At 41.1% G+C, this 265,985-nt stretch overlaps 23 protein-coding genes, 1 long non-coding RNA gene, 1 other non-coding gene and 1 pseudogene across 38 annotated transcripts; 11 read left to right on the top strand and 15 right to left on the bottom strand.

The window, feature by feature from the left end:
- The first annotated feature begins 49,145 nt into the window (after positions 1 to 49,145).
- knockout (Stork-head domain-containing protein knockout) lies at positions 49,146 to 112,221 on the top strand. 3 transcript variants are annotated; one of them, XM_089591419.1, is made up of 8 exons: positions 49,146 to 49,851; positions 77,864 to 78,201; positions 90,038 to 90,233; positions 108,698 to 109,174; positions 109,263 to 109,469; positions 109,833 to 109,996; positions 110,091 to 110,618; positions 110,865 to 112,221. In XM_089591419.1, the coding sequence occupies exons 2-8, from the start codon at positions 77,968 to 77,970 to the stop codon at positions 112,089 to 112,091; spliced, it is 3,033 nt and encodes a 1,010-aa protein (XP_089447545.1). In that variant the 5' UTR covers positions 49,146 to 49,851; positions 77,864 to 77,967; the 3' UTR covers positions 112,092 to 112,221. The 3 variants fall into 3 exon arrangements, with proteins under 3 accessions (XP_089447545.1, XP_023245365.2, XP_089447544.1); XM_023389597.2 differs by having other exon boundaries at positions 109,812 to 109,996; XM_089591418.1 differs by lacking the exon at positions 49,146 to 49,851 and adding an exon at positions 53,918 to 54,115 and having other exon boundaries at positions 109,812 to 109,996.
- A 1,378-nt stretch (positions 112,222 to 113,599) lies between these two features.
- Apt1 (Acyl-protein thioesterase 1) lies at positions 113,600 to 116,426 on the bottom strand. Its single transcript, XM_014362963.3, has 7 exons — positions 116,117 to 116,426; positions 114,940 to 114,971; positions 114,788 to 114,853; positions 114,659 to 114,706; positions 114,325 to 114,571; positions 114,083 to 114,247; positions 113,600 to 114,010 (listed from the first exon to the last, which is right to left on the bottom strand). Exons 1-7 carry the CDS (start codon positions 116,162 to 116,164, stop codon positions 113,963 to 113,965), a joined length of 654 nt encoding a protein of 217 aa, XP_014218449.1. The 5' UTR covers positions 116,165 to 116,426; the 3' UTR covers positions 113,600 to 113,962.
- Positions 116,427 to 117,539: 1,113 nt separating this feature from the next.
- On the bottom strand, positions 117,540 to 119,966 carry PICK1 (protein interacting with PRKCA 1). Its single transcript, XM_014362991.2, has 4 exons — positions 119,735 to 119,966; positions 118,977 to 119,295; positions 118,706 to 118,901; positions 117,540 to 118,630 (listed from the first exon to the last, which is right to left on the bottom strand). The coding sequence occupies exons 1-4, from the start codon at positions 119,791 to 119,793 to the stop codon at positions 117,606 to 117,608; spliced, it is 1,599 nt and encodes a 532-aa protein (XP_014218477.2). The 5' UTR covers positions 119,794 to 119,966; the 3' UTR covers positions 117,540 to 117,605.
- Positions 119,967 to 120,853: 887 nt separating this feature from the next.
- Der-1 (derlin 1) lies at positions 120,854 to 122,375 on the top strand. Its single transcript, XM_014362982.2, has 2 exons — positions 120,854 to 121,663; positions 121,745 to 122,375. The coding sequence occupies exons 1-2, from the start codon at positions 121,237 to 121,239 to the stop codon at positions 122,041 to 122,043; spliced, it is 726 nt and encodes a 241-aa protein (XP_014218468.1). The 5' UTR covers positions 120,854 to 121,236; the 3' UTR covers positions 122,044 to 122,375.
- Positions 122,376 to 124,862: 2,487 nt separating this feature from the next.
- Usp10 (ubiquitin specific protease 10) lies at positions 124,863 to 130,003 on the top strand. Of its 3 annotated transcripts, none has more exons than XM_014362910.2 (11): positions 124,863 to 125,014; positions 125,522 to 125,881; positions 126,471 to 126,666; positions 126,774 to 127,275; positions 127,351 to 128,306; positions 128,380 to 128,578; positions 128,661 to 128,910; positions 128,992 to 129,066; positions 129,150 to 129,314; positions 129,385 to 129,613; positions 129,686 to 130,003. In XM_014362910.2, exons 2-11 carry the CDS (start codon positions 125,864 to 125,866, stop codon positions 129,964 to 129,966), a joined length of 2,871 nt encoding a protein of 956 aa, XP_014218396.2. In that variant the 5' UTR covers positions 124,863 to 125,014; positions 125,522 to 125,863; the 3' UTR covers positions 129,967 to 130,003. The 3 variants fall into 3 exon arrangements, with proteins under 3 accessions (XP_014218396.2, XP_089447171.1, XP_014218397.2); XM_089591045.1 differs by having other exon boundaries at positions 124,867 to 124,886; XM_014362911.2 differs by lacking the exon at positions 124,863 to 125,014 and adding an exon at positions 125,166 to 125,278.
- A 390-nt stretch (positions 130,004 to 130,393) lies between these two features.
- LOC106646787 (uncharacterized protein C16orf52 homolog A) lies at positions 130,394 to 131,754 on the bottom strand. Of its 2 annotated transcripts, none has more exons than XM_023389598.2 (3): positions 131,455 to 131,754; positions 131,173 to 131,400; positions 130,394 to 131,095 (listed from the first exon to the last, which is right to left on the bottom strand). In XM_023389598.2, the coding sequence occupies exons 1-3, from the start codon at positions 131,555 to 131,557 to the stop codon at positions 130,908 to 130,910; spliced, it is 519 nt and encodes a 172-aa protein (XP_023245366.1). In that variant the 5' UTR covers positions 131,558 to 131,754; the 3' UTR covers positions 130,394 to 130,907. The 2 variants fall into 2 exon arrangements, with proteins under 2 accessions (XP_023245366.1, XP_014218400.1); XM_014362914.3 differs by having other exon boundaries at positions 130,395 to 131,095; positions 131,173 to 131,385.
- Positions 131,755 to 132,222: 468 nt separating this feature from the next.
- On the top strand, positions 132,223 to 133,429 carry Fdx2 (Adrenodoxin-like protein 2, mitochondrial Ferredoxin 2). Its single transcript, XM_014363007.2, has 4 exons — positions 132,223 to 132,695; positions 132,819 to 132,931; positions 133,005 to 133,137; positions 133,216 to 133,429. Exons 1-4 carry the CDS (start codon positions 132,550 to 132,552, stop codon positions 133,301 to 133,303), a joined length of 480 nt encoding a protein of 159 aa, XP_014218493.2. The 5' UTR covers positions 132,223 to 132,549; the 3' UTR covers positions 133,304 to 133,429.
- Positions 133,430 to 133,708: 279 nt separating this feature from the next.
- Positions 133,709 to 151,996, bottom strand: LOC106646739 (uncharacterized). Its single transcript, XM_014362859.2, has 4 exons — positions 150,889 to 151,996; positions 137,019 to 137,104; positions 136,145 to 136,269; positions 133,709 to 135,182 (listed from the first exon to the last, which is right to left on the bottom strand). Exons 1-4 carry the CDS (start codon positions 151,974 to 151,976, stop codon positions 134,625 to 134,627), a joined length of 1,857 nt encoding a protein of 618 aa, XP_014218345.2. The 5' UTR covers positions 151,977 to 151,996; the 3' UTR covers positions 133,709 to 134,624.
- On the bottom strand, positions 136,572 to 136,736 carry LOC111642902 (U2 spliceosomal RNA; annotated as a pseudogene).
- Positions 141,235 to 141,427, bottom strand: LOC111642903 (U2 spliceosomal RNA). The gene has a single exon (XR_002759606.2). It is a non-coding gene; the product is annotated as a U2 spliceosomal RNA (small nuclear RNA).
- A 14,819-nt stretch (positions 151,997 to 166,815) lies between the features above and the next one.
- Positions 166,816 to 170,059, bottom strand: Ubqn (ubiquilin). Of its 3 annotated transcripts, none has more exons than XM_014362959.2 (8): positions 169,756 to 170,059; positions 169,520 to 169,691; positions 168,858 to 169,062; positions 168,470 to 168,758; positions 167,661 to 168,383; positions 167,447 to 167,588; positions 167,231 to 167,363; positions 166,816 to 167,158 (listed from the first exon to the last, which is right to left on the bottom strand). In XM_014362959.2, exons 2-8 carry the CDS (start codon positions 169,622 to 169,624, stop codon positions 167,076 to 167,078), a joined length of 1,680 nt encoding a protein of 559 aa, XP_014218445.2. In that variant the 5' UTR covers positions 169,625 to 169,691; positions 169,756 to 170,059; the 3' UTR covers positions 166,816 to 167,075. The 3 variants fall into 3 exon arrangements, with proteins under 3 accessions (XP_014218445.2, XP_023245314.2, XP_014218444.2); XM_023389546.2 differs by having other exon boundaries at positions 169,520 to 169,688; XM_014362958.2 differs by having other exon boundaries at positions 169,520 to 170,059.
- Positions 170,060 to 170,392: 333 nt separating this feature from the next.
- Smg5 (Smg5 nonsense mediated mRNA decay factor) lies at positions 170,393 to 174,539 on the bottom strand. The gene is made up of 8 exons (XM_014362983.2): positions 174,290 to 174,539; positions 173,816 to 174,038; positions 173,575 to 173,736; positions 173,230 to 173,498; positions 172,972 to 173,152; positions 171,220 to 172,894; positions 170,834 to 171,154; positions 170,393 to 170,739 (listed from the first exon to the last, which is right to left on the bottom strand). Exons 1-8 carry the CDS (start codon positions 174,361 to 174,363, stop codon positions 170,672 to 170,674), a joined length of 2,973 nt encoding a protein of 990 aa, XP_014218469.2. The 5' UTR covers positions 174,364 to 174,539; the 3' UTR covers positions 170,393 to 170,671.
- A 1,063-nt stretch (positions 174,540 to 175,602) lies between these two features.
- LOC106646858 (uncharacterized) lies at positions 175,603 to 177,089 on the top strand. The gene is made up of 2 exons (XM_014363012.2): positions 175,603 to 175,900; positions 176,166 to 177,089. Exons 1-2 carry the CDS (start codon positions 175,757 to 175,759, stop codon positions 176,346 to 176,348), a joined length of 327 nt encoding a protein of 108 aa, XP_014218498.1. The 5' UTR covers positions 175,603 to 175,756; the 3' UTR covers positions 176,349 to 177,089.
- Positions 177,090 to 177,145: 56 nt separating this feature from the next.
- On the bottom strand, positions 177,146 to 187,053 carry htk (AT-rich interaction domain hat-trick). Of its 3 annotated transcripts, XM_014363124.2 has the most exons (9): positions 186,551 to 187,053; positions 185,486 to 185,919; positions 185,152 to 185,403; positions 184,864 to 185,068; positions 184,225 to 184,755; positions 182,588 to 184,120; positions 178,692 to 182,277; positions 178,478 to 178,618; positions 177,146 to 178,391 (listed from the first exon to the last, which is right to left on the bottom strand). In XM_014363124.2, the coding sequence occupies exons 1-9, from the start codon at positions 186,560 to 186,562 to the stop codon at positions 178,354 to 178,356; spliced, it is 6,732 nt and encodes a 2,243-aa protein (XP_014218610.2). In that variant the 5' UTR covers positions 186,563 to 187,053; the 3' UTR covers positions 177,146 to 178,353. The 3 variants fall into 3 exon arrangements, with proteins under 3 accessions (XP_014218610.2, XP_014218608.2, XP_089447817.1); XM_014363122.2 differs by having other exon boundaries at positions 185,486 to 187,053; XM_089591691.1 differs by having other exon boundaries at positions 185,501 to 187,053.
- Positions 187,054 to 189,176: 2,123 nt separating this feature from the next.
- Positions 189,177 to 194,243, top strand: LOC106646814 (L-asparaginase). Of its 2 annotated transcripts, none has more exons than XM_089591485.1 (10): positions 189,177 to 189,254; positions 189,716 to 189,809; positions 189,949 to 190,203; positions 190,279 to 190,390; positions 190,453 to 190,567; positions 190,637 to 190,973; positions 191,053 to 191,364; positions 191,436 to 191,740; positions 191,823 to 191,996; positions 192,090 to 194,243. In XM_089591485.1, the coding sequence occupies exons 3-10, from the start codon at positions 189,960 to 189,962 to the stop codon at positions 192,411 to 192,413; spliced, it is 1,923 nt and encodes a 640-aa protein (XP_089447611.1). In that variant the 5' UTR covers positions 189,177 to 189,254; positions 189,716 to 189,809; positions 189,949 to 189,959; the 3' UTR covers positions 192,414 to 194,243. The 2 variants fall into 2 exon arrangements, with proteins under 2 accessions (XP_089447611.1, XP_014218441.2); XM_014362955.2 differs by having other exon boundaries at positions 189,697 to 189,809.
- Positions 193,529 to 194,807, bottom strand: LOC106646815 (uncharacterized). Its single transcript, XM_014362956.2, has 4 exons — positions 194,646 to 194,807; positions 194,337 to 194,577; positions 193,884 to 194,061; positions 193,529 to 193,776 (listed from the first exon to the last, which is right to left on the bottom strand). The coding sequence occupies exons 1-4, from the start codon at positions 194,805 to 194,807 to the stop codon at positions 193,617 to 193,619; spliced, it is 741 nt and encodes a 246-aa protein (XP_014218442.2). The 3' UTR covers positions 193,529 to 193,616.
- Positions 194,808 to 198,481: 3,674 nt separating this feature from the next.
- LOC106646738 (uncharacterized) lies at positions 198,482 to 199,847 on the top strand. Its single transcript, XM_014362858.3, has 4 exons — positions 198,482 to 198,686; positions 198,756 to 198,924; positions 198,995 to 199,136; positions 199,210 to 199,847. The coding sequence occupies exons 1-4, from the start codon at positions 198,610 to 198,612 to the stop codon at positions 199,608 to 199,610; spliced, it is 789 nt and encodes a 262-aa protein (XP_014218344.3). The 5' UTR covers positions 198,482 to 198,609; the 3' UTR covers positions 199,611 to 199,847.
- Positions 199,848 to 201,137: 1,290 nt separating this feature from the next.
- On the bottom strand, positions 201,138 to 206,698 carry LOC106646796 (transmembrane protein 8B). 2 transcript variants are annotated; one of them, XM_014362927.2, is made up of 6 exons: positions 206,535 to 206,698; positions 204,669 to 205,044; positions 203,108 to 203,385; positions 201,814 to 203,024; positions 201,475 to 201,739; positions 201,138 to 201,416 (listed from the first exon to the last, which is right to left on the bottom strand). In XM_014362927.2, the coding sequence occupies exons 2-6, from the start codon at positions 204,869 to 204,871 to the stop codon at positions 201,223 to 201,225; spliced, it is 2,151 nt and encodes a 716-aa protein (XP_014218413.2). In that variant the 5' UTR covers positions 204,872 to 205,044; positions 206,535 to 206,698; the 3' UTR covers positions 201,138 to 201,222. The 2 variants fall into 2 exon arrangements, with proteins under 2 accessions (XP_014218413.2, XP_014218412.2); XM_014362926.2 differs by having other exon boundaries at positions 204,669 to 204,993.
- A 2,420-nt stretch (positions 206,699 to 209,118) lies between these two features.
- On the bottom strand, positions 209,119 to 213,022 carry twisted (Protein O-mannosyl-transferase 2). The gene is made up of 15 exons (XM_014362952.2): positions 212,795 to 213,022; positions 212,414 to 212,554; positions 212,262 to 212,345; positions 212,100 to 212,184; positions 211,925 to 212,029; positions 211,756 to 211,864; positions 211,423 to 211,691; positions 211,238 to 211,344; positions 210,974 to 211,166; positions 210,689 to 210,892; positions 210,466 to 210,617; positions 210,306 to 210,394; positions 210,088 to 210,236; positions 209,602 to 210,011; positions 209,119 to 209,524 (listed from the first exon to the last, which is right to left on the bottom strand). Exons 2-15 carry the CDS (start codon positions 212,524 to 212,526, stop codon positions 209,419 to 209,421), a joined length of 2,175 nt encoding a protein of 724 aa, XP_014218438.2. The 5' UTR covers positions 212,527 to 212,554; positions 212,795 to 213,022; the 3' UTR covers positions 209,119 to 209,418.
- On the top strand, positions 209,365 to 211,173 carry LOC106646813 (uncharacterized). Its single transcript, XR_016292931.1, has 3 exons — positions 209,365 to 209,526; positions 209,615 to 210,472; positions 210,545 to 211,173. It is a non-coding gene; the product is annotated as an uncharacterized LOC106646813 (long non-coding RNA).
- A 1,190-nt stretch (positions 213,023 to 214,212) lies between the features above and the next one.
- On the top strand, positions 214,213 to 220,632 carry spn-E (tudor domain containing 9 protein spindle E). Its single transcript, XM_014363045.2, has 11 exons — positions 214,213 to 214,599; positions 214,671 to 214,761; positions 215,348 to 215,549; positions 215,631 to 215,937; positions 216,007 to 216,464; positions 216,560 to 216,929; positions 217,002 to 217,171; positions 217,234 to 218,304; positions 218,436 to 219,737; positions 219,832 to 220,166; positions 220,243 to 220,632. Exons 3-11 carry the CDS (start codon positions 215,358 to 215,360, stop codon positions 220,376 to 220,378), a joined length of 4,341 nt encoding a protein of 1,446 aa, XP_014218531.2. The 5' UTR covers positions 214,213 to 214,599; positions 214,671 to 214,761; positions 215,348 to 215,357; the 3' UTR covers positions 220,379 to 220,632.
- On the bottom strand, positions 220,466 to 223,595 carry LOC106646879 (uncharacterized). 2 transcript variants are annotated; one of them, XM_089591530.1, is made up of 10 exons: positions 223,474 to 223,595; positions 222,747 to 223,009; positions 222,419 to 222,669; positions 222,141 to 222,354; positions 221,929 to 222,070; positions 221,726 to 221,843; positions 221,558 to 221,611; positions 221,202 to 221,341; positions 221,035 to 221,109; positions 220,466 to 220,945 (listed from the first exon to the last, which is right to left on the bottom strand). In XM_089591530.1, the coding sequence occupies exons 3-10, from the start codon at positions 222,513 to 222,515 to the stop codon at positions 220,763 to 220,765; spliced, it is 1,023 nt and encodes a 340-aa protein (XP_089447656.1). In that variant the 5' UTR covers positions 222,516 to 222,669; positions 222,747 to 223,009; positions 223,474 to 223,595; the 3' UTR covers positions 220,466 to 220,762. The 2 variants fall into 2 exon arrangements, with proteins under 2 accessions (XP_089447656.1, XP_014218539.1); XM_014363053.2 differs by having other exon boundaries at positions 220,476 to 220,945; positions 221,035 to 221,123; positions 221,192 to 221,341; positions 223,474 to 223,586.
- LOC106646882 (flavin reductase (NADPH)) lies at positions 223,421 to 225,096 on the top strand. Its single transcript, XM_014363055.2, has 5 exons — positions 223,421 to 223,815; positions 224,158 to 224,322; positions 224,394 to 224,483; positions 224,567 to 224,698; positions 224,768 to 225,096. The coding sequence occupies exons 1-5, from the start codon at positions 223,734 to 223,736 to the stop codon at positions 224,914 to 224,916; spliced, it is 618 nt and encodes a 205-aa protein (XP_014218541.2). The 5' UTR covers positions 223,421 to 223,733; the 3' UTR covers positions 224,917 to 225,096.
- On the bottom strand, positions 224,595 to 227,570 carry Naa80 (N-alpha-acetyltransferase 80). 2 transcript variants are annotated; one of them, XM_089591531.1, is made up of 4 exons: positions 227,236 to 227,570; positions 225,989 to 226,102; positions 225,634 to 225,764; positions 224,595 to 225,540 (listed from the first exon to the last, which is right to left on the bottom strand). In XM_089591531.1, the coding sequence occupies exons 2-4, from the start codon at positions 226,093 to 226,095 to the stop codon at positions 225,182 to 225,184; spliced, it is 597 nt and encodes a 198-aa protein (XP_089447657.1). In that variant the 5' UTR covers positions 226,096 to 226,102; positions 227,236 to 227,570; the 3' UTR covers positions 224,595 to 225,181. The 2 variants fall into 2 exon arrangements, with proteins under 2 accessions (XP_089447657.1, XP_014218343.2); XM_014362857.2 differs by lacking the exon at positions 227,236 to 227,570 and adding an exon at positions 226,670 to 226,690.
- On the top strand, positions 227,278 to 228,957 carry MED6 (mediator complex subunit 6). The gene is made up of 5 exons (XM_014363054.2): positions 227,278 to 227,802; positions 227,956 to 228,115; positions 228,190 to 228,370; positions 228,435 to 228,681; positions 228,758 to 228,957. The coding sequence occupies exons 1-5, from the start codon at positions 227,772 to 227,774 to the stop codon at positions 228,835 to 228,837; spliced, it is 699 nt and encodes a 232-aa protein (XP_014218540.1). The 5' UTR covers positions 227,278 to 227,771; the 3' UTR covers positions 228,838 to 228,957.
- Positions 228,958 to 231,894: 2,937 nt separating this feature from the next.
- side-III (sidestep III) lies at positions 231,895 to 265,631 on the bottom strand. The gene is made up of 14 exons (XM_014363051.2): positions 265,420 to 265,631; positions 256,682 to 256,814; positions 249,682 to 249,890; positions 248,231 to 248,341; positions 246,859 to 247,062; positions 245,234 to 245,379; positions 241,622 to 241,775; positions 240,198 to 240,328; positions 237,089 to 237,248; positions 233,860 to 234,259; positions 233,536 to 233,753; positions 232,899 to 233,189; positions 232,393 to 232,505; positions 231,895 to 232,303 (listed from the first exon to the last, which is right to left on the bottom strand). Exons 1-14 carry the CDS (start codon positions 265,568 to 265,570, stop codon positions 232,190 to 232,192), a joined length of 2,535 nt encoding a protein of 844 aa, XP_014218537.2. The 5' UTR covers positions 265,571 to 265,631; the 3' UTR covers positions 231,895 to 232,189.
- Positions 265,632 to 265,985: the final 354 nt, after the last annotated feature.

Here is a 265,985-nt window from a genome sequence, read left to right as displayed (position 1 = left end):
TTGGATGACATGATTACAGATAATGTTGTCCTATCCAATGCAACTACAATAGAGAATATTGATGATGATGATGATTTGCTAAACAATAATTTTACAAAACTCAAGGATACGATACATCATTTCAATAAGCATAAATTGTATGAAATTTTAATCGTGTCGTACCTGTAAATAATTCTAATGTTTGAAAAGTCAGACGTATATTTGATTATAAATAATTTTATAGTAATTGTGAAAATCGAGATTAAAATTAATGCAATGGAATGTCTTCTTTCATAAATTTTTATCTCCGTGTTTACACTGATCAAATAGCGGCTACCGCAGCAAAACTTCTGGAAAGAGTGAACTATGTAATAAATAAAAAAATAAAAACTGTTTTGATGCAAATTAACTTTTCAAGAATAAACTTTATATAAGACGAAAAAGAAATCTGGCAATTTAAAAGAAAAATAAATCATTGTTCTTGCAAATATCTTAGTTTAAACGCGAAAAATATATAATATATTAAATGAAGACGATATTTAAAGTGATATAAGAGTTAAGACGTAACAAATAAACAATTTTTTTAATGAGTTTGTGAAAACGGTTTAAATGCCATTCAGAAAGAAAGAAAAAAAAAAAAAGATTTACGAAAACTAGAAAGGAACGATAAAGCAATTTTATAGAAGACTTACTTTGTCAATAATGAAAATAATTTTGAAAATTTTTCGATAAGTAAACAATAATTTTATCACAGCGATGCGTTAAAAAAATCGGATGGTAAAAATCTGATGTACTAAAAATATGATTATTGTACGTAAAAGACAAAAAAAAATTGCGTGGCTCGATTAAATAATCATCAAGACGTTAAAAATCTTAAGATTAGGCGACAGAGTGTTATAATAAGCGTGAATAATAAACTTAAGCGATAATACTAAGAATTAGAACAAATGTACACATGAGTCAGATTTAATGTCCTTTGTGAATATACTTGAGAGAGATAAGTATGACAAAAATACAAGAAACTTTTATGAATACTTTTCACGCGTTATGTTATTTAAGATTTCACCCCCACCTATCCCAGTCATCCTATTTCAAAGTATTTAAAAACATTACTCATTCAAGAGTGTTATTAGGTGTGGTTGTACTTATAGATCCATATTGCAATCATGAGAAGTTTTAAATCTATAAAAATTATTTTCAACTATTTATGATTTTTCTAAAAATTATGTTAATGTTCCGAAAATTAAAGGAAACGTTGAAATATATTCAACATAATGCTTTTACTGTTAGATTTTTTGCAGTTTTTACTTTAGGATCTATATGGTTAAAAAATGTAAATCTTATCTAAATTTAATTTTCTTGCATTACACACTAACGATAAGATTTAATCAACCACGTAGTATAAAACTTTTTAAAAATAGTTTCAAAACGTAGTTTGTTATCTAGTACCTAAAAAACTTATGACAAAGTTATGAGTGCAAATGTTATAGTCACATATTTTACTTTCTTGAAATTCATAACAGTTTGTGCTTTGCACGAAAAAATTTCAATTTATCGCACGAATCAAATTATTTGTTATAACTATGTTAAACACAAATCAAATTAAATATTACAGTTTAGTTTTGCTTGACATTCAGAAAGAGATATACACCAAACAGAAATGTAGGAATACTTGTACGCAAGGGGTAGGCGACATATTTTATGTAGTTTAAGAAACAGGCAGTGAACGATTGAACTTCTCGAGGGCGTACGTTCACTGCCACTGCTGATTTGAGCGAGGAAAAGAGAGGGATGATACAAGAAGGACGCCCGCTCACACGTGTGACGACACGGGTCCAGTCATACTGGATGTGGACGCATGGTTAGATATCCTTGCATACCTCACGTACTTATATGATGTTATACATGCCAGACTTCACCTCATGCGTATACTCATTGGTATTAGTAATATGAATTTTTCTATACATATATATATTCAATAGTGTGAAAATTTACAATGTAATAGAGGGTGCATATTATTGTTTCCGTGTTGTTTTTACATACAAGCATTTGTGTCGATCAGCGCGCAATGCTTGTAGAAAAAAGAGATGGATCAACAAAAATAACGAGTACTCGCTTAACACTTTTATCACAAGACTCTCTCGCAATTCATCAGCTTATCAACGTTAAGAGTTGGAAAAAAAAAAATTATAATTATATTGTTCTCGAGAAGGTTAACATACGTGCTTAAAAAATTGGACACGTATAGCCTGCAAAAAGGTCTACTCATGCCGTTAGTGCGATTTTCTCACAATTAGTTCAACGGAGTGCTCGTGTACATTGGAAGTACAATATACGCACAGCCACGTGCTCGTGGTCTCTGTTGGAACGGAAAAAAAAAAAAAACAAGCGCCGGAAACCACATTATTGAGCCCGCGCATACATATATACACATGTAGACACGTTCCGCTGGTTGTATATCAAAGTTGAGGGGAGAAGCCCCTGGGCTTGCGCGCCTTTAATTCCTCCGCTGTCTACCAACTCGATCCGCAATCAAAGCCCACTTTTATACACCCATAAGCATGCGAGCGCGCCCGACTGTAAGGTATATATATATATACATGTGATTCCGTGCAATTTTTTCTTTTCCGTGACCGGTGCTGTTACTGTTATATGTATGCACACACCACACAGTACATATGTATGCACATGTGGGTATATAGGTACGTATGCGTGTTTGCCGCAGGTATGTATCCATCTATATTTATATTACGCATAATTTAACGTCTTTAAGAGCACGGGGCCCGTAATTTGGCGGCGAGGGGGGGCAATGCCTCGAGGTCCGGACCCGTTAACCCGGCACGCCGTGAATAAGCCGGCGCGTGCTGTATATATACGCCGCTCGTGCAAATGCAGAAAGAAGCTGCGCCCGATACGCTTAATCGAGCCTCGAGAAGTCCAAAAAAAAAGAGGGAGAAAATTTACACGAGCGCTCATCCAGAGTACATATATATACATATATATCCTATTGCCAGACCCACGTATGTGCAGAAGAGCATCCTCTCATATATTTTTTCCTTCTTCTTTCTCTCTTAAGTGGTATGTATATATACCAACTCGGCGATATGGTGGTGCCTTTTAGGCCTGCACTTCACTTTGGCCCATTACGAGTACACTCGTACAACAGTATACTATGAGGCTCTTTTACCGCCAAGCTTGAATCAGATGGCGCCAGGGTACGTCGCGGCTGTCATGGCCGTCTCACTCACACAACATTACTTTTCAGTATTGTATGTACATGGGAAATTAAAGTGTAGTGGTAAAGCGCAATATTTGAAATTTTGAAATGAATAAGGAAGACAAGAAAGAATATTATGGGAGCTTAAAAGTTTCAGAATTGAAGAAGCTTTTAAAAGGGAAAGGAGCAAGAGTCAGTGGAAGAAAAGCAGAACTCGTGGACAGGAAAGTTTGTACATTTTAGTTTATATTTACAAGGCTATTTATGTATTTGTTTACTAATGATTGGTCTCCCAATTGCTTCGAGCCACTTTTTTTTATCATACTATCAGAAGGAAATTTAAATTTCACTTTCTTATCGCAGGATATTACACTGCACTTCATTTTTCCTACTATCTTTAAACGTAAATGCAAACAAAAATTGTCTGCAAACAACAGCAATCATTTACAAAGGTTATGTCTTCTGCTTTGCTCATCACACAGATAGGCTCACGGACACAATACACAACTGTAAATTTGACGGTGTGTAAGTGCAACGGCCATGACAGCCGCGACGTGCCCTGGCGCCATCTGATTCAAGCTTGACGGTAAAAGAGCCTCATACGTGTGCATTGTGTATATCTCTCGGCAATTGCACTAACTCCTGCCCTCTTGTGTTTGTATTGAGTAATTTTACCGTTTCTTTTTACTCCTGATTTCGTCGACTATGTTTTTTTATTTATTTTTTATTTTTTTCTACCAAAATCTGGAAAAATTCACTTCATCACCGTGCCGGGCACACTCGCGTATCGTACAAAAAACAACGTATCCCACGATTATCATTAACGGTACCTAGGGCTCCGGGGTGGGAGAAGCGTGTGCTCCGGATTTTCGCGATTCTCCGGTTTTGCGAGAAATTTTTCGGTTACCGTCACGAGAAAAGGAGAAGGGAGATGATTAACAGTTGCCACACGTATACATATATACACATCTCCGGCTAAAGTCAAGTACTTGTACTCATCTGGCCCGTATTCATCCGCTCGTACAACCCAAATTATCACCGCAATTTCGTGTACATACACATACACACAGTGCACATATATAACATGGTAGCAGCTACCGGTGCCGTTGGTTACACTGCCCCCCAAACGTTCATTTTGTTGAAAGTACAATACACACCTGTCCGATCGCGAGACAAGATCATCCAGTTGTACATGTACTTATACACGCACGCATGCTTGAGACTTTCTCGCGGTAATAAACCTCTCGCTTACGCACAAACGACACTGTTACACGCCGTTCAAGTGGAGCACTGGCTGTTGAAAAGACTCTGTACAACGACAATTTCGGTCGTGCCTCCTTTTTTTTTTTTTTTTTTTTTTTTTGCATCATATACACGCGTAAAAAATAAACCCCCACGTGTCCGACACCCCCCCTGTTATTTGTTAACTCGACGAGGCATTAGAAATCGATATATCTTGCGCGCAAGATGGGCCAATCGCAAGAACCGCGGGTATAATTAATATTCGGTCGCGAAGCCATTAGGATAACTGATTTGATCGGCCGTGTACGTGTATATAATACTCTTTGGATGAAATTAATGAAGACGCGGATGGAAGGAAAACGAGAGAAAAGAAAAACCCCGAGCAGTAATAACACGTCAAGGGGCCCCTTTTAGATTCGACGATTCAATTAACCCTCGGCTTCGGGGGCAATAAATCCAAGCCAACAGCGGCTCCTTGGCGTCGCAATTTTGTAATATTCAGGCGCCTCGAATGATCCTCGGGCCGCGGATAAATCGTGCTGCACCGGAGAGAACGTGTTGTTGGTCTGTTAGGCATCATTCGAAGATACATTCTCTCGCGCGTCTCTCACCTTCTACGTACTCGATCTTACGGTTCGTCCACTCTGCCGATTTTTTCACAAGAATAACACCTTTTTCCCTCTCGTCACGAGTTTCACGGATCACCGCGAACGCGCCAACGCTGCGGGCGGAATTTCTTACCTGTACGAGTCAATGAGATTTTCGCCCATATCTTGCGTTGCTCGAGGCTCCCTCCGTCCGTACTACTTTGCGAAATCGAGCGTCGACACCTCATTCGTCCGATTTGCTTAGCAATGTATGAAATTTCCCGGTGCCATAAACAAAACGACACGGTCGGCGCGACAATAACGTCTATGAAACACGTAACCCAACGAGTCCACGACGCTTACGTTCAAAAAGTTACGTGCCACACAGAAATCCGCACTCGTGGAGCGTATGAATACAGGCGCAGGTGACATTTTCCCCTGGACTCGATAGCGCGTGCGTTATCGACTCCGGCAGCAGCAGGTTGTCGTCGTACATGTATAATTGAAAAAGAAAAATAAAGTCCAAATCGGTATCGCTCCCCAATTAGTTTATGCAATTGAGATATATTGTTTATGAATATGCATGGGTGCACCGGATGGGGTAAAAAATAATGGCCAAATTTTCGTACGAGTGCAAACTGCACATACCCTCGTAACGAATCGAATTAGCATTCGAGCGGTCGGCGCCGTCTCGCGCTACAACGGACAGCGGCGTGCGTATAAAAATATATGTACGCGACGAGGTAAGAGCTTTTGCGAGCAAAGTGCGTACACGTTTGCTGTAACGAGGGGGAGACGAAAAAGTATATGTAAACCAAAGGGAAGAAATGAAGGAAAAAAGAAGCTACCCGCGTAAAAATTTTTACGTCTGGCCAAACTTTCGCCAAAGTTCATGTGATCAACGTTTGGCCAAACATTGCATTATATGACTTACGAAAAATATTGAATAAAATATTCCAACGAAAATCCAAGTTTGGGATTTTCTCATTGCCCAAGCTTGGCCAAAGTTTGGCCAAACGTAAAAATTTTTACGCGGATATGCAGGTGTGTCGCGCGAACACGCAGCACATCCTACGTACCCATACGTATAGTATATAATACGAGTGCAGGTTGGTCACTGTATAATATGCACGCAATGGTAGTATAACAACGGAACAGGATATATATGTACAGTAGGGTGTACATTTTTGCCATTTGGCATCGCACTACGTTTCCTCGTGAGAGCCCCGGGGACAAAGAGAGTGAAATTTGCGGCCGGTCCCCGAGTTTTGGAGTCGAAGTTAAAGCGAGGCGTTGAGAAATTTTGAGAAGAAAATCGCGCGAGAAACGAGTTTGGTGCCTACGTGCATGGCAGCAGTGCCCCCGAGAACCAGTTTAAGGAGGCGAACGAGCTCCGAGGAGGAGATTGCAGGGCGCGCGAGAATCAACAGAAGAAGAAGGAGGAGGGAAAAAAGGCAAAGAAACGGAAATCTGGGTGGAATTTATTTCAAGGCCGTTTACGGATGCAACTCTTCGTACGTGTGTATTATATACACCGGCGTCGGATATGGCCTTTTTCGATCGCCAACGGCGATTGCGATCTCGCGTCGTTTGGCCGCGCCGCAGTGCCCAACTGTGTCGGCGAATTGCGAAATCCAAAGCTCCACAGGTTTTACGGCTTAGTTGTCTCATTCGCGCGGACGCGATCGATCCAAAACACATATTGTTTCGACAACTCAGCCATGCAGTATATACGTGTACCCTTTTCATCTGCCAATACCAGGGGAGCAACCCCTCAATTGGGCACGCGTCGCCTCCTTGGTCTTACATTTTTTCGACCAATGCTGTCCCGTTTAATTTCACACGGGACACGATACAATAATGCGCGAGTGGAGAGAAAGGACATGAATGGAGAATCCGCCGGCACGCGGGCGATGAGGGTCAACGACCGAAGCGTGACCAGGAGTTGGACTCGACTGGCCATCCGTACAAATATACACACCTATATATATACAGCTGGCGCTGCGGAAGAAGGACAGCTTGTATATGCCTCAAATGGCGCCTGTGTAGTGTATAATATAATAATTGTCGGCGCGAGAGGTATCGGCTTTCCACGCGTGTATATACATATGTAGGTTTTTAATGACTGTGCGTGCACGACATCGTTTGCCGAGTCGCCCTAATCTCGTCGTTTTCATCAATTAGCTTAGCGCTCCTCTCCGGCTCGTTCGCCAAACAAATTAATCTCGCGCGTACGGTAGTGTGTATGATTGATTCGCGCACGGGGTTTTTCGTTCAATTGATTCGCAGATATATGAATTACCGGGCTCCGGACTGATGGGTGATTTATGGCGAGTTGTATGCGGATGCTGGTTTGTTAATCCTATATTATACATGGAGTTTATATACATAGGATTTGGAAACTCTCGCATCTTCCAACTTTCGTGTCGACGACTTTTACTTATTTTCGAGATTTGACGCGATTCCCCGTGTCTATTTTTTTTCGTTTTCGTCCATAAAAATCCCCGCAAATGGACCGGTCGCATCCAACTGGTTGGCGTCAGCGGCCGCAGAGGAAAATAAAAATTTTTAGCAAGTCCGCGGTAAGTGTATCGTCGACTCGAAATCTATTAGAAAGCCGCCGAGGACACTTTTCTCTTATCGCGAGTCGTAAATTATTTAAATACCTTTCGTTAGGGTAAACAAGGCGAATTAAACTTGTGCGGCTTTTTACTCGCGAGAAAATTTTTCACCTCTCCCAGTTGGCAATATATACCTCGCAAACGTCCAACTACAAGCCATGGCACATCTCTCGCGTGTATTATATACATTCATGTATAAGTAGTCGAAAATCCGCGCAGAACTGGTTGTCGCCTCGGACAACATTTGCACGGAGTAAACGCGGGGGGAGAAAAAGAAAAGAAGAAGAAAACTCGTGAGCTTTCGTAGAAATGCACTTGGTTTGATTTTCTTGTATATAAATATATACGGACCATCGCTTTAATAACATTTTTCCCATGGATAATCCAAAGGAGTGGGCGTCTCCGAGCTAACAACAACAAAAACAACTCACCGTATTCGCAAAAGGTAAAAGTGGAGTAGCTGGTCTTTGGTATAATATCGATGCCAAGGAGGGCATGTACCAGGGAAAAGCCACTTTCCAGCGAGAATACATACACGTGCAGCGGATGATGCGCGAAAAAGACTGCACACACATGTATATGTATACATGGTATAGTGGCCGATGGGTGCGTGCAAAGATTCATCAGGATCCAGGACGATTTCTATATCGAAAGCCCGCGGCGGCAGCGGTGGCTCAAAAGCACCGTCGGATTATCATCGCCGGGGCAGACAGGGCGATACTTTTTTCTCACGCTCGTTATTTATACCTCGCTGTACACTATACGTTGTTATTATACACACGTCCCGCGCCGAGCTCGTTATAAGTATATATACGAGAGCTCGTCCTCCTCCGGGCCGACTCTCTCTCACTCCCCCTCCGCATTATAGTGCACACACGTGTCTCTGTACAATACATTTATGTCCTGGGACACCCGTGTGTTTATCCGCGTGTGCGCTGAGCTTTTGCACCCGCGCGCTGTCGGCTCCCCCCTCAATGAACGTTTCGCTCGGAGGCATCAGCACGTGTTCTTGGGACTTTTTTTTTTTTTTTTTTTTTTTTTCGTCTTTGGCAAAAAAAACCTTTTTTTCTTTCCAAAGATTTGTCAGCCAGTTAGTGCTGCCGATGTCGGGCTCACAATTTGCGCAAGAGGATCGTATCTCCTCGTGCATCGGCTCTTTGGCGTATTCACCGGAGCCGCCTCGTTTATATTGGTGCTGCTAATCGTGCCTTTTTCCCTCTGGAAAATTTTTGCTCCAACTTGATGAGGCTCGTCGAACTTTCGGGGGAACCCGCGAGATTTTGAAAGTGAAAATACCACGCGATGGGACGTAGAATCAACTTTGTGTTACGTGGCTCTACCTATATCATGTTTAGTACTTTGAGGAGGCAGGACTTTTCGTCGAGACACGTGGCGTCTTATCGCTGTCCGTCGTTGAGTAGACTTTGCGGAGGAAATCCAGATGTCACGGAGGCACGTGGAGAACTTAACATGGAGCTGCGTCGAGTGTCGTAATTATTTCAAATTAATAAGCAGCGCCTACGTACATGTAAAGGGTTGACGTTGGCGCCAAGAGATAAACACGTGCGCGAGCGTCAAGGCGCAAGTCAGCGGAAATAGTCGATGCTTATCAATCGCACCGATCCAACCGAGCGCCAAATTGACGGCGGACCATTTCTTCGCGTTTTCCCGCTGATTTTTTAATTCACTCGCACCTACTACGCCCATTTCGCGTGTAGCAATCTTTTTTTTTTTTTTTTTTTTTTTCTTCTTCTCCACAGCAAGAGTCCAATCAGCTACGGGTGAGATTCGTGCATACCTGTATACGTACATTATGTACACACTTGTAGGTTGTACAATCGCATAATGTATATACATGCGGTGCCTAGAAAGTCCTCGGTGGTAAATTGCAAGTGCATGCATGCAGCGTTTCCGTGCGAATCCTCCGCCGGCTGTACCTGCAGGTAGCCCGCTGTGTAATACTTTTCCTCCATACTCGCAGCGTATAACCATGTTGTACGGCAGTAGCACGTACAGTGGGAGTCCAACTGCACCTTTAAGACGTATACATGCATCCAGGTACGTTCAACTATTTCATTATTCGAGTATCATACGTGTGAGTAAGTGTATACGCTGTACGCTATATATTATGTACTATATACCTTTGTTTGGATTAAGCTGTATTGCGCGTATACATTCATTTTACTAATGAGCGTTTATTTCGCAAAAATAATGACTCGACAAATTGGCGCGCTTAGTCCAAAGCAATTTTCGCCTCCATCTACCGCGGCACTTTTCGTCCTTTCGGTCTTTACGGGCTGCATATGATATATTGCTCCAGAGTTGCAATGTATACGAGTCATTTGGGTACTACTATACGTTGCTTTTTTTTTTTTTTTAATCTGAAAAGGTTTACGGAATATAAGTGCTTTTTTTCTGCGTTAATTCGGGAGATCTAAGTACGTTTGTTGCCTTTTCAGAAAAAATATATATTAGTATACAATAACGTTGAGAGTGCTGAAAAACGGGAATCAACAAGCTTGCGCCATATGATACGCAGAAGGAGACCTCGAAGGAGACGATGGTACAAGAGAATCGAGCTGCTTTTGTAGGCCAGGGCTGTGTGTTGGAATATGCAAGAGCGTTCCACATTGGCTGTAATGTGGAATAACAAAATTTGTACATCCTCGCCTAGTTGATTGCACTGAAAATTTTAAGTCATATTTTTCGAAATGAATGGTTTTATTTAATCAAAAAAAAAAATGAAAAGTAAACGAAACATTTGAATTTTCAAATCATTAAAATCAGTCAAAGGAGTCCTGATCATTACGAGGTGCATCGTTGGGTGACGAGGGAGGAAACAAACCAGATAAGCCCCAATAAAGTTGACAACTTGAGATTTTTCCAAACGATGTATTTAAATGTCCGACTCTAAATTGGGATACACATACATAGTAAATTTCTAGCACGTTTTCAAAAAAATTGCAGTTTCTACCAATATTCCACTTTTCAGTGCGTATACGAAACACTCGAGAAAAATATAAGTATCTTGTTTTTTTTTTTTGTTTTTTTTTTTTTTTTTGCGGAACTACATGGTTACATATCCAAGCGAGCTGCTCTGCTTATACAGCCGGTACACATCCCAGCAGCAACGACCCATCTCGCGCGAGTGTGCTTATTACGATGTCCCGTTAGACTGCCGCCTCCGAGAGCATCTCTTTACGATCCGCCGATAAATAATAATCCTTGTTAGAGTAAAATTCAACGGGTACACCGCGTCAACGTGAAATAAGTATACAGGCACACTCGTATATACTTACACCCTCCTCCTTCTTCTTCTCCTCGTAAAATTTGAGGGCTCGCCTATACTTACCATAATACCATATATATGTATATGTATATACACGCACATCCCGGACAGACATGCACTCGAAATGTGCGGTGCCGCCGTTAAATCTCGCAGCTGATTAACTAAGTGAATACTACAGGTACACACACACACACACATCTTGTATTATGTATACACACCGTCAGCGTCGGCAAAGTGACCAAGTCCGTACCTATATGCACGAATGGATAGATTGGCGCACGCATGCATGCACTCTGCTATTTCGTACTCAACGCGGCTCCGCCTCTCCTTTCTTCTGGCAGATGCCGACTTGCATCATCGGCTCTCCTTCTCTCTTCCTCGCAAGTGCCGTGCAAATAACCAGGCGAGTACAAAGGGTCTATATATATATACCTATACGAACTCACGATTCTTCCCTCCTGTATATATATATGTGATATCGGTAGCGTCGCCACGCGTTTCTCGATCACTGTAATAACACAAAGGCACGCTGCTATTATATAGGTATACCACCCATCTCCTGCATGGCTATTCAAATACAGCTACTCCACGGGTATCGGACAATATAGTGCCTGGCATTGTACATTATACAGGTACGAGATTCCGTTTGGTTTTATCCTCCACTTCCTCGATATTATAATTCTATCGTCACTTTGAATATACAACAAGATAACACAGAGTACGCACCGAATGGTACAAGTATGCAGTACGTACACGCAACGATTCGACATTATGATAATCCGTTTCCCTATATAAAGGTCTATGGAGTGAAATTTTCATGTGTTTGGGCGAATGCAAATAAAACGCACCCGATCTATCGGGGAATAACTCGCTCGGCCGAACAACACATTATATATATACACATATAATTGCAATGCGTGTCGAAATACAAGAGGTACTATCGGAAGGAAGTCCCTTTCCCGCGTGGGCTGAAAATATATAATGCAACGGCGCGTGTCCCTCGGCATATATATATATATATATAAGTGTAAATCGGATGGAATGCCGCGAGCCGCGTGTGCGTTTGCTCTGGTGCTAATTGCCAGCCGGAGGGACCCGCGAACGAATCGAGAGAGACCATAAAAGTCGTCGCTTATCTGCAAGCGCTGCCTCGACAAGTCTGGCGTGTGGCTGCCGTTACTACTTGCACGGCTTATCGACCGGTTCTACTGCTCCGCAGCTGTACACACTCGGCTGACTGCAGCTGCCTTTTTTTTTTTCCTCGGATTTCGCAATTTTGAAATTTCCTATTCCCAATCGTGTCGGTGTGTGTTTATATGGCTGTCCACTGCAACCTGCTCCCCCCCCCTCCCCCTCTCTCGGTAAATATAACTCAGAAATGACAACTGGCTATCTAATTTAAAGACCGGCATTAAAATCAATCACAAGCGCGCGCTGTGTCTATCTGTGCTATACGTGGGTACTTGTAATATCCTTCCACCTTCTTATCCGGCTCTATATGCGGCTGGGACGAAAATACAATTTTTGTGGCTCAAGAATTCTGTTATGTATACGGCGCGGTTGTCGCGGGGACAAAAGTCCGAGTCGTTTGGGGAGCTGTAGGTGTCTTACGACGGGGTTTTTTTAAAGCCCGGTTGTTCCGCAAAAGTGCCTTTTCCATCGTTCCGGAATGGTGTGTGCATTCGCGGTGCGGCAGCAAATAAATGCTGATCCTAAAGGAACTGCGTTTTTATTATGCATCGAGTCAAATATCAAGTAGTAAGCAATTAAGTTTCAAGATTTAATCTAGTTATTTTACATTAAATCGAACTCGATTTTCGTTCACCTTAGGATATCGAATAGGAAAAAAAAAAAAAAAATGTTTTCAGTTCTTTTACTTACCTGTACTAAAGTCTGGAGAAAGAAAAATATTTTTATTAAAAAGTGAGTTCTAGAAACAAGGGTAGTATACTAAATAATAATCGTACGATTTTCTCTGAAATAAATAAACTGATCAACGAGTGAAGAAAAAATTGTTGAAAGTTGATTTTGAGCCCACAACTGAGAGAATACCGCAAAGTATCAAATGCGAAAATTGTAGACATTGCACACCGCCTTTAATGTTGTTGTATTGCTCATTTGTTTCTATAGTATATAATATTACCGTAACGCTCGAAGCAAGGAAAATCTTATGTAATTGTCCAAAACATCGTTTAACAACATCCAACCTGACAAAGTATCGTTCATCAAACATTTTACTTTTTCGCCCACACGTAATAAACCTAAGCATGTTGCTACAGTAAAAAAAAGTCTTTCGCACCAGTAATAAATTTATCGGTGGGCGGTTGTATTATGTGCGTTATTTGCGTATTGCACTTGTTCTTAGCCGTTACTGCCGAGACTTTCGGTTCAACCTTTCTAATGCAAATGCGTTGACCTGCGGGTAAGGAAGCAAATCCTCGACACGAGAGGCATTGCACTCCCGAGCGCGGAGAGGGAGAAATGCCAGGTGTCAATTACACGCTGTTACTTTCATTAACAGCTCTTTGAACTCACGGGGAGGCCATACATTTCACCTTCGTATACGTATACACGCGTGTGCAGGTACCTATACCAACATTTTTATTTCTCACTGTGCACGAACACTCGCGCGCCGCATGGTATAACCAGCCATTATATAAACAGTAGAACTGCTGCGCTCCGCTCGCTCGACTCGTATATTATTAGTTATCGCCAGCTTATTACACGCTCACGCGAACATCGGTCTTGATTTTGACGGGAGGTGCATCTCCATTCTTGGATGTCTTACCGATAAAAAAAGGAACTGCACTTGCTCGCACACACACACATCGGTCTCTATATGAGTAATTCGTGTTTCGAGTGCGTTGATGATTGTGGACAACTCAGGAAAATGATTCTTCTCTCCAAACTGCCCTTCTATTCAAGATTGGGTAACAGCTGTAAAGATAAAAATACATCAAGTATAAACTTTTGTCCTGCTCCCAGTAGATGAAATAAAAACCTAGGCAGCTTTCGATGTTATCTCGAAACACAGCCATTTTCCAATTAGAAGTGTTGCTATAGCTGCCAGAAAATCTAAACAAGCCCATTTTTGCCTTAAGTTCTGAACCATAGCTGCTTTGTATTAAAAACCATGAGGTTTCGTCAGTGTGTGTCGGTTCAAAACACGAGACACGACAAACTTCCAATATGACCCCACATCGAGAAAACAGATAAAGAAGAGGAGATCGGCAATTAGCTTGGGCACTTTCTCCAAAGAAAAGTAGGTGGTGGTGTACCCTACTCGCGCGTGCGTTAATAAACACGCGAGGGGTAAAAAATATCAAGACGTACGCCATTTACCTTTGGCGTACAGCTAATAATATAAGAGCGTCGGGGAGTAATTTCGTATATATATACATGGGGAGAGTCGGGGATAAATATATCGGCCAACACACGTACAATCGAAAGATCGTGGGATCGGCAAACGATTTATATACGCGAGCAAGATTCGACCTTGCGGCGTTCGGCGTGTACACGTCGAGGAAGTGCGCCTTTTCTTGAGCTGTGCTGCCACTATACGTTATACCCGTTGAATGGAGGCACCCGAGCTGCCACCAGATAGACCATACGGATAATCTAAGTGATTGCTTGCATAATAATATTCCGAGCATAGCCACACGGCGCATATATATACCTACAGCAAAAAAAAAAAAAAAAAAAAGATAGATAGAGAGAGAGCAATCAGCTGTGAATAAATCAAGCCGGGTACATAGGAAAGAAAGAAAAAAAACGACAATTTAATTTGACATTTACGAGTTCGTTATATAAATGTACGATAATTCAACGTCGTCTTTTTCCGTTCGATCGCGGGCGATTGTTGTTACGAGGCGCAGAAGCGGCCGGGAAAATGTTATTATATCAAAGCAACGCGGTGATTCGAGAAATTTTATCTTCACGTACAGAGTCCCCATACATTCCGGCAATGGTGTCTCCTCGATTATCCGACCAATTTCACATATTATTATTCTTCTCTCTCGTGACACTATTGAGCGCGTCGCAAAATACGTTTCTTCAATGATTTTCCAACGAGGAAGAAAACAGCTCCGCTATACGGAGATGATTATGCTAATGGACCCACGGCATGTATATATGTGTCATGATCGGCAGAGGAAAAGGGAAGATATTATAAATTAGAGTTCCCGTTTCGGATGACGGGGAATAGGGTCAGGCGGTCCCCCCTCGCCATCTCCTCCTCTTCCCTTCTCGAGCCAGTAAATAAGCGAGTGTGTGTACTGTATAAAACGCGATACGGCGAGGTCCGTCTTACGGGGCATCGGGCCATTACGAGAAAATGGCATTGTTCGCCCGCGCGTGTGTTTGGAAAAACCAGGACGCGCTTTTCAACGACAAATACCCGTGCATCACTGCAGGAGGCGCGGAAAAACTTGTTATTAAACTCAGGTTGCATTACGACTCTGGAGGCCGTTTTTTCTATTTCCTTCCCACTGTACGTATATATGTATACTCTTGTTTACGTTGGCTGAATTCACACGCGCAAAAAAGAAAAGAAAAAAAACACTCCGAGCAGTCGTTCGTCCGTCTTGTGTACATGCACGGCCTAGCGTCCGATCTGCGGTGGTTTTTGGCGAGCAAATTAGCATTTAGCGCGCACGTAATGCCAAACAGCCCGAGACGCGGCATATTTCCGTCACTGGTGAGATTAACAACAACTTTTGCGGTTTGTTTGTAACTATAACATTACGTTGTATACCGGATAATTAATCTAAGGATAAACGGTCGAGTAGCAATGACGTCTTTTGACGAGGCAAATTGCATGAAAATTAAAACGGCGCTTCATGCAATGGCAATTCGTACGAGAACAATGAATATCGTTGGTTGTAGGTTTGTGTGTATACGCGTGCGGGTAAGTACGGGGCCCCCCGGTGAAAGATGTTTCGGAGCCGTTACCTGGAATAAAACTGAAAAATCGGGAAACACGTACCGATTAATCTCCAAATTCAATTGTAAGAGGGAAATTGAAAATTAGCAGTACACGTCGAGAGTTTTTCTACGAATCGACTCGCGCCACTTTGAGCCCATACCATGTATCTGCACGTACATAAACAAAGGCCCGAATAATTGGCCGTACACCTATTATATATATATATATATAATTCTCGAAGCTGGATTGGGTCTGTGTGTGTGTGTGTGTGCTCGGTCAGCTTATCGGCCACTGGTATCTTGGGACGCTGAAAATCGCTTTCGGACGGACAAAGTAGGTAAGGCTTTCACGCTTTGCGAGCGGCGTGAAAATACACACACGCTCACACACGTGCACTGCCACTCTCGTAAATTGATGCAGGTAATGGTCTTGTATATACATCGCGGATAGGCAAATATACGTGAAACCAAAATCTTTCGCCTCTCCCATGTCTCCTCTGTACACTATATATACGTGCAGTAAAGTTCGAACGAACGAGTCTCAAGTTTGTATCTTTACTTATAACTCCGTACGAGAGACATGCACGTAAAAACTCAAAAGAGCTTACCAGGCTTTATTGGATTAATACACATGTGTACCAAAGAGGGGAGCATTACTCTCGCCAAAATCTCAACAGATGAAGGATTAATAAATATTTGAGCTTTTGTTATACACGTAAATTTAGCGCATAACACACACGTCCTTAACATCGTTATTATTCAAAAATTTTTATTTATACTAGTGAAAAAACCAGAGTAGCCTTACTCCAAACGATAAAAATGGTAATAATACGCTGTAAATCAAAGTGTGCTTAGAAACGTTTCACAGCCCACACAGCTTTCCTGCAATAATTTTTTTTAATAAAGATTAGTTTATAGTAAATCTTTAAAAGTTCGTTTTAGTATAACTTAAATATGTTACTAGAAAATTGTTTGTTCTTTCCAGTCACATAATGGAAAAATGTAACACTACATTTGTGTTGTACAAAACAGCCGCAAAAAGAAAAAAAGTAAAAGTCAATTTGTGCTCTATTCTGTTATCATTGAAAAGTCAAAGGAAGATTTTGGATAAACGTCACGACTACTTTTGCGAAGAGAAAACATAAACCTCTTGGAGTAAACGTGAGGAAACATACGCGATGATTCTCGGATCTTTGAATCATCCAGCTAATAGCAATGCATACGAGTCGTAAAAAAAAACTCTCAACCAGTTTTATCAAGCAGACAAGCCCAACGCGACAACTGCACGCGGCAAACTAATAATCCACCGCTTCGAAAAACACGTCCGCGCGTATATATATAAATATATATGTAGTAAAATCAACGTGATCAATTCAATCGCAATGGAGCAAGCGGAGCGCGCTTCCGAAAAAAAAGCTCGACAATTTCGATCGATCTTGTTACACGCGTGCGTCGAGTCAACAACTGCAGCTGCAGGGTGTGATACAATTTTTTTTCTTTTTTTTTTTTTTTTCTTTACCTTATGGCTCACCGCAAAACTAGGGAGGGACTCGAAAATCGCTCAACAGCTTTCGTGCGATCAATCTTTTTCACAGTGTGTATAATACTCGTATACTTAAGTATAACGTAACGCGCGCGGTATTTTACGAGCTCCCATAAATTCTCGCGCTCACATAGTGCCAAAGCTCGAGAGCTGATTATTTACTTTTTTTAATTTTTTTTTTTTTTTTTTTTTTTCACCCTATGCCTCGAGTTTGCGGCTCGGAGGTGTACACGCTTTGCACGTAAGCAGCTTACGCGGGCCGCGGCTAATCAAGCGTAAAAAGTCGAGTAGTTATAATATCCCCGTTTATGTCGTGTTTGCACGCGTGTACATGGATGCATGCACGTCGAGTTTAGTCGCCCGAGAGTAAGTACTTACACGCACAACCAACGATGATAATATTTCTTCCGATCCGAGTGTGCCTATACGTACGGTACGCCCACTATACGTGTCACGTTGACGTGCACGCGCAGCATGAGTTTAAGAGAGAGAGAGAGGAGGAAAAAGGAGATCGAGGTGCCGTCGGGACGGAGAGAAAATCGAGGAGCAGAGAGAGCGCGCGTCTTCCCATAGGTACTTATTTGTCACTTGGATCTCCTCGGCGAGGAAGGATTTCTAGCGACTCGCGGGAGAAAATCGCCTCTCATCGGTCGACACGTCTCACCGTCTCCCATACTATATACACTCTGTTTTCTAACGATCGATCTACAGTCGCGCTAAACCAAATGCCGGAAGATCACAGCCGAGCTTACGATTATATGCGAAGCTCTTTCCTCTCGACACCTAATTCCCTTACTTACTCCGACGCACGTCACCCACACCGAAGCACCAGTTCCTCCTCGATAATTTTTACCGATCCAAACTGATTATTCATTATAATACCGTAGGTATGTGACACGCGAAAATTTCGAGCACAAGACCGCTCGATGATGTATATACTATATCACTTTGGCTCGCAGGACAACATTCAAATTCCTCTGTGATTAAAGGGGGGATACCTCCAGGAGTACGTGTGTTTGTTTTAAAGCTGCGGGTGGGTGCACCAACATGCGCCCATGTGACTCGTAAAAGAGAGAAGAGCTACGGTAAGCGAGTTTCATTTGGCCTCTCTGCGGTTTTGCGCGCGGCGCCACGGGTCCTGATGAACTGCTGCTCGCTTTCCCTGCGGTTGCGTCAGTATACCCCACATCCTCCTCCTTCCCTTGCATGATGTTTTGCCGTCTTTGGCCACCCTCGCTCGACTCTCGGTGGCCTCATGTACTCTTCCCCCCCTCCCCCTTTCTTTTTTTTCAGTCCCATTTCGTCCTCTTTGATGCTGCTTCATATTTTAACTTTCTTGAGCACGTACTTTGGCCTTGAGCGAGTACATATATATAGGCTACCGACCGTGAGCTTGGGAATACAAATACACATGCGGGAGCGCGCGCTTTTGACAGTTTTTCAACGCTCGCTGCTTTTGGCTTCATCGTGCATGGACATTACGTCGTATACGTGGTCTCTTTGCTCCTACATACTTTGTGTCCTTGTTGCCCGCCGCGGAGATTGCAATGCGCGCCGGCGCTCGAGAAATTTGCCGAGCCGATTAGATGACGTATCGCGGAGATGTACATATATATATATGCGAAGCGGGCTGCTGTATTGTTGTAACGTGACGAAAGTGCCGAGATGGATTTATCGCGATCGAGAGGAGAGAACAAACGGAGGGGGTGGGGTGAGGGAGAGCAAAAGTGGATCGTCGGGAGAGGCAAAGGCAAGCGACTGTGATCTCAACGCGCGAGAGAGCGTCGGTTTGAAAAGGCGCGATGGACAGGAGACGGGTTATTGCCGACATCGAGAAAACACACACACACGTAACGAGGAATTAGGCTAAATCCGTAAATGTAGCTAATGGGCTTTTGCGTTGGCCGAACCCTCCGGCACCTCTCCGCACGGCTGCCGCATCGGGGACAAGGCTCCGAGAGCACATCACACACACACACATATATATATATACACACTAGAGCTGCCGATGCATTCACAAACGACAAAAGGGTGTGTATATATTTTTACGCTCAAGGAAAGCTTCTCTCGCTGCTTTTCCTTCGTCCGCTTGTTTGTTTTCATTCTTTTTTCTCTTCAACGACGATCACATACGAATTTAGCGTCAATCTTCGTTTACCTTTGGCGCATTCGATTTGATTTATCGTGGACGTACCGAGCATACCTCGGGTGAAACTCGATCCCTATCTCGCCGTGTTCGAGCGTCGGAATACCCGTGGGGGATCACCATACCCATATTATTGCCGTGTACATCTAAACGGACATCATTCACGCAAATATGATTCCGAAAAGTTATACACGTACAGGGGGAAAATCGTGGCCGTCGAGTTGTGTCCGCGGATTGAACATTCCAACGCGGCGAAAGTCGACAATGAAAGACAAATACGCACGCGCGGGATCGAAGATGACGGCTACATCAAAAGTATAAGGAAGGAGAAGCGAGCGGTGGCTTGTCTGTTATTGTGCTGGAAAAGCCTGATGCTGTTGCCTCGAAAATCGATGGCAGGCGTCTGGAAATGTTTGAACACCCTCTCTTTAACGTGGCATCGGAGAAAGGAAGCTATAAGTAAGTGAGCACAATGCCAAAGGTGTGTGTGGTATAAAACATCTTTCATGGGGAAGTTCAACGTGTGAATATACATATAGGTGCAGGCACACGGAGGAGGTTTTCCTCGCAGACTTTCTCGCACTTGCGTGAAACAATTTTCGATGTACGCGACGGCCACCTGTGTCTGGTGTGTATTGTACAATTGTACGTCTCTGCTCGAAGACGAGAGCAAGAGATTTCGAGGTCGCGTCGATGATGCATTGCCCATATATGCAAGAGTTTATCGACATGGCTGTTATTGCACGCAAAGCATTGTAAAAAGATAATGGAACAAAATTAAATATTCAAGCGTTGAACAGCTTGATTATGTAAGTTGAAATACACCTCGGCTGTTGATACAAGATACGGACCACGAACCGTCGTCTGTGATAAGCTATTTCATAGAGATGAACATACGTGTACTGTATGGCAGGCGAAGCTTTAAGAGTAACATTCACTTTGGATGTAGGATCGCAGCAATTGAGGTGTTTTCAAAATGAAGATTTATTTCCTCGGTATTTTTATCGCAGTGCTTTTATTTACTCTGGACAATGTCGCAGCTCAGTCGAATAAGGTATGTTTATAATTAATGTAATAAAGATAATTTGTGCGCGACTGCCGAGTCGAAAATTTTACTGACACGTACAATATGTGATCGCTGTGCATTTAACATAGATAAGGACAATATAATAATTAAATTGGAAAAAATGTTTATGCCGGACAATATTTCATTTTTTGAAATTTGTAGAAAAAACAGGTGAGGCGATTCGTGATGTTTCTCTGGCCCACCCACGTTTTTACCAAGTTCATGAATAACAAAAAAAAAGCGAAATTCATTTGATTTTATCTTTTCACGAGTATCGGAAACAAAACCAATATTATTCCATCAATTAACCCCGTATTAACTAATCATAAATGTAAATGAGATTTAAAAGTCAAAGTACACAAACAAAACTCTCTTTCAGTTGATTGTTCACGGAAACCCGAGGAAGTATACGACGCCTGGAGACTCAAAGTCCTACAAAAAATCTATTGCACCGAACCCTCAATGCCCCTATGGATACGGAGGATCTAGAAATCGTGGACGGTATGAAAAAAGGAGAAGATATATGTAGAACAAATATAGGGCACAGTCGAAATGACAAAAATTAAATACATGGGAGAAACAGAGAAGATAATTATTGACCCCAAAAGCGGCTGTTTTGTCGATGAATCAAAAATTGCGTATAATTTTAATTTCAATAAATACAATATATATTATACGAAATCAAAGAATCACTGAGACATTGGTATGATTGTAAAAAGTTCCAGATAATTCGAAGCATTTGAAATTGTTAATTGTGAATTTTTCACATTCATTTGTGATGAAAAGAATTTACCCCACCTTAAAGGTGTGTTCGCTTGATTAATACTGTTATCTACATACGCAGCTACAATTTTGTATTTTCCATTTTTGATCACAGATGTGGCCTATAGTATACTATAGTAGGTATAATCGATTATAATCCATACGTAAATTTAAGATTAAAATTCGACTGGCTTCATTATCAAATGATGTGCCAAGTGAGGGGAATACTGCTACACTGACGTATGTATGTTCAACTCATTGGTACTTTTATAATCGTCAAAAAATAATAAAATATTTTTAAAATCATGTAGCTTATAATGTAGATTTTTCGGCCAAGATGTGAAAAAATAAGTTCCTCGAATGTACTGAGCATCAATTGTACCACTATAAATAACATCTGTATAGACTTTCATATTTTATTACTAATTAGGAAAGGTTCTACAAATAATTAAGTGAATCACACTGCCATACTTGACTTTTTTTTGTTAACTTTAGTTCGATATTATTTCCTTAATAGCTGTATCTTAGAAACACTGCGAGTAAAAAACCGTCATACTATTTAATGAGTTGTTAATAGATTGACGGAGAAATTGTTCAAGTTTTGGCAAACACCAACATTACATATAGCAATGCTTATTAATCGCTTCATAAAGTCGCGAGATTACTGCTTATTTGACCACGACACTTGGTAATATACGGCGGAGCCATCACAATAAGCAAAATACTTTTTGCCGCGAAATCGAAAGCACAACCGACAATCTTCTGGCGGAACATGCAGGTAAAAAATAAAGTATCGAGAGCACGACTTACAGGAGGAATGAAAAAAAAAAGAAAAAGAAAGAAAAATAGAGTGCCGATATACTGTAGTCACGGAAAGTCATCCAAAGCGGGCTTTTAAGTATACGAGTCGCGGTGGAGGAGACTCGAGAGAGGGAGAAAAAGAGGGGGTGGAAGGATAAAAAGCGGGAGGTCGGAGCTCTGGGAGAAAATATGGAAATGGTGCGGGCATGCGCTTGACACGTCGAAAGTTGGGAGAGGAGTCGCACGACGTAGTATACATGTATCGGTACCGCGGGCGATTTACGGCTCCGACGACGGGCTGGTAATCGCAATAAGGAATAGGTATATATTATATGGGATATATACGTAAAAGCCGGAGCAAAGGATCGGGCGAGGCGATCGACGTCGATTAAAATTACCATTGGCAATGCCATCGTCGTCGGCGATGCTGTGTTGTCGGGACTGACCGCGAGCGTCGCAATATTGTTTCCGATCGCTCGCCCTCTGCACGTGTGTGTATATCGGAGCTGCTGTAACAGTGCCCCGTAGGTATTGTATACCGCGAGCCATTTATACGTACACGTGCAGAGAGCAAACAGTGTGTAAGTGCAGGCGAGGGTGGAGAAGAAAATAAATTTCACGTGGCGGCGAAAGTCACGGAATTATCGAGAGATCGCTCTTTGTACTCTTTGGCGGCGACGGGGACTCTCCCCCGGGGTCTCTTTTATTCTGTTTTTTTTTTTTTTTTTTTTTTTTTCTTACCTTTAGCGCATACTAGATATAGCTTCTCCCGCGACAATTTCGGCAAGCTTTTGTACCAAACGAGCGTCGTGTGTGTCTCTTTTTTTTTTTAAATAAAGGTATGCGCTTTCACTTTTTCTCGCTCGCCTCTTGTACCGGGTTGTATACGTATAATACAGATATCCGCTCCACATGTAACACGGTTGTCGCCGCTCTCTCGATAAGAATAATAACGCGTGTTACGAAAACTCGCGTGCGAGCTGTGATATTTTGCCCGGTCCGTGGTATAAAATACATGTATATTTATATATACACATGCCCATACTTGAATTACACGAACACGCGTTTATACCAATCAATTTATCGTTTCACGTCGAAAACGGGCTCGTGTTTTACAACGACTCAATTTCCGAGACGATAATGTTGTGTTTATCCTCCTCTCTCGGCGATTCCATTAGCGAGCGTCAAGGACGCGCTCCGAGGTACACTCCCCTGACGAAACGCGCGCGACTTATAAGCGTACACTTATTCAAATAATGATATACATAAAAGCCAGCTGTCCGCTAAGGTAAGAGGTACACGTGTATATATATATGTACGATATGCGAATGGCATTGTTGTTTTACGAGCTGTGGGGTCGTAAAGTGCTCCCGAAACTTTTTGCCCGTGTGTATCCAAACGAATGTTTTGGAGAGCACTTTAAGGGGACCACGACGGACAAGCTATACGCCGTTTCACGTAAGTTTGTACGCTTTGAAAACAAAGTCATTAGGATTTTGAAGGAGTGAAATAAAAAGTCACACATATACAGCAGCGCTTTTTCCATATTAAAATGACTGTCCGACGACACCATCGTCGTGTAACCACGTACTTGGTTTCGTGGTACTGTCAACCTCCTAAAAGTAACGTGAGCCAATTAAATAAAAAAAAAAAAAAAGTTGTGAATACATGTATGTATGAAAAGACAATACTTTCCAAAATAATGGACCGAGGGGGGGGAGAGGTAGGGTCATTTTTTTTGTTGCTCGCGGTCAAGTAAGCGCACAGAGCGAAAATCTCGAGCAGACCATTAGGCTCTTCCAATTCAGAGGCCCACGCAGACCGCAGAGGAGCTGAGGCCCATAAAAGCTCTGGGGCTGAACAGAACACACACAGAGAGAGAGAGAGAGACCCGCAATCGGGTGAAAAACAATTACGCCGCGAGTCGGTTTTTCGTGGAAAATGGTCAGCCAAAGTAGTAGTACAAGACCAGTGAGGTAAGGCCGACCTTGCATGCGATTCGTGTATACAACGCGGGTCAAGCTGCTGGACACTGCTCACCTCGAGGACTCTCTCTCTCTCTCTCTGTGACGAGGCGTTACGTAAACAAGTATATACGTGTAGATAAGCCGTGCCGCCGCAGCAGCCGTACGGTGCAGGGGCCGAGTGAGAAAGGGAGTTTGCGGTGCCGTTTGCAATTTCATCTTTTACGCTCGTCAAATTATCTGTGTCACGAGTACCCATTTACCCGTGTCCGGCAACTCTCGTGTTACCTGATAATATACATATAGGTACACATATAAACACGACGACTATGACTATATGCACGAGCCACGCAAAGTCGCCTCCGATTCATCATCTCGTATAGCTTAAGCAGCCTGCCATTGTAGCTGGACCAGTGAACAACATTAGCATATAATCAGCGTGGATGCCCGGTACTCCGTAAATATATGTATAATATATGCACGCAAGATCGAGGAGAACGCGCGTAAATAAATAATACCCGTACCGGCGCAGCTTTTCTGGCCTATGGCGCGCCAATATCGGGAGATTGTAAGTATATATGGTATGTAATACATGTAGTCGTGAAAGCTGCTGCCGGGAGCTAGAAACGCATATACATACGGACATTGGGATAAAAACGCAGCTCTCGGGGCTATTGTGCGGTGCGTGTGTTGTATATATTGCCCGAGAACATGGGGTGCAACTGGTGCACGTGTGCATAATATATATGTATAGCTCATTAACTTTGACCATAGCTGCTATACTATAAAGGTACGAGGAGACGTGTAGGTACTGCGTATGGCAGCTGTGTATACATTATTTTCCATCTTTTTTGCCTATTTAACATATACGCCAATGTCCTTAACGCGTCCAAGTATATGAGATGTCATTTGGGACGAAGGAGGCTGTATACGTGTAAGCTTGTGCCCTTTTCATCGAGTGTATACCCGTGCACATAATATTATACACGTGAAAGTGCACGCACGAGCCGAGTATAGGTTCGATCTGTCTATGCTCCGCAACTGCGTGTACTTATATTATTATTTAGAGACGCGCGTAGGTGGGACATAAATAGGTGAAGGCAGCAGCACAATGGACACCCGAGCGAGAGAGTATCTACGGAGGACCAAGCGGCAAGTGGCCATTTGGCCTACGCACTGCGTTCCCGTTGTATATACATACATACATATAGGTATCCTGTAGACGCGGGTTATACATTGCGAAAATACACGCCGCTCCGCGGATAAGATTTACGACTCCTATAGGCGCTCGGTGGTATGCGAGGCTCGGTCGACCGGACTCTCTATCTCGGGACTTTTTATTTCGTTGTTCGTAGGAAGCGGCTAAATACACACTCTCGCTTATCGGTTAAACAGTGCTACACACAATACACGACGTGTCCTTTTGTGCGCACAACTATAGAGACCCCGGCCCATAAGCAACGGGATCGAATCGGTAAGTATATATACACTTATAGGGGGTGAGGGGGGGGGGAGGAAGAAGGCCGATAAGCCGGCACCACGAGTGAAACCGATTCATTTCCTCCTTGTACTTTTCCCCGGCGACAACGGGAGTAATGACGAGCGTCGCAAAGTAGAGCAGAGAAGAGACAGTAAAACCGCGGAGTAGAAACCGAGATCGTCCACGCTCGTGGAAGCGAGAGAGTTTGGCGACGGGAAAGGAGCTCCTGATGCTCGAGAGAGAAATTAATTCGGAGTAAATTAGCGCGGGCAAGGGAAGAAGAAAAATTCACTCCATAGGTACAGGTATCTATATGTATATGATCAAACTCCCAAGCAGCGTCACACGTGCGCAAAGTCCCCCCCTCCCCACTCCTGGATGACAAAGAGAGGCTGTTGCAGCTCTGCACTCGAGCGTATAGAAGGAGAGTACATAAAGTTTCGCAGTCGCGATTGGAGCTTCGCTTTCCCTCGCCTTTCCTCGGGCATGCCTGTGCCTATATATATAATATACACACAGCTGGCCGGCGCATCCGTCCGCTTATCACTGTAATGAGTCTCGCGCGGGGACGTGTCCTCCTCCCCCTTATTTTCCAGCGCTCCCGTGATAAAAGTAGCTCTTTTACCCGCACGTGGTGTATAAATCTCGCGTCGCGAGAGCCGATCGTCGCGCTCTTTCTCTGTATGGACTGTGGACCTCGAGCGGATAAAACCACTCTACTTGCCTCGCGTGTATACATCATCGGCACCGAAGCGTGTCCGTACATACTTTGTATAATGTCTGCGCCTACGTGCAAATACAGATGCGCACCGAGGGAGGGTATGTATGAAAGCTTAATTGTCCTTTATGTAAATCCCTCTCGTCGCCGTGTCAGAAGCAAAATTGCGCTCCACGCGTCCTGCGGTGACACGACCAGTTTTTAATTCATGCATCGGGACAACCCCTCAAGTCATACATACATTTTTAGTTATTCGTCTTGTTGCATCGAATGAAAATTCTCACTCTCGGGGTGCGCCTGATAGGCTACTTTGGAAAATGTCCCCTCGAATCTCCTTACGGGTACCAGCGTGTCCCAGATACACCCCGGAGAGCTTTAAATTATGTTCATTGCAAGTGTTAGGAGTTGGGGAAAAAAACAATATGTAACGACTGTAAGGTGAAATATATCTAATGTGTTTCATTGGACCGTACTATACATTGAGAGTGCGAAAACGGGTAAAAATTTAATCCACGAATCGTCGATCGTGCAAACACCCGTCGTCACTTTAAGGGTGACAATCGGCTCTCAAAGAGTGCCGATAGATAGGTAGGTATGTATTATTATGTAGACACACTTATACACGTACAAGATATAAATTAGCACGGTTGGACAGAGACTACCGTACAGCATATACGGGTATATAGCAAAGAAGAGACAGGAGTCGACGACAACGACGACAAGAAACAAAAGAGAAGGGGACCCGAGCTAGAGCATGGGAACAACCCGGTTAAAGGGACGACGTGATTTGGCTTAGGATATGAAGCTGATCACGACCTCGTAAATGAGGATGGGAAAGAGGAAGTCGCGCTTGACCCCCCCCCCACCCTATACCCCCTCCTCCATATTTTGCCATTCTCTACACACGTGTTTAATAGACCGAGCCAAAAATAATCCCCTTTTGTCCCCTTGGCTCGTGGTTTTGATTCGTTGTTTTCCTCTTATACGCTTGTCTTGTTTGTATACCGGATTGGTTACGCGCAGCCGCAAATATAGAGTACAAAACTCCTGCGGCAGCTGCAATTGTCTCGTCGCTCGCTCGATGGACCATTAATTATGTACGCGCGCTCGTATGCAAGCTGACAGCAGTAGTTTTCGAAACAACGAACAAACAGCGATAAAAATCACAAGGACGAGAAATAGAGAAAGAAAACAAAAAAAAAAGGAGCATCGGAGGCGCGTCCCTCCTTATCTCGAGAGAGAGAGAGAGAGAGAGAGACGCTGAAAACAGTAATTGTGCACGTCAGCTGATGCGACATGGAATAATAGAGAGCTGCGGGCACGTGTGTATCTATATGTATATTATATACTTGTACAGCGCTCCCATAGATCTATCGGCGATGATAATATCTCGTGGTTCGATCGCAGGAATCGCGAGAGGGACAGTTACGTGCATCGCCAGAACCTTGTACACGTGTAAGTGCATGGGCGCTTGCTTGCCTATGTACATGTACTCGTTTGCTCACACGGAAAAAATGTCGGGACGTCCATGTTTTACTACTGGCAGCTTCTATTTTGATACCGAGTTGGATGGCTATTATATGGTGTTGGATTTGATGCTCCGTGCTTACACTGTCGGCGTTGTTGCCATGAAAATTGTGAATGACGAATTGTGATCTCTAAAGCAGTTACTTGTAACAAAACAGTGAAGTGTCAAAATTGCATGAGCCAAAGCGTATCTGTACTTGAGGAGCTGATCTTCCGGCTTTTTGAACTGTAATGTAACAATTCGCAAAGACAGGGGCGATAGGAGGGAAGGAGGAACAAGTAAGTACGCGAATCTCGAAAATTAATGACGATTCTTTCCTGCTCGTTGCGCGGTTACTTTCTCCTCAAAGTGATATTACGTTACGTCCCTTTGTTGAAAAATGTGTTTTGTCCGCGGTGCGCGAATGCCATTTATGTACATGTATATAGGTGTGCAATTGTTGTACGTGAAAGGTTTTTTTTTCTTTTTTTTCTTAAATCGAGTAAAAGTTTTATGGGGTCGTCGGAGAACGTAATTTTTTTGCGAAATGGCAATAAATTGGCTTACTTTTTGGTGATTCTCGTTTGTTATATTTTTTTTTTTTTTTTTTCCAAACTTGGCTTTTTTATCGGTTGTTTCGAGGGAGTCGTAATTACGTAAATAATGCCCACAATGAGGTTTTAATTTTGAAATTTTTTACGAACTTTGCGCGAAACCGTTTTATCGCAACAATTGGGTGAGTACTCGCAGCTCGGATGTTCGGAATACAGTTATTACGTGAAAAAAACAATACGCTACACTCTACATATTTCCACAGACGCACAAAAAAAAATTACCAAGTCCAAGACTACGCTTCGATATGCAAAATTAAAAAAAAAAAAAAAAAGTTATGTATTTTGATCCAAATTAATTTATAACTAATAGAACGTTGTTTTGAAATAAAAAAAAAGAAAGTAAAATTCAACGTGAAATAGTGCAAAATAAAAGGGAACAATTTTAAATGAAAATTCTTACTTGTGACATTCTTACTACCTTGTAGCTTTTCACTTTTTTGACAAGCCATGTATTGTATGCTTACGTGTGTCTCTGCATAAATGCAACTTGGACCATCCTCCTATTAGATACAATATTTGTTAATCACCGAAAATAGACGATTTACGAGTGATTACACTTATAGTTCTGAAAAATGCCCACAAAAGGCACTCCCGTGAAAAAGTATGTAAAAACAATTTGCAAAGCACTAACGACCACCATTTCGTCCTGCATCCATTTTAACATGTGAATCCAAATTGAAAGTGTACAAATATATACATCCAATACGACACACGGTAGCTGCAACGTTGAAAGCCCGTGCGATCTAAACGGTACATGGCTCACCATCCGGGCAATTTTCACCTGCCAAGAAGAAGACTCGTCGGTACAACGCCGACTCGGAGCGCTAATTAGATCTTAAGGGGGAAAAAATGCGTAAAATGGACCGCTGCATCGGGACGAGAGAAAGATCAGCGCTGTTTTTCCGAGAAAAGAGATTTTCCGAGCTGTATACGACGATGGGACGCTTGTAGAGCTTATGCCGCGACGGAGGGAAAAACCGGGGCCGCAGCTCTTTCTGATTTTACGCGTGTACCTATAGAGCCCTGACTGGATCTGAAGGACGCGCGTGCAAAAACATCCTGCGGAGAGTGAAAAATGGATCGAGCATCACCTTACAATTATGTGCTTTGGAAAAAAAAGTACATCGATACAGGTAAAATGATGACAACTCAATGATCGCGTAAGCAGCGTCTGAGAAAAGTACAGCACCGACGACAGGCGGAAAAAATGTCATCAATGGCACACATCGGTACACCACTCAGGCCGACCCACGCCTTTGTATTACATATAGTTTACGACTTCGTAGCCCAAGTATTTTTAGATTTTTCTACAGGCCCCATTACGGAGTATCGCCAGCCCACGACATTTGCGCCGTACACACTCTCTCTTCCCTTTTTCTTTTTCCCGTCCCAGCCTGCCACTACACGATACATACATACGTACGTGCGTCACCGCCACTTGATTAGACGAAAAGAGAATAGACGGCAAAAACTCGGCTCATTGTGGAATCGAGCACAACTCGGGCATGAATAAAATACTCGACGAGTTTCACCCCCCCCCTCCCCCCAATAAAACGACTCGGCCGCGTTTTATCAACGAGAGATCCTCTTCTACATTCGTCATCGTTAAGCTCGACCGCACATATTTTCTAGCTGATGACAAATCATACGCGCGCCAGTACTGTACGACTCACTATTATTTTTTGTTTTTGTTTTTTTTACATTTAATTGCACTCGATTGGGTTGCGTCTTTCAAATCCTTGACTCGGAATGGAGATTTATCGTAGGGAGCTATGCGAGGATGAGGATAACTCCAAATATAATATATACCGAACCACCTCCGCGATCCCAAAGAGGACTATTCACACCCGGAGAAGAAGAAGCAACGGATCCATCAGAGTAACGGATAAGGCTTCGGCACCAAATACGACGTGTATACCCCATACGAGAGTCAAGTTCAGAGAGAGAGAGAGGGGCCCGTCGTCCGTCTTCGCTCTTGCATCGGTTGTACGTGTACAGGTATATACCCCCTTGCACGTCACGCCTATAGCGTTTCTCTCTCTCTTTGGGCCGCACGAAAGCAATGAGAGTAAAACGGAGTAGTTTGCTGCTCTCTATCCGAGATCTCGGGGCGAGCGGCCTGAGAAGATTAAATAGATACGCTTGAATTTCGCTTATAAACACACACACACGCGCGCGCCGATCTCAGCTTTGCGTTTTTGTTTATTCGGGCTGCCGATCCTTTTTCTCGTAGCCCGTGTATATATAGGCGCGCAGCACCTCACGGGTTTCCCCGTACAGAGATGGACTACCTATATGTATATACTCGCCGTCTCTCTTCCCGTGTGTGCAACTTTACAAAGTCGATATAGGTGCTCTTTTTTTTGGGTGCGCTGGGGTGGGACGAAATCTGGGGCTCGCATGAATTTTAGGGGGCGAAAATTGATCACCGTGGCCAGCGCACTGCGCCAGCGTTAACAATGCACGAGCGGCGTGACAAATGTCAAAAGCACCGAGTGAAAATCGGTGCCAAGTGGTTCTGCTTTAACGTGTTCATTTAGTGATGGTGAAGAGCTAAAATGGGGTAAGGGCTGGAAGAATTTAGGTTGGATGCAAAAAAAAAAAAAAAAAAAAAAAACAGAGAGACCTGGTTTCGCATCGGAATACAAAAATCACGTCGGACCCAAAAAGAATTCAAGCTCGCTCGACTTTGGTTACCTTATAAGTATAGGTGGGCAGTGTCAGAGTGGCGAAAATTAGGGATTTAAAAAAAAAAAAATAATAATAATTTGTACTTGCTTTCTTTGTATATTTCACGCTTCGTAGGTATAACTTTTTTTCTTTCTTCTTCAAACTTGCATAATCGCTCGCACAAATACAGCGGCCAATGCTCGTCATTGCAAATATCGCGAATTTCTCCGCTCCCGAGCCACGTAACTCCGTTTTTTGCAGTCACTAATTGCTTCTTCACGTTTTTCAATTTTTATTAATTGCGTGGTTTTTATTTCAGTTCTCCTATTTTGTTAATCGTGTATTTTTTCCAAACCAAAATGACGCTATATATTACGTTGGTGTTTCCTTAATTATTTCATTTTTTTTTTTTTTTAATGAAACTACAAAGTATACCTGCACAAATTCCAAGAAACAGTTTTTTCAAGACAAACAGGAGGGACGAAAGGTGTATTTGCACATTTCGTCATTATAGATAAATCATAGTGAATGAGAACAAACAAACGTGCCTATACGTTGTTGCATTACAATAATAAAGTGCAAACAATAACGCGTATTCATAGCTCATACCAATGATAACCTAATAATACAAACGCACACTCGTGAACCGGTAATCTCAGCAACAGTTAGTCCCGAGTAAGACAAAATCTCAAGAAAAAAAAAAAAAAAACACACACACACACTATCCCGATTTAAAAAAATAACAAAAGATACACGTTGGTTTCGGCATCGCAGAGCACAAAAAATTACAATAAAATCACCCATTCTCTCGAGCCGGCAACTTTCCCACCCGCAAATCCGTCTACACTTAAATATGCACGCCTTGAGTGCCATAATTGCCCGGCACTGAGTATAACCCGTATACACACACACACATCACGCGTATTATAGTGCAACAGCAGCGGCAGGTGAAACGGGATCATACATACATACACACGTGGTATCGATTCGAGAAACGATACGCTGACCCGATCGATTGTTTCCAGCGTTGTAATAATATGCGATCACACAAGGCGTGCAACGTATATATATGCAGAGGAGGTGCGCCACTTATCTCCACGTATAAGATTCGACTCCCATGCAGAGGGACTCACGTGTGCATATATATGTGCAGGCTCATGTAACGTAATATGGACCGGTACGAGGACTCCTCTGACACGTGTATACGAGTAAAATTATTACACCCCCTTCCAGTCCCTGGCCCCTTCTTGGATTCCATTAGCATCAATGGTCTTGTAGAGGGAGGGCGAGAAAAATTTCTCCCGCGACGCGATTAAATCGAGGCAGGTATCGTTTAATCGGCAAACAATCATCGGTATGAATAATCGTCGTACACGTATTATACACAAGTACACCACCACCACGACCAGGTATAAAGCGTGCACGCGAGTTTTGTTATTACTGAGCGTTAATTGGCCCGAGAGTGGGTGCCTGAGCTAATAGACCCGGCACGATTGGAGGCTCGTCCCATCGACCCACATTCACGGGTATAACATGTATAGTGTACACTAGGTATATATCTGAATTATTCTATATGTATAAGCGCGCGGCACGCGAATTCATGTACTGTCGGTATATACAATGTGCGGAAAAAGCTCTCATCCCCGGGGATTTCGACGAGAGGGACCAGAGAGAGAGTGCGATTCATCACAGCGCTGATTGTGCCGTGCGCGAGTTGTATTTGGATTATGATATATTATTACCAAACTCGCAACAAGTGGCTCGTTAATGTCTCAGCCTTTGCGATGTCGGCGTGTTTATTTCGTATGTACATGGTCATGATTATGAACTTTACAGGTACGGTTCTCTTTTCCAACGATTCGCATTTGTGTTGTATTATACATTGATAGTGATGAGAAAAAAAATCCTTACCTCGCAAAGAACATCGGCTTCTCGACCGCGCCAGCTTTTTTTCCATCTTTCACAAGAGCTTTCCGGGCTTTCCTGCAAGAAAACAACAATTTCTCATTAGCGAAAAAAGAATAACGTAATAATAGTTACGAGAACTGTTAAAAACTAAGCTGGGGCTCGCACTCTGTAGAATATCTGTAAATAACCTGTCACATACATTACAGAGGATCATTGTCTAAATGGCCTATACGTATATATATTATATAAATCAGCGAGTCTACCACGAGTATACGCACATTAAGTGGAAATGATTTTGTTGGTTGATTGTAAAAAAAAAAAAAAAAAACTTGCACGTGACTTGAGCTGCGGCTACTCTCGGATCAATCAAAGTCCGGCCCAAGTTGCAATCCTACACACATATATAGATGTACTTATAAAGTAACACAAGTGTGCGCGGGTACTATATACATATATATGTATGTATATATGTATACATCTGTATGAGAGAGAAGAGTTGGCTCGTTCGTTTGCTCGTTAGTCGTAATGTTTGTTTGGCCAGAGAGAAAGAAAGAGGGAGATCGTGAGCGGGTTAGCGAAGGGTCTTGATATTATTTACGAGCGCATCATTTGTCACTCGCTCCTTGGCTTCCTTCCCAGGGGTGTTACTACATCATCTATCTCTCGCGTGGAAAACTTCACCCAACACCACGTGTACACATATACTTATCACGTGTACGTATATATACTTGTTTCCAATCATCGTAATATACCTACGTACGAAAAATTACACGATTCGCCCGAGATACACTGCAGAAACAAGGAGGATACACCAATAAGCAAGAAAAAGAGCAGCAATTCCGCAAAAACACATCCTTTCCACTTATAAATGTTTATAAATAGGTATCCTCTCGCGCTATACAGCTTATCTCGTTTCCAGCGCATGAATGGATACAGGTGTATATTTATGTACCCACCACTCGCGCCGAGCTTATTCGTTTATACTCGCGGATCAGTGCCGGATCGTATAGGCGTATTAAACGCGCGATTTGGAATATACATATATATACATTTCGCGATCCGAAGTATTTACAGCGGCAATCTGTTGGCCCGACAGTGTTAATTGGCAGGGGAGGGGTGGGCTTAATGGGACGTGCTTTGGAATCAATCGAGGGGCTCCCGCGGTGATTAAAGTTTCACCGCGAGGAGTAAGTATGCATGCATCGATTGGAGAAACCGAGAGAGAAAAAAAAAAAAAAAAGTTACCGGGCGCGGTCTTGATTGGGAAACACCATACGAGAAGGTTAACTTGATCCCCGTGTCGCTGTGGTTATACATATACGCGCAGACGAGAAGCAACAGGAAGTGTGTATTCAATCAGGTACTTATATGCAAAGAGGACACCTTATCACTGATGAGCAGAATTTTGCGCAAGATAACTAGTCGTCCCACGAAATGACCAATACTTCATCACAGATAACGAAATCGTCGTCATCTCACAACCTAATGTGGACCGATGGCTGAGTGGTAATTCGAGCCTACACGAACGGATCGTAAATAATGTGTACATGGTATTGTGAAAAAAAAAAAAGGAGTGGAACTGTACGCACGCCCCTACATTTATAATATACACGAGCGCATGAGCAAAAATGGCCCCGCGATCGCAGATAATAACAATATAAAGCGAGAGGGAGGGAAGAAGCTGCGGTGCACGCCTCGTGTATTTACGACACAAGATCGGTGGGAGGAGCTGCCGGTTCGTATTTTCCGGCGCCTTCGTTCAAAACAAAGTCGCCCACCGGACACGCGCCTCTTCTTATTCTCGCATTTCGACTTTCCAATTACGCACCAGCGCGTTACTCATGTCACTCTCTGTATACGGCCGTACTCGCGCGTCACACACGGACTCACTTACCCGAGAGAGAAGAGAGAAAAGAAGGAGCGCAACGAATGGACGCGCGCAAATTAACATCCATACCGAAATACTCGGGAGGAGCCGATGCTTCGCTCGTTGCGTCCCCTCGAAAAAAAAAAAAGGCTCTTTGCGTTAAAGTACATCATGTATGTGCGTCCACACACTGCAAGGTCGTCGCAAGCCTTTGAATATGCATTTTCAATTATAACGTACAGTAATTCACGACTAGCGTCCCTCGGCCTGTCCCCCTTGCACGCCGTCGTCTTTGGGCTCGAGGGGCTTTTTCAGCCTGCCCGTGCGCTTCGCTTGTCGATGCACCGACTCGTTCGGATAATTATTACACCTATACACCAAAGTGCTGTATTGAAAGGAAAAAAAAAAAAAAAGAAATAGCGCTCACGTTGATTATTCCGAGAGTCGTAAATAGCTGGCGATAAACAATATGCTGTTGGAGAGCATCCCTCGACGAACGCGTAACAAGGAATGATTTGTTCATCTACAAGAAAAAATAGAAGAAACGGAAAAAAGCGCTACCTTACTACCTAGAAGAAGAAAAAAAGATCATCCTCTTCTTACTGCAACGCCATCAGGACCAAGCGTGTATAATATATATATATATGATGTACCACAATGGGGAGCGGTGCATCATATGCGGCGGTGTATACGTAATACAAGAAACGTGGTGTAGGAGACGAGACAGCTCGTGACAAGCGTGATCCGGAAGCTCCCGCGCGAAATTAATCCCTCCTCGAGAGAGAGAGAGCATTAACGCGCGCTGAAGAGAAGAAGGGTGCATTTATTGAGCTCGGATCAGCTGTACGGTAGATAAGACCTCCGTCCCTCTTTTCTACCCCCCTCCCTCCGGGATGATGGTTATCTCTCGGGGTCACACGGTATCCAGCCGAGAGAGGTCGTCCCGTATAATGTACGTGTATAGGTTGTGGGCGCGCGAGAGAAATTCACGGGGGTCTTTTCAGCGCCGACTTTGACAAATTGTGCGACGCCGGGCCGGGATATAAGAGTTTAAAGAGAGCCAAGCGAGGATCGACGAGCAGGAGAAACTCGATACATAGGCGCCTGTCTCTCTCGGAACTGTTGTTGTTGTTGTTGATGCTACCGAGCGCTACTTCACACGGCTCTCAAAGTCACTCCTCCGCGAGAGATGCTGCAGTCTCAATCGAGGGCGGCTCGGTTATACATAGGCATCGGCTTCGTGTCTTCAATAGGTATACCTATATATACATTATCATTATTATCATCATCATATGCCTATACCGTATGCGCGCGCGAGTTTGTTTACCCATATGCTCTTTCTCATCCCCGCGCTATCTTATAGTCCACATCCATCTATCCTCCTATAACATCGGCAGCGGCGTTCTCTCCTTTCTCCGTCCCTATATTGCATAGGATACACTGCATATTTGTCTATACTCTCGTATATGATATATTTTAAGGATCTACGGGTAGTTTACCTCGGGAGCGGGTAGGAGTTTCAAGGAAGACAGCAAGAGAAAAAAAGGGTCTATGTGCAATTACGTTCACGCAACGATTCTCATGTATAAGTATATATATACTTCTCTCCTGATGGCCGATGCGCTCTTCCGTGGCGTCTCGCGATAACGAGTGTCTCATACTATACATATATATACAACAATACCGTGAGACGAGACGCTGTCGCAGCGCGCCGGATAAATATTTGCGCAAAGTCCGTCGCGTACGTGTATTTTGTAACGTGCGTGCACTGCACGTAAAATATATGTACATCTATATGGGTACATCAAATAAACTTGGGGACACTCGAAGAATCAGCGAACGAAGGTGTATATGTGTAAAAGTGTATGGTTTATACATCCAGATGTCGAGACGGGTAAACGACCGTACATCAGGCTGTTCACCAAAAGAATTAATACGCGCGGCTCGTCTCGACCTTGTGGTGTCCCTGCCAGCGTGAGCTCAGAGTCCAAAAATAAACGCGACGACCGTTTGATTGCCACGGGGGAAGGAAAAAAAAAAAAAAAAAAAAAAAAAAAGATGCAGTTCTCGTGCATCCAAGAATGTACAACGAGTGTGTATACTAAATATAGGTGATGCGTATAATATGGGACTGTGTCTTTAATTGTGGGAATTCGGAGGCACCGGAAGCCCCTCGCTCGTCCTACCGTGAATCACACTATACCTGCAACCTGCTTATACAGTCCCACGTATACTCGCCCGGGGCGCCCGGGGTTTTATTGTATACTCTATACTAGTGTAGCGGCCTTTGGTCGGACAGGTGCTTCTCTACCTGATGCTATTCCGTTGCACCGAGTACATTCGCGTATACGTGGGAGTCGACCGCCGTGCAGAGGATAATGGTTAATTGGATTTTGTACGCCGCTCTTTTTTGGGGTTGTACGAAGAAAAAAAGAAAAAAAAAAAAAAAAAATTACAACTATAGGGTGGAACACGCGTGTTATATAAGCTCCGTACGGCTTTCCCGGATTTCATGCTAATCGCGTTTCGTTGCGTTCCAACTGTACCCAGTCCATAGCATTGCTCCACAATGCAGGTGCACGTATGCGTGAGTAAATACATATTATATATACACTGACGATATCATTGGCAATATCTCGGATGGATTTTGAAAAACGGTACACTCTTGTATCGAGCTGAAGTTTTTGCTTGTAGTTGTCGTTGCTGCCGTTTGCTTGCTGCATTTACCCCCGATACTTGTACAGTTTTTCCCTGTTTTTTTCCGTATATGTATCGTATCGGTGTACGAGAATAATATATAATATACTCACCGTACTTGTTTATACAAAGTGAGTGCGCCTACACAAACGCTGCTATACCCTCTCGCCCTGTTATACGTATATATGCAATGTCGTTCACGGTGGCATATAAGTAGCCGCGCTCTGCTGGCGAGAGTAATTAGATGCAGACGCGATTGTACGAGCAGAGAGGAGTTAGTCTTCATACGTGTACAGCAGTAGGTTGCGCGGGATAATTTGCCAATGAAGTGTTTGCACTTTCTCTCTTTCATACGTTACATACCTTTACATATTATGTCCCCACCACCATGACCCACCAAATGCAAAGTTGCTGTAAACCCAAGTATAATAATATCTGGTGGTTATAGGTATATCCTTGTATCCATACACGCCACCACTATACGTATAACCTATTATAAATATATGTACGTGTCTTTGATGCTGCAACCTCGCGAACTTGGTGATTTCACGCGCTTGTATATATATGTATGTTTACTTGTATAGGCATGTATGCAAGTACGTAAGCACGGTATATACAAAAAATACATTATACCGTACGGGAAAACAAACACAAGCTGTAACTATGTACTTACCCCGTGCATGAGTGTGTATATATATATATATATAATGTATATGAAAGCTAACGCGCGAGCTTATAATTACATTAGCGCAGCTAGCAACCTCCGGAACATAAGAGTATGGACGGAAGAACACGCGCTGCATTAGCGAGTCGCGCGGCGCGGCTTTGAAAAACGCCGGGCTCATAGGTGACGATCGGAGCGATTAGCTTATATACCGACTGTACAGATGTATGTATGTGTATATATATATTGTAAGCGAGACCGCGCTCTCCGTAGTTAGCAATTGCCATTTGTCGGGGGAATTAATTAAGTATACTGGGTCCCGCTAAGGAGTTCTTTGTGCCGCTGCGGTGCGGCTTGTAGGAGCGAGTAGATAAATCGATTACAAAGCGGGCGCGTGTACGGAGATTTTTTTACGTACGTTTAGATTTTCCCAAAGTAGGAGCGGTTTTCCCACCGTCTGTGGCGTTATTTATTTTTTTTTTTTTTACCCTCAGAAGCGGAAGGTATGAAATCGTCTCGATGCTCTTGCCGGGGAGGAAAAAAAGAACCCATACGGTAATGGCTCGTGGAGAGCGACAAGCAAAAACGTCCCAGGGCTAACTCGTGTGCGGCTGTCAGGGGGGATCCGACGTCGACAAGACAGAGAAGCGCCTGGATGCGACCGGCTATAAATTCCCGACGATTTCACTTCTTTGTGAAAACAAGAGCTGAATTTCATAAATTTGCGCGACGCTCGCTGCACGAGTGTATTATGCCACTGTCTGTCCGACTGTCGACTGGTGGTGGTAGGTACGATTTTAGCTCGAACTCGAGATCCAACCGAGGACCGTGCACTTACCTCGCGAAAAAAAAAAAAAACTCGAGAATTTCCATACGGATGTGTATACGTACCTACGACAAAATTATAGCTTTTAGCGTTGGACGTTGACTGAAGTTCTCACTTCCGGTGATAATGTACGCATCATCGTTATACACGATTTCTGAACAAGTTGAGGCTCCGTAGTTTTACCAACTTATGCTTACATACTTTGCGAATAAAATAATAGGTGTACCTACGAGCATTTCCCAAAAGTACCGGGGATTACAAGGGGCTCCGAAGCGTTTGCAGCTCGTGACGTCCTCATTGTCAATGCCTTACACAAGCGTGACGTTGAATTTTGAGATTGACGAGCAACATCCAGTCGGACATTCTGATCCGAGTTTATTTTTCGCGTCAAAGTACAACATTGCGTAAGGAGGGCGCGAAAAAGAAAAAGTCATCCACAATGAACGCGGTGGCAAATTGTTGATCAAACTAATTAACCATCAGTATGCGCAGGTGTCAAAGAGTCACCGGGAGGAAGCGATATCAAATCACGATTATATGGAGGGCAAAAAAAAAAAAAAAACTCTCGCTCGGTTGGCGCAAATATTTATCCAACGTCGCAACGGGCGCACGAAAAGAGTGGCTCTTTCTCTCGCGACATCCGATCCCCCTGAATTTTAAGTGCACGCGCGCCAGTCGAGCGCTGTTTCCGCGTATACTGTCAATATTAGCACAGGCGGCCGAGAAGATGACGAAGCCGGTCTCGGGGCTTTTTCAATCATCGATTGACTCTCCCGTACCAGGGTGCACGCGCTTAACTCAAGCTCCTGTGTATGTGTATACATATATACCTACTTGGTACACGTCACACACATAGACAAGGAATCCGGATGACACGAGACAATGGCTCGAATGAGAATAACACAGGCGCAAACTCAATCTGGTACCTACATGTATTTTCTTCTATTGTGTATACCTCTATACATAGCATTGGGGGGCTTTCTTTCCTCGTGCCGTTTGACTCCGTATGATATTGCTGTACCGAAGCGCGAGATATGTGCTTAATTAAATACAGTTCAGTCGTGAAGAATGGGACGTATAATATATACCTGATGTGCGCGACAGACGTCGTTCGGGGTCACGCCCGCGAGAGAGCCGAGTCCGATGCAGGACACTACGTCAGCCGTAACTGATTGCATTGAAAAAAAAAAAGGGGGGGGGAGGAGGAGGAGGGTGAAACGCGATAAATTATAATCACGAGAAATGGGTGTACCTTTCGGACGAGTGTAGGTATACGTGCCACATATATCGTGGGAGTTTTGGCGAGCCGAATGGGTTGTCTGTGTACATAATATACGGTATGGGGCAGCCTCGATAATAGTTGACACGGTACGGATCCTGTGTATAGCTTTCCCCTCGTTTATTATTGAGAAAACACACGTATACACCACGTGTCGAGGAAGCGAGGTGATAGCGAGTCCTCTTCGCACCCACCGCCAAAGGGTATATATATTCGCGATCGTGCAAAGCCCGAGAAAGGAGGGCTCGTTCGATCGGCAGCGGCACCTTCTAATGTTCACGCTGGAGTATGTAATAAGTATATCGCACAGGACGACCATATAATTAAACACACAGAGGAAACGACGACAACGATGACCTGTACAACTATATATCCATATACACGTATAAACTCTATTTGAGCTTTTGCTGTACATACCTATAGCACACGTAATTATTATTGTTGCGTGGCTCTACGTGTGGTTCTTCTTCTTAATCTTCATAGGCCATCGTACTTTCGCGGCTGTAAGTAGAGAAATATATATACCAACTTTTATTTCTTCGTCCTCGACACCGGCTCTTACCCTTTCCTTTCCTTTTTTTTCATTTTCGTGCTTCCTACCTCTCTTTTTTCCATGCACACCTATAGGATATTCTTTATTATATATAGTTACTTACTCACGCTTGGCTCGACAGTCCTCGCATAAATACGTACCATACATGGCTGTTTTGCCAAAGCGTCGATGGTCTCTCTTCGTGCTCGATATTGTTACACGCCTTGCTCTACACCTCTCGCGGATAACGATATGGTCCTCCCCCAAATAGTTGCTTTACAATGTCATCTAATTCCTGATTTCCACGTTTGAAGGCCATTATGCCCTTGAAAAGTTGCACGACTTGTTGTGGGATTCGTTTGGAATCCTCATATGGGTAGTAAGGAAACAATTTTATCTTCTCCCATGCAGGTACAAAATACAGGCATCACCTCGTCGGGCGAAATGATATTTCTTTGGCGTGTCCAAGTACAGCGTGCGGGAGAGAGAGAGAGAGATGCATATCGCGCGCATCGCATCAAAGGAAGCAGACGGGAAAGGTCGTTGGTACCACCTGCTACCGTCACTGATGACGATCGTGATAATAACCACGATTATCATCATCATTGTAGCAGTGGTTGTGTGTGGTATACCTACAGTAATCGTTATCCTTTACGCTAGGGCTACCGACCAGTATATCCGTATATACTGTGTACATGTAGATATGAGAAAATCCACAAAATACATTTTGTTTTTGTCCCCCCTTTTAATACAAACAATTTTTTTGGGAGCACACCTTCGAGATTGGGCTCATTTTACTCGTAATGTCAAGTAATATGAGGAACAAATCTATGGAGATATAATTTTGACATGTAAATCGCGGAAAAAGGGTGTCACCCTTACTAAACCTTGGGTTCAAAATTTTTTCCTCATCAGCACATGGCACTACGAGTAAAATGAGCCCGATCTCGGAGGTGTGCCTCAAAAAAAACTTTTTTACTAAAATGGGGGACAAAAATGTGATATTTTTTATGGATTACGTCATATATATGTACATGCTTCCGTCACGCTTCTCTGTCGTTTTCGTTACGGTTCGGATGACGGCAAGGCCGTTGCTCAAAAATAGTAAAGGCGAGAAAGGCACGTCGATTTTTCAACATATATATTTGTATTTCAAGTGCCAAATACTTTTTTTCCCTTTCGTTTGGTCAACCTGGAAAACCACCCATGGCCTGTACAGTAAGCTTATCTCAAAGCGCTTTTACCACGCGACAGTCACTGTATACCCGTACGAATAACACAATATAAAAAAAAAAACACCCACTGATCGATCATTCATAGCCTACATGAACCACATCTTCGCTACGCCGATTTCCTATACAATCTACTCGTATAAGAGCAAAAAAAAACAACACGTACATCCTTATCTAGCTCACATTTGAAACGGAGTACATCAAAACGATGAGATCGCAAAAAGAGCATTTATACACGCGTAGCATCTACCTATACACGTAGGTATGTATTGTACGAATTAAAAAATACCATCAGCTCCAAAAGCGAGATAACACCCGTTGAAACGGTATCCTTGTGTACTAAATAAGTGTATGTACTCGCTCCGCCGTAAGGACCAGATGGCAATTGTTTTTTCAAACGATCGCTTGTACACACTTTCCCCTTTGAAGCGAAAAGAGAAATGTACAGCGACTATATACAGTGGTACACGCGGTTACGCGCGGTGCCGGAATTTCAGGATGATTCGCCCTAGATACAGGTATAGGCTTTATGCCTATTAGTAGGGGGCGGATGAACGAATAGATTCACATGGTGTATATACCTACATACATCATATACAAAGTAATGGTATCGATGTAGGTGACCTCGTCTTTTAATTAGCATAGTCACCACTACCACCAGGTAGTACAGAGAGACTTTCAGACTCCCATAGACCCCGTGACTTTTACTATCTCGCGTAGTCGCGAGCAGTAGGGATATAGCTTCATTAGTGCGGGATAATCCACGTCGAGAAAGTGTATATTGTAAGCGCGACGCGATACTTTTTTGGGCGTGTAGGTGGTGTGTGTATACTGTGCACTCGCACCTACATTGGACAATTTTTGTATTGGAGCGATCGAGGCTTCAAAAAGGCAAAGAAAAGAAAAATCGAGAGAGGCCTTAAATTGTAATTTTGAAAAGAAAAAAAAAAAAAAAAATTTATTGCGATTTTTCAATCTCACCGATGATAAAATCTTCTAATGGAGTGGCGCGTGTTTAAAATATCCGCCGATCATCGCTGAGCCCCATATATACATACGCCTACTTTCGTTTCGACTCGATTGTGACTCAGCACCATCGTCGGTGTCCCGTACAAGAACTAACGAAACAAGATTAATTTGTTGTCGGTCCCGCTGGTGCTATTAAAATTTCTAAACACAAAATCGGGCGCGAGATAAACGAGAGACTTTTTTCCTCCTCTTCCCCCCCCCCCGCGTCGTGTCCACAAGTCAAAAGAGCGCCGCGCCAATTACGAACCAATGGCACGATGCCGTAATTGACGCGTCTCTTTTATAAATCAAATCTCTCTACCTACCGGGGTTTCGTATAATTTTTTCATTATCGACCCGGTCGCGATTCATCAACGAAATTTCCCTCCACAACATCGCCCCTCCGATCCGTCACGCGTGTGCGCACATGAAACACCATTAGTCCAAAGAGTGAAAACGCGTAATTACACAATTTCTCGATCCGAAGACCCGCGGAAACCTCGTACAAACAACGGCACTTTCTTCCTCGTAAGTTCCCTTTTTTTTTTCCCCTTCGTTCAATCAAAACTCCCCACGGGAATCGGCGACGAATCAACGTACGTGTGCGGGTATAATTAGCATGCTGCTGCAGCTGATGGGGAAATTATCGCGGACCAAAGCTAGGGAATACAAGGTGCACACTGCAGGTAAATAAAAGCTCTCTCTCGCGGGTGAGTTTACTCGTATACCCGCATTTGTATATAGGCTGCGCTTTTCAAGCCGAGGCGAGGTTTACGTGTGTGTGGATGCGACGGCTAATGAAGGCACGGGTGAGACTGCTGCTAAGTACCGCGGAGCAATAAAGTTTCTAATTTTAAATTGAAACGCCTGTGCATATACACACCTACGCGCCTCTTTGCACACCTACATCGCGTTGGATTTAACGTGAAAAAACGATATCCTCCCTCCCTGCTATAGTACATGAGATATGCCGTGGCTCTGTACTTTTGTACTGCCTGTACTGTGTATATACATTACACACGTATGTATATCTACACTTGCGTAAGCACCCTTCTTCTGTAACTTGTATAATATACGCATACGCTCCTTTTTTTTTTTTTTTTTTTTTTTCTATATACACCCAAGCGCCCCAATACATATGTAATACACACACGTGTGATCGTATCGTTAGCAATTGGGCTTGTATATGATGCGCTCATCTCGTTGCAGCTGCGTTGCGCAAGACGATAACCAGTCACGCGCTCACAGTTCACAGCTTTGTACCATCACGGACGTGGATAAAATATTATTTCTCTCTCTCTCTCTTACGCGGCTCCCGGCCAAATACCCGAGGTTGGTATACCTGTCATGTGTGTCGAGCAATAAAAAAGAATCACGGAATTCAATCCATAATCGAAAAGCTCTTCGGCCAGTGTAATTATGTTGTATTGTCACGTTGCAACAGAGTAGGGACATATATATATGTCGCATTGGTCAGAGCGCGATTTGATTAACCGCGTAGTTTTTAGTACCCCCTTCCCCTCGAAGCCAAAGAAAAGGGAAAAGGAAAAAAAAAAGGATGCATATAACACGGGGCGCCGTCGTTTCGCGATTTATCGTCATAAATTACGATTTTTCCACAACCGCATTGAATGGATACAGAGTAGCGGCTCCCCACCTCGGTTTCCCATTCAACAGTTGGTATATTCAAATGTTTTGAAAGAACACAAGCTACGGTAGCTGATTTTCTTCGTGTGCACCGAGCGTTTAGAAAATATTCAATTGTACATGCACTTGTACCCGCGGCATGTGCGTCGGACTGGCAGTTGAAAATCCAGTCCCATACTACCAAGTCCCTCTAATACTCGTACAGTGTTGTACACGTGTTTGTATACGAAGGTACAGATGGATACCCATGTCTGGACAGAATTGTTTTTTTTTTGTCGAGAAAACGCGTGTGCAAACACCCTACCTGCAATATCAACTATAACCCACCTCTATTTGTGCACATATACGAAAACATAAGTAGGTAGGTAGGTAGCTGGTAATCGCCCACGTTATCGTCTCAGCTGCATACCTATATCCTTTTTTCTCCCCCATTACGGCGCAACTATATATGCGTCCGAGCTATAAATCATGCAACAGCCAACGACACCCCGCATACCAGAGCGTTTCATTATTATTTTTGTGCCAGATCAACGTACTGTATAGGTAGTCTTTTGGAGATGCCATGCAAATAATGGGAATACCTATACCTGTCTGCCATTGCTGCGCTATACGCGGAGTTCATTTCAGGGAAATTTCGCGCGAAAGTGCAATAATACCGAGAGGTAGCGATACAACATTAGTTCTGTAAATTTATATAATTATACGTACGTAAAAAACAGGTGTAGGTGCGGATATAATATATAGTATACGCACATTATACGGGTGTTTTATAATTACCATTTTCCGAGGCGCCGACCTTCATCGCCGCGCGTAGGAGAGGATGCGCCCGTAAAACTTTTCATTTCGCTCGCTATGCGGCTATTACCGCTTTCTTTCTCATTGCCACATAATAATAATAATAATAACAATAATGTATATTATACACATACGTGTGCCCATTAACGGGGGAGCAATCGGTGTGGCTGGAGGAAAAAGGTATACATCTATGTATGTATGTATGTATTAGGCGAGCAACGGCCTTGTTAGGCTCGCACGCACGCACAGCCTTTGAGAAACGCGGAAGCCACACGATCCTCGGGGCGCGATAACGCGATTCATTCATTCATTCCCCGTTTTTCGGGGTATATATATATATATATATATATATATATATATATATATATATATAGTATAAATCTTCCGCGGTGAGAAGAAAAGTGAAAAGCTATATGTATATACCAAAGCCCTCGCGCGCAAGTATACCTATATACATGTGGATGCTTCTCCTTGTTTTTTTACTGCCGCGCTTTTTTTGCCCGTACATAATATATATATATGCTCGTTTCGTCGCGCACGCGATGAGCGCTAATTACACACTGCAGCCGCGCTTGGCCGACGCGGGAGAGGCGTCATCATATATATATATTGCGACTCTGCCTTTGTCCCGTGCGAATCTCTGTCCCTCGGTGTAATAACTATGCAGCGAGAGAGGAGATCGGCTGGGCAAAATATGAATCCGAGTGGAAGGTTTTTTTCACCTCACCCATCCGCGGACGGAGGTAAAATATAAACACCGAGACTATTTCATACTCGATCATTTACAAGTGTAAACGTAGACTCGCTCTTGCAGTGGGTGTATATATTGTACTGTGCGAAGAAACAAAAAAATCGAATCGGGGATTGAGACAGCATAGAGGACAGGGGCAGAGTGCAATTAACGCGGCGACGACGCGCGAGTTACCGAGAAGTTGGGTAAGTATATATTATGCTTGTACACACGCGCCTTGAAAACGAATGGGCGAGCAATTAAGCGCGAAAAAAAAAAGGCGAACGGGAGCAGCTCGTATATATATACACGCGCGTACACGAAAATAGACTTGGAATTTTAAGAATGGCCCTTGAAGAGGGGGATAAAACAGCTGCGCTCGCGAGTTTATGTGTATACAACACAAGTTATAGGTATACAGTTGGGAGGAGAGAGGAAACAAATTGAGCGAGTTCCTGCACTTTACGGGCATTGATGTGCGTAGGTAATATACACACGTGTGTACTACACTGTGAGCCCATGCAGCGATAACACACTACGAGCGGGTTCGCAGCCGATGTGACTTTTATTGGGCTGCTGTTCGACTATGGGCTCATGGGGCGCGTCTGCCTCTCTGGTTGCGTTTTAATGCCCCAACGTAAACTCGGAAATGTACATCCAACGCGATACCATCCGCGGATGTTTTTACACGAGGGCGAGCGTATACGTTTGTTTTTCTTGCGTCAGTCCGATCTTCGAAGTTTGAGGTGGAAGTAAAGCTATACACGTATACGTGTTTACGTGATGATGAACTTTGTTCGAAGTGGTGCAACAAGTGAACTATGTATAATTTTTTGCACTTGGCGAGAGAGAAACGTACGTATAAGATATGGAACGAACTTGATCACTGCTCGCGCGGCCGCTCGCGGGAAAGCGCGTAACACTGGGGTACTTTGGCAACTTCGCGAGGCCCACTTTTTGCGGTGAGGAGCGCGGCAGCCTATATATACTGTTACAAAAAACAACTTTGGCGAAAGTTAATCAGCCCGCGAGAGAAAAAAAAAATAAAAAAAAAAGACTCGGGGGGGTTAACGGACGCGTTGTGCAAGCAAAACGAAAAAAAAAGGCCGAGGTATAAGTTGTACCGTGCATTACCCTCTTCTTTGGTTTCATGGGGGCGAGCAAAGCTTATGGTCCCTCCTCGTGTGCATCCTTATACCTCATCCCCTTCGAAGCGCCAACACCGAAATTCCCCCAAATCGGTATAAGTACAACACGAGCTGCAAACTCGCTTGACCCCGTGTGCACATGTACGTCTGGGGGAACATCCCCTTTTCGTCGGCTGTACTCTTACTAGTTTTCCCCCTCGCGTGTACAGTCGTCGACTGGGCTCCCTCGGCCTTCCGTGAAAACGACAGTCTCTCGGCAAGTGCAGCTCTCTCGCTGTACACAACACACGCTTTCACGGATATATAATACATATACTCTCGCGTCCGCTCTGTATACGTATATATATATACATTATCGTAATCGATAAACTGCAGTGTAAATTCACCGTGTGTGCCATTGGCCGATATAATGATATATATCTATACACTTATACTTCATTATGCACGTGCACGCGCGGCGCTAAAATTTTAGTGTTACAGGCGCTAATGAACGCATTAATATCAGATCATACATGCCCCCTCCCACCCCGTACTCGTGGTATTAATTTACAACTGGATTTGCTTTTCCAATTAAGTTCCCAATGCTCCGTTGTGTATACATATAGGCCGCACACGTTTAAGCTCGTTACAATATAATTACGTCAAACCCGCGTAATTGCACGGCGATCCCCGTCATATATATGTATAAAGTCTTTGCTGCCGTTCTACAAGGGGCCATTACGTTGGTACAATATGTTCAAGGATTCGAGAGCGCAGTGTCCTTAAATCAAACGACTTGCACTTTGATCGCGCTATACGTACGTTTAATGCGGAAACTAATAAATCCCTGACTTTTGATTCCTGGTAACATTATATATATATATACATATTTCTTTTTGCTGATCTCCTCTCGACGACGACGACGACGACGAGACGCAGGGGTATATATATTATACATGGGTGTAAAAACAAGGACGACTGGGACGACGATTCGAGAGAAACAAAGGGGGGGAAATAAGTAGGATGGCACATCGCACAAGAGGGGCTATATAGAGACAGAGAACTGCACATAGCAGTGGCGGTCTTTTTATGGGCAATATAAGCCAAGGGGGTCCTTCACCAACTCCAAATCTTCCTCTAAATGTACCGCGCGGCAGCATCACGTGCACACCATCGGAATCGCCCGTACACGTACTTGATACAATATATCGGTGGAGGAGCAGCTATATACATGGGCGTGCATGGTGTGCGTGGGTGGCGCGCTTATAAATATATATATATATATGTATGTATAAAATACAGCTCCCTTTCGTTGCCCCTGCGCGTCCTTATACGGCTGTGTGTTGGTAGCGTATACATCATATACATGTATACACCAGACGCCGGGGTTCCTCGGGGAGGGGGACGGGGAAGGCAGAGCGGCGGCGCGCCGGAGAGAAAAGGAGCGCGCTAACTCTCGCGTGTATAGTTTCTCGGCACCGAGAGCCATAGGCAGGACCGGAGCCCACGAACGCCGGCTTCTTCCTCGGTAGTACGGGGCCGACGAGCGGACCGGCTGCACCTGCTTCTTCGCTCTCTGTGCGCTATACCTTACCATCTCCGTATGATAAATAAAAATTACCATTTGTACTCTGCCGCTGATGTAAAAAGTTGTTGTTCCCTTTTATTTTCTGTTGTTTTTTTTTTTGAGAGGGAAATAAAAAAAAAAGAAAAAAGTCAACGAGTGACCGAGTCGGGAGTGCGGTGATCGACAAAATCGCTCGGCATGGGATTTGGTGCGTGCCGTCCGTGACTTTGGCAACACACAGTGGCGCGCTCCTGCAACATATTTTATACGTATATACACCCGTGAAACCCAGAGTGTCGGTGGTTCTCGTTTTTCGGAGTCTCCACTGGGATATCGGCGATCCTTGTTCTCCTTCGCGCGCTTTGTTCGTTCCCCCTTCTCTCGCATCTCTTGGCCCCGGTTTTTTTCCCCCTTTTGCGTTGCATTTTATTCTCCTCCCTCCGTCACAATATACAAAAATTGGTTCCATCGATTTAGCGCGGCATAAAAATATACCTTATATATATATATGCCGCGGTGCAACGACTTTTGCCGCAGTGCTTGAGCGCTCTATGAAAGTTTGGGCGTCGAGTCGAAAGAGTGCCGTGATGTAACAGCGAGGACGTGCAATTAATGAAATGGTATAAAGATCAAGTGACTCTGGGATCGGAAGAAGCGCATATATACGCGGTGTGCGCGGCGTCAAGGATCCGCGACCAACTGCTGCAGAGACAGACAGTCGGAGGCGAGATAGACTGCACACGAGAGACGACACATCCTCTCGCGCGCACACACAGATGGTAGAGCGAGAGATAGCGGAGCGGTGGTAGCTGGGAAAGGAACGCAACGGCTCGTTCGGCTCTGGTAAGTCTGCCTCGTCTTCTTCTTCTTCTTCTTCTTTTTCTCCCCGTCTCCTCCTCCTCCTCCTCCTTCTTCTTCTTCCCTTAGATTTTTGCTCGCGATTAAACGAGAACGAAAAGCCAGAGGAGGAGGAAAGTCCGCGGCGACGACGGGGCAGCGGCAGCCGAGAGCTCTCCGCAAGTGTATTATATATGCTTACCGATATATACAGTGCCAACAGAAACTGCCGGCTGCACTGCATACACATATATATGTATATATAAAACAAGTTTTGCGTATATATATTATATATACGCTGCAAAGTGCAGTTCGCGAGTTTTATATGCGCGCATATATATGCACCACTACACGTGTGTGTGTATTATATACGCGGGCGGTAGGTATTATAGTCCCTGCCGACGCGTCGCGAGTCGCGAGATATTCAAACAAGGCGGTCTCTCCCTCCGCATAGATGTACACGCGAGTATCTCCTCCTTCGCAGATTTATTGCCGCTCTTTGCTCATAGACGTTTCATTTGCATGTATCTTTTTTTATTTTTTTATTTTTTGTTTTTTTTCCTTGCGTTGGGAAACAATCTATTATTAGACGCGCTGATGCAGCAGTCTCCGTGCCCCCCCCCCCTCCTCTCTGTTCAATTAATAGGACGCGTTTTCGCCGTGACTTGTGTTACACTGAATTTTATTGACAGGGAGGTACAAGTGAGACTCGAGTATCCATGGGACGTGAAAAAAGTTTGTACACAGATCACGTTGATACAAGCGCGCTGTATTAGCGATCCAAGCGTTCGGCAGAGTCACGAGGAGTTTCCGCGTCCGCGGGTCCTTGAACGGTTACAGCGTACAGCTATCAAAAACAACGTGTATAACAATACACTGCACGTATGGACGTACATATACATGCGAGTTCAGTAGCCGTGGCGAAGGCCACGCGAATAAAAGTCTCGAGTGGTGGAATACTCCACGGGCGTGTAACGTATATTATAATGTTGTAGGTATGACCGTGCTACCATAAGCGCAATACAGGCACACAAGCAGGAATTTATTTTATTTTTTACAGTAACAGAACTATACCGGCGTACGCAAAAAAAAACAAAGCGCGGGGTGGTTTTCTTCGTACGCACTCGAGCGAGCGATTGCATAGTGTAGTAAGTGTAATATACGATCGCTTTGTGTGTGCCGGTGTTGCGTCACGGCGCTTGCTCGGTAAGGAAGTATTATTACGCGACCGGGCCACTGCAACACAATAATACACGGAGGAAGGTCGATCGCGTAATTGACTATCCGCTCGTATATACTCCGAACCAACGTGATATCGTGTAGCGCTGCTTTTAGCGATTCGCGTCGGATATGCAAGTGGACCCCCAGTAACTCGCTGCCGGTTGGCGCATTATATCAGACACGGGCATCACTGTCAAATTCACGTGGTCGTGAGCCACACTATGTATAAATGCGGTGCATCTTTGTTGTCGGCCTAAAGGCGGCGATCGGCCAGCTAACCGATCGGCGCCTCGGAGGCTCCACCGGTGGCCTACTTTCGCGTCGCGTCCACGATTCGCGCTCTCTGCTGCTGATGGCCGGGTCGGTGTGAACACAACCAGCGCACGCGATACACGCGAATCCATAAATCCACGATCCCCCCCCTCCCCCCGCGCGAACCAATTAATATTGTAAGCGTACGCAGCTTGTGTAATCGATTAGCGCCTCTCGGACGATGTTGTTACCGCCGCCCTGCAACGACGCTAAAGGCCATTGCATGAAACTGGAACCACGCGTCCGCGATTTCTCGTGAAAGTTCGAACAACATATATATATATATACAAGGTACATGCGATTCGGCACAAACGCCCAAAATGTATATTACGTATTGCATAATACTGTATATACGATAATTATAATATCCACCCACGCGAGCGATGTCCGTGATATATGGCATGGTCCAACCGAAACGTGTACATGTATATACATGTACGTGCAATTTAACATCATATATATATGTACATATAAATCCCGCGTCCATGTTCAAGGCTCTAATTGAATTACGCGATTACGCGTGTACGTGTCGTTGAGCCGTATACACACGGCAGTGTGCAACCGAACAGCGACGTTGCGTGTCCAGCAAACGGGATTTCTTGGCACTCACTTAATAATGTGTATCTATATATACATAGGTAGTAGTGCAACAACGGCAACACGCGTAAGCGTCTCGGGCGGTGATGTGCAGTGCCGTAAATTGTGCGTATATACGAGCGGCCACGACGATGCGGTTGCGTCGACAAATGCGCATCAGCGGCTTGAAAATTTTTTTTCAACGCCTCGTCGGAGGAGGTGAGGTCGTGATTAGCGGTTAGCCCGTCGTCGTTCTCCTCTATCGGGAAAAGCAGCGGCTGTTGTGGTGGCGAGAGAGAAAGAAAAAAAAAAAACGGCTAATGGAGAGCTAATGGTGCAGCTCTTTCGTGCACATGTGTGTCACACTGCGCGCGCGGTACACGAAAAATAAGAGGAAAAAAAAAAAAGAAAAACGGGACGCGACAAACAACGTATACGCCGGGAGAGCGCGCTTTTTTCCTTTCGATTAAATACGCGATGTGTACGGAGATGGGTGTGAAGCTCATTCGAAAATTTCCCGGTACATACTTTCTTCTTCTCCTCCTCTCCCCCGTAAATGGACAACGAAAGCGGTGTCTTAATGACCATCGTTTTTTTTTCCCCTCTTGGTCGATGGTTAAAACGCGCGTGGGAGTAGCGCGGTAAAAAAAAAAAAAAAACAAAAAAAAAATGGTCCCTGTACCAGAGCTTGGATGGACACGACACGGAGCAATAAACAACATGAAATTTATGCGGGTAATAATATACGCTGCTTTCCTTGATCTCCACGAGGCCCGGATCAATCGATCGGTCGATTGTTCACGTATATTTAGCACTTGGAGATGATATATTTCCATCTGTGTCAGCTGCCATATAGTTTATCGCTTACAAAGTGGGTTTCAAAACTCGAGTTGATGCCTTTCAAGTGCACTCGGGCTCACCTGTACGCGCATACACATCGGTTTTCTATTTAATGCCCCGAGATCGATATATATATATATATATGTGTGTACGGAGCTCGCGCCCGCTCGTGTGGCCATTAATCATTCTAATGGCACTATTAGATAGAACGATTTAATGAAAACGCTGCTCGACATTTTAATAAATATGAGGAGATCTCGTACACTTGCATGTATATAGGAAGAGGTGTCAGTGGGGGAAAATCATCCCCAAACTCACCCGTAAGTACTCGTATACGTTTACGATTGAAAGAAAAAACAACCCAATGAATATATACGCACACACATGAGCGACAATGAAGCATCAAAGTAAATTAAACATGTAATGTGCATGTATCCAATCATCATCGTCGCATCTTTCCTTTCGGTGCAGTACATATTATATATTATACTGTAGACGTAAGATGCATGTATATACACCCAATGGGTCTGGTATACGTCTATATAGAAGTCGAAGGAGGCTAATGGTCGGTCGATCAACTACTTTTGCGACTCGCCGGCGTAATTTCTCTCCTTCTCCTACGCTCGGGACCAACGTATACACCGAGGTATACACATACAATATAGTCCCACTGCGGCTCTTTATCCGTGTATCCATACGCCGGTGCCTTCCACTCGTCGGAGGAAAGGAAATTGAGGAGGAGGCGCGTTTAGCTATATAGAGAGAACGCGTGTATATATGAAAGTATTTACGTATATTCAGTGGCGCAAGAGCGCCACGAGGCCAGTTTAAGCAGATGATACGCGCTTGCCGCGTCGGTATACGTATAGTATATTATACGAGCTCCAGTTGTTGGGACGTATACGTACACGAGCAAGTTAAGTGTTTTTTTTTTTTTCTCTTTTTTTTTAACAGCTATGAACCAGGGATATAGGTACGTTTCGATCGTGCGCGTGTAACTTTACGCGAGGCCGGACTTTGATTTCAAACGTTATTACATTACTGTGCGCGAGAGTGACACCGTTATTTTGTGTGTGTGCCGTAAACGAGAAACGGTGCGCGTGAGAGAGTGTTTTTTTTTTTTTTTATACCTCGGGAAAGTTTTTTACCTCCAGTGAATTCGAGGTCACGTGGAAATGTAAATACTAATCAAACGAATCGTTGAATAACCGTGGCGATTAACCGCGGGAAATCGTTAACGACTACCGCCGGGGCCGGTGTATCGCCAACTTCGCGGGGAAAAAGCGGACTACAGGAATATCGGCGGGTCTACATTTTTCAGGTAAACGATCAAACGATAATGGACACTTTTTTTTTTTTTTATCTTTTACCTAAACCAAAACTGACTTAGGTCGAGAGTGTTAAGGTTTCTCGATTGGCAAAGTGAAGTCATAAAGGTTGATGCATTTTTAAATTGTTTAATCACGAATTATACTACAGAACAATACAAAATTTAACGAGCCTATGTGTCTCTTTGTCAGTTATTATACTTGTGTGGAAAAACAACTAACATGTTTCTCAATGGACCCCAGACCAACTTGACGGAAATTAAAATTATTTTTTTTTGTACATTCTTCTCTATTGAGAAACTTACTTTTCGGAAACACGCGGCTTTAAAATATTTATCCCCCCAATGCATATCAGCGTTGAAATAAGTGGTTTCAGGAACGATTGTCACTGTGGTGTATTGCAACAGTATATACCCTATAATTGACATGTCAAGAATAGTTACCTTTGCGCGATAAGAAGCTTAAAAGTTCCAAGTAAATGTTTCAGCAATTTATCTTAATGGACAAAAGAAAAGACTCGGCACTTATCACTGCCAGATAGAGCAAACGAATACACTGTGCAGTTACATTGACGCACTTGTGGGGAGCGAAAGAAAAGAGTGCGCCTACATGATTGCACGTATGCGGTTATTGTTGACTTAAGCTTTACATAATTTGCTTTCATTATATGAGTAAAAAATTTAACTTACCATTGAGGGCATGATGTTGTCACTTTGAGCTCGCACAGGCACGTAGAAAAATAGTTGCGACATTGCTTGTTCATGTAATTATGTCCTGAAAGAAAAATCGATCATTATAATTTCATCCATTTGTAGGTGCATTCACACCATAACAATCATCACTCTTGTATTACAATATGTTGGCATTTTGAGAAAGTTTTGTTGTTTTTTTACTTATTTTTAAATTATTTTTTTTATGAATTGTAATTACCTCGTACATAAAACATCCATGCAATACAAAGAATTTTTTTTTCTCTAAATTTTCAAATAACTTGAAATTTATTTCCCTTTTTTTTACTCCTAATCAATTTTGCAATACTTGCTTTTACCTAATTTTTAAACGAATTCGAATCATAAATCATAGTCACAGTAAAGGAAATAGCAGCTTAATAGATCCTTACTTAGAGGAAAAAAAATGCAATTTTCTGTAAGGGCTTCAATAGCTACCCTTTCAAAGGTACAAATTAATAGAAATGATAACTTGTCTAATATCAAGAAATGTGGATGTGTTCATAGTTATTACTCCGAAAAAAAGGACGTGATCATTAACAGTTATTGTAATTATTATTTGTTAAAAAGTATCAGAGGTTGAAAAAAACAAGATAAGGTGGAAAAAACAAAATACCTACTGGTTAACTTTTAGTGACTTGATTTTACTTGATTTAACGAATATTTAATTTGTTTTTCGTCAATTCAACGCGTACTAATATTTTTTATTTCTTCATGTAATATTCAAACATCTAAGAAATGTTAGACAAACACAACTGTACCCTCTGCCACGCATCTTACCGAATCAAGCCAACCGGTCAGTGATGAAATAAAACTTTTTTCAATGTAAAATATTTATATAAAAAAAAAAAGAAAAGTTTTTACTCCTATACAGTACAAAATGGCTTTACTAAAAATTAGAGCACCGATGATAATCACGTGTTTCAAAATAATCTGCAATAACAACATCATTTACTTAGCTGCAATCGAAATACTGATTTATTAATCAATACTGTAACGAAATATACCCATATAACTATAAATACTACCAATACCTTTAAACTCTTTCAAAGTACACTGTATATACGTATTACTCCTCGACAACTCGTGGCCTCAGCGCAAACCAAGCACAGCAACCCACGCGCAATCGATCAGCCAAAGATGGTCAGCAGCCTCAGATATGATACCTGCTACGAAGCTACACATCGACGAGCTTATTGCTGATTATTCCTGTGCAACATATATATACCTGTCGCAAGCCCCAGACAGCGACTCTCAAACGGCCGATGAAGATGCCCCGTATATAATATTAAGTGCTTGCCTATCGGTATATACGTGTATGATATTATAATGAGCGTGCGCATCGTCTTCCGTTTCGAAGAGAAAAAAGAGCTCTCGCGAAAGCTGTATGTATATATAAGAGCCGGAGGGAGCAGAAAGGAAAGTGCCGCGCGCGGATCAAAAGAAGAGAGAGAAGCACACGCCACGTATACAACAAAAAGCGAGCACATGCTTATACGCATACAATACATAGAAGCGGCTCGGAGGCTGCGGGATATGCGCCGTATAAATAATATTTCTCGTAAATCAGTTGGATTCGGCATCGAGCGAGACTTACATGTGCGCATGTATATACGTGCATCAGCCGCTCGGAGGTGGTATATATATATGTATAAACACCAAAGGGGGCCAGGAATACATTTACCCGTTTACGTATCATACGCGCATTTTCATCCGCGGATAAGTAAGTACGTGGTGTATACAACATCTGCGCGCGGATATGTAGGCCGCGAGTCGGCGACGTTCACCGTCCGCATTCTCCTGCACCTCCTCCTTCTGTATACACACACGCACACGCGCGCGTCCTCCCTGTCTCATCTCGCCGCCCCGCCGTCGTGGATGTATATTTTATTATACAGGTACGCGAACAGTAGATGTACCCATAACGTGTACAATGTATACCAAAGCCGGCCTTCTTGTTTCCACGGCTGATGCTTGGATTAGTTTGTCGCTAGAGCAATAGAGTCTCTTTCTCCCCGGCATACCTATATACGTATACATCCTCGCGAATGATATCGATGGGTAATACATTGGTGTACGCTTATACGTCAAAAGCTCAATGGGCGCAAAGCTCGTGGTATTCATCAACAATATCAGGGGTATAATACAAGTATAACCACAACAATGTCCCAATTATGCATAGTGAGAAAAGTCAACGCGACATCCGAGTGGAAGGACGTGTAGTCCCCAAACATGTATCGTATCAACAAAAAAAAAAAAAAAATACCTTTTCAAAACAATACATGTACAATCTCAGAATAGATTAGAAGAACGTATGATGTTTTGAAGTATACTTTTTCTACTCAGCTTCTGATACTAAGTAACTAACACATAATAGACCGTTCGATTGGTCGCTTCTTTTCGATATGCTAACCCACATCGCCTTTGGGGCCGATGCTTCACCCTTTATATACCAAATGGCATGTTAATTCGCGCGCGCGTGCGGTACTTACCGCGAGCCAACAGTCCTCCTCCTCCTCTCGACCTCTTGGAGTAAGTACATATATATATATATGTAATATTAATATCCTCTCGCGAAACCTTGGCCATCGCGGCGCTTGTGCCTCGCAGCTGACGTTGTTCGTGTATGTATATATACCCACGTGTGGCGGCAAAATAACAGCTAGTTGCAACTTTCGTTTGGCTAATTATCCGTCCGATAATTTTGCGTCGCTCGTACATATGTATGTACATGCATACCCACGCCATCGGATCGCTCACGTGTAACGTGCCGTATAGGTATATATTGTATACCTGTAAACGCCGCATGACATGACGATCTCGGATCATTGCGAGTAAGTATTACGAGGTCGAGATTGCCGAATGGCGTGTTTAAAAGGCGACGAAGGAGTAAGCGTAAATATATGTATATATATAACATATACCTTAAGAGCCGCCGCATCTGCATACATACACACGACGCGCGGTTATACTCTTCTGGTTTGCTTATTCTCTCTGAAAATGACAAACTGCTATATATACTTGACTTTCCGCGTAAAAATTTTTACGTTTGGCGAAAGTTTGGCCAAACGTAAAAATTTTTACGCGTGTTATATATATGTATGCACGTGTATCTGTGTGAGCGCGTTCAAGGCGCGAGAGGTACAAGTGTCAAAAAACACACACGTCCAGCTAAACTAGTACAACATATTTTTATACAGCAACAATTATAACTCCATGAGGTGTACATGTGGGTATAAAAAAAAAAAATGTATATATATGCCTGCACGCGCTGCCTCGGCCGCCTAATACTATAACTTATAAGTCTAGCACGCGCAAGGACAATCGCCGAGGCTGTATCCTACTTGCCTGCTGCGACGACGTCGGACGTGTGTATAATCAGTATGTAATCTAATATAATAGAGCATAGACGCGGACAGCAGGTTTGGCCTTCTTCTTCTTCTTTTTTTTTTTATTTTTTTTTATTTTGTTTGCTCGATTCTTCCCAACGCCTATATATGCATTATATACCCGTAACAATCTCGCTTGGCGAAAGAAAAGAGCCCCGAGTGGGTGAAAGCGTCACCGCGTTTTCTCATACACGTATATGCAAAAAACAGGCAGATATACCTTGTATACACCTGACGCGGGCTTACACGCGTATAATATTATATCGTATGCAGGTTCACCCGCATACACGTTAAATATAGAGCACACAATTATGTTCGACTCGTTCATATATCACACTTATACCTACGTAGATGTGTATTCATTATACATAACGGTGGCAGACTTTTTTTTCCTTCAAAGCTCGACTGCTGTATATGTATATATATATATATGTGGCTCGAGAGAGCATTGTTATCGTGGAGCCTATACACGTGTATAATAATATGATGGTGCTGCGGAAAGTAAAAGTGCATGGAGCAGTCGAGGGTAAAAGTGCGTGTGGTGCATATATATATATACGTTTAATGTGCCTATTGGGAGAGGAAATAAAAAAAAAAAAAAAAAAAAAAAAAAAAAAAAAAAAAAAAACAGTGTTGCGGTTTTTCCGCTTGGTTTGCCGAGTAGCTTTATCCTGCTGTTGTTGCGGGCGGCAACGGTGGTATAGGTATTACATATAGATCGGTTCTCAATCCTCGTCATTATCGCGCTAATACATTGTTCATTTGCGGAAATCAAAGCTCCACCGAGCCGGATCGACATTGATATGATGATAAAGTCACGTGTATGGGTATTACACGTTGTATATGAGCTCTCAAGGTGATTCATTTTTTTTTCTTTTTTCATCAAATGGGGGAGATATATGGTTTTTTTTTTTTTTTATTTAAAAAAATTTGGGCGAATTTTTGTTTTATCTTTTCAGTCAAGGCTTACGTAAAGAGTACAGGTTGTACTTCACAACAAAATACAAGAGGTACAGCGAACGAAGGCCGGCCATACAGATTATAATTATTGTAGAAGTGCAACTATGTATACGTTAGTGCATTATACGTTTACGTATAACAGTGATATTAATAACAAAAAAAATTACACTTCGGTCGCAGCTTCTTCTCCATCACACGAGAGTATGGCTGCACACAAAAAAATAGAGTTCAGTTACCATCAAGTACCCTCTTTGCTCCGTATACTCCACCTACTCTACATACTCGAGGAGGAGAAGAACACGTGTCTTATCAGGAGCCCCGGGGGAACGTGTATGTGCCGCGCGTCGGTGATCCTCAGCCCCGAATTATCCGATAGCCCCGCGGCACGAAGGGATTTTCTAGCTCAACCTATCGCTCGGCCCTCTTCCGGCAAGTCAGCGATAAAAACGAAAAAAAAAAAAACAACAAAAAATACACAGCCGATAGTCGCCGTGCACGTATGATTGCGTATATATACATGTGTATACAGATATAGCCTCGGTGTGGCGGTAAAAGCGATTTCGAAGGAGGAAAAAAAGAAAATAGTCGATAACCAGTATCTCCTTTACTCGTACAACTGTACATGAGTATAAATACGTGTGCACGATGCTGGGTGACGAACCAGAACGAGAACTTCAACTTTGGATCTTTGGAGTGCGCGCGTGCAGGCATGTACTTATACTGGTACATAAGGATATTTTGATGCTCACGAATAAGATGAATAAGAATATTATACTTGACGAAAGGATACGGCCAAAAAGGATTGACTTATAATGTACGGCTCTGTGATGTATATACATATATTATTATTATTATACATGTAAAAGTGTGCCAAAAGAGTCGGAGAGTTTTGTCAGTAGCGTTTTGTCGGTATGTAAAGGCGCTAATGGTATAGCCACTTTGGGACCCTCATTTACATTGAAAAGCCACCTCATGCAGAGAGAGAGAGAGAGGGGCACCTGTCAGCTGTCCTACACACGTATACCTGCGTGTCTGCCTATATGCACAGCTAACACATTACATACACCTAATACCGACTGCTCTTTCCCGATTTTAGATCCTGATGCTGGTACAACTTGTGAGTCTATATACATCGTGCACTTTACTGCAGTGATTACAATAGTGTACGATTCCCCTCTCTCTTGAGCGCTAGCTTGTAAAATTAGATTTTTATGTATACCGCGTAAATGGAAGACTCAACTGTCAGAGCGCTTATAAGTGCTGTTCGTTGTTCTTCATCCGAGCCACGAAATTTGGGGAGTATGCGCGTATATTATATGTATGGTAGCAATCAGTTATACATCGCGGGGATAATAGACAAAAGGCAATCAAAGCCAAAGATAAATTGTAATGTACACCTACGCCAAAGTGTGTTTATACGTACAGGTATACGTTAAGGTACACAAAATACGCTGGCGAGCGAGAGGGAGAGAGGGGGTTTATTCACGCTTCTCTCGTTTACGGTGCTCTCGCGACACGGGATATCCTTGAAACCCTCTAACGGTCTCTCTTTTTTTTTTTTTTTTTTTTTTTTTTTTTTCGCTCGGTATAGGTAAAGGTACTCCATAGGTACGTGTATACATCAGCGCCAAGAGAGCAAAGTCAGGAGGCCTCCACCTCCGTCGTCTCCTGTTCTTCTGTCCGGCTGATATGGGGTGTACGCGTGTGTCGGATATCTACTCTACTCCACTCGGTTACGGGAACTCGGGCTGGCGCTTTCCCACACGTATATACCATCATCCAAGAGGCGCCTCGTCCTCATGCGTGTGCGCGACGCCTCGGGTTCTCCCAGCATGCCCATCGGGGTCACTTTGGCCGATCACAACGAGCCCCTCGTTCTTGCGCATCGATGACTTTTTTTTTTGGACTTTACAGCTATAGCGTTTAACTATATCCACCCCACGAGTATACAGCTTTTCGGTACATTGTATCCATATCTTCGCGGTGAGCCGGTGTGCCGAGAGAGCGAGCGTGCAAAAATTGACAATGGCTCTTTATAACCCCCCGACGACGGCTCCTCAGTGTCCTCTCTCACCTCCACGCGCGAAGACGCTCACGGTTGGCTTTATATTTATTGCACCCCCTTTGGTACTTACGATGCCTGGGAATTTTCGACAAGTCACGGGGACTCCGGTGCTTTCAAAGAAATTAGCGCGCCTCATTATTTATGCACCAGCTCTCTTCTTCGTATCGTATCGCGAACTCCAGTCCCACGGCAAGTGTGTATATTATGGTTTATCTATTATTATACGTGTATATATGTATGTACATGTGCCCCACAACAACGTGCAACAACTCGGGTAATAAATTATGACCGATCGTTTAGCCGAGCGCGGGCGAGATCGGTGATGGTGTCCCGTTGGTGATGTATGTAACATTGTAATTATATGTATATTATACCCAAGCGGGGCTGCACCGACAGCCGCACCTCTCGTTAAGCCTTGCGCAATGTGTCATGTGTGCGGTATATTATATACATGAACACACGTGGGATTTGCGCAATTGGTATGTATATTTAGTTATCATGCAAAATGAGGGACGCGCGCTCGATTGATTTCTCCCGGCTTGTAGTGATTTTTTACGTACGCGGCTTCGGGCTGTCACTATATGACGGATTGGCTAAATACACCACGTGTATTGTATATAGTATATCATATACACACACGTGTGGAGAAAGGCTATCGTTATATTTTTGCCCTTTCGCCGCGAGTGTGCCCATGCCTATATGCATACCTGGCTATGATCATGAAAGTCACGCACGTCCATCAAAAACGGATTTATTGCTCTCTTGCGAGATGAATGAACGCACAATCGGGTGTGAGCGAAATGGGAAAAAAAGAGAAAAATCTTTTGTAAGCTGATTTGTTTTTGTTTTTTTTTTCATTTCGTAGAAAAATTTCGACATCCGCGTTACGGAACAATAGTGGGGCGATGGAAATAGATGTTTTTTTTTTCTTTTCTTTCCAATCATCCGTATACTCTATTTCCCTCTTCCCGATACGTTTCGCAATTCGGTCAATTTGTTTGGGACCGGTTCAATTAAATTTGTTGCCATATATACGTATCAATTCGTACGCGCCTGTTTTTTTTTATTAATTTCGATTCGTACAAAAATCCAGCGATCGATCAACGCCGGGCGAGATAAAGCGCGTTTCATATATATTCAACCAATCATCGACACCTTTCGTGATATTAATTTAGTACGTGCGAACAGCCACGTATACATGTGAATTGAAAAAGAGAAGAAAAAAAAAGCCCATCCGAGATGAACCGATTGACTCTCTCCACGCGCGTCGCGAGTTTATAATACTTATCCGTCCATCATCTCCCACGCGCTCAATGACAAGTTTTTTACACGGAGACGATGACTCGGCCTCCATCTGTAGGTATACCCATACACGCCCCGGCATTTACATGGCCGGCAGCTGTGACTCGTGAGAGAAGAAGAAAGGCCAATTGAAAGCTGATGGCCCACCGAGTAACAGGCACGTTGTATATATACATATATACGCGCAGCTGTGATACGTTGAAAGTCGAAATACTCGATCGCATCGTTGTTTATGTAAAAAAAAAAAAGTCGAGGACATCGCGACGAGACTGTTTATGTGTATGTATATCCACGCTGACCCTCGTGGAGATGAACAATAAGAACGAAGAGGGCCGTGTATATGCAGGTCGCCTTTGCATAGCGGTAAAAGTCTCTTCCTATTTTTTTTTTTTTTTTTTTTTTTTCAACGCTGCGGCCGTCGTATAACCAGTTGTATACCTACGACGTGCACGTGGGTTACATGGTCTATACACACTCCTTTTCTCGTACCTCCCGTGTCGAATGTAATACTTATACCCTATGATTCCAAAGTTGAATAACAAGAGTATTATGTTTCGCGGGCGCGCGCTTCGTTCGCAGCCGGCGGAGCTTGGCTCGGGGGGGGGAATTTAGGTCTCGCCCGTCGGCCGTGTCTGCGTGTGCGAACTTAACAGGTATGCCGCGGTTTCAGCGATTGCCGTAAGTACCGGCTCCGGGTGTAATTGAATGGTCGGGGGGTGCCGATTTTCCGTACCTATCGTTCGCCGGGCCGATCTTTGCGTGTACATTATATTATGTGGGGTGATTGCGAACTAACACGAGTGCGATGATCGACCGCTGCCCATTGGGGTCACGGCGTGCCCGGAGTTTTTAACGCCAGACATGCCCCAGAAGGTGTTCAACCCCCGAAAGTTTGCTCCATTTTTCTCATATCGATCATCTTGGACGCCCCCGGGTATATTGTACAGTTACTATATTTGTTTCGTACAGAGCTCGCAAATACTTTTTTGGCGAGAGTGTAAGACAAATCTTGCGCAATGCAGTACACTAAGCGCAACTCGCCTTCTTCTTTTTCTCTCTTTCTTTCTTCCACCACTGCTGCATGTATATACGTATACCTGCAGTATCGCGCTTTTTTTTTCTCTCTCTCTCTCCTTCGTCTTTCTTCTCACTATACACACTTATAATGTATATACTCGCCGTGCCATATGAGCACTGCACTCGAGTGCCATTATGTAAATAAATTCGACTCGCGAGTCTCTCAACGTTACGGTAGTACAGGTGTATATATGTATATATACGTACAGTCGCTTGAATTAGTTATGCGCGCATGTCGAGGATAACACAGCAGCAGCAGCGACTTTCTCAAAACACTTATTGCAAACTCCCCGGCGTTGAGCGGAAAAAGGGCCGGTAACCATACAACTTTACGATGGTGGTAGTTATATAGAGGTCGGAGAGTCTGGTAACAGTGAAATGTATACCTACTCTTGAGGTGGCGAAAAAAAAAAAAAAAAAAAAAAAAAGAGTGGTGAAATGCTCTATACGGGTATACTGTTATGTACAGGTGTATATATGTATATTATGTGCACGTGCATTTATACGTAAGAGCCAATGTGTATACATACAATCGAGTACGGGACCGTGCAACAACCAAAGACTAATTAGCAAATCATATAAATCTACCTATTCATTCGCGTGCATGTGTACGTGCGAACGAACCCAGGACTCGGAACCTCAATTTGCCATACACTGTTCCTTGTAGGTATATAAATTACTCGGGCGAAAATATAGTAAAAATCGCCCGAACGCAAAGTTGGCACACCACTAGGTAGGTAGGTATATAATATGTATATATAAAACGCGAAACTCGAGTGGATGGGAGAGATCGACGCTCGTATCGGAGATGAGATGGGAGTACGGAGTACGTGGATTTAGAATCGAGTATGTATTATGGTCTTGAAAAACCAACACCAACAGCATATTATGCACGAGAGCACCCGCTGGGAGTAGATTTCTCGGCGTCAGACAGCTTGGCTGCACTTGAATGCCCCATGATATGTGTTTTCTTCCTCGGCGTGTGAATAATTACGAGGATGACGAGCAGCTTGGACCTACTATATAAGGGTATATACACGCAACAGCGCGCGGAGTACGAAATTATCCGGTGTATACACTTAAACGTGTAGGTTAAAATACGCAAAAGAAGCTTTTTACGGTCTCTCTTTTTTCCTCAGTATTCGGTCCTTCGCATATGCCAGATCGACCCTTATGATTGCACGATGTGTCCAATTTGCCTGCATTGCCCCTCGTCGCGTCTCCCGACACAATGTGCATGTATAATCATAACGTCACGCAACACACATCGGTAATGAGCATAATAACCATACGTCCGATGATTACTGATGGCGGAACAGAGCAGCACCGCGTGTAGAAAAGTGAGAGAGAACAGCCGTGGCGTTACATGTACGCGAGTACATTATAATATATATATAAGGAGAGGGACCGACAACACATAATATCATATTGTATACTATCAGATGGGGCCCAATGGGTGATGATGCCCGTTTCAGCTATTGATACGCTGAGTGTATCAGTGGCATCGAGGACGGCGAAGGGGGTCTCCCGAGAGAAATTTCATTAAAATAATGGCCAAAGGATCGAAAAGGAGAAGCAGCGACATCTCTATCACCCCCCCCTCCTCCTCCTCCACGGTCGTGCATTGTTTGTAGCGTCAATATAATGTTGTATGGGGCAATGTGTGTGTGTGTCTAACGAGCGTGGGATCAAACCGACCGGAATCATCGACAGCACGACGTATATGTACCCGATGCTCTTGCTTTCTCCTCCGTGCTACCGTATAGCCCTCTTTTTTCGTGTACGATGGACGTCCTGCGCTGTAGGACCCGTGTCACACCCTTGTACACCTTGTAATCCCCTTCTGATGTATATATATACGTAAGTACCTCGTGTACCTCTCGCTAATTTCCCGACTAGGTGTGCGCCTCCCCGCATAACTCGTTAGGTATAACGCTGTATACGCGTCGTCTCCATCCTGTATAGATGGAACTTGCGTGCACCTGTGTGAGCAAAAAATTATACCTGCAGGGTAGTGCCGAGGGGCCAAAAAATTTTTTGCTCCTCCACGGCGAAAGCGAAATAAGAGACAGAGAGAGAGAGAGATATATACACGCGTGAGTCTGCGGTCCCCTCGAATCCTCCTTGGAAGCCCGACAAGAAAAACGTGTAGTTGGTTGTACATGTATATAATATGTGGGAAGCGAAAAGGAACGCTATACTTGTATGTAATATATATATATATATATATATATATATAGCGGGAGCGCGCCAAAGGAGGGAGAGGGGAAAGGGTTCCTGGGAGCCCCCTAAAACCACTCGCTTAGAAACTGGTCTGACTGCTTGTACCCTATACATGTATATGTGCTTCTCCCTGCGTTGGCTAAAATCAACTTGGCAGGCTGTTCTCGCCGCCGACACAAGCTTCTTAAATTGCAAGGGTTCTCAAGCCTCTTTTCTCTTCTCCTTCGATCTTCCTGCGTGCCAAACGAAGCGTAAGCCTATACACATCTACCTGACTCTAGCTTCATACGCGATATGCCTCCTTTTTCTTTCATTTTTTTTTTTTTGCCCCGATTTTGGGTTTTACTTTGCGAATCCGTTCGCTATACGCGCGTTTTTTTCTGCAGCCGGCGCGAGCGAGTGAAATCTGAAATTCGCAAAAACTTCTGCGTCGGATATTAATACATCCCCAATGTGAAATCCAAGATATAATTGCTGTATCGGCTTCGTTGCTGCATAGTACACGGATATCAAAGAACTCGCAGTACAGAAACTGCCGATCAAATGGCAAAAATTCATTAACAATCAATAATCAATGTGTACCGTTTTATTGTGTAAATATACACACGCGCGGATGTTATTGTATATGAATATGGCGAAGCTGTAAATTTAACGGGAAAAATGCGATATGCCGCATAAATAACAATTACAGCTCGGCCGGGATTTTCTTTTCTTTTCAATCGAGAAGAAAGCGCGGTACTTTTACGCGTTTGATGGGCTATATCGGGAAGCTGTAAAATTTAAACAATCGTACGATACGTTCTTACGGTGCGTACATTACACGTATACGTTTGTTGTTTTGACGGAGAGTCAAACGCAAGGAGAGAACAGAGAAATCGGATGAATCGGGATGACGAAAGCGACGGAGGTAAAGAAAAACGTAAAGGTAATATCGAACGGATGGGTTAGATGTAATAAAAATCGCGTTAGCTCTCGCAAAACCGAGGAGGAGGAGGGCGGATTGATTCGGACGCGTTTCATCGCACGGCGGAGAGAAAGAAAGAGAAAGGCCACTCTCTGCGTCGTTCCGATCGCGATGCCGGGGGAGATGAAGGAGGAGGAGCAGGTCATCGGGAGAGTGACTCTCGATTCTTGGGTGCCGTGTGTACGCGGTATAAATCGGCGCGGTCCAGTGACAGCTAGCAGCAACAATCGCATCCGATCCCGTTTCTTTCCCGAGAGCGAGCCTCGAACGAAACACTGTCACTCGACGCCTGCGGGATGTTACTTTCCTTCTTTTCAGCGGCGAATCGTTATGGGTTTCATCGTTATTGTGAGAGATTATGAATTTTTTAAGTAAAAAAAACAACAACCAAGTTTAACGTTGTAAAACATTAGTTAAGGCATATCTGCACTTCTTTAAGAGTAACAAATCGTTCGATCTTGGTCTAATAATATAAAATACCATACTGATAAAATCATAATATGATATCACTAGGGCTGATTTTCACAATTTGAGCTGCGAATTATAAATAATAATTTTTACGATAACATTTCTTATTTTTCCATGCCCCTTGGGTTTTGTGATGCATAGTTTATATATTTTATTGCATTTTCATAGATTTAATGCCTCGGTGGAGACGACGGTACCAGCTCGATTGTTGATAAAACAGAAAAAAAGGGTATAATTATTGTAAAACCAACTGTCCCGTAATTAAACGTTAGATTTTGAGAAAATTACAGTCTCGACAGATATTAATGTACCTCTGTACATAAAAAACCATGGCCTCAAGTCTCGAGGCAGCTCCTCCTTCCAACGAAAAACTACACTTTTTCTCCATCGGACAAATTTCGCGACCACCGTATAATATTATATTCACCATTTGCCGCGTAAATCAACAAATGCATTTTAACCACGCCATTAACTTTAAACAGTAGAAAGTCCCGGCACGCGCTTACAAAAGCGACAGAAAAGCGAAGCGATAACAATTGCCGGCGCACTCTGTATATATATATTTACAAGGTACAACGTCGGGGCCGATCGAGTAATATAGCGAGCTGATACACTCCCGGGCGCAACGCCGAGGGTATACACGAATTCCGTCGATGTCGCGGATTCCACGGCACGTGGATACCTACACCGAGAGCTTCTCCTCTCCCGCGTACATTCAACACGGTGCAGTGTAGGAAAGTTACGCCAAAAACGGCGCGCATAAGGTATATATAACACATACCTCCTGAACTTTCGCCTCTCTTGCAAATATATACTCAACTCTGGATTGCAATTTATTTCGACGCTCATTTGTTTTCACCGCGTTTTTTCTCGCACACCGCAAGCTGGGAGGGCTCGTCGATCGGCGAAAGGCAGCGCAAATTTTTGGGCAAAAACCACACTCTGTGCGATACAACAGCTAACAAACGACCAAGGAAGAGTATAACATAGACCTGCATCGGGAAAGTTTTAAAAGGAGGGAAAGAAACGGAGACACGCGTGTCGCGTATACGTGATGAGTGCCGTTGCCTGTCCGTCATCGGTTTTCGTGCAAAAAAATGCGGAGCGAAAGAAAGAGGCCATCGGCTCTGAAAAGAAGCGAAGCTCTCGAAAAGACAAATCGAGAGCGAGGCGTGTCCTTCTTTGGCGCGCCGAAATTTACCTGTATCATACCTACCCACTTACCTCTCGTTTTTTTTTCGGTATCGGTTACACATGCTTTTGGACGCACTTGTAACCCGTTGGCATATATACGTGTAGGCACCCGGTACGAGGACGACTGCTGCAGCCTCGGTCCCCCCCCCCCCAGTTACTTTTACTCTTTAATCGGGGCCACTTTGCTGCTTATACCGCTGTCGTTCCCAATTTTTCGGCAACAAGCGTCACCGGCACTGCACACGTACTTTCTCGGCGGGTGGCTCATTGTGTGACGTTTCAACTGTCAAAAGGTATAACGGGACGGCGGGGGATGCGCGGGGCTCGTCGTGGCGAGGGAATACAAATACACAATGAATAGACGTGCCTACGGTGATGGTCCAAGTGATTAGCTAACCCGAGTCGATGAACGTCTCCCAGCTTGGGGTCCATTAGTAATACCTGGCCGTCGTCAACTTGGCGCGTGTGTGTTTATAGGTGCATAGCATAAAATATACAACGCGAGTGCGATTGTTTGGTCGTTAAGCCCGAGAGAGCATGAGAAAACGATCTCTTTCTCTCTCTCTCTTTGCTGTTGCTCGTACGATTTCCCTCCTCCCTCCTCCTGGCTGTCTACGAGTGTACAGAGGTATACGCGCGTATATAAAGACACCGAAGCTTTTTTGCCGGGATGCATCGGACGGACGAGGGAGAATCTTTCCGGGAAGTGGAGAGCGGTTAAATGGGCTTGCACCACCTGCACCCGGAGCTATAGTTTTTCCGTGATTTTTGCAAGAGAGAGAGAGAGGCGTCGTAAGGTGTACCGTTACCGCCCGCTCGTGTATATATATATACCAATTGTGCGCGCGGGTGGTTCACGGCACTCCGAATGGAAGCCGCTGTCGTAAAAGTTTCCCGCTGCGTGAGTTGAGCACGTGACTCAATATTCATACATATAATATATACGTGTCCGCCGGACGGCTAATAGCGCACGCGGTGATGCTTATGTGTCAATTTTCGCGCAGTGGCATTATTACGTTGGCAAAAGTTTGGTTTGTTCTTTCTTATATACTTATGTCTTGTTTTGCGATTTTACCAACAAATCGATTGCTTGTTCATCCAACAATGGGAGAAAAAGATGTCTACCGTGTATAATCGACGCAAAGAGCGTATCTTTTCAAGGGTGTTGGGTGTGTACTCGCGTACGTAAATATGGAGAAAACCAAGGGCAGAGATGTAGAGAGAGAGAGAGCAAAACAGTTTTTGCTACACACATGATATGGGAAGGCGGAGAGAGGAGAGGCCGCATCAGAGCCCGAGAGTAGCCCAAGGGCCTACACGAGTTACTCGCAACGTTTCATTGCACGTATAACCTATATGTATATATACACGAGGCGGAAACTTTATCGCGCTCGTTCGTTTCGCTCTGGCGCGCAGGTGACAGAGCAGAGAGAGAGAGAGGAGCTCTCCACCTCCGCCCACAACTCGCGTGTACTTACCTACAACCAAGGAGGAAACGAGTAAGAAGAAGAAGACAGTCCAGCCCCTGGCGATCGATAGCTCTTCCATCTCTCCCGCCGCACTTAATATCATCCCGCGTGATCGACCACACCCGCGATGCACGTGCATGTACCTACTTACCCGCACATGCCCTTCGAGAGCGAGAGAGCGCCCCGGGCGCGCGTGCCCCTCTTTTACCCTGCACACGCAACACCTCCTCCCTCATCCTCTTTTCTGTACATATTGCAAGAGTCTCTCGTGATTTTTCCGTACAACATCGCAAACAACCAACAAACCCCCTCCGCCGAGTTGTTTGATATTTTGTGTTTTACCCTCATCCCCTACCCCCTTTAAACGGGGGAATATTATACCGTCGAGCCGACGTCCCGGGCACTTGCAATTACGCGAGAGAGTGAGCCCTTTTATAACGGACACGTGTCTCACAGAGAAAAATAAAGATGCAGGTGATGGCCTGCAGCGAAGAAAAACACACGTGTGTGTGCATAATTAGCCGGGTCGGGGGGGGGGTCAAGCTGTCCGCGGAGCTTCGCTTTTCAATCTCGATCGTATAATGTATATACAGTCCCGAGCGTGAGCACTGCCATTATCCATATACGTCCGAGCTCGATGGGGCGCCTCGCCTGTCCTTGGAAAACTCATGCGCGCGGTTATTGTTACACGGGCACCTGTGTGGTTGTGTATATAATAATAACGTACTACGTTCTCACGCCATCGCCTGCATCGTTATTATCGTTCTTACTTTTAGATGAACCAGATACACGGTGGTGTTTACCACGGGCCTTTTTTTGTTGTTTTTTCTAGGTTTTGCGCTTGTTTTCGGCGATTTTCGAAAATTCCTCGCCAGGGTCGGGGTTTTTTTTTTTTTTTTTTTTTTCCGAGAAGAGAGAAAACAAAGGAGCGTAATTACCCGACGACTCCAAGATCGGAGCGGAGAGAGAAAAGCCAAGAATTGAGATGTTGGATTGGAAAAGTTTGCGCGGTAGTGTATAGGTGCACGGAAAGCCTCGCCATTTTCGCGATACCATCTAAATTGATAAAGAGAGCGCCGTATAGGTGTACGAGTTTTACAAGTGTATACATACGGCTTCCTCAAAGGGACTCGAGAGTATAATATACAGTTTCACAAGCATCGACAGATGCATAGCACGGAACAAACGAATAATCATAACAGAAGATGGATGCTGCGCGAGGAAAAAGAAAAGACAAAACTTTAAAGTGAAATCCGCGACACCGTACATAGTGGTATATCGGTACATATAAATACATATATTGTACGTACATGGGCAACAATGACCGAAGAAGCGACTCTCGGTAGAGGAAAATTGACTTTCCAATCCAAGGCTCTCTCGCTCTCTCGTTTGCCACCATCGATCTCGAGTGGTTTTTTTTTTTTTTTTTTTTTTCAATCCCCAACTCTCCATCGAAATACAAACGGTATGTACACACGCGACACCCAATTAGCCACTAATTTTCCCCGAGTCTCGTTATAAGATGAGGTGGGCGAGCCCGGGGGGGGGGAATCGTGGGGGATTTTTCTCGGCGGTATATACCCGCGACAGATCTCTCTTTCTGGCGCGCCTCGCGTGTGACCTTGTCGAGAGGGGGGGAAAAAAGTGATCATCACCTCACGCCGCAGAGGCTGCAGAGTCGAGAAACTCCGGCTCGGGAGAGATGAAATCGAGCACACCTCGCTCGATTACCAAAGGTCTGCTCTTTTTTTCGTCTTTCCTGCATCTCGTTCATGCAGCCGGATGCGCTGGTCGTGCAAAATATACGCGAGGGAGGGGAAGGTAAGAAAATTTCATCTCCATGCCGGCTGGGTTCTCGAGGTATGCGTATTTTCTTTCAAGTACTGCAACGTAGATGTATGTAAAAAAAATAAGAAAATTCAGTCGACGAGGCCTTTTTTTATCGAACGGTGTACAGGTATTCTCCTACGATTGGTGAAAAAAACTTGGAATCTTTTATCGAGTACAACTACTAATCTTGCGTAATGACGCGTGCGAGAAACAAACGTGGCTTATCACGGCAAACGCGCGCGAAAGCTTGCATCTCTCTCCCCCCGATACAAAGGTATATAAGCAGGTTGTTGTATATATACCATATGTGGTGCAATCCTATCTCTGCTTTCATCTGTTTGCAGTTTAGATTGCAAAGGAAATTTTTAGATCGGCCCCATTAGCGTTTGGTTGTACATAGGATGGAAAGGGGTAAAAAAGGCGCTGTTGCACGAGAAGTGTAAAAAAAAAAAAACACTTGATACAGAAACCAAGTGACGTAACGATCGATCGCCGGTCACAATTATTTTTTTTTCCATCCGTCAATTTTTGGCACACATCCGTTAAACACCTACAGGATGCAGCAGCGAAAAATAAGAAATCGAGATAGAAACACCCACTGCAGCGTGTATACACCGCGTCACGTTCGCGGGGCTTGCTCCACTCGGGGCAGCTCTCTTGCAAAAAAAAAAAAATAATATACATGTACATTTGTTGCTCCGCCAGCCGAAGAAATATAATCGCGACGTACTCGCGATGTGCCGGGCGGCTCGTTCTCTGCCGAGCAAAAACACGTATACTTGGTGCCAGAAAAAAAAAGTCCGCCCGTGTCGATTTCCCGACCTGCGCCCAAAACGCCGCCGCGGCCAGTCATGATATATACACTACACACGTAGAGGAAGAGATTCATGGCGGCCTCCTCCGTCTAGTTTCACACGCTTTTCTTCGATTCGCGTATCCATCTCTCCCTTTTCTTTGGCTATGCAGCCGATACTCGCTCACCCCAATGTATAGTTGACCGCGCTCTATTGCACCGGGCGCCGCGGATCCCTATTTTTTTCCCCTCCCATTGCATTTTACACTGCAACTCGCCGACACGCGGATTTGCTCTCTTGTAGGATACATATATATATATATGCCTGTACAATGTCACGTGTACCTATATACAAGTATTACATGTCCATGGGAGCATGCCCACTCGGGGGGGAGAGAAAATCCCATTAAACCTCTCGCAATATTTTTCGCGCTCTCTCCAGTCGAGCTCTATCCTACTTACTTTATGTACGTATATGTGGATACACAACACAACACCTATAGCCTCGGACACCAAACATATTGCAAGATCGACGGCAGAGTATGCTATATTTATGGTATGGATTATATGTATACAGACACGCTCGCACCTATGTAGGTGATATCGAATTATAACCGAGAGAGAATATATATATATACGGCGACGACGAGCGCGACGACGCGAACTGAGCGCGAGGAAAAGGTATAATTGCAAGCACATCTTACGTTGCCAGGGGGACACTTTCCCATGCAACCAACTCCACTCGGCGCACCAGAGTCCATAAGTTATCTATTTACACTTTGGCTCGAGTGTCCAAGGAAGGAGGTGTACACGTACGCTGGGTACAGAAAAAAAAAAAATATATATATATATATATAGAGTCTAAAGCCAACAATTAACGTATACGTAACCAAGTTCGCAAGTTTGGAAGAATCGAGCATCATCGAGGGCAGTGGTACATATATGATAATACACAAGAGCAATGCTAGGCCCCTCGCGGGTGGAAGGTGTATTGTATACACGCAAGGGTGGGGGGGGAGGAAGTGATAAAGAAGAAGGATACGCGAGAGAGACTAGCTCGCATGTATACGTATATGTGCCCGCGAGCTAGCTGCGGCGTATGGGTTGTGTTCCAGAGGCGACGCGGACCACCCAGGGATCGGGGCTTTGCATCAGGGAGCGCCTGCGTAACAGAAGAGAGAGAGAGAGAGGGACCACTGGCCGGCTGGGTGTGTATCGCGAGGGGAGATCGCGCTCCTCGATGCATTATACGAGTGTGCGCATCTTATATATATATATATGACTCGGACGAGCAGCGTCTGTGTACAGCGCGAAAACTCGCGGTCTCATCTCAATGCCTCCGGGACGATGAGGTGATGGATGACGGGAGAGTTGCACACAGGAAAAGGATGGGTGCACGGCATATATCGGCCCGTTTCCGTGTTCTCCCCCCCCCGTACTTTTATAATACTATCCATCTCTACTTCTCATCCTTTTCCTCCACATTCCGAGGAAAGCTCGGCTCTATACATACGGGGATGCGATTGTTGCCTCCTCGCACCTATTCGTATACAATATATATATATATATATATATATATATATATATATATATATATATATATATATATATATATATATATATATATATATTCCCCTCGACTGTTGCTCCGTTTTCTCGGCTCTCTGCTTGCGTTTCCCTATTACATGTATATACCCCTGCACCGCCTATGTGCAGACTTCCCTCATCAATCACTTTGATGACTTACTGAGGGGCCGCGTGTGTATAGGAGTTTCTGCATATCTGGTTGGGGGATCGCGAAAACTCTTTTCCCTTTGTCCATCGCTTGACGTTATTGTATACATGCATATAAGTATACGGACGTGTATATTTGCCAATTTAAGAGACAAAGGGAGTAACGTGAGAGCGCGGGTACTCTATGGGCCTACGCCTATATTTATATACACCAATATCATCTCTCATCTCGTTAGCGGTTTACGTAACTCGATTCTCGAGCTTTAATATTGGTGTATTTACGTACGCACATCCATCATTCGGATATTGGTAATTTTTATGCGCGTTATTGCAGCTCGTTGTTGAAAGTATAATAAATCCATGGATATTGCACGGTTTAAATGTGACTACGTTCTTATAATAATATATATGCAGTGTGTAATTATTGCGTTGGAAACTTTAAGCGCAAGCCGTTGACTCGAGGAATGGAGCACAGGTGTCGTAGGACTTGACGGCTCGCGCGATATTTAGAATTTTCTTTTTAGGGCTGCTAGAATGGTTGGAGACTCACCTGTACCACGGAGGGATAAAAAAAAAAATAGTGGGCGCGAAACGCGTCGCCGGGTGTCTTACGAGCTGTACACAAAAAAACTCAACGTTAAAGCACCTATATATATATACATACGCCTCTCGCGGTGGAAGATGTATATATTCGCGCATACTGTATCTGTTTTTCTCCTCCCCTTGTGGAGTAGCAGTATTCCCCCCACAGAAGTCTCCGAGTAAATCCAACGCGACTCGTATACGAGCAGTCGGTCGATAAATCGGTTACCCATTCGAGGCTTCGGTAACATTGTACGTTAGGGCTTTCCCAAAAGTTTTCCTCGAATGGACCGGTGATGAGGGTCCAGTTGGAATTACGGGGCGATTCATGGTACACCCAAAGGTCAGAAATTGGATGAAAAAAAAGGAAAAGACGAAATATCTGTACACGTGGGATGTCAGTTCGAATAACCCTTTACTCGGCGTTGCGGTGTCTTATGCTTATAGGTGCATAAAAAATAAGCAAATAATTGGACAAACATAGGATATATATCAGTCTCGTCACTTTTTTCTTAAAGCAGGTATACAATAAATATACGTACACAATGTACCAATACATTTGCGTGTAAAATAAAAAGAGGGGGGGGGGAGGGGAAACAGAAGAAGTTTCGGAAGCCTTTCGCTTTTCCCAATGCAGCGATGGTCATTTTTTTATTCCCACCTCGTGCATTGTACACAGGGATACACATGCCCTGCGCCGAATGTTATATACGTACCAAAATACTCGTACGTCTATATAGAAGAGGGGGGGGGGTTAAGGAGATCACAGGCTGCATATGCATATACGGAGCAGCAGCAGCAGCGCGTGATTTCACTTTCTATCGTGAGAAAGGTGAGAAATTTCGCTATCTGGTATCCGGTTGAGCGAATCGATCCGCCGTCCAACACGTGCATAACATAGGTAGGTATACATGTATATATATATCCCACGTGCAAGGCGAAGGAGCGTGGAAGAAGGTGCACACGACGGGAGAGGAAAAAAGACTACCACGAGGAGGAGGAGGAGGACGACAGTACAGTCGAGCCGAGCAAGCGAAGGAGAAACTAGATTCTATACGACCATACGACGTAATACTACACACACGGGCACACGTATATATATATATGATCAGCTGCGGCAGTGGTGTGCGCATATGGGGACACACGGGAGGGAGATAGTCTCTCGGGCGTTTCCGAGAAATCTGGACGGCCTTACATCCTCGGCTCCTCTCCGTGAACGCCCCCGACGACGAAGAAGAAGCCAGAGAGCGCCAAATCGGGAAGAGACGAGAAAAAGGCCGCTCTCACGATACAAATGGAAGGCCGATTCCACGGGGCGAGGAGGGACAGCTCCACCCCATCAACCCCCCCTGTGTATATATATACAGATATCAAAGTGCTTTTACACATATACGGGCACTCGGTTGGTTGGAAAACAATTCATGTGTATATATAAAGGGTGTATACGCATAAAGTATAGTAAGCACATAAAATAGTCGGGAACTGCAAATCCAATCACGAGGGAGACGAATATATTATATATACTTCGACCCGGATGACGTAGCGTTTGAATGGAAACGCGTCGGGGGTATACACACAATGTACCGCTGGCTCGAGAAACGGAAAAGCCGCGGCAAATTAGTTGGCGTGCCAAATCGTTGCTGGGAAACATACATAAGAAGAAGCAAAGAAGAAAGAACCAACGACGCGAAACTCTAGATGGGGGGGAGGGTGAAAAAAGTTCGGCGGGTATAAGACGGCTAATAACAATGCCGGTCGGTGATGATCCCCTTTGGACGGGGGCCAGGGGGGGGGGAGACTTCTCGGAGTTGAAGTTCGAAATGAGAAGACGAAGGGATATATTATATACTATGTACGGGCTACGGGGAGGAAAGAAGATTCTTCTTGTTTTTCCCCCGACGGTTCCATAGTTGCCGTAGGTTTCCAAGGGTATTCAGTATATAGTGTGGATCTGGCGCCTGACAGACTGCGCTGCTCACGAGGGGAGTAAATCAATTAGCCGGCGTATAGCTGTAGGCACGAGAGGAGGTGATGATGGAATATAAAACTCCGTGACCCTTGCCTATATACTTGTTTCGGGAGGTGGGTTGGTAGAGGGAGGGGAGGAAAAATATGTTACCCGCGAAATGAGAGGGAAGTGTGTATACTTAATGAGGGTGACCGAGACGAGACGATTTATATAGGTACAACATACATACCACCACCACCGCACTTTGCTTTGTGCATCATACCCCCTGTATACCGTGCAGCCGCGGTGTATAAAGAATATAGCTCCATTATCGCGGTCGTTCGTTTTTATTGCCTGGTATAAATATATGAGGATGTATATAATATAGTTACGCGGCGGCGCCGTTAAATCAACCTCCTTTGAACTGTGAGTTATACTTGTGTAAGTAGTAAAACTATTGGCGATGAAAGGCGAATTAGAACTTTTTTTTTTTTTTTTTTATTTCTTCCTATCTTTATTTATCCTCTACTTCCGTTAGAGACGGTATACCTACTTGTTGGTGTATAAATTATCCGCTAACGAAAGTGTAACGACTGTTTATAGGTCCCGGAAAGTTTTTTTTTTTTTTTTTTTTTTTTTTTTTTTTTTTTTTCCAACACCAGAACGTTGAACTGGCTTTCAAAATCATTGTAAGTACGATGCAAGCGATGATTTTCATGCGATGCGTTTCAAGTACAAACTTTTGCCACGTTTTTACTTTTTATATTGGGATATTTATTTTCTTTAAATGATAATAATTGATGAAAAAGTTTTTGCAAACTTTGATCCCTTTATATTGATCAATATTTCCCTTACCATACGAGAACTATTGTAATTATACACACAATGACATCTCGGCGATGTCGATTCGACGTGCCGGCCTGCACCAATATACCCCTTACACCTATAGATATATATATGTATAGAGAATGAAAATGAAACTAACGAAAGCGAACGTGTGTTTGTATCGTTGCAGAGATCGCGATGGCACCTCCCGATCGACTGAGGTAGTACACAATAGAACAGAAGAGGAAGAGGAGGAGGAGGAGGAGGAGTAGTGCGCGCCGTCGTCGAAGGAGAATGTCCTCGATAATAATGGACGACGCGGGATCAGCCGGAGGCGGGCCCTCTCGGTGTCTCCTGCTGCTGCAGAGGTCCTTGGCGATACAGCTTACGAGAGGACCGCCCCAGATTCTCAACGGCGGCAACAACAGCAGCGGCAACGCCGGCAATAACTCGACCCAACACGATCCTTGCAAGGACCATCCCGCCGACGAGATGTGGATGTACGACAAGGGCTACAATCTTTTTCAAGTGAGTATTATCATATGATGTATGTTGTATTTTTTTGTACATCATATTACCGCCGATTTTCCCATTGAGCCTTTCGTTGGAAAAAAAAAGGATATACCTATACTTCACGCGAGATCCTACATAATTATATTATGTACTACAATTTCTCCGAATGCACTGTATTGCTCTTGGTTATTTTTTTTCCTTTGCTATACATACGTTCGAGTAAACCAACCAGTAATCGTATCGCGTGTGGCAGTGGTCAGCAGACGTAATAAAATAGCCATCGAAAACACACGCGCAACTGCTCCTGAGGGAGATGGATCCAAGAGGCCCCGGACGGCACATATATATATACACGAAGATGCAGCTACGGAGACCCGTTAAACCAGCTCCTTAGCTTTGATTAGCCACACCGTTACACCAGAGACCCGCGCCCGACGGGCTGCTGTATATACCCACATCGGCGCCCACACGCACCAACACACTCGAGCTCAATAAATTACGCGTGCGCCTGGTTAATATATATGTATGTACATACGTATCCTGCAAGCATACATATATACATTTACATCGAGTGCGGAAACTCGTTTGCCTATACCTACGGTGTAAGTACTGCTTGCCGATTATTCCTCTCACGCGCGCGCTGCGTCGCTTCCACTCGATCGGTAAAACCAGAAGTCCTTTCTACGTGTGTGTTATATGACATTGCGAGCTGCGGAGCTTGACCTTTACTTTTTTTTATACAAGCCCAAGTTTGCACCCTCCGCGCGTCCTTTGAGCCCAAAAGCGTTTTGGTGTATACGCCACGCCGATAGGTCCAAAAGTATTGACAAACAGAGTGCCCGTATAAGGTTGGGCGACAAGTTTAATGGCCTGCTTTTCCGGTGCCCAGTGTAGACTCGAGCCACCCCCCCCCCCACGTGATTGTCACTCTACGTGCGGGTTGTACCGCGCCTAAGTGTACCTGCGCGGAAGAAAACAGAGAAAGATCAAACGAGCCAAGACTGACGGCTGTACTCTTGTTAATGTCACGTAGCGTGTCAAATAAAGGGAGCAAACGAAACCAAGATATATATATTATCTCGGGTGTATAAATACATCGCGCGCGTGTGCGACATTTTTCGCGCTTATTTTCAGCTTGTACGTGCTTTATTTTTCGAGAGCCTTTGAAAGAAAAAAAAAAAAAAAAAAAAAAAAGGAGTAAATTCCATACGGGAAGCTATTTCGGGGGATGAGTGACGATGTATATAATGTACAATGATACACGTGTACCAAGTCTTTATTACGATTTTTCTTTTCTCTTTTTTTACGAGCTTTCAAGTGCACGGCTGCTCATACGAATATATGTATAAGCCAGAGGATGGAATATAAAACTGGAACGTGCGCCTCTCGGCTCGAGGGTGTACTCGAGTGGTTCAAGGAGCGACGCCGGCCACCAAAGCTTGGTCAGCCAATAAACGAGATCAGCTCGTATCGAGTGTACCTATATATATGATTCAATGGGCAGTTTTTCACCGACACCTTACGCGCTTTGCGCTCAATTTTCCGAAATTGCATTCGTACGATTTTACGCTCTCGTTCGATATTTTTTTCGCATAGCTCCGATACTCTGTAATATGTAGCAATTCACGTCGTCAATATCTCGACTCAGCAGCCCATTTCGTTCTAGTTCTCAAGTGTCCCAACCGGCCTAGATACAACGTCCTCCAACGTAAGTTACCAGAAGCAACATTGATACAGAAAAAAAAAAAAAAAAAAAAATTCCAAACTTATCGAGTGCTTTTCGAGTGCACCTCTTCTTCTCGCGGCTATGCCGTTTCGCGCTGAATCGTTGAATATTCAACAAAGGGCTCTTTCAAGCGGACCGACCTGTACCTCCCTTTTTTGGGTGCACGCTCGCCGTCTCATATAACCGAGGAGGTATATCCCCCAGTCACTGTACTGCCAAAAATTCCACGAGAGGGGTCCGACCTTTCACGTCGGCCTCGACTCATTTATACATCCAACAGCGTAAAGTTGGATATTACGTCATGTATTTCATACATATATATATGGTGCGTTGGGATTTTTTTTCAATACGCATAAGTGCTTTTTTTTTTCATAACTAAAGCTATAGTCGGTACATTACAATATGTATACCATCTATTGAAATGAAAACTGTATCGGCCGATTCTCTACCCGATCCTCGTAACAAGACAATTAGCCAAACAGTTAGTTAATTAACGTGTATATTATATACACCATATGATACCTCTGCAGCATGTACATACATATACCGGCCGGGCATTGTGCACATAGCGTACGATTGTAACGGTAGTGAAAAAGGCGGTACTCCACGAGATATTTGTAAATTAATATCGCGTGTGTTTTACTTTCGATGCAATTTGTTACGTGTACTGTTAACGATTGGATTATCTGTCTTTGCGATCTCACGTTTATGGCGCGTTATCGGTGCAGATATCGATTACACATATATTATATACATGTGTATACTATTCAACAAGAAGTTTTCATACAAAACAAACCGATGTATTGTGATGTAGGTACGACGCTCCGTTGATTCACGGGAAACGACGGCTTTTAATAAAACGTATTACGTGGATGGATCACGTAATTGTTAAGAGTGACGGCTATTGCTGTCAATTATTGAATATTAAAGAATATAAATTTTAATATTTAGAAAAAATAGCTGTTGAAATCTTAAAAATGAAGAAACGATGGAAAAAAAAGGAAAAAAGTATAATATAATACGCGCGGAGTGCTCGAAAAGAGAGTTGGCAATAAGCAGTAGAGAACGGCTACTATGAATCAGTTCTCTCGTCTTCGCTCTTCCCCCGCATCATCGGCTATAACAATCAGATACGTATATATAGACACGGAGGCATTCTTCCCCCCCCGGTCTAATCGATAGAGCGTTAACGAGAAAGGCCTTATCTCGCGTAGTCCTCGCGCGGGGCTCAGCCCAACTCGCACGGCATTAAATCTCGGCTTGTCTCTGGATTCCTCCTGCTCCAGTGAACACTTGGAAAATTCCGTATCTTTTTTTTTCCTCCCTTACGTTTACCCGCTTTTTTATGATCAACAGCCCATCAGACCCCGTAAAATCGGACGATACAAGTCACCATCGACCGATGGACAAATTAAGTATGAATCGATTGCGTTATCCGGCAATCTGGTGTAATGGACTGCATTCGGTAGCTTATTAATTGACCCCAGTCCGTACACCCTTACTCCTCAAGGCATATAGCAGTGAGGCAGGCAAGCAAGTATACATGAGTACCCCGCAGACGAGCAAACAACAGACGCGGGCCGGGGACAAAAAAGAAGCAATAAAGGCGCGAACGAGGCATCATTAAGCCAACGATAAGGAAATGAGCTTTGCCGTGAGTAGGTGTATATATATGCTAAACCACCGACGGTGAGATTGAGGTTGGGTATATACCTGTTACTTGTACACAGCAGGTGCAGGTAAAGTAAGTATACGCGAGATAAGCGCATGCAATGGGCATCCGTGAGAAAACATCGCCATGTCACTCGTATCCCCACCCCCCACCCTCCCCTTGTATATAAGTATACATGGTAAGGTACTTACTTGTGCGCGTGTCTTTGTGCCGCGCCAAAAGTTACATACACTATGGGGTGGAGGAAAGACGCACACAGACGCTGTATGAGGAGATGGTACAGGAATGGGGCACGGCTAGGTATAATATACGACGTGGACTCGAGACAGGAGGCTAATCTTTGGGCGAAGGGAACAAACGCACGTAGAGGTTCACGTTGTATGCATATATATATACGTACACGCTGTATACTCGCTCGACTGCTTCTCGAGCATCAGCTCATTATGCGAAAAAAGGGTCCGGAGGCGCGCCATCGCTTAATTAGCAAGGACGGTATGTAGCTATCTGGAGTGTGTGTACATGGCAGAGAGAGAGAGAGAGGGGGGAGGGAGGAATCGGGCGCTGACACTATCATTTTTCACCTTAACGCGGCCGATGCTGCGCGCACGGGAATCCATATCGCGAGCAAATATCATTAGTGCAGGAGCGAGAGATGAGCTGCCGCGAGGAAACTGCGTATCTCTTTGGCGACGAGCAACGGGTTTGATTGGAAATTCTTTTTTCCTTTCCATTGGACGATCCGACGTTTATGAGCTTGCGGGGGTACACGTCGTCAGGCTAGTTCGCATTTAATGGAGTACGCGATAAACACGCGTGGGCTGGTGTGTAATTATAATGGGTTATATTTTTTGCCCTCGATGCTTATATTCGAATAATCATCAAGCAAACATATTTATGCTTTTCAGCGATAAATGTATAGTTGACAGCTCCTACAAAAATCGAGACTTGGTGGCTTTCAAAGTATTTTTGTCATCATCCACATTGATTGTTACGAGCTTGGGAAGACAAAAGGGACAGCCTATCGAACCATAGTGCTCGTAACAATCGAATAAAGTCCCATTCTCATTGCAAGGACGCAAGACTAGAATTCGCGCAGAGCAAACAAAAGCAAAAGGAAAAAAAAAAACAAGTATCGGTCTGTCGACGTAAGGTCGATTGTCTCGTTGGCGTGTACGTAGCGATCGATTTGAAGGGGGGGCCTCTCGACGTGAAAGGTAAGTACTTACGTATATATGTACACGGGAAAAGGCCTCGACGGTCGCCAGTGGCCGAAAGGTGACCGTCGTCCTTGACAAGCAAAGAAAGCGAGACCCACGCGAAGATGCTTAAAATCGAGAGTTCACGACGAGGGAGCGAAATTTTTTTTTTTCTTCTTCTTCTTCATTTCCGATTTCTTTGCGCACAAAGGGACACTCGTGGGGATTTATCGCTTCAGAGAAAGCTTCGTCGTTACGCAATCGACACATTATTGTACAGTGACATAAAAGTCGGGAGCTTAGTGCACAAGCACATCTATCATCATAGCAGAGACACGAGAAATGGAAACTAATGGGAGTACGTAGCGTGTATATATACAGAATTAGCTCGGGTAGCAAACAATATCGAAAACCGTACAGGAGAAGAAATCTATGCCTATACGTGCATATATGTACGCCTGACGAATAAATCAAAAAACAGAAATCGGCATTGTACAGAGTTGTTTTCTCTCGCGGCACAGCACCAGCGGGTAAAAATATATATAGAGAGAGACAGGCTCGAGCCATCGGCAGATTATAGTAGCCTGTCCGTATTATGCACATGCCTCGCGAACAGAGACATTATTCTGGTAAGTACCTATCGTATATGTATACTTAGTATATACATCGGTTAACAGTGGCGCGGGCACGCGACTTTCCTTTCGGGCTGTTGTACGTACACGCGTCTCTCTCTCCCGAGATGCAGATTTCCGCTGCCACCCACAAGCTCACTCGAAGCGATCGGCCTCCCAGTTTCTTGCACTTTCACTCGGGCGCATGTAGGTACGCAACATAGTATCTCTCTCTCTCTCGGCTGGTCCACACACGTTTGCGTACATACGCTTCTCGCCGATAATACCTATACGTGTACGAATAAACGTTCCGGCTGCTCGGTCGCGACAGTTTCACGTGGGCAAGGGAGAGAGAGAGAGAGTCACGCCTTCCGCACCGTTTGATAAGAAAGTGCCTACCATATCATACATGTGTGTACCTATATACCAGTCGTTTCGATCGCTATAGCTCGACTTGCCGATACACATCTCTCCCGATAGCGATCGAGTCTCTGGAAACTGTACACGTATATATTTACAGACGCAGTCGATGAATTTGCTTTTCGCACGATCCTCGACATCCATATATATTATATACATAAACCTACGCGTCTGTCGTACTTACACTGTAAATGTAACAGGACAACACTATTAGTGTCTTATACGTGGTGTGTGCGACGTACGCAATAGTCAAGCTGATGTTTCGGCATTCCCGAGTATACATGATGAGGTATAGAGCGTGTATACATGCTGTACAAGGAGAGGGACCTTGCACCGCGCACTTCTAATCTTCTCTCGCCCGATGCATCTATCGCGCGCGAGAAAGAGACATCGGACATCGCCAAAGGACCATGACCATCCGCGGGACCATTTGCAAGATAGTTGTACATGTATGTATAGACAACACACTTGCATTTATAGTATAGCGACTAAAGCAGTCGTGGCTCGTTGAAACAAGAGAGCGACGATTTTTCGGCCGCGGGGACGCCTATCAATTACCGGAACGAGGCCCGCGGCTCGGGCGCGCAATTAACGTCACGCGCTGACATGACGTCTGTTGTGTACCGTGTACAGGTCCGAGGAAGAAGCAGTGCCGCTCGAATTAGCATATAAATTATGTTATCGTGATTTATGAGAGGAGACGGGGTAGGCTTGGGCCGCCGGATCGGAAAAGCGGTGGCACTCGTATTATTATTATTATTATGTTATACGGAGACGACGGGGATAAGTCCCCTCAATGGAGACGCGTTGCTCTGCTCTCGTATGGACCGAGCCATTCATCCTGGCCTGTCCTTGCGCTTCTCGAGACGCAAAACAATTTTCTGAGGCGTACACCCCTTTTGTCTCTTGTTGCATTCTCTCGCCGAGATGTATGTGTACACCCAAGTGCCATGCGTTATTAAGCTTTTGCCGTAGGAGCCATCGGCGTGTTGGACGATCGATGGCCACTTTGGTCCCTTCCACTTGTCGGCTGTCGCGGCCTTTCGTGTAGAAAACAAGAAAAAAAAAGGCCGACCGGATGCGTAGGTATTAGGGGTAAATGACCCAATTACCGCGCAGGCACCAATTACTGCGCACTCGACGGTAACTGAAAATAAGAAAAACAGACTGAAAAATTTGGGTGCTTGAATATTGTAACACGTACGGACATTAATAACGTTCAATCCAGAATCATACTTTACATTATGACATTTATAATTGTTTAACTGAGTGACTCTAAACGAATCTAAAAACTTTGTAGTCGTGCGTAGTGATTGGTGCGCAGCAATTGGGTCTATAGGGCTTCAGCATGAAAACCTATAGAAAAAGTTACTTAACAGAAAAATGTTTGTCGTTTTAATCGCACAAGATGCTGCAGATAAAGATGAAGTAAAACTGGTTCAATTTACATCGAAAAACATTGAGAAATGAGAAATTAAGTACAATCAAAAATTTCAGTGCGCAGTAATTGGGTCATTTACCCCTATGTATGTACATCGGGGCTGCTGAGCTCCGACTTTTTACGACGCTAACGCAAATCTCTTTCCGCGCGAAAGATATACACTGGTTCATAAATTACGGATTCAATCTCGGCTTGGAGTCATACGTGCGGTGGGCCTCCGAGCTCGCTGTGGAAGTATAATTTCTCTCGGACGCGTTGGGAGCTTTTCGCGTAGCTGGATATGTATGTATTAGAAGGTTGGCGCGATGGCTGTTTGGAAGTGCGCGGATTAGAGATTTGTGTCAAATGTGAGGTAAATGAATATCTTGTGTGTAGGTATATAAAATTCGCTGTCTGGAGAGATAAAGGGGTTTCACATTGCTGGTGATTGTTTTCATGTCGGTTAAATTTACTGCTATACATTTTAAACCATTGAATCGTGTGGTGTATAGTAAAATGTAACTATTGAACTATACGTAAGTACCACTCTTTCTGGGGTTATAGAATATTGGGTGAAAAAAAGTATATATTTGTACGTTGTATCTGTGGTGGGACTTTTTCCTCCAACAAAATAACAAAACGACACTTTTGTGCAGTAGTTGTGTCTAAATACCGTGTAATTAAAGCAACAGCTAAGTACAAATATCGCTATTTTTTATCGATACTAAATTTTTTTTTTTTTATTATAAGTTTTACTGCAATGCTTATATGAATTGAAAAAAAAATAAATACATTTCTGTTCAACGTATTCTTAATACTGTTTTCAAAAACTTGAGGTAAATAAACAGAATTTCTATAAATTTGAGAGAGTTTCAATAAAATTTGGCATCGCGCCAACGTAAGTAAACATTCGAGAAAAACTGCCAAACAAATGTATTTTTCAACCCACCAGTTCGGAATCAAGCATACGAACCACCACGTATACATTCTCCACTCGCCTCGCGTATAGACAGTAGCACAGAAGAAAAAAATAGGAATAAGCGTGGGACGTCGACGCTCGTTGCATAACTCCCCCGTGCCATCCACGGGGCGATCTATACGCGCACGCACCCGAGCAAGTTCATTGCCACCAACCACGGCTCCCATATGTATCTACGACTGTGTCACTCGAGCTGCCTTTGCCTGATGAAAATCGTTGCTCTTACGGAGACGCGAATCGGCGTCGGAGTACACGTACCCCCTTTTTTTCTCACCAACGGTATAAATGTATCCAACGGTGGCCTGCGGTATCCCGGAAAGATTTTTTTCTCAAAGTGCAGTTCGCGAAACTCGATACACGCGCCGAGAGTGTGAAACCGATTCTTCCGGTTGCCCGCGAGATTACGTTTTCACAGCGGAGTGCCCTCCGTCAACTAATATTGTACCTACGGCACCCCGACTCGGTCCTGTTATTTTGTCATTCGATACAACCATCGCACCTCATCGGAGATCGAGTGCAGGTTGGTGCGGTGCCGATCTCCGAAGCTGTCCACGCGTAGATGAATTTTGTTTGCCATGGAGTTTAACATTATGCTCGGTAGGAAAAAAAGAGAAGAAAAAAAAACAACAAAACATATATCATCGCACCCAACGAAAGTACAAATAATAACAACAACAATAGGTGTGCCTATATACATGCACTGTGTATCAAAGAGAGCGTGAAACGAGAGAGAGAGAGCAATTTCAATGGAACGCGCAATTGTTTTCGCGCATTAATGTATTATATCCACTTACACCTGATTTGTACGGAGCAAAGAGTCATTATACGTATATATATATATATATACAATATATTTGTAATGTGTGCGCGCTTAAACAATGGTTTCACTTTTCTTTTTTTTTTTTTTTCTCATTTGTCTTACGGTGAGTTACGACCGCGGCAGTGTATCGCACCTTGTTGTCTATAATGGATTAATCATTTATTACCATTATTCTTCTCATTACCACGTGCTATTTGTCAAGTGTTCGAGACCCGATGAAAACACGATACTCATTGGTATAGTACATACACGAGTTATCAAATTAGTTCCACCGCTGTAAAAGTGATGTCTTTTTCCATTGCGAAACGTAAATTTCTCGCTAATTTTTCATCAAAGTGTAAATTACAGCTAGTATATAATTATATAATATGGTTTCGGAGAAATTCGCTAGACGCGGCTACCAATCATTGTTTTAAATGAAAAAACCTCGCAAAACCAGCTGGTTGTGAAAAAAAAAGTGGTCGAAAATTCGTGAAAACCAAAGTGGGTAAACGGCCACGAGGCGGCAGAGGTGCCAGCGGGTCTAGGTTGCGTCTGCCGACACGTGGCGACATTGATCGGCTCGGCATTTCGCTTCCTCGGCACGTCGTCCTTCTCCTATTCAACTATACACGTTGTACCACCATACGCTCAGCTCGAAGTCGATAATTCGCGAAAGAGTACATACACCAGAGAAGAGAGAGAGAAAGCTCGACCTTCTCGACCGACTGCGTGTATACACACGTACACCACCTACAACTCTATTGAATCGAGCTTTGGCGGCTGCGCTCTCGAGAGAGGGAGGCTGCACGCAAGCATCGCCATCAGACACAATGCGAGCGGGGGCGTTTCGTTGGCTGCAGACGTGAGAAATGTCCCGTCAGGAGCAGAGTAAAGCTCCTAATGCTTATATTTACAATGCCGGTATGCTCGTATAATATATATATATATACGTACACTTATCGCAAAACTTGGGGCAAAGATAAGCGCATTTAAAAGAGAAAGAGACGCGTCTCGGAGGAGGAATGGAATCGGTATCAATTATTTGTGCGTGCACTCGTACTTGTTTATGTACATGTGGGTAGGTATGTAAGGTCGATGGTAAAAACCCATATGTATACATACAGCAGATGTGCCATTTCTCAAGAGGACGGACGCTGTCTCGGCAAACTTGCTGTCATAATGTATACCAGGGAGCGAGTATAACGTGCGTACCCCATGTATAACTATAGCGTATACACAGAATAGGAGAAACATATAATGATATCTATTAAGACGTCGGCGTTGCTTTTTTTTTTTCATGTATACTTACACGCATACGACCGTGTGCTATTATGCTCGTAACTTGGGCGCGTCGTAGAAATTAATATGTTCCCCTGCAAGGCGATTTAATCGTCTTTTCATTCACGTGTACTTGTATACTATACTATATATACCCTCTGATGTATCTGCGGATGTAATGTTGTATTATGTGTTTACATCATGTATGTTATGAGGTTTATTGGGAATTGATGATTACTTTGGATGTACTTTTAATGAAATTAAATTGAATTCAAAGTCAAGAGAAAACAAAAAAGAGATGGGGAGATGCAAAAAAAAAAAAAAGAGCGCGTCTGATGGAAAACGGATGTTGTTTGGGGCAAAAAGGGAGAAACGAGAGTCTTGTAAAACTGCACATCCGGGAAAAGACGCAATCAGAGACGTCAAAGCCCATGTATAATACCAAGGACTCATTATCCCGTGAGCGCCAAAAAGCAAAGGGAGAGGAGGAAAGTGGTGCAGTGCAAACGTGTGTGTATATATGGCAATTGAAAACAGACGGACGAAGCTTTCTCTCTTTTTTTCGAGTCGGCTGCAAACAGCTGCAAGTTTTTCGTCGATACGAGCGTAGCTTGCCAATTAAGCGCCAGGGCTTTCGTATCGCGGGTAAATCGAACAAATTAGCTAGTGGTGTCGTGGTCAGCTTTAAACAGAGATTTTTGTACGACCGGCACGTTGACCTGCATTGCGTACGCACATACGGACTGTTTTTTTTTTTTTTTTTATTCATATCGAAGAATATATATGTAGGCGCACTTACAGTTACCAATAGCCTTTATGGCCGTACCTACCGCCGCTTAAGTGCCCATCCATACGGTGAATTTATAGATTTTCGCGAAATCATCATCGTGAACCCTATTTGTGATATTTTATTATGAATTCAACGAGATCGATGGTAATATAATTCACGTATTGCCGGCAATACAACGAGGATAAAAATATTGTTCCATGTGGTGAATGGAAAAGAAAAGGAATAAAAAAAAAAAAAAAAAAAAAATAAGAGGAGCAGCTGTGTGTGTGTGTGTATGTATATACGCGCGAGAGCCAAGTGAAGAGGAAGTGCTCATTTGCGCCAAAGACCAAGCGCGTATCTCTGATTTCTCTTCTCTTGTTTCTCCCGTCTCTTTGGCTCCCCTCGCATCTGGCGATTTGGATTTAGCTTTCACTCGATCGCGGAGGAGAAAGAATCGTGGTACATCTGGATTAGCGGGAGAGAAAAAAAAAAAAGCATTTTCGATTTCAAAATTTTTCTACCCGAGTGGGGGCATGATGGTACACACACACGTAATCATTTGTGATCCAAATCAAGTTTTGATCTCTATCGTGCCGCGCGTGTCTGCGTACATATACGAAACGCAACTTTTCAAGGTTATACACAGCGCGAACACCGAGTTTGAGACAAAGATTACTGTAGAGTTAATCTTAATACAATATTATTACGAAAAGTACAAACAAAAAAACCTGGACTACGTTTATTTTAGGTTTCAAATTTACACTATTTTGCTCACACGAAAATCACTGAACAGTAAAAAAAATGTGTTAAAAATCATATTAATTGAATAATCGGCAAGATGTATATGACAAATTAATATTCTATCTACTTGTATGATGTTATTTTGAAATCAGCCCCTACATAAAGTATAAGTAACATTTACAAAACAAAAAAAAAAAGTTCAAATAATATGTAACGCATGATTGTAATTTTCAGGGCTTCCTGGAAGCAAATTCGCGATGCTGGTGGAACGTCGCCTTGGTCGACGCTACTCGACAGCTAAGGTACAAGGGCCACGTGGCCCCAGGAGTGCTGATGGTCGGCGGACCGCCCTGTGCCCTTGAAGTATTAAGAGCAGCTTGGGCGAGAAACGTCCTACGACCTCCCGCGGATCACATCATCAGTTGTCTCGGTAAGTACGCATTTTTTTTTTTTTTGTTTTTTTGCGCGTCCCTATACCCCGCAAGGGAAAACAAGCCGTTTATATTACAACTCGGCCACGACTGAACCAAACATACCCCAGCCAAAAAAAAAGAAAGAGGGAAAAAAGGGCATCGGACCGCACCAAAAGAACCGCCTATCTCGATTGTACCCACCACACACGCGTGCAGGAAGCGGACGCAGTACCGATATATACGCCCATACGGAGCTTTTACCGCATAAAGTATACAAGTTACGTATACAGTGGCCTCGCGTGCGCCGCGATTTACGCCACACACGCTTATACGGTACTCATATACATATTATATACCTTTTTAATGGGGGAGCGCATCCCCCACACATCTTGGGCTGCAACACCATATCACCTCCTTCTGTTTCCCTCTATGCTAACATAATACGTATACTGCCCACTGCGGTGGAATGCGCAATGGGTATTGGCCGGTGCAGGCTCTTATTACCCTAACTGGTTCCTGGAACATCTCGTACTACCATGTGCGCCCTACAACCGGTACGCGCTCGCTTTTTCCCCATATACATACAAGTATTCCTGCACGGGGATGGTTTGTATGTACTTATACAGAGTATTACAGAATGATGGTGGGCCTTACGTAAGCGGGTTTTTACCGCATCGCGCGCATACATGTATACATCTGTTTTCGAAACAACAACCGCGTGCGAATGTATATATGTATGGATGAAAAAAAAAAGGCTGCTCTCTGTTGTTCATAGAAAGAGACCCCCCGCGTATATATGTATATACAGAAGAGAAACCGGCTATTTGAGCTTGCGCAGTACACCCATAGGCGGTGGTCAGCGTGTAATGAGCTGGACGGTATTAGAGGGTATGTATATATATTATATACATCATAGAGGCAAAAGCGTTATGACTTTGACCTGCTTTTCTTCCTCTTTCTCTGTGTGTTTCTCATTTAGCCGTGCGCATTATTCGATGATTCACCGTATATTATATCCCATACGTACGGGAGGTGCTCTCGCTGGGAGGCTGTTTCGCTCTCCGTCGGATAATTGACTTTTTCTCCATACATACCGCGTGTGTGTAAGTATATAATACGTGGTCCTCGAGGGTGGAGGGGGCAACGATCATCGTTTGATTTTCGAAAGTTGAGCTGGAGGGCGAAAAACAAAAAAAAAAATCATCCATTTGAGTGTATAGCTTTGAGACACGAGGCATGTATACGTGTCGAGGGGCTTTTGCAAACCGAAATGGGTTCTGTCACATCGGGATAATAGAGGAACGATCCAAAGTCGAGCTGTTGTAAAGTATACTTTGGGGTCCACCTTTGCAAAACCAAACTATTTTGTTTGGAAACAACGAAACCCCCATCTCTTACGTCAATGCCATGTAAGACCCACGTGCAGTGTTATACAATCGCGGTGAACTGTACGTATGATATACATGTGCCTCGTCACCTCTTTATTAATCGTCCCACAAGAGTGTACACATCATATTTAAACGCGAGCACGAAAAAAACCTCTTCCGCTTGACCACAACGAAAAAAAACATCAGCTCAAGTGTTATTATTCTTTTCACCTTCTCCCTCTTAAGTAAAAAAAAAAAACGGGTTTACAAACGCAGGCTCCAATAATCTCCTTGTCGTCGTATCTATATAAATACCCCAATGGGCTTTCATTTATGTCTCTCTCCCGGTGACTTGTTAAAAACTATACCGCAGTCATATTCAATGGCTACCTTTGTGGATTGTTATTAGCCTTTGTATGACTAAATGTTTCCTTTATACGTTTGATATGGTAACTCACTCGGGGAAGTACAAAAATAATGACGATTGCCCACAGTTACCCTTTTGTATACTTGCACACACATATAGGTGGATACAATGTAACGGGGAGCAGTATAGGTAATATGGTGCCCCACAGGACGAGTCTTTCGAAATCTCGGTTCACGCGGATCCAATTATATGTATGTGTGTGCGCGCATCTTACGTGAGCAGACTAGCAGAGAAGGCAAGGTCGGATACACATCGCTTCCTTCCCATTGTCGGGCATGTGCAGCATTAGGTAACCCAGATACAATTATTTTTAGCGCGCGCTCCCCCGTTGTTCTTCCTCTTTGCGTCACTTAATAAAATGTATGTGTTACCTTCTTTTTTTTTTTTTTTCTCTTGTATCGCCAGCGAAAAGATGCAGAGTTGCATAAGAACCCTATACAAATATATGCCCACCGTTTTGTGAGTAAATAAACCTTTTTTTTTTCCTTTTTTTTTTTTTTTTTTTTAACGCGTGCAGCTAATGTCTACGAGCCTTTGTAATAAATTATTATATTTCGCATAAATCACTGAAAGAGCCTATTCAGCTATTGTTCGTAGCTCGAGCGTATGGAGTGCAAATGGATAAATTAATGGAACCAGTTACGTGTACACAATATACAAACGGTGCAAAAATTACCGTCGAGAATACCTATATGAATGCATTTGCACACGCAACATGCGGTGTTTTTTTTTTTTTTTTTTTTTCTCGTATTAACCTTTGTAAAACGAGCACATGAAAAAAAAACAAACAAAAAAAAAGCTTAGTATCTACATCTGCGGATGAAATTAATGGTTCCGCGAATCGATAAATATTAGTGAATTTTCGTGCTCGCGCACAATACATATCTATGGTGCCAAAGTTGGGCAAACACGATACACTCCCGTGTACGTATTTAAGCGTGCAAACTGGTCAAATCAAAAGGGCAAAGAGAAAAAAAGTGAACTTTTCATCTCGTCGACAGTCAAAAAAGATTTTAGGAAATATTGTGGTGTGGGTGTGTTATCGATAAAAGCAAACTACACGCGAGTAATCATACACACCCGGGCGAATTTACGAGGGATAATTAGTTATCGAGAGAGAGAAATCAGTGATTGCCGGGCGTGTAAGTGGTCGACGCAATAAACTCGTGCTCCCCGTGGCTCAACCACCCCGCGTGTATACCCATAATGTAACACAATAGATACGTTCATTCGCAATCACCAAAGTCAGTAAATATTATCAATCTGATGTGTACGTGGTATACTTGTAAGTGTATTCGCGAGAGCTCCAGTTTGTCATTCGCGGGTCTATCGTACGGGCAACGCCTTAGCTCGGATAATCATTGACAGGCCACGGGAGGCCGGCCGTCAGCGAAATATAATTCTTGCACGGGTTTTGGTTTGGCGAATGTTATATTGTACATAATATTATATACCCATTGCGGATAAGAAAACCAAACGGCGCCGTAAATCAAGCGACTGTCCAGAGTACCCGGGGGCAAAGGGGGTCGAGATTAATTAAGCCAGCCCAGGATATTCCGTAACAATGATGAATCACATGCTCGATAAAACCAGAGATCATCTGTCCTCTTTGTCATCTCATTGGACGAGATGATGTATACGGTGTAAAAAGTACATCGCGATATTTCGCGTGTATATCCGGCTGTGCAGATGTACGCCACGGAAGCAGTCGAGCCAACGCGCCACATGCATTATAGAGATATTCCTCCAAAGTGTCATTCCGTCGGTGTGTGTGTGTGTGTGTGTGTGCCATACGTCATTTACCACGCGACAAGCAGAAATAGTTGGAAGATGAATAGAGAGCTTAAATTGCAAAAACAAAAAAAAACAACGCAATTTCGCTAGTAAAAGGAAGTAAATGGAGCCTAGTCGTGTAGGTATGTGCAAGTTATAAATGGGGACCCAGCTGGTACGACTGCAGAAAAGAGGAAAAGAGGTATAGGATCTTTCGGTAATTGGCCGAAATAGCGCGCGGACGATGTTTCACGAGCAATTACGCCCGGGTGATGGTGTGCAAAAAGAGGGGAGGAGGGCACTACTCTCACTCTTGTACCGTATATACATACATGCGGCCATATATACAGCGTATTATAAAATACACACATGTATGTATTAAACTGCTGCGACGTTGGCGGTGCGATGAAAGATCCTAAAGTACTTTCGATGATGGCCCGGGGCCAAAGTTCCCCACCTCCTCCCCTGCCACGTTGTATCATTTATACCGTACATGGCACACACGTGTGCATGGCAAAGGTCAGCCTCTCACGCTTTGCTGTGTCTATATATGTATATACAAAGGCTCGTACGTTTTTTTTCCTTCTCCTCCTCCTTGCAATGCTTCTGCGTTTTCATCATTTGCTCTCCATACATACTCTCTGATAATCCATTTGTCTGCTCGCATTTTGCAACGATATTCCTCCCCCCCCCCCCAGTGACGCAACTTTATTGTGTATAGGTACACGTTATCTCGACTATTCCGATCAGTATATGTATATATATATGTGTGTGTAACCCATTATAAAGAATACGTTGTTGTTGCCTTTAATTTTAAAAGCCTGTATATAGCCAGAGGGTCGTCGCCGGCTCCCTCGGCCTTTTGTTTTTTCCACCGCACACAATAATATACTCATCTCATAAACTATGTAGCTCCCGGCTCTCTGTAGTGCACGTCTGATCCATATATATATATGTATACATACACGTGCAGCCATTATCATCATTTTTACCATACGATGTAAAGTCGAGCGATGTAATCGCGCAATAAATAGGTATGCCTGAGCAGCAACAATTGCCATTTGTAAAAAAGCTTGGAGGAAATCGACTGCGAACAACATCAAAGAGGTATACAGTATGTAGTACCGACTTAAAAATAAAAAAAAAAAAAAAGAGGAATCAATAAGAAAGTAGGATGTATATACCTACGTACACACACGTGCGAAATAACGAAGAGCCGCGATGACACGTGAGTGAAAAGTGCCTCGCGCCACCGGCTGGTCGGAAAAACAATCACCGCGACACGTCTGCTCCCATCATCCCCATCAGTTGTCCCTCGTCACACCGTACACGAAGACACGACACCTAAGCGTATAATAGTACAAGAGGAAAAAAAAAAAAAAAAAAAAAAGGCCAAAATTGTCCCGGATCGTAGGTATATATATACCTAGGGTAGTCATGCAAATTGCAGAGGGCCACGAGAGCTCTCACGCTCTCCTTGATGCTTTCGCGGTCGCCTCCATCCCCCCCTGACCCATCTATCTCTCCACCCCGAGTCCCACATCATCTACAGTAGGATGTACATGCACACAGGTATATATGACTCGACAAATGGCCGGCGACGCCACGGTACATATACACCGCGAGTTTACTCGGTCTCCAGCCTCGGGCTTTATTTTCTCGCGTTCTCGCAATATGTGTTGTATTTATATATATACGCGCTGCATTCCACGAGTGATCTCTTGCGCGGACATTGCCTTGAAAAAGCTATATATATATATATATATTTATTTCACTCCTTCCTCGATACGGTTTCGGATGATTCATCCTCGTTCGGCGGGGCGAGCAACGCCGAGATTTCAGATATGCAATTACGGAGGACTGCGGAGGGTATGTATATAACTGCACTCCCGGGAAAATTATCATCGGGGCTACCGGTGCGATTGAAGGCTCGAACTGCGCACTATACTTACATACGTATACGTCTGCGAACAGCTGGTGGGCCGCGGGTTTGGAGGTGAATCGAGTATATATTATATATAGGTGCAGCTCTTGGGTAGGATATGAATTTAAATCGGCAGTGACGCGCGTTTCCGCGCTTTACGCGGGGAAATTGCGTAGCGGACCGCGTAACGGTATATTATATAGGTATACACCTGTATCCTACGTATGAGATTTTTCTCGGGGTGATGCATCGGATAAAAACAAGGCTTTTTTGGAAAAAAAAAAAAAATGAATCTTGGCTTGAGAAATTTGCAAGTTTTTTGGCTTCCCTCGCCGGACTAGAGTGCTCCATAGATCGCTCGTGGTTGTCTTTGGCTCGACTCCAAAGGTACCGGGACGCCTCTTTGTACGTTTTTTTTCGTCATAAATTGCAAAAAAATAAAATAAAATAAATGAATAAAAAAGTACGCTATTTGTTGAATCTAAGCTCCGTAGGAGGTGTTTATGCGTTCCCATAATAGGTATAGGTATCGTACTGCATCACCCACCCCCTGTATAATTTTCATTAGTTGATATACACCTGAACTCGAAATTGCTCCTAATTCAATGATTTATGAAGAGCCGGTGTTAAATCGACCACCGATACGATCTCTCGAGCGATAACGAATGTGTAATTTCTTCGTCGTTATAGCTGGTGAAAACAAAAAACAAAAACAAAAAACCAACTGCACACCATAGTCCAAGGCACATATTACACAGAGAGAGGTGCAAGCACAAGGATAATTGCGCCTCGTATAAATTAATTTGAGATCTCTTCCCTTTCCCATTATCCATACCTATATATATGTAATGTGTATACCCCCATGAAATATAGGCACGCCCACCTGTATATCGTCCAATCGACTAGTGCAGCGTGTGTTACGGACCATATTGTATATTATACACAGGGTTACACAGACGTTTGTCTGCTGCAGGTGCACGAGATCTAAAATCAACTTTCGTTTGATTACGCGCACCTACACCTGCGTATTACGTACCTACACACTGAGATATATGAAAGCTCGAGTTTGCAGCGCGGGTGTGCGTCTACATATATATCGGCGATAAGTCTTACTCTCGTGTCTCTGTCAAGAGCCGTGGCGGTGCTTCAATTTCCACTCGGTTAATAAATTCATACCGAGTCATCCTCCGGGTGGGTGTATATACATATACCAATTCTAATATGCAATTATTTATCGCTCGCTCGCAAAGTGATTGAAGCACCGCGCAACAGCAACCCTTCAAATTCGTGGCGTGTATGTATATGTTATATATTATATGGAGCGCGCGGTGGCTAGGTCGTGGATTCGCACGCGGGAGACCGTGGTTCGATTCCCGGCCATGGTGCGACTTTTTCGGGCAAGTACCTCTGTGATTTTTCACATGTGCTTTTTCACCACGCAATGCTCCTCGAGGAGGGTTTAGGCGACCTTCTCGCAGCAAAATTGCCTAATTTCCCCCTACCCCCCTCCCAGCAATAGGAGGCCTCCCATCCCTCTTCCCTTCCTTCTCCAAAGTGCTAAGTGTCCTTATAGTAGTGCCCTTATCGAAGGAGCCGGACGTAGAGCACTATAATATATATATATAAAAAAAAATGTATATATTATATATAATAAAATACAATATACGAAAGGGGGTGACGGAAAAAAATGAGCGCGCTCTCCGAGTCTCGGGTCATACTACAGGTGTATATACATTATAAAAATATACATATATATAGGTACACCAACTGTTGTTGCAGCGGCAATTGCGATGTCGCCGCGGCTTTCCAAGCTGCGCTTTCACTTCATTCCATTACGAACACGCCGTCTATCCCTCCCCTTTTTTCTATTCCATGCACGAGTATGATACACATATAACAACAACAACAATGCATTCTCTCGCATGCCGCGCGCGGCTCAAATTGCCCCGATATCGTCCCGAATGATCTCTCCCGCTGTGTATATACGGGGATATACGCCGCCAATACGGGTTTAATTTTTATTTCTAAGCCCCTGCTGTCTTCGAGATCGATGAATTAGTTTTATGGGAATCGCAACAAAACTTATTATTATTTTTTTTTTTGGGGAGGGGGAAGTCGTATACATGTATAGGTATATATATGAAACTGAATTTGGCGCGGGCTGCTGCTGACAAACGAGAGAGTTGAAATATCAAGGTGAGAGGGCTTGGAAATATGTATATATGTATGTACAACCAAGTCGATCACGAGGGAAAAAAAGATTAATGACGGATAGCAAAATAGGAGGAGGAGGAGGGGGGGTCGCGGTCGTGATGCATGCCCTGTGCATTGAAAGGTGCTTTTTTTTTTTTTTTTTTTTTTTTTCGAATCGGTCCAACTTGGTTCCCGTCAGTTTTATTCTCACGGGAAGTAGTCCCGAGGTGTACGTGTGTCTGATGTACAGTTTCATTGTGTGTATGACCACATAATGCTTCTCACATAATATATAAGAGCACAAACCAATTAGCAAAGAATCCTTGTTGCAAGCTCCATTGGGCTTTTCTCATTTATCGGTGTTTATATTTATTTTTGTGCGTATAATTACGCAAAATCTCAAGTGGCTCATGGGCACACCCCATTCGCGAGGTAGAAACAATTTACGCCAAATGGCGTCATTTTATACCCATGTTCTTTTTGTTGTTCACCTACGTGAGCGCGAGTGTAGTTTTGCGCAAAGGCCGAGCGCGAAACTAATTTGGTTTTGCGTTTCTTCGACCGTATAGGAGTTGAGCTGCTGTACGTGACTGTGTGTTTTCCGCGTTGTGTGTATGCACATAGAGCGCGAAAGAGCTTTCAACCGTCGCGCGGTCCGACGAAAGTTTGCCTTTTCCATCTCTCTCAACGTGACTCTTTAAACTGAAAAAAAAAGTGATCGACAAGCCAGGCACGGGAAGGAAAAAGCAGCCACATGGTTCAACAACTCGGCACGTGTGTGTTAAAAAACTCGGTACACACATATATACCCACACGCGAAACGAATGTAAATATATATACCTATACACACGGCGTAACTCTGGGCAAACCAAATAACGTCGCTCCTCGAGCAAGTATAGGTAACTTTATTATTACGGGCCGCGGTGACTTTACGGTTCGCGGATAGGTATACTATACGTGTGGAGGGTCTCTAAAGTGCGTTCCGCTGTCGCGCCCGTGCAAACACTCGTCGCCAACTACTACACCAAACTGAAATATTTCAACTCGCGCACATCACTTCAAGTCAAGGCCGAAGCCTTTTTTGCTAGAGTGTATAAGCGAAAAAAAAAAAAAAAAAAAAGAAACGCTATATGTACGTAACCTCCGATTTCGCGAAGGGAAGGACGAGTTGCCCGGGCGCGCGATAAGAATCTTCATCCTCTCCGGGAGGAGGGGGGGAAAGCGTCGGGAAACTCCGTTCCACCGGGCTTTTGTCTATACACACACAACTTTCACGGGAGCGAGCTTTCGTCACGCGCTTCGCCTCGTAATTGTCGTCCCGAAGGCGCGGACGTAATTGCTCCCATCTCCCTTCCCTCGAGCTCTCTCGCGACGTAAGATATCCCCTTATAACACACACAGCGAGGGAACAATCGGCAGCACTTCTGCGCGATTGCATCTCCGATAAATATATATATACGTATAGGTATCCCTTGCGCGCGTGTTGCTGCTGTTGCTCACATTTCTCTCCCACGACGCGCCAACGGAGTACAAGGCTTTTATCGGCGCTCGCGATCGGTTATTCGCGTACAGGGCAATAATACGTCCACATGTAGGCTAATGCCAAGAAAGCATGACGGACAGAGAGATAAAGATTTGCGATAAAAGGGGCACCTCGTCACCCGCAAACACTCAATCTCGCAAGCTCGCTCCGTTACGATATTATGTGGGAGTGTGGAAAAGTGCACTCGTGTATATTATTACGTGGTACGGTACGGACAAACAAATAAATAAACAAATAAACAAATGGACTGTTTTCTTTCGCCACAAAGCGCTGAGCTGTCCATCATGCGCGGCATTAGGGTAAAGTGAGCTCGTTCTCTTTACTTGGTACAACGGCTTTCGATTTGCCAACATCGGCAACTCATTTGCTCCCAGTCATCGTTTTTTTTCCCCTTTTACTTGTAATAACAACATCGTCATCGGACAGTGCACTGCACGCGTTCAAATTGAATCCACATATTTAGGTACAGCTACGTGAATATATATTTTTTGTACCGTACACTATAGTGAACGATAAATATACTTAATCGTATGGATTTACGCATACGGGCTAAGAACAAAGAAATCAAACGGGAACATCGAGATCCGATCGGCCATCGATCTTCCCGTGCGTGTTGCAAGTTATGTACCATTATAACTGTATACAGCTGCTCTCTGTCCTACAAAAATATGGTCCGTTGAGTAACTGCGGGTTACAACGTAAACGGCAGATCATCTCCAAAAGATGGCCAGGATGACGAGCCTGCCGTGGCAAAGCGCGAAATGGGCACTACCGCACGGCCGTTCGCTTTTACGCAAAGTTGCAGGCATCGTAGCGAAAAAAAAAAAAAAAAAAAACAGTCGAACGATCGCTCTCCTTTCCTCCCACCTTGCCGTGTACGTATAGGGGATACATATATAACAGCGAGATGCGGGCGATAGTAGTTCCCTCGATTCGCTCGCGTGGCTCTGATTCGCGCCATCGGAGCGCGCGATCGGCAGCAAGAAGAAGGGAAGGAGAGATCCTAGCTGATATACGTGTCGCGCTGGACACCACGTACAGGTACACGCCTCCTCTTCCCTCCCTACATCATATCTGCTCTTTGCTGCGTCGAGTATGTACACACTTGGGGACAAGTTTCACGGGGTCTCTCCCATGCATTTCGCCACATCAGCCATCGTCGTTTCACATAAAAAAAAAAAAAAAATACAAAGAACAAGGGCTATATATTCGTTGCAACAGTACAGTGCACGTTAACGCGGACGAGCTTGGTCGGCTGCGCCGTTTCGTCAACCATATACTAATATGATACGCCGAGGAGGCGGCTCTCCCGCGGGTCATTAAGAGATCGTGCGCCAAAGAGGGGCACCGCGAGATGTCTATCGGTGTATATACATTGCACGACGATACTGCCCAATGAAGTTAAGTGCGTGCGGTGTACACTTTGTGCTGCACTAGAGACCCGGTTTATATATATATACAGTGGCAATTAACGCTTTCGGAGAGCGCGTGCCAGCCCCACAGTCGAAAGCTCGACCTGATGGTTGTTGATTGGATGACATGAAAATATAGTGTAACAACTAATACGATACAATATATATAAGGTTATACATCAGGTACGCCGTTGACTCGTAAGGTTCGCAATAGGTGTATAAATATTTTGGAAAGATAAAAAAAAAAAAAAAAAAAAAAAAGTAATGGACACGCGAGAATGAATGAAGTCATATTGTTCCCGCAACGAGCGTCGGCCGTTTCGCGAGTCAAGTCCGAGTGATTTTACGATGCACCCGATGGAAGATAGACGAGAGAGCCCATGCATCGGCAGCGGAACACGGGATAAAACAGTAGTGGTACAGTAGTAGCGTACCTTCATTTAGCCAGGCGTGATTTGCCGCGCCGATCGCTCCGCGGAACGTATATTGTTCCCGTTTCCCTTTCCTCCGTGTAGACCCTTACATACGGCCTCCTTAATTCTTATACCCTCCCATGCACGAGCTATAGTATATAGGGAACGAATGAATGAAAAAGTCCATGTACAGCTCGTGAATATGGGTTTTATCGTATATCCATACGTTTCGAGAAGTCGATTGAATCCCATATATACGTAGGTAATATATACCTGCAAGTTAGACTCGTGGAAGCGAAGAACAGAGGTATAGTAGCCCGCGCCTCGTCTGATCGTTGGTAAAAAGAGACAATAATTTTTTTTTTTTTTTTTACATGTGTTTATTTGCACGTGGTTGTTTGAGCGTGCGGATAAATAAAAATAGTCATCCAGAAAGCAGAAGAAGAAGTGGGAAGTCCTCGTAGGTGGTAGCGGTTGGAGATAACAACGCACCAGACGACGGACGGCCTACGCCCTATACATACATGGCACCGTGAAATATTGTCCCCGGCTTTTGCTCGGCTTATAAATACATACTTATTGTTATTATTATTATTTTTTTATGCAGCGCAAAGTTTATAGTCGGGCACGGTTCCTTTCGCTCCTTATTGCTCGGAATTTTTTTTTGGTTTTTTTCTTTATCTCCCTTTTTTCTTTCAATTTTATTGCTAGATCGTGACAAACGTATTTTCGTGCAGCGCAGACATGCCGAGTCTTTGTATACAGGGGGAGGGGTGGAAAAAAAATCTTTAAATTACCATCATTATGTATACACCCACTACTGTGATATAATGCCCTCGGAACTCTTTGCTTCTTCTTGATGTAGGCACTTACCTACGTACCTAATAAAACGAGCGCTGATCTAAACGTGCCCGCCATAAAGTAACGTATCTATGTAGTGAATATCAATTGCTCAAGAAGAAAAAAAAAAAAGGACAAGTCGTGCATAAATAATAACAACAACCTTTTCATCGATTCGGCGAGTACGAGAGTTTTTCACGAAATGTATTTCTCAGCCTTAATGATGTAACATCACAACAATTCAATGAAAAGTACCTATTTCTCGACAATTTGTAACGCGACACACGCGTGCAAAACACAGATAATACCACAAATAACATACATGTACATAAATATGTATTCCAGCAGAGTCGTGTATTAACAATAAATCGTGCGCTACAACGTGTACGCGATTAAAATACCTGTACACACATAATATACACACACGGCAGAAAAAACGGGGCGATTTGGGCCGATTCCAGCAGTTCTCTTCTTTATTCGAGGTTCGCAGTTAATACATGCTCGTACGTTACATGCAATATATTATATCGCGCAAGAAGAGTGTACGCGCGCGCGGAGTAGAGAATATAATATATAATGCAGTACGCGGGGGCGATATAATGTATTTGCAAGTCGTACGAGTCACATATACCTATGAATGTACTCGTATATACATGCTGTTTCTACGTGGCATTGTGGAGCGAAAGAATGACAGAGAGGAGCTATATATGTATATACCCGACTATGTAATTCGGCTCGATTACACCCTACTGCCGTTGTTCAATGTGTATACGCGCACACCGAGAGACGAGATAAAAGTACATTATATATATATATATATACCCTTACATACGTATTGCATATACACTTACACACAGTGGCAAAAGCGACAAGAGTAGGTACATGTATATATAGGGTTCAGGGAAGGTATAAGAAATCCGTCGCGGCGGCGGTGATTTCCCGAGGAATGTCATTGTTCGCGGCGTGGCCGCGGCGGCTACTGCATCTTTCGCCACTCTTACAATATACTTATGAGACAAACGGCAAAAATAATGTAGGAGCACGAGAGCACAGGGAAATCTACGCTAGCTCGTAACGCCGTTTCCAACGGAAGTCTCGTTAACCGTGTGGAGGTACATTTATACATATACCTATATATATACTGCACAAACAAACTGTACTTATTGCAGGTAAAAAAGATGTACATGTGTGTAATTGACTCCTCCCTTGCGCAATGCGCGTCACCGGCGCCAGTCGTCCGTATAACTTTCATTTATGTATTAGGTACCTATATACATAAATATACCGCTCCTCTCGGTGCATGGAAATGCACATGCAGATACGGTCAGGAGTGTGTTTTGCGGGAAGAGGAATACGATTTTACTAGCTCCCGAGTAACTCTTCCTTTCGGTTAACACCCATAGATTTTGGAAGTTACGAGAATAACACATCGATCCTTTCAAAGAAGGAAGGAAGGAAGGAAGGGAGTTTTCAGTTGACAAATTCATACATATCTACAGTTACAATCCATATCGGCCGCCAAATGTTTTATCCTCTACTTTGGCGTCCATCACCCAAAGGCTTTCCCAACGTAGCACCTTCTCGACTCTAATGGCTATATGGCCAAGCTGCGGGAAGTTTTAATTGATCGTCAAGTTGGATTTGTTTATATTAATCGCGTGTCAGTTGTGAGCATCGGCATAATGATACAGCCGCCACACCTTGTACCCAAGACAACTCCACAACTTGCAACAACTCTAGCGACTACGACATCGATTATCCCTTTCGCTTGATGTGTTTTGTTATACCTACACCCAGATAGTCCATCACATAATACCTGGCCAACACCACGCTTCATCTCAAGTCTCGATACTGTAAAACTACCTGCTATTGCCGATGCGTGAAGAAAAAACAGTGTGGGCGAATCGTACATGTGCAGGTGTGTGGTGCACAAAGCACAATATACAGCTGATGAATATATAAAAGAAAAAAAAAAATTAACGGTACGTGCTACCTGCTCCGCGCATAATAACAGCGTCGTCAAAATCGTATCTCGAGCAGGTGGTGCGCCCCGGATCGACCTGTAATGTAATAAGATGTTATGCACACCTCTCCGTCCCATCGAGCTTGATCTTAACGACGAGACGCAAAACTAGTGCCTTGTGTACTTGTGTATTTATCTCCCTTCCCGTCTAGCATGCCCACTTGCATATATATTATATAACTCTACATCTTTACGGGCCGTGTTGCTGCGTCACTTTTTTCTTCTCTCTCTCTCTCTATCTCTTCGCGTATACTATCATCCGGGAAAATGTGCCGTTTACCTGGGCGTGTGTGTGTGTGTGTGTGTATTATTATCCTGGTGCAAGCGCGCGACGAGAGCGTGACGAGCTGCTGCGGTCGATAAATTCAAACGACCCCTCGATACTTGCTTGTATGTTTATTTGTGAGTTGGCACGCGCTACTCGCTCCGATCCTGCACAGTGAAATCTTAATTGAATTTCAGCTGTCGATTTAGCGCACGAGCCATTACGTGTGTGCATAACGTGTAGTAAAATCGCGGGTTTGCCCGTCAAAACGGATTATTCACGCGCGCACGTGTATAGGTACACCTACCTGTTAATTATGTCGCGTGTGTGCTCGAGCTATACATATGTGTGTACATATTATATTATACTCGTGGAGGCACTGTGATATTGAAAATGAGAAGTATGGAGAAAAAAAAGGAAAAACCGCTTAATCATAAACCACGCTGCTCTCGAGCTTGAAGTGAACTTTTCCTTTTTTTTCCCCTCCCCCATTTACCCAAGTAGGTAGGTGCGCTGTTAATGATAACGGGCAACTGCTTATTAACGGAGTTGCGATTATAATTTCGTGTAATTATCTCTTATCTAATTAACGTGTGTGCGCGCGAGGAGGAATGGAGATTTATTGGAAAATTTAGCTAATCGCGGCGTGTATGGGTATATAGAGAGAGAGGTGTGTACATATACCACCTGTATACGTGATGGCTGTGCGAATAAGATGGAGGGGAGAAAAAAAAAAAATATTAATTGGCCCGTGAAAGCGTAAGTTGAGGGGAAGGAGAGTAAAAGTAAATAGAGAGCCGATGTGGTTGTTTTTTTTTCTCGCGTCCACGCGACAGGAGAGTGCTATTGTATATATATAGGTCCGGTTAGAGAATGAAAATTATCAAGAAGTTGTTTTTTTATTTTTTTATTGTTTGCTTATATATATATATATATATGCTGTCCGAAAAAGGAAAAGGTTCGGACAATACTCGGGTACTGTTTGGTAATAAGTCCAGATTCCCGAGTTTTTTTGCGAATCGACGCCAAAAACGCAAAAATGTACATCGAGGCGCGTGTACACCGTCACGCGGAATAATTATTCAACGTTACGTGAAACTCTGCCGCGTTGCATCTATAATGATAAAATACGCGTACGGAAGCAGCGCCCCGAGAGATCAATCGGACGCGATGACTGTTTATTCACGCAATAATCGGTAAGGAAAGTGTGGATGCTTCGTATATAGAGTGCACACGGAATCTGCATGCCGAATGTACCTATATATTGTGTGCAGGTAGCTGCTGCAAAGATTCCGAAAGACGAAGAATACCCGGAGCAAAGTGTATAAATCACCGCGGAGGTAAAGAAAAAAATTGGAGAGGAGGAAATGGAAAAGAATAGTACATAATGGCCGAAGGGGTGCACCTACGCAGGGCTTGGAAGTACCCTGGTATGCGCATCTCTTCTGTATATATATATATGTGTGTGTGTGTGTGTACAAAACTTCCTATCCGATCTCGCCGAGGCATCTTCCGTACGAATATATATATAAATATATATTCGTACCTCTGTATGCATTGGTGCTCGAATGTACATACACGTGGCGCGGCGAGTTCGAAAAATGGGGAAGCCGGAAATTCGTGCTTACTGCAGAGGAAAAGTGTACGTATATAGGCACAGATGACGATTATTCGCACTGGCCTCTGCAAAGGTATAAGTATACACACACGGCAAGCCGAACGCAAGTCCTTTGTATTCAAGGCACTCTGGTGCCGCGCATGATATACGACAGAAACGAGCAAAGCTATATACTTTTATGTGTGTACAAGTTATATTATACCCTACAACCCCTATACACACCTACAACGAGAATATAAAGGTATATTCTACCCATCTATAGGAAATAGGTGCGAGGCGTTGTGCACGTCTATCGGGTAGCTCTTTTCTAACGCACCGGCACGCCGACCTTTCAGTTTATACGAGCCCTTCGCTTGCAGAGATAAAACACCCCCCTACGTATTATATAATACCTCAGCTACTTCCACACGTATACTATACACACAATAATATAACGTATTCGCATACCTCCTCTCTATGCTGCAATCCGGGAAATCGGGCTGGTGATGCTGTCGCTTCGGGTTTATCTTCCTTCGTCTCACCGTACCGAGTCTGAAACAAAATTTTGAAAATTGCTCAGGGGGTGCTTTTTCACTGTTACATTTTGTATAGCTCACGTTTATCGCTGGAAATTTTCAGGCGCTCGGAACTCGAGAAGAAAAAGAAAAAAAAAAAAAAAAAAAGGGGGGGGGAGGGAGTGATGAATCATTGGCATTTATCTCCGAGTATTGACGCGTGGAGGCACGATATAGGGAATATGTAGAGCAAATTGGGGAGTTTGCCATTGGGATGAATTTTTCCCTCGGCTCTTACAAAAGTACACAGGGAGATTTTCGTTGAGAGCGGGGCACGCATATATGTATACACACACAGGGGGGCGGGGGTGGCAAAAAAGCCGGATCATCCGATATGTTCTCGGGTGGAGGGTGGAAGAATTTTCGGGGATCCAGCATGTACAGGGGGGGTAGAGGTTTGTACCGTACGGGTAGTAAAGGCTCGAGACTGTTCTAGTATAATCGTGAGGCGAACGAGTGGAGTTGAAAAATGCAATCGGTGACACGGGGCCATCTGCTCCTCTCGACTTTTCCCCTCCTCTCTCTCGCTTGAGGGGTATCACTGGGTGACTGTAATATCTATACTATATGACACAGAGCACACGACCGCAATCCCCCCCCTGTAGGTTCTAGCTGCATGGCTGCATCAGCCGAAAACGGGGGGGAAGTGTAATTTATTCGAGCTCATGCCTTCGGTGGTGCTGGTGTTGTTGTGGATGCACACAGTTAAAAGAAAACGCTTTTAGGTATTATGACGCCTTTTGCGTTTTCTCTCGATAGATACAGGCTGCTCTTTTCTTTTCTTTTTTCCGTTGCTCCTTGTTGGGCTGCTTCATTTACACTTGGGATTATTTACGTTACATCACTACTGACCATCACCACCACCAGTGTTGTAGTATTATTATTATTGGAGCGATGATTTTCATCCTCTTATATATATTTACGGAGATTAGAGACATTGGAGCGCGTTTCTTTATACTTGTGGGTCTTGTCTAATAATTTTATGATTTTGTTTGGATAAAATGTTGAAAGATTCAATTTATTTATTCACTGATCGGAAAGGTTTGGTGCATTTAAAATATAAAATACGTGTAATTGAAGGATCGAAATAAAAAAAAAATTAAATTGACTGTGTAACCAACTTAATTGTTATATATTTTTAATTTCAGTAAATCTTATACGATTACCACATTGTTGGCAAATTAAAAATGAAACGTCTGTACTGAATGGCACTGTTTGAAACTTGCCAAATCCACGAAAACAACTAAACGTTCAAGTTAGTTAAATACACTCATCGTCACCAATCATAACTCACCTCTCGCACCTATACCCATAAGTATATAACGACAGCTCGATCCATACCACTACCCTTTAAGAAGGTAGATTAAAAAAAAAAAAAAAAAAGAAAAAAGAAAAAAGAAAAAAATAACAGCACGAGCCACGCGTTGGGTATCCTCTGATTACGCATTCACCGGGCGCACCGACCACTCGCTACATGGAAGAAATAATAAGCGCCGTCGGTGCTCGTCAGCCGCATACAACCCGACAGTAGCGTTCCCTTTCACGTATACATACGTTCATACATGTATATAATTTATAATATTTATCTCGACAGCCCTGCGCGCTCGGTATAAATATCGGGGGTATAATACCGAACTCGCGTCGAAAAACGTGATGCCGCATGCATGACTGGGATTATTGAAAATAAAATTCTCCTCCCACCTCCCACTCTCCATCACGCCATCAATCAGAAAACATAAGACTGGCTGCTGATTCTTTTTTCTGCACAAGTAATATATAGGTACAACCGCGCATTATGATTCATTAATTCCCAGATTGACGTTGGCTAATAACCCATACGCAAGCGGTGTATATACGGGGGGAGGAAAACAAGTCTAAAAATTGATAACACGCGGACGCGCGGATAAACCTCTCCTCGAGATGATCATTAAGTACAGGTATTATGATGAAGAACCGCGCATATAAGTAAGGGGAGCACAAGCGATTATAATAAATAAAATGCATACCTATGAGGAGGTATATTACCTAATGATAATAATGATGGAACGAATAAGAAGAAAGAAAGCCTTGCGTGTAAAAAAGACCAAGAGGGTTTAAGATTGTTATTGTTTTTTTTTTTTTGTTCGCAGGGGACATCGAGGACTGCCTGGTGACGCCGGTCTCCCAGGGCCAGTTCACACCCCTGCCGGAGGCCCTCTGCTGGGCGATCCTCGAGCTGACGTCGCAGCGCCAAGCCGCGACCCTGGACACGGTCCGCTCGGCCCTGAGGAACGCCTTCCCGGCCATGCAGAGGCCGAGCCGCGATCTCGTCTACGACGCGCTGGCCAAGCTCATGCAGGACCGCAAGATCTACCACACGGCCCAGGGCTACTTTGTCGTCACACCGGAGACGCGCCGATTGCGCCGGGAATCGGGATCCACGGCCGGTGGTGGCGGACAGCACAGGAGCTCGCGCGAAATGACGTCCGGGCGCTCGCAGCCGGCGGGCATGCTCATGAGCAACGACGAGGCAATGGCCCTCGTGCACGGGGAGATGATCACCCTGAGGGACGGCGACGTCACCCACCAGGCCGTACAGACCAACCTGGCCGATGTCATATGCGGAGGTTGGCTTCATACTCTGCACTTACTTTTTAACCCCACGGTTTTTATTTTTTTTCTCCCTCCCTCTTATAATGATAAAACGGCACGTAGGCAATCCAAACGACAAAGTCCTGTTTGCTCGATGCCAGTCGGTGCCGGGCAGACTGGAGAGGAGGCATTCCTTGCGCCTCTGGGGTTCGGCGAGGCGTCTACACCGAAGCGGTAGCTCGAGGTCGCTCCCGAGGAGGCCCGAAAGGAGCGACACCTCCTCGAGCGCCGAGTACGCCAGCACGGACAGCGCACCCCACAGTCCAACCAGTGAGTCCTTTACGCACGTATAGTTTATATACATATAAAAAAAAAAAAGGGAAAAGGGCTTGCTTTTGCGTATTTTCTTTTGCTTCATTGCTTTCCGTACTCGCACACGCTACATTTATGTACAATAAATTATCATGCACATTTCAATGGTTGCACCAAATTACTTTTTTCTTTGTTTTCATCGATATACAATTGCACCAGCGGTACATCATGTATGATGTAATTGTAAATAAACGAAATTGCAATCCCTTGTCCCTTTGCTCGTGGTATTTGCAACAAATACCGGCTCGGGAGGGGCGGGGCTACGAAAAAAGAGAGCATTCCCAAACGTTGAAAGAGAAGGCCTGTCGGGCATTTTTTCAGAAAAAATAGGCTTACTGTCCCGACTGTTCCGACGCAGCACCCGGAGAAAGGGGGCGCCCCTCATGGGCACGTTCAGCGCTCAGTACCCGCCGACCGAGTGGTTCAATCCGCGCGTCGTTCACCTGCACAGCGTGGCCACGCAAACCAGAGCCGCCAGTCCATCGGTAAAATTCATTCATCCATACTTCGCATGGTTTTTCATCCGTGCCAAAAGGGATATAAATGAGTAAAAAAAAAAAAAAAAAACAATTTATCTAGATGATGGAGGGGTTGGAGCATTCGCAGGCAAGTTTCCAGGTGTGGGATGATTCGAGCTCGTTGCGCTCGGCGACGTTGCCCCGGAGGCACCACCACCACCGGCAGCCGAGCGCCGATTCGTCGAGTCTCCTGGCCAACTCGACGCCCCGTAGCTCGAGGCGCCACCGCTCGCCCTGCTCGACCCTGCCCCGCTCCAAGTGCTCGAGCCTGAGCAGGTGCACCTCGAGGGCCTCGGTCGTGCCATCCTCGACGACCAATGGCCCGTCACCGCAACAACAACAACAACCACAATCCAACGGCAAGAGCAACAACTCGACCAACTCCTCGCCCAGCCGAAGCGGGGGTAGCTCTGGTTCCGTGCGGGCTGCCCCCGCCAGCAACAACTCCTGCAGCCCCGCCAAGGCCTCCGGCCACTTTAGCCGACTCCAAGGCTCGAGGCACTCGTCCCGCCGGCCGAGCCACGAGCTTACACCCTCCAATGGGCCAAACTGCCCCACCAAGTCAACCAACGGCTCGCCCCAGCACAAGGTACGGATCAACACCCTCGGACTTGGTGCAAGTTTTCATTATTTGAAACTTTTTTTTTTTTTTTTTTTTTTTTGCTGGAAACAATTTTGTTTACAAGTTTACTGTTTAAGTAATTAAAAATGTTTTTCATTACTAACGATATACATAACGTTTAAAGTGAAAAAAAAAAAAAAAATAAATAAATAAAAAAAGTAAATTTGAAGGCAATGAAATGGAATCCCTCATGGCAACTAAATAAAATTGTAGGTCCTGCAAAAGTCCTCGTCGAATCACTCGAGCCACTCGAGCGGTAGCAAGTCGACCTCGAGCGGGCGCTTGTCCGCGTCGCCGCTCAAGACGGCGAGCTTGTCGGCCAACTCGTCGCCCCTCAAAGTCATCCAGCAGCCCCAGCAGTCCCAGCAACAGACGACGCTGACGCCACTGCAGGAGGGCACCCAGAACTCGATAACCCTCCAGGTCTCGACGAACCTCAGCCCTTCGCAGGAACTCCAAGGGGCGATACCGAGCGTCCAGAGCAGCGTCACCCTCGCGTCCAACGCCACGAGCACCACCACTATATCCGGCTCCCCCGGCACCAAGATCTACGTCCACCAGAACAGCTCGCCCATGCGCTCCGTCATCACCTTCGAGAACAACAAGTCCTCCACCACCACCACCACAACCACGACAACGACCAACAACAACAACAACAACAACAAGAGCACCAACAACACCGAGGAACAACACTTGCTCACCGAGAAGGCCAACAGCAACAAGCAGCCGGTTTGTACGCCCGCGAGGCCGGAGAGGCCCTCCTCCCTGTACGCCAACAACAGGGACAACAACGCCTCGGACAAGGAGAACAAGCCAAAACTCCAGAGGCAGGACGCGGAGGAGAGCAGCACCAAGAACCAGATGCTGAACAAGCTGAGCAACAACTACCGGCTGAACAACAGCCAGGCCCACCTGATCGATGGTGGTGGCAACGGTGGCTCCGACAAGCCCACGGGCGAGCAATTGAACATGAACAACTCGCGCAAGCTCAGCCTGTCGCTGTCCAAGGATGCACTGAGCTACCGGAACCTCCTGCGGCCGAGCGGCTCCAAGAACAACGTGGCCACCGCGGCCAACACCGCGGCCTCCTCGACCTCGTCCTCGAACCCGCCCTCGCCGACCAAGTCCTACGGGGGTGGTGGCAGTTGCTTCGGGGGCAGCTACAACAACGTGTACATCGAGAAGCAGCTGGTCCAGCAGCAGGGCAGCGAGCCGAGCCTGTTCAGCAAGACCCCGAGCAGGCCCGAGCTCTACTCGTATCCTAGTCTCAGCGACATGCAGGTCCAGTTTACGAGCCTCGCCGCCCAGAAAATACTCAAGGGCTGTCCTCTCAACAGCGTCGACACCCTCGTCGAGGTCAACATGGCCGCGGCCGACAAGCCTTGCAACAATCGCGACCTCGCCCCTCCCACGGTTCACACCGACTTTGGCCTCGTTTGATCAATCATCACCGTCAACCATCTTTCCTCCATACCCACACTTATTGTTGTTTACAACGCGACATTGCCATTTACTGCCTTTTACTCGTCAGTCTTGGCGAGACTCTTGGAAGCTTCTTGTTTTTTTTTTTTTTTTTTTTCACAATATTGTACATGTAAGATGTTATATGAATTACGTGTGGCCCCGCGTTTCGGCATAATCATCATAATATTGTTTGTACACATTTCGCGTCGCTTGAATCAACGAAAGCGATTAGCCAAAGTCATTAAGTAATTTCTTCGTGTGGAGAAAAATGAAAGGAAACAAAAAAATAAATAAATCAATAATGAATCCAGTATCTACCACATGATATTATACGTATATTGTAACGAGAAAGAAAAATCTCACTTTCACACTGTGTAACCAATGTAGCATAAGTGCGATCGGCTAATCCAACTCGTGCCCCCCGCCCCCTATTCCCTTCTCCGCCCCGCGTATTTTTTGTACCACTAGTGCAATTTTCACATATTACTTATTTATCAAGTGCCAAAACAAACGTAGAATTTAAACGATCGATGGCCTTGAGCGCATTTTTTGAGCGCGACGACTTTCAAGACACAACGTCGAGGAGAAATGCCAATTTACACAAAATCACCGTCGATAATAATAATTAAATGTTAAAAAAAGAAAAGCCTAGGTTTAGGGATACAGAAACAACAAATAAAAAAAAAATAAAAAAAAAAGAATGAAGCGCATTAGGTACCTTTTAAAAGGGAGGACTGGACACTCGATTCATTTTTACAAGGAGTAGATAAACTTTTTACTAGATTATACACTAATATGTAAACCTCGCCGTTAATTTTATATGTAAAAAAAAAAAAAAAAAAAAAAAAGGATAAACGACACAAACTGTTTTTGAGAGATGACAAATTTTAGAGATTTATATTGTTGGTAATGAATTTTTATAGAAAGTAATTAGTAAAGTATACGTTTTGTAGTAAATTTTTTAAGCCTGAAGCGTACTTTTGAAAAGAAAATATGATATATTGTAAAAAAAAATGAACAAAATATAAAGACGTACACAAGACTCGCGAAAACGTACGATCCTAGTCCTACCTTTAAGAGCACAAGATCGTGAGCTTCGTACATATAAAGTATGCATCAGCATCAGAAACGAATTCACTAATAGCGTTTTGCGTTTGTTACACCGTGTGACACGTGGACCGTACATATATGCAACACTAAAAGTATGCATCAACAGAAACGAATTAACCAATAGCGTTTTGCCTCTCTGCATGACGTGCTGTGACACGCGAGCGGACGCAAGCTGTAGACGCACAGCATTTTTTTCATTAAACGACTAACTTGTAGAGTGTAAAATTGTATCGTTATTGTCTTACGGAATGTAATTAAAAGCGCAACAATAAAAGACAAACATTATAAACACTTAAAACATTAATTTCAACTAGTGTTTTTGTTTCATTTCTTACCTCAAGTTTTATATGTTTTTAAAAAACTTAGACACGAGGTGAGATTTAGAGTAACTTATTATTCATCAAATGCAAAAATATTTTGCCATTACAAAATATTAGAGTACATCTAAAAATAAATTAATTTCTATCTAATTCTATCGATAGCAATTACACATGTTGCAACTAACATGTAAGTTTAAAGAAAATTTACTCTTTGGAGCAGAGTAATGAAAAAACACTTCAATAGAAAGTTTTACACTGCTCATTTCTACTATGTATCTTCTTAAATCGATGAAACATTCATCTAACTTTCATAGGGCTTTTTGTTGAATTAAATTACAATTTGGGAATAATTTCAATCAATATTTCGATCAATAGTAGGGAGACGATCAAAGTATCATTTAAATTGAATTTCACGTTTTATGGTGTCAATATTTTTTCAATAAACTTTTTTACATCTTTCAATTCCTAAAAAATAATTTTCAATTATTATTATGCTTAAAATATAAGATAAAATTTTTTTAATTGAAATGTATTCACCTCATCGCAGGATGCATGCATAACTTCCCTGTACGTTTTGAATTCAGTGTTAGTCATAAATTGTTTTAATGCAGTCGCTGTTGCTTGACCCCATTTATATGGAACTATTGGATCGCAATCGCCATGGCATTGTAAAACAGGTGTGTCTTTATTGCCTTTGGCTATCTGGAACGTGAAAATTTCTGTATAGGAGGAAAATCCAAAGTAATAGTCGTAACTTTTATGAATAATGATTTTATTACGGCTGGAAATTTTTGGTGCAAAGGGAGCCAAGTTGAAAGAGCTATGACCCCTGCTAATGGTTGAGGGAAAGTCAGAGCACTGTACAAAGCTAATGCTCCACCTTGACTGAATCCACCAAGCATGATTCGTTTTGTAGGTATTCCTGACTCTACTTCTTTAAGTATCATGGAATGTACATCTTCAGCAGCCTTTTGTATACCTTCTTCATCTTCTGGTCCAGTAGCATCCAAGGTTCGTAGATCGAACCTATCCGTGTTTACAAATTGTGTTTTAGTGAATTGTTTAGGAATACATCATAAATATTGAACGAAAGAATGAAAAACATAATCTCACCATGATGGCATTTTGAAACCGCCATTTAAGGTAACGGGTCTGGTGTCACTAAAATTATACATTTTATCATTAGCATTATGAAAGGTCCAACACCATAGGTAGGATTATTTCCAATAATTTTATACATACGCAGTCGGACATATTACTTTAACATGTGACGATCTCAAGGAACCCAGTGTGCTTGCCCAACCATGGCTAAGGGAAGAAATCAATACACGTTAAACAACAAATTTGGTGGGTCATTCAGTGTAGTATGTACAATACGCTTCAGTAAAACTTACCCTGTGTCACCAAGTCCATGAAAAAAAATTAGCTACAACACAAATTTATTATAATTATTATGAATAACAACCACGTGCAGACATACTTTTATTTAAAGGCTTAATAATTATTTATATACTTATTGTAACTTAAATTCCAAATTGAAAAATAATCAGGGTATGTAGCAATATCGTTTGGCAACTTGGTTTCATTCCGAAAATCAAAGCATTTCAACATAAAATTCACAAAAAACCCAATGAGCATTTGAGTATGCAAAAAAAAAAAAAAAAAAAAAAGAATATTACAAATGAAATTCGCATGAGGTAAGGTGATACCAAAAACGCAAAAAAATAATCGCAATACATTGTTATCGTACAGAGAAGCAGAATACGGTTGATTTGTAGGGAAAGTGCACCTCTATAAGTACAGTATAGCAAAGCAGCTGGAGTGGAATCGATTGGGGGTATGTAGTCGCGTGGGCTTGATTTACATAAGAAAAATAATAGACTTAGAGTTTAATTTATCGGTCAATAGACGGTACACTTATGTGTACCATACTTAAAGTTAGGCGATTAAAAGAAAAATTTACAAACAAAAATCATCATATTGAGTAAAAAATACTATCATAGAACTAGATTTCCCAGATAATTTGTAAAAATTGATGTTGCCTGCTGACGTAAATACACCAGAGTAATACAACAAAAATTGACGTCAATTTACAATATCGTTGTAATTTGTCTCAGTCAAAAATCTAATCAATACTTTATTAATGTTCAAGTATTAATGTTTTACAAAGTTGATGTTGTCAATAAAACTTAAGAGCTTCTGGTGCAAAAATCTTACCTAGAGGTTATACGCACTTATACGTTCAACACGAGCATATCTCGTCAACACCATCAAGATAGTTTATGAGCTTTATTATTATCTAAAGAAAAAAAAAAAAAAAAAAAAAATTGCGGAACAGACATACTAACATGTCAATGATAGTAAACATTGTAAGTAGGTAAATGGTACTAAGTACGGGTTGAATTTTTTCCAAATCTACGATAGTATTTTCTCTTACTCCAACACCGGAAGCTCGCGCTTGGCTCTTCAATGAGGCAGGTGCGATGCATGGCAATTATGCATAATGAGATGAATGAAAAAATATACTTATTCAATGATTAGGCAAAACTGCAATTCAATAAAACGACTCACCGTTGCCGAGTGCCTTGAAGTGGCGGCAATCACCACGGGGCTTGACATCTTCTTCTTCTTTCCGCACACTGATCACAAATTACGCAAATAGCGTATAAAACAAGACAACAATCGATTATCACGCTAATCAAACTACTTGAAAACTACGTACGACGAGAATAAATAACCATGTAGGTACTACAACGGAAAACGATACGCGAACAAGAGACTTTTATTTCCCCTCGGAGGAAAGTAGACTGATGGCTCTTGCTTGCGCGTGATGTAGGTTATGGGGCGGGTGTGCAGGGGTGGTGGCGGCGGTAGCGGCGCGTGCAGTAGGTATATTTTTCTTGGAAAAGAAGAGGACGCGAACCAGGCATGCAAGAGGAATCGGGGATGATCCGATGATGCAGGATATGTTATAACACTTATGCGCCGACGCACGTTTCTATTTCTTCTTTGACAATAATAATTGTACACTCGATTCTCGTGTCTTCCTTTTCACACGCCTCTGTGTATAAAAGCTTCGACCTCATATATTATATATTATACGTTCAACAACGTAGGCATATATTTTTGTATTAATTATACTTGGTGACAGTTGAATTTAGCGGTATAGTTATATTTTGAGAAAAAAAAAAAACAATCGAATCATTCACGCGTTCGTTTGACCTTCAAACAACCCATATTTTCCTTTTAACTTTTCCGCCGAAGCTTGATAGTTTTTCTCTACCCTTCTCCCCCCTTATTATTTTTCTCTTCCGCGCGCGCTCTCATGACGCATGCATCTGAGTGATATTTTAATTGACCGACGACCGACGCATGCATCTTATACGTGGAAACATTATGTGTAAATGGTATGAAAAAAAAAAAACAAAAAAAAACCACAAACCTTGCCAATTTCCCATGAACGCACGTGCGGCTCACTTTTTACGGTTGGTGGTTACGTTGAGAGACTTGACTAGTGGGAAAAAATAAATTGACCCTCCATTTAAACTTGGACGGGTCGCTGGATCTCTTTTACGGCGCGTGGGAGGCTGTTATTTTGGATTCCCATTGAAGCCTGCACGCACTACGAAATTTCGTCACAGTAGACCGACAACCCTTTCAACGATCACATCGCTGTACAGCTGAGTGGATATGTACAGGGATATGTCAGTCTGATTCGCGAAAACTTGTTTTTTGTTTCGAAAAAACTTGACCATCGATATTCAAGGGGATGTTTCCCTGCATATTTTTACGCGCTCATCTCACTCGAGCTTGCAAACGCTACTGAAAGCTTCGCCTCGTCTGCTATTCGGGAGAGCTGCTCTGATCACGTGGTAGTTTTGAGGGTGCATATGGATTATTGAAAAGATTCAACTTTAGTCTTAAACATTTATAAATATATTTATTTACACTTTTTTTTCTTTTTCATTTCAAATTAAGTACAACGTATTGAAACTTTTGATAAAATGGTATCAAAGACACAAATTTAATTAGGTACGTATAAAGCAAAATGTAAATTATTTTAGTTTGATTCTATGTTAATCAGTGGTTCGTCGAAATTGGCCAGAAATAGCAAAGATTCGGAAGCACTTGTTGATTCTGTGGGAGATTTTACAGATGTATCAGTTGATTTTTTGTTGAATTCTAAAGGTGTGAGAAACGATTTATCATCCTCTTTTTCTTTGATGAGTAGCAACGGTTCTTCCTTACTTTTTTTTTCAACTGTTTCTTTTGTTTCAAACATAAAGAATGGCTCGGATTCATCATCCAACTTCAACAATTCCTCAAATTTCTGATTCATATTGGTAAAACCACTTAAATCCATCAAATCACTCAAGTCTGTTGGCTTAGATTTAGTTTCATTTGGTCCTTGCCTTGCACTGCCACTCGTACTTGGCTTTGCTTCTTCACTCGCGTCAAAATCTAATAATTTACTTGGATCAAACCCACATGCTCCTTCCTCCTCATATTTTTCATGGTCAGGAGCCTTTTGTGTAAAAGTACTTTGAGGTAAGTCAATTTCAACGGGAAAAATAATATTTTCCGACAGTACTTTTAAAATGCTTTCAAAATACTCAGAGAGTCCAGTAGAGAATTTTTGCAATTGATCGGCAATATGCTCAAAGTGCTTATTTTCTAAAAGTTCAAGTTTGACAAGAACGTCTGATCTTAGTTTAGCAAATTTTACTCTTGCATTTTGTCTGCATCGTAATACCAATCGATATTCGTAATTTCCTGATTCAACTCTGTACAGTGGTTCTTGACTAGATATAGAGATTTGCTCTTCGTCGTCCATTTCTTTGACTTTCAAACAATACGACAGATATTCAAATTTGACATCAGCGTATTTATTAATTGTCATTTTTGTGTCAGGAATGGCTTTCTGAAGGAAAGTTCCAAGGTCATTCAAAATTGGCTTGACTTTTTTCAACATGGTGATGCCAATTTTTTCCATTTGTCTGTGCATCTCACCAAATTTTGTGAAAGCTTCGCTGGCCCTTGATTGAGGTTCCTTCACCCCCATTGAGGCAAAAGCATCTCCAAATACTGTAAAGATAGTTATTCAATCAACGAAACAACTTAATGACGAAAGTTGCAAGTGAAATTAACACTAAAAATTACCTCTAAATACTTGAAACAGATCAAAAAATGCATGTAGCACGGATTTCATATGTGTAGTGAGACCTTTGTAAAAATTTTCAGTCTTCTCCAGTGCTTGCAATCTTTGAACTAGTGTGTCATTGCAGAGAATTGCTCTAGACAATCCTAAGGCATCAGCAGCACTACTACCCATACTTTCGACTAATCTGTGCTTTACCTAAATTGAAAAGAAAAAATTTTATCTCTATTATATTCTTTGCATAGCTTTTTAAATTCAAAAAAATGTTGGTACCTTTTTCAAAAGTATATCCAAAGTCTTTCCCTGGCTCACATCAGCATGGAGTTTATTATAATTTATGCTCACTTTAGCTTCACAAGCTTGAATCATTTTTGCCACTTCAACTTTTGTCTTTCCTTTTAAACTTTCTCCATTAACTGAAACAAGTTCATCACCAGCCTCTAATGTTCCATCTAGTGCAGCTGGAGTGTTGTCAAACACTTGAACAATGTAGAGACAAAGGCAGAATGGTGCTCCACCACCAATACTTATTCCAATGAGATTACTGCTGTCTTTTTCTATGACTACGTTACCAGAAGTAATAGTCATGCCCCTGTGTTTAAAACATTTTTTAATTAATTTCAATTTCAAACTATTAACAAAACGTGTTTTTTATAAGCTTTGTTACTGGTGTATTAATAAGCCACTTAATTCAACTGCAAATAGGACTTATTATTATTATAGGTGGATGCTCTCAGCAGTTGCTACAGTGAAAATTCTTGTTAATTTCACACTAATCGTTACTATGGATTATAACGTTGTATGGATTATTGTTGATAAGATTTATCAAATCATTGTATTTGGTTTAAGTGAAGTATAGATATGTTAAACGAAAAAAATACATACATGTTACCATTTCCCTTCCCTCATCAAACTATATATTTCATAGATAAGAAGAAAAAAAAAAAAAAAAAAAGAAGAGCAAAATATAAGTAAAACCACTAAAATTCACAATAAGAACATGCATCAGCTCATGCAAAATAAAAACTTACATTTGATCCATGTGTTGTGAAATAGTGGCAAACTGATCTTGTGCGACCAGTTCGACCATTGGACTAACATATCCAGAGCAGCCAATAATAGAAAATAATTTAAAAAGGCCAAAAAAAAGTGACTCTTTTTAAGTCTGGATAAACTTAAAAGTAACAATGCGTACATGCAATCTTCTGTCATTTTGGTGTGATGTAACCCAATACTAGCCAAAGGCACGGTGGGCATAGAATCAAAAACATCAATTAAATTTGATTCCTCTGTGGAGTCTGATAGCCATGCTGGAGTTATGAGAGATGAGGTTTCACCCATCAAACTGCTCCACCATGCCAAGTGGCATTGTTTTGTGCGTAGAGTGTAAAAAAAAAAGCACATTTAGATTCAATACGAATAAATAAAACGAAAAACAATATAATAAAACAGTGTCTTTAAATGCTAAAATACTAAATAATGAACAAACATTTTGTCCTCTTCAACAGGGAAGTCTTCTTCTTCAAAACCAAGATCCATTTTTTTAATTGTAATGTAACCTAAATAACATTAATACATTAGAATCTGTCAGTTCATGAAAAAATGTTTCTTTCATTTGTACTTACGAACTGTAAAATTATTACAAAACGAATGAACTATTAAATTAGGTGACAGCAATTACTTCATTATGCACTTAAGGTTGACAGTAAATCCTGTCTCGTAAGCAGCTTAACAAATTGTTCAAAACGATTAAAACACAACAAAAACAAGTAAATCGTATAAATAAGTATCACAATAATAAGCTTAGCCTAACATGACAGCCGCTCCTGCTTTTCTGCTAGTGCTTGCAGGGGGGTTGATGTCCTCAACGGTGATTGGTGCATAGTATCAAACGTCATCTCGGAGCTCAGAGTCAAAGCTCTCCAAAAAGTTGAAAAGCTTCGAACTCTGAAATAAAAAACAAAAAAAAAAGGAATAAGTTGTTTTAGAATTTATGTTACTATGCTTTTTTTTAAATTATTTGCCCTTTACTTATTTACCTCTACAGATAGTTTGATTATTAATTTTTACAGTACAAATGACATAAAGTCAGGTTTCTATGAAACAATTGCATAAATATATGGCTTGATGTAATACAAAATAAGGCCACGTCAATCGCCGAGAGAAGAATAGTCTGGAAGAAGATAGGAGATAGGATTTCGGCCGCTAATGAAAACTCAACACGATCAGTTTGTGTTCTTCCGTTGACAAATAAGTTTTACAAGAGTGTAGTTTCGAGAGCTTTGTGAAAGTATACGTACACGTTTATTAATGTGCATATACTTATAACGTTGTGTCTAAATACGTGACAAGCATAAACATTAAGCAGCAGCAGTAGCATTACAGTAGTAGGTTAACTTTGACTATCAGTGATGGTTTCAGGTACATAAGGACTATAAAAATTGAAGAAAGTTTACCGGGTGATTTATGTGTTGCGCAAAATCTTGTTAAACACCAGCTGTGCGAGAAAAAACGTCACAATTTTTTTGCAAAAATGTCCGACGTGGGGACTTGGTTCAAAAGTTTGCCAGTATTCACGAGATACTGGCTGGCCCTGACTATCGCTTTTTCCATCATCGGCAGGTTCAAAATTATTAGTATAAGCAATCTCGTACTGCTGTATGACCCTTTTATTCGCAACTTCGAGTTATGGAGAGGTCTTACCAGCCTGTTTTTCTACCCAGCGAGTTTTCATTTACTCATGAACCTGTATTTTTTGTACAATTACTCGCTAAGACTGGAGAGGATAGATTTTGATGGCAGGCCTGCAGATTACTTCTTCTTACTTATATTCAACTGGATTTGCTGTCTTGTAGCGGGATTATTACTAAACTTTACTTTATTGATGAATTCCATGATCGTTAGTGTTATTTACGTTTGGTGTCAGTTAAACAAGGATGCTATTGTACAATTCTGGTTTGGTAAGCATCAAATCTTTACACCTAAATAGTTTCTTGCATCATAATACATAACTCTTTTTTATTTTCTATTTATTTTTTCAGGGTTACAATTTAAAGCCATGTACTTGCCATGGGTTCTCTTTGGAATCAATTTCATTATTAACCATGATGGATTAGAAGAGCTCATTGGGATTCTTTGTGGACATTTGTACTTTTTCTTGAAATTTAAATACCCTCAAGAGTTCGGAGGACCAAGTTTGCTCAGCACTCCATCTATTTTAGAATATTATTTTCCTCAAAGAAGTAATATCCGTGGTTTTGGAGCTGCACCAACAGCACAACCTTCTACCAATTCACCATTTGGCCATAGTTGGGGACGTGGTCAAGTGTTGGGGCAATAATTTAGTATTCAAGTGTGTTTAGTGAATTTATTTTGCCAGTGGTTGAGTGGGATGTGAAGCGTTTTTTCTTTTTTTTTTCAAAAATTATGTATTCTATTGCCGATTCTGATACAACTGTTATTAAACAAACGAATTATTTGTTGTAAGTCATTAATATTACAAAGACGATAATTTAAGATGGATGTCGGAATATTCATAAAAGTTGTACAAGTATACTTGATTTTATCATTTTTTTGAAAGTGATAATATAAACATTACAACATAATTTTGTTTTGTAAAAATGTACAGTGAAAATTTTTGTATTCCATTAAAAATAAAGCAGACTTAATATATTAATCCTCAAATTAATTTTAAATTTCATAGTCCAGAAAACAAGTTGAGCCATTCAAAAATTACGCTTTCTTTTATACAACTACAAGTCTTCAACAAAAAAATGGTTCATATACATGTGTAGTTTAATATATCGCACGTACCGGTAGCGAAATTTAAATTTCTAAGCATCTAGAAAATTCTTCATCGTGATGTTAGTATTATAAATTATCAAATCACTTCTACTAAATCAAAGGGTTGAAACAAAAAAAGGATATAAGAAATTATCAATCCGGTTGTTCTTAAAAATGATTATTAATACACTGGGTTCATGTATTTTATGAATATATAAATTTTAACTATTGACACTTTGTGAGCGTTTAAATTTTCATTTACAGTTTACCGTATGAGATTAATACAATAATTTTAATACTAATAAAAAAATTAGCTATCATGTTCTATAGTGAGATGTTTTCTTAAAAAAATAAGATGATTAACCAAGTAGATAATAGTTCATCAACTTGCGCGATCGAGTCTGATGGTCTGATCTATCTGTATACTGATCGCATGTCATCACGTTATTGACGTTAAAGACTTGGTCAGTCATGCCTGGTCAAATTTATTCGAGCTGCAGTTAAAAGTAAATTTTATTTTCATTCATTGCAATCGACAAACAACATTATTAAAAAGTTCAACATAGTATTTTGCATAATGAAATGATTTAATTTTCTTTAAAGTGGATCTACAATTTTTTCGTATGGAACCACCACGTGCGTTTGAAGACTGCATGCAGGTTTGTCAATTGAACCCATACAAAAGATTAGTGGAAAAATTATTTATTAATTTTTTTGTATGAAAAAAAAATTTATTTCTTCCAATTCACTGTTTATACGCAAAAATTTTATATCTATTCGGTATTATTCTTTTACACGCGATAATTGTGCGGTCATATTATGACCACCACCATGTATAGGAGAGCAAGATGTTGGGGGTGATTGAAAAAATTGTTTCTATAAATTTCGACGATATATTTATTTATGTATGTACTTCAATATACAAATATTGCATTAAAAACTGTATTTTGATAACTTATTCTTTCCAAAACGATTTATAATAAATTGTGAAGCTTTTACCATCATCATAAATAATGAAAACCTTTAGATACTGGAAATGCAACAAAACGAATATGTCATGAACAACGTTAAGTATCAGCTCCTTGACACCGCTAAAAAAGAATTTTCAGAATACAGTAAGTTACAAACGCGGTAATGACAGTTTGCCTCCTCTTTTGGAGCAATAAAATATTTTCGAAAACAACTGTTTGAACAATATTTTTGACAATAAATAAAATTGAAGATAGTGTCTATTCGGACACGTTCCGTGTATATTCCGTGCGTTCCGTGTATACTCCGTAAAATAGTCCGTATACACTCCGTGTAGACAATCTCTGGACAACATCTAGATGGCGTGCCTTTCCGTTATCTTCCGTAATCTTTCCGTAAAAATCGTTGTCTACAATACCTCACGTAGTTTCTAGTGGAAACAAAACTCCGTATACTTCCGTGAGGAAAAAAAAAGTTGTCCCTATCAATCCGTGAAGGCAATACCAAGTCCGTAATGGTCCGTGAGAGAAAAAACAAAGTTCGTAACGGTCCGTGAGGACAAAGCCAAGTTCGTAATGGTCCGTGAGAGAAAAAACAAAGTTCGTAACGGTCCGTGAGGACAAAGCCAAGTTCGTAATGGTCCGTGAGAGAAAAAACAAAGTTCGTAGTGGTCCGTGAGGACAAAGCCAAGTCCGTAATGGTCCGTGAGTATAAAATTAAGTTACAGACTTGGCTTTGTCCTCACGGACCACTACGAACTTTGTTTTTTCTCTCACGGACCATTACGAACTTGGCTTTGTCCTCACGGACCGTTACGAACTTTGTTTTTTCTCCCACGGACCATTACGAACTTGGCTTTGTCCTCACGGACCGTTACGTACTTAATTTTATACTCACGGACCATTACGGACTTGGCTTTGTTCTCACGGACCGTTACGAACTTTGTCTTTTCTCTTACGGATCGTTACGGACTTGGTATTGCCTTCACGGATTGATAGGGACAACTTTTTTTTTCCTCACGGAAGTATACGGAGTTTTGTTTCCACTAGAAACTACGTGAGGTATTGTAGACAACGATTTTTACGGAAAGATTACGGAAGATAACGGAAAGGCACGCCATCTAGATGTTGTCTACACGGAGTGTACACGAACTATTTCACGGAATATACACGGAACGTGTCCGAATAGACACTGTCAAAATTGAACTCTGGATTCATAAAATTATAACGATCGAATACGTATTGTACTTAAATATACAATTGAAAGTTTTCTCGGTGTGGTGATCAATCCCTCCCTTTTGAGGAAATAACTATCCCCTCCAACTCTGCAGAGTGCACAGTAACGTGCATGTCTGTACTTTCTTGTAGACTGTAACCTCTCATGCACATTGTACATGCTTAGTAAGCCAACGCGACGTAGATGGTGAGGACGGTAAGAATTAGAAGCAGCATTAAAGAACAGAACTGCATGCGTGTGAAGTGCGAGCTGTGTGAGGTGCCCTGTTGTGACCGCGTTGATTTTGAGAGAGCCGGATCGGAATCGAAGCCGAAAATAATTAGGTAATTGTATCCTAGATAATTGCAATAGTTGGTTTCGTGTAAGCCCCGTACATACGTAATACGTTGTACATACGCGAATGTGCGAACCTAGAATTATATATCTATATAACGTAAGTAGCTAGCAGGTTATATCACTCATATAAGTATTCACTCTTTTCGTCGTTATCTTGGAATATTATACGATTCGTCGTCGGCGAAACTGTTATTTGGTTTACTTTAAACTTATTAGCGATCAGTTTGTTGCTTGCAATTTGGTTTCAAGAGGTTTGGGAATTGAAAGTTGAATCGTAAAATTTTTATACACCAATACTTACACAAAGTTTTTCGTTTTACAAGTTTAGTTCGACCGACACCTACTTACTTAATCCGGCAGCGAGTGGTGTTTTACAATACATACACTTATCTACTTAAATCATAAACTTGAATATAATTATACTGTTGCAACGATTCCTAGGTCTCGCGTAACATTGAAGATTGTCTGAAAGTTCGTTATCTCTCTTTTCGCAGTTGACTGGAAAAAAAAATTGTCAAGTAAGTGAAGAAGAAACAAAAATAATATAAAAAGTGGCGGAGAAGGTGGAGGAAGCGGTGGAAGAGGAGAAGAAAGAGAAAGAAGACGAAGCCGCTCCGTACTGCAGTGTGCGGTTGAGTCGAGTACTCAATACACGTCTTACCTATAATCATCTCCTGGAGTACCCGTACCCCGTACCTGCAGGAGTGCATCAATTTTTGCGCGCGAGAGTCGAATATCGGCTCCGAAGACGCAAACGAGGCTGGCTGCTGCTGCTACCCACGAAGACGCCTCGTCCTGTGCCGTTTTGATGTTTTCTCACGTTCTTTTTCGCCAGCATGGAAGATTCATACGAGGTTCGTAATTTTTGTTTTTTATGCATAATCGTCGCCAGGCTGGATATTTATTTTACGCGCATACGTGGGATTGTATTATATGTATAAGATACGCATTTACGGAGACCCGCAATGTCGGTGCTGCCGCTGATGCTTCTCTCTGCCCTATCTCTTTTTATCATGTGATCGTATTTGAGGTTATTTTATGCAATGTTGTGTCTTTCCAAAACAATTTATTCAGTGGTCAAAAGTGCCGGTCATCGGTCGAAAATGGCAATGACCGTTTTTCCTCGATGAGTACTCGCGTTTAAAGAACCATGCGTCGATACTAATTGTAAGATCTGAACGCATCTCCCAGAAGCTCAATTATTGAGGTTACACACGGGTGGAAGGGGGAGGGTATTTCTCTTGCTAGCTGCTCCATTTGGCAAAAGCTACAGGGCTGAAGAGGAAAAAAGCACGTGTCGATACGAGTCATTAAAATTCCAACGTTCAATCAAAATTAAAAAATATTGGCATTATCGTTATTGCATTTGCAGCTATTAATTGGCATGTTTTTTTCAAGTGATTGGTGAATTATCATTAATAATTAGATTTTTTTTTTTTCCAGAACGACTTTGAATTTTTAGATTTATCAAATTTAGATGAACACGGCAAAGATGAACTGACAGCTATTTTAAAACCCAACTTCAGTACTGATACGGTACAGTTGCCATGGGATAAACAGGATTGCAGAAATTATCATGTGCTCTCTGCTGAACAACAAGTTCAGCATCTAGAGGAGCCAAAAGTCTGGCCTCAATATGGTAGGATTTGATGAGCTTGATGTTTACTACAGCCGGGCTAAGTGATAATGTCAATTATTGATTGAGTAATGGTTTTTTTTTTTTTTTTTTTTTTTTTTTTCTTCTAGAAATAGAGGGAAACGTATTGAAATATGATCAACCAACAACAGCATCTTCCGTCCTTCTCACAGTACCATCAAATATTCCCTACAGTCAACAGATGATAGCACCCATGTACACCACCGATTGGTCAAATGTATTCATGAACAATGATCCCCAACATGTCCACCCTTATATGCAAGGAATGGCTTACCCCCAAAATTTGTATACACCAAATAATGATCCATCACCTCAAGACATATCCTCAATGAGAGAAGGAGGAAGACGCGGTCGCGGGCGAAGCAATAAAAATTACGGCAGAAGTATGAATCATGGTCACGAAATCCAGACTGGCTACATGGGAGATCCCAACCAGTATCAGATGAATATGCCGTATCAATCATCATACGTATGCATTTCGGAGCATGCTGTCACACCCCAGCAACATCATGCTACTGGACAGCCAATATTTTTCCCTCCTCCTGCAATATATCATTCACCTCCAATGGCACAACAAACTCATCGTGTTGAGTAAGTTGAAACATTTACAACAATCATGTACTACATTTAGTAGCACATCTTAGTAATTTACTATCTTTACTTTAGTTACATATCATATCATCAATCTCCAACAAATACAAAACACAGTCGCCACTCTCAAAGTATGTCACCACAAACAAATGGAGAATCTTCAACAAAAAGCACAAATCACAAATCGTATGAAAAACAATTACAAAATGTAAATATTTCAAAGCCTTCCATTCATCAATCACACGATGACAATAGCAACTCATCCCAAACCAACATAGTCACAACAGTAACTGTTAATAACAGTAACATAGAGTCGTCCGTCAGTGATGCTGATGAAAATTCAACTGCCAATAATACTACAGCTAATACAAAATTTGGTGTTAAAATTGAACACAACATTGTTTCAACTATCAATGAAAACTACAAAGGTGTTGAAATAAACGACATACCCTGCGTCAATATTAAAAGTAGTATAGAAGTTAAGCAAAATGGAAATGACATTAAGGAACATGATGAAACAATTTCTCCAGCTAAAGCTCCAGAATCCGCTGCAAGTATAGCTCCTATGGCTTCCAAACCCGTCGAAAAAGTTAATATTGAAGAAATTCATAGTAATAAAGTTGAAAAAGTTGAAGAAGTTAAGGAAGTAAAGGAAATTAAAGTGATAACAGAAAATAAAGTAGATATTAACGAACCAGTAGCGCCTGTTAGCACTTCAACTTCTGCTTCCAAGAATAAGTCTTGGGCTAGTCTTTTGAAGAAAGATTCGGAACCTCATAGTGCCAGTGCCAATAAGCCAACAGCTCTTATCCCACCTAACAACATAACTGTCGTAGCTAGTGATCATATTGAACCACCTTCACAGGAAAATTACCATCAAAAGACTCAATTACCATCAAAAAGTTTAAATAACAAATCCCTTCTAGAAGAATCACAACAAAAAAATAACGTACCAGTAGATCAATTCAAAACGTTCAACAACAATGCATCTCAAATACATTGTGATGACCCAATCACGTATAGGATGGGTGGTAAGTATTTCGTCAACTTTTTGATGTATACGTACTGAAATTCAAGTATTGACAAAAAAAAATTTTTTTTTAGAATTTTTACTGGGTCATCAAATGGAAAAACAGACTGTTAGCTTATTACCTCGAGGATTGACAAATCGCAGTAATTACTGCTACATTAACAGCATATTACAAGCTCTACTTGCTTGTCCACCGTTTTACAACTTGTTTATGGCTATGCCGTACTCGAAAAATCCTTCAAGACACTCACCTAGTCCTCTAATCGACAACATGTAAGAATCAAAGAAATATTTAACCAGGAAAGGTAAATGTATTTTTCACTAATTGAAAATTATGTTGTTTTAACAATTACAGGATTCAATTTGTACGTGAATTTTCTCCACTCCCGGAAGGTGCTCGTTTAGCGAGGAAAGATAGAGCACAAAAGCGTAATGAAGATGCTATTGTGGATATTCAAAGTGGTGTTCCATTTGAGCCTTCGTATATGTATACCATTTTAAAAAATACATCGTCTCCTGGTGTATTTTCTGTAGAAGGTCGGCAAGAAGATGCCGAAGAATTTTTATCGTGCCTGCTAAATGGAATTAGCGACGAGATGTTAGAGGTAACGCATTTTATTTTTGATAAAAAACAAATTACCTCACTTTTATGAAAATTTAACAAAATTTAATTTACAATTTTTCAGTTAATGAAATTGGCTAATAACAACGAACAAAAATCCGTAGATTGCATAGATGTTCAAGATGAAGAGGAGTGGAAAGTATGAACTCGTCAATTTATGTCGTGTTATATATAATATTAAAAGTTTGGGTAATAATTTTATTCCTTTTTTTTTTTTTTTAGGTAATGGGCCCCAAGAATAAGGGATCAATTACGCGAAGCACAGATTTTGGACGTACACCATTATCAGACATATTTAGAGGACAATTAAGGTCAAGAGTTCAACGAGCGTCGGAACAAGCCACAGACTACGTTCAGCCATTTTTTACCTTGCAACTTGAAGTCGAGGTTAATAAAACTTTTTTAATTTTAATATGTTCATATGTCATGAATCTAACAAGATTTTTTGTGTATGTAGAAAGCTGAGTCTGTCAAAAGCGCACTAGAAATACTTGTTGGAAAAGACCCACTTGAAGGAATGACTTGCAGTAAAACAAAACAAACAATTGAAGCGTGGAAACAGGTCACACTGGAAGAACTGCCAGTAATACTTATTTTGCACTTAAAGTGGTTTGATTATAAACCTGATGGTTGTTCTAAAATCCTAAAAAGCGTAGAATTCCCCATAGATCTTAAAATTGACAATAGTAAGTAATTAAACTCGTGCATGCTCACTTGCTAATATAATTAGTATGATTAACGTAATATTTTTATTTTAGAATTGATGTCATTGAACGCCAGACCAAAGTCGAGTCAAAAACAAAGACAGTATAAGCTGTTTGCTGTTACCTACCATGATGGAAAGGAAGCAACTAAAGGCCATTATGTAACTGATGCCTTTCACGTTGGGTACGGCGGCTGGGTCCGCTATGATGACAGTTCGCTTAAAGGTGTCTCTGAGGCAAATGTACTGAAACCTTTACCACCCAGAGTACCATATTTACTATATTATAGAAGATGTGATACTATTGGGCTCTCAAATAATGTTAAAGCGCGGTAAATTACTTGCAGCAAAAAAAATAAAATAAAAAGACCTATACATAGTTTAACACCTCGTTTTAGATAACAAAAACTTGCATTTTTATATTTTCTAAATTTAATGTACGATTTGTATTACCGGATAAAGCGTTAACAGATCGAAATTATATTATTGTAGAAAGATGAAAACGTTATAAATGTACTATATTCTTATTGTTTTATATGTATACATGTACACAACTCATCATGTACATGTTTACGTGAATGGAATGCGATCATATTTGGTATGTGAAATAAAGATAGTAGGAGTTGTGAACAACTTATCTCTAGAGGAGAAACAACTGCTTAGTTGTAACTGTAAATGTAAAAATTGTTAATGTAAAAATAAAATTATATTGCTTTCTATACACATGCTTCACCTTTTTTGAGTAACATTAAGATCATTGATTCTTACATTCTTTTATTATTGGTTAAGTTTACACAATTTTATCATACTATTTAATATTCAGGTTGAATGACATCCTTAATTTCAGTACAAATTTGTTTTTATCTTACTCTTATATTTATCACAATTTTAGTTGAATACTGAACTAATTAAAACCTAATATTTAAAAATTATCCTGATATTTTATCAGTGAAACACTTGTCACAAAAACTTATTTCTAGAATAATAAAGTATTTACATAATGTACGCATTAATTAAAAAATTTAATACAATCCTAAATACCTACACTTTCTCCATCCAATGGATTTACACAAAACTTTTTCTATTCTTATTATTTACAGTAGGATTTTTTTTTTTTTAACAAAAAAATTGTATTTAACTTCAAATAGTTGATTCATGTAAAACACACAGAATTGATTGAAAAAAATAATGAATTATGGTACGCCTCTTTTATAAATGTATGGTATGCACAGTATGATGAAAAATAAAGTGAAGAAAAAAAAATTCGTCAAGAGATGCTAAAAATGTGGCAGGCAGACCTTTCCAGCAAATAGTTCAGAAATCACTGTGATCCAAAGTGATAAAACAAACAAGATGTATGACATACCGACTTGATGAGAATTTGGCAACTGGTATGGTTGGCCACCGATCTCATCAATATGGAATCCCATCGGAAATATAACTGCAGCCAAACAAAAAACTACCACTGTAAGAATGTAAAAAAAAAATTATCGTACCTGCAAATGTCAATTTGATATTTTGCATATACAAGAGTACTCTTACTTGCACTGAATCCCACCCAACGAGCATAAGGTATAAGATTTCTATCCCAGTGTGAACTGATCAGTAATATAATGGTAGTTGTGATTAAAATGCATCCAATTAAAATGCAAACCAAGGCTGTCCACCATTCTGGTTTTAAATCTGGCTTGTAGCAAACTTGAGGCCTATTGTATAAAGTCATGCACGACCACATCAAACCTAATCTTGTATCTCCTGTCATAATTATTACTTACAATCAAGTATTAAATAAAATAAGTGCACAAAATTGCATAAAAATCTAACCTCCAACATCAGTTATAATCCAATCTGGCATTGCGAGACTAACAACTGCAAACATATCTGCAGCGAGAAACAAAGTGCCAGAAATAATGGTCAACTTGTCCATTGTTATTGATGATTGTTTACTTGACAATTTAAAATTTGTGTGTCAGTTGCTGAATGTAGTGCTCCTCATTGTCATTTATTTGTAGTACATAATTCAAAGTACTTATGGAAAACAATAATTACTTAACTAACTTTACACAGTGATTTTGTTACATCAACCAAAACTTGTTCATAATCACTTTACTAGGACTGTTTATACGTTATATGGGCATATTTTTGACAAATGCCTTTGATACCTAGCAGACGTAACAACTAGGCGCGCGAAAACTTGACGTAAATAATTAATAAAATTAAAATGATACGTTTTAGATTAAAAAGGACACAATTGTTTGATTATAAAGTTGATTAAAGTTTAAATAGGTAAACAATACTTTCATTACTAATACTTTGTACTCAATACTTTGTATTCATTGTGTTTTTACCTCAGTTAGTCTAGGGACATTTTTATCCTGACAAAACGCATATATATATATTATCAGAAAAAAATGTAAAATATCAGTAGCCGTACAAGTTTTCTGTTACGAAACGTGATATTTTTCAATACTCAACTATCAATAATTATTTTAGATCAAAAGAAAATAGGTGCCGTTATTTATTTTGTAGGTAAATTATTTTTTTTTATGAGTACGAGCTTCTAGTAACATCAGAGTTGGACATTCGACGAGGAAGACTAGGGATATTTTCTCAGTCGAAAGGTGGTGCGATAAATAGCAGGTTACGTTGCTTTCTAGCAGGTTGTTAGTCGTAAACTGTTTGTATAAACGATTTCACGTCAAGTGAATGATTAGTTTGTTAATCAACTAATATTATTTTTTAAGTAAAAGAAAACTATTTGATTATCAAATTAAATATCCACGCCAGGCATATCAGAATAACTATGAATAAGTGTACCTAATAGTCTACAAGGAGTGATTCTTGACTGCCTTAGGCCTTTAACAAACAAAAAATTTCTCTTACGTTGTCACCAATAAGTCGTGGTTTTTTTTTATTGAAATGGCTCTTGTACGTCAAATACAAGGAATTTCAAAATTTATCTTTTCCTCCCGGATATCGAAACTTGGGTCAAAGAGCGAGCGACTCCAATATGTTCCATTTGCAAGGCATACCTCGACTACCCAGCCACTTTCAGAAAAAAAAGAGTATGTGTCTTCAACAAGTGTTTTGCAATGTAGTATTTCAATATTTGTCTTTGATATTCCTATGTTTTAATACTTGTTTTTTTTGTTTTGTTTTTTTTTGTTTTTTTTTTTTTTTTGTTTAAGAGTTAATGTTACGTTTGTGAGATCAAGTGGAAAAAGAATAGAGGCCAAAGGGAAGGTGGGAGATAGCTTGTTGGATGTTATTGTGAATAATGAAATTGATCTAGATGGATTTGGTAAGAAGATTATTCAATTTTCAACAATCTTCAGACAGTTAATAGAATCTCATGATCTACTACGAATTTCTAGGAGCATGTGAAGGTACATTGACTTGTAGTACGTGTCACTTGATCTTTTCCAAAAAAGACTATGACAGACTGCCTGATAAGCCATCAGATGAAGAAATGGATATGTTGGATCTTGCATATGAATTGACTGATACGTGAGTTACATATATTTCTTGGTAGTGTCTTGTAGATTTGTAAAAAAAAAAATTTCAATTTCTTTACAACTCTTGCAGATCGAGATTAGGATGTCAAATCATACTGTCGGAGGAATTAAATGGCCTTGAAGTTAAAGTACCATCCACTATCCATGATGCCAGATAACAACGTGCAGTGTTAGGTAGAAATTAATTAAAATTGACCTAGAGCAGGTATCATGTACAGAATTCTATAGAAAAAATTTTTTATACAAATATATATATATATATATTTACAAAAAAATGCTTGTACATCAACAAACAAATTGAAAATTTCATGTTGATTTGAACTCATATTTTATGACATAGATATTAAGTGAAATATTTTTATTGATGACGAATGATTGTTATTAAAAACCTTTTTACAACATTTTGTTTTATTTCTTGAATGACTTGTACATTTTTAAAATTAAATAATTTATGTGTGATTGGTACATAAAGCTAAAACACTTTAATGTACCTAACGATTATCAATAATTTATTTTTCCATTAAATTGTACATAAAATATGAAAGTTATTTTCAACTGCACTACCTACATAATGTGACAATGACGTACTCGAATTTCATTTCATTACCCTGCCTTATGATCACGAGGCAACTGTTACTATAAAAAAATAGTTTCATACAATCATGTGCAATATATATTTCGTACATGTGCATTTTATTTACACATTGAAAATCAATCTTGACTTAAACTTAATAATAAACGTTTTCGTAAACTGTTTGTGAATATTCATAACATTATATTATAATATTAACTACGAATTTTATACAATTGATAAAAATAGCTGAATTGTACTTTGTAAGTTTAAACATTTGAAATTTGCCCAACTTGAGCAACTCTGATTAACCATTTACGTTACAACAAATCATGGAATAACAAATGTATCATGTATTTTTACATAAAACTGCAAACTTCAGTCTTTCCATGAGTTTTACACCCAGTAGCAGTGATGTTTTTTTTTTTTTTTTTCTTTATAGTAGCAAAATGAGTAAATCTTACAAAAAAATTGTAAAAAAAAGGGCATACGCGTAACAACCGAAAACAAGTTTTCTCGTGAATTACTCCATTTGAACAACAAAAAGTAATCATCGTACACATACATCGTATTATATGAATCCAAAATACGTAGAACAAAATAATTCAAGGGCACACGTTTACAGTTCCATAGACCGCTATAGATTACTTCCTCCTAATGAGAAAACCATTCGCAAAGTTATAATACAATTGAGAAGAAAAAAAAAACCACATAACACGCATAAACACACTATCAAGAGTCCCCTCATCAGAGACAGGCAAGTGGTGCCTGTCAGCTCTAGAGCTCAAAAAAAAAGTGTACCCCAAAAGTCATAAAGCTAGCTCGGTGTAGCGTATACACGCATCACATATGTCACGCACTCGACACCTTGCATAATTGTTTGTAGCCCATGAGCACTCCAGGTATACTCAGACAAGCGTGGATAGCTCGTGACTATTGGCCGAGCTGAGGTCGACAGTGGCAACCGGCAGTCCGGGGCTGACGCTGCCCGCGGCCTCGCGTTGCTGTTGCTGTTGGGAAGCACGGCCAGGAGGTACTCCGGTAGGCGAGTGGTCGCCCGGAGTACGGGGCGGACTAGCCGGACCCATCATGAGGTGGCTGCGCTGCGAGGCGTTCAAAACGCCGGCGTGCAAGCCTCCGCCGGTAAGCGCCGGGGACATGGACACGTGCCTGTGCCCGTGTAGACCGAGCGAGTGCTGTTGCTGCTGGTGGACCGGCTGCTGTTGATGGACCATCGACGCGTTTAAGCCGAGTCGGGAGTGATTGCCCATTACCAGCTGGTCACTAGCTGCCAGACGACTCGCGGCTCCGCACGAGCTCGTAACTTGTGGACGTTGCTGGTTCTGCTGCTGCTGCTGTTGCTGCTGCTGTTGTTGTTGCTGCTGCTGCTGTTGCTGCTGACGTTGCAGCTGGGCCGCAGCCTCGTACTGTTCCCGACGAAGCGCCTTCATTGCATTCGTCTTCTCCTGAGCACAAAACATTACCCCACTGTTAATTGAAATTCAAACACCATTATAGGTACTACTTTGGTAGTAACAGACGGTCAGGGTCGTAATTCTCAATTAATTTTTATTTTCCTCCCAATGATCGTTAAATTAATTCGATGTGGTTTTTAACGAAATTCTATTAATAGCGCGTGATAAAGTCGAGAGTTGGGTGGATGGTGGATATAATTATCCTTGATATAAGGTTTGAGAAGAGGCACGAGTATAATATGTAGATGTATAAGTATGCCCGAGTAAAGTGAATGTCGAGAGGAAAAACGAAGAAAAATGTACCTATACACGGAACTCTAAAAGGTAAGTTAACAGATTTAAAAGAGAATTCCCGGAATGTCGTGCCCTTTTCGATTGTACCTTTTTTCCGTTTAAATTTTGTATTTTTCAGAGGGGACGAGGGGTTTCTCGTCACACGTTCAAAACGAGTACGACTGGGCCTCTGTATATATGTGTAACCGATTTTTAAAAAAATGAAAAAAAAAAAAAAAAAAACCAGTTTGCCGGTTGCTCGCTCGAGGTATTTGACTCTCAATGTAAACATAGTGGCCATACGCATTATGTACACACATGTGAAAATCTTTAAGAAATCACGAGTTGTATTACAGAAAGAACAATCATTTTGTGACTTTGCATATTTCAGTGGTCATTGTCTCCAGGTCAAGTACAACTTTATCGTTATCCTTGAAAAATTTACGCCAACAATAGACTACTGGAAGAAAAAAAATCCGAAATTCATCTTTTTTGACAATTGACTTTTTTCAGAATCTAGAAGGTGTGCCCTGCAAATACCTTTATGACCTGCTTTTCTTTTCCTTGTACGCGCGTACTTGTATCTTATATCGATCATGTCTACTGGAGTGGTAAATAATAGCTATCCTTAAATTTGATAATTTGTAAGTTGTACCAAAAGTGGACGTGTATCGACTTACTTTTTGCCACACGAAGACCGTGTGCACCAGAACGCAGCCACAATACAAAATTCCAAAACCGATGATCACCGACGTCACGATGGCCGATGTCGATTGGAATTGAATAAACGCGTAGAGTATCATACCTGAAACAAATATTATTGTTAATTTCATTTTCTCTGATATAATATACAATAGACTTGACAATTTAGTATCAAAATAATAAGCAAGGCGCGCGCGAACAAACAAAAAACAAATCATAATTCTCCGAATGTGATGATCGATCGAAAGCCGAGATTAAATTTTCATAAGAAAATTTCGAATAATATCACACTGCAACATGCAACTGATGTACTTTGTATGTCATGATCTCTCATCAGATTGTTTCTCATGAGATTCAACGAATACTGTTAATACAATGGAAGGGTATTCTTTTCTTTTTAATTAGATTATGTGGGCCTATCCTTCCTTCACTGCAATGGAAGGCAGGCCCATGGCGAGATCGGAGCAAGCCCCAGACATCTCACCCTGTATCAAACATGTTACAAAAGTCAGCTCGGCCCTCAGTGAGGGACTTAGCACTGAGCCGATATCACCAAGAAGTACAAGTGGTGTGAATTTTTCAGCTCTTATAATGTACAGTTGCCAATCCTCTAGAGGGAAGCGTGTTTTCGGAGTAGGCGACGCGTACCGGTCGATTCTAGTACTACGCGCTAGCGCGGGGCGACTTTTCCGACTTCTCCGAATCACCGTCATCATCGGCGCAATTAAGACCTCTTTTTTTTTTTTTTAAACATATGTATATGTATACACCGTGCATCGAACCGGATCCGGAAGGTAAAAAGTCAGAGAGAAAGAATGACACAACGAGAATGGCAGTCGAAAATTCTCTTACCAGCTAAGAAGACCGGAATGCTTATAAAAAAACCACCGATCGCGCACACTCGGCTGATCGACGATTTCTGCAGGTACTTGTTTGTCCTGAAACCAAAAACCATACGACGCATTAAATTTCAACTGTACATGTAGGTATGAACATTATTTTTATACATAGAATCGATAAAAGTCATAGGAAAATACAGGTATATATATATATAAATATGCGGAGAAAGGATCAAGTGACAATATTGTACTTATGATGTATGAGAGAAATTTGGTACACGTCAATTAAGAGGAGCGCACTCAAGTACAGAGTGCAACGCTACGTACGCGCAAGAATGAGAAATAAGGAGGAGGAGGACGATGAAAGGAGAAGAAGGAGAGCGGGTGGTCATAAAAGGTCTTTGACCCGCAGCAATGACACCGTGGGACTTTCTAGCTGAGTTTTTCACTCTCTCTCGCCCTCTGTGGCGCTCCAATGTTGTACCTGTAAATGTTTATTTATAAATTCATCAAGTACTTTTTGACTCTTGTTATACTCCGGAAGACGAGAGCGAGAGTAAGTTACGTGTAGCGACGACCTCCGCGAAAAAGGCCCGTGTCCACGCGCAACATCGTATTGCAGCCCGCATCGTACACAAGCTGCCCAAATAACCAAAATTTTCCTCGTAATATATTATCTTTGAAAAAATAACAGATGTAGTCGATGAGGGTTTTGCACTGCGCGCCGACCTCGTTTTCTTTTGGATATAAATTGTAAGCACCGCGCGATAGTGTGACGGAGAGAGAGTAAAACAATTCTAAACGGATGAGCCAACATTTCGCAATGTGCATAAGATATAGGTATTGGGGGGAGTGAAATTCGTGACGAGAAATTCGAGGGAGCAAATTGAGCATCGACGGATGAGTACGTATTTCGCGGATGACTTTCAATTCAGCTGTGCATGTATAAGTATAGAGATCGCTGCGAGCGATCACGAGAAAACGTGATACAAATTGGAAAAAACAAAAAATATAGAGTCCCTCTGTGGTATATGCAATGTATGTATATATATATATATTACTCGTCGCAGCAGCAGCACGACGATGGCTTTATTGATGCTGAGAAGTGAGTATATATATATTGGTATCGCGACACGGAATGTGAAGAATAATGCGCCGCGACCTCCTTACGGAAAATGAAAAGCTATCGCCTATACGGCACTCGGTAAAATCCACTGATTTTTGCGTTTAATATTTACCGATTGAAAGTAGATGAAATCACGTGAATGCCAATCAGCTAGTAACACCATAATATGTATAGTCATTAATAAAAAAAACAACAAAAAAAACAAGAGCTTATATGTATGAATCAGCAAAACTGATTATTAACTGATGTGTGTCGACGATGAATCAATATGCTGTTTAAACGTCTCTAATCATCATTGTTATTGTTCAATTTTTTCACCAGCGTTCAACTGTTGATTGTACTGTATCGATGTATTGTAGGTACAACTTTTTGTTTAAAACAACTGCTTTATAAATGTACAGAGCATAAATATATTACCCCATTTATATATATGTATGTAATTATACAAATACAAGGTACACCCATTGTATATATCTTTGTTGGGTTATTGTGGACGCTTTTGAGGTGAGAGAGGAAGCGGAAGGAGCGAATTAATAAGAAAAAGGGGCGGGGGGAATAAGTACGTATGAAAAAAAAAAAAAAAAAAAAAAAGGGAAACGAGCCCAAGGGATTGAGAAAGCACGCGTCTCTGCATTTAAGTACGCGAGTAGGTATCGGAGCACGCGCGCGTTACATATATACGTGTATCATTACGTGATCGCGGAGGAGAATAGAGCAGCGCAAGAGGAAAAGGAAGATTATACTGCAGGAGGAGAACTGAAGTATCGAGTGCCACGCAGGTATAATATATGCATTTGTATGAGCCGGGTTAAGAGAGATTTTGTGTGTTCTGTTTATATATGACATGTATACGCGGGAGTCGCTGTCGTATGGCGTTTGTATGCCTATATACCGCACCTTGTCCCTTGTCCCCCAATACAGTGTGGTACACCCAAAACTACCGTCACGTGGCTCTAATTTGCATATTTGCCATTCATTCGAGAATATGGACGCAACGGGAGAAAGCCGCGCGCCAGAGAGGAATCTCTTCTATCATACAGCGTGATGGTACTCACGTGCCGATATTGCTCCTTACTTACTCGCGGCTAATTCGATCAGCCCTGGGGCTACGCGAAAAAATGTGTAATACGTTAACAGCAACAGTCAATGGCATGAAAAGTTGAAAAAAAAAAATAAACACATTTGTTTTTTTTTTCCTATTTTTTTTTTTTTTAAAGGCAATTTTCAAATTAAATGCCATGTAGTCATGGGCTAAAAAAACTTGTGCGATACGTATTAACGTAAGGGATGTTGCGTTTAATTTTATTGCATCTTAACTTGAAGCAAATGAAGTTTTTGGTGTATAAATATTTTTTCGGAGTCAAAAAAAAATCAAGTCGCATCAATTTTGATTGTGTTTGTATTGATAAACTAATTCCACCTTCATTTTTTTTTAAGATTGGAAATATATCGTAACATATATATATATGAGCAAACTGTCAACCGGTGTCGCAACCATCAGTTTATAATACACGTGCACACACGCAAAACTGCCACCAGAGTTTCATTCGCGAGTAAACGAAAGAAATTACGATACGCCAGCCATGAAAATAAATCCAGCCTGCCGCTTGTGATAGGTATATGACATATATGTACTTGGTATAGACACTCGGTCTATCTCATCAACGATTGTACGGGGCGGATTTGATAAATGGGAGGAGAGCCGTGTAGATTACGTGCGTGTGTGGGATTTCTCTTTATTTAGGCGTGCACGCCTCCCTATTTTTTTTTGCAGCGGTCTTATTTTGCATGGGTATGAAAAAGATCGTTCGCCATGCGATTCGAGACTTTTGAGTGAAAAAAAAAGAAAAGTTTTTTTCTGTATACATATAAAGAGAGAGGTGGAGAAAAAAAAAACGCCTGGGAGTAAGAGATTACGCGCTCGACTCGCGATATGCGCGCTTTGCATTTTTTTTAATGACAAATATTGTCAACGACATGCGTGCGCGTCTAGATAGCGCGTATATATGCATGTACTTGGTCGATTTCAATGGACTCGATTGAGGCTGGAACTTGGCGGGTGTCTGCGAAAATAAAACAACACGTTAATGCAGTTACCCTGTATAAAAAAAAAAAAAAAAAAAAAAAAAAAAAAAAAAAAAACGCAAACAAGTGCAAGATGCTTTGAATAGTTAGTTTGGTCTTTCGCTGAAGTTTTTTGAAGCATTTTGTTATTTGATTAAAAAATGATTGTGGCAACAGTAACAACAATAACAAGAGCTCATGAAAAAAAACTATTAATGTGCAAAAACATTCTACAAAGTCCAATATGCAATCGTAAGCAACGAGACCTGCAATTTGCATGGCGTTTGCAGAGTAAAGAAAATTGGAAAATTGCAGTATCGAATCCACGAGATGACTTTTGCAATTTAGCATCGATACGGCGGAACCTACGTGCAAAAGGCCACAAACAAAACAATTTATGCAGCTGGTTGATTTCACTGGGAAACGTACGGGTAGAAAGGCGAATATTGAGCTTCGCGAGCTGTACGAAGCGAGAGAGCTCGGGGAAAAGTATATAGCGTGGAATGACGATCTTGCACGCCATTCGAACGAGGGTGAAAAGAAAAGTCTATTTTTGTTTAATCGCTATATAGCATTTGGTGTACTTTGCATACACGTACAACTGATTGCAAATTAGTGTGAAAAATAATTGTTTTGAAAACATAAATTGATGATATCAGTTTTTTTAGTAAACAAATTTGTAATCTTTGATGATTTAAGTTGCTTGGTATTAAAAATTAGTGCAATAAGTGCTGAGTATGTATTTTCTTCCACCTAAAAAAAATATTCAAGCAAAAATCATGTTGTAGAGTAAGTAAAACTCCACCCGATGTTTAATTTTTTGCTTACTAAAATGCAATTGAAGTAGAGCAATATTATTTCGTAAGTAAAGAGGTGCACAGTAAGTACATTCACTCATGATATACAGAGTTGAGGACCAATTGTTCTTTTAAAGTTACTGTTTCACTCTTACCCTCGGAATTTACAATTATCTACAGTTTCGTACACAAGGTTCAACGAACTCTATGAATACGAGGATTAGATATTATTTTTCAATTCGATTGTGTGGGCCGATCCTTCCGTCACTGCAATGGAAGGCAGACCCGCGGCAAGATCGGAGCAAGCCCCAGACATCTCGCCCTGTTTCAAAAATCAGTTCGATATTCTGGTCCCTCAATGAGGGACATATCAGATATCAAGCTGATAAGAACAGATACTACACTTTTGATCTTAGCCAGAGGCCGAGAAGCGATACTAGAAGTGAGAATTTTTGAGCTCTTATAATGTAAAGTTGCCAATCCTCTAGAGGGAAGCGTGTTTTCGGAGTAGGCGACGCGTAGCGGTCGATTCTAGTACTACAGTGCTACCTCTTCGTTGACGCGCCATCGTTTGAATTCGCGGATGAGTACTTACAATTTAGTTTATTTTTTATTTTTTTATAAGTATTAATGTTTGATAAAAAAAATTATTTGTAAAAGTTTCAATATCATTGTTACAAAATTAAAATCGTTGGGATTATTTAAGATGAGAAATCCCATTTTCCAATGTATCATCAATACATTTCGTGTGTGCACATCGATGTAACATTTTAAATCTGGACGTGAAGAAATTGCATCTGTTTTTTTTTTCAGGTGAAAATAAAAAATAGAGAAGAATAAAAACGAAACGATAATTCGTAACACTTGTTGCCGTACTGTGCCTTTCATATTGCACCATATTGATGAACTTTGTCAATATTACACAAATGGCACGAGAGGCACCATGGTCACAATCGCGCTGGAGGGCTGGGGCTGCTTTTTCAACACCCTTCATCGTTTTTAACAATAAACAATTGATAAAAAAAAATTATTTTATTTCAATTGATTTTCGTTGAAAAATGTACACTCGTAATAAATTTCAATTTTTCAGAAACGCGTAACGATCATTTTATTTATTTATTTTTTTCTCAAACCTTTAATTTTCCTGTGACAATAAGTCCCTTCTTTTACTAACGCACGCAGTTCAGCACACCCACACAAACTATTAAGTTTACAAATGCGCGTACACGAAAAATACACAAATAGTATACATTTGTACCCATTGGATGTGATTAATGGTCCATAGGAGGTATACCAGCAATGTCATTTCATATGTACAATAATGTATGTATAAATAATCCTACGCGTATAATCACTCGAGTCATTTAACGTATGAACGACATAAACGTCAATGTTAATCCCAATTGGCCTTCTGTTACGTCAGTAAAGGGCATTTGCAGAGTCTTTCTTTCCCTATATGTATATAATACATCTGAGTCGCTGTGCCCGCCGCAAGATCCTGTCCCGCGATTAATTAATTAGACAGGAAACCCGTCGAGGCTTCCTTCGAGCTGCGATTAATGCCTTAGGTGTACATTTTATACTACCGCCAATCTACCACTGTTACGCGCTTACATTGTATATAACCACGAGGTAAGTCTGGTGCTGTAATGTGTTTATATATGTATAAAACGGAAGCAGCGTGTTCAGGTTGCATCGTGCCTGTGGTCACTTTATAGGAGAGAAAACCGGAGGCTGATGTATATATATTAGGGATCGAAACATGTATAGGAATGATAATACAGTCTACCTAATAAAAATAAATGATGTGAATAATGAATCCATACATATATATTACTAAGTGTAGCAAATGATACGTTAACGTGTAACGCATACGAGAGGAAATCAACAGTGTGCTCTAATCTTACATAATAATTGTGTGGGTGCAAGGGCTTACAGCTGGACGTTTTGCAAAAAAAACAATAAGTGATGAGTCATTCTTTCATGATTTTTCAGAAATTTCAACGTGTAAAATAAACACGTACGTGAATATATAGGTATACATGGTATAGGTACGGTAGCACCGCGTGCACGCGTGCAGCACGAGACGACGGGAGGAGAACCGCGGAGTTGCATGAAATAAAAAGAGCCGGAGCCCGCACACAGCTGCACTTAAGGTATATGCGTATACGTATATATATATAGATAACGTAAGTGATGATGTATAGGTATGCATGCGGAGACGGAGGCTCTGTACTTTATTCCTGCAGTAGATGCACCTACGTACATACACTTATGACGCAGTCGGCCGTTGACCGAGAGAGAGAGAGCAGTGTGGCCGGGCGCTGCACACGCACAAGCGTCATCATCGAGACGCGCACCTTCTCTCCTTATGCCGCCGTTACGTGCACTTATTATAAGTCCCGTGGCCGTTGTTTGTTGTCAGGAGGCACGCGCGAGCAGCTGCCCACACACCTATATGCATCCCCCTTTTTTACGATGCTCCTTTTGTACAAACATATGATTAATAAAAGACTCACCGAAATATTATATACTATATTATACACGCAAGCCGTGCTAACTGCTTTTTTTTTTTTTTTCTTCTTTTTTTCATTCTTACAACACTTGATGCACGCGTCTTTGGATTTCGACTCGCGCATGTATATATAAAATTTACAAGTACACCGCGAGCTTATTTTATTAGACGCGGGCTCAAAGAGATTTTTTTTTTTTTTTCATGCCCAATTCGGAATGGGTGTTTTTTTTTAATTTCTGACTCGTGAGTGCGGAAACAAAAATGCAGCTTATATAGTGGGGTTTTCACGGTCATTCGTTGAAGAAATTTTTTGTCAACGGGCCACGCGTAAGTGTAATATGCTATATATATCCTTTGCTTCTTTGGAAATCCATACTTCCAATGCCGTTCGAAATCGTGACACGTTTGTTTGACAATTTCGTACGAATGTAAACTACGCGTCACTCTTCCGAGCGATTAATCACGGTTTGTATTTCTTTTTCCTGGTCCACCGTGTTTTTCAACATTTCAAACGAATACATGTCGAGAATAACAACTTCAAACGAGAAGTACCGACTCGACGCCGAATCCGATGAAACGACGAAATTAGTTTTTTTTTCTTTTTCTTCACAACGACCGATAATTTAATTGGTTTTCGTATGTGTACATATACGCGATGAGCTGAGTCACCGTAACATCGTTGGACCGACCGGTAAAAAATAAAATTAATTAATTCCCAAAAATGCCCCGTTAAATCACGCATATGTTGTGATTTCTTCCTTTTTATTCTCTCATTATCGGAGGGTACAGATAATTTAAATAAACCGTCCAAACGAGTACGCAGCGATTACTTGATCGTCCAATCTACTCGCCTATACGGAGACCAACATTCATGCGCTCGGGTGTAAGTATATATTTAATTTTGCTCTTGAACGAGAGTTGACCACACCCACACGCTGATATTTAGAAAGAGAGAGGGGGGAGTCTATTCAATGCCAAGTTGGATAACATTTACGTAATATCACGAGCAAGCAGTATGTGAGCAACATGCATTACGTACCCTACCACTTTATTAAACGCGACCAAGCTGAACCGAGGACTAATCAATTCCTCGAATAAGATATACTGTGCATATAAGTGTACCTACAAGTCACGAGCACACACATTTCACGCCCGACTGCAGCCTGGCCGCGGTTGATGCGTAAACGGTGCGTCGTCGCTACAATGGCACTTAATGGTAAATATGACGTACAGCGAGCAATTTTCTCTCGTATCGCATCACCTTATAATATATGTATGTACGTAAGGATTAACAAGAACGACAAGGCGAGCGTCCTCTTATGTGTATGTGAGAAAAAAAAAAAAAAAGAAAAAAAAAAAGAATCTATAGATAGCCAGCATAGAAAAGAAAAAAAGAAGAAGAAGACTTTCACTGGACTTCCGCTTTGAAGAATCAAGAAGCATCAGCCCCGCGCCGTCACGAGCACGTTCTCCTTTTATATTCCACTTCGATGCTTGTCGGAGAGACCTTCAACAGCCCCCGCGCGTCGTGCCTCCCTTTCTCTTTTCAACTTCCGCTTCCGCGCGATAGCTGATGCTGATGATGGTGGCGATGTGTAAGCTATGTGCAGTCCAAACTTGGCCGGGGCCTTTTTTTTCCCCCCTTCCTCCGTCACACAAGAGCGCTTATATATATATATACACAGCGATGCCACGCGGCTTAGCCAAACACGGCCGCCGGTATAGGGTAAAGCACTTGGGCGTGAATTAAAGTGCCCGAGGCGCGAGCCGAGGAATTTTCAATCTTGAAAAATACAAAAAAGAAGAAAGTAAAACTCTGGTGTGTATATAAGTATGCGCGGGCCATGTGCGGGGCTCTCGCGTCTATTTTCAGCGCCCGCGGCGCGCCACACCGCTGGAACAATAAATATACGCGTATATATACGTATAGAGGTACATGTATATATAATAATATGTGACACGAGTAGTCCCGGTGCATTATATATTGTGCATGTGTATACAAAGTGCAGAAAGTGTTACGTTTTACTATGTATACATATAGATGTACGTGTAAATGAAATCGGAGGATCAGAGTGGGTGGGCTGCAATCCGAGCGGAGGACCGAAAATAGCCGTGAAAAGTGTATAAATGTAAACCATTGGATCCAAACTCCATATAGAGATAAGTTGTGGGTACACAATGGTATATTTCATTCATTTTATGGTTTCTCTCTCTACACATACGTATATGTACATATATAACTGCAAGAATAGAAGAAACCGGCCGGCGTGTACAAATACATATAGTATATTATATACGTGTGTCGTTTAAAGGGCTTAAATACCGTGTGTTTTTGTCCTCCCCCCTCTCTTTTTCTTTACAACGAGCTTTTCTTTTCGAAAAGCGTTCAAGAATGAAAATAGTCGTCGATAAATTAAACCGATCCGACCGAGTGTATATATAGGTACCCATATACTACAATTTTATTTTTTATTTTTTTGTGTGAGTTCCACGAAAAAAGAGCGATTACCCAATCGACGCCGTGGCACTGCAACACCGAGGTAATAAAAAAAAAGGATTAAAAAAAAAATAAATAAAACACCCGGATCACGCAGTAAATAACATACGGTTCAAAGCTGGGCGGAGGAAGAGCAGCGAGCGCGGCCGAAAAGGTTCCCGCGCCCTCCCTACACCGTACCATATATTTGGCCATATTACGGCATATGCACCCGTGTATATATACAACATATATATCGTCTTGCAGGGTGTGCAGCTTGCGGAACAGAAAGAGAGAGAGAGAGAGAGAGCGGATGCGCGGGAGCCGGACACAGGTGTTTTATAATCGGCTGAGCAGCTATATATATACTTGTATATACAAGAGGGATGTTTCCTGCTGCATACCTCTTGTAATGTATATATATATATATATATATGTATATATAAGCTAGCAGCCAAAGAAAGTCCGCTGACTCGAAACGAATATAAGCAGGAAGAGCGCGGAGAAGGAGCGCACAAGTTAAGCGTGCGTACGTATATATATATATATATTGTATGAAAGAGAGAAAAAAAAAAAAGAGGGAGAGACGAAGAAACGACGGAGGAAGGACGAACCGTTATATGTTTTAGCAAAGAGGCGTGAGAGAGGGGGGGGGGCGCGCGCTTCTGCACCTGTTCTTCCTGATGATGCCTGTTGCGCGGCGTGCGAAGGACTCTTTCTTGGAGCTATATACTCTTATCTGTACCTTATATACATCCCATCCCTTGGACGAGGAAAAACCTCTGCTTTTGCAGGCGCACGCTCTTTCTCCCCGCCGTTCTATATATATATATAGTTATATATATACACCCGGTGATGCCTTTTTCCCAGTACACGTTAATTTGTTTTATTCCCCGCTGTGACCTCTTCTTTCTTTCTTTCTTTCTTTTCCGGGTATTGTGAATACAGTATCAGGTGTGTGTGTGTGCATACAATATAATGTATATGTAGGTCTTTACGGGGATATTTCGAGCTTCGGCCCAAGAATCGGAAAGTCAAGTCATCCGCCAATACATATATTATTATTATATAGGAGACGGTGAATACTAATAAAGCATTAAAAAAAAAAAGATTTTTCATTACGATTACGATACATTTAGAGCATCGCAATGTCATTTGTATATACTCGTATGATTATATATATCATACAGTTAATACAAGTAGGTGTGGTGGAGTCGGCCTTTTCGTAATAGTAGATGGATCATATAACGCGAGAGATAATATATGTAACGGGTCTTGTGTGGAGGTGATGAAAAAATTTACGACCTCTCGAGACACACCTGCATGGTAGAACGAGGCTATATAATATCTTCTATTGTGGATGTAATATAAAGAATCGAGGAGCAAGGTAAGGTGTGCTTTAATCACTTTCAGCTGAGCTGTTTGTTCGTTGTTCACTGTACAACTTGTTTATCAGTATATTCAAGTATATACGCTCGTTTGTTTCCCTCAAGGGTCCCGACCGAGAATAACAATCACAGCATCGTAACACAAAAAAACGTAAGAAAAAATAAGCTTGGGTAAAAAAACGTGTAAAATTCCTGCAGGGGGAAGCAGTAATTCTTTTTCAAAAAGCTTCGTTTTAATTGTTTTTCGGAAAGATTTTTTCGTAGAATCGCTCGTGTGTGTGTATATATGTACCTGCAGCTGCGGTACGAGCACTCTGGACCGAACGATCTGGACATACGCGTAGGTATACGATAAAACAACGCACCGAGCATGACGAGAGAGAGAGAGAGAGAGTATGTGTGGGATGCAGGCATCGCTCGACATATATAGAGCAGATGGAGGTAAGCAGTAGAAGAATAATATAGGTATCAAGTCGAGTTCTTGAGGCATCGGAAGCAACATCGGCTAATACGTCCATGCAGTGCAACCATGCCAACGACCGTCATTACGACGCAAACTGGCCTTTATACACGCGAATCCTTTATATATACACCTAGTGCGTATATTTTATACCTTTTCACCTCAGCCGCAACTATCGTATACAGTATAGATACGTAATATACGCTTGATCGCAAATTCCATTGTTCCTCATTTTTTATGAGAAATAAGTCGAAGATGTCTATCACGCAGTGTCTATGTACACTATAGGTAAAACAAATTTTTTTTTTTTTTTTTTTAAGGTCCAACGTTGTATATTATATGCATAAACAACAGCACCAGTCAGCTTGCCCAAAATGTTTTTCCAGAAAACTAAAGAAAAAAAAAAAAAATTGAATTTACTTTTACCGCACGCAGTCAAGATGTTGCTTCTCTTTTCTCTCTCGATCCCATGCATACGCACACATCCTCTCATCCAGCATCTCTTCTGTCTCTCTCTCTCTCGGCGCATTCTTTACCTCTGCGTGTATTTTAATAACATACACCTATACGTGTAAGCTAATGTGTACATACGTTGCACGCATGTGTAAACTGCTCTCTTCTCCTCATCTGCAACTTTGCTTTCTTTGGTCCTTCGACAACTCGTCTGATATACCTCATTCCGATGATGTGTTTGCCCCGACTGTCTTTTGTCTCTCTTTTTCGATATACGTATGCGCATATGATTTTTTGTTATACGTATAGGTGTCCTCCACGTGTTCGCCCACTTTCGGTCATGTTTACCATTGCATTCCTTCACTTTGGCCCTAATGGTCCTTTTGTAACGCGTCGTAATGTGTCTTTTGACTCTTCTCACGTATACCTTATACGTATACTTAAGGCGTACACTTCAAGCGTGTGTCTCCCCTTGAAAACATCTCTTTCATCCTTGGCGTTCTTGACATGTCCAACGTATTTTTTTTTTTTTTTTTTTTTTTTTTTCAACCTCCCGCTAAGCGCGCGGATCAGTTTGTTCGTTTCGCTATCATAAAAGGATCATTTGCTCGCGGACCGATTGTACCGAGAGTACCTTCCGAGATACGAGAGAGGAAGAAAAAAAAAAAAAAACAACGTCCTTACAAGAGCGGCCTACCAGTTTTCCTCCTCGTTCGCAATTAACCGCGGCTTTCCTTGGCATTTTTCGTTAATCAGGCCTGCGCGCCGCCGCGAAAAGAAAGAGAAAACCTTTGCGCGACAAACATATTCTCAGTCCTTTGAAATTACTCCTCCTTCATCCGTCTCTCGATGCAACTATATGGAATTGCATCGCACGGCGCGTGAGAATTTTCGAGAGCCCGACGAAGGACGTGTAAGTAAAAAAGAACTCGGGTCCAACTGAGTGAAGCGTCGTTGGTATCGTCCTCGGGGATTATACACAATGTAAGATTAATGAATCTGGCTCTGTTGGTTGAATCTACGATTTTTTTCTTTTTCCCGAAAATAAGAAGCATCGAGCATTCAGGTACGAAGACGTTATTTGTCGACGCATATACATCTCTTGTGTGTGTGTATAAATGATATTGATGAATCTGGGGTTGCCTTATTATTCCTGAAACCTTTGACCGGATGTTCAAGAAATATACAGTGTCCTAAAATGTGGGCCCTGCATGTACCATGGCCCTGTAAGTAAAAGAAATGTCTCGTATGTATACGTTGCCTCGGATTTATCTCGAGGCTCACAGATTGTGAACCTCATATGGCTAATAGTCGAGCATATATACTTGAACTCTGACACTTGAACTAGTTCATTGGCACTTTGTTTAACTTGATTATAACAGTTGTCTCTTCCATACAGGCCAGTGGTTATACAACACCATTATTGACGACCAAGTGAACATTTGTACATTTTTCGATACTTGAGAGAAAAAAAAAAGCCATCGCGAGTCAAGATATGAAAAAAAAAATGTTGATTTCGCAAACTAATAATAGAACCAATTATTAATCCTTCAAAGCACTCGGAGCGGTTTTACCATAATACATTTTTTCCCTTCGTGCGATTCATATTTTCACCCGTTAACGCGTACATATATATGGTACCAGCTCGAAATGAGCCAGAATAACTCAATTTATTATTTTAACTCGGCCTCGATGTCAAACCAATTTGTTGGAATTAAAAGTGAGAGAACGCGCGGTGTGCGCCCACGCTCGTGTAAATATACGTTATGACATTAAAGTATACCTACACCCACTGCAGTGAAATGCAAACACACGGGGGTGCTATCGCGTGCTGCCCGCAACGCGTTTCAAGAGCTCGAAAATAAACAGGCGCTGGATTCCGCGAGACAGCTGTCGGTGAAAAAGATTTTCGAGTCTAAGGTTTTTTTTTTTTTTTTTTTCTTTTTAAGGAAGAGCCCCGAAATTCCTTGGCTGCGAGCATATATATATATAAACGTGTGCACGCAGCGCCAGTCAGTATATTTTCAGCTTGTGAGTACACAAACGGGCCCGTCGGTCCATTCGAGCGATCGACGGTTAGTGTATATGTATATACACAAGCAAAGGGAGAAGAAGATCGAGGCGTCGAGGAGGAAGTCAAGGCAAAGACGCCGGTGCCAAAGGAGGGGGGCCATAAACGCGTGGTTTACCGTCTCGCTTTTCACGCGCTCCCGTATCCATATATATATATGTATGTATAAACTTACGTTTACCTGCAGGCTTTGCTCTCTCGCAACAAACGCATAAAAAAAACAGATCGCGCCCTCCCACGCTTTGTCTCAAGAAATTTCACGTACCATATTGTATATAGGTACTCGGTATAAATATGCACACATTATAATACTACTATTAGATGGAAAAACGACGAGTTTTTTTCCTTCCCCTCTCTTTTTAAGCTCTCGCTCTCCTCCTCGTCGGAGCGAGCGTGCAACACCTCCTGAGTGAAAATTTTGGAGTATTGTTTTTCGGGGTAACGAAAGAAGAAGAAGAAGAAGAAGAAGAGGGAAAAAAACCAAGGATGGATGACGATGATTAAGAAAAAAAGGAAAAGAAAAAGATTCTTACCGCTGTCCGTGGTACAGGGACTTGACGAGCTTGACGGCGAAGAGGAACTGTATGGCGCAAATGAGGAGGCAGCACAGGTTGAGGCAGAGGGCGAGCGAGTACAGGACCACCGTGACGTCGTAGACGATGGCGAACTCGTCGTGGCTGATGAGGGTGTGCGGCTGGTACGACACGGAGGCCATGCGTATGAGAAAGGTGAGGGAGAGAAGGGCGAGCAGCAACGAGACCAAACACAAGAGGCCCAGACTGGTGAGTACCTCCTTGATCCCGGCCTCGAGGCCCTTTTGGGCGCGCTGCGACAGGGACGAGGACGACCAGGACACGTTGAGGGGCGCCACGCTGCTCGTCGTCGTCGTCGTTGTCACTGTCGGCACGGCCGTGCACGTGCTGTTGGTGTTATTGGGACAGGGCGTCGCCGGCGACGGGGTCGGCTGGCCCGGCATCCTCCTCGAAATGTCCAAGCCCCCATTCACCTTGGACAGATCCCCGTGGTGCTGGTGGTGCTGGTGGTGGTGGTGCTGCTGCTGCTGCTGCTGTTGTAGATGTTGTTGTTGTTGTTGTTGTTGTTGTTGTTGGTGGTGGTGGTGGAGTTGCGAGTGGGCGAGGAGTTGTAGGTGATGGGGTGGGCGGGCGCGCTCGGCGTAGTTGGCCAGGTGTGCCCCGACGACGGGGCTGGCGCTGTTGACCGAGTGCTTGGAGGTCGAGAGGGTGGAGAGGTTGAGGGCGTGTTGGGAGTGGTGGCTGGCGTTGAGCCGGGCCGCGAGGTTGTTGACGCTGAGCTGCGAGTGGTTGAGGGGATGGTGGCGCGAGTGCACGCCCGGCTGAAACTGCTGATGGGGCCCGGCTCGTTGGTGGTTGAGGTGGTGTTGGTGGGCGACGTTATCGTAGACGTCGGTGCTGCTCTGGGCTCGGATGGAGGCGCGGGCCGAGGGATGGCCAACCTGGAAGCCCTGTTGGGCTGCAGCTGGTGTCGAGGAGGAGGACGTCCCCGGATTGTGGTGGTAGTCATGGTGCTGCTGGTGGTGCGGTGGCCGGGAGGCAGCACTCGACGACGACGACGGCTGCCCCGTCAGGATGTGCTTGAGCATCACTCGAGCTCGCGATGGTGTTGGGCGCAAGCGATGGGGCGACGGACGGCAGGAGCTCGGGGCCCGGGGCTCAGGGTGTTGCTGCACACCAGGGCCGGCATCGCCGAGTTAATCTCTCCGGGCCGGGCTCTATATCTATAATGTACGTTGGGCACGCGGGGGGGGGGGGGGGTTGTGCGTTCACCTTCTTCCGCTCGGCTCGTGCGGAGCGCGGCGACTACAACTGCCGAGCCGCACTCCCATTCCTCGTGACTGCTGCTTATATATGCTATTTTCGGAGCCAACGAGCGCCGATATTATTCAACGCTGGACCACCTATATACGTATGTCGGTGGGTCTAATGCGCGTATATACTTTGAGCTCCCGGTGATCCTTGGCCTTAAGGCGGCTGCAGTCGCGGTCTCGGCTGCTGGCCTTGGGTCCTTCTCCTTGCAGCCCTAACACCCGGCATCGCTGACGAAAACTCCCTCGGCTCTCTGAAAACCAACAAACAGGATCATAGGGTTACAACTTTTTCCTTTTCCTTTTTATTTTATTTTTTATTTTTTATTAGTAAATATATATATACACAAGTTAGTTGAAGATAGTTGTTTCGGAAAGCGCGCTCGAGTGGGTATAACCCACGTGTATTACATACAGGGTTCTTTTAAAATATATGAGGTTTGTTCAAACCCCTATTTGATTTGGTATCGGTTCCGTTATATAACCGTATATATATATAGGTTCTGCCATATGTATTTACGTTTTGTGGGAAAAAGTATTACACATATATATTATATAGGGCAGAAGCAGGACCGAACCAAAGGAGGGTTTGAACAAACCTATAAAAATGTAGGTACAGTTGCAAGCTCGCGCGCAAGTTTTGCTCTCGGAAAGTAAATACACACTTGTATGCTTAGGGTAACGCAAAACGCGCAAGAAACGTATATGTACGTATATATTATACACCTACGGGGTATACTTATATATATATATATACGAGCCTGCATAATATTATCTTGGCGATGAACGTGGGTGTAGAGTGTAAACATATTACCGAGAAACGAAGCGTGGAAGAGAGAAAAAAAAAAAAAAAGGGGGTCAGCGGCGTGTGGCCGACGAGGAGTGAGCGTCACGTTTTCTAAAAGCCGAGTGAGTATATATATATAACCTATATATATTATACGCGGTGTAATTACCATACACCTACAGGAGGTGCGTGAAAAAGAAAACAAGACAAGCCACTGCCACGGAGCTATGTCTTATCCTGCAGTTGTACATACGGGTAATAAGGAGGTGCATAGAGAGGGCCCCCCGTTACATATGGCTTATCTGCACGAGCGCAGGAAAGGGATACTTGCAGTGCAAAACTTGTGGGAGGAGACCATGAGACTTTGATGCAGGAAACTTATAATATATATACCTTTCTCGTGGAGGAAGCACCAAAGGATGCTTGCAGATATAATATTAGGTAAACTAAGTATATGCATTTATAAGGGATACATGCTTATACGCGACGAAGGGCAGTGAAATATTAGTATCGATGTAAATCAATTGAGTAAAATCACGTTTATATACCGTGTATTTTCGTTACATTTTCGACATCTTCGGTGAACTATACTCGTTCCCTTTCTCACATTGGGTCATATCGGATTATGAATAGGCAAGTTAAATTAACAGACAAAGACAAAGTATAATCTATATATGTATGAACAATGATCACAATGGCAATCTCTTTTTCGACGATTTTATCGCTAAATGGATACCACACATGGACGTACACGCGCGTACGGAACATGAAACCCAAGTATAACGTAAGGGTAAGTAGGCCGACTTGATTCATACCTATGCTATGGGTATTCTATATACATCTTTTTTTTTTTTTTTTTTTTTCTTCCTTCATTAGTGGCTGCCTACGATTCTCTTTTATCTCGCGCTGCCTACTCGAGTAACACTTCCACTTACAGCTTTTTTAGACAGAGAGTTATCTGTTACTCCACATACGTCAGTCTACGTAGAGCACAAGTAAGTAATTATTCTTTTTCCCTTTATTTCGGCTGAAGGTAAAATAAAAAATCAAGAGTTGCTTCTTTTTTTTTTTCATAAAATTCGTCGTCTCGAGCGGTGGGATGTGTCATGGGTTGTAACGAAAGATGTAAAAAAACAGCGAGTAAAAAGAGGAAACATCACGAGCAGCCGCGCGACGAATGTTTAAGTGAAAAGTGACGATTCTCCTTTGCGTCTGATGCGAAGCTTGCATTTTCGCCTGAAAGTAGATACTTACAGTATGGATACAAAAAGGCGCGCGAGCGCGAGAACAGAACAAACGTCGGTGATGGTCAAAAAGCTGGCCGCTTCTTTCGTTCCCAAGAGTAAGTGTATATATATATATATATATATATATATATATATATATATATATATATATATATCGTGCATTTGCTCGAGCGTGTGAGTGGGTGAAACTATACAAGTACACGGTGCCTGAGTACACGAGAAAGATTAAAAAGAAGACTGATGTGCATGGTAAGAGCTTTTTTCACGAAGCGCCCCCCAGTGCATATGGTTACGCACAGAGAGATGTATATACATACAAATTGTATTTATGGTTACTCTCGTACATTTCTATAACATTATATATATATAACGATGAAGATTTCGAGAAAAAGATTTTAGACATGTTTGGATACAAAAGCTCTCATTCCTGCGTGCATGAAATACTTGGGTATACGTATATGAAAGAAGAGAGGCGGCATCTTACATTTTTCGATAAAATTAATGGGTCTTTCCTTCAGACTTTATATACAATCCTATAACTGATGACAAAGTAATAATGAATTTGCTTTGTATAAAGTGATCAAAGGCTCTTGTGTGAAACAAGTTTTACTTTGATCATCATTGCTATAGTATATAGAGATGAAAAATGTTACGAGAGATTTTTATTCTTTACCGCGACAATTTGAAAATGAAAGGGGAGAAATTATTCGTTTTTAGGGATTATTACCTGTACAAAAAAAAATTTTACTCTCTGGGTATTGAATTTTAAAAGCCGCAAGTGTGTGAATGACGTGGAGATGTGCGATTCCCTACCGCTGGAATCTAACTGCCGACGATGCTGATTATTTTGGCAAGGTGTGCAGGGGAGATCGGGTATACATGTATAGTGTAATATAAACCGATTTTATACAATACATTGTACAATATAATATACGCGCAAGAGAAGTGTATACCGAAACCAACGTATAATATAATATTATGTTTATACTACACGAAACTAATGATGCTATTATAATTATGCAACGTCATCATAATAATAATACGATCTCTGCAAGACTAGCTAATTTACGATCGTTATTTTTATCTCAATTGTTCATTTTACGACACAAGAAGATAATTATGTAATAGGTACATAGAATATGTACTCACTGTGTGTTTTATCTTAAATATACTTACTAAGCTAAACGTTCATTCGCACATGAATAATGCACGAATCGAGTTTTTTAATTGAGCGGTACAAGATTATGTAAAAAGAATTCGCAATAATAATAACAATAATCGAGATATAATTAAATGTGGAGGTATACACGGCCATAAAGAGCTTCCCATATGCAACGTGCACATGAACACAGTTTACTTTTACTTAATATGTTTGTAAGTATTATATGAATGCGCGTACAAAGATACAAATTGCGAATAAACGAGCCTCGGAGCTTATTTTTCTTCTTCTTTTAATGCTACAGCTAATGTATTTATGATGTGTGTAAAGAGAAGCCCCACACGGAACAAAAAGAGCCAACCCAAGAAGAAGAAGAAAAGGATGTATTTGCGTGTACGCAGTTAAAAAAAAAAGAAAAAAAAAAAAAAGGCTTGTGCCGATTTTCAGGATCGCATACTTCATTTGGCCACAAAAGTCGTAGGTATACGATGCGCGCAGAGAGGCTTCTTCCCCGCGAGAGAAGTCCTATATATACACGCATATAACCGCAGTTTATCCAATTATAGAGTGGGCGAAAAGTTTTCTATACTATACATATATACGTGCGATGCATTCGTATTGTTGTATATATGTAGCCTCCCACAGGAGTAAAATAGACGCGACTCGGCTACAGTATAATGCACAGTGTGCTGATTTAGTACGTACTCACTTCCGCTCTCGACTGTTCTCCTCTTTCTCGGCACTTTTGTCTACGCGTACAATTTGTCGTTTCTCTATACGTATACATACACACAGTTGTTTTTTTTTTTTTTTTTTTTTTTTTTTTTACTACCCTTCCTTTCTAGGGGGGTTCGCGTAAACTATTTATTGTGGAAAAAAAAAAGAGTCGCGTCTTCAGGGGTCAACAGACTCCCTCGAGCTCGTACACTCGAAGGTATTTAGGTATGCTCCGTTTTTACGTTTGCTCGTACGGTTTGTACTTATCGATTACGCTATACTATATGTATATATCATACACCTATACGTATAACTCATATAATATGTCCATATAGTGTAGGCCATCAGCATAGAGCCCTCGCGTTCTACTTAATGTCGTTAATGCACGTCGCGCGAGAGTATACTTATATGTAGCGGGTTCTCAAGTATACATGTATCAACACCCATTCGTGATCGTTATCTTTTATCGATTTTACATACGTGGATTCGATCGAGCGCCACCTGCTTAAATATATAATACAGGCACACTTTAAAGTAATCCCAATCGTATGGTGCCGCGGTCTTGGAGATAACAATTACGAGAGTTTATCAACTCATGCTACGCGCTAATGGTGTATATATGTATGTTTTTCATGTTCGAGAGCGCGGCCGCACGTATACAGTTTGGAGCGCAAAAAGAAAATTTAAATAAGTATGGATATTTAGTGGCAAAATAATCATCATTCAAACGAGCTCGCACCTTTTATATACACAAGGTGTGTATAGGTAATCGGAAGTGTGCCGTACGATATACACACGTTGCATATTACTTACGCATCGGTTATCACAATGGGAATACCAAATTGAGATCTACGCCGATGCGTATATAATTATATGCTCGTTTATACGTACATATCCATACATATTGTAGCGTCGGATGGTGCTTCGGCTAATTTGTTCGGCAGAAAGTGTCGAGAAAAAAAAAAAAAAAAAAAGAAAGAATGAGTATACAATATAAATGTAGTGGCGAAGAATTATACCCTAAAGTCCGTTGTTGTTGTTGTTGTTGTTATTTGAAAAAATAAAGTATATAGATACATAATATACGTATTATTTACAACTACTTAAAAACTGATTGTGCCTTGATTATTATGATGGCTTCGACATTATGTACTTATATCTACAGAGAACAGTACACCACCACCTCTACAACAGAGGCTCTTTTCTTCTCTCTTTAAAATTGCCCGCTTCAACAGCGGCAACGACGACACGAACGACTACTCATTCTGCTCATTCATATCGTCGAGACATTTTTTATTTTGGCACGTGGTCGAGTTGAGCCTGTTACACGTACACACACACACACACACACCGTATTTTTGTTTTTTGTTTTTTTTTTTTTTTTTTTTTTACCCCAACTTCTTTGACGTGCACTCTGATGTACAAAGTAGGTGTACATGAAATGCAGAAGATGATGGGTAAAACGTGGCATGGACGCGATGGTTCGGCGATGTGTGGAATGAGGAAAGAAGAAAGTTAGAGAAAAAAAAAAGAAAAAAAAAATGGGAAAGAGCAGAGGAGGCAGAAAGGAAGAAGGAGAACGGTGAACGAGAAGAAAACAGCGGGCAGGTGCTCTATACGCACCGACACTACCACGTGTGGATGTGTGTATACCAACGTTTATTTTATTTTATTTTATTTTATTTTTTCATTAGTATGCAAAAACACCTCGTACGAGCGCCGGAATTCAGACAGTAATAATGAGCCTTCCGTTTGCCGCTGTTGATGTCTTAGGGCAACCCTCTACCCGACTTTTTCCCAAAGATTAAACACTCGCGATTGTCCCCTATGGTCTGACACGTATCGCGCTGAATCTACTTTATGCATATATGTACGCGCGGATCAGTCGCTGCTGACGTGTACTACTCAAACCTTACAAATTGCAGGCACTTATACTTATCGCGCGCCCGAGTGCTTGGATAATTTTATACGTATACAAATAAAAAGTGCAAACCTGCGGTTTGGTAGGAGGGAGAGAGGGGGGGGGAGATAATTTGAAAAGTAGATAACTGTAGGGGTTATAGCGTAACTTGTTTTCCAGATTCGAATACGCATTGGGTTTTATGGGTGTGACGTACACGGTCACTGATTTGGTGACACCTCGAATTCGTAGATCCGAGGGATACCATCAATCGAAACAAGGAACTTTCAACCTGTCGGCCTATACCAGAGAGTTAAAATTCCAAAACACTATAGGATCATCATTTTATCGAAAAAAACACAAAGCTTTAAATTTTTTTTTTTGTGACACCTATACACCCCCCACCCTCTTCTTGACGCATATCTTTTTTCGTTCAAGTAACGAGAGGGTCAGTGATGGTACAAGTGTGATACATTAAACTGAAGACAATGACTCGCCACAATTGATACACATACCTATGGGTTTTTTCAAGTCAAGGGGGTGTGTGCCAGGCTATATACACAGCGGAAACCTTTTTTTCCAATTTAAATTCTTTCTCTATCATGTTTTTTTTTTTTTTTTTTTTTTTGGACGTTTGAAAATATGTAAAAAAAACATGAACTGACCATCATTTGGATACAAAATTAATTGCCAATCGAAAATTTGTCAACAATGAAACCCCCAACTAGCCCTGGATACGAAAGAAACACAAAAAATGTCGAAAAAACGTAATGATGAAGATGGTAGTTGTAGATATATACTTAAATGAAGAAAAATGAAGATTGTTGTTGTTGTAGTATAAAAAGAATCCAACACCTAGGTAGGTATATATATATGTAGCTCACGCACGCGTGGAAAAACTGTGCACCGGAAACGCCTTGAGCTGCAGCAACAGCAGCAGAGATAGGAAGATCAGATGGATAGATAGATGGATGGATAGATACTATATATATATACACACGCGGGTATATATGGGCGCTGAAAGCGTCAGCAGCGGCACTATAATATAACCTTATATATATAGTCTTCTTTTATAAATATATGTATATACATATACATTTACAGTAAGGAACGCGCGGCCGGCGCGATGTTGCCGCGTTCTGTATACGCCTCCTCCTTCTTCCTCCTCATCCTCTTTCTTGTTCTTCTTTTCTTCCTCGATCTCTCAGCCGCATCACCTATATATATAGAGGTAGAGCGTTCGCGCAAGGTCAACGATTTCTGATTTTCCCGCGCGCGTACTCATATATATACATATATACATATAAGTACATATACGCGAACGAAAGGGGAAAAGACACCATCACAGAGTACCTATATGTATTTTATGCACATGTACTCTCGTATTACCTCCATACGTACAGAGATACATATAGAGAGTCGATTGCTTGCGAGGGGTATACATATATACATATAAAAGTACAACTATATACATGGGGCGACTAAACCTGTAGCCGTTTTTTCACCTCCTCCTTCTCCTCGTCTCGTCTTCTCTGCTTCCTTTCCCTTACCTTCCGCACATCCTTCATTCGTTCCCTTTCGTTATTCTTCCTCTCTCCCACATGCACCTACATTCATCGTCCCTATATACCTATACCCATCACTCTCGACTCGACTCTCCGTAAACATTTATCGAATTCTAACATAAGTACCTCATGTATACCTGCACGTTAATCGTTTGGGAATTCCTCGAACAAACGTATTTTATAACAAAAAAAAGGTTGTTTTGTGGTGTACCCGCTATTTCATCGATTTCGCGAAAAAAAAAAAAGAAAAATGTATGCACTTGCACAAAAGTCTCCTGTCAAATTAGTCGTCATAGATCGCTCTATAGCTACATGTTTTTTTTTTTTTTTTTTTTTTTTTCTAACCGATCCAAAGTTTTTTTTTAACCTATACAATCAATTGTAGGTATAAGTACAACTAAAGAATCAACAAAACTCGGGAAATACATTACACACAATGGAGGGCGATGATATGATGTTATCTACTTATCAGAAAACAAACGAAAAGAAGTTGATTTCGAAAAGATGTGAAAAAGGTACATATGAACACTAAAGGAGAAGTTATGGACCGGTAATACGAATATAACTCTCCTTTTACGGCGTTGAATAGAATTCACCCCATTCACCCCATTTATACCCGCAGTGTAGCAAGAGAGAGAGAGAGAGAGGTGTCGGTTATATTGCCATCAAGCATCAGACGTCAGGCAAGATCGTTGGTTGTCCTTACCTCGGACAACAGTTAAAGTACCTATACAAATGGCTGTTATATCGTTATGTATAACTTGCAAGCCAATAAATAAGGTGAGATGGCAGAAACCGTATACTTACCTAAATATTTGTTGATTTGTTGTAACAGCTGCCAACGTGCCAACTGACATGTAAGTATAGCATCAACACCATCAACGTTATCTAACTTGTGTGTACCAGCACGCACACACGCATTCATCACATGAAAATCAGAGAATGATATCGGATGGTGTGAGGCTTGTGTGTAATGTATTTATCGGTATTTTAAGTTTTACTGAATGAAACTATTGAAATAATGTAGGGTATAATATATTTTGTGGCATGAAAAATTTACGAGCTCTTTAATTATACCGAAATTCTATTGGTAAGGTGACTTACGTGTATCAAAGATAATAATATATATAACTCCTTGTGATTGGGATAACTGCGGTATGTATATCTACATAACAAGCGTATATGTATATTTTTTGACCGTCCAAAAATATTTTTTCTCTTTACTTTTATTTCATCCACACAGTAAATGCTAAGTATTGTAGCTATACGAATAATGATCAAACGTGCAATATAATATACGGAGACGTTTCGTCAATCAATGCTAATTAAAATTCGTGTGTAAGGAACATTGTTATATTTATCAAAACTTATATAATTTTTTTCGTAACTCCCATCACCTGCAGGACTATCCTCTGTATTCATCCTAATATATCTATATATTGTGAACGTGTGTGTGTGGGTGTGCTCTAGATTACAACCCGAGCACCTACTTGGCAGATTATCGATTAGAATATATTTTGTATGTAGCGCCCTTACGTTTCGATTATTCACCATAGCAACGACAATAACGATGTAGGCATGTGCTAGTTTCACGAGAATTGGGCACTCGAATGTGTAGGTACATATTTTTCGAAATATTGTATAATCCAACATTGAGACACGAGTAGTGGAATATAAAAAAAAAAAAAAAAAAAAAAAAAAGTCACATTATCTATACGTACACGTAACAACAAGTCTCAGATTTATCGATATCCTCACATGGAATAAAAATAAAAAGATTTCCAAGGGGTTTTTTAATTAAATCGATGCATACATTTTTTTCTTCAAATTCAAATTCCTATCAGATACCTGTAGCTGCAGCGTATGTAATATATATATATATATATATATATATATATATATATATATATATACACGCAATAGAGAGAGCGTAAGATGAAAAAATCGTTCGGAAAAATATTAGGAATGGAGATCGTGGCTTGGATAAGTACAACACGAACAAGAAGGGAAAGTTACATAACAGAACTCCTACCTTACATGTATGTACTTAGTCTCGTGTATGTATTTGAATTCGGGGGGGACGCGTACCAAATACACTCAGTCAGCCAGTTCTATACTTGGTTCTCTTTCTCTCTTTTTTCTTTTTTTTTTTCCATCACTTGCTGGACAGCCCTCTCTTTTCTCTTTCTTCGGAGGAACAAAATGAAAAAGTGTCGCGCAAGGCTCCGGTGTAAGGTGTACGGTCAAAGGGATGCATATACACATGTATATATGTATCTTTCTCTTTGCTCTTCCGTCGAACTCAAACGGACACGCTGCATTCCTTCTTCACGGCATTCAAAGTGCAATGCACACACCTCTCGAAAAGCAGGCTCTAAATGACGATTTAAGAAATACTTTGTAACTGACGGAAATATACGTTCCCACTGGGTTGTGTTTTTTTTTTTTTTTTTTTTTTTTTTTCTTTTTGAAGCCGAGCATCAACGGAAGTCGTTACGTGTACACGCGAAACGAGAAATCGCTAATTTCGGCTGACGTGAAAAAATATAAATAGTACAACCGAGTAGATAATATTTTCTTCTTCCGCATAGCTGGACGTCCTATTTTTCTAAGAAACACCTTATGTTTGTATCCTGCCCGTTTGCATTTAAACACAATAATATATATATGTATTCGGCTGATGGTTCAATTCTCAAAAACTGCATGTACTGTACCTGTTTACTTTAAGTACAAGATGCAAACGATCTTTTGTGAATTAAAAAAACTAAAGTAGGCATGAATCGATCTTCAAGTTAGTATTCTTATATATATGTTACACTGCGATCGGCAGATGGAGACGAAGGGAGTTTAATTATACTGTAAGGGAGGGGGGTAGATATAGTTGCAGATGAAAGAACTCGGTGGAAAAATCGGCGAGTTGGATATCGGATTAATTTCGAGGAAGAAATCAAGTTCTGCGCGTTCACCGTGTGGTAAGGAGATACCTATACATAACACGTGAGTAAGGGTCTCGGGGATGAGAAAAGGGTAGACCGATACTCGAGAGAAAGAGATGCCGGAGACGCATAAGTAGGTGTATATCAGAGTATATATAAGAAAGCATGGGACACACCCTGCATTTCTGCAAAAGGAGACACGTGCTATATATTTACAACCGAACACGTCGATTATTCCTATGTTATGTGGTTGCAGTTGTGTACAGCACGCGCGACTGGAGAACTTTTGCCCTCTCTCTATTACTAGTTTCATACCTATACGTACAATCGTTGCAGGAAAACTGGCTCGCTTTATTCGAGACGTGCCGTTTTACCTTACATGTTATATGTACAAGCCGATCTGATTCGCGTATTGTATGGTCAAAAGGGCCAAAAACCGATGAAAAATGTCGGAAATTCCATTTGTACTTCTGACGCGATTGTTTTTCATGCAGGAGCAAAAAATCGTCATTATCACCGGGTTCAGGCATCCGAGGAGGAATCGCTCGCGAGCGGCAACCTTTTATTTCCTCTCTCTTTGCGGCTGGTTCTGTGTGATGTTATGTTGCTCCTCTCTCTCTCGAGAGAGAGAGAGTTGGAGGCGCGCGCGCGTAAAATTAAGGCGAACACGCACACCTATACCCTATAATACCTACTATACGCTTTGGCTAGGAACTCGACCTTGGGGAGAAGAAGCCAACGGCCACGGTGAGGTTGTTTTGTAATGTACTTTTACTATAAGTATACGCGGGGCTCACATTATTTTGTACATGTGTTCATCCTGCCTTTGCTCTCTCTGTGCCGTGTAAATAAAAATTCAATTTCTTATGCCAAAATGCCATCATTGTTCGTTATCGTTTTTACGTATACAAATTTGAATGCCCTTTTTTTTCTCTTCAATAAACTACCTATATGGTATATGGTGTTACATTAATTCTATAGGACCAAAACTGTGCGTGACATATCGAGTTTAGTGTTACTTAAATTTTCATTTTACGAATCTAAGCTCAATAAGTCAAAAAAACACTTCGAAGAATCACACGGAATCTACATTTGACGACGTGGCATGTGTGGGAAGATTCGTCGTGAATTCAAATTCTCGAATGACTCAATTTCAGTATGAATCATTTGACAAGACGATAATAACAGTATAATTTTGAAATGGTTACGCGAAAGTTGTTAAATTTGCGTGAGCTAAAACCGATTCGAAAATTTCAAAGCAAAGCATCAAATAAGTAGGTATATTCCCTTTATTTGGCAAGGGATAGATATCACTAGTCAGAAGCGCCGCCGTAGCTTGTAAATTTAAGCGGCGTCGTGGGATTTGGGGAGAAGGAAAAGAAAAGTATCCACATAATGACTTTTGTAACGGATCTTCAAAAGAGAGAATGCGCTTGCACTTTTTCCGTCTATAGCCCATACTTATAAATATATACCTGATGTACCTAGACGCGCCAATTCCTCGCGATAAAGAGAGAAAGAGGGTGAGTGGGGGACCCTTTTTACGCAGCATCTCTCGCATGGCATTCCTCGACACATTCCGTTACTTAAACTTACTTGTAGGTCTGACTCTCCGCTCTCTCGAATCACGAGATCGAGCGCATAAATAAATAAATAAATATATGTATTAGATGACGATGATGGGAGTAAGAACTACATATTTATGCTGAGATTTTCCAAGATGTATACACATGAAAGAATTTTCAAAAAAGTCTGATGCAGCGTCAGAACGATTATAATACAGTGCGCGAATGGATGAAGAAGAGGAAGAGGAAAAGGGAGAGAAAAAACAAGAGAACGAGAGATGCAGGTATATGTGTATGTATAAGGTAGGAGCCGTTAAGATATATATATATATTTATACCTGCTCGCTCCAGAGTCGCGAGCGACCGGCGACCGGCCACATTCCGGAGCAAAAATAAGTACACCATACACACTAAACTGTTGCTGCTCTTAATTGAAAAAAAAAATTTTTCCTTGCACTCTCGCACTGTACATTTATTATTATATTATGTTAATAAATGATCATCACCACTTGGTCACTTTTTTCGCACAACGCTCATATGTAAGTATGTAGGTATACAAGAAGTATATAAGTACGTACGATGACTACTTTTGTTGGTAACAGCATGAAAAAAAAAAAAAAAAAAAAAAAAAACGGCACACTACAAATACACCTACGAAACGGCTTTAGCTAGGCTCGATAAAAAACTTAAATTTACACGAATAAGGGGCACAGCTCGCGACTCACGAACGTTGATCGAACTGATGAGCTCCTCTCCAAGCTACGCGCGCGACTCCGAACTCCGAACTCCGAACGTGTTTCTACTCCTACTGTGCTAGTGTGGTGGGCTGTTCTCTCTCTCCACCAGTCCACCCCTCTCCTGAGATCACTGCACAGTAGTGCACTGAGTGCACTCTCTCTATTCGCAGCTCTCTCTTTCTACTTGCGCGCCATTTCATTTGTGCTATAGATTACTTATTATTATTTTTTACATTAGACCTGCATGTATTTTCAAATTTAACAATTGTCAAGTATCAAACAAAGTGATTGATAAACAATTACACTAATCTCAGTATGAGGAAATTTGGTTAACTCTCTGGGGTAAATAAGATAGGGGAAGCATTAGAATAATAATTTTACTTTATTTCGTTACACAATATTAATAGTAATATTGAGAATCGTGAGACGAAAAATTAAAACTATTTCAATCATTACACCATTATTTTAATAAAGATAATTTACAACTTTTTAATTTTTTATTATGTATGTATTTTTTTTTATTATTATTATTATTTTGTATTCCACATTATCATCCTCTAAAATTCACAGTTAAATTTTTTTGTCATGTCACACTTTAAAATGTGCAACACTAATTTTTTTTGTTCATTATTATTCTCTGTTACACATTACATGCACGGGAAAGTGTATCCGAACCCCACAAACATATGTATACATTCAACCGTAATACTACAAATCTAAAAATTTTTTCTCGGTAACTTTGAAACCTTCATGTTGTTTTTCTTTTTTTTCTTTTAAATAAAAAATTTCCACTTTTTCATAATTAACAACGGCATTTTATTTTTTTCCTAAAGCTTGTTTGTGAAAACAAACCTATTTCTTTTTATTTTCTTTTTTTCTTTTTTTTTTGGAGTGAAGCATATACGAATGTTATTATTTTCGCCAATTCATTGATCGATTATTTGCAGTACAGGCATTTTAGTCGTAGATACCTTATAATTACAATTACAAAACTGGTAAACAAAATATTACATTCGCTACGATTAGCTCGAACTGTAAAATCTCTTTTATTGCATGTTTAGGATGCTTTTATTTCTTACTTTTTTATTATTCTTATACAACCATTCTTGTACATCTTTCTAAATATCTCAATCATGTGTTACGAATTCACGTCATTTTTTTCTTTTTTTCTTTTTTTTTTTTTTTTCATAACATCAAATTAAAAATCAAAAATTCTACCTGTTTCTTTTTTAAATTCATCACTTAAAGATTACAGAGATTTAATTTATTATTTTAACATTTCGTAATCCGAGAAGAATATTCATTTAAGTTTAATTTCGAATGATCAAAGTTTTGTGCCTAATGCTTAAAGTATCCGCGAGTGAAATTGTTTTAAAAAATTATCATTGTATTTTTTCAATCTTGTACAATTTTATAATAATTGTGGTAAGGAAATAAACACATCGAATAATATAACAGCAAGGCTAATTAAATACAGCACATCAAATGATAGATAGAAAAGCTTGAACAACTTGCATCGGAATAAGTAGAAAAAAATGCATATTAAATGAACAGAGGTAGCGCATACTCTGTCAATGACAGTCGGAATAAATTTTTTTTCTTCAAATTTTGACAGTTAAAAGCTACTTCAAGTGTCTGTCATCTTGCTTGATGCAGTGGGAAAATAAAGGAAAATCATTGTGTATAAATGGAATACCAAGATGTTAGTTGGTACTTAGCTTATCGAAACCTTTTTACGAGGTTTTAAATAATCAACTGATTTTTACGATTTCAATTAAATCGACTTTAATTAGATATTAAAATGCTATCGTTTACTTGTATCTACTTTAATTTATATTTAATTTTTAATTGTACAATAAATTTTACAATTAGATTTTCATCAAATGAAAACAAAGTTAGCTATTGTATGCTCTTAGTTTCTTGCGTATTTATGAACGAATACTTATTAAGCCTCGTCCATAGTCGACGATGGTGTTGATAAAATAAAAATCTGAAATACGAAAATTTTTCCATAACACATCGTCATATTAGTTTACTCGTTTCATTGCAAGGCATAACATTCAACTGTTAAAAGCATATGTATACAAAATTTAGTTTTAATTTGCAAAGATCTAATTGTCAAAAGAATGAAAAATTTTACTTCTAAGGAATTAAATTTCTCCTGTTAATTTAAGTCGATTCAATAAAACAATTGTTTTAGTTGATAATTGAAGTCGATCTATTTATAAAATTAAAGTATGAATGTTTAATTTTTGATTGGGAAGTTAGAAATTAAACAACGCTGCCTGTCCATTAGCCAGTAATCTTTCAACAGCTGCGTTGATATCTCCAAAGGTGGCAATCAATGCTGAAAATAAATAAAATATCGTAAGATGGTAAGAACGATAAATCATCTCTAATCAATAGTATTATTGTTTACCTTGTAAATTTGCATCCCTATTAACAAACCCCATTGCTGTTAACTGTTCCAATTGCGCTCTGTATCGTTCTTCAGGTGGAGGAAGTTGACCATCAACTCCTTCTACTCCTTGATTTAAAGCCATAGCCGAAAGCTAAAGTACAAACGTTCACTTGTAATATTTTATCTTAAATTGAAATTATTGTAGGTACATTTGTGATCAACTAATCAATTTACCATTCGCGTCATAAACTGAGAGAACACATCATTTTGATTTGACGATTCAGTAGGCGTTTGCTGCCCAGCTGGTGAACTGGAATTTGTGGTGGTAGTTGCGTTTGGTGTACTTACAGGACTAGGAGGAACAGTCAAACCTAGGCTATAAATAGATAAGTAGATAAAATTAATTAAAATTACTCAGTGGTCGTCATGATTAGTAGGGTTCACTTACTTTCCAACAAGTTCCGGTGCAACGTTCCGGAGTTGCTCCATACCTTGCTGAATTTGCATTAAGGCTGACATGGCGTCGGGGTTGGTGATAATATTTTGCATTTGAGGATTTTGCATCTGTTCAATAAGTCTAGGCATCATGGCTGTCATTTGCTGTTGCATCTGTGGATTGTTCCTTAAAAATGGATTTGCGGATATTATTCTGTTGGCCATTGCTGGATCTGAGGCCATGGTTTCCAGAACGGTACGTGTGTATGGAGCGTTTAGCATGTTACGCATGAGTGTTGGATTTTCCATCATCTGGGAAACAAGACTCTGCATTCCTGGTGTATCCATGAGTCCTCTACCAATGCCTGCGCCAGTAGTGCCCGTTCCAGTTGTACCTGTGTTTGTACCTCCGTCTGCATCTGTGCCTGTACCGGTCGTTCCCGTGGATGATGGATCAGTTTGCCCTGAATTCCAGGGATTCGGTAGAGGATCTCTGTTTTCTTGACCTTGCTGTGGATTCGGGGCTTCTGCAGCATTGTCATTATTTTCTACTAAGGCAGCAAAAGGGTTTCTATCATTAGCCGCTGCAGCTAACATTGGCTCTTGAATGTCTCTGTACATGCGCCTGAGTGCACTGTAACCTCCTGGAATGCTCTCCAGATTAGATAGTGCCCGATCATGTGAACGCATTAACTCTTGCAACATTGATGGATTCCGAGCTAATTCCATAGTTTGCCTGTAAACGTCAAGCAATAAATCAACATTTGAATTTCTCATGAGCTCAAATCAAACAATAACGATTTCGTTTGAAATCAGATTTACCTAAGAAGATCTGGATTATTTAACATGTGACTAATTTCTGGATTGCGTTGCATCAACTCTTGCATTTGAGGGTTTGCCAGGAATAAACTTCGCATACTTTCAGTATCACTCATTAAACTCTGCACCAAAGGATTGTCGAAAACTTGTCTCAGAGCGTCGCGATTTGTAAATAATTCCCTTTGCATCCTCTGCTGAATTTCCGCGAAATTTCCAGAGCCCAATCCAAGATTTTCCAAGCCTGGCAATCCACCCAAGCTACCAAGTCCAAACGGCGATGCATGTATATCAGCTGCTCAAACGGTTGATACATCAATGTCATTACAAAAGTCAATCAAATTGAGTTGAACAAACAAGAGATAAGTAAGTGGTGATTCAAAAGCTTGCATACCTGCTGGAGTGGATCTCTGAGGCGTGCTGTCTTGATTATTTGGAGTTGCTGCATTCCTCGGCGTCTTAATCACCAAATGCACTGTCAGACCGTCTTTGAGATTGTGATTTGTCAGGTTCTCATGATCCTTCATAATTTTTCCAGCAAATATCAAACACACCTGTTCCGGCTGTGTATCAAACTTCTTGGCAACCACTTCTTTGAACTGAAAGTGATGGAGATGATAAGTAAGTGGGCAACGAAGCAGAATTAAGCTATTAATTGACCAATACAAGTATTTAAAATTTTTAAAAAAGCCACAAGAAAGGTAAGCTTATTATCTGCATACACATGTAAATACATTGTAAGTTAATAATGAACAATAAGCATACAAGCATGTATGAACGGGTGACACAAATGCGCGCAATGTTGGCTAAGCAGCAGTGGAGAGCATCGGGGACGAGAACGATAGAGCGTGGTGACGGGGATACCAAGTGTAAAAAAAAAACGAAACAACATACGCAATGAAAAAAAATGATGCTAATGTATGCAGCACATCAGGAAAAAGCCCGGAATGAGGCTGATATGTGTGGCTCGAGGGGGAGCATGTTTCTAATTAAGTACGTCAGGTAGTAAACACGCGCGCTAGGGTATGTATAAACGTGATCGAGAGCCAGACTTACGTCCTTAATGGAGGCATCCTCCTCGATCTCAACAGTCTGCTTATCCTTGGGCGTTTTTATGGTGATGGTGATTTTCTTGCGGCTCTCCTCTTGGGCCTCTGCCATCTTGATCGCGGTGGTAGCGGTGGCGGCGACGAGGCAACGGCTACTGGGCTGCTGCTGCAACTAACTTCTATACGTTCGATGATGACTCGCTTAATTCTCTTCCTTATTTTCGCGACACGGTACTTTATTACCTATTCCTATTCGCGGAAATAACGCAGAGGCGCCCCTGACTGCGGCTCTCGATCGCCGCAGTTGTTGCAGCTTGCAACGACGACCACGTCGTCGTCGAGGTTATACAGACAGACAGACGGGCCACCTAATGTAGACCGTACACACCACTGTCTCAATGTCTCGATTCTTCCAAGCCCGGACCGGACTAACTCTATATACAAACGTATACGATTATACACTATACATTCATACCTCTACGTTGCACGGTTACAAGGAAGTTAAAATGAACACAGAGATACAGATGGGCGCACACGCCCGCCACTCGTGTGCGCTGCAGCAGCGTCTATCCCCTCCTCTTCACTCTCTAAATGACACATAACACTTACGTGTTTCACACCGACTGGCAGTATTCAATTTTTTCATTCTTTTCCACCCCGATAATGTTAATAATTTACCTGTTTTCCAATAAGTTTTATTTTTGGTACTTTTAGTTAGTAGGTAAAGAAGCCTATAAAATATTAACAACTTTTCTACCACCAGTTGATAAGTGACTCGTCCAAGTCCATTAGTTTAATGATTTCGTCATACCTTTTCGTTGATTTATTGATCAACATTATTTTCTTATGGATATAAATGCGTAGATACAACGTCAGACCATTTGATAAAAACCCAAAAACTTTATTAATCAATTAAACAAAATTAATTTTTTTTTAAACCACTAATTAGATGCAAATAGTTTTGGCTGTTAAACGCAAAAATGCATGCGTACTTTGGAGCGAATTATTTATCTTCCAGGGTTTCCAACCCCTTGGTCACCAGATTAAGCCTATCTTGACTTTGTGGTGTAGCTTCTAATCGAGTTTTTTTTTTTTTTTTTTTTAATTTGTTAACTCGACGGAACTTCGGATATCAGTACTTTTGTATGTTCTTTTTCCTTCAACCATGGCTTTTGATAGATAGTTTCCATTTGGCATGAAAAGCACCAATGTGTTCGAAATTCACACCTGTAAATTAATATTAATGTATGGTATGTTTGTACGGAATACGACGTGTATTAAAAATATCTTATCCTTCATTTGATAATCTTTTTTTCCATACCAGCACTTTTAGCTAGAGCATCTGGACTGAAAGTAAACGTCTTTTTGTCGTCAATTCCTGTTAGTAATGTAACAACTGGAATTTCAGTGCCGCCACTTTGGCTCTGTTGAGTGAGGTAATGACAACACTCAACTATGTGAAAGTAAAGCCAAGCTTCTTTGTCTTTAGGCTTAGGGCCTTTGATGAATGGTAATGGCAATTTTTCGTGAGGTCTTTGCGCTCTTAAAAATCGTGATCCACGTTGCAATTGAGTTTCTAGCCACCTGGTTGCTTCTCTGGCATGACTGCTCATTCTTTTCATTTCATCCAGTGCAGAAATCACTAAAAAAAATCTTTCTATTTTTTTTCGAGGCTAATAAAATAAAATATTCAAGTAAATTGCTTACCAATTGATGGAACGACAACAATAAACTTTTTAGCGTAAACCAAATGCTTTATAACGGGCATAAATCTTGAAAAAGCTTCATGATCAGGAACCAAGTATGGCGACATCAATCTGTGATACAAGCGATTTTCTAAAGCGTGAACTTCTGCTTTAAGCCATAATTTACCCATGTGCCTCATCATTTTTCCCTTGGAATGATCCAATTCTAATTCCAAATTCTTGGCATCACTTTGATTTTCCTTAGCTTTTGGAGTGTCCAGTTTAGATTCAATAAATAAACCCTTATTACTGTCAAAAATAATTCCTGATTCTTGAATCGAGCTTAAATAATGACCAAACTTGACTATTTTTAGAGCTCTTAACAATGTTTCTTCGGTATTTGTAATTTTTTTCCTTCTCACTACATCCCAGTCGATACCTTTGTGAGCGTCTTCAAAAAATTTAAGACCTCTCAAATCAATGTCTTCCGGTAAAGGAGTTATATCAGCTACTTCCTTAACTTTCTCCATACACGAGAATATCTCCAAGTCTTGGTCCCATTTGTTCAAAAGCTCCTGACTATCGAGGTTTATTAAATTAAACAGCGTAATTAATCGTTCCAATAAGGACTTCGAGCCTCTAGCACAAGTTTTTATAATATTTTGATTCCCTTGCAACCAGTCACAACAAACTTTGATGGATACTAACATTTTTTCTTCAGCTAAAACTTGTAAAACTTTAATGAGATCCAACTTTTGTTTTTCTTTTTGCGCAACACATGCAAGTGTTTTGTTTGCCACAGTGTTATTTTCGTCATAGGAATTATTAAAGTTCGTTACATTGTTAGAATTTTCCAAATTTGATCCGTTAATTCCACATTTGTTTTCAACATCTTTATCATTTTCGTTTTCATTTTCTTGAACAAACTTTTCCTCTATGACAGCTTTTTCATTGATATTATCCTCGTCTTTGATGTCTTTCTTATTTAAAGACGCCTCATCTTCTGAAACATCTTCAGACATCACCTCGTCTTCGGATAAAGCATTATCGTCACTAATAGCATCTTCTTCATTTTCCGTGATGTCGGAATTCAAATCTTCACTAGATGATCCAGCCGCCATTCCTTCGCCATCACTAGCATCAGAATCCGAACTGTTCCTGCGAATTCGCGGTCTTCGCAGTTTTGTCAGAAGATTCTTTGATTTCTTCTTTTTGTAGTTGCCATTTACTTCGAATTTTCCATTATTTTCTTTAGGAGTCTTAGGATCACAATCAAGTGAGTTTTTGAATTCTATACTCTTTTCGTTATCAGTTTTTTCGGTATTTTCAATAGTATTTTCATTTTCAATGATTTCTTTGGCATTATCTGTTCCATTGCATTCAACTTCTGCAATGGACATGTCTAAAAGAGATTCTTGTAATCTTATTGTAACAAACTGCAATAATTGGGAAAATACTGCTAAAAGCAAAGCAATAACTCCATGAACTTCAGTCGGAGTCTTTTGTTGTAATTTAAATATTTTCATTAAACAAATGACAATCACTTTGAACATCATATCGTCATTTAAATAGTTAGTTTCTTCAACTTTATAATGTGATAAGTATTTCTCAATACTGTCCTCATTTTCTGCAGCTTCATGATTAGTATTTTTGCATTTCTCGACATTCAAACAGTTTTCTATATCGCGTAAGAGTATCTAAAGGAGTAAACAAAATTAAGAAAATATTAAACTTGTATGTTTATTGAATTGAATTTCAAAATAAAATAACTTGCCTGTGATTCCTCATTTATCTTATCAATATTTATTGAACTATTATCCCACAACTGCAGCAATAACAGTAACCTTGCTACACAAGAGTGTGTTGAACATTTTTCTTTGCCATTTAAAGAATGAACTAGAATTGTCCTTTTTAAATTACCTTCTGCTAACTCAAATGGTTCAGCACATAAAAGACTACAAGTACGTTTAAAATTAAGTTTGACTTTTATTTTTTCACAACATTTATATAATTTACAGCAAAAATTAATTACCTTCTCATGTAATAGTATACAGCATCAAGGCCGTAATTTTTATTACTAGCAACAGTACCCAACTGATTGTGTGGCATTCCATATTTCGTGTCGAGAACAATTGCCATTTTATAATATCTCGTTGCTATCTGAGGGTCCCAACTAGGATCAAGATCCAATCTGTAACGTGCCAAGTCTCCAAGACAAATCAAACTCCTGTGAATGAAATGAGAGACGCATTTTTTTGCATCAGTAGAGTGTACCTTTTTGGAACTCAGACTTTTTTCCATCTACAACAATCACTTTTGATAAATTTACTTCAACTTTATAAATTAAGTATAAGTGTAATATAAGACAGCGATTTACTTGAATTAACCCTTTTTTACTAGGGTATGCGAAATCTATGATGCTTGTCAATTCCAATTCAAATTCTAACTGCAAGCGCAAAATCAAATGATGGTAAAATCCCACTCCAACCGAAAGATGTGCTGATAAAAAGGCTTTCTCCGTTTCATTCCATACATTTTCCTGTTATTATTAAAAAATAAATGAATTTCTATCCATTTTAAATCAAATGTTATATTCAACAAAAAACGGATCAACAAACTTTGCGCAATTTTTTCGCGATCGACACAATGTCATAAAAACCTCTTCTCCAAAGAAGCTCTTCTGTTTTTTGGACATGGTTGACAGGATCATCGATTATTAATCTTTCGCAATAATCTCTCAATTTGGATCTCAAAGCTTCCCCGGATGGTGTAAAAACATCAATAACAGTCAATGCTCTACTTTTCTGTTCTTCCAACTTTTTGGCAATCTCAGTTATATTTCTGTAACAAAAATGACAATGAAATCTTACTTACACGCAGAAAAACAATTTTATTTTGCAACAATGAAACAGAAAATTCATAAGATATCTGTTAAGGTTAAGTCTGTTGATCTCTCAGTGACATCAAGGTAAAACGTACAAAAGTTTTAGGGTTTAAATTTATAGTCACAAAGGGCCTTTTAAAAATATCATAACAATGAGGAAAAAAAAAAATAAAGTAGGAAAATAAGTACTTAGGAATGCGAAACAAACCTGTACAAGCGTCTGGTAGTCTCGAGGCCATCGCCTGACCTGATGTCCGCACCGATATTATAAATCTTTTTCATCTTGCTTCAATCATTTTATAGTTATTTTGCAACTTCCAACTATCATCTATCCTTTATCATATTTTTTTTCGCTCGCCGAACCACACCACACCAGATGCGATTGTTTTTCGACTCCACTTTTTCTGCTACTTTTTCAGAGTACGGCATCGACGAAAACACCGAGACGAGACGTCCAACCGAGCCCCACGTAAAAGCCTGCACAATAAAAGCCACAACGAGCAAATATATATACGTGTATATGTGTCCTGTTTAGAGAGATTCCAAATTTTTGGATTGTTCCGTTGTTCCGGAACTTCCCAACAGCTGATACCTTCATATTAGTTGGCAATTTGGCCACTTGTTGAATTATCTACAGCCTTTCGGCGCTAGTTATTATATCATCAATGACACTAAAATGACATCTACTCTGCTTGTGTATGTGTTTGACAACGGAACACAGCTATTCGGAACATCACTTCTCTCAATTCATTTTTGCAAATGGCAATTTCAACGATTTAAAAATACCTACTTATTTCGATGAGCTTTTTTTTCCCAATCCAGATCAAAGAATCATCAATGAATTGAATTTTTATTTTTGGATAATGAGCACTTTAAGTAGGCCCGATATATCACAAATATTGTAATAATAATAATTATCGAGTTTCAAAGAATTTTATCGAAAAGGGAGTGTACTGTGAAGTGTGAATAATGGATGCACGTAAATTTGCCAAGTACAAAATTACCAAATGCTTACGAGCTTAAAATACGTGTAAGTAGTAATGTAAAAGGAATTTAGATCAAAGAGTGAAAAAATAGTTTAGATCGAGAGTACCGCAGTTTAAAAAAAATATATATGTGGATATGAGTATATAATGGAATTCCTCATACGCATCTCTCGATTCTTTAAACCATTTTCCGCACAAATTGACACAAGAAATTTTAATTTATTTTAATTAAATAGTGTTGCACACGTTCCGTAATTTGGATGCCAGAATTAAATGCGTCGCACACACGAATCAGCTGATGATTTTTCCCTTCAACAGAAGTTCGCATTTAATCAGTTAGGGGGCACACTTGTACACACACACACGGAGACTGCGACGGCTGCGTTCCGCAAATACTGTCAGTTAGAATAAGCCTAATGTCATTCATAAGTGCGACAGAGATAGCATGACATGGTGTCTCTCTTGCACTCACACAATGTTTGCGGGCTTACCTCAACTGACAGCGTTTGCGGAACACAAGTCAAAGAGTGAAGTTTTAGCCACCCCAATAAACAAACCCGTCGTTCTGTTTTCTAATACTTACTTATATGTGAAAGATAGGCATATTGACAGGTGCATATATGTAAAGTACATTTTGCAGAAGCGCGCTTCGAATAGTTGTCGCTCAAAGTTCCATAACAACAAGAAAAATGGGTAGCATTGACAAAGCTGTTATCACGGGCTTCATATGCAGGCTTTGCTCCAAAATGAATCGATTCGTGATCCATATCTACGGCGAGGAGGGCGAAAGGATGAAACTTGCTGAGAAAATCAACACTTATCTTCCTATAACTGTAAGAACTAACTGCTACTGTTTCCGCTCCCTTTTTTCCCTTTTGCTACCTTTTCTCTTCTTTCAACTATTGCCTATTTTTTTTTTGTTACCTTAAAATTTTCTCCATTATCTATTCCATGGATTTAATTTACATAAATTATTTGTTTATCAATGTACTTCAAAGTATGATGTAGTTTTAATATCAAAACAAACTCCTGGAGTACTTTACCCAGGATCCTTGAGCTACAACTAAATTTTATTCGTTTTAACAATGGACGTTGTAGGTGAATGCCAATGATCAGTTGCCAAAAACTGCATGTCTTCACTGCATTGAGAAATTAGAAGCACATCACGAATTGATGGAGCAGTTTATGTGTGCCAGGCGAAAACTCAACAACGAAAACAAATCAACCTCCAACACATCTATGTCCATTAGTTCAACGAGTGGATCAGTCAGTCCCCCCTGACTGTCTTCATGTTGATAGAGTCAGTTGCTAGGACTTTGAAGGAGTGAAGTGTGTTTGATAGTTATTAATCATTAGGTTAAGTCATATTTCATCAACATTAATATATTAAAAATGCCGATAAGATTTACGTGAAACCAATCTATTGGTACAACATGTTGTTATAATATTATATTGCAAAAAATTGTTTATTGCTTCATTTCGCATTTTTTAATTATGGAATTACGCTGTTTATTCAGAGATAAAAATTTTTTGATTAACAGATTTATCAAACCCAACTATACAACACATTTTATCGCAAATTGATTTTTTTTGAAAATTTTATTTACTGCAGCATATGGGGTATTACATTTTTTTTTTTTTAAGTTTAACTTCAAACTTGATTTAGTTTAAAATGAAGTGTTTTGACAAATTAATCATCAGTATATATTCATTTAGATGGTCTTTATTTGCTATAAGTATTTTGTAAAAAAAGAATGATTCTCATTGTACAAGGATAAAAGCAAGTCAAGTTATTAAAACATTGCGTAATAATTACGTGGCGATGTAGTTTTGAGATAAGGAATATTTCTTTATCATGTACCTATATGTGAACAACAACAATCTATTAATATAAATACTAATAATAATGAGTCTTTGTATGTTTAAAAGATTTATATGAATTATGAACAAATATTTAAAAAATGATATAATTTATTATATAAAACTTTGGCGATCTTTTTGCCAGAAAATTGTATAAATAAACATGAGTTATTAATAGTTTTATTTAACTTATTTTATTAACACATCCATCATTGCACGAGTATATAGGTTGAAGAAGAACGTATCGAGGTTTAATTGTATAAGATTTTATTTACTAACACATATTTTATAGCCCTATTTTATTTTCTCATTTTATATTTATTCATGTACATTTTGCAGGTAAAATAAATGTTGCACTAATTATAAATTGAGGATTATGAATTATCCTAAACAAATTTGATGACATAAATACTGTACATTGTTTTTTAAACAAAAATCAAATGAGTTAAGGTGACTGCACTATTAGTTGTATTGATGTCTATTGTCTGTATTTACAAAATTATATTCTTATTTTTAATTCTTATGGTATTTTATAGCATCAAAACGGATTTTATTTTGAAATACAGAAAAAATTAATTTGTGTGTAAATACTGATCGGAGCATAAAATTTACATTTTACTTTGTTTAAACAATGTTTCGGATATCAAGAAAAGCTACGAGTATAAATGTGAGAATCATACAATTTGCACATATATACACGAATATAGTAGGTCTAAGTAATCCTGGAGGTAGTGAACTCATAAAGACACTGCATCAAAGTTTGTTAAATAGTCACTGGCCCCTTCAAAAAATATAGTTTATAAAATTTAATTTATTTTTACAGTGTTTGAGAATCACATAAATATTTGTTATTTGTATATACATACACGTATACACTTAATATTTAGTTATTGACAAATATACTATTTAAAATAAAAAGCCCGTTAAAAACTACGAAGAATTAAAACTATACTGCTAGAATTCATCGATTTAGAAATGTAAGAAAAGATAATAAACATTTACCTGTCAGAGACACGTATTTTGTCGCATTTATATAGCCACGATAGTTTGTACAATTAATTTACAGTTTGAGATTTATACTTTGAATTTTTCATTGCTTAACGAAATCATTTGGTTTGATAAAAAAAATGTGCTTGCCGAAGTATAAAAATTAATTTTTTAATCAAATTTTTAAATAAGCAAACGTAAAATAAAACAGCATTCAAATGTTTGACAAAAATCGCTTGATGATCGTCATACGTTTTTTTCACGTTTATTAACGTCTTAATAGTTTTATAAAAAAGAATAGCTGTAAGAGTAACGAATAAAAGTGATAACGTGATTCTTATTATATACATGATTACCCACGTTATCGTCGTTAAATCTGCAGGAATTGTCATAATGTCTCACGCATGCACAGGCTGTAGCTTTATAATTTTCGTTCTCATCAAACAGCTGACATTGCTCTTTCGAGCGCTCTTTGTTCTAAAACAACCAAGGGACGTCATTGTTATTTATCGTCATTTGATTTTTATGAAAAAAAAACCATCATTTTTTTTCCCTACGTTTACCTTCTCTTCGTTTTCGTTTGATTTTCTTCATGCATTTTTCGTATTTAGCCAAGTTAGCTTGCTCCTCTGCGTAAATTTTCCTTGCCTCACTAATTTTTTTATTCAAAATTTCTATCCTCTCATCAGAACTCCAACCTGGATCTGTAAACACGATCGTTTATATTTTATTCATCGATAATTTACAAGTTGCGCTCAACAAATGAAAATAACTCACCTAATTCCGGAAGCAGTTGGTATTTGGACTTTGGTGTGTAACTCCAATTCCAGCTTTGACAGCCGATATTCGGTATCGCATGTATAACAGCAGATGCAGCAACGGGTGGATTCATCGTAGAAGAAATCGCACCTCCGTTGGTCATTGCTCCTCCTGCCATATTACTAGAGTGCAGCGTCATTGTTGTATTACTATTCACATACATAGAGCTCAGACTTTCGTTTTGATCGTCGTCGCTGTCGCTACCGTGTCTAGCGTTGCGCAAGCTGCTCTGTCTAGGTGACTTTTTACCCGATGCCATTGAATTTCCTGGTCCTGTATAAGACAGCATGCCACTGCTCATGTCCTGATCTTTTCTCTTCTTTCGTTTTTTGGGCGAAGTCGCACCATCGTTGTCATTAACTATCCGCTTGGGAGGTGTTTTCGTAACACGTTCGGAGGACGAGGTCGAGGCAATCGCGTTACTACGCATTTCAGGATTGACAATTGCCGAGGATCGGCTACTACCTCCACCACTTGGTTTACTATTGATTCCATCGTTCTCGGCCTCGGAGCTGTCTCGATGCATCTTGCTGGAGTTGTCTTCGGAGGACGAAAGCATCGATCCCCCAGTTCTCTCGTTGCGCGGTGAATTCGACATATTGGAAACGCTAGAATCCGGAGTCGTTGGCGGAGTATTTTCCATTGCAGGGTTAGTTTCGTTGCTCTCTCTACGCTGTTGTAATGCCATTGGAACTTGATTACTTGGCTGATGTTGCTGTTGTTGTTGTTGTTGTTGTTGCTGCTGCTGCTGCTGCTGCTGCAAATTGTGGTGTGGATGATGCGACTGGTGCATCTGTGGTGGCATCGACTGTTGCGGTGGTTGCAATTGCGGCTGAATTAGCGTCTGACGTATAGACTGAAGGTTCAAATGTTGAATGGACATGGGAACTGGAACAATGTGCCTCGAATTCTGCGGTACTGGCATACCCCCACTCATTGTTGTCACTAGGGTGCAGTTCGATAGTTGAGTAGGGGGTGGAACCGTACTCAATGGTAACTGAGCAGCAACGAAAGCAACGGCAACTTTGCTTCCAATATCACTCTTGGCCAGGTTCTGCATAGTTGTCGACCGTTGCTCCTGCTCAACTGCCTCGCCACCCGGTGTAGGCGATCCAGGAATTTCCTCTTCGCACAGCAAAGAGTTGAGATTTTCACCGTCTTCCTCGGTTTTTGTACTCTTACCTTGTATAACGGAATTGCCAATAATACCAATGACTTGTTGCTGAGGTGCTTCGATATTACAAATTACATTTTTTATTTCTTGTTGCAACGACATATTGTTAAATTGATTTCTGGGAGCTGATATCACAGTCGCCTTTGTTCTCATGGTATCAGGACTAGACTCATTACCTTTATCGTCCGTAAAGTCTTCATTGTCGATAATCGTCAGACGTCTCTCAGAATCACTACTGTCAGTTGAGTCCATGGAATCACGGTCGATGGTGGATTTTATTTTGTTCGCAATTGCCTCTTTGCGCGCAGAAGAGTAATCCTTTGTAGATTCGATGGTTGACGAACTGCTAGAGACCCCTTCGTTGCTCGCTATGCTTGAGGCAACCATAGCTGCAGCTTTCTTCCAGACCTCTTCTGGCTTACGAAGAGGTTCTTTCCTCTGATTCCCATATGTTTTCGTGATTATAGGTATTACTGACGTTAGGCTAGTTTTGGGTTCGAAATCTTTTTTAATCTTGAGCAAATCGTCGTCCTTTGTCTTTATAACTTCCAACAGAGGATCTTTTCGCACCTCGATCTCAGTAAGAGGGTCTTTGTTGACAACTACCTGTTCCATGTTAGTCTGCTGCTTCTTTTTCTCTGGTGGTTCGTATTTAACTTTACTCTCTTCCTTCTCCTTCTGGGCCTTTTTCGCGGATAACGTATCAGTCTTTTTCATAACGTCTTTGAACGACTTCCTAGGTAAAATTTCTGCATCGTCGTCCCTTTTCGCGTCCTTCATCTTACTTCGGAATACCGCAGCTGCAGACAATTTTTCTTCGATACTCGCTGTCGCTGGCAATCGGGCGCTAAGAGGTGCTGGCACTGTTAACAATTGTGGAACGATTGGTGTAAAATCCAAAGACTTTATTTCTGTTTTGGTTTCCGTTTTAATCGGCGTGTTTACGTCGCCGACTCGCTTTTTTTCTACCACTGAAGGGCCTTGTTTGCTGTCAGTTCCTGAGGGTGTCGTTACAGGTGCCGTTGGCTCCACAAGTTTAGATTTGCCATCGTCTTTGGAAACGTTAGATTGGACACTACTAGAAAGTACAAACGCCTTAGGTGGCTCCGTCACTTGTGCGTCTGCTTTAGGAACAGCGTGCTTATCTTGTGCACTTTCTATTTCTGTGGCCAAAGATCCCGCCTTACCCTTGGGACCGGAGTAATGGGAAAAGTACTTAACGTGGTCACGTACTGGCTCCTCCGATTCGTCACTTTCGTTGCCAACGCTGTCAGCATCTCCTAACTTTTTATTAGTAACTTTTCGGACGACTCTTTTTTTAGCATCAGGCGTTTCCGCAAAATTCGCGTCGATTTTGGTCGCTACAGTCCCTACGATCTTTTGCCTTTTTTTCACACCCTTTACCGAATCATCCTCAACGGGTCTCTTGGGATTCACACTCTCATCCGTATTATCAGTCTCGACTGAAGCTTTGTTCGCAAGTACGTCCTTGCGAGGCGCTTTTGTGCCGCTCAAGTTCGGGAAGAACTTTGCGAGTTCTTTGTTAGAGTCATCTTCTTCGTCGTTATCACCTGCGTCATCGGGTATTTTTCCAAAGACCTTACGGGCTTTCTTTTTGGCTTCAGCACTGTCCATAGGGGAAATTTCGCGCTTGATCTCATTAGCTTTGGTTACAGCAGCAGCAGCAGCGGCGCTACCAAAAGTCTTTGGCTGTCGTTTTTTCGGATTTTTGACACTGTCATCCCCTGTTGCAACTCTTTCGATTATGCTATCGGCCGCAGAAGTACTTTCATCAGTCGAGTTTTCGTCAGGACGCGTGGCATTTGCAGTAAAGTTTCCTTTTCGCCTGTAGCCCATCATATTGCTGTAAGTTGCGGAACAGTAAAATTTGGTTGGCTCTCTGAGACTTATGAGTGGGGCTTCTTCGTTTTCAGTCTCAGTAGTTTCTTCCGTTTCGTCGTTCTTTTTGAAAATCTTTCGCACTTTCTTTTTAATATCTGCCGTCTGATCAGCAGGATTATTTTCGATCGGCGACTTTTGCTCAACTTTAGCTGGGCTTGTGTTTGTGGGGTTGAAGGGTGGCTTTGTTCGTTTCTTTGGACTCTTGAGATCTTCTTCAAACGGTCGCTGTTTGCTCTTTGGCTTATCCTTTTCCTTATCTTTTTCTTTATCAGTGGAATTACCGCTGCCTCCCGAATCCCTTTTATTTCGAACTTCAAACTCAAAAGGCTCAGGTTCTTTGAATTCGTAGATGTCTTCCGTGCTATCGGGTTGACTTGGATCTACTTTTGCTATTTCACGTTTTACAGGAGTGCCGATCTGCTGCTCTACTTTTGGAATTTCACGCTTTTTTTCTGATTCAAGATCAATCTAAATCACAAAACACGAATATCTCGAATTAGTATTTCACTAGCTATTGTCTTTAAAATAATACGTAAACATTTATCAAACACGTCCGCTGTCATAACGAATTCGACGTTTTTAAAAACCACGTAGTATCACAGTACTAATATTAAATCGAACAAATTATAAATACGTCACGCTAACTAAAAAGGTTATAAAGAAAATTTAAAACACACTAAAATTCGTTCTCTAGCGGATATGTTGGAAAATGTTATCTTATCTAAAACGTTTAAACCGTCATTAGGAGCGAACGATAAACTAATGAATTTCCATTTACCTTTTTATCCAAAATACTTTCTTGCTCGCTTTTTTCTTGCTTTGTGATGACAGAACTTTCTTGATCTTCGACAACACGTTCAACAGCCGCTATTTCCAATTTAACCGCTTTGTCGAAACCTTTAAGTTCAGATCTAATTTGGTTTAGATCGAAATCTCTACCCTTGGGTTGTTCATCGTCACTCTCTGGCTCCGACTTGATTTCTAGCATTTTTCCAATAGACTTTCTTATTCTCCGTCCACGTCTTGGCTCTTCTATTTCTTTTTCCTCTGTATCGCTCACATCTTCGATTTTCATGCGGCTTTCTGCTCGTCTCCTTGCTTCCCTACGATTTCTCTTCTCCTGGACCCCCCTCACTCGAGACCGCGATGTTATTTGAGTTGAAATACTAGCATCAGACTCAAGCGAGTCTGTCTCATCGCTCTCCGTCTCTTCGGCGGCGATAGTGTCTGTGTGACCCGACGATCGCCTCGGGCGTCGACTCAAATCACTCGAAGACGCGGAATCAGCATTACGTGTCGCACGAGTCGACCGATTGCTTGCTGTCGACGCTGGACTTTTTGTTCGCAAAACGTTTGAAATCAATGGCGACGGCGTCATAGATCGCGTTGTCGGCGTAACTTCTCTCTCATCTTTGCGGGCATCTCTGTTGCATATGCTGGAACCACTTCCAGTTGATGAAGTGTCACCTTGAGCACGACGACGGTTCTGAGATGCGGGTGAAGAACCGGTACCAGCGTTTGGCGCAGTTTTCGATTTTGGTGTGGATGTAGAACTTACACTCGGCGTTTGCGGACGGGGTGTCGTTTTGGAGCGCTTTGATCGACCCTGCGACTGGCTATAATTATGTGCTATCCTTGAACATTTTATCCATTCATCGTACCTATTATTCCAGCCAGTATAATGTACCAATAACAGAGGTTCAGGACCATCCTTTGATATGTCGATGATTTTAGCTTCGTATGTGACTTTCTTTTCGTGCGTTGGTCCATAATACACATTGAGCTTGTCACCTATGTCAACGGGTCCCTTGTAAAGTGGTATAAAGCTCATTGTTTGTTCTTCAGAACTTTTTCCTTTTTCCCCCTCAGCGTCTTTCTTCTTGCGGCCACGTTTTTTTAGCTCATCGTCCGTCATCCTCCTAGGCTTTATTGAAAGCTTTTTATCCGATTCTCTAGATGGTGCTCTTGTTTCTCTAGTTTCGGAACTCGATTTGCTTCCCTTACTCACATCATCTTTCGACCTCGATCTCGTCTTTGTGCTATCATCCTCTTTGCCTTTCTCGTCTTTTTTCTCTAGTTTTTTTGTATCAGTTTTCTTCTTTTCGGCGTTCGGTTTCTTTTTCAGAGTTTCATCTTTGTTTTTAACAGCTACCTTGGATTTACCGCTTACGTTACTCGACGGCGTCAACCTTGAAATACTTCTAAGCGATCTTTCACTACCAGAAGATTCATCATCCACATCGAGATTTGTATCGCTTTCTTGTCCACTAATATCTTCGTCTGCGGGTTCTTCTTTTTTCTTAACTTTTACCTGAAAAAAAAAAAAAAAAAAAAAATTGGTTGATAAGAGTCATGCTGTACATTGTTTTTAGTAATTATAAAAATTAATAGACTAGTTTAAAAAATTAAGCATACTTGTACTTCCTCCTCTTTCGGTATTATTTCCTTTTTAATTTTTTCTTTTTTTATTTCGTCTTCTGGAATCAGTGCTGGCTTTTTCTCTTCTTCTTCTTCTTTTTCTATCTTAATAGTCGGTTGTTCTTGATTCGGAGTTGTCGTTCGATCTCGATCTCTAATCAAACTACGTCCTGGTCGCTGCTTAGCCGTGCGACTTCTTGGATGGTTGACCATGGTACAACCCAATTTTCTATAGAAATCTTCAAACGAGTGCAGGTACCTTTTGTACGAATGTTTGACAGCATTACGCGTCGACTGATTATTTTGCACTTGAAAGCCAAGCCGCTTCGTGATTGATTTCCATTGATTTTGATTTGTCACACGATTATAACCACCAAGCTTGTAAACAGCACGAAATAATTTGTAGAGATCGATATCTTCATTGCCAATCATTGGACACTGGTTGATAGGTGTTCCCCTATCATCCATGAATTTGTATAATGTAGCAACAACATGATCTTTTTCCTCCCGCGGCTCATCGTCTGAGCTCTGAAAATTATTTACATAATTATTACAAGTTATCTTGTATGCGTCAAAATAATATCAATTTTATTGCTGTTCTTGGATGAAACAAATTTTTTAAAGAAATAAACTCACAGGCGATTCATCTCCTTCTTCAGAGTCTGTGTTATCGCTTGTTACTGCATATCCAAATAAGACATCCCTATCCCAATGATTTGGCAATTCATCTTTGTCTAAATATTGTATTGCTTTTTCTACTGCAGTTTTGAGAATAGAATGTTCCACTTTAGCTACCATATCCTTAGTAAATTGTGTTGTTTCTTTTTTAGGGACTGTGTAACTAACAACAAAACAGTCTGTTGATAAACGAGTAATAAGCAATTAATCGGTTAAGCTATAGATAAAAAATTCAATACTACTCACAATCTAGAATCTCTGAATGATCTGACGAGAAATTCTTCATGCACGTTAATTTTGTTTGTATCCTGAGCATTGGGTGAAACAATGAGTCCAGGGAACCAGTTGTCCTTTTTCTTTTTATCATTACTCAGTTCGACACAAACGACTTTTCCAATTTCTGGCTCTCTCTCGGGTCCTTCTTTACCTCCTGAACCAGAACCAGAGTCATTACTACCTCTAGCACCATCGTCGTCATCCTCATCACTACTTCCATCTCTGAAAAATGAAATTATAACCGGTTAAATTCTCTAGTGTCAATTTGTTTTGTAAAGAAAAGCCTTTGAAGTGGCTTTCTTACTGATTTTGCCTGCACCTCCTGCCACGCCTGCCAGTAACAGGATAACCAAAGTGTTCCGGATGAGTGAGAGGGAGTTGGTCCAAAGTCTCGCTTTCAGCAAAGTGTCGGCCACTCTTCAAACACAAAGCAGACCTCCTCAGAGTGGTAATGTCACCATCATCAAACACAACCGTGTACTGACTACAGTCTTGAATTTTGTTGATCGTCGCCTCAACAAAGTCTTTTCTGTCATTGTACTTGGCTTCAATAAGGGCTCCAATTCTAATTTGGCCCTTGATTTGATCATCCGTTATAGTGGCTGTGCCCAAGCCTTGCTTGTAAGTCACTCTGCACTTGATACATCGTTGGACTTTTTTAATTTTGGCCTCGCAAAAGGCACCTTTGTACTTGGCACTGACTTCCGTGCCCACTGATAGGTAGGGTGGATCATCCCCCTGTAAAACATTACAAGACATGACTCCTCAATAATAGTGTACGCACTGGTCTCTCTGGCTGGGGAGCTATTTTTACAAAATATACACGGTCAGGGAAACAGCAGGAGCGTCTGTCCAGAGTACACACACCACCGTGAATTGCTAATATGTAAGTAGGCACTCGATCCACACTGACAGTACAAGAGTAAAACACTTGGCCATAATGATCAGGTAAGATGTATGAAAGCAGTCTCTCTGTGTTTTTCTATACAAAAAGGAGCATGCTATGCGGCATGGATGTGTTGGGGATGGCAAGGTTTTCACTCAAAAGTGCTCGGTACAAGTATCTGGGCAATTTGGAATTTCCACCTTGAATTTCAACGAGCACCAGAACAAAAATAAAAACACACACACAACACAAAAAAATATATATTATACAGTGTACATATAATATAGAGGCACAGAGAGAATGAGAGAGAGAGGTTCTTGTTTGTTTGTTTGTGCATAAATACAATATCTATCTCTCTGTCTGTCGTTCTCACATCTGCTGTTGTTCCCGCGAAGGAAAAGGAGTTGCGTAGAAGAGGACGACGACGCCGACGGGCCACAGCCTGTCGCTGTAGGCTAAGCTGGTGCTTTCTGGTTTGCTTACCGTGACCGACATCTTCCTTCGCTTCCTAGTGCTCGGTAATTCTCCACATAGCTTGCTTCAGCAGCTGTTTGTCTTCTCCAATTCTGAACTGTGGACACTGCATACCAGCAGATGGCCCAATATCGATGCTTTTTTGCTGCTGCTTCTGTGGCTTTTTGAGGATACTAAGTATGCAACAATTCGCAACAGATTTTTTTCCCGTAAATATCACTTTGAATCACCACGTTGGTCGGTCCCTCGCTGCGACGCGAAACGATGAAGACACAAACTGAATTTTTTTTTTACATATACTGATGATAGTGATGATGCAGAGCGTCTGATGTGCCTGTCCGCCTTTTTCGGAGTTTGGAGCAAGACGCTGAGGCGGTTGATAACTTGATACGAAATATTTAGGTACGTTCTAGCGTAAAATGGTAAAATTGTTCTTTTTTGCGCGTGATGCCCTCTCTTTCTCTCTTTTGTATATTGTTGTGCCGCACACTTGTGCGTCTCCTCCATCACACTTTCACACACATAGTCATACAGGTCATACTAGTCCATCTCCTATTTTTTTTTTTTTTTTTTTTTATTGCGACGATACGAAAATGATATAAAAACGGATGTTGGAGAGAGACAAACTGACGCGACGTTGCCACGTTGCCTGCAGTTTCTGCACTCGAGACCTCGAGCGTCCCCCGTCCCTCTGTACCTTACGAGTAACGAGTAACAAGTTAACGACTAACGTTAACAACTTTTCAAATTCTCGCAGGATCTATTTCTACTTAAGAACAATTACCTAAAAATCAAGTTAGAAATCAAATTGAAAATCAGACTTTGGATTTCACGATTTCTTCGTTTTTAAGCATATTTTTTAAGATATTTATTTTGATTCATACTTGATTCGTAGTTGAATATCATTCGATTTTCCAAAATGTCGTCAAGGGTCTATAAATGTGTATTCATCAAATCTCAAATAAGTTTTAGTATATTCGATCGTATTTCGTGAAATCAAATAGCAATTACACTTTTTAGCGGGAGAAGTAAAACTCAGCCGATGATTCGGCAACGTCTCATTTTCAACATTTGTGGGGACCCTCTCACACACATGTACACTTCGGCTCTCCGTCCTTCTCCAACCATCCGCTAGGTGTCTAACCATTCAACAGGACCTTCTCGCAAGTGCCCGGATTTCATGTTGGTCAATATATAACCGCGTTTAAGGTGTAACTAGAGGGCATCCCCACCAATATAGCTAGTAATTTATTGCAAAATTTTACATCTTTAATTACATCCTCTTTTGTGTCAGTATAAAAGCGAATGCAAATCTTCAGGTACACTTCCTTTCTCATTATAAGAATTAATTAACAATTTTGAATAATGAAAATAACAATAAAGAAATCAATTTTTTTACCATTTAACAACGTTTTATACATAAAAATTTTAAGCAATGAAATAAATGTATGTTTCGTGTTACAGTCCAAATATAGACACACAAATGAGAATGTGTACAAAAGTTAAAACTGCAGCATGATTCAGCCGGTTGGAAGTTGGAATGAGAATGATTGGCTCTCTCTTTCAACTCGAACAAAAAAATTATTTTTTTGCAATGATGAGGTAAACTAAAGACGTGTTTATACAATTATTAATGTTGATTTTAATTAATCAATCACTAAGTTGAAATTGCCGAATCGCTTGATTCAATAACGCATAAGTATATGATAATATAATATATTCCTGTTTGATTGATATAACGCACGATTTTTGTTCGTTAGCTCCGAATTCCGAAACCAAACATACACTTAAGTATTTCTCCTATTGAAATTTACATCTAAATCATTTCACGAAAACCGCAATATTCCATGAAGTCTATACGTTTAATAAACGTCAGATTAAATTATTTATGCGAATAAGCATTTAAACGTTTCATTTTCTAGTCAAGCACCTTTGTGCAGTTAAGAACATTGGAATAAAAACGTTTGAAATAGCACGGGACGTTTTTATATTATATGCGAAGCCGATCGAGATCTTTGTCACTTTTGAATTGTCCGAGAGACAATTAAATGATTCAATGCGGCTAGTCGCATCCGGACTTACGAAGCGTAAAACAAGCGGTCATTATCGTAAAATGCACCAAAGTAATCTTGATGGTTTTTTGAACTGTATGCGCTTCGTGAGCTGATGAGTCAAATTAAGCTAATTTACTTGCGAAATTCCCATTTGGAACTTCAAAATTGCCACAGACCTGTCGTTCCCGCAAATACTTTTAAAATCCCATTTAAATTAACGGGTTTTTGAAAAATGCAAGACAATAGAGCTGGGTCCAATAAAGTTTCCAATTTTGTTTCACCCTTTTTCATAACATGGAAAAAATAATAAAAAAAAAAAATATACTAAACACTGAATTATGAAAATCTCATTTTACTTATGCCCCATATATCTCGCATTTTTTGTGAAATAACCCATCTATATCTATGTTTATATGGTCCTGAGAGCTAGAGCGCTCCGAAACTCCGGACTCCGAAAACTCCGAACAGTTTGGCGTAGCGATACTAACGGTGAACTCATTTACCTATTTACCTAAACTTGTAAATCAAAGAGTGCAATAAAATATATATACATATATAACCTCTTTACCAAGTACCTTATCTCTTTTATTTTTATCGATCTTATGTGAGAAAGATAAAAATTTGCGCACGTGCACTTCATTTTTAAATAACTGCATGAGGTAAGTATAGTAGATGTATAAGTATATTTCCGCATTGAGCACTTTTTCTCTTTTTTTTGATTGAGTCGAGATCGAGAGTCGTGTGTAACTACTGCGGCGTACTTACATGTGTTGAAATTTAATTCATGTTGATTAATAAGACTTGCGACTTGCAATGTCAAATAAGGATGATAAAAAAAAAAAAAAAAAAAGTTAGGAATGCCTTGTAAAATGAGTTTTCAAGTCACAATTGTAGAAACAAAAAAAATGTAGTTTTGCTAGGAGTGAATGTGTGTATATAAGGGAACAATTTTGCACATCGATGCAGTGTGTTTATTGCAAAACTGTCGATTAATGAAGAAAGGTCAGTCGGTCAAGTCTGCAAAACAAGAGTGTCATCTGTCATTAGCGAAACAGTTCAATCTTATATTTTATGTAAGTATTTAACATCTTCACTTATTAGATGGTGTACAACTGTGCAGGACAGCAAAACCATTGTGCGGTATTGACATTCATCAACAGACGAATGACTGGATTCTAGTGCATTTGTGTCAAGTTTAGCTCTCTCAAAGTCAAGTAAGATAAGATGTTTCTGTACATATTGAGCTTTTTTTTGTTTGTCTGTCATGGTGATGACTTTACACTCACATTACTAATTTAAAAATACAGTGATGATTTAAAATAATTTCTCTCCTTTAAACTATTCAATTTGCAGAGATTTACACAATGAGCGACTCAGGTGTAATTGACAAGATTGGTGCAAGTTTGTCTCCTTCCAGTAATGGAAAATCGTTTCATGAATTCGATCACATAAACTTAACAAATCACGTGCTAGATAAATCAGAGAATAAGATTAGTATGAGGAAAAATTTATCTTCAGGAGCATTTTCTCAAGAAACTAAGCCTGAAGGCAAAGTACTTGTCTTGTACACTGGAGGAACTATTGGGATGGTCAGAAATAAAGATGGAGGTATTGTAAAATACAATTAAAAACTGTCTATCTTCATCACAAAGTCTGTAACATATATATGTATGTGTTTTAAAGCCCTGGTACCCATAGCCAATGCTTTTGTTAAAACTCTCAGGAAATACCCTAATTTACACGACAAACAGTATGCTGAAGCAAGATTTGGACCAATGGGGCCTCTTGTGTTACCGTATGTATTTAAAAAAAAAAATTGATTGACCAAATTAAACATTTGTTAAATGTCGTTTTCAGAATGACTGACACTGACTCAAGAAGAATAATTTACGATGTTCAAGAATATTCACCTCTATGTGATTCTAGTAACATGAGAATGGATGATTGGATAAAAATAGCATGTGATGTGAAGGTAAAAATAATTTCTTATTAGTACTAACAATCAACTTTTTTTTCAATCAATGTTCCGTTATTTCTTTAGGAATCTTACGAACACTTTGATGGTTTTGTTATTTTACATGGCACTGACACATTAAGCTACACAGCTTCAGCACTGTCCTTTATGCTCGAGGCACTGGGAAAAATCGTTGTGTTGACTGGTTCACAAGTGCCAATTTTTGATACTAGAAGCGACGGTCTTGATAATTTTGTAACGTCCCTCGTCATCGCAGCCAATTATAATATTCCTGAAGTCTGTATTTTTTTTGGATGCCGTCTGATGAGAGGAAATCGCACAACAAAGTCGTCCGTCACCGCATTTGATGCTTTTCATTCACCCAATGCTGCACCTCTTGCAACTGCTGGTGTAAAGATAGATGGTAATGTTTTTTTTTCATTAATAGCACATAATAGTATTAAAATTTTTTTTTTTCTAATTTCTTCGATAAATCTTTTCAGTGGATTATCGCTCGATTTTCCGAACGTGCATCTTAGAAAAATTTCACGTGCATACAACGTTAAATAAAAATGTTGGTTTATTGCGCCTATTTCCCAGTATTACCGCCGAACTGATAAGAGCTTTTTGTTCGAATCTGGAGGGTGTAGTTTTGCAAACTTACGGTGCAGGTAACGTACCGTCGAATCGACAGGATATAATAGAAGAGTTTAAATCAGCAGCAGACCGAGGAGTGATTATTGTAAACATCACTCAGTGCGTGGAAGGTAGCGTATTATCAATGTACGAGGCAGGCACAATATTAGAATATGCTGGTAAGTATTGAGACGTAAATTGCTGAGATAAAAATTTTCAGTATACATATCTCATGTTTTCCATTCTATAGGAGTGATATCGGGTTTCGACATGACTCCAGAGGCAGCTCTTACAAAGCTCTCTTACATACTGTCCAAGTCAGAATGGGACACGAAGACAAAGCGCTCAATGATGGAAACGAGTCTACGAGGCGAATTGACTGCTGGCAGATCGATTGCTCTTCAAGATTGGGATTTAGTCGATGCTGTTGGACGATCGTTGCGAATAAGCTCACCGGCCGAGTTCAAAGAGCTGGGCTCCATTCTTTTTCCCGCTATGATGAACGCTGCAGTTATGGCCAAAGATATCTCAAAACTCACGTCACTAAAAGGATATGTGAGTTTTTTTCTTTTTTATATACACTTAAATATGTCGGATATGCAAACAAAGTCTCTAAAATTCAGTTTTTTGTTTCTAGGGAGCAGATATATCGCAAACAAATGCCGATAACAGAACAGCCTTGCACGTTGCTTGCTGCGAAGGCGATATCTCAGTTGTTCGTTATCTCTTGAAGATGGGAGCTAATGTTCACATTAAAGATCGATTTAATCGCACACCGTTGACGGACGCCATAGAACACGATTATCACGAGGTATTATTATTATTAAGCTATGATTGCAACGAGTTTCAAGTCACGCTTACAAAGAGTACAATTTTTGGAAAAAAAATTGTTTTGTTTTCGTAGATGATAAAGTTATTACGCCAGTGTGGTGCTCATTTGCACGAACGTGGATCAAAAATTGGTGAGCGTTTGTGTGCAGCAGCAGCCGTAGGTAACGAGAAGCGCCTGGTCTCGTATCACATAGCTGGCGCCGATCTCTCTCAGCCAGATGTATCGGGCAGAACGGCTTTGTACGTGGCTGCGCTACACGGGTATACTACCGTCGTGCAGCTTCTCTTAGAACATGGTGCTGATCCACAAGCAAGTGACATGCTCAAACAAACAGCCCTGGACGTTGCTCAAAAACCAGAAGTCAAAAAACTCATCGCTGACTACATGAAGGTTTGAAAGTTAGTACCTATCTGGCTAGATATTTCTTGGATTATTCACGATATGGTATAAAAACTACTTACTTTGAACGAAGATTTGACTGCATTTTGAAAAGAGAGAGTAGTTTTTACCAACTTTCTTATTTGTTATACAAATACATAAGATGTTTAGATGAATCATAAAAATAATCTTATTTATTAGAAACCGTTGAAGTTAATGTATACGTAAAATATAATAATTCAATCTTCTGATGAAAGGCTGAAATGTTTTAATTTGGTCTTGGATCTGGTAGTTATATAGGTAGTCAGTTTAAAAATTTTATTTAAAAAAATTACTTTTTACACTTGTCTGTTAGTGTTTAAAGTAAAATAATAATTTACATGTATATTTGTAAAAAGTGAATGTAAAGACTTGATAAATAGGTGAAAAGAAAACATTATTTAATAATAACGAGTGCTTAGAACAAGTAATAACCATATTATACAGAGCATAACTGTCAAAAAATGTCAAACAATGTGACCTAAGCAAAAAAATACATTTTTACTAATTACCAAAAAACTGTAATTGTCGTATTATGGAACATTGTTAAAATAACACAAGAGATGAATACTAAACGTAATAACGTAATGAACATAATGTAACAGTATAATAAAAACTCAGATCACTAATTCTATGATTAGAATTATGAGTGAACTCTAAATTATATTTTTTGCTTCCACAAAAGTATCGATAACAGCAGTCCTGACAAAAAACATAATTTAAAAAACGTAGTACTTATTCTTGTATCCCTTAGTTATATGTTATTACATATACAATATCACGTCTTCCTATGTCGATTTGTACTTGAAAAAAGGACCAAAGCAGTTGCGCATTTAAAAATCGAGAGTAAGACTACCAAAGACTAACCCTTGTACCCGTGCGTGCGTTACTTTTTTTAAATTCCACAATAATGCAATCACCATACGAAAATTAGCAAATTAAGGAATTAGTTTTTTTCCGTAGTAATTACCATGTAAAAATAAAAGAAATGAATTACTCGAAGTTGAAATACATGAAAAATCAGCTGCACGACTAGCTGTCAGTTATTCAGGCCAAATGACAAGTGTTTATATATTATTTTGTTTGCCGGTAGTTAATATTTTCAATTAAAATACTTATAAGTAACAACATACTGCAACAAACGTATACTTGTCTCGTAAAAATATTATAATTTTTTTTTTGTTACAAGCCGACAAGTTTCAACAAATTATTGACGATTTGTCGATTCAAAGCGCAATTTTTGTAAGCAACGTTGCACTCTTCTGTTTCCGAGACTTTGCGACCCATCGAAATCGCTTCCTCTATGGAGGTTCCATTGGTAACTTGCTCGAACCAACTGTGACTGAAGTCAAGTTAAAAGAAATGAACAAATAGTACAAATACCCGTACAATAATCGCCAAGTGCCAATATATTATCAAAGAAAGCAAAGAGAAAAATCTATAGTTTACCTGGACAAACCATCGATAATCTTATCGGCGCTCGACTGATTGTCCGAATGCCTCGCAACAGCCACCGCCGAGCACACGATAAGCTGTACGCACGGGGTCACGGGTCCCTCGCGGGACAACATTTCGTTCATCAACGACTCGTCAATGCTCCAAAAATCCAAACCTGCTCTGTCTCTTCCTGCGTTATATTAATTATATTTGCATCATGTAGACAACAAAGTCAAAGATGATACTTTGATTTTATAGTATCTAGTCTAGAGAGATTACATTTACTCGCGAAACACAATAATGTGATTCTAAACTTATTACAATGTAAACACCGAAGCGCGTTATGAATAGTAAATGTCTGATGGTTAAAAATACATGTATACACGTGCAATATGTGACAAATAAAAAATGTATATATGTATATTGATATGTGTGAAAAACAAAACTGTGATTTATTTTCCTTACTTTTGTGCTCCTTGCCGTAAGGGCGATGATGCTGGTAGTAGGAAAGGCTCTCGGTTGGGTCATCCACGTCCGGGCCATTTTTTGCAAACAAGGGCACAACAACCGCGGTAACGACCAAGAGGGTGCCGAAAATCGCCAGTCCCTTGGGGTTGATGTTTATGGGTGACACTGGAGCCCCGGGCTGTCTCGATTTTTGATTCAGCGGCAGGGACAGGAACGGGACCACCAGGTCCAAATTCACCTAAGTGCCCCACAATGGCACACATATGATTGAATGCTCTTTTTCTGTTTGAAACGGAAAAAACTTACCTCGACGCTTCCATCGTGTGGTTTTATGGACAGAAAGCGAGATTGCCGCTTGAATCCTGATCTCGAAACATTACTGGCTATCTGCTCGTTCGCATCGCCAAAGTATAAATGCCCCGTGGTGCAGAACAACGCTGACAGCAGTAAAAAGCTCTTGCGTGCCATTTCGGGCCGTTTTTACAAATGCACTCGCTAAAATTGAATGGGATATTTTTATATTTTACTTTTTACTTTCCTTGTTTTATTGTCCATTGGATATTTAATTAAACGTGAACCACGAATGAGCTGTGTATACTTGGATCTGCGCACTTAAGTCACCGAGAAAGATTGCAAAAGTCCCAAAAAAAGACTTTCAAGTCGATTGAGATAACGCAAAGACTTCTGAAAGTCTCCGGAAGGCCATCCACGAGAGACTGCAAAGATTTCGGACTTTAAGGCGCGCAACCCTTCACGATTCACAGACCGATCTGTTGTTAAAAAAAAATTCCTAACCGATGCCAATGAGCAATGAGTCTTGAAATTAAGTTACGATGGGTGCCCCCCAACTATGCTTCTCTCGCAACTTTAACTTTTCCGCGTAATAAGTATGATAAAAAAAAAAAGCAAGTGTAAAGAAATTAAAGTCTCCTGATAACTTTTATGTGAAAACAATGATAACTGAACACACGCGGGCTCCAACTGCAATGTATTATAAAAAAAAAAAACCACATCCCCGCGCAACGCAAGATCGACGTTGAAGTGAAAAAAATATATAATTACCTCTGTATGCACTGTACCACAAATGTAAAAAAAAAAAAAAAAAACACCACGGGATATATGGTGATGATAAAAATGACAGATTTTGAAAAGCCCGAATGAACAATATTCGCGCGAAGCCCGAGCTGAAACTCAACGCGGGAGTAATCCGCGCTCTGGATATGTACGCGCTCGTGTGGCCCCCAACCCTCTCCGTACAACACACCACCCGCGATGGAGGGGAAGCTTCCTCGTCCCGAAAAAAAAAAAAAAAAAAAAAACATAACGACCGCGCGATCGTTATGATAAATGCGCCAATGTGTGAACAGCGCGTAATTAGTTTTCACCTTCGGACGCCCCGACGCTCGTTGTACCGATTTGTGTGTGCGTGTGTTGGGCATTTTCGTTGTACTTTTCTAGTGCAACGCGCCAGAACCACTTGTACGGGCGAAGGGGATGCTCTACTCGTGTAAACGCACACACACGGGTATGTAACGTGTGTGTGCTCGGTTGATGACGATTTCTTTGCGTTGAGCGTGAACAACAAAAAAAAAAAAAAAGAAGAAAAAAGATAAATTGGAAAAGAAATTAGCCAAGGAAATTCCGTGCTTATTCGGTATAGGCCTAATTAAGATTTGGCGCGATATGTCATTGCTGCGGTTTTCATACAGGAAGGAAGCGTTTTTTTTTTTTTCAGACTGCATGCGTGTGGTTAGTGGTGATTAATTAACGGGTAATCACGATGAGTAAAAGTGTCGCCGTATATATGATGTACAGGCTAGAAGGGGTGTGTATTTACGCGCACAGTCGGGAACAATTAATATATCCACGGGGGTTATTACACGATTCCTTCTCCAATAAATAATTGTAATTCCTACTTTGGTGTGGCGTTTAAATGGTCCATCGTAATTTTCTTTCGATCGATCCAATAGTTTTTTTATTTATTTTTGTGCTGACATTTAGGTAAATTTACTCGTTTCGTTCCAATTGTAACGTAATAACCGAGTTTATTATACAACAGCACCTACTTTGTATTGATTTTTTCAAGAGAATTTTAGCACGTTCAAGTAAATGAATAAAAAATAAAACGAAGCTTGGCAGTTTATGGAAACGTTGGTTCGTCGAGTAAAAGTTCAGAGGGACTGCTTATCGGATATCGATGGAAAGACTTTGCATAAAAACGTAAAATGTATTTATCATACCAGATCATTAAAATTATTATAAAAGAAATACATGAGTATAGGTTTGATTTTTTTTTCTCTGCTGGGACTCCATCATCTACATCGACTGGTGAATCGGTATTTTATATTTTAGGACGGAGATTTTTTCCTTCATCACAAGTGTTCCATCAAAAGTATACTCCGAATAGCTCGTTTACAGATAAAAATACGGATGTGAACGGCGCAAAAATGTTAGTTGATTGGAATGAAGAGCAAACTAATTTGAATACGACGGCATCGAGGGAAATCTTCCACAACGAGATTTGTTTGTCGGAATTTAATTGTCACTCGGGATCGTCATGACAAATGCACTAGTCTACTATGCAGGGATACGATTTGCGATTCCTCAAATCACCCCATTTTCAATTCTCGATATGAGAATCGAATTATACTTGGGCAATCAAAGAAATGTACCTCGATTGTAACTAGTTTTTCAATTTACGGCAAAAAATTAAATTTTTTTATTTTATTTTCGAGCTTGTCCGTTTTAATTCTAGTGCATTTTTTTCTTTTAAAAAAATTGATTGGCAGGTGATGGTCGCCACTCGGTACATCTTCGTAATAGGTTCACCTTTTTTTCATAGACGATTTATGGGTGACTACGCTCTTTGCTCCGCTGAAAAATGTATGTGAGTATATATACATGGCATATTATTTTGAGGAGTCGTTGGCTACTCGAAAAATCGGTCAACTCAAAGAACCACGGGAATTGGTTGCCATAAATTCGAAAATACGAGACGATCATAACAATCGTCCACCAAAATCGATATTTACTTCGCGAATCGGTCACATAAGCGTTGTTTGCACCATTTGATGCGTGTTTGGCCGAAACGCGCGCGCATACTTGTTCATAATTTCACTCTTTTCCAAACACATAAGGTACGAAAGGTAGTTGACTCGTAATTTCGAAGAAATGGAAATGGTCACGCTAGGACCGGCAAGAAAACGAGAACGAAAGTCTTTGTTGTTGTTGTTATTATTTTCCTCAGTCGCGCAGAGTCAACAAACCGCGAGAAAACACCGACCGCGTGCAAGCGATGCGCCGTATGAAAATTGGAGAGAAATCGGCGCTCCGATGTCGTCGCCCGCGAAACTTTCAAATGACTTCTTGAAAAATTACCCGTACCCCCAGCGACTTACCACTTTTTTTTTTTCCTCCGAATTTCATACACACCTGCCATTTAAATTATAATTTTTTTTCTTCTTAACTCCCCCCCCCCCCATTGTTCTGCGATGACTGTACAAGCTTTTTATCCGAAATGCACGAGATTGAATCGACACATATGCCCATAAAATCAAACCGTGTCGAAAACACGTACAAATTTGCAATAAATAACCCATCGTCATGAATTTCGACGCGCACGTACGGTGGGGCGCAAAGACAATTCAAAATGTAGGTATGTAGCAACCGCCAAAAGGACGAAAAACGAGGCTGCGCGGCAATTACCCGCGCCAGGAGCCTCGCAAAAAAAGAAAAAAAAAAAAAGTAATTCTTCGTCCCATTACGTATATTGCGCAACTCTGGTCGTCGTCAGCGTAGAAAAGTACCGGAAGTCCGGCCGTGCGAGATGCCCAAGGAGAGAGCCCTAACAAGCTATATACACAAGAGCAGTGGCGCAAAAGCTGAGTTATTATTTCGGGAAGAGGGAACAAGGTCTCGGGGCTAAAATCTCGAGCACATGGAAAAGAAATCCTAGTGCGCGTATGTGTGTGCGTGTGTACCCGTAGTACAAAAAGCGTCACGCGTCGCCTGATGCACGACCAACGAAAGCGAAACCGTTCTGGGGGCAATTATTTTTCCGTCCCCTCCCCCGTGGTTGTATAATACAAGCAAGCGCAAGCAAAAGGAGGAGCGACAAGCGCGGCTTGTATATATAACGAGCTTGCAACGAGGATTCAAGCGTCTTTTGCTCTTGACACTCGTCGGCACCAAGTGTATTATTGCGAACCCAAAGGGGGTGCGACATAGAAACGCGTTGCTCGATTTCGTTCAAGTAGGATACACGGCAAACATGAAATCGGCAAGTTTACTGATCATCGCGCTCCTCGTGGCGGTGGCCTCCTGCGTTCCCAAGTTCGAGGACGGAGGGTAAGTTGTTTTTCCACAACAATATATATAATAACAACATTGGCCCGATGTAATTGTTTGCTCGGTTAGTTTCAAGCCGAGTTCGGTCGATTACACGGAGAAATCGGCCAAGGCTCAGGACCAAGTGGCCATGCCGAGCCAAGCCAAGCGCAAGGAGGGCGACTCGTCGCGAAACAACGAACTGAACGACCGGTCCCAGGAGCCCCGTTTCGGCTTCACCAACGTCGGCGACAATTCCGTGAGTATACGTGTACATTTGCCTATATGTGTTTGAGCGCACATTGTATATCCCAAGTACTGGATGACAGGGTTACGGAGTGTCGAGCTACGCGCCGGCCAAGATCGACCTGGGAGGACTACTGTTGGGCGCCGTGATCGGTATAGGGACGATCCTCGTCATTCCCAAGCTTCTCTACGTCCTGTCCGGATCGTACGGCGCTTACGCCCGAAGTAAGTTCAAAAGCGATGTACAAAAGATAACGATGATTGTAAAAAAAAAAAAAAAAAAAAACAAATATTATAGGTGAAGACAGCGGTATAGCCCAGATAATGACTCGGTTGGACGATGCTTTGGCGCGCAACGGCATAGACACGACGACTTGCATGCAGCGGGCGGCCTGCTCGTACTCGAAACAAGCCATGGAAGCTGTGCGGGGTGCAGGCAGCGATAGCAGCAACAACAGTGGGGACGGGATATCGACGGTGGATCGGTTGATGGACGCGTTCTCGTCTAACGAGGTGTTGCGGACGGCCTTGCGGGGCACGGCGATTCAAGAAGCGATCGAGGCCGGTCGGAGCGGGCAAAACTGCGCGAGGGTTTACCAGCAGTGTGGCATGTCCGCCGAGAACATGCTGACGATACTGGCCAAACTGGCGGCCACTCAGGCGATCGGCAACGCAGTCAAGGCCACGGCCACGGCGTGATTTTTCTCTCCCCCCAAATGATGATCGCGAGCTATTTCTTTGTTGTCGAAATTTCTTTTTTTTTAGGAGTATATATCGTTGAATCGCGGATATATGTACTTAACGTTTTTTTACCGTCAAAAGAACATGTTTTCGTCGAATCGTTGAAATTGTATTTGAACCGCGCTTGTGCTGCCATGCCGGAAAAACAAGTAATAATAATATAGAAACCACTAATGCAAATCAATGAATATTTATGTGTGTACGTAGAATAATGATAATATAATAATAATAATACATTTGTGTGAAAAATCGTGTCATTTTTATTTTAAATATATACATACATGGTATGCTTCGTTCTTATGATATACTTTCAAAAAATATCTCTCATTATTTTTATCTTCTTTGCAGGATAACGAGTGGAAATAAAAATTTCCTCAAAATATCCGACAGCATCTGGTGCTCATCTATTAAAAATATACATTCCGTTTGAGATTTTTCTCTGTTAAATGCACTTGATCGACTTTCTCGCTAGGCATTATTGTCAACTATAAAAAATATACTTTATATGCAACCGTAAAATCTTAAAACGAACAATTAGTGAACACCACAGTATCGCTGATTTAACGACGTATTTCGTATACGCACAATAAACAACGCTATAATTATATAAAATATGCACAACAAGTGCGGAATAAAAGAGCTATGTGAAAAAAACATTTTTAATAATCACATTCCTAAAACTGTAATAATATTTGTATTTAAAATACTGAAATGTCATCGTTGACTCGCATCGAGAATGTTGCAAAGTATTCTACTCAAAATATACTATCCATTTTCATTATTCTATTTCATACCTCGATCGTCGTATGTATACTATAGTAATCGATAAGTTTTATAATATCTTTAGTTCACATATCAGTAAAACAGTTTCAACTTTAAAACGACTAAGTAATAAAATAGTTTATACATTCTCATATTTAAAATCGCTACGTCCGAGCCATAGTTTTAGGACCAGATTCACGTTTGAAATCAAAGCCTTTCATTTTTACCGTGCGAAATAACTTGCTACTGTCAATTGATATAAAGCTCTCTAAGCTTGTCATGACTTCAATTTCGACGGAATTATTTGGTTTTCGCAATTATCTCTAAGACTATTCCTCGCAGGTCTACGCCATCGGAGACAGTCACGATGCTACTCGGTCTCCAAAGATCAGCATATAGTTTTTCATTTGGTTTGTCATGTACTATATTACAATATTCTATTTTAGGCGCTTTTCGAAACGATTTAATTAGTTTTATCTTGTTATTTATACCGTTTAAGAAAATACATATTACAATTTGAAATTCGAGTGAGCTAAAATTCAGCACTCGAAGAGTACGAGAATATGCACGAGCCTAACTATATTTCATTGGAGTTACCAGCTAGTTCTGTGATTCCACGACGTGATCAATATTCTATACTAGAAAAAAAATCTCATTGCAAATGTCGCTGAATAGCACGCGCGCGTTAACAAATGAAAATAAAACATATGAAATTCATAGGAACTTGGGTCTAAATCACAAACCCGACAGAGTCGCGTCGCAAAACTCCAAAATTTTCTACCAGGTTTCTCTGACAAGGCGATTTTCATCAGAGCATGTGCTCGCGACTCGGCAGCAGTAAAGCGGCGCCAACGGCGACGCATACATGCCACACGCTGTGCACGATGTAATAATTGCTGCGCGTCTGCAAAAACGCGAAACACACGAGTCCAATGAGCACAATCACCAAGCCGGCCGGCAGATAAAACAGCCGGTAAGCGCGCGCCGGGTACGCCAGTGTACCTGCAAGACGAATCAATACATTTTTCTTATTTAACTTTACTTCATGTTCAACGCTTACCTTTCTGTCGGCACTTGAGGGCCCATGAGACCACAACGAGGCCAAAGCCAAAGAAGGCCGGCAGCAGAAACACCCAAAGAGCCATGCGGTCCATCTCGGCGCCCATGGCGAGCACTATGACGCCCAACATCTGGCAGAACGACGTGACCCTACGGCCCATCGAAGCCATCGCCACCAAAGTCAACCAGATGGCCAGCAACGCGCTATAAAAGTCACCGAACTGCAGCACGTTCAGGCTCAGTCCGAACAGACAGAAACTGTGCTCCTACGACACCAAGAAAATATGTATATGGGCATATAAAAATTGGCTAGAAAAAAAAAGAAAAAAAAAAGATTTACCTCGTCCGCAGCGTCGCAGGCGTGGTAGAAGGTCGAGAAGAACATGACGGTCCCGTAGACGAGGGCCTCGGTGTAGTAGTGACGCTTGATCGCGGCGACAACGGCCCCGACGAAGGCCACGTTGCTGCAAGTGAGCAAGACGATACTGGTCACGGCCCGCCAGTCGCTCATCACGTAGGCATCATCGGCGCAGTCGAAGCCACGGTAACCCCCGGTGCAGTGGCACGCGGCGACCACCGAGCCCCGATTCAGCCGTTTCACGCACACCCCGTGATCGCCGCAGTGGCCGTCGACGCAGAACGACGACTGGATGATCGTCTCAATCCGAGCGTCGACCCCGTGGACGCAGTCGCACGCCGGCTCGCCGCAACCGGTCCCGTTGAGGGCGCAGTCCTCGAAGCACTCGCAGCCACTGGCGTTAGCGACGCCGAAGGCGCGGATCGTCAGGTACCAGGTGCCCGGCTCGGGGTACGGCACGTACACGACGTCCGGGCTGCTGTGGTTGCGGGAGTACACGTCCGCCGTCCTCGACCCTTTTTGCCCATGGCAGGAGCCCATAGGGCCCACCGTCGAGTAGTAGCCCAGGGAAAGACAGCCCACCAGTCTGATGGACGACTGGTCCTCCTCCTCCTCGGCGAGTCTCATGCTGATCGATAGAGTGCCGCCTGTGTCGTAAACCGGACCGACCCGGAACCTCAGCAAGGCTAGACTGCCGGCTGTGAGGTTAAAGGGCTCGTTGTTATCTGCCCTCGGCGACAGGTGGTCGTAGTCGAACATGAAGAAGTCGGGCAGGGTCTTCCTCGTGAGCTTGACCTCTTGGAGGAGTCCCGGGTCCGCCGGTTGGTGGACGAGCTCGAGAGTGACGTCGCTGGCGTTGCCGGATTCGAGGCGTAGAGTCACGTAGTGCAAGGAGCCGTCGTTGAAGCCACGGAAGTTGTAGGTGGCGCTGGTGGCGTTGAGCTTGTCGGCAAAGACGAGATCGGCGGCGGTTACGTGTACGGAGATGGAGCAGTTCTCGGCGCAGGTGGAGTTCAAGGTGAGGCTCGAGGCGTTGGTGTTGCGGGGCACGCGGAACTCGGTTACCGAGGAGTCGACTTGCCGGGTCAGTTGGACCGAGTGAGCCGACGCGTTGGGGCCCAGGGAGAACGTGAAGTCGGGGTGCTCGATCGACATCTCTGCCTCCAGCACTGTCTTGCAGCTGGCAGCTAGACCTGTGTGCGCGCGAGGGTAAATAAGTCATAGTTTGCGCTCGAGTTTGCGTTTGGGATGATAATTGTTGATTTGAATCCAGTACCGGCTTGTTTGATCTGCTCGTCGTTGGGATCGACCCAGGATCGGTAGGCAATCACGTACCAATCGCCGGGTGGCGGTGCGGGGATGTTGGAGAGGTGTTCGAAGTCGTTGCTCTGAGACTCGATGGTGTAAATTCGCCGCCGATTTGGCAATACTTTCGTCTCGATTTTCGAGCCATCGGGACTGACGAGCGGCAAACTGCCGGACTTGAAGTTTATCGTCACGTTGCGAGGGTAGCACTTGCCCACCCCGCCAACCTTTTCCTCTGTGCTGATGAACCTTTTTTTTTTTTTTTTTTTTTAAATTCACATTTTTAGTACATTCGTCTAAAGGCATTTTTTTTTTGTTCACGCACATCAAAAAGAGGGAGTTTTTCCGTTTTTACTTTATGTATATATTCATATTAGGGGTCTATAGAACTCGTGTATTACTTATTAATTTAAAAAATTTTTTAAGCTCCATTATGACCCAGATAATTTTGGCACTATATAGTTGCATTTTAATATATACCTACACAGGTGTACATGATGTAAACTTGATGGCGATGCTAAATTATTACTCAAAGCTTTAGAACGGCGATTTTACAAGTTTTTTTTTTTTTTTTCATTATCGCAACTTACATTTAATGTTTATAAAATATCGAATTCAAATTACCACGGAATTTACTCGAATGCAACTGTGTTTAAAATAATTTATTTTAAACATATTTGTATTTGATCAAAGTATCTGAAATATTAAAATTAAAATCACATACAAATATAATGTATCAACGTGTTTGAACTTGAAAACTTGATGGTGCGACGTATATATGAAATACCTTAAATTAATATAGCGTATTTTCAACCATTGTGGAAATACTCTTGTAAAAAATGTTTAACACCCGAAATATTGTAATTCAAAGACAATACACTTATAAAATTAATTTATTTCAATTAATATTTAAGATAAAGTAACGAACATAGAAATTGAGAGATTATCTTATCCTGCGGTTAAAGGAACGTAGTTGCAGCAATGAAAATACAAATGAATTTTTGGTCATATTGAATAACTACACTGATGAAAATTGTCGTTGTAGCACCAAAGTAACTTTTACATACGACACACGGTATAATATAATCCTCGATTTGATGCAAAACCTACGTAATGGACAAAGGGCCAAACAGACAATAGAGAACCGCTAGACGAGATATACGGACGGGAAGGTGGTGGGTGGGTAATTAATTAAACTCGATGAAGCAGCGCACGGAAGGGATATTCAATCGAGGCTCGTATAACAATAAACGATGCAACAACACGTACTTGCGAGATATATGTATATAGTATATATAATGAACGAGACGGGAGAGCCGCTCAATGCGCAGCAGAGATACAGCCGATCTCCCGTATACGCGTTATTACGCCAAGAGTAGCCCATCCGGTCGAACAATTGCCCGATTAACTCCCCGCTTCGTGTCAGCGGAATTGTTATCGCGATGGCTGTTTTTTTTTTTTTTTTCACCACCGCCAAAACGATGTGCCTATTCCTGTGTGGAAAGATGAAGGAAAACATTTTTAAAACTCACTTGAATCCGACCGATACGGCGCCCTCGGGTACGACAAAGTGCACGACGGTCACGTACTCGTAGCCGAGAAAGTCGTACAATTCGTTGTCCGGCTGGCGAGCTATGATTTCCGTGGTACTGGCGTGTGTCGAGATGCGGTGCAGACTAGCCCAAGCCAGGACAATTAGGCCCATCATCATGTAGCGGTGCTGGAGTGGTCCCATGATTACTCCGAGGATTGAGTTGGAGATCGGGAGTAAAGCGACTACATGCACGTGCTCACGGCACCTCCTTCGATGCCCTACACGTATACGATAATATTGCCGCCTTCCGCTCGACAATGGCTCTTTTGCACCGTAGAGGGGGAAAATACACAGTTTTATCTTTAATGCTTTCGCTGTAAATTATATTGCTTCAACGAGTTTTCACTATATAGATAAACGATTTTTTGATTCACGCCCATCAAGTAAATTAGAAAATATATCTTATTCATGCGTAATTCGAGTACAGCTATACTTTTGAATGGATATAGAAAATATGAATGTTCAAGTGATTTGATTGCTTGTATATATGTGCTTAGAAGTGAAAAAATAAGTAATTTTGACGTTATGTGTGGTACAATATTTCACGCGACAAGAGTCCGAACTGCAAAACCTCGAGTCGAGGAGATACAATAATCGTGCACCCCAGTCGGGGGTGTATGACAACATACATCCATACGACATGGAACTCTATAGTGCCCGTTTGAAAAAAAAGCTTTCAATCAATTGTACGTATATATTCCAAGCAACGGTGAAAGAAAAGAAAAAAGGCATTATAGCTTGAACGGTGATGAGTTTTGTCATAATGTAGGTACACTAGTTACGCACGGGTTGGCCTTGACCACGTATACAGCATACATTGTGTGATGGCGTCCTATAGGTATATACGGAAGCTTTGCGGACACGTTCAAATTGTTTGCCGGCTATTCGCAAAGACGGTCTAATCGATGCCCCTCGCGTTTTCTTTTGCTCGCCCCTACTCGTACCGGTAGGCCATGAATTATTTTACGGAACAACGCGAATGAGTACTTAACTCTATACTTCCTTCGCTCTTTTGTGCTGCTTCGAGCCAAATATCGAGGTATTGTTATCTATATTGTGGCGCGCTCAAATTATTTTACAAAGTCGAGCACTTGCGGGGATCAATTCCTGAGTTCTGTGCAACTATTCCCCGTATGGTCAAAACTCCCAAAAAACGTCGGACACTCGCTAAATGCATTTTTTTTTTTTTTTTTTTTTTTTTTACCAACCCTGTAATACTATGTGCAGTTGGCCAGTGGTTGTGGTGTTGAAACTTTGTTAAAAATTCATGCGATCGATCGATGAAAAAAAAAAAAAAAAAGAAATTGACCTTACGGATGTGTTCTACATGCAATGATCTGGTAAAAAGCACACGTGTTTTTTCCAACACTACGTCCACTCTAAAGTTTCTAAAAACAGTTGGTTCATTATTTAAAATCATTTCTACGCATTTACATATTATATACATACACATATATAGGTGCGTATGTATGTACTTGCATGCACATTATACACGTGACAAAAGTCCGTACAATGTATGATAGAGTCACAGTTCTCTCGTGTGTATATCTTGCTCCTGCAGTAAACCATGACTTAAATTAAATCCATTAAAAATCAATGCATATACTCACACGAAAACTGACCTCCCGCGCCAAAATTCAAGCTCTTATGGTTAATATTGTTCATGCTCATACGCGGCGGAAAAATATAAAAATCAATTCCGATCCACGAGTGACAAAACTTTTTCGTGTACACATGTGTGCATGGAAACAGAGCTTTCTTCAAGCTCGTAAGCTCGTATGATTTAAAAATAAACCATCATCACCTGTCACTCGTTGCCAACATCAACGGCGTTTATTGTTTACTCCAGCCCGTCCCAGCAGAACACCCCGCACAATTGACTCCCGACGAGCACAACCACACAAACTACGATCAACACCACGACGCATGAGAAACACAATTCCAAGCACAGCCTACCGAGCTGTCGCATCCGCGGGATGGAAAAAAAAAAAAAAAAAAAAACAAGTTCACGTGGGGAGAGCCCCAGGACTTCAGCTGTGCGCACATATATGTATATCTCTATGCTGTTGTTGTCACACTCCCCGTGACCCCGTGTTCTCTCATCTGTTTGAAAGGAAAAAAAAAAAAAAGAAGAAAAGCTCCGCGTCAGTTCCGCTTGCGCGTAGTATCAGTACTGGTGCGGCAGGGAAAAAGCTCGTGTTGTCTATATACACCCATCAGAGGCGTTATCTCTCTAGTTGGGTATACGTATATAATATATGTATGTATATATCGATCGTCGTCATGTGCGGTGTATTGTAGAGTATGTACTCGCGACGTTTTATGCACATGAGGTAATCCACAAAAAACTATCCCGCTTGTGTCTCCGAATATTCGATGAATTTTTATTTTTTAGGCTCACCCTCGAGATGGGGCTCATTTTGCTTTCAATGTCACGTATCATGAGTACCAAAGGAATAAGCATGAATGTATGGGTTTCCGTCGAGGTGATACCTTTTTTTTTTTTTTTATTTTTTAAATGCAATTATTATTACATCTGATTGTATCATGTACACGTATATAATTTTTGCAGGTGAATCGCGGAAAAATGGCATCACCCTCATTGAAATCCGTGTTCATGATTTTTCCTTCATGGTGCGGGACATTGCAAAATGGGCCCCATCTCGAGCCTAAAAAAATTTTTTTTAATTTTTATTTTAAAAGTTCAGGACTTTTTTTGAGGATTTCCTTGTGTACGAATGACGGGGCAGCACGAGCATACGAAGAATTTTCATGTAGTGTTTGCGTCCTGTACATGTATCTATGTACAGGCAAGGGGGCACGATTATCAGATAATACAGAACAGACGTTATCGGCTATCGTGTATAGTGTGTACCCCAATTGTCGGCGATTCGCCGTGCTTTTTCGATTTCGTTACTCAAATTTATGGGTATATTAACTGAGCTGACTTAACTAAATGTAAAACATGTACATGTAATTGTGTTTAACAGTGTTTACGGTGGATTTTACGAAAAAGACAATAATTTCATGGGTCGTTGACGTGTCCTCTCTCATCATGAAATTTAGTTTTTGTATGTAACTTTTTTTATAATATTTTCAAGTTATTCGCGGTTTCGACCAATACGCTGGAAACTTTCGGGTTCGACACGATTTTCGTCATTTTGAGAAAACTGTTAAGTCGATTTTTTATAAAAATCTTATTGATACGTGGGCGATTTCGTCCATCTTTTTTTATTTCAAAATAAACTTGCCGTTTACAATACTGAACAAAAAATTTTGGCTCGAAATAATTGAATAATTTGTTCTGTACAACTGGCACGGGTAATAACGATAAAGTTTTCTTGGAACGACCCATTTTTTTTATACATGTAAAAAAGGACCATTATATAAGAAAATGGCACTCGTATAAAATGTTGGAAATACTGGCTTATTACATAATATTTATTTTTAACATGCTCTGATGTTTATGTATAATTGAAATGATCAATATAGTGGGTGATATCACATCGATGTGACGGGTACATAATATATGTGGTGTTACGTTAATTATCGCCTACTTATTACGATGCCAAGAACAAAAGAAAGCTTTACTTAAATACACCATCGGATACAATTGATTCAAAAAATTGAATAGCTCAGGGGCGAAAGGACCTACGATTTTTTCTTTTAGGAAATAGGGTCTCACATATTCATTCACCCCGAGTAACGTACACGTATATAATCGTCTGAGGCGTCGATATGCACTCGTACATGATTATGCCACGTTTTCTTACTTAACTTTTATTTTTAATATTTTAATCGTTAAGAATAAAAAAAAGTTAGGATGAGCCTGTACAAGTACGTAAAAAAAAAAAATAAATAAAAAAAAATAAAAAAACAGACGCGCACCGATCGTTTTGGATTATTCATTAAGATACGTAAGGGATAAGGTAAAGTAAATGTTATAGTCAGTAAGTGTTATCGTCATAATCAATACTCGATTACTTTTAACGTTTTTTACTTGGTACTTTCAATTAAGAAATGAAAATTTCGAGTATTTTTAGAGCTTCGTGATAAAGAAATTCAATTTTTTTTTCTCTTTGTGTCTATTTAAGTAAAGACTAATTCAACTTTTCCATTAAAGCTCGATGATGTAGTTAGGTAATTATTGATGAGAGGGTCGTTCGAGCTTTACCGCACTGCGGAAATGCTGTTTCTTGTGCAACAAGCTACATCAGATTACTTATTGATGAGGTAATTATCTGTGAAATGAATTACTTTTCATTGATTTTTTTCTTGGAAAAAAAAAAAAAAAATCTGGTTCGATTTTTAAATGCATTTTTTAGTGTAGATTAAATAAAATCCATCATTAATAATTAATAGTATTCTTTATTTTAACAGTCTCCAGATAAAATATCATACACACACCAGGTACATTTATCATCATAAATGTATAAATATAATTTTCAAATATTATAAACTCGACTTTTGTGTAAATCTAGTAAAAAATATTCGCGTCTACTTAATTAAGTATTAAATTGTCAATAAATACATGTACATTTGTAATAAATAATTGCACTTTGTGTTAAAAAATTGTAAAGTCATGTATAAAAAAATCTCATAAATAATACTCCGCAATGGACGAATCATAAGTACACCATTTTTATAAATAATACTCCAGGATGGATCAATCGTAAGTACACCATCTTTCAGAATTCCCAGGACTCTAACCAGCGCAAAGAATGCATGCGACTCTGTGGATCACTTGCCGATGGTCCCTCCATTCCATATGACAATGGAGAAAACAGATAAAAGCTGTAAATTTGAACATTAATTATTTTAATATAAGTTGGTTTGTGTAATTTTAATTGAAATGTGTGTCTTCTGTTTACCTATAAACTATAGAATGGATGAAAGCCCCAAGTACAACATGATAAAGCGTTTTGCCGATTCTATCGGGCAGCAATAACGTAATATTACTCAAGATGTAGTCTATCGTAGTTCCAGTCAACATTGAACTGTAAATCAGAGCCGGAAAATAATGATGGAAATATAAAATTCGAGTCATGGCCCAAAACGGCACGTAATGCAGCAACCAGCCAACGAATAGCCAGCTTCCTGCATAAGTGATGGTTTTTCTCTGCTCAATCAGAGCCGGATCATCTTTACAGCCACGTTTCTCGCGTACAGCCGCATTGATGTACACCGTCGTGAATATTACCAGAAATACTATGTTACCCCACCAAATCACCGGATTGCCAAGAAGGTAAATTCTTTGGTTGTTGCCGGAAAAAAACTGTCCCTGTGATTTATCAACGTTTAAACATTTTTCAAAGAATTACTAAATATTTGGTTGTTGAAAAAATGTTTTAATTTACTCGGTAGTTGATGGGCCACTGCCAAGGTTTGGAAGAAACTTCACCTTCCTTAACTTTTAAGTCAGAGTTACCCTGTAACATTACTGCGTGAGATTCCAAGAATCTTTTTAAAAAACTAGGTGCATACACTTGAAAACTAACGTTTGGAACTGTAAAGGGAATACATACAGTTAACTCGTTTCCACCAAAATTAAATTTTTTTTATAAAACCAACTTACGTTTGGCATAATTGTTATCCTCAATATTCCAAAGAGCATTTTTATCCCTCACGTTTGGATTGCAAGAGACTTCTTGCTGGCTGTATGCCCTGTAAAACATTTTAGTCTTAATAAATTTTGAGACGAAATGCCAATCAATATCAATTTTCATCTATTTTACCATTTAGGTAAGGTTTTACCACTACACGTTAAAACACAATGGTGTAGATAATGAACAAATTTTAATTTACTGGTTACAGTTTCAACGATATCTCCATTATTGCCACCTTGGATGACAATTTTCCAAACGTCATTAGCATCACCAGTTCCATTCTACAACCACATATCATTTATACATGTATAAAAAATTTACTCTAAAAAATGTAGCGTTTTTATTTTGTTACCTCTCCGTAACCAGTAACTTGAAAATGTTTCTTTGATATTGGCGCTAGCTCTTTATGAGAATGTAAATTTCTTCCAGTAATGACATGCTCTAGTCGAATAAGATCACCATGTTTTACTAACTCCGACTCGGATGGTATCTCATCAGAGTCATATTTTTTTACAATCCATAAGTTGTTATCATCTTTATGAGAATAAGTTGTTATCTAAGGTTCAGAGATTTATGCAATTTTAAAACAACGATTTTATCATCAAATTACTAAGTTATCAAGACAGTAATAAGAAACCTGTTGTTGCCTGGCTCCAACGCCTTCGGGATAGAGGTGCCAATGTGAATGCAAATATCCACCTCCAGTTCTGTGATTTTTTAAAGTAATTTTTGCTCCATATGCTAAATGACGAGGCATCGAAGCATTATGTAAAGAATTACCTTCCAATAAAGATTGAAATTCTGAACTATAAAATCCATCTCCACTCCCACTAAGTAAATTACATACGAATTATTTTTATTAGGGAAAATATTCAAGTCTTTTGGAAAATAAGTTTCATACCTTTTGTTTAAAATGGTAAGATGAATGTAGAAAAAGGACATGTATAAGAAAATGGGCAGTATTATAAGACAAACAGTCCTAGCTAACAAATGCTTTCCAACAGTCACCTGAAAATAGAATTTACATTATTTTTTCTAAACAATACTCGCAACTTTTTATGTTCAAATGTAACTCTAGCAACTTACAATTGATTGATTCAAATTTCCCAATTCTCTCCATAATTCGTAAATTGTATATAGACCAACTAACAAGACAACAAACAAGCCAACAAATTTAACACTCATTGTGCAGGCAAGAGACACTCCTGTAAAAGCTAACCATGCCCACCAGGAAAATGTAAATGGACATTCATGTAGGGAACCTACTCGTGTCATGCCATAAGTTGCACACATCATAAAAGACAAAAGTATAGGATCCAGGAGGATGTACTGATTAAGAGTCAGTAGACCAACATCTAAAAATGTGCATAAACAAAACACTAATAAAACATGCAAATAATTTGATTACTTGAAACTTACCACACAAGACTAAACTAGCTGAAAGAAAAGCAGCTCTTGTTGATTTACTCAATTCCCACACAGTTAAAAAAGACAATGGCACAATTGTTGCACCCAGAAATGTACAAAACTAAAAATATCGATATGATTTTAAAATTTAAAACAAATTCAAAGAAATTAATTTACTTACAACTCTCATTCCAATATAATTAGTATTCTCGTATTTATCTCCAGGTTTTTCAAATGGAAATTTACCATCGTACCCTGTTAAATATCCTGATAGTGCAATAAGCATCTGCCAAAAAAATGATCAAACTAATTAAACTATTGATCTTAATACAGTTGTTAATACGCAAAATTTTTACCTTTCCCAAAGGTGGATGAACATCAAAAAAGAAAGTCCTATTGATGTACCAGCTTCCCATCTTACCAAAATGAGTCTCATCCCAGCTACGTGCGCAATCAAAAAAAGTTTTATTTAGTTTGGCTGTTAAATAAACTGTAAATACATTAAATAATATGCATACCAGACATGAGCAGGTTCAGTAACCCTATAAAATCTTGTTGCAGCAGTTACAAAAATAATGAATCCAAAACATAACCACCACTTTCTGTAAACACAATTCAATTAAAATGATTTTTTATTCTAGGAAAAAAAGGGTGATAATTTGTAACTTACGTATCTTTGGCTTCTTCGTCATCTTCGGATTTTTTATTTGCTTTTTTAAATGATTTTTTGGCAACATTGTTTTTTTTCTCGGCAACTATATCACTGCCGCTTTCTTTTGCCATATTTAAAAAATCAACTAAACTTGTATGTCTAAAAAAAAAAAAAAAAAAAAAAACGAGTGCATGTATTTAATCAAAAATATTATTCTTGGTGAGAGAAAGTAAAAAAATCACTACAAGAAGAAAAATAAAAGCGGCCATACGTTGACAATTGTCATCTCAATTTTATTGAAATAGTGGGATAAAAAAAGAAAACAAATTTTTTTTAGCAGAATATATTATACCTATCAACTCTTAATAATAAAAACAAGATTATCCTATATCCACTCACCTTTACAAAACATATTTCAATTCGAGTGAAACACTATTTAACGTCAAAGCCCGTGCAGGAGAAAGGGACACGTCTTCAGTACCATTTTTTTTACTTATACTTAACCACGCAAAGAAGTAGAAGAGAAGGGAGTCAATTGTAAGCAGCAACACGGATAACTGTAATTTCGTATGATTACCGAATCAAGTAAATTGTTTATTCATACTATATCGTTTTTTCATGAACATCTTCCAAGGATGTGAGAATAAAAAAACTATTTACCCCCCCCTCCCTCAAAGAGATCAATGACATCAATGTAGGATATTATACACAATTAATGGCGTGATAAAATATTTGGGAAAAAAAAGTTTTTCAAACTTTTTACGTATTTAGAACTATATTGCTTATCGAGTTACATTTTTCGTGAGCACTTATTGTTACATACAACAACGATATTTAAAAAATTAAATTTTTTTTTACGATAAGTTTTTGTGCGTTGATAAAAGCTATAAAATCTATGAATACCATGTAAAAAGTATACTCATCATTAATCATAAAAAAATTAATTGTTTATTTAATAAAAATTTTTGTGAAAAGACTTGTGACAGACAATTATATTCGTAGCTAATGTAAATAAAATTCTTGAATTTTTATGTGACTTGAAAAGTCTCATTGGAAGTGATATGTTGAATAATTAGGACATACTCTAGTCTCTGCGATTACTACAAGCATATGATTTTGTTATCGTGTGTAAAAAAATTGTATCGTATAAAAATTACAAATTAAAAATTTTACTAAAAAAAATAAATATATGTTATTATAATACAATGTTTTGTTATGGGTACGGGTGGAACCTATGTACATACATTCACACACATATACAATTGTATATTATAGCTTAAGCTTATGTTTTATACAGAAATACATAAATATCTACCATAATATTCAAATATTTACTGAAATGTACGTCCTGGAATATTTTGAATTTCCCGCTTCTTGCGACGTTGCCGTTATGTTTTTGTCGAACTATTATTTAATATTTTTATTCATAAACTAATCAGACGATCGTCACGAAACTTTTTATACATATAGTTGATAACATTATCTGTGACATATAAAAAAATTGGAGACATTCATCACGCCAATTTTTTTAAAACCGAGTTTTTATAAGTTTCCCCATAAGCGACCGTGTTAAAATGACTGAACTTTGAAATTCAATATCTCGGAAACGAAACAGACGAACCCCTTGAAATTTTAACAGCTTTATTGTAACAACAATAAGAATGTCTGGTTAAAATTTCAAAAAGATTAATCACAGGTTTCTATCTCTACCGAACGTCCTTAAAAATCGGTTATCGTGGATATGTAAAACATGTGTGTATAGGTATTAATAAATAGGATATGTACTTTCGCTGTTCAAATAGTCCAAAATGTATTTCTTTTATTGTTACTATGCGACCCTTCCCCACTTTTTTTCAAAGGGGGAATGAGAGGATAAGAAATCTATAATTTACCAAATACACGTGGTACTCCAGCATAGGTATACGTATACCTAGAACGAAGGCCGGCAAAGGGTTTTTTGTATATATACTAGTATACGTGGCCGTATATGTTTACTTACCCGTCTGTGTATAAAAACGTAAGAACTAGCAGGTATATGCACGTGTTCGAACTTCGGAGGTCGAACAAGAGAATACGTGTGTCAACTTGGCATCCCGTCGTCCGTGGCATTCAAGTACTTGATTTCAGAGTGTTTATCAATTTATTTTTATTCTTCATGTTTAGTAGTACAAAGTGAAAGACTTTATAGTTCAGCGAGAAGAAAAGTGCGTCCGTTTGCTGACAAAAGTTGACGAACACTAAAACATGATAAGTACCTAATTTTTCAATTTTGCAGGACAAAGAGAGAGTCCACGGAGAGGACGAGAGAAAGGTGAGCTGACCGCTGCTCTGCTGCAACCTAAACAACCTTGCAAATAGGTACTTTTGTAAGTAATCCTGCATGTTTTTTTCACATAATTAGGACAATATTCGAAATTTTGCTTTGCGGATCGAACCAATTAAGTAAACTTGTTATTTTTTTTTTCTGCACACGAAAGAATTCACCAGTGCATGTCCGCAATGCCAGTGTTTTCAAAAACATTCGATTAACATTTTTTATTTTGAAGCAAAGTACGGTGTAAATTGATGATTCTTGCTTATTCTTGGAACTTCATTATTTTGCTAGTGTCAATTCGGTTGTATGTCAACGTTTATCTAAAACACATTTCGCTTTTGAAAAGTCATTTGGATCAAAAGAGGTTCAGAAACTGTCATTTTCTTTTGTTCTTTCTTTCTTTCTACCTTGTCGGCTTTTCATGTTTTTGCCACGTGACTTGTTAAACTGTGTTTAAAAGAGTATGTGCATGCTAAAAAAAGGCTTCCTGGTTATATATATGTATTTTGTTAAATTTAAGAAATTCTATAGTGCACAAACATGTATGACTGTTATTTGGATAAGTAATTCTTATCTTTCTGATTAATTTTTTTTACTATAAACAATTTTAATTATAAACATACCAATTATTGGCACAGAATTGCAGCCATGGATTTGGTAAAGTTTTTTGGAAAAAACTTGGAACTTCAAAGGCAGCCTTTGCAGCCATTAAGGACCCCCTCCGAAGTGAGCGATGGGTCCTTTATTATGTCAGCTTCAATGATACAAGACAGAACTTACTTAAGTGGAAAAGACTACGCTCGAAAATATGTGGAGCAAGAGAATCAAATTGCTCTGGAGGTGTGAAATCTTTCCTAAAACTTTTCTTCTCTCACTGGTTGATACAAATGAAATTAAACACTTTCTTTTGTTTAATTATAGGCAGCTAAGGTAACAGGCCCACCAATGAGTCAAGGAAAAATGGATGAGATATCAGTTGGAACTGTTCCAACAAACGTTACGGAAATTGTAAATGAAAGAGCTGTAGATGCTATGAGCAATTTTAACTTTCAGCATCGATCTCAAGAAAATCTACCTATTTTTAGTTATCGAGATGAAATTGTAAAGACTATACAAACCCATGCTGTGACAATCATTGAAGGTTCCACTGGATGTGGTAAATCTACTCAAGTGCCACAGTTTATTTTAGACAGCTATCACAATCAAAAAAAGTTTTGTAACATTGTTGGTGAGTCTTAACTTGAGTTACTAACACCTGTTATTAATTTTTCTTATACAACTTTTTTTATTTTTTTAGTATGTCAACCACGAAGAATAGCCGCACTCAGTATTGCTACAAGAGTTGCTCAGGAAAGAAAATGGAAGTTGGGCTCACTTGTTGGTTGTCAAGTTGGAATGTATAAAAATACGTCCAAAGACACGAGATTAACTTACTGCACAACTGGAATTCTTCTTAGGAAACTAATCTCTACAAAAAATATGCTTGACTTCACACATGTAATCTTGGATGAAGTTCACGAACGAGATCAGGAGATGGATTTTCTCATACTGGTCATCAGAAAATTATTAAGAACAAATTCACGATCAACAAAAGTTATATTGATGTCAGCTACCTTTAATGTGGACAAGTTTGCAAATTACTTTGCTTTTCCAACTGAAACAGGATTCATAGATGCTCCCGTTGTTTCTGTTTCGAAAAAGCGTAATTTCAAAATACACACTCACTACCTTTGCCAATTGGACAGTCTTGGGGTGGTGCGTAGGATAATTATTTATTAAATATTTAATTTCATAATTCTAGTGTTTTCTTGATTCAATACGTATGTTCCGTTTTTCTTCATTTTTTTCAGATGCCTGAAGTTTCCTATGAAGAGCCAAAAGTTACTGAAAAAATGATACAATTTTGTGTTAGGCTGATAAATATTTTTGATGACATTGATATGAAAAATGATTATGATCCAGAAGATCTTGAAGATAATGGAGCAAAACCAAGACCAGCAGTTTTGGTATTCTTACCTGGAATTTGGGAAATTGAAGAAATGCACAGTCTAATGCATCCGCACAGTGAAAAGTCAAAGTGGGATATTGTAGTTTTGCATTCAAGCATCACTAATGAAGAGCAAAGTAAAGTATTCACATCTCCACCAAGGGGGTACCGTCGTATTATACTATCAACAAATATTGCTGAGAGTAGTATTACCATTCAAGACGTTCGATATGGTAAATTAAACTTTTAAGCTATTTGGTCCTCCTGAGAGTATTAAAAGCAATGAGAATTTTTTATTTCTATAGTTATTGACTTTTGTTTGACAAAGCAACTTATCACGGACCCAAGTACCAATTTCCAATGTTTGGAGTTGACTTGGGCAAGCAAAGCTAACTGCGACCAACGAGCTGGACGTGCCGGTCGTGTTATGGATGGTCGTGTGTATCGACTTGTTTCCAAAAAGTTCTATGAAGAGGTATGATTCTCGATACTTGAGAAATTTCCTTGTCAATGTGATTTATTGTGATATTTTTACAGCAACTTCAAGCTGAAAATGAACCAGAAATCGCTCGATCCCCTCTTGACAAGTTAGTACTTCAAACAAAGCTGCTGGACATGGGCGAGCCGAAAGCTGTACTGGCTTTAGCCATTGATCCACCAGATCTGTCAAATCTCGAACGTACCGTATTGTTACTTAAGGAAGTGGGAGGTCTTGTAGACAAACCAGGAGAAGTAAATAGAGTTGACGGTCACTTGACAGATTTGGGTAAAATCATGGCAAATTTGCCAGTTGACGTTCACCTTTCTAAGCTGATGGCCCTTGGACATGCGTTTAATGTTCTTAGAGATACGATCATAATGGCTGCCAGTATGGCTCTCAAGAGTATGTTTAGCAATCCTTTTCAGAAGCGTATGGAAGCCTACAAAGCCAAAGTGCACTGGGCTGATGGATCTTCCAGTGATTCCATGGCTTTTCTCAATGCTTATCGCGTTTGGCAGCACGAGATCACAGCTAATCGAATCAAGCGTAAAACACGCAGTGAACAAGACTGGGCCAAACGTAACTTCATTCAAATAAGAGTAATGCACGAAGTAGACTATATGGTAGGTGAATTAACGCAGCGACTTGAAAGGCTTGGCATCAAGGAGACGACAGGTTTAAAAAAGCTTGTTATTGACGATCTGGATCGAAGTTTTGTCCTGAAGATAGTTATAGCAGGGGCCTTTTATCCAAATTACTTTATCCGAAGCCAGTCTGGCTACTTTGAGAACGATGGCACTTACGGTGCTCGAGGATTGGGTGGCCTTGATCCTACACGTACCGTGTATCTTCAAGGCTGGAAAATGGACCATCCTGGTAAGCTTTATGCCAAAAGAATCCAAGAATTATTCAAAGACATTGTTCCCTCGCACGAACAAGCACTTGTTGAGTTTGATGGGTCAAGTCGAATTTACATCATGTTCAGTGATGAAAAGTTTTATGGACATGAGAAAAAAATGAACGAAATGCCTGGAAAGATATCTCCGTCCGTGTACAAAGCTTTGAAAATGAGAAAACTAGGCATGGAAATCAGCGTACCTGTGTTGGATGTCAAAAGTGCTAAAAAGGTAAAATGTCTTTCACTTGTAATTTTCATTTTATTTCGTAATCATCAAATCAAATTTCATAAGCTCAAACGTAATTATATGACATTCGAGTTAATAAAGAAAACTGATTAATTTCACGATAAACGTTACAGATGGCTGAAAAGCTGGATCTTCCAACAACAACTTGCAGTATGTTCTACAGCCAAGATAACTTTAATGCTTTAAAAAAATGTCTACCAAAAACTTTACCAAATTTACCGGATTTATCAACAAAAGTTATGGCAATTTGCATTGTTAATTTTATTGACCCTGGTAAGTTTTGGGTGCACTTGCGGGACAACAGAGTCATCTCGGATCAAATCACCAAAATTAGGAATCACCTGAACGACCCAGAATTAACTCCAAAAACACTTGAACCAGTAAACAGAAAGCTTAAGGTGGGTGAACTTGTCGCAGCTCCATGGAAAGACCAAAAAGTATATCGAGCAGTTGTCGAAAGTTTTTACGAGATCAAGAAAGAGGATGTTGCGAATCTTCTATACATTGATTTTGGCTATCGATGTTCAGTGCGCTGTGCTAATCTTCAGCTTATTAAAGAAACTTCTGAAATAGCTACGATAAAGGGTTTGGCTCTAGAATGTACGCTTACCGGCATAGAGCCTTCAAGAAGAAAGAACGCGAAGGGCAAATGGTGTCGAGAAGCCGTTAATCTGTTTAGGAGTTATGCAGCAACTGATCGATACGTAGTGTATGGTGAAATATATTCCATTGTCGACAGCGTAATCTCCATAGTATTGATGTGCCAAGATCCGCACAATCGTAGAAACTTAATCAATATAAATGATGAACTCGAGCGAGAAGGTCTAGCTGATCCAGTAGAGGAAAACTACTTGTCGAAATACAACCACCAACTGAGAACGAAAGGTGCTCAGTCCAGTGCCCATCACCGTCAATACTTAGAATTCCTACAGTATGACAAGAATTTCTTGATAAGTTCATATCCGGATCCTCCACCCGTGAACGACTGTAATTTTAATATGTTGTTAAAAGGACCTAATTCACCACTTGAAATTAACTTGTCTAGTCTTGCGATCGTCGCAGCAAGTAAGTCTGTTGTTGTTGAGGGCGGATCAGTAAATTCTGTACTGGTGGACACAAATCCCGAGGATCCACATGATCGTTTACTCGTATCTTCGCTCGTCAGTCAAAATCAATCATCGACTACCTTGACGTTACGCAACACCACTCTTATGCCCAACATACCAGGCTTGACCGCTTTATTGTGCTTGATTTTTACTCCCAAGATGGAACTAAGGAGAAGCTCTGGTGGAACGTATTACGTGGGAGCTCTGTGCGGATTAGGATACGATCCAAAAAATAATGCACCGTTGTTACCTGAACACGATATGGAAGTATGTTTTGATACTGAAGTCAGCATACAGGATTTGCAAAATGTAAGCAAGAATTTTTTCATACTCTTGTTCATACATCATTTTGAATTGTGATAATTGACAATAATTCATATTTTATAATTTTTTTTTTTTGCAGATAAATAGATTGAGACATTGGATTAACTTGGCCATTAACATCAAAAAAGATGAGAATGACAATAATGAAGATCAAGCTATATTCTGTCAAAAAAAAGTTTATATGTTTTTAACAAATTTGACCGATCATCCCACCAAGTCTCAACAAAAGCAGAAAATTCTTAACTTTGGAGGCTGGAATATGTATGATGATTCCTTGTTTATACGCCCAACAAAGAGTGTCATTAAAGACGATAGTATTTATCCTTTGCATAATGCTTTGTCACTGGAGGATCGTAATGAAATCGCTGAAGAGATGTTTCATCACATCAAAGAATTGAGGCAGTTGGCTATGTCGTAAGATTTCAACGTAGTTTTTAAAAAGATTTTTTATTTTTTTTCGTTGAGTAAAAATTTGTTCTCTTCATTTCAGTGATCCAAGGATTTCGGATAAAATTGAGATTGAGTGCAAGTTGTGCGAAGAGATTATGTACACACGGGAAGATCTAAGGCTGCATTTATTTTTAGAAAAACACAGGAATAATGAATCAAAGTTGAATTTAAATTAATACTAAACTACTATTAGAAATAAGGTAATATTAATTCTTAATATATTGTAAGTCTTAATTATATATGTTGTATAATTTTGTAATACTTTTTCAACTTTTTTAAAGTAAACTAAAGAATATATTGTAAGTAAGGTACATACAAAAATCTCAAGGATTGCCTAAAGTCTAAATAATTGTAAGCTTATTTTCTATTTTAATTCAAATTCGTATATTTTTTGACAGAAAAGAGAGAATAAATTTGTTCAATAACTTAACTTGTTGAAAAATTCTTGAAAATAACACATGATGCAAGTACACTTTGTACCAAGTGTACGTAAATAAAATTCTCTGTGCTTATAAATATTATTGTGAAATATGATACAGATAAATATTGCATACGATTTTTTAAACATCTCTTTGAATATACCGAGGTCCAGTAGGTTGAGTGTACAAAAGTCGCCCTGGTGCCGGTGCGCCGGCAACACTTACGTATGTACCTGATGGGTGTGGTGGATACGGATTTTGTGGAGGTGGTGGCTGCGGCGCCCTAACCGGATAGCCACTAGTTATGCCACCTGTCTTGGCCCCCTGAATAAATCAATGTTTTTTAATCACGCTTTATATCCACATAAACAGCAAATTATCTCAATTAAAAACAAAAAATACTTTAAGCATACCTGTGGAGGTTGTTGAATTGGAATTGCTCCACCGTGAACGGCCACGTGGCTTCCAGGGCGTGGATAAAATTTGTCCTCCGTGTATGGGGCTTTTCAAATACACGTAATTAAAATACAAGTAAAATTAATGTTGAATTAATATTTAAAGTAACATTACATGTTTGAACTGTTGGAAGCGGTGTTCGAGTAGCCGTGAGGTAGACAGGTTTCCCAGATTCGGGTAGTCTGTTGGTTTGCGACGTGGGCGGACAAAAATCGTAAGTTCCAGGTGGATAATAACTTGAGCTAGTAAACTGGCTCGGTGACTCTGAAATAAACGTTCAATTATTAGTTCAGAAATTAATTTTACTAGTTACAAAAAATAATCTGTATTGTGAAATGTAGGTGTTTCGGTTAATTCGTAACTTGGGTTTGTATGTTAGATTTGCAGGGTAATTCGTAAATTATGCAAATTGACATCGTGACTGATACAGAATGTTTGATTTTTGTTGATAGAATCAGTCATTTTTAATTCAGCACTTACTGTTCCAAAGAACAACTCGAGCATCACCAGATCTCCTAGCTGCATCTTCCGACTCTGTAAAAATACGATCACGTGTCTTTAGTCCTGTACTAATTGTTTGGACATAAGAAAATAACTTTTTAGCAAATTACTATAAATTGAATATAATAAAATAAACTTGTATTTTACTTGATGGAGTTGGAATATAACTTGGCATAGACAGAGGTGGCTTATAACCATAACCAGGATGGTATACTGTTGGTGCTGATGGTGGAGGCGATGGGCTGTGTGAGCGTTTTACAGGACCCTGTTGATGAATTGGAAAATTTGAAATTTACTTGTCTGTAGCATGTAATTAAAGACTTTTGTTTCACAAAAATTTGAATATTTACACTTGAAAGTAAAGTGTGAGAGGGTGTAACTGCTGCAACTTTATAAATAGGACTTCTTGTTGGATGCGGTATGTACAGGTGAGGGTGAACAACAGTAGCCTCGGGATATCCTCCAATTTGATGCATTGGCTCTGAAGAAACTCTGAAAATACATTGTTTCTTAAAATATTCGTGATAAGATTAAATTACAAACGTATATCTGACAAGCATACATTGTTTCTTTGTACAGTCTTTTTCTATTATCATCTTCGTGTAGAACTTTTTTCAATTGTCCAAACAGCTCATGCTTCTCCTTCCTTAGGTCTTCTAGTTCTCTTTCAACCTGAGCAATCTGTTCTCTAGTCTCACCTATTGTCATGACATTCTGCTTTTGTTTGGTCTCCCTTTCCTTTCTCTGTCTTTCCTCTTCTTCATCAGCCTCTTGCTCTAAAAAATGCATGAATATTCTTTAAAGAAATATCCTTGAAAAACATTTAATTGAATTTTATACCTTGTTTTTTGCGTTGCCTCTCCCGCATAATGTGAATCTTGAGAGCTTGCCGCATGCGTTCGTTACGTTGGTTACTGCCAGCAACAACGGCTGGCATTTTCACTGAAGTATTGTTGGAAGTCAGGGTGGCTATCACTTAATATTCACTGATTACCCGAACTTATGACCAATTAACTAGCTTAACGGGACTGTTTACGGGGCCCGAGTGTATTAATAATTAATAACTGCTGAAAGTGACGTGTTGTCGATATCTACAGAAAAACAGTAATAAGTACGATGATTCACAGAACTTTAGAGACATAGGCCCGAAAAAGTAGGTTATACCCACCGACAACATTTGTTCTGTAAGTGTAAGTTGAACTTGAAAGCTCAAAAAATCTGATGAAAGTTACAATTTAATATCGCTGAAAGTGTCATTTTTGTGGTTATATTTTGGAGTCGCACAATGGCGTCAGTACGGAGTGGCAGACGACTTTTTCTTGCAGCTGTCATTTTTTTGTTTCTTTTTTCCCCCTTATTCGATCATTTCCCCTCTCTCAAGTTTTACGCGGCCACAGCTCAAAAATAAAATTCCCTGCAAATTCTTTTTTCCTACACACCCAATTTTGCTTCATTTAATTTTAGTAAAAATGCTCTGATGGTTATATTTTATTTATGTTGAAATCCTTATAATACATTATGTTAGAGGGCCAAGTACTCATAGTAACTGAATTTCTTTCAAATGATTATGATACAAATCAATTGGAGCCAATTATTTTACATATGTGCTAGTAATAACCGTAGCAATAAGTTATAAAAATGTTTAAAAAATAAACAAAATAGTACACGATTCATCATCATAATAGATAATTAACAATAATGTATGGTAAATTCGTAGATATAGGAGAAAAGAGACAACAGAACAGAGTACAGTATACACACATATATATATATATACCTTATTTGTTCGAGAGAAAGTATATATATACAGTCATGCATTCATATAGATGACAACACAAGTTTACAAGTCATATAAGTTGTACGCATATGTAACTTGCATTATTCTGTATACTTACACGTATAATTAGCGGCGCGATTAAGTAGAAGACGTTGTTAAGAATAGTGATAAAGAATATCTACACGTCACCGTTCGTAATAGTAAGATTCCCTGATTGACAAGCATCAGAGCCGGCGTCTCTTTGTCTGCCTGCGGTACGACGACGACGAGGTCGACGAGCGTCGAGACAGAAAAAGAGAAAAGTCACGCAGACACATCGACGTCGTAGACCATTAAGAAAGATAAGAACTTAATTGGTGCGTGGTTGGATCTATTTTAATGGGGAACATGAAGAAAATCGTGATTTTCGGTGCAACAGGGATGACCGGTTCGTGCTCGCTCGAGCATGCCGTCAAAGCAGGTAAATTTATTTTACTTTTAAAACTAAAGAATCGATTTTAACGATTTGTTCGTGTTTTGTCTTACTTGGCCAAGTTCATTTTTATCGTTTTCATGCCGGAGTGCAAGTCATTTTACTCCTCTTCATGTATGAAATAATATGCAAATTGCAAGCTCAATTGGGCTACTGGTTTTCGTGCAATAAGAAATGGGATGAATATAAAAAAAAGCGTTTTGTAATACCCTGTAATGTATGCTATTTAAAACTTATTTTTTGTTTTTATAATATCCCATAACATATTGCTTGATATCTAAGCTGACTTTGACTTTGAATTAATATTGACTTGACTAACATTTCCTCAAGGTCTCAAGACAAGAGCATTTGTTAGGGATGAGAACAAAGTTCCTGAACACCTCAAAGACAAGGTTGAAATTTTCGTTGGAGACGTGACGAATGCTGAACAGGTGTCACAAGCTGTATCTGACATGGATGGTGTTGTTGTTGTACTTGGAACTAGAAATGATTTGAGTATGTTCTTCGTTTTATTTGAATCAGATGTGAAAGTTGATGTGTCAATCTATTAATTGGTATTTTTACAGAACCAACAACTGTTTTGTCTGATGGTATGAAAAATATCATCAGTGCCATGAAGAAGCATAATGTTCAGATCGTTTCCGTTTGCTTATCAGGTAAATTGAAAGTTTTTGTTTTCAATTTACAAGATTAAATACATTTCTGAATTCATATTATATTTTTTTAAATGGACTTTTAGCATTTTTATTCCGTGAGCCTGAAAAAGTTCCTGTAATTTTCAAAGATTTAAATGCAGATCACCAAAGGATGTTTGACCTCGTCAAAGCATGTGGATTGAATTGGATTGCCTGTTTGCCACCTCATATAACAGGTAATTGTAATTGTCAATATTAAATCATTTATTTATTTTCTTTGAAATGATAATTTTTCTTTATTACAGAGTTGCCTGCGAGTCCGAAATATACAATTGAGTATGACAAGTCACCAGGACCAGCCATCTCCAAACATGACCTGGGTGAATTTTTAATAAAGAGTTTGGATCAACCAGAACATTATCAAAAAGTTTGTGGTATAGCAACTTGTTCTTGATTTGCAAAAATGAATATTAATGAACTGAAAGTGCCATGCACAAAATTTTTGCACGTTAAGGTTGTGCAGTTTTTTAAAAGAGAGTATATCTAGTATTACATAAGATTTCTGAGAAATAATACTTTATACAAAAAAAAAAGAAAACAAATGTTTTTTACTCAAAAATACATGCTTTGGTCATGTGTGACTTTATAAGTGTTCTTAAAAGATATTTTTAAAGTATTTACAATAAATAATAATATTTGTTATATAATTGTACTTTTTGTCAGGGCTCTAATTTTTTCATCATAAATGTTCGTTTAGGAATAGTCAAAAAAATTTGTGGAATCAATCTGTTGAAATTTGGTGGCATTGGAGGCGGAGGAGGTCCTGCTGGCATCATTTCACTTGATTTTAACTTTGAATTACTTTTTTCGCTTGAATATGCATTTGTGTTAAAGTCTCTGTATCCATTTAACTGAGGTACAGGTTCACATATAACGTATCCATTTTTTAAGTAGAATCCCTCCTGACCTTTTGTTGTGAGATACACATTTCTAATACCTCTTTTATACACATAATCTTCTGTTGCTTGCAGTAGCATCGATCCTAGTCCTTGAGATCTACAGGTGTGATCAATTATAACTAAAACAACACATGACCAATTACTTTCCCAATACATTTATATTTATTATGTTTTGCAGATTGTTTCGTTAAATTAAAAAGTGATTTGTTTACGTGATTCTAAAATAACGCCATCTTGAGAGTTATTCACCAAAGAGACTTTGCAGTGACCAACGACATCATCTTTGTGAAGTAATATTAGACACACAGGAAATTTATCACAGGATGCCTCGAGACTTCTCAACCTGTCAACAGGATGAAAACTATCAGTGGTTTGTCTTCTCTGATTAACATTAATTACCTTTTCTGGGTATTTTTAATGAAAAGAAAAATAACAAAGATTGTCGATGGTGATGAGAGACGAAGCGTAAGAATAGAGTAGGCAGATGTGCAGAGAGAAGCAAAATTAACTGAAAAAAGAAGCGATTAAGCTTTGCGTGCTAAGTTTTTACCTTTTTCTCTAACATACCGTGCGGTTTCGCTCCGTTTCCATTCAGAGTTTAGAAGTTTGCAGCATTGCTGTAGTAAATCGGGCCGCTTATGAAGTTGAACTAAGTTATAGCGGGTATCTTTCATTATTTCTCTGGAAAGCAGGTAAATCAAAGAAAACCATCACATCTACTTGATGCATACATGCTATGCTTAACTCTAGAAGTACTTTTGCATTAGAGTATGTTTTACTTAGGCATCTAAGGTTGGATGTAAAAAATAAGTTATACTAATCACACAATTTGGGAAATTGAAAAATCAATAATTTATTGTACTTCTAGTGTTATTTTCTAAATGTTTTAATGTAAAAGACTTCACACATTGTTTGTCTTAGCTATTACCTAATGATTCATAAACAACAAAAAACGTCTAATATGCACACAGTGTAAAAAAAAAAACTTATAAAGTAGTCTGCAGAAGAAATTTTAGATTTTTTCAAAGGTTTATGATACAGTAAAAGAGATTCTTACAAAATCAAAGCTCGTCAATGGAATATTTTTACTCCACTTTATAGTTTCCTATGCTTCAGAAATACGCAAAAAAAACTTTATAAATGAATGCGACATATTCAAAATTTCTCATCACAAGAGCCATTTAAATTGTGAATCGTTCAAGCGCCAATTCAACCAAGCCCGCGTGTATCCCACATAGTAGTACCTACACAAGAGTAAGAAAATCATGAAGACACAGACTCTCTATACAAGCTATAGCTGCTGGCCTATTTTTATCATCCAAACAGATGAGACACACACGCCTACTTGGGTGTTAAGCATACATACACTCCTTTGGTTGAATTAAATCACTGGGTGACGTTTTCGCCTTGAACCAACACTTGACACTGCGTCTGTATTACTATTTTTTGTCATTCGTACACAGACACACCTTCAAGTAATTCATGAGTTCATTCAGTCGGAAAGTGCAGCACATAATATATAGGTGCTAACTGCTACATTTACAATTAATACACACACACCGTGACTGTTCAAATTAAAGACGCGCTTGGAAAATTTATAAGCTTTGCAATATGAACATTTGTTAAAGCTAGAGGGTATTAATAGCACCTCTGTAACAAAAAAATTAATCTGGGTAATGTGGAGCTAGCAAAAATCATACAAAATCCCTATAAAAGCTGGGATTCTACTATTCATGTCATGTGTATCTGGACATTTTTTGGAATAACTAAATTCGATCGATTTGAACATGTAACATGATCATTGTTATATTTACCTGGCGCAGTCTTATGAAGTGCCGTCCAACAGAGTGAAAAATTCGAGTATTTGACTCTACGAATATGCTCTACCTCATCACTATATTATTTTGGAGTTTGGAGTCTTGACTAATACACACACTTGGTGGCTCGGTGTAATATACCACTGGAGAATACGTCATCAACTCTCTTCTAAACTGACAGATAAACTATATCGCGTTTGGCCAAATTGTATCTTCATCAACTTGTTTCTCCGCCCACACGTTTGCAGATATATCTGAAAAGTTTAGCAGAGAGAGAAAATACTTGTAAATTGCCGAAATAAGATGCGGCGCATGAGCCTCTTTCTGCCTCCCCCGATATGCTCCGATTTCAGCACAAAAAGCAAAGGTAGCGCTGTAGTCGCAGTGTTTACGGTTGTGTCGGTTGTTTAACTTATGCGGCAGCAGTCGATATTTACTTTTACGTTCGAAACGAAGTGTCAGTGGTCATAAGTGCAGTGTTTTGAGTTCTTTATACTTAATTAAGTTGTATTTGAGAATAGTGAACAACCAAGATGATTCCCCAACGTTTACCCCCAGCACCTGGTAATTGTGAATTTCACCTGTTTTTTTCTCGTTTAATTCACATTAAGTTCTTGATTTCGTACGAATAACCTCTACTATTACTCTATTGTTTGAAATTTTATTTTTAAACTATCCAATGCAAACAAAGATAACTTGGATTTTAAATATCTTTAGAAAATCCCTTGGGACTTTCCTGGCACGACAGCGCTTGGATTCCCATACTTAATCCAAACAACATCATGGAATATTTTTCTGAAAGATCGAATCCATTCTACGACAGAACTTGCAACAATGAAAACATTAAAATGCAAAGGCTTAATCCGGACCAACTTTCGTAAGTAATACTTTTGATTCTAATCTTTTACGTGATGAATGGTTGTGTTGTTAAAATGACGAATAATTGTTCAGAAATATGGTTGGTCTGGAGTACATACTCTTGCATGTGCAGGAGCCAATTTTATACGTGATACGCAAGCAACACAGGCATGGTCCTGGTCCTACTCAAGCAACACCGATAGCTGATTACTACATAATTGCAGGAATTGTTTATCAAGCACCTGACTTAGCATCCGTAGTAAATTCCAGACTGGTTGGTGTTACAAAATACAAATAGCCCTACGCAAAAATTTCATGGACTTCATTATTTATTTTAGTTGACTACCGTTAATCATTTGCAATCTGCCTTTGAAGAAGCTAGTGCATGCTCTAGGTATCATCCTAACAAAGGATACTCGTGGGACTTTAAAAATGGTAAGACTGCAGCCACCAAAAAAGAAACTCCCATCAGAGAAGAACCTAGCACGCTTTTCCAGCGGCAAAGAGTTGATCAACTTTTGTACCAGTTGGTCAAGAAATTTCCTCAACCAACTCCCAAGTTTCATCAAGCTGCCATTGAGCCTGGTATGTTGATTCAATGACTTCTTGTCAAGTATTTGTTTTCCTAGTTTTTATATGTCTTTACGTTTTTTGTTTCTAGCCACACAAATTAAGCAAGAACCCCAGACAGATAAAAAAGATATGAGGCCACCACCGGAGAAGAAGCCGAGGATAAATTAGACTAAGACTCGTCATTTTTAGTTGAATTAATATTTGAATGTTGTCTAAGTGTAAAATAGATTTATGACAGGGATGCCAAGTGATTGTAAATTAATGAGTGACATATTTGATACTGAGTGAAAAGCACTGAAAATAATAAACATATTTTTACCTTAACACAAGGAAACTTTTTTATTTTTTCTTCTTACACCAGGGACAGTCAGGATCGTCGTTATCATCTATTACAGGTTTTTTCGATTTCAGTTTCGATTTTTTTTTGAGTTGATACTCGCAATATGAATCTATTATTTTATGACAAGAGTCGGAATAAGTGTTAGGGCACACTATTGGTTGTCGAGATGATGACGTACTTTTGTAGTATCGCGCAAAATATGTCGAGTTATTGGAAAAATTTTTAAAAAGAGTTACGAATTTCATGATTTACACTCAATAATATGAAAATTTAGCGAAAACAGTTAAACCATATGGTCAGTGAAAGGTTTGTACTTATAATTTTAATCCAAAGAGCCCTGTCAATTTTCAAAACAACTAACTTCATTTGTTTTGTAGTTGTTTAGTATTTTCATTGAACGTAAAAACACTAGTGATGAAAAATGACTTAAAGAATCATGTTTATAAATTTAATGCAAAAAATATACTATGACATCAGGCAAATGTTTGTGCAATGAAACTTCCGAAGACTACAGCAGTGTTGACGATGACGACGACGATTATTTATCGACTTTGAATCCTCAGGAGTTTGAAGACTTTGTCCAAGAAATTCTACATTACAAGTGCAAAGTAGTCCGATTGGCGCACGAACAAATAAACAAATTGAGGAAAAGACAAGTAAATAAATATTTGAGGATGTTGAAAAATTTCCTTTTCTACTCGTAAATAACGCGTATCAACGGGAATTTGTAATTTTAATGTATTCTTGTCAAAACGATTTTGGAATCACTGATTGCGATTGGTTATGTTTTTTTTAGTGCGTATATATCCACCGCCTTGAAAAGCAAATTTTTCAATGTCCTTTTTTACGAGTCAAAGAAAAAGAAATAAAATTGTTTGTGAAGAATTCCGTTTGATTTTAGATTGGTTTATTATCAGGGCTTGAAAAAGCTTCGCAAAATAATGACGAGAAAGGCAAGAACAAGGCAATCAGGAGGGGAAAGAGAGAGGCCGGGACGTGTACCGCAAACAACGATACGACGGTTCCACAGGAGAACACGGAAAACCTGTTGCAAAGGATCCGAAGATTTTTACGTTCGCATCCGATAATCGTAATGTTAGCCTTATTGTACTTGATAGTGACTATATACGTAGGTTATACCATTTGCAAGCACATCGGCACGTTTTGCTCCAGGGGTGGCTTTTGCATTCCCCTTTATTTAAACAAACCATCCCGACCACGACCCTTTTGACAATAAATTAAAGAATAATGTCCGTATCTTTAGGTTTTCTATTACTAAATATAATCATCGTGTCGCAAGAGAAAAATATAAATAGTATGTACCTTTAACTTTAGACTTATTTAACTAAAGTAGCGATTTGTAACATATAATATATTTTTCAATAGTTTTTCTAATAACACCAATTACGTATGAACAAAGTTGAAATTTTTTTCTTCAATGAACAAATCATACATTTCTTTTTGATTAAAGGGAATCCTGTAATACAATAAACATGTACCGATGAGACAAAAAACAAAATATTTAAATTCTTAAACATTATAGAATGAATAAACATTGTAGAAAGAAAATGGTTATTTGAATTAAGGTTTGAAACAAAGATAAATATTTTTGAAACAGAAAAATGTTAATAAATACTGCAGGAAAGTACCCCAACTAAAAAAAAGATTCTCTATCCTACAGAAAAAAAGGTCTTGAAAAAAAACTCGAAAAATTTTTAGTAAAGCTTTGTCATAATTTTATTCATAGTTTTTCGCGTTTTATACATTAGTTCTCTCTCTCTCTCTCTCGTCTTAATTTTTATTTTCAAAAAGTCGATTTTGCTTCCAGATCTACAAACAACATTTTAATTCTGTGGCGTGGGCGTATGTAAAGTTTATAGACAAAACTAAACAGCAACATACAAACAATGTTGAAAATCCCTTCAACACCCCTCGGTACAACTATCTACTTGACTACACTATATAAATACAGTTCTCGAATCATCGATCATTAAGTCTTACATTTTTAGTTTTGGTCTAGAAAAAAATAAAAATTTCGACCTCATTCAACGGAAAAAAAAAATAATGACAACTACGACACTTTATATACACAATATAGTTTTTATTACTTGTCTTATTGTAAGTTTAATTATCATCAAAAATCTAAAAGGAACAATATGGAAAATTTTTTATTTTCCACGACCTGTCGAAGGATCAAACAAGCTCTATGAAAAAAAATAAATTTTTATTTTTTTACAACGTTTTGCAGCTTAATACACTTACAATTAAATTTTTTCTTTCGTCTTACATTGCTAAAAATTGATAAAATTAAAAAAAAAAAAAAAAACATTTGTGTACATGCTATTTTCTTCAAAAACACTTCTCGACACAAAATATATCAAACTCGGATTACTTAATACATCGTTGTATTGTATCATAAAGTTTTCTATCCGCTCATACTCTTGTATAATTTTTTTTTTTATTTTCCTGCCAACCACAGGCAACCAGCAACGATATTTCTTTGAAAAAAAAACAAAAAAAATCATCGCCTGTGGGCTATCTCTATAATCTTATACTTTATAACGCACACGTCTCGCAGTCGTCCACCGCTCCTGGGAACAAAATAACGTATCGCGTGCGTATAGGAATGTGCAAGTTGTAAACGCAATCACATACTTTGCATTGAAGTCATGACATGTGTATACATGGAGCTAACAAGAGGGGGAGGGGGGGGGGTCAGAATAGGCTCTGCTTTTTTTTTTTGCACGTATTTCAGTCCAGTTTTTCAATGTTTATTTTTATTTATTTTTTTTTAATTTATTAAAATTTATTTATACTTATAATCTCTAAGTTTTTTTTATTCAGCAGCTCGCGCGTTCAGTCATCGGAGAGATATATATATATATATATATATTTATAATTATGTGACTTTCGAGCGAGCGCAGTCTTGAGTCTTGACTCGCCGCCTATACCTACTTATTACAAGCTCCCGTCACGCGAGCTGCTTTATTTTATTATTATTTTCTTTCTTCATCAATAAGCTTATTATATACGCGCCTCGAGTATGGGTATAAGACTCGCGTACGTCACCTTCTCTTTTACTTCTTACTCGTTGCTCGTCTTCGTTTCCATTAAGATTCATTATCGGCATCACAAGCACCATAATTCGGTAATACTATTTGTTTGTTTGTTTGTTTGTTTTTACACACAACTTTCTGGACCTGGTATGGAGTTGGCGATGATGATCTCTTTCATGAGGTTGCGGTCTGCCTTGTAGCTTATCGGTTCCCACGATTTCGCGGAAAATGGATTTAGCTGCCGAACGGAGGTCATCGTTATTTTTATCGAGTCCAAAGTGCAGGGAAATTGTATAAAATACTGCTCACGTGTAATTTCATACTCACGTTGCATCGATTTGTTTGGAGGCCTTGTTTGTGAACGTCGTAAGGGGCGAAGAGCGTGTCCGGCCTGACGGGTAAAAACATCTGCGGCTCGCGCTTCATCTTCTCCTGGTCAGCTGCAATTTTAGTGGTTTTTTTTTTCAAAATTTTCCTTTTTATTTTCAATTTTTCTTCAAATAAACCTCTTGAGTTGTTAAGTATTTCAAGACAGTAACGTAAGTCAGTTTTTTCAAAATGTATTTCTACTTGTACGTTTCAAGATTATTTATTTTTATCAGCAGTTTTTTTTCTTTTCTTACAAAATAACTTCCGAGTGCGATACGCAAAACACACAATACTAGCATTTTACACGAAAAAAAGTATTTTATACGCTTGGCTAAAAAAATTGATTACAAACATAAGTACTTTTCCTCGGTACTGACTAAAACTATAGTTATTCATTACGGTGTTAAGTAGTGGAAAATTCGGTTAATGAAAAGCTGAGCTCAAGACACGTATTTCTTGCTTACCTTGGGGCGACTGTATGATGTCGGGCTGATTGTTGAGGGCGTAATCGGCCACCTGTTTGAGGGTGTACTCGACGAAGTAAGTGTGATCGCCGCGAGTGACGTCGAGCATCGAGTTGTTGCGCGAGTCCGGGGGAGTGATGATCGGCTGCTTCATGTACGGCTCTATGTGAACCGGCGAGGTCGTACCCCTACGCCTGTACATCATCAGCACGACCGTAAAGACGGTCAACGCTAGTACCACCAAGCAGCCCAGGGTCAACAGCATCAACGGCACTACGCTCACCGAGCTATCTGTTGTTGACAAAAAAAGTGAGTCACGATTTTTTTTCCTTTTTTTCCCCACGACGCACTGTAAATCCAAGTGTGTTACAGTACACTTGAAATTGCGGTTTTTTTTAAATAAAATGCATTAGTCACACTAAACTGGACGATCTTGAATGGGAAAAAAACCTATGTAGTAAAGCTGTGGAGTGAAAAAAAAAAAAAAAAAAAAAAAATCAGTTAAACACAATAGGTGAAAAATCGTTAACGAAGCATCGATTTAGTTGTCCTTGAAACGCTCGTCAACACTACTTCAGTACTAACACACAAAAATTTGCTTGGATATTACAACAATAAGTAAATTAAACTCGTGTACCCGTGTGCTTCTCCGAGTCGCCGAGGGCTATGTCCTCGATGAGGTAAGCTTCGCTGCGGCCCTTGGCGTTCGCCGCGTAAGCCGCGAGGTAGAGCACCGTGGCGGGCATGAGCTCGATCACTGGTATACGGAACATCGGAGTTTCCGGGGCTACGCTCGACACGTTCAGTCTCAGCCTACCCGAGGCCACCTCGTACACCTCCAGTCGAAACTCTTGCCTTTAACCATCGTTTTAACCCATATTACTTTCGGTCCAAGTTGGGTCATCGAAAGGACAAAAAAAAAAAAAAAAAAAAAAAAAAGAAGGGTTTTAATAAAACGTACCTGAGTCCACCGTCGTATCCGGGCACGCACTCGACCTCGATAGTCTCCGAGCTCTGGTTGAGCGCCGACTTGAGGGTGCAGTTGCTCAGGGGGCTGGGCTTGACGGCCGGTATGATCTGGTAGACGCAGGCAACCGCTTGTTTGCCGATGGGGTTGCGACCGTAGCACGTCAGGGCGCCGTAGTCGCGCTCCGTCACCGGTGTGTACACCAACTCGCTGAGGGTGCCGTTTTTCCCTTGGGCCTTGGTCGGTTCGACCTCGAATATCTCCCCGCTGTTGTTGAAGTCCCAGGTGAAGTCGACCTCCGCCGGATCGGCCTCTACCTCGCACCTCACCCGCACCGACTCGTCGAGCGACGCTCCGATTATCGTCACGTCCTTGCTCTTGCAGATCGGGGCAACTGTGTGTGTGTGTTTTTTTTTAATTTTTTTATTTTTCTTTTCTTTTCAATTCACGACTCGATGCACAATTGCGTGTTAGCAATAACAATTGGTCACTGTTTTGAATATCCGATCGAGTGTGCGGTTACCGGTGCGAGAGAAATCATGGCTGGTGAAAAATAAACGTGACACGAATACCTCGTTGATTGTTGTTTTTTTTTTTTTTTTTTTTTTTTTTTTTTGCCGAATGGATTATTTACCTATACGGGATTTAAATTATATAACGATTGTAATTTGATTACCGTCGCGTGACGGGCGCGCAAATGCAATGGTTAAAAATTTAATCTGTTTCGCCGGGGCGTGACAACAATATAACATTTATAAGCGTGTCGATCGTTTCGTTTGAATGAGGAAGCGAAAAAAAAAAAAAAAAAAAAAAAATCAACACAAAATCGCGTTCTCGTTGTTATTCTTTGGACAAATATCGTGTTTACTTATTCGCGTCTGCTGGTTCCGCGCTGCGTCGGGGGTTTCGCAAAATTGAAATCTGCATCGATAATCGGCGAGTGCTCATTAAAACTCGATCGCGTGTTCGTAAAAGTAAATTAGCCGAGGGACAAATGAAGAAAAAAAAAAAAAATAAATAAATAAAAATTGTTCCTTGTTCGACGGGGGGGAATTGCTGTAATTAATGAGATACGCCCGTGTGTTGCCATTGTGTACGCGACACGAGGCTTCTGATTTATTTACCTAGAGGACAATGGGTTAAATTTGTACTCGTTTGACACACGTAACCTTTTGCTCTCGAATATATGCTAAATAAATTTTCAACAATCCTACAACATTTGACAAACACTTTGTACATAAATAAGGCTCGAAAAAAATTTTTTTCCTACAAACAAAATTCACCTCCACGCGGTGTACGAATTTATTTTCAAACGCACACCCAACTGGGACTACATTTCCCCCCCTCCCCCTCGGTCCCCCGGGGTATCAATATTTTCCTCGAGCTACATCGCTCCCAAGCACTAAATTTCACTTTTACCCAGAGTCACGTTTCGGGGAAAAAAAACAAAAAAAAAAAAAAAACTAAGCGATAAGCGAGACCAACAAACACGGCAAACGATGTGATTGTAGCGCACATTTACGCCCTACGCTGTACGACGTGAAATCTAATTCCGCTCGCAACGAGACAAGCGCTACACGAAGGACGAAAGTAGAGGGCAGGAAAGGGGGCAGAAAACACTTAGCCGGAGTGTGATTAATGAGAGGGAGAGCAAAGTGCGCGTGGGAGCGGAAAATGGCATCTAGGTGTATACGTCTCATCAATGGCCACTGCCGACTTGTCTCTCGTTGTTACCGTCGTCTTAAGAAATAAATAACAAATGGGGAGTCCTGTCTTTCTATACACGCGCGTGGATGATGATAGCGATGAGGACCGAAATGTTGTGGCCAATGACGCGTTGGGGAGACACGAAAAATGTGTGTTCCTCATCGGTACGTTATACGACGGATGCTCCTCCTCGTCTCTTTGCTATTCATCAGAGACGACGGGAAAGGAAACGTTCCGCTTTCACGAGAGCGCGGGGAGGGGGTGAAACGGGAAAAAGGAAAAAATTAATGACGTCGCACCGGTAATGAATCGAACATAATTTATCAGGGGCCCACCGATGCGCGAGCGAATCCTTCATTTCCCAATGAATTTTCCATCCATATCTGTCGCGCCCGGGATCACCCCCCCCCCCCTACTTTTTTTTACTCTCGGTCGTGTATACCCGTGTACACACGACTCTGCACGTGTATAGAGAAGGAAAAAAACATTAATAACACCCCGATTCAGTTTGAGATTACGCAGAGTCGGGAGGAAATGAAAGGGGGTGGGAGGGAGTGAGAAAAAAAAAAAATCGTCATTTCCCATCAGCATCGACAACGCCGTCAATGCCGGGCGCGTATACATAGCTGTGCAGGTGCGGGGACCTCATTAGGATTCTTTGACGCGGGAGAGTTAATTCGCGTTTTAATCGACTTATATACCCCAGGGGAGAGAAGAGGAGGGAAAAAAAAAAATTAATCTCTCGGCTGGTTGTCCTGAAAAACGAGCAACAGCCCTCTCCCGTACGTATACACACATATATACACCTATACCTACCTGCGAAAAATTTGTCGAAATCCATTTCTCAATGGGTATAAAAGCGGTCAGTGTACAAGCCGAGCAAAAAAAAAAAAAATTCCTCTCGGTCCGTACACACACGCGGCTATACAGTATATATGTATTATGACGAGAGAGTTTTTTTTTCAACGAGCGCGTGGGTGGGTTCGCAGCTCGTATTGTATGTATAAATGGCTCGAGCATTATTCAGCGGCTCCTCTCTCAACGCGTTTTATACATATATACGTACACGCGTCGTGGTCGTGTATACGTATAAGTATATGTACGGGTGGAAGAAAAAGCAGCGAGGGAAAACGGCAAAAGGCGGATGTATGTGTATATAATATACAATATATACGGGAAAAGAGAAAATATAAATGAAAGGAGTCGGAGAATGTATATATATGTGTGTGTGTGTGTGTAGTAACCGGGGAGCGGAAAAGAAGGAACATGATCGATGGCTCTTGCGCGCGTACTACAATAATAGTGGCTGAAAAGAAAAGTAAAGTGCGCCGGGAGACGAGATGAGAATTGAAAATTGAAAAATAATACGAGTTTTGTCCTACATTCATACCTATACCTGCACCCTGTGTGTACATGATACAAGGATGAGGTGTTACATGCGAGTGTGTGTGTACAATATTATAAATATGCAGGTATGTGTATATGGTACACTTTGTCGTGGTCACACTGTACTTACACTGGACACGAAGGGCGACCGTAGGACTGGCAGTTTCGCCCCTGTCGTTGCTGGCGAGGCACGTGTAATTTCCGGCATTCTCGCGGCTGATTTTCTGCAGCACGAGGCTCTGGGCGCTTATTACTATTCTGGCCGACTGGTTCTGCATCAGCACTTCGTTCTGCGGCATATATTAATACATATATATATATTACATGCAACAGCGACAACGGCGTGTGTGTGTGTGAGAGAGCAGCCCCCACAATGTGTGTATAAATTATCAACGAGTTCCGCACGGGAAGATCGCACTTGAATTAAAATCAAGTTTTTCTTTTTACTTCGTTCCAGGTCAACTTGGACAGTTTTGCCCTTTTTCGGGTAATAATCCAACGAAAATTAGAATACGCGTTAAACAAAGTAGGGTACTCGAAAATGACTTTCACGTGAAGTTTGTTGGGGAAAAAAAAAAAAAAAAAGAAAAAAAGGTAATTTAGGTATCAAAAGTTGGATATAATTAAGGCTTGCTCTTCCGAATCGCGAATTTTCGTTGAAATTTTACCTGTAACTTTTAATACCTGCGCACAGCGTTATATTTGACTCGGCGAGTTTCGGGGTAAAACTGCTCTCTGCCCGCCCACTGTATATACTTTATCATGGATTTTTTTTGCCCTTTTTTTCCATCCTATGTACTTGTTTTAAAAGGTGCGCTGCTACTGATAAAAGTCGGATTTTTCTTCAATTACTTGGCCCTTCCACGTAAAAATTCCACTTCTACGGATCCTAAGATTTTTCAAGATGAAAGAATTCAAAGTGAAAAATGCCAATTAGGATTTCAAACAAGACTTTTTGAGTTTGAAAATAATGACGGAATAACAAGTTGCCGGCAATTTGCTGAGTTTTTGAAGGAAAACCTTAAAGTTCGAGTCACTCATAACTTTCATTTTGGACATTACTTTTTTTTTTTTTTAACTCTCAACGAGTCTCATTATAATATCCTAATGCCACAAATAACGCAAATCTTTTATCAAACTTTCAATGGAAACACCAAAATTTACGTGATTAAAATTATACACCTCAACACCATAAAAAAAGTCCTCTTTTGACATTTTAAAAAACACATATTAATTTTTCGAATTTCAATCATATTTTTCTCATTCATCGCACGATGTACACCCCCAAAAAAAAAAAAAAAAAAAAAAAAAAGTATACGTCAGGAGAGGAAAAACAAAAACCTTATACATAACAGATGATTTTTCCGTGGAGTGTCTAATGTACACGTCGTATACGCATCGTTATACATCATCCGATGTACATGTATACGTATCATTGTGTACACGGGCGTATAATGATTCTGCTGATATTGCCTTTTTCTTCCGCAAGTGTACCTCTCTCTCTCTCTCACTGACGATGCGCATCAGAGAGACGAAATATGTTTGCTCTGCATGCATAATAACTTTTTCTCTTTATTGCGTGGCTTTTTTCGCTCTAAATACATATTTAATACACACACATTCGAGCGAAAGTGATGAATTCGAATCGGATTACACGGTGAGGGGAGTGGATGGTACAGCCCCATTGTTAGCAGAAGACGATCGTCAAAAGAGCATGGCTTTTCGTTCCCGCGGCGGATTACTCCTACACACACGTAGGCAAACGGGGGAAAAAAAAAACAACGTTTCCAGAGCCAGAGTTGGTCGGATTCAACATCTTCCGGAGGGGCAGTAAATCTCTTGCACCGCCTGCGCTCGCGTACACATGTACACCCACACGCCCCGAGACTCCGTTCGTTCCTTCCTTCCTTTTTTTTTTTCCCCATCAAATTCAGATTTCCGACAGTCAGTCTCTCGTTTATACTGCAGTGGATCGAAGGAGGAAAGGAAGAAAAACGCTGATTCCCCCTCAAGTGCAGGGACTTTCTTTTCCGATGATTTATTTTAGACTCGCGCTAAGGCAAATAGCCCCCCCTTCCGACGGGATTAAGACGCGCCCCCGAATGTAACTTCATCATTACGGAAAAAATCGGCAAGAAGGCCCGAGCCCATTACTCGACATCGGTTCGCACGGAGAAACTGTACGTGCTTTTTTTTTTTCATGCCAACTCGTGGAAAAAAAAAAAAAAAAAAAAAGAGTTCTTGCTCCAATTCTCACGGCGGAAAATAATTTTCGAAGGAAATCTCCCCCCCCCCTGTTTTTTTCTTCCTCTCGGAGATAATATAATATTCTCCTGCTCGCTTACACGTGCCCGAACGAGGTCGACGTGTCTATACGTACAAAAGGTACTCGGCGGTATATAAATAAAAGACACGGTCGCCTCTCCGAAAGACCGGTACAAGATTCAGGAGTAATGTCACTCGGGGAAAAATCGTCAGACACCGGTGGAATTCAAAAAGCGTCGAGCACACAGCCTGGATTATTCAATCCTTTAAAAATCGAAGCCGCGAGAAATATCGCGATGGAAATAATTAAACTTAACGTCATTGCGAAACGCCAAGCATCTCTCAAAATTACCTTGCGAGAACCGACGGTGATAACGATACAAAAAAAAAAAAAAAAAAAAAAAATAAAGAAATCCCCGTCCATGGAGGGAGAAAAATCCACGCGGAGCACCGTCGAAAATCAAATTAGTCCGTCATCGTGGTATTAGTCTTGCCCTCTTCTTTTCTCGGGGAGGGAACAAGTGTCCGTCGGGGTCCAGACGGACGGGCGTAATATTATTCCCCCCGTACTCTACCTAGCTCGTCAGCAGAGAGAGAAAAGAAGAATTAAATTACACTCGCGAAGCCACTCGAGAGGCGGAAGAAAAAAAAAAAAAAATAAAAAAATAAACCTCGAAACACACGTACAGTACCCGCACAGAAAAACACAACGGGTAAAAGGTCAGCTCTCCATCCCTCTGGCCGTAAGGGTGTGTACACACGCGCGTGTAGGAAAAAAAGGGCTGTAGCTGCCCCCCACTTGAGAGAAAAAGGAAGAAAAGGTCTCGCGGTGGATGGGGTATGGTGACGTGACACTGGTGGAGAAAAGCAAAGGGTAAAAGTTCATAATATACACTGCACTCAGGTGCGATACCATCGTTGTAATTATTATTATTATTATTATTATGGCGCGCGGCGAAAATTAGGATACTCACGTTGTGCCGCCAAGTGATCTTGTGATGTTGGGGATTGGCCTGGACTTTGCACTCGAAGTAGACGTCGTCGTTCTCCTTGATGTTCTCGGCTTTCAAGGTGTTGCCCAGCTCCAGCTGCACTCTCGGCGGGACTTTGAACGCAGAGTAGCCGCAGCAACAGCAGAGAAAGAGAGAGAAAAAAAAAGAAAGGCACGGGTTGGGTATACGGTAACAACAGCGCATACGTATACATTGATACAAAAAGGAGGGCGCGTCTCTCGTTACTTTTGTTTGCGTCTCATCTTTCGCGCGTACATATACACATATAGCCACCGTCAAGCCTATGTAGGTGAGCTTTGCACACTTTTTCGGTGCCCTCGAGTGTACACGAAGGTATTTTACTTTCCCACCCTTTCCAGAAAGAGGGCACGGCTATGCACACCCGCGCATTGTGTACGTATAGTTTAGCGTAAACGCCAGCACAGTTGAAAGTTTTCACGCCCTCACGCAGGACCGATTTTTTTCTGTTTTTTCCTTCCCCTGTGAGGTTCCGCGTGTTTCCAATCGGTAAAATAAATATAGCCAGTCTCTCCCGTACGTGGTTTACAAGCTGCCGGCTCGGGTTGCAGGACACGCGTCACGTGTCGCGGCTGTTGTTGTTTTCGCTCCTCTTTCTTTTTTCCCCGACGTTTGATGGTATTCACTTTTTTTTTTTTTTTTTTTTTTTTTTTTTTTTTTTTTCTAGGCCGATTGAGTTCGATCGCTGTTTCGTGGCTCTGCGTTCGTTTTTCGCGGAGCTATTCGTACAGGAGGAACGAAATGAAATAACTTTGCGATATTGGAGGACGGGCGAAAAGGAATGGCCGAGCGCAATTATTCCAATATGATTATTGAAAAAAGAAATAAATGAGGAAGGCTTCGACCGGTCGTCTATTTTTAACGCGTGTTTTTTTGGAACGTATCATCGAAAGTTACATGGGGCATACACGCAATAATCTGAAAAATCGCCCGCGTCACGTTTCACGTTACGCGAGAAATCCATATTTTTTAATTCCGAAAATTCAATACATATCGCCCGCATGTATATCGTTAATTTTTCACCAAAAGCTATTAAATCACCATCCGCGAGCTTCTGTTTCCCGACGCGCGTGTGCGTGTAACGAAAAATTTAAAAGCCTCCCTACACATTGCACGTATAGCCCACCGAGTATCAAAAAACAACTCTTGGTGTATTCCATGCACGCGTCCGCGCGAGTTAAATTCGGATGAAAAACGTGCGTACAGCGGTTTAAAAAAAAAAAAAGTATAAAGAGTCGAACCGAAACCGCGTCCCGGTGTACATTACACGCGCTGCACGATGACGAGGGGGTGGTGTTGCGTGGCAGATATAGAGGGTATATTCACCGGATTTGTCGCGCGGTGCGGTGTGTATGGTGTATACTTACAGACAACGTTCATGGAGAAGGAGGCCTCCTGGTACGCGGATGAAAGGGCCGGATTCTCGCCCCGGCACTTGAGCTGCTTGCCGTGGTTCTCCGGCTGCGGCGAGAACATCAAACTGCTACGGACCAGCATCGCGTCGCTCGTGCTCTCCATCACCTGTCGGCCACACCATATCACACGTATATCAGCGTTTCTACGTACCACATGTATATGCATCTATACACGCGACCCTTTACGCTCCACTCGCGCGTGCACCGATGCGTACATTATAAAAAAAAAAAAAAAAAAAAGAAAGGCAACCCCTTTTTTTATTCCCTTCTTCATCCCTCGGCTTTACGATGTTCCCTTTGACGTTTTACCCTCCCTCATTTTTTTTTGTTCCTTTGCTTTTGTGCCGAGGGGCTCGCCATCACAGCCACCGACTCATGCATCTGGGCATTAATCCCCGGGACTTAGGGACGATTATCGCCTGCCCTGATTGCCCTGCATGCACCGGCTGTATCCATCTAATCTGCAGCCCTCCCGGTGCCAGCTCGTGTGTACGTGTGTGTACGAGAGCGAGACTGCGTGAAAGGGATCCTGATTCGGCCACTTTACCGTACACTCCAGCCTCCCCCTTATCCAGCCCGACTCACTGCGAGGAATTAGCGGCTATTCGGAGGGAGCGTGCACTGCCGGGGGAGGGACGTCGGGCTTCTCTCTGTTTAGTCCAAGTGGCCCTATTGTCCCCCATGCGCTGCTCCACCGGTCTATTCAATCGTGCGGTGCGCGATGTCTGTATGTATGTGTATACATACGTATATTCTCGCGCAGTCTACCTCCGGGGCCTTTTTGTGCGCGCAGTCTATGGGGATTAGTTACAGGTGTGGGCTATTGATGCGCTTACGCGGTGCATATACACGTACAATACGTGCCTTTGACTATCCTAATTAGGGCTGTGTGCAGGATGCGAAAATCGAGGAAATAGGTGCGCCCACGGGGATGAGTATTTTATTTGGGGCTGGTTTAAAGAAAAAAAAATTTTTACTATTTTCAAACGAATAATATAGAAAAAACAAAAAGGCTGTAAAACACCAGAGACTTGTCTCTATAATGTATCCGGTACAGATTTAACGCAGTTACAAGCGTATGTATAATAAATCCGTGACGACATTCGTTAAATATTTACTCCTCGAGTAACACGATTCCATATAATTTATGGACTGAATTAATTTAAATTAGCAAAGAATCAATTCAGTTGTTAGTTATACCCTTAATTGACACGTCGAAACGCTAATCATTCACGTGTAGGTATATTCGCGCTGAAAGAAAATTACTTTGAATCAAAGAAAATGTTCACTAGAATAGTCCCAAGCAGTTGTAAGATTGTCTCGCTTTAAGAAAATCTCTTCAAAATCAAATGAGAAAATCCTCTGGATGCAACAAAATATCATCTCTTACGAAGAAAACATATTTTTACTTATAAATTTTTCCCCTCGCTGGCGGTGGATTCATCCGAGAGCGTACAGCTCTCTGTTATACGCACCCGTAATATCAAGTTTCGTAATTTCCAGCGCTCCGATATATCGGCAATTCGAGTTCGTTTATACGTAATAGTCCGAATAATTTAAAAAAATCTCATTACCACAGTACTAGCGGCGTCGAATTTCAAATTCAGTTTACAGCACTTACGTGCACCACACCGAGGAAGCATGAAAAAAGCCACCAGGGGTCTTACACCCGTATAGGGATGGGATCCGAAATTTAATAAAACACCGAAACGAGGACGGAAATTGATAATTGAGCCCCAAACGTATACGAGATTCGATAAGCCGAGCCACACACTGGTTGTACGCGGGAATACACGGGCCGCGCAGATACATGATAAATCACCCGGAATAATGAATACTTCGTGATCGCGGACTATCGCCAAGTAGATCGCGTGGAAGTACACGGTATAGGGTATGTATGTATACACAGACATCACGGGTGTACAGGTGTACAATGTGCTACAACAACAACACACCGGGGGCGCACGTGATTGTGATCAAAACACTGCACCCGGGCCGAGTCGATGACGACGACGAGTAGGAGGAGGACGATTCCGTTCCACGTATACATCGTTGTTGTTGTTGTTGTTGCTACCGGCCACACTCGCTCTCTCGCCGCTTTATAATGTTGGTATTAAACAATTAGCAGATTGATCATCATCCAATTGAGCGCAAATGAAGCTTGAAATTGATAATTTTGATATTACCCGAGAGGGAGTGTATCTTTCCCGCGATCCTCTCGCGCAACTTCTAATTATAGAGTTGCATATTAACGACTACGGGTAAGGGGGGGAGGCTTATCGATTATCACAGCTAATTTTGAGCCTATTATTGGTCTTTTTTTTTTTTTCATACGCTCGGGCCCATATTACAATCTTCAGCTATTTTTCTCCCTCCCTCACATTTATGTACATGGTTCACGATCAAGTGGGTTATATACACGTAGATAAAAAAAAGTTGAAGCTTAGCTATAGTGTACACATAATGATTATGGTATAAAAGTAAAACCCAATTCCTACGTGTATATGTGTATACATATATACGTATGTGTCCAAACAGAAGAAATTGACCTCGTAAAGGAAGGCTCTCGTTCGGTCGGTGGGTTATCGTCGATCTGCACCTGTGTACACCCACACACGGGCGCAAAGAGGGAAGGCGGAGGAGAAGACGTATCGATTCGCCGGCCGCGCAAACGTGCTCTCGCCTGTATGCACGATAATGACTCGAGCTGTTTTTTTTTTGTCTTTGCTTTTCTCTCGGTCGCGAGATAAATAGAAAAACTCATTTTCACCCGTGATGACGCTTTTTTTTCCCCCTTTCCTCCCCGAAATAATAATTCTGCCCGGAGCACGTTGGTTCTATATGCGCGATTGCGCGATCGTATATTATACCCCCCCGTTTGCCCAACTCTCGTGATGCATATTATAAAATCTTCGAGTTTCATTATGCCGAAAAAGATCAAAGGGAAAGCCGCCTATGGATATACATATACATGTACACGTATTTGGGAGGGATTGAGAAGCGTACCCGTGTGTGTGTATATAATGCACATACACATACACACACAAACTTTATATGTTACTAGCCCGCGTTGCATTACAGACTTGCCCCGTTTGTAGAAGCACCCCCCTGCACTTGGAGTTCAAACAAAATATTCCCTCTCTGAAGTTGACGTCAAGAGCAAATAGGTGCCCGATGTGTACCTAGAAAAGAAAAGAAAAGGGAGTACCAAACCTCACCAGCGACACGCGAGCGCAAGAGTACTTGTATATATTATACACTCGGGCGAGAGAGAGAGGGGGAGAGAGGTGTTTGGACCGTGTATTTCATCGGGTGCAAACATCACCCCCAAGGAGACACACTCGTTTCGTTCGTTAGATATACACCTGCAGGAAACAAAGTTGATGAGCGTTGTTGTTGCAGCATCGTACCTATATGTACAAAGCCCACCTCCTCCTCGGCAAACAACGAAAACGAGCGATGAAAGGCAGGGGGTTCTCTCGCGCGATGCTCGTTCGGAGTTACGTCCTGTTGTCGCGCGTATATATAGGTGGTATACGCGTATAGGTGGTGGTTTGAGCTTACCCTGCCGTTGGTAAACGGCCTGGTGCCCTCGTACCAGCTGACGTTGGCCCTCGGGTGGGAGCCCTCGACCTCGCAGACTATCGTGTAGTCCTTTGACGCCTCCATGATCTCGGGCTTCGTCAGGATTTTCACGGTTGTCGGCTCCACTGTGGGAACAGAGAGAGGCACGTATAATACACGTATGTACGAGCGATTGCGGATATCCGCCATCTCCCCGGGAATATCGAGAAAAGTAAGCGGGTCGATCGCTTTTGTGCCATTCCTCGATGCTCATACATATGCGTTTACAGGGATGTTGGTGTTCGCTGTATATACGTATAATAACGTGATTGTTGGGTATTAATCCGTGGCCTATTAAGGATCGATGTCGAGGGGCCACTTATATTTTTGGAGCCGCGCTCGGAAGTAAAATTTATTCAAAACTCCGGTTTATGCATGAAAATAATGCATTGATTATTATGCGCGCGCCTGACGTGTCGCGTTGAAATATGGAGTACCGCATTCTCGTCGATATATATAATGTACCGGCTGTCAGTCGGGATTGGATTAAATTTTAATATTATAAGGAACGTTACAATATGTCCATGGAGGAGCGGAAGTCACGGAGGTTTAATTTAACGATTCGTCGAAGAAATCGAGTTGTCGATCGTCACGTATTCCGAGATGCTTATCGCGCTTTTCTGCGCCACGTCGATCGAACGTTAAAACGATAATCTTCGATTGTTACGTCAAATGGTGTCAATCGGTTATTTGTGATGACTACTTTTGATTAATAATGTTAATTTGTTGAATTATTAATTGACGGGATATTATTTTCGATTGCGCCGTACATTTCCAACCAGAGCGAAAAGCTTGGCTGATTTTATATGAACGCGCTGCACAAAATTTGCAAATTAAATCAAGTAGTTTGTATTATTTGATGGTTGTTTTCCCCCACCGAAACTAGAAAACTTACAACTTGGAGTGGCTCAATTGACAATTTACGCGCGCGTTCCGAGAATCATTTGTTTATCTCGTTTGAATAGAAATCTACGAAGGCGACTATCGCAAAAGTGATTCAAAGTAACAAAAAAAAAAAAAAAAAAAAAAAATGGTAAGATGACGTACCGAGTATATCATGATTGCTTTTTTGCGTTTATCTCACTGTTATGCTTTACGGAGTACCTATAAACGCAACGAGCGAAAAAAGTAGGCCCTTCACCGACGTACACGTATTATGTATATACGCATGACGATACTATAAAAACCCCATTCTCCGCAAAACACGCGACGATCAATCATATAAAAAGGGCATTACACTCGCGCCGATGGGTAATCTGATTGCGCTCGCACATTTCGATGGAAAAACAGAAAAAAAAAAAAAATCATCAATCCCCGCTGAAGCTTCCGGTTTCGACGTCCTTCGATAAATAAAGATCGCACGCGAGTCACTCTCGTTCGGTAAGCACATAAATATATATACGTGTACTCGAAAAGAACATCGTAAACCTGCCTCGGCGTCGCTGTATAGTTTAATTATCGAAATGGCAAGGATGACTGGACGGAAGAAGGCCATTGCACACGTACAATAAAAAAAAAAAAAAAAAATAGTCGTAAGGATGGATGGGGTATACACGTATACTCACGGTAGACGTCGAGAACAACGGACTGCTCGAGGGGCGTTATCAGATTAGTATTGTTCGCCTTGCATTTGTACGTGGTATTGAGGTGCTCCCTCTTGAGGTGGGGCACGCTCAGCTCGTTCACCCATATCCTCTCTTCGCGCTCCACAAGCCGGCCCTTCATCTCCACCTCGTTCGCGTACCATTTGACCGTGGGCGTGGGCTTTCCTGGTTTCGGGTCAACGAAATATCAATTACAATACACGCCGTCCTGATCATCATTAGCGCATTCAGCATCCACCAAGTGCTTTTTTTTTTTTTTTTCTTTTCATCTCCCAACTTTTCCGGACGAGTTTTCCGGGCTAATTATGTTTTGATGAATTTCAAAGGGTAGGTGGAAATACGAGTTTTACAGAGTTGCTTTTAATTGGCCGAAATTTCGGCTCTACCCCGTCTCCCTCGTGATAAAATGTATGGAAATAAAAAAAAAAAAAAATAAAAAAATGGTAAAGAATTTCCATTAGCGTAGGTTTTCCCGTGAAAATGTTGGCTTTCAAAAGGCAATGTGTTTATAACTCGTCAAACGGAAATTCTTTCCGTGATAATTGTCCGTCGCGCATACGTGGGTAATAATAGCGCCGTGCAAAATTCTTCAGTAATTGAGAATTCAGGGGCGGCTCGGGTCGAAAGCGATACTTCCCTGGTCTACGCAGCCATGAAATTAAACCCTCGTTGAAATTCTACCGCCGCGATATTGCAAATACTAGCAAGGTATCAATTTTTCGTATATTTCTTTTTTTTTCCTCGAAAATCGTGCTTCAACTGTGAAGTAACGAGTTTTATTTTTTGCGCGATCGCAATAAAAATATTATCAATTGCTACTTTTTATTCGCACAACTAGAAAAAAAAAAAAAAAAAAAACCGGTATAGCACGATATTTGCATCTTCTGCACGAGCACGCCGTAAAAACGGCGCTCAATTTCACAAAACGGCGCCCATGTACATTTTGCCTCGCTTTGTTTTCCTTCTCTAAACTCTCATCGATTGCCAATATAGTCCTCGTAACCGAATAGTCCTGCAAACTTTAAAAAAAAAATCCATGCATCAGATTTTTCCGATAATTGTTTTTTTTTCTTCTTCTTTTTTTTTTTTTTACGCGTACATGCCCCACTACAGCGCGCTAGTTCTCGTGTTCCAAATAGATGTATCCGATAATTGATCGGATGCTGCGAAAATTCAATATGCGCGCGTATACCCGATGAGTTATTAGATTCTACGAGTTTTTTCTTCTCTTCGCCATCATGATAACAGTAAAACAAACACGTAATCGATAATGTATAACATTTTTCTCTAAGGTTTATTTAAAAAAATTTTTTTTTACGCAAATTATTCTTACCTCCTCTGACTTCGCACTTGACGCTGAATTGGTCGCCGACTCTGTAAGGCCCGACGATGGACTTGAGCTGTGCCCCGGAGTTGTCGAAAACGAGCAACTGATGCGGCGGAACTGGAAATAACGAGACGTTTTGAAAACTCCCCGGAGCCCCTTGATGACGACGATGATCATAGAAATTCAGAGCCGAGGGAAAAACCAGCCAGTGGGAAATAATTATATATATATTCTTTTTCCCCTAGTTCGCGACGCGAAGCGTATACGCGCTTGAAACAAAGTTCGCTGCTTTTTATACCCAAGAGTAAAATGAGAAAAAAAAAAAAAAAAAAGTAACATAAAATAAAAGAAAAGACGCGCGTGTGTGGGTGTGCCGCGAATTTCGAAAGCTCCTCTTTCAAGGGGGAGACGGGCAAAGCAGGTCAGACGGAAAATAAAAAACATTGGCGCAGCGCCGTCTCACAGGTGAATAATTTGACTGCCGAAAAATTTTCGACAGGCCATCCCTTTACATCTACAAATAAATACACGTTACAGGTCACGAGTGAAAAAACAAAAAAAGGTGCACAATCTAAATATAACAACCGAAAGGTCATCCCGCGGGGTAAAACGATTTTTCCCGATTACCAGATTGTCCATAATTTCACTTTATCGGGCGGAGGCACGAAATTTCGATCGCGATTGCTCGCCGATTTTTCGTTCCATCCGATGGAACTGTAAAATCCATCCCGGGCGTGTCGAAACTGCCAACTTTCGCGACACCCATCACGAATACAAAACTTTGGAAAGTTTGATTATCGCGTCGGGGAACTGCCGGCGCACGTGCAAAAAGAAGAAGAAAAAGGGAAACAAAAATAATAAACTGCACGGTGACATCGAAAAAAAAAAAAAAAAAAAAAAAAAAAAAAGAAACATTAGATTCAAGAGCGAGTTGGCGAACGAGAGAAAGCAAAAAAAAGGCTGTACGGTAGTCGAAAAACAAGTCGACTACATACATACATATACACACCCAGTATGGGAGAGCGCGACGAATCTCCGATAAAAATGATTATGTCCCAGTTTCGCTGGGTGAAAGTTGCGCACCAGCCGGCAGCAGCAGGCCATTAGAGCGAAAAGTCTCGTCGCTTAAAAACTCGACGTGTGTCTCACCCGCGTTCGTTTCGGACGGACAGCAAGAAAGAAAGAGCGCCCCCCCCCCCCGAAGAAAAGAAAAATGATCGCGACAGTGTGTTTGTGCGTGTTACAGGCAGGGAGGGTGCGACGACGCTTGAAAAGGGGAGCGCGACGCGAGGGATAATAAAGCTCGCTGCGAGCGACGAGAGAAGCGCCAACAAAGCCAATGAGGCGCCCCAACTCCATCCAACCCAGGCGACATCGTAAAATAACGAGGAGGGAGATCGCACGTACTGTTACCATTATATATATATATATGTGTGTATAGGTGTACGATTCCTTACCGATCACAGTGAGATTGACCTGGTAGTTGCGGGTCGGCGAGTTCTTGAAGTCGACGCGGCAGCGGTAAATGCCCTCATCGTTGATCTGCACGGCCGAGAGGGTCAGGGTGGCCGGTTTCATCGAGGGCATGAAGTAAGCCCGGGGACCCAGCGCGTTCGTGTCCGACCAATTGAGCGCCGTGTCTACCGCACGGCCGCGCACGTCGAAGCTGAAAATCAAGATACACACGTATGGTTGCACATATCGTGGTTGTACAAGGTGAGGATCGATAGGACTGTACGCGCGATTAGGATCAGGGCGACGGAGGCATTTTTTCTTTTATCCGTCCGACCGCACTCGATTTGATCTACTTGCGTCGCCCCGAGCTCAGCTTTTTTTTTTTTTGTCTCCGCTGCGGTCCGATTGCAAAGAGCTGGGTGGGGGCAAAAATGTACTAATGGCGTAACGAAGCGCTGCGAGAAGACCAACGGGGAGCTCGTGAAAAATTTCGGTCACCCTTTGCGGGAGGAGGAGGAGGAGGAGGGAAAAAAAAAGGAAGAATTTCCCGAGCAGCCGCGCAATAATCCGATCCAAAGTTTCCAGGCGCGGCCATGAAATTTTCACTCCAATATATTTTCATTATTCAGTCCGCCGTCTCGCTCATTTGTATTATATTCTTATGTCATTAGCTCGAAACTTTTTTACGGAAGAAAACTTTCAACCTCCGCACTTTCCTCAAAACTATACGTGTATATACACCGGCGCGACCGACTTATTCAATAATGTAATTTCAACCCCCCCCCCTACCCCACGTACATTTTTACGTACTCTGAAAAAATTTCACCTCGTTATACGTATCGCTTATTTAAATATATAAAATCCCAGCCACCCCGAAGAAATCAGAGCCGAAGAATACCTTCAACGACCCTATGGCTGTGCGAGTAATGAAAATAATAGCTGGGGAAAAAAAGGGAAAGAAGAAAAGGTCCCAGATTACTTTTTCGAGGGAGAAAAGACACTGGCCACGCGTGCGGGGGCGAAAAAAAAAGGAGCTCTGATAAATTCCCAATTAAATCCCTTGGTTCCACGAGTACGTATGAACTTTTGTAGGTGGATGGGTGGGCGAGTCAGCTGAGCCAATTAGCGGAAGCATCAAAGCGAGCGCGGAGAAAAGAAGTCCCGGGCACGGGGGGTGGGGATTAAAAATACAATTTTACCTTCAATTATTGGCTCTCGCGTGAGCACCCCATTGTTCCCTCCCGATTGTATTCAATGAAAATATATCTATCTATATATATATATGTCTCTTTCCGCACGTATGCGCGTACACAGCCATTAGAGAATCCAATGAAGAGCCAAAGTTGGCGAGTATATACACGTATAGAGGACAGAGACGCGGCCTAGCTCTAATTCCCTCATTCTTGGTATATTAGTTTTGAAGCGCCGGCAAAGACGATGACGACGACGGCTTTTCATTATCTAACTCCGTCTCGGGGCTTTGTTCGCCCGCTCGAAGGGAAAATCGAGGGAAACTCGCTCCTTGAAAATGTACTTTCCGTTAATCCAGGCAGGAACGACTTTGTTTGCCTCTTTTTTTTTCCCCCGCACCTATATATACGAGGGTAGGTGGGGTAGGTAGCGTAACGACGTTAATCGCCTTCCCGCCACCGTCGCTGCTGCCTCCACTGTACTGTCTCTTTAACTTTTTTTTTTTTTTTTTTTTTTCCCCGGAGCAAAGTTTGCAGCTCTCGGCTTGCTCCTCTACTCGCGTATTTCAGATTTCGATAGCCATCCAAAGAGAGCTTCGGATTAGGATCGATCGAGCGGATAATGACTTTTGCACGAGAGATAAACGCTGTTTTGCTCCATCCGAATACAATACATATATACCATTAGTTATTATAGAACCTGTTCCTATACACCTACGCGTGTTTATACGGTCAATATTTGTCCGCAGCGCGCGCGCGTGTGTGCCATCGGCATAATAAGTGTATAATCGTGTACGAGGGCGTGCCAAAACGTTGATTTTGATAGCTTATTAACACATGTATATGTGCGTGTATGATCCAGTACGGCTAATTGAAAAGCTCAGTCCAAATGATGTAAGACAGGGCTTGGGATTAAGGAGTCAAGAGGGTGTGCTTGTCCCGACGGGGCCCGGGGTCCTTTTAAACTTATTGCCCTGATTCCGTATGACAAGGGCCATTTTTTTTTTCTTTTTTTTTTTCGGGCCACCTCTTCTTCTTGTTTGTCTTGCTCGTGCTCGCAGTTTCCTCGACGGTGGAGTTAATTTGTAAAATTGAATCCTTTGCCTCGTTGGCCACTGCAGCGGCAGCGCGAGCTCTCGTGCTCATCACCCGCGTGTATAATATCCCCGGGAATGGGAGTATCGCGCTACCCCCCCCCCCTCACCCCGCTTTCAAAGGAATACGTCAAATATTAGCGCGAGCGCGCCTAGCAAAGTCCCTACGTCGTATATATATTTTTCAGTGCTGCGGATGGTAATCATTCCAACGAAATTGTTGCGCGTCTGATGTGAAAATTAATTAAATGTGTTTGGGGTGCAAGAGCGAGAATTTAAAAAAAAAAAAAAATTTTTTCTACTAATTCTTGAAATCGCGCAATAGAGACGCGTGTTTGTGGAAGTCATTTTGTAATTTTCGTTTGATCGGTTGGAAAAAAACAAATTGGCTCGCAGGGAATTCGCGTTCGCACTTTTGATCCGATTACCGTGGGGCTCCTTTAGATTGAAAAATAAATAAATTTGGAGCTTCGAGCAGCTTACTACGTCCAACGACAGGTGAAAATTATTACACCTTATTTTTTGCCAATCACGTAATGGAAGTATTTAAGTAGGTCCAAAGTATAAAATTAATATTTCCTCGATACTTTCCCCAATAATTTTCAAGACGTATACGAAAAAAAAAAAAAAAAATAGTATAGATAAAAAATACGTGTTGCGCAACCTCGTCCCATGTAAGCGTTCAAAAATATATCTGTGTAAACGCGAACTCCCAGTAGAACCACATTTATCCAGGGGAGTGAAAAATGTAAACCGACCGTCCTGTGAGGCAGTAGAGACCAAAAAAAAAAATAAAAAAATCCCCCGAGTATCCAGGGGCTCATCGAAAAAAGTAGTCGTACCGCGAAATAGTCAGCCATCAAACGTCCTCGTGATCTGACTTTTCTTCGGCTCGTCGTTTTTTTTTTTATTTTCCCCTCCGTAAAAAAGAAAAGGAAGGAAGAAAAAAAACACACGTTTCCTCCACTCCTCGAACAGAAGGAATGATCCGGCAGCTCGTACACTAACGATCTCAAAATCAACCCACTCGACCGCAAGCATCAGCAGCGGAGTGCACACACCTCACCGGAGCGGGCTTCAAAGATGCGCCTTAAAATTCACGCGCGTCTTCCTTTTGCAAACGTCGGAACTGGCGCGCGCCACCGCATCAAACGTCAAAGCGGATGAAAAAGTCGGCGCGCGGCTTGTACACATACATGTATACATATATATACCTGTACAAATACACACAGATAGACGACTAAGAGACAGGCAGACAGACAGGTAAGGTACAGTTTGCGGCGGAGCATCAGGTACATGCAAGTGGAAATTGAAGATCGAAGGGGGGCGGGGGGAGGAAAAAAGAAATAGCGGCACGGGCCGCACAATAAAAATACACGGGATCCATTTGATGAATGCACTTTGCGAAGGAAAAAAAAAAAAAAAGGATCATCACGTGTGGGTGTACGCGCGCTCGAGGGAGCGACGCGAGTTCGATGAATGGACGAGAAAGGGGGGAAAAAAAAGGGAGGCGATTTCGCCTTTGGCACGCGCTCTCGCTCCGAGCGATTCAACTGGTTGTAGGCGCGAGCGATCGAGGTGCATACACGACCTGCCCCACTGAGGGATGAAAAAAAAAAAAAAAAAAGAGAGAGAGGAGGCTGACACCGTATTTTCGACTGTACTGGTACGGAAAAAAAACGACGGGGGGTGGGGGATCGATTAATTTATTTTCAGCTCGGCTTTATTTAGTGCGCACCACTAGGTGCAGTGGAAATGCAGTCACAGGTGAGCGGGGGGTGTATATGGAGATGTAGGCAGCGTGGGACGCGCGGCGAGTAGTTTTATTTTCAAGCCGCGGGGGAGGATCGAGTGGCGCGCGCGAACTTTGAAATACCTATGAGCTTCGGGACCGCGTGTGCGTGCGTGCTCGGGGGGGACCGGGGCAGGGGGGGATTGATTGATTCGAGGTGATCTCTCCCTTGCGCTTGCGCTCGTGTGTATATATGCTGGTGCACGTACGGACCGGGGGGTTTGATTGGGACGGAAATAAAATGATGTATAAGTCGAGCTGTTGAATGATTTGACGATGGAAAAAAGCTCGGAAACGCGAGTGCTGTTTCTTCGGGTCGACGATCAATGTGCCCTACACGCGCTGCGGAATCAAATGCACGAAATTCTATTTCGAACTGGTCGGAGGAATGTATTCGTCATTCGGGATATTTTTTGGACGTATGGCAGATGGATTTTTTCCCCTAATTATTAAAATAGCGATGCGAAATTATTGGATTACTGTGGCTTCAAAAACTATCGCGCATTTTTCCCACGTAGGGGCTTTGAAAGACTCCCAAGGGGCACGATTCACCGGGAAAATATCCCCTTCGTTAAAGAACGAACGAGCAAAAGTCACATACCTACACAAATACGTACACGCTTGCTTTTGATTTCAATTTCATTCCCGACACGGCGCACGTATACACGCCCTACTCGATAATAATACACACATATCCACCCGGACAATAGCGAGTAATATCTCAGAGGCAGCGTCGGATGGGGTATAGAAAATTTCGCGCGTCACTATTCCAGCGGCAATGGCACTTCTCGGTATATACACCTGGACGCTCGGGGGGTAAAAATTGTTGTCGCAAATATCGATTTTATCGACTCTCCGAGGCGTAGTAAGGGGTGAGATGGGACACAGAAAAAAAAAAAAAAAAAAAAAAGAAAAAAAAAACATTGTCATAAAAATGTATAGCCGTCAAATCAGTATCGGCGTTCAAAGGTTGGAGGAAGAGAAGAAGGAAAATAAGATCGATGGGCGGGTGGGAAGAATGAATCGGCGCGCCGAGCACGAGGGGATGGGAGGCTATTTAAAAAAAAAGGAGAAAAAGTGTCTTCGAGGAGAACTTTCTTTATTTCCTTACTCCAATGGCTCACGTTATAGATATGTCCTTCGCTGCGGGATAATATATAATGTACGGCTTTACAGGTATACATATATATACATTTATAAACTCGAGGTCGCGATAAAATCCGTCTCCTCTTCCCGTATTATTACCGGCGGCGTCGTCGTTCTCGTCGAATATGCATCCACGGGGCACTTGTGCCTCTCCTGGGCTGGAAGGAGCCAGGAATCGCGCCAATTTTCAATCTCACTTTCGATCGCGACAAAAGGGAGCCTCTTCCTTTCTTTTTCCCCCTTTCTCACAAAAGCCAACGAGCTCCTCCAACAAGGTGGCTCGTCTTTCTTCCCTCCCCTTTTCGCGATGCTTATTATCTCCGTGCTGATGGGTGACCCAATGCTGTCACATGCATTTCACTCGTTTAACAGCCACCCCCTTGAAACGCATGGAAAAAAAGGTATCCCCGTCCCACATTGTCCGGGAAAGGTATGCCTATGCTTTGCCCCGACGAGGTGGAAAAACACAAGCTGGCTCGAATTCGGCGTCCTTCTCCGTGAAAATACGGCATAAGCCGGGATTATTAAGATTATGGCAAACATAACGCGAGTCGGGGGTAGAGCTCGGGCTCAAAGCCCTTCTAAATGCCCCGATTCGGTTCCATTTAATCAACTCCGTTTCCGCGAATCCTTGCGCGTAATGGATATATATACACGTGCAAGCGAGATTCCGCATAATCCAAATCGCCTGTCGTTCCTGTGCTTCCCGGAAAGCATTGCCCCCCCCCCACCTCCCTTGTAGGCGAAACAACACACTTCCCAGAATTGCGTTTCTCCCCGATGTGCTTTATTTGGTCGCTATTGTACGTAATAAAGCTCCGTCGCGGGAAACCCGGCCTCGTTGTAAACGGCACATACATATAATATATACGCGCCTCGTTGGGTATGCGCAGCTTTGCGCCAATATCGTGGATGTCGATCAAGCGCGATCGCACTGTCGTTAGAGAGTTTCCATCATCGGTACAATGTATACACCCGTCGGGGTGTATGTGGGTACAATCACAAAGTGGGGATACGCTGCAAAATTAATTTTATACCCTCTTACCCGATGAAGCCCTGGAACTTTTCATTTTTAATTATACAAAGCCCGAGTGTAAAAGCTTTTGCAAAAATGCTTTTTCCCTTTCGACTTGCGTGATATTAAAAGCGGGCGAGGCGTTTTTACGTCCGGTTGACGCTGCCGACGCGCTTTGCGAGTTTTCGCTGTATTTTCGTAGCAATTTCATGCTTTTTGGATTCACGCGAAAAATATCTAAAATTCGCCATTTAAGGCGCGACTAGTCCCATACATTACGTTTTTTTTCTGATTCCCTCAAATCAACGCCAAGTGCCATTTTTATATCCCTTTACAGAAAAAAAAAAAAAAAAAAAGATCCGAATAGTATTTCAAAGTTTGTAGCCTCTTGTCTGCAAAGTAGATAATCATTTTCTGATCCTATACATTGTTATAGACTGCTATAGGTAAGCGAATCAAGTCTGTTTATTAAGAATTTCAAAGGCTAATTTCAGCAAAAAATAACTCGATCTCGGACAGTCCGAGTTAATAAATAAAAAGGCCATCAATCTTTCGAGGAGACAGAAAAAAAAGAGGCGAAACGAGGATAGCTCAAATAGGTGGCCAAGGGTATCAGTGTAACCTCCTATGTAGCTGGGTAAGATGGATATGTATGAAAGAAATGGTGTTTATGGCACAAGAAGAAAATTCATGCGTGACGGATGGGCTTGTACTAATATATATATATATATATATATATATATATATACATCATTACATACGAACCTGTAAATTGGCTTGACGGATGTCTCTCGGAACCAGAGTACCATGTAAACGCGATCCTCCCGCGTGGCTGGCTCAATGTCACAGGGCAGGTACGCCGTGCGTCCCAGTACTGCGCTCACATCGTACGTCGTCACTGCACAGACATCAAAGGTTATACGTGGACGTATCAGTTACATGTGGCTAAAATATTGTTTTGTTTTTTGTTTTTTTTCCTTCTTTCGTTCAATCCAATGTACTCATCGATATAAATAAAATAGTCTCGAATACGTTTGTTTTTCCCCCATATTTACACAAACGTGTACGTGTACAAAAATTAGCTGATTGACAAAGTGTATACTGTAATCGCGTTAAGTGGAGTTGCGTGTTGACTTTTGTGTAAATATGAAAAGTTATTTCTCTTGATTGACATTCGTTGAACAATAACAACAACAAACAACTGCATGGAAAGTTTAGAGTGTATTAGCGTAGATATATAAATTGTTTTTTTTCGAGGACAATTTGTAGATTAGGTAATACGTGTATCGTTGCTCTGTTTTACAAGAAATACAAACAATAAGCCGTAAATTGTCGCGTATAAATTAAAAAACAAAAAAGTTTTTCATTAATTGCTTGAACATCATGTGTTTTTTCGAATCAGTCGTGCCATGTACGTTTGGCTGACGAAACTCTGGTCGTACTACTGCGCACATCAAAAGTCCGATCGATGTGTGCGTTATACACAATTAAAAATAATTCTCAATCAATCGTAGCACTAATTTAATATTATTCACGCATGAATATTATGATTGGTTATTTAAGATATTTCTATTAAGGATAAATGGGTCGTTTCGATATTTTATTGTCAATTAGCAGCAATTTCGGAGCGGATATTCCATTATGAATTTGTCGCTCGATTCTTGAGTGTGTATTTATATTATATTAATATAGTAATATCGAGCGATTCATTTTACCTCGCCGCTATTTTTGTCGTTAAAATTAAATAACGACAGAAAAGTCGGTAATTGCCTTTACTCATGAAACCAATGCGTTATAATTCCATTAGCCGATACAATATAAACGGCAGATACCGCAAGGAGAAGAGCCATCGTTTTTGCTATTAAATAAATGGCCGGCTATGTACTATTTTCTCAATTAAAGTTCCAGAAGTGCTGTGTACATATATATATATACGTCAGTGTTTATCCAAGTTACAAGCCGTTCATCGGAAATTCCAGAACTTCCGAGCCTGACCGCGAGCGCGTGCACCGGTGGAGGGGGGGAGGGTAAGGGAGGTGCACTATTTACCGATTTTAAATATTTAACCAGCAGAAATTAAACTCAAATTATCAACGCGGCGATGTAGAAAGAAGAAGAAGATAAAAAAAAAAAAAAAAAAACACACAAGTTCAATATCCAAAGTTTGCGCGCCAGGGTGATATTTTAGCAAAACAATTTTCCCGCCTCTCGTAGCGTGTACACGTACATCGAATAAAAGCAGGGGTCGTTGGATATATGATTGAACATATAGTTGCGCGCTATCGAATCGCGCGGCGGCAGTTTGGTGATATTTTTCAATCACACACGTAGACGAAACAACCGAGAGAGTCTCGCGTAATGAAATAGCAATCAAAACCGCTGGCCTTTATTTGCCGCGCGTGGCTGGTTTTTAAATATACGCAACCCACCCCCGACCCCCCTTAGCCCCACACTCGCTGACGCAGCTCCCGCGCAAAGTACATCCAATGTGGGGCTTAAGAGAGGAGAAAATAAAATCGCATCTCGTCTTATTTAATTTGCAAGACGAGGATAATACGCGGAACAAGAGCGCGCGGGGGATAATCCCCCTGCGAAGGTAAAGGTGGGGGGGGGAGGTAGCTCGGCGTGTAATCAAGAGCCTCTGCATGATTTATCGCGAATTTCGGTCTGCCGCTCCGCCCTGCAGTCAGCCTCATTTCAGCTTGACTCCTTGACTCCTCCGAAGGAGGATCTCGGAAAACGCTGGAGCCGTTAAATTTGATTTATGTTTACCGGGGTGGGGGGCTTTGAAAGCGAGCTTACATCGTTAAATACATAATAGCTGAAATAACGCGCCTTGATGGGCTGCTGCTGCTGCGGGGTGTAGGCTTATTGTTATTCTACTCTCTCTCTCTCTCTCTTTTCCACGCTTATAACAACAACAACAAGACCCCGAGGCGCGGCCTCGTACAGCAGTGCACGGGGGAAAACTTTGTCCGTTTGTTTGTTTGTTAATCAGTGCATGAAACTTTGTTACGCGCTTATAAAGTTTATTCGGTCGGGTGTACGAAAAAAAAACAGAATTTGAAAAAAAAAAAAAAAAAAATAGTACAAGGGGTACATAGAGCACGCGTGTGTTTGGGGGGGGGGGAAGGGACGAATTGAATTTGATCCGGAGGAAGGATGAAATTTTAATGAGGAGCCCGTGAAGGGCTCTAGCTCTCCGTACGCGGGCTATACACACATTGAATGGGAATCAAAGTGGGTGGGCTTTCGTAATTAATTGTTACACGGTGCCAAGGAAAAAAACAAGCTCTCATCCTCGAGCCGGACCTCGTGTGTGCTCGTGGCAAATGGATGATCATTAATATGGTGATGCATGGAATTTCAATGTCATGAATGCTAATTTGATTAATTTATATATATATATAAGTGTACAACGGGGATTTAATGACACCGTGTTTTGGACACACGCGAGTTTTTTTTGTAATGCCCGTGGCTGAGTTGAACATGCAAATTATTATGTTTGGCAAACGTGGGGTACAGGGGGACACGTAGGGTGTAATTATTTATTTATTTGAAAAGCCTCAAAGACGTGCAAAATTAATCATCCCCCCAACGAACGGAAGGGAGGGAGGGGGGGATTGGCCCTGTTTTTGGATTTAAACATTAAAACAACGTTCCGAGTGATTTGACCCGCACATATTATTGCTACGCACGTATAAAATTGAAAGTTTGGCAGAACACCCGATGCCTCGTAATCATTTATTCATACAGCGTTTTGGGGAATTATTGGGGGGACCAACGCAAATCCACGCACTTCGGTTAAGGGCTGACTTGTTTTTTCGGCTGCACCCGCTCGAGAGAAAAAACACACTCCTGGAGAAAAGGGAATAATCGTGTTCCCAAGGGCCCACTTTTGGATTACTTTCAAGTGGTGGAGGGGGGTGGGGGGAGAGGAACCAACACAATGGAAAGTTTATACAGCGCATTTTGATTATTATTCTTTTTCAACGCCCGCGCGCAACCACTCAAAATATCGGCTGTATTAGCGAAGCCGAGGATGGTGCTGTTGGCGGGGAGGGGCTGTTCATTGAAAGCTTAAAAATAACCAATTAAAATTTACAAGCGCCGCGCCGTTAGTCGAAAATTACTCTCTCACGGAGGAGTATAAGCAACAGCTCATAAAGCCGTAATTGCTCGCGACGCTCTTACTTTTCCTTCTCTCTCTCTCTCTAGGCTTTCCGACTCCTTGAAACTGCAAACGAGGCAAGGAAAGGCAGTGCGCAAATATAACCGCGAGGGGCCTTGATTACAAATACTCGCGCAGTACACCTGTACACCGAATAATTGAATCGCCTTCACGCGAATCATTTTACAAACGGAGATACCGCGCGAATAAGTTGCATAAGCACCTCTACCCTATATATATATATATATTATTGAAATAGCCATGCCCTGTAAACACGTGATGTTGTACTATGGATAATGTCTCGGTAACGGAGTGTGTTGGGTTATACACGTATGAAGATTCACGCGAGTGGGTATATTACACGTAAACACCCCTGTATACTTGGTCGAGGTGTATTGGTAGCGCGTGTCAAGAGTTAAGCACCTGTACTCCGGTGCAGGGCCAGTGGATTAGTGTCCGTCGCGCTGCACCAACAGTTTATACACGCACACATACACGACCCCCATTGCATCGTATCACCGTGTATTGTTTATACACACACACACACGCATGTATACGTACTTCGAACACAGGAGGAATTGGGGGTGGGGTGGGGGGGTAGGGCTAAAGTAGGCAGTTTGTATCTATACAACAGCAGCCTGTAGCTTCCAGCGCGAGAATTCCATTCACACACACTCGCGTGCATTGAATAATGTATACTATAGGTGATGGCTCCTCTTCGAAACCTCCGCGCGGGTATACTATATATACATATAAGAGTGAGTGTTTGGACGTATACACGTATACACGCGAGGCGAATCTCTCGAGTTATCGATTATAAATTAATATATGGGGTTATAGTATACACGAGGTGCACTGCAGGTACTTGAACAACGAGATAGCCAACATCAACGGAGTTACCTAGTATACATATTATGTACCCTTATATACCATATATTTATGTACGCGCAAAGAGAAAGAGAGAGAGAGAGGGTGGCTCCGATTTCCCGGAGTTTCCGAGATTTCTCGCGTTTTATAAATTCATGAAGCCGAGAGAGTCGCCGTACAGTTATGACCTTAACGGGGCAGTGAGAAGGGAAAAGGGTAAGTATATATAACTGGCCTGCCCGGAGAGAAAGAAGATATACAGAAGAGGCTTAGAGCTATAAATGTACGTATACACGTGATACGTGTGTGGGTGAAACGGTAGGCAATTCGTTAGAAGGGTGTATATATATAAGTAGACGGACGTGTCAAGGGGGCCCCCGGCTCTGGAGGAAAATTTTCGTTGACGGGCTCTAAAGAGCTTCCTCCTCCTCCTCCTGCCAACTGAGAAGTGGGAATTTACACGGGTTACCGTCCCTTTTCTCCCTCTCCTCTTTCTCTCCTTAGCTCGGGCTAAAGTGATACACGAAACGCGAGAGTATATACGTGTGTATATAAGTAAGAGTCATCTCTGCCCCCCCTCCCTCCCACGGCTCGTATTTCACTTTAATTTTCTAACGCCTCCACTCGTCTGAAGGGCCGCTGCCACCCTATAGCCGTTTTTCTCGTTAGCCAAAGTAAATATGGACGAAAATAGCCGCTCTCGAGTCTCCGATACCCAATAAACCTCCTCCTCCTCCTCCTCCTCTCTATTTCTATGTTTTTACCCCCGTGGGTTTATTATACCACGTGCTCGTTTATTTGATGGCAATCGTGTATGATACGTTTGTGTACACAAAGGGGTAATCGAAACTTTGCCGCGTACCGTATTACAAGCGTATGTACCTACATTTCGCAGCGCTAATTGTGCGATACATACATACATATATATCCTCCTAGTCCTGTAATCATAGGATTCTCGTCGAAATTTCGCGCAAGGAGCGTCGTTGCGTTTTAATTTCGGTATCGCATCGCGTGTCCCTGTATGATAGGTATGTATACACGTATATTACACATAGGCACGACAATTACACATCGTATCGATGAATTACGGGGTACGTACACCTGTTGCGAGCCTCCTCCACCTTTTGTTTTGCGTTTAGCCAAGGTTGATAAATATTTTAAAACCGCGTACAGGTATACGTGTACACACGTCCCTCTCTTTCTATCCGCGGCCCCGTAATTTCTGCCACCCCGTTATTTCAAAAAGTGTACAAATATACGTACATACGTGTATGTATATATGAGCGCGTGCGGTGTACGGGAGGGGGGGGCACTTGTTATAGACACACGCGTTACGTGTATACACCCACCAAGTACGAGTTTATGAATATGCATGAGACTCGTGTACACATGAATATTTCAACAAGGGGGTGACAAGGGGCGCCCCTCATCCGCGCACTTTTCCCGTAAATAATATATACATATATATATATATATATTTTGAATTCAAACCCAAGCATGTAATACAATGTATGTATATAAACGTGTGTGTGTGTGTGTCATTGCTTGTAACGGGATTTAAAGCGCGCGACTTTGCTTGCTTATATATACATGTGTGTGGGTGTATTAATTGCCTCGGCGTGAAAAAGTTTTAATTAATTTTTCAAGCCACGTTTAAATGCTGATAAGGAGGGGGTTAATGCGAAAGCTACTGCGATCGCATACAGGAGGGGGTTGTAAAAATTTTTAAACTTGCCCTCGAGTTTGAGAATGTCGCCTTTTGACGATGTTTAAAGGGAATCTGCAGGGTGAATTAGAACTAAATTTGTTGCTGTGATTGATGACAATACATTTCGTTCTTATAGGTGTTGGAAGAAGAAAATGTTTTTTTTTTTTTTTTAAACTTTGATAATGGAGTGTTCGGATATTGGGGGGGTACCGTAGAAACGAAGTTTGGGTAAAAAAGGTCTCGAAACTTTTTTCGTTTTCGTAGAGTTGACGAAGAAATTTCTAAAAGTACCCAAACGGTGTAAAAATTTATGCGATATTTATACGGAAACGTGAATTTTTACACGATTTTCCGACGCGTGTTTGCATAAACAACGGGACCCGATTTTCACAAATCTTCGTGTAAAATCTTCCGAGGAGGCCTCCAAATCTCTCGAAAAGCGGAAAGTTTTAATACCTTTACTCCGTTTTTCATCGTTTTTATTACTCAAAATACTCTGTTATAAAACGCCACTCGATCAATTATATTACACCAAAAAAAATATGTATATATACGTTTGCACGTCAAAGGAATAACTTATCCGGATTCAAAAGTAATACCCTCGGCCCGTAGGTACGGCGAAATTATCCCTGCTCCCGCCCGGCATCCCTGAAAATTGAGAGCTCTCAAAGCAGTCGGCGCTTATATTAATCGCAATTAGCCGTTCGGCGGGTGAATTACCACTCGTACCCGTATATATATACATAATGTGTAATTTATGCAAAAGCTCCCGCGCGCGTTAAACCCGTAGTGTCGAGGGGCCGAAAGGGGAAGAGTAAGATACATATATATGTATATATAAGAAAGAGAAAAAAAAACGAATCACGACAGACAGCCACTGCTGTATTATTAGTTGCTCGGCCGCAGACGAGGACATGTACATACCTACACTCGGGGTTTCAGACCACATCGTGCATTCGTAACGCGTACGGTATCCCTAAACGCGTCAAAGCCGCGGGTCTCTCGTTAATGCACGTACGCGTCTCTCGGGAATATAGTACGCGCGTTTCAGCTCGTGCGGCCTTTCGACCGAGCAAAAGTAGCTCGGGGGAGGGGAGAAAAAAAAAAAAAAAAAAAAAAAAGAGCGAATGCATCCTGCGGCGGGGACTCGTGGGATTGCTGACCCACAGCGGCGTGTAACCGAAGCATTGTTTTCAAGGAGCCCGACGGAGCACTGTCGCTCGTGATACCCCCCACCTTTTCGCTCCTTCAATGTAAATTTTTCACCCCCCCCCCACCCCTGCCAGGCATCCTGGAGCGACGACAAATTTTTTTTTGCTGTTCGCGGTTTCTTCTCTCCGGAGCTCATTTCTCATTTGTCGCGCGTCGCACCTACACAGTTTGTATTGTACACCGCGAAACAATGTGACTTCATTGCGGGCTCCCCGTGGCAATAAACGTAACGATGGCAATAATAATAATAATAACAACGGCGACGATTTTGCACTGGTCGCCCGGGCGTGCACACAAAGGGACATCGAGTAACGCGCGTCCGCTACGATAAATAATTTTCGGGTGCCAAAGAGCCCGTCGGGGCGTGATAATCGCGATCGGTGCATTTGAAAAAACGGGACGGTTGAGAAGGAAAGAAAAAAAAAAAAAAAAAAAAAAGGGCCCTGGCCATTCAGTTTGGGAAATTGCGTTTTCCATCGCTCGGGCGAGATAAACGCCCACGGCGTCGGCGACGTTTTATTCCTCCTCCTCGAAAGGGGGGGAGAGCTCTCAAAATGTAAATGCAGGTTGTTTTGCCGCCGCGGTCTTCGGGCGTGCAATTTAAAACGTATTTACGAGGCGCGACCAATTAAACTCAGGGGGGTTTTATTTTATATTTTTCTTTCCTTTCGTCTTCTTTTTTTTTTCCAACCCGTGTTAAACTCCATGTGTGAGCCGAAAATTTGGGGAAGGGAGGGCCTGATAGCCGTTAAAATCTCAGTGGGGGGAAGGGAGAAAAAACGCGGCGTGTAGAGCGGAAGCATGCACTCTGCTCGCATCCTGAAATTCGAGGGGGGAGGAGGAGGAAAAAAAAAAAAGAAAAAAAAAAAAAGAAAGGTGTCGAAGGGAGAGCGTGACATCGGTTGGAACAAAATCCCGTGCATGTACCCAATGGGTGTAAAGACCATCGGGGACAGGAGTGGGTATATATACATATACACTATATAATATGTATATACGTACATCATCGAAAATTTGCTAATGTTCCGTGTAAACACGATTCGCGGAGAGTAGTGCAAATGAAAGGATCTCCACAGGGTCGCGGTGTCGGTGGTGTCGGTGGTTATATTGTCCACAGAGGTGTAGAGAGGGATGAGCTACAGCCGAGAGAACAGGCCCCCCTGCGCGGCCATTGTCCTCTCTCTCTCTCGCTCACTCCATCTCGCTGCGCTCTTTCATCCTACCTACCTCCATTCCACGTGTGTATATACATGTACGTGTACGTTGCCGTGCACTCGATTCCCGTGTACGTATACATGCAACCCACCACCCTCTCTCTCGCGAACACGCATACACCCACCCCCTCGCATCCTAACCTCCTCTCGCAATCGATAGCACCTTCTTCCTCTTTCGCCCTCTCCTCCTTTCTATTATTTATTTTTTTTTTTTCTACTACCTTTTGCTCCACGCGTTCTTTCACACCACAACCCCCCCTCTACACCCCCCGAATGGCGATTCCCCGCGAATTTCAAGAAAAAAAATAGGTATGGAACTAGTCGCGTGTACCTGTGTCGTCGTCCCGGTCCCAAGTGTCGTCGGTGGGTGATGAGGCGGCCACAGCGAGGGAACCGGCAGTTCTGGCGGCAACGATAGCGATAACGGTAACAGCGGCCACGATCGGAAGGGTGGCCATGCCGGCGGTCCCCCTCCTCCTCATCCCTATGCTGTTGAGCTACGGCCGCGCCAGTAGCCGGCAAGTTCCAGCCCGACCTCCTCCTCCTCCTGGTCGTCCTCGTCGTACTGCAGCTGTCGATTTCTGCCTCGCGCATAACCGAAGCACAGCCACCGGGCAGCTGTGTGTCTCGCCCCCCACCGGCACTTTTTTGGTTTTTCCTCCACTTGCTCGGTTATTCAACGTACAAGCCAAAAGTTTGGAGAATAACCCGGGACGAAGAGACCATCGGCTCGCCGCATTTTCCCGAGAGAGGAGGGAGAACACCAAGGTGTTGCAAATCTCACGCTCCGTGTGCTCCCGTACCGAGACTGGATGGGAAGGGGGGCTGATTATAGCTGCTGGCCCTAGATTGCCTCGCAACACCACGTACGGTAAAACAAAACAAAAAACAAAAAAA

The sequence above is a fragment of the Copidosoma floridanum genome, unplaced genomic scaffold, assembly GCF_036245765.1.
Source record: "Copidosoma floridanum isolate Cflo_tuat_1 unplaced genomic scaffold, Cflo_Japanese_pri ptg000013l, whole genome shotgun sequence".
In the NCBI taxonomy this organism is placed as follows: Eukaryota; Metazoa; Arthropoda; class Insecta; order Hymenoptera; family Encyrtidae; genus Copidosoma; species Copidosoma floridanum.
This window is presented reverse-complemented; position numbering and strand designations above follow the sequence as displayed.

What these genes read in the sequence shown, in the direction of transcription:
- LOC106646814 (XM_089591485.1), top strand. Translation starts at nt 189,960, where the DNA reads ATGAGCGACTCAGGTGTAATTGACAAGATTGGTGCAAGTTTGTCTCCT. An exon ending in ATGGGGCCTCTTGTGTTACC is followed by an intron (nt 190,391 to 190,452) that starts GTATGTATTTAA and finishes TGTCGTTTTCAG; the next exon opens with AATGACTGACACTGACTCAA. An exon ending in TAGAACACGATTATCACGAG is followed by an intron (nt 191,997 to 192,089) that starts GTATTATTATTA and finishes TTGTTTTCGTAG; the next exon opens with ATGATAAAGTTATTACGCCA.
- Naa80 (XM_089591531.1), bottom strand. Translation starts at nt 226,095, where the DNA reads ATGAAAGATACCCGCTATAACTTAGTTCAACTTCATAAGCGGCCCGAT. An exon ending in AAACGGAGCGAAACCGCACG is followed by an intron (nt 225,765 to 225,988) that starts GTATGTTAGAGA and finishes TCCTGTTGACAG; the next exon opens with GTTGAGAAGTCTCGAGGCAT. An exon ending in TGGCGTTATTTTAGAATCAC is followed by an intron (nt 225,541 to 225,633) that starts GTAAACAAATCA and finishes GTGTTGTTTTAG; the next exon opens with TTATAATTGATCACACCTGT.
- LOC106646858 (XM_014363012.2), top strand. Translation starts at nt 175,757, where the DNA reads ATGGGTAGCATTGACAAAGCTGTTATCACGGGCTTCATATGCAGGCTT. An exon ending in ACACTTATCTTCCTATAACT is followed by an intron (nt 175,901 to 176,165) that starts GTAAGAACTAAC and finishes TGGACGTTGTAG; the next exon opens with GTGAATGCCAATGATCAGTT.
- LOC106646882 (XM_014363055.2), top strand. Translation starts at nt 223,734, where the DNA reads ATGGGGAACATGAAGAAAATCGTGATTTTCGGTGCAACAGGGATGACC. An exon ending in CGAGCATGCCGTCAAAGCAG is followed by an intron (nt 223,816 to 224,157) that starts GTAAATTTATTT and finishes CATTTCCTCAAG; the next exon opens with GTCTCAAGACAAGAGCATTT. An exon ending in CGTTTCCGTTTGCTTATCAG is followed by an intron (nt 224,484 to 224,566) that starts GTAAATTGAAAG and finishes ATGGACTTTTAG; the next exon opens with CATTTTTATTCCGTGAGCCT.
- LOC106646739 (XM_014362859.2), bottom strand. Translation starts at nt 151,976, where the DNA reads ATGCTCAAGCACATCCTGACGGGGCAGCCGTCGTCGTCGTCGAGTGCT. An exon ending in TCCCTGTACCACGGACAGCG is followed by an intron (nt 137,105 to 150,888) that starts GTAAGAATCTTT and finishes TTTTGGTTTCAG; the next exon opens with GACAAACAAGTACCTGCAGA. An exon ending in CATTCCGGTCTTCTTAGCTG is followed by an intron (nt 136,270 to 137,018) that starts GTAAGAGAATTT and finishes TATTTGTTTCAG; the next exon opens with GTATGATACTCTACGCGTTT.
- htk (XM_014363122.2), bottom strand. Translation starts at nt 185,940, where the DNA reads ATGTCTTGTAATGTTTTACAGGGGGATGATCCACCCTACCTATCAGTG. An exon ending in AAGAAGGAGATGAATCGCCT is followed by an intron (nt 184,756 to 184,863) that starts GTGAGTTTATTT and finishes AATAATTTTCAG; the next exon opens with AGCTCAGACGATGAGCCGCG. An exon ending in CAAACGAAAACGAAGAGAAG is followed by an intron (nt 178,392 to 178,477) that starts GTAAACGTAGGG and finishes TGGTTGTTTTAG; the next exon opens with AACAAAGAGCGCTCGAAAGA.
- MED6 (XM_014363054.2), top strand. Translation starts at nt 227,772, where the DNA reads ATGATTCCCCAACGTTTACCCCCAGCACCTG. An exon ending in ACGTTTACCCCCAGCACCTG is followed by an intron (nt 227,803 to 227,955) that starts GTAATTGTGAAT and finishes AAATATCTTTAG; the next exon opens with AAAATCCCTTGGGACTTTCC. An exon ending in CCGTAGTAAATTCCAGACTG is followed by an intron (nt 228,371 to 228,434) that starts GTTGGTGTTACA and finishes TATTTATTTTAG; the next exon opens with TTGACTACCGTTAATCATTT.
- Smg5 (XM_014362983.2), bottom strand. Translation starts at nt 174,363, where the DNA reads ATGAAAAAGATTTATAATATCGGTGCGGACATCAGGTCAGGCGATGGC. An exon ending in TCGCGAAAAAATTGCGCAAA is followed by an intron (nt 173,737 to 173,815) that starts GTTTGTTGATCC and finishes TAATAATAACAG; the next exon opens with GAAAATGTATGGAATGAAAC. An exon ending in TGCTCTAGCTAAAAGTGCTG is followed by an intron (nt 170,740 to 170,833) that starts GTATGGAAAAAA and finishes ATTAATTTACAG; the next exon opens with GTGTGAATTTCGAACACATT.
- knockout (XM_023389597.2), top strand. Translation starts at nt 77,968, where the DNA reads ATGTCCTCGATAATAATGGACGACGCGGGATCAGCCGGAGGCGGGCCC. An exon ending in TCACATCATCAGTTGTCTCG is followed by an intron (nt 90,234 to 108,697) that starts GTAAGTACGCAT and finishes TTTTGTTCGCAG; the next exon opens with GGGACATCGAGGACTGCCTG. An exon ending in CCAGAGCCGCCAGTCCATCG is followed by an intron (nt 109,997 to 110,090) that starts GTAAAATTCATT and finishes CAATTTATCTAG; the next exon opens with ATGATGGAGGGGTTGGAGCA.
- LOC106646796 (XM_014362927.2), bottom strand. Translation starts at nt 204,871, where the DNA reads ATGGGACCACTCCAGCACCGCTACATGATGATGGGCCTAATTGTCCTG. An exon ending in GCCGTATCGGTCGGATTCAA is followed by an intron (nt 203,386 to 204,668) that starts GTGAGTTTTAAA and finishes AAAAAAAAAAAG; the next exon opens with GTTCATCAGCACAGAGGAAA. An exon ending in CCTCAAGTGCCGACAGAAAG is followed by an intron (nt 201,417 to 201,474) that starts GTAAGCGTTGAA and finishes TTCGTCTTGCAG; the next exon opens with GTACACTGGCGTACCCGGCG.
- Fdx2 (XM_014363007.2), top strand. Translation starts at nt 132,550, where the DNA reads ATGGCTCTTGTACGTCAAATACAAGGAATTTCAAAATTTATCTTTTCC. An exon ending in CCACTTTCAGAAAAAAAAGA is followed by an intron (nt 132,696 to 132,818) that starts GTATGTGTCTTC and finishes TTTTTGTTTAAG; the next exon opens with AGTTAATGTTACGTTTGTGA. An exon ending in GCATATGAATTGACTGATAC is followed by an intron (nt 133,138 to 133,215) that starts GTGAGTTACATA and finishes CAACTCTTGCAG; the next exon opens with ATCGAGATTAGGATGTCAAA.
- Apt1 (XM_014362963.3), bottom strand. Translation starts at nt 116,164, where the DNA reads ATGTCAAGCCCCGTGGTGATTGCCGCCACTTCAAGGCACTCGGCAACG. An exon ending in CATGGACTTGGTGACACAGG is followed by an intron (nt 114,854 to 114,939) that starts GTAAGTTTTACT and finishes TTCTTCCCTTAG; the next exon opens with CCATGGTTGGGCAAGCACAC. An exon ending in GGTTTCAAAATGCCATCATG is followed by an intron (nt 114,572 to 114,658) that starts GTGAGATTATGT and finishes AAACACGGATAG; the next exon opens with GTTCGATCTACGAACCTTGG.
- twisted (XM_014362952.2), bottom strand. Translation starts at nt 212,526, where the DNA reads ATGGCAAAAGAAAGCGGCAGTGATATAGTTGCCGAGAAAAAAAACAAT. An exon ending in GGTAAAACCTTACCTAAATG is followed by an intron (nt 210,395 to 210,465) that starts GTAAAATAGATG and finishes AATGTTTTACAG; the next exon opens with GGCATACAGCCAGCAAGAAG. An exon ending in GGATAACAATTATGCCAAAC is followed by an intron (nt 210,237 to 210,305) that starts GTAAGTTGGTTT and finishes TTCCCTTTACAG; the next exon opens with TTCCAAACGTTAGTTTTCAA.
- LOC106646815 (XM_014362956.2), bottom strand. Translation starts at nt 194,807, where the DNA reads ATGGCACGCAAGAGCTTTTTACTGCTGTCAGCGTTGTTCTGCACCACG. An exon ending in CACACGATGGAAGCGTCGAG is followed by an intron (nt 194,578 to 194,645) that starts GTAAGTTTTTTC and finishes TGGGGCACTTAG; the next exon opens with GTGAATTTGGACCTGGTGGT. An exon ending in TTACGGCAAGGAGCACAAAA is followed by an intron (nt 194,062 to 194,336) that starts GTAAGGAAAATA and finishes AATATAACGCAG; the next exon opens with GAAGAGACAGAGCAGGTTTG.
- LOC106646787 (XM_023389598.2), bottom strand. Translation starts at nt 131,557, where the DNA reads ATGGACAAGTTGACCATTATTTCTGGCACTTTGTTTCTCGCTGCAGAT. An exon ending in GATTATAACTGATGTTGGAG is followed by an intron (nt 131,401 to 131,454) that starts GTTAGATTTTTA and finishes CTTGATTGTAAG; the next exon opens with TAATAATTATGACAGGAGAT. An exon ending in TTGGGTGGGATTCAGTGCAA is followed by an intron (nt 131,096 to 131,172) that starts GTAAGAGTACTC and finishes ACATTCTTACAG; the next exon opens with TGGTAGTTTTTTGTTTGGCT.
- LOC106646879 (XM_014363053.2), bottom strand. Translation starts at nt 222,515, where the DNA reads ATGCCAGCCGTTGTTGCTGGCAGTAACCAACGTAACGAACGCATGCGG. An exon ending in GCTTCCAACAGTTCAAACAT is followed by an intron (nt 221,124 to 221,191) that starts GTAATGTTACTT and finishes GTATTTGAAAAG; the next exon opens with CCCCATACACGGAGGACAAA. An exon ending in CAATTCAACAACCTCCACAG is followed by an intron (nt 220,946 to 221,034) that starts GTATGCTTAAAG and finishes TGATTTATTCAG; the next exon opens with GGGGCCAAGACAGGTGGCAT.
- Usp10 (XM_014362910.2), top strand. An exon ending in AGTCCTCTAATCGACAACAT is followed by an intron (nt 128,579 to 128,660) that starts GTAAGAATCAAA and finishes TAACAATTACAG; the next exon opens with GATTCAATTTGTACGTGAAT. An exon ending in AGATCTTAAAATTGACAATA is followed by an intron (nt 129,614 to 129,685) that starts GTAAGTAATTAA and finishes TTTTTATTTTAG; the next exon opens with AATTGATGTCATTGAACGCC.
- PICK1 (XM_014362991.2), bottom strand. Translation starts at nt 119,793, where the DNA reads ATGGTCGAACTGGTCGCACAAGATCAGTTTGCCACTATTTCACAACAC. An exon ending in TCACAACACATGGATCAAAT is followed by an intron (nt 119,296 to 119,734) that starts GTAAGTTTTTAT and finishes TTTTAAACACAG; the next exon opens with GGGCATGACTATTACTTCTG. An exon ending in TCTGTTTCAAGTATTTAGAG is followed by an intron (nt 118,631 to 118,705) that starts GTAATTTTTAGT and finishes CTATCTTTACAG; the next exon opens with TATTTGGAGATGCTTTTGCC.
- LOC106646738 (XM_014362858.3), top strand. Translation starts at nt 198,610, where the DNA reads ATGAAATCGGCAAGTTTACTGATCATCGCGCTCCTCGTGGCGGTGGCC. An exon ending in CCCAAGTTCGAGGACGGAGG is followed by an intron (nt 198,687 to 198,755) that starts GTAAGTTGTTTT and finishes TTGCTCGGTTAG; the next exon opens with TTTCAAGCCGAGTTCGGTCG. An exon ending in GTACGGCGCTTACGCCCGAA is followed by an intron (nt 199,137 to 199,209) that starts GTAAGTTCAAAA and finishes CAAATATTATAG; the next exon opens with GTGAAGACAGCGGTATAGCC.
- spn-E (XM_014363045.2), top strand. Translation starts at nt 215,358, where the DNA reads ATGGATTTGGTAAAGTTTTTTGGAAAAAACTTGGAACTTCAAAGGCAG. An exon ending in AGAATCAAATTGCTCTGGAG is followed by an intron (nt 215,550 to 215,630) that starts GTGTGAAATCTT and finishes GTTTAATTATAG; the next exon opens with GCAGCTAAGGTAACAGGCCC. An exon ending in GCATACAGGATTTGCAAAAT is followed by an intron (nt 219,738 to 219,831) that starts GTAAGCAAGAAT and finishes TTTTTTTTGCAG; the next exon opens with ATAAATAGATTGAGACATTG.
- Ubqn (XM_014362958.2), bottom strand. Translation starts at nt 169,624, where the DNA reads ATGGCAGAGGCCCAAGAGGAGAGCCGCAAGAAAATCACCATCACCATA. An exon ending in GCACCGGAACTTGTTGGAAA is followed by an intron (nt 167,589 to 167,660) that starts GTAAGTGAACCC and finishes ATCTATTTATAG; the next exon opens with CCTAGGTTTGACTGTTCCTC. An exon ending in CTCAGTTTATGACGCGAATG is followed by an intron (nt 167,364 to 167,446) that starts GTAAATTGATTA and finishes TTTGTACTTTAG; the next exon opens with CTTTCGGCTATGGCTTTAAA.
- side-III (XM_014363051.2), bottom strand. Translation starts at nt 265,570, where the DNA reads ATGAGGAGGAGGGGGACCGCCGGCATGGCCACCCTTCCGATCGTGGCC. An exon ending in CAAGTGCGAAGTCAGAGGAG is followed by an intron (nt 247,063 to 248,230) that starts GTAAGAATAATT and finishes ACCCGAAACCAG; the next exon opens with GAAAGCCCACGCCCACGGTC. An exon ending in GGATACGACGGTGGACTCAG is followed by an intron (nt 233,754 to 233,859) that starts GTACGTTTTATT and finishes CGATGGTTAAAG; the next exon opens with GCAAGAGTTTCGACTGGAGG.
- Der-1 (XM_014362982.2), top strand. Translation starts at nt 121,237, where the DNA reads ATGTCCGACGTGGGGACTTGGTTCAAAAGTTTGCCAGTATTCACGAGA. An exon ending in TATTGTACAATTCTGGTTTG is followed by an intron (nt 121,664 to 121,744) that starts GTAAGCATCAAA and finishes TTATTTTTTCAG; the next exon opens with GGTTACAATTTAAAGCCATG.